At 59.3% G+C, this 268,201-nt stretch overlaps 16 protein-coding genes, 4 non-coding genes and 2 pseudogenes across 34 annotated transcripts in view; 11 read left to right on the top strand and 11 right to left on the bottom strand.

Annotated features, from left to right (window-relative positions):
* Positions 1–25,632: 25,632 nt before the first annotated feature.
* Positions 25,633–33,135, top strand: SLC2A6 (solute carrier family 2 member 6). Of its 2 annotated transcripts, XM_036260406.1 has the most exons (10): positions 25,633–25,758; positions 26,218–26,380; positions 27,412–27,618; positions 28,246–28,345; positions 28,786–28,997; positions 29,381–29,533; positions 30,093–30,201; positions 30,593–30,778; positions 30,953–31,098; positions 31,960–33,135. In XM_036260406.1, exons 1-10 carry the CDS (start codon positions 25,661–25,663, stop codon positions 32,113–32,115), a joined length of 1,530 nt encoding a protein of 509 aa, XP_036116299.1. In that variant the 5' UTR covers positions 25,633–25,660; the 3' UTR covers positions 32,116–33,135. The 2 variants fall into 2 exon arrangements, with proteins under 2 accessions (XP_036116299.1, XP_036116298.1); XM_036260405.1 differs by lacking the exon at positions 31,960–33,135 and having other exon boundaries at positions 30,953–31,479.
* Positions 33,136–34,262: 1,127 nt separating this feature from the next.
* CACFD1 (calcium channel flower domain containing 1) lies at positions 34,263–43,876 on the bottom strand. The gene is made up of 5 exons (XM_036260421.1): positions 43,742–43,876; positions 40,025–40,097; positions 38,406–38,531; positions 35,504–35,611; positions 34,263–35,072 (listed from the first exon to the last, which is right to left on the bottom strand). The coding sequence occupies exons 1-5, from the start codon at positions 43,860–43,862 to the stop codon at positions 34,982–34,984; spliced, it is 519 nt and encodes a 172-aa protein (XP_036116314.1). The 5' UTR covers positions 43,863–43,876; the 3' UTR covers positions 34,263–34,981.
* An 857-nt stretch (positions 43,877–44,733) lies between these two features.
* On the bottom strand, positions 44,734–73,714 carry ADAMTS13 (ADAM metallopeptidase with thrombospondin type 1 motif 13). Its single transcript, XM_036261677.1, has 29 exons — positions 73,622–73,714; positions 73,264–73,330; positions 71,864–72,003; positions 70,092–70,175; positions 69,774–69,898; positions 69,508–69,654; positions 67,339–67,479; positions 66,871–67,033; positions 65,918–66,022; positions 65,045–65,196; positions 64,882–64,945; positions 62,785–62,911; positions 61,029–61,177; positions 60,575–60,695; positions 59,840–59,920; positions 58,393–58,574; positions 56,870–57,005; positions 56,661–56,790; positions 55,874–56,056; positions 54,807–54,990; positions 54,144–54,264; positions 52,862–52,991; positions 51,540–51,722; positions 48,829–49,033; positions 47,768–48,086; positions 47,102–47,248; positions 46,805–46,981; positions 45,563–45,738; positions 44,734–44,919 (listed from the first exon to the last, which is right to left on the bottom strand). The coding sequence occupies exons 1-29, from the start codon at positions 73,712–73,714 to the stop codon at positions 44,734–44,736; spliced, it is 4,218 nt and encodes a 1,405-aa protein (XP_036117570.1).
* Positions 73,715–76,028: 2,314 nt separating this feature from the next.
* Positions 76,029–85,379, top strand: REXO4 (REX4 homolog, 3'-5' exonuclease). 2 transcript variants are annotated; one of them, XM_036262079.1, is made up of 9 exons: positions 76,210–76,238; positions 76,497–76,567; positions 77,822–78,144; positions 79,552–79,689; positions 79,844–80,037; positions 80,854–80,942; positions 83,252–83,326; positions 83,682–83,756; positions 84,343–85,379. In XM_036262079.1, the coding sequence occupies exons 3-9, from the start codon at positions 77,873–77,875 to the stop codon at positions 84,577–84,579; spliced, it is 1,080 nt and encodes a 359-aa protein (XP_036117972.1). In that variant the 5' UTR covers positions 76,210–76,238; positions 76,497–76,567; positions 77,822–77,872; the 3' UTR covers positions 84,580–85,379. The 2 variants fall into 2 exon arrangements, with proteins under 2 accessions (XP_036117971.1, XP_036117972.1); XM_036262078.1 differs by lacking the exon at positions 76,497–76,567 and having other exon boundaries at positions 76,029–76,238.
* A 61-nt stretch (positions 85,380–85,440) lies between these two features.
* STKLD1 (serine/threonine kinase like domain containing 1) lies at positions 85,441–108,226 on the bottom strand. Its single transcript, XM_036261678.1, has 19 exons — positions 108,212–108,226; positions 105,364–105,450; positions 102,665–102,709; positions 101,649–101,723; positions 99,620–99,721; positions 97,495–97,565; positions 96,671–96,786; positions 95,262–95,380; positions 94,026–94,189; positions 93,056–93,186; positions 91,966–92,049; positions 89,505–89,621; positions 89,141–89,285; positions 88,316–88,440; positions 87,644–87,772; positions 87,442–87,570; positions 86,013–86,150; positions 85,743–85,822; positions 85,441–85,530 (listed from the first exon to the last, which is right to left on the bottom strand). Exons 1-19 carry the CDS (start codon positions 108,224–108,226, stop codon positions 85,441–85,443), a joined length of 1,962 nt encoding a protein of 653 aa, XP_036117571.1.
* A 548-nt stretch (positions 108,227–108,774) lies between these two features.
* On the top strand, positions 108,775–122,295 carry SURF4 (surfeit 4). Its single transcript, XM_036261162.1, has 6 exons — positions 108,775–108,969; positions 116,736–116,922; positions 117,719–117,795; positions 118,642–118,685; positions 119,189–119,375; positions 120,045–122,295. The coding sequence occupies exons 1-6, from the start codon at positions 108,922–108,924 to the stop codon at positions 120,309–120,311; spliced, it is 810 nt and encodes a 269-aa protein (XP_036117055.1). The 5' UTR covers positions 108,775–108,921; the 3' UTR covers positions 120,312–122,295.
* SURF2 (surfeit 2) lies at positions 122,158–128,575 on the bottom strand. 3 transcript variants are annotated; one of them, XM_036261165.1, is made up of 6 exons: positions 128,498–128,575; positions 127,046–127,200; positions 126,025–126,128; positions 123,551–123,742; positions 123,206–123,366; positions 122,158–122,597 (listed from the first exon to the last, which is right to left on the bottom strand). In XM_036261165.1, exons 1-6 carry the CDS (start codon positions 128,573–128,575, stop codon positions 122,520–122,522), a joined length of 768 nt encoding a protein of 255 aa, XP_036117058.1. In that variant the 3' UTR covers positions 122,158–122,519. The 3 variants fall into 3 exon arrangements, with proteins under 3 accessions (XP_036117058.1, XP_036117057.1, XP_036117059.1); XM_036261164.1 differs by having other exon boundaries at positions 122,158–122,600; XM_036261166.1 differs by having other exon boundaries at positions 122,158–122,809.
* Positions 128,576–128,856: 281 nt separating this feature from the next.
* On the top strand, positions 128,857–133,507 carry LOC118629598 (surfeit locus protein 1). Of its 2 annotated transcripts, XM_036261068.1 has the most exons (8): positions 128,857–128,902; positions 129,947–130,080; positions 130,162–130,244; positions 131,320–131,511; positions 132,623–132,695; positions 132,777–132,939; positions 133,157–133,238; positions 133,332–133,502. In XM_036261068.1, the coding sequence occupies exons 3-8, from the start codon at positions 130,216–130,218 to the stop codon at positions 133,351–133,353; spliced, it is 561 nt and encodes a 186-aa protein (XP_036116961.1). In that variant the 5' UTR covers positions 128,857–128,902; positions 129,947–130,080; positions 130,162–130,215; the 3' UTR covers positions 133,354–133,502. The 2 variants fall into 2 exon arrangements, with proteins under 2 accessions (XP_036116961.1, XP_036116960.1); XM_036261067.1 differs by lacking the exons at positions 128,857–128,902; positions 129,947–130,080 and adding an exon at positions 130,421–130,482 and having other exon boundaries at positions 130,166–130,244; positions 133,315–133,507.
* A 226-nt stretch (positions 133,508–133,733) lies between these two features.
* On the bottom strand, positions 133,734–137,188 carry RPL7A (ribosomal protein L7a). Its single transcript, XM_036261735.1, has 8 exons — positions 137,154–137,188; positions 136,488–136,608; positions 135,496–135,645; positions 135,058–135,198; positions 134,794–134,873; positions 134,352–134,482; positions 133,992–134,061; positions 133,734–133,890 (listed from the first exon to the last, which is right to left on the bottom strand). Exons 1-8 carry the CDS (start codon positions 137,154–137,156, stop codon positions 133,786–133,788), a joined length of 801 nt encoding a protein of 266 aa, XP_036117628.1. The 5' UTR covers positions 137,157–137,188; the 3' UTR covers positions 133,734–133,785.
* LOC118630335 lies at positions 134,147–134,213 on the bottom strand. The gene has a single exon (XR_004959578.1). It is a non-coding gene; the product is annotated as a small nucleolar RNA SNORD36 (small nucleolar RNA).
* Positions 134,552–134,625, bottom strand: LOC118630334. The gene has a single exon (XR_004959577.1). It is a non-coding gene; the product is annotated as a small nucleolar RNA SNORD36 (small nucleolar RNA).
* Positions 135,697–135,768, bottom strand: LOC118630345. Its single transcript, XR_004959587.1, has one exon. It is a non-coding gene; the product is annotated as a small nucleolar RNA SNORD24 (small nucleolar RNA).
* Positions 136,745–136,819, bottom strand: LOC118630344. The gene has a single exon (XR_004959586.1). It is a non-coding gene; the product is annotated as a small nucleolar RNA SNORD24 (small nucleolar RNA).
* A 128-nt stretch (positions 137,189–137,316) lies between the features above and the next one.
* On the top strand, positions 137,317–143,621 carry MED22 (mediator complex subunit 22). The gene is made up of 5 exons (XM_036261877.1): positions 137,317–137,477; positions 137,947–138,121; positions 140,237–140,317; positions 141,067–141,275; positions 143,387–143,621. The coding sequence occupies exons 2-5, from the start codon at positions 137,999–138,001 to the stop codon at positions 143,574–143,576; spliced, it is 603 nt and encodes a 200-aa protein (XP_036117770.1). The 5' UTR covers positions 137,317–137,477; positions 137,947–137,998; the 3' UTR covers positions 143,577–143,621.
* A 4,405-nt stretch (positions 143,622–148,026) lies between these two features.
* Positions 148,027–153,336, top strand: SURF6 (surfeit 6). 2 transcript variants are annotated; one of them, XM_036261392.1, is made up of 5 exons: positions 148,027–148,187; positions 149,498–149,695; positions 150,265–150,353; positions 151,346–151,549; positions 151,654–153,336. In XM_036261392.1, exons 1-5 carry the CDS (start codon positions 148,094–148,096, stop codon positions 152,131–152,133), a joined length of 1,065 nt encoding a protein of 354 aa, XP_036117285.1. In that variant the 5' UTR covers positions 148,027–148,093; the 3' UTR covers positions 152,134–153,336. The 2 variants fall into 2 exon arrangements, with proteins under 2 accessions (XP_036117285.1, XP_036117286.1); XM_036261393.1 differs by having other exon boundaries at positions 149,498–149,682; positions 150,243–150,353.
* Positions 153,337–158,872: 5,536 nt separating this feature from the next.
* Positions 158,873–160,963, bottom strand: LOC118629982 (annotated as a pseudogene).
* A 677-nt stretch (positions 160,964–161,640) lies between these two features.
* Positions 161,641–175,723, top strand: ABO (ABO, alpha 1-3-N-acetylgalactosaminyltransferase and alpha 1-3-galactosyltransferase). Of its 6 annotated transcripts, none has more exons than XM_036261061.1 (7): positions 161,641–162,099; positions 170,739–170,808; positions 171,464–171,520; positions 172,105–172,152; positions 172,411–172,446; positions 172,917–173,051; positions 174,618–175,718. In XM_036261061.1, exons 1-7 carry the CDS (start codon positions 162,087–162,089, stop codon positions 175,306–175,308), a joined length of 1,050 nt encoding a protein of 349 aa, XP_036116954.1. In that variant the 5' UTR covers positions 161,641–162,086; the 3' UTR covers positions 175,309–175,718. The 6 variants fall into 6 exon arrangements, with proteins under 6 accessions (XP_036116954.1, XP_036116955.1, XP_036116957.1 ...); XM_036261059.1 differs by lacking the exon at positions 161,641–162,099 and adding an exon at positions 162,568–162,729 and having other exon boundaries at positions 172,882–173,051; positions 174,618–175,723; XM_036261063.1 differs by lacking the exon at positions 161,641–162,099 and adding an exon at positions 162,601–162,729 and having other exon boundaries at positions 174,618–175,716.
* LOC118629597 (small nuclear ribonucleoprotein G-like) lies at positions 166,986–167,270 on the top strand. The gene has a single exon (XM_036261065.1). The coding sequence runs from the start codon at positions 167,032–167,034 to the stop codon at positions 167,254–167,256; it is 225 nt and encodes a 74-aa protein (XP_036116958.1). The 5' UTR covers positions 166,986–167,031; the 3' UTR covers positions 167,257–167,270.
* LOC118629922 lies at positions 168,151–168,871 on the top strand (annotated as a pseudogene).
* Positions 175,724–187,703: 11,980 nt separating the features above from the next.
* On the bottom strand, positions 187,704–205,311 carry LOC118629684 (histo-blood group ABO system transferase-like). 2 transcript variants are annotated; one of them, XM_036261236.1, is made up of 7 exons: positions 205,058–205,311; positions 192,618–192,687; positions 191,906–191,962; positions 191,274–191,321; positions 190,977–191,012; positions 190,373–190,507; positions 187,704–188,806 (listed from the first exon to the last, which is right to left on the bottom strand). In XM_036261236.1, the coding sequence occupies exons 1-7, from the start codon at positions 205,083–205,085 to the stop codon at positions 188,116–188,118; spliced, it is 1,065 nt and encodes a 354-aa protein (XP_036117129.1). In that variant the 5' UTR covers positions 205,086–205,311; the 3' UTR covers positions 187,704–188,115. The 2 variants fall into 2 exon arrangements, with proteins under 2 accessions (XP_036117129.1, XP_036117131.1); XM_036261238.1 differs by lacking the exons at positions 192,618–192,687; positions 205,058–205,311 and having other exon boundaries at positions 191,858–191,954.
* A 16,524-nt stretch (positions 205,312–221,835) lies between these two features.
* Positions 221,836–227,463, top strand: GBGT1 (globoside alpha-1,3-N-acetylgalactosaminyltransferase 1 (FORS blood group)). 2 transcript variants are annotated; one of them, XM_036261172.1, is made up of 7 exons: positions 221,836–221,960; positions 222,989–223,160; positions 223,697–223,762; positions 224,568–224,618; positions 224,697–224,732; positions 225,258–225,392; positions 226,672–227,463. In XM_036261172.1, exons 2-7 carry the CDS (start codon positions 223,090–223,092, stop codon positions 227,354–227,356), a joined length of 1,044 nt encoding a protein of 347 aa, XP_036117065.1. In that variant the 5' UTR covers positions 221,836–221,960; positions 222,989–223,089; the 3' UTR covers positions 227,357–227,463. The 2 variants fall into 2 exon arrangements, with proteins under 2 accessions (XP_036117065.1, XP_036117066.1); XM_036261173.1 differs by lacking the exons at positions 221,836–221,960; positions 222,989–223,160 and adding an exon at positions 223,451–223,572.
* A 3,103-nt stretch (positions 227,464–230,566) lies between these two features.
* RALGDS (ral guanine nucleotide dissociation stimulator) overlaps positions 230,567–268,201 on the top strand; it is a 40,213-nt gene continuing 2,578 nt past the window's right edge. The window contains exons 1-17 of one of the 2 annotated variants that reach the window (XM_036260950.1): positions 230,567–230,625; positions 258,524–258,634; positions 259,570–259,763; positions 260,535–260,594; positions 261,405–261,598; positions 261,822–262,390; positions 263,100–263,315; positions 263,626–263,729; positions 264,066–264,150; positions 264,650–264,718; positions 265,144–265,230; positions 265,688–265,720; positions 266,029–266,150; positions 266,283–266,378; positions 266,623–266,824; positions 266,980–267,222; positions 268,084–268,198. In XM_036260950.1, the coding sequence (XP_036116843.1) occupies positions 230,608–230,625; positions 258,524–258,634; positions 259,570–259,763; positions 260,535–260,594; positions 261,405–261,598; positions 261,822–262,390; positions 263,100–263,315; positions 263,626–263,729; positions 264,066–264,150; positions 264,650–264,718; positions 265,144–265,230; positions 265,688–265,720; positions 266,029–266,150; positions 266,283–266,378; positions 266,623–266,824; positions 266,980–267,222; positions 268,084–268,198 (2,518 nt within the window). In that variant the 5' untranslated portion in view covers positions 230,567–230,607. Of the gene's footprint in view, positions 230,626–249,759; positions 249,943–258,523; positions 258,635–259,569; positions 259,764–260,534; positions 260,595–261,404; positions 261,599–261,821; positions 262,391–263,099; positions 263,316–263,625; positions 263,730–264,065; positions 264,151–264,649; positions 264,719–265,143; positions 265,231–265,687; positions 265,721–266,028; positions 266,151–266,282; positions 266,379–266,622; positions 266,825–266,979; positions 267,223–268,083; positions 268,199–268,201 lie in introns of those variants that run through there. The other variant, XM_036260949.1, reaches the window with a different exon arrangement.

Here is a 268,201-nt window from a genome sequence, read left to right on the forward strand (position 1 = left end):
CTGTGCATCCAGTCTGGACCAGGGGAGTGGGGGCACACAGGCCCTGCACCGCGTCCCCAGGCCTGGGCCCGGCTTCCGGACGCTGCAGAGCAAGGAGCAGAGGCCCCGATGCCCTGGACTGTCCCCATGCCCAGCACACACACCCTCCCGCACACAGGCTGGGTTCCCGGCGGGGGGAGGGCGCCGCACACCTCCGGCAGCCCAAACGGAGAAGTATTATAAACATCTACAACAACTAGACAAAACAGTCTATTGTAGCGGCCCCTCCGCCTCCCCCCACCCCGCCGGGGTGAGGTTGGCATGGCAGGGGGAGCCCTGGGCCCCCGCCAGGACGTCCTCCGTTTGCGCAGCGGAGGGGTTTTCGTCTGAGGGCAGTCTGCATGCTGCGGCCTTTGTCTGTCTGCTACTGAAATTTCCTGTCTCTGTTATTCTCTTCTCCAGTAAGACCATCTGAAACCCAAAACTTTTATTGCCCCTTTTAAAAAGGCTTTACGGCTCCCCATCCACCTCATAGGCCGCGCGGGGCGGAGCCGCCGTGGCAGTCAGGGGCGTGCTCAGCCGCAGGGCCTTGGCGGAGGAGCCCCAGGAAAGCGGGGCCAGGTATGTGGGCAAGACGGTTCTGCAGAGTCGGCAGGAAGCCGGGATGTAAGCCTGGCGAGCTGGTTAGCTGATTAGCTGGTTAGCAGTGCTCCCGAGCAGTGTGGCCAGCGGCGACAGGTCAGCTGCCACGTGGGGACCCAGTGCCGTCCTGGCCGGCCCCTCCCTGGGTGCCCCGGGGCCTGCGTCTTCACCCCAGTTCCCCAGCCTTGGGGAACAGCAGCCTCGCCCTGCTGGCCACTCAGAGCGTTAGGGGAAATCACATCAGAGACCAGCCGGACAGAGACGCTCTCGGGACAGTGAGAAAGGCAGACAGGAGCTCTCGGGACAGTGAGAAGGCAGACAGGAGCTCTCGGGACAGTGAGAAGGCAGACAGGAGCTCTCGGGACAGTGAGAAGGCAGACAGGAGCAGGCCGGGGCGGGGGTGGGGCTCAGGTGTCCAGGTGCAGAAACGAGCGGCAGCCAGGCAGGCTCGGGTCCGTGTTTCCTTCATGGCTAGAGGCAAGCTGCCTGAGTCCTCCCAGCCTCAGTTTCCCCAACTGTAACAGTGCTCCCCTCCCTTGCTTGTTGCCAAGATTAAATGAGAACATTGAAAACAAGGCACTCAGGACAGTGGTTTATAAAAGAATCAACATCATTTTTATTTTCATCATCAGTGGTCACGAGCGAACCAGAGACTAGCGGGGTCCTTGCCACCAGGGGATGGTCACCCCAGCTTCGGCACCAAATACCATTCCATTTGCCAAGGGGATGAAATGCTTAAGCCAAGTGTCTGTGATGGGCTAGGGACTTAAGCAAAGAAGGCTTCCCGGAAGAGGCAGGCTTGAGGCTGAGACTAGAAAAGCAAACGCAGAGCGGACAGTGTGAACAGACACCTGGCTCTCGGGCCTTGTCCCGATGGCTCCACGGTCCCACGGTTCTGGGTCTGCCCTGACCCGAGCTCCCGCCACCTCCAGCAGCCCGTGGAGAGTTGGGTGCCCACAGCTGTCCCTCCTCGCTTCCGTCTTGGGCCTGGGTTCCGGGACAAGACAGGGACGGGTTTGGGCAGGCGTGTTCAAGGTTAAAGGTGGGAACAGACACTGGCTGCTCTGGGCTCCTCCTGCCCTGGCTGAGGGTCAGCTGAGCAAGCCCACGAACAGGACTTCAGCAGCAAGTGTGAGCTGGCTTCCTTGCCCCGGACTTGCGCGGTGAAGGCCTGATGGACGTTCCTTCCCCTCCGCAGCTTCCTGGGGGCTCCTGCTGTCATGTCCCCATCACTCGGCTGGGCTTTCAGTCTGTCCCTGGTGCCTGCCCTGGCCCAGCAGGAAGCAAGGGGCCCCAGCTCCCTCAGGGCCCAGCTTACACATCACCTACCCCTTGAGTGGTCCCCGGGTGCCAAGTATCATTCTGAACCCTGAGGATTCCCAGGGAGCAGCCAGCCCTTCCACCCCTGCACAGTGGTGCAGCCAAGCAGAAATGAGGGGGCGGGAGGGCATCCGCTGACCTGAAGACCAGAAGGCAGTGGTTCGGGGAAGGGGGAACTACCGGTTGCCAACATGGACAGTGGGTGATCTGGGGCCCCAGGAGCCAGAAGGATGTCGCTGTTGTGGGAGGATGTTAAGCAAGGAGGTCTCAAGGTCAGATCCCACTGCTATGACAAGGTGGGCAAAATTCCAGAAAGAGACCAGAGGCTGCTCCTGCAGGAGGGACAGTGAGCCAGGAGGAAGCAGAGGGAGGGAGCATGTGAGGAGAGGGGACACTGAGGGAGAGCAGGCAGCAGCACAGACAAAGCTGGCTGGCAGACCCTCGCCAGCTGCCCTGGCTGCCCTTGCATGGTGCAAAGTGTGGTGGCCAGGTGATCTCAGCCTTGGTCCCCAGCCTGCCAGGGATGAGTGTCTAGGTAAGTTGTCACCAGTGGTCACAGCCCAAAGCTTTGGAGCAACTGACTAGTTTTGCAAAGTAGCATAGAGTCAAGTTCACCCCAGTTTCCTGGGTCCTTTGCACCGCTGCATCCTTTGCAGAGTGGGAGAAACAGAGACAGTTTCACCCAGAGGCTAGTGAGCACCACACATGCCAACTTCTTGCCCAGTGGGACCAGGAGACATCTGACACCCTCTGCAGTCAGAAAGCTCAGTGCTGGCCAGAGCATCCTAATCTATGCCATGTTCCCCACACTCACAGAATGAATGGATGGCTTGGTAAAGGCAGGCTCATGGGTCCTTAAAGAGTCCACTGGCTAGTCAGTGACATCAGAAGCCTCAGAAGATCTTGCTGATCTGCCCACCAGGAATAGGATGGAGGGGCTGGCTCTGGAGTGTCCACTCCCCAGGGCCATGCAACCTTGGATGACCTTCAGCTCCCAACACTCCTGGACGTGGGGGCCTCTGCTTATCCCACTGGGGCTGTCCAATGAGACAATGGAGGTGACAGTGTAACCAGAACCAAGGTTCAACTATGAAAGCCAAACACATGAAATGAATGCTGGTGGAAAAGGAAAGTGGTTTATTCAAGTGCCAGACACCTGAGAAGATGGAGGACTCTTGTTTCAAAGCCCATTTTAGCACCTCAGTGCAGGCAGAGGTTTTTATAGGGAGGGAGGGGGAAAGCAGAACAAAGAAATCAAGGGGGAAGATTGAAAAGTTCTCTGTGTGCAGGCCAGCTCAGTCCATTCCAAAAAGGACCTTGAAGCGGGTCAAGTGACGGTCTACCGTGCGTCATCCTGGTCTTAGTCATCCAGGTTTTACGGTTGAAAGTCAGCAAATCTCCTGGAACTGGGATGACTCAGAGTCAGAGTTAGTTCCTAGGATTCTTATACAAACAAGCTGTTTATCTACAAGCTACATATTCGTCAGAGTCGGTGTTTACAGAAATAATGTCGAAAGAATGGAGGGGTTAATTCCCCACTGTTACAACAGCACCTCACCCATGGCCCCCAGTGCTGCTCCAGGAAGGCCAGCAAAGCTGCATGAGACCCTCCATCCCACAAGCAAACCAGAGCCATATTGTCAAGTTGCTGTCTCCTCGATGGCGAGAAGCAGCATGAATTCTGCATCACCCACCCATGTGCACTGTGGCGAAGCAGGTGATGACAGCTCCATCCAGCCCTCAGGGAGCCCCTTTAGCCAGGAGGCAGCCAGCATACAGCTGTGACCACCCCAAGTTCAGGGCCAGGCTGGGCAGGCCCGGCTCTCTGGCCTGAAGGCCACAGGGAAGGAAGAGGTGAGGTGCCCAGGAACTGCTCATCCAGCCCCGTCATTCCCTTCTCTCCCTTCCGAGAACTTAGGCCTTTCGTGCCTTCATTGGGTTTGTTTTCCTAACAGCTCGGCTAACAGCAGGCTGCAGGCTGAGGGCCCCAGCCGGAGCCAGGCTATCGGGTAGCTGTGGCCACATCTGGAAGATGTTTGGCAGAGCCCTCCCCCGGCCCCCGCCAGCCACAGGCCTCAAAGCAGCAGCTGATAAGCGCCTGCAGCCGGCTGGGGCTCCAGGAAGCTGTGGGCCTCAGCCCAACAGCCCTGGTTTCCAGGGTAGGAAATGAGGGCAGAGGCCTCCAGCCAGCTCAGGAAGCAGCAGCATCACAGACCCAAGATGCAGGGGGAAAGGTGTCCTCAGAGGCCAGCGGGGGCTGGTTCATCCCTCCTGCAAATGCCTGTTCTTCTGTGCTGGGCCCCGCGATGCCCACGTCCTACAAACCGTTGTGACCGCCCCATGACGGACTTCGCAGCCTGGAAGGGGCTCTCGCACCTGTGACTACGTCCTCACCCCCACTCACCGTGGTCATCCTGGCTGCCCCCATCGCACAGGCTGGGAAACGGAGGATCAGCGAAGCGTCGGTGAGCCGGAGATCTTACACGGAGGGAGCTGAGACTTGGCCCCATTCGGTTGTGGCTCCTTGTCCTGTGTGCTGCCCACCGCCTCTCATGGCCCCTCGTGTCCTGCTCTGATGGCACATGGAGAACTTGGCTGTGGACCTTCCAAACCCCCGCTGCCGTATCTGCTGTGAGCACTCGGGACGTGACCCCCTCGCTGAACAGGTGCGTGGCTGACCAAGCAGGTAGCCCCCAGCAGATAAAGCAGAGCATGAATCAGATACGGGGCACGGAGGCTCTGTGCCTCCAAGACGCTTCCATGCCCTGATCAGTCAGTGTGCACTGACCCGTGGGCCTGGCATCGTCTCCGGGGGCAGGCCCTGGGCTCGCCCTCTTGATTTCCATAATGATGTCTTCTTTCTCAACTGCAGATAGGGGTTTGCGCTGTGGATGGCACTGGTTTCTAACTGCCGCCGAGGTCAGTCCAGGAGGTTCCAGTCTCACAATGAGGTAGGGTTCGCTCTCTGCCCCAGGACGTGGGCAGTTCGCTCGGCCCTGGGGTCCGCAGGGCACATTCCCTGCTCACATCCTGCTCGAGTCCACCTCATCGAGCTCGTCGGCTGTGCTGCTTGAAGCTGTGACAGCCTCCTAGTGACTGCTGTCATTCTGAGCGAGGGGTGAGGACATCTCCCACTCGGGAACGAGCAGCCTCTCAAATCTCACACCGTATCCCCAAATTAACACGACCCCAGAGAGCAGAGCACAAGAGAACATCTTTGTGACTCTGGATTAGGCCGAGATTTGTGAACGACAACATCAGAAGTGTGATCCGTCAAAGGAAAATAATTAATAAACCAGACCATCAAAATGTTCAACTTTTGCTCTTCAAAATACATCCCTAAGAAAATACAGAAATGCTGGTGGGGGTTGGAGCAGGAGGAGCATGTCTAGGGGAAAAAAAGGAGAAACATCTGTAACAAAAATAAATTAATAAAACCTGCAAAAAAAGAAAATACAGAATGACAAGAAACACACTAGGAGGACATATTTGCAAAACATATATGATAAAGGAGTTGCATCAGAACATATACATACACGTTCAAAACTCAATGAGAAGAGAAACGCCTCAAGAAAAAAATGGGCCAACGATGTCAACGCTTCCCCTAGGATTTATGTGCAGCCAATAAGCCCGTGAGGAGATGCCCAGTGTCATTGGTCTCTAGGGAAATGCAAATCAAAACACAACGGGCTACCACCTCACCCTCTAGGACACCTGGGATTAAGTTTTTGAATAGAATCGTCCAATTTCTAGAAGAGATATTTGGGGAGACAGAAACAGGTTGGTGGCTGTTAGGGCCGGGGTGGGGGATGCAGGGATTGGCGACAGATAGTCACAGAGAACTTTTGGGGTGATGCAAAGCATCCTAACACTGGATTGGAGTGAGGGTTGCATTACAATGTAAGTTACAAAAACTCATTGAACTTAACATAGGTGAATTTATTAAAGCTTCCACTCGAAGGGTAGCATTGTTATTTCTCCATGTAATTCTGCCAAGATTTTTTAGTATTCTTTTTATTGATTTTTTTTTTTTTTAGAGAGAGGAAGGGAGAGATAGAAACATCGATGTGAGAGAGAAACATCAATCGGCTGCCTCCCACACACCCCCTACTGGGGATCGAGCCTGCAACCCAGGCAGGTGTCCTAACCGGGAATCGAACCGGGACCTCTCAGTCCAGGGGACAGCGCTCCATCCACTGAGCCACACCGGCCAGGCAAATTCTGCCAAGTTCTGCTTTCTAGATCTTGAGGTTCTGTTATTCGGCACAGTCAAGGTAAGAACAGTTATAGCTTTCCAATAAATCAAACATTTTTATCTTTACACAGTGAACAATTTCCAGTAGTTCTTTTTGACTTAAAGTATATTTTTCTAATGTGAATATAATTTTCAGAACTTTCTCTGGCTTAGTAATTGCATTAACATTTCCCTTCTAGCTTTTTGTATTTTTATGTGTTACATTTCTTTTTTTTTTTTTATCCTCACCCAAGAACATTTTTGCATTTATCTTCAGATAAAGCAGGAGGGAGAGAGGGAGGAAAAGAGAGAGAAACATTGATGTGACAGAGACACCTCGAGTGGTTACCACCCACACGACCCCAACCGAAGCCAGGGACAAACTGCAACCGAGGTATGTGCCCTCAGCGGGAACCAAACCCGGGACTCTCGGGTCCACAGGCTAACGCTCTAACTGCTGAGCAAAACTGGCCAGGGCTAGATACATTTCTTAGAAAGAGCTTATAGTTGGATTTTGTCCTTTTTATCTGGCCTGACATTAATATCTTTTAACTGTAACATGGTGTTAATTTCTATAAACTATAATGGCCAATATATTTGCACTAATTTCTCTTTTTTTTTTCTTTATTGATTTTTAGAGAGAGAGGAAGGAAGAAGGAGAAAGCAATAGAAACATCGATGAGAGAGAACATCGATTGGCTGCCTCCTGCACGCCCCCCACTGGGGATTTGGCCCACAAGCTGGGCATGTGCCCTGATCGGGAATCAAACCGGTGACCTCTTGGTGCGTGGGTCATCGCTCAACCAGTGAGCCACACCAGCCGGGCTGGACTAACATTTACCATCTTATTTTGTCTTTTCTGTTTCTCTTTTTCTCCCTTCCCGCCTTCTTTTGGATTACTGAGTTTTTAAATTCTACTTTCCTCTTTATTGGTCATTTTGATGACATCATTTCTCTATGGTTGAGTTCTCATAGTTGCTACTGAAAAGTAGGCTCTCAGCAAAACAATCTTTAAAGGTAAGCTAGATTTTCCTCTCTGGCTCTTTTCCTTTTCTTTTCTTTTTTTAAAATATGTTTTTATTGGTTTTTTTTAGAGAGAGAGATAGAAACATCAGTGTGAAAGAGAAACATCAATCGGCTGCCTCCTGCAGGCCCCCTACTGGGGCTCGAGCCTGAAACCCGGGCATGTGCCCTGACCAGGAATCGAACTGGGTCCTCTCAGTCCATGGGACAACGCTCAGTCCTCTGAGCCACATTGGCCGGGCTCTCTGGCTCTTTTGCAATTCTTTCGGCATTTTTACCCTGTGGTAACTAGGTGGGGATTCTTTGTCTTCTCTTTTCTTGTTTATCTTGCTTAAGAGTCATTAGGCTTCTTATATTGGTGGATGGCTTTCTTTCATTCGATCTGGAACAGTTTCAGCCTTAAGCCCCTTAATCCTGCCCCTGACTCTATTCTCTCTCTCGTCATTTTCTAGAAGTCCAATTAGCAACGTGTTTACATTCTCGCTCTGTTCTGCGTGTTTCTTCCCATTTCCCAGCCCTTTGCCTCTCACTAGCGCAAGTTTCTGCATTTCTTTTGCCTTGGCCTTCGGTTTACCGATTCCCCCTTCAGCTGTGTCTAAGATGTTGTTATATTATCCTTTGGTTTTTAATCTCAAGTATTATGAGGTTTCGTTTTGTTTTTTTATCTCTAGGAATATTCTTGTTCTTTATTAATATATGAAAGTCCCTTTTGTTTCCTCTATAAAACAGATTTGTTTTATTTTCTGGGTCTGATATTTCTAATATCTGAATATTTTGCTGATCTGATCCTACTGCCTATTGACCTGTTGCCTTCACTCATGGTGCCTTGTTCTGTTTAGTGAATTTTTGCTCTAAATTGCACATTTGCTGTGGGACTTTGCAGAAATTTTCTGAGGACAGAGATCAGACAGGTTCCTTTGTATTATTATTATTATTATTATTATTATTAATTTAATCCTCCCAAGGACAATGCTTAGAGAGAGGGAAGAAGGGAGGGAGAAAGAGAGATAGACAGACAGAGGCAGAGACAGAAACATTGACATGAGAGAGAAATATCGATCAGTTGCCTTCCGTACGTGCCCCAACCGAGGATTGAACCTGAAACCTGGGCATGTGCCCTGACCGGGGATCAAACTGGCGCCCTTTTGGTGCACAGGACAGTGCTCTACCCTGCTGGGCAAGACAGGTTCCTTTAGAAAGTGTTTGTGTTTGCTTCTGCCGCACAGCTGGGCACCCCTGGTCCGAGAACCCCTTAGAGTGAAATCCCTGTCCGAGGTTGGGGGTCACTGAGAGGACGAATTGAGGCGTCACACACAGGAGGGCCAGCCTATGACGAACGCTCAGAAAACTGCTCCTCCTCACCTCAGCACCAAGGCCTGGGACACGCAGTGTTGCTGCCAGGCCCAGCGGGCAGACAGATGTCCTGGTTGACCTTGCTGGTGAGGTGAGGCCCTTGGAAAGCCCCGATTCACGGAGGTGGCCTTCTGGACCCCTAACGTGCTCAGGCTCTGAGCTTTGTCTTCCTCTGGCCCCAAAGGGGCCAAAAAGAAACAAAAACAAAAAAATGGTGTTCCAGTTTACCTATGAGAATAGAAGAGTTTTAATTCTCCAAAATCAGAAAGAGAAGACAGATTGTCCTTTGGTCCTCGTGACCAGTCCATCCCATACTGTTGGTGACAGCCAGCTTCGTCAGCCAATCAGTGGCAGTCACAGTCTAGGAATTCACTCTGCCAGCAGGGATCACCCAGTCCCTAACTGCACCTTCTGCTAGTCCCTCCCAGGCCGACGCCCTTGCTAAACTCTGAGCCAGGCTGCAGTCGGCTCAGCTCAGGGCGGGGCGAGAGGGTCTGTCCGTCATACCTGTGGCCTCCGGGCTCAACAGACCATAATTTCAGCTTTTTGCGTCAGAGGATGGCACAGCAGCCCCTCCCCTCAAAGCCGAGCTGTGATGTGCCACGTTCCCCTCTGGGTCCCCTCTTTTCCCCATCCTGGCCTGAGGGTTCCGCACCCCAGCCGGCTCAAACCGCATTCAGGATGGACATCTTTTATTCTCTCCAGAATTGCAGCCGCTTTTAGTTGGAGGGGGATACACGTGCTCCGCTGGCCGTGTTAGATGAGAACAGCAATCTTGTACCCTGGCTTTACAGACGAGGAAACTGAGGCACGATGCTAAGTAACTCACTCCAGGTCACACAGCCAGTACCTCACAGACTCAAACGCCAAGACCTGGACAGCCTGGCCCCGGGGGCCACTGACCTGCTGCCACTCCTAACGACTGAGTCGGTAGCCAGTAGGTTCATCCCCTCATTAATCCGATATCTGTCGCTTCTTCTGAACGGGGTGCTGTCCGAGGCACGGAGATGCGGCAGACATGGCCCGCTGCCCTGAGAGCTTGCACGCCAGGGGGCGCCGCGGGGGCGTGGAGCGTGCCGGCAGAGCCCCCCGAGCGCCAGGGGGAACCCGCAGAGGCTCTTCTCTCCGGAGGGACCTGGGCCCACCCGGCCTTGAGCTGGGTCCCCTCCTCCAAGTGCCCGTGCCTCCAGGAGGCGGCGGCGGGGGTGAGCCCACTCCACCAGGGGAGCCAAGAACTCTCGTGACTGCCCAAGGTCCGCGGCCGAGCTGACACGTGGACACAAGCTCTTCCCTCCTCGTGCTGAAGGCAAACCTCTAACGAGGACCCAGCGAGGAGCTCTGGACCTGGGGCCTGGGGATTCAGGCAGGGCCGCGGTGACAGTGGCTGGCTGGCTTCTCTCCGCCAGTGGCCCTAGTGGTCGCGGTGACAGAGCCGTGAGCTGTCCCACTAGCAGCCAGCACCGTCCCTACCCTTTCCGGGCTGAGCCAAAGCATCCCATGGACTGGGCACTGGACAAGCCTCACGCCCCGGTGCACCTGGGAGGCCTCGCGGAGTCACCACTTTGCCTACAACCCGGTAAGCCAAGCAGGTCTTGGTCTCCATTCTGTTACCCCAAGGGTCATGGGTCCCCCAAAGGGGGTCAGCAGAGCTGCTGGGGAGAGGGGAGAGCTTCCGATGTCGTCCAGGGAACAGCTGGGCACAGCTGCGTGCTGAGGACACTGCCCTAGCCCTGCCTGGGACACAGGGTCAGACGCCATGCCCCTCACAGGCCCCGCTCCAGGAGGCCAGGCGGGGGGACGGCATGTCCCGGGGTGGGGCTGGCCCCAATCCCAGCCTCGCAAGGCAGTCCCCCTCCGGCCTGGGAGGGCTTCTTCCCTGGAGGCCTCCCTCTGGAGCCTTCGTGGGCAGAGGCAGGGGCTGCAGCTGGAGAGGGCTTTGCGGTTTCTGGAAACCCCACTGTGGCCCTTAATGACCTGCTCAGAAGCCACCACCGAGGTCTGAGGACTTGGTGAAACCTGTCCCCAGAACCCTGCACACGGCCACTGTGGTCTGAGACGTCCACAGCTGAGAACCGCTGGTCTCTCAGCCTGCGCCAGCGGGATGCTGGGGCCAAGTCCCCATTCAGCTCAGAACTTCTGGGGGCTTCGCGCCACCTGCCAGGTCAAGCTCGGCGCCCCCAGCAGGCTGGCCTCACCTGCTCTCCCCGTGGGTCTCCGGTTAGGTCGCAGACCCCACCCCCAGCGCATACATTACGCCTGTGCGTGTGTGTGTGTGTGTGTTTGGGGGTGGGTGTGTGTGGATGTGGAAGGATGTCCTCGCGTTGTCCCCTGCACCCGGACACCTTCGTGTGCGCCTCTGTCCCCTTCCTGTTAAAATCATGCTCATCCTCCGAGACCTGGCTGAAACCCTACCTGTGCCGTGGCCTCCCCATAGCCCTCCCAAGCCCCGCCTCCGCCCTCCGCGCCTGGCTCGGGGCTGAGGGGTGCCCTGCATCCACACACGCGTCCCCCCTCCTGTCCGAGCCCCCGCCAGGACCCGTGTGCCTGACTCGGTCTCCCCGCCAGTCCCCACCCCTGTGGTCAGCTGCCACCCCATCCGCGTGGTGAGCTTTCTGATGCTGTCAGTGGTTTTTAGTTTACTTTTTACCATCCGGGCAACACACAGGCAGCGAGTCCAGGTTTGTGCAAAACAACCATCCAGCTTTTTCAAAAACGACCCCAGTCATTTATGTGTGTTGTCGAAAAATGCAGACGTGCCGACCAAGGAGACGCTGGTTGAAACCCCCGGAAGCATGGCCCTGTTCTGTGCGGACAGACACGGGGGCATCACTCGTTCTCAGACAGCCCCCAGGGGGCAGTGCTGCTACCACCCTGCGCTCCGGCAGAGGGCCTTGGGCCGTGCAGCCAAGGTCAAGGTCAGCGACAGGGCGGGACTGGCCCTAGGCAGTGGCTTCGGAGCCCATGTTCTCCCTGGCAGGCACACAATGTTCGTCACTCAGCCGACTGGGACTCTTTCACAACCTCCGGTCCCACCTGCAATCCCTCTCAAACACCTTTCTAGGTCAAGGGTGCTGTGTCCTTCCTCAAGTCTGTCACCTCCCAGACCACAGGGTCAGTCCCGGCCGAGACAGGGTGGACGGGAGCTCCGGAGGGGCCCCGTTCGGGGTGGCTGCGCGCCCAGCCGATGGCCCGGCCCAGGAACCCGTCCCCAGGGCCAGGCCAGCTGCTCCACCCGGCCGGCTGGCGGAGCGGATCTCAGCTCCCGACGGAGGGGAGGCCAAGTCGGCTGCAGCTCGCTTCCCAGAGGCCAGGGGCCTGTTCCAGGTCTGCGCGTCTGCAGCCCAGGCCGCCAGCAGGGGGGAGCGTCGGGAGGCCCCGGACAGTGGGGCGCTGCCCTCGACCTTCGCAGATGCTGGGCCGGTGTGTCTGCCCTGCTCCCCGAGGGCGGGGTGAGGAAGCGGAGCCTGAGGCACTCTGGATGGGGCAGATGAGGCCCTGGCCCTGGAACCCCGGGCCCCTGAGAGTCTCAGGTACCAGACAGCCTCCCTCGCTTCGCAGGGTGCTGGGGGGCGACAGCGGCTCTCCAGGCCTTCGAGGGCCCCCAGCCATCGTCTGGGAGATACCCAGACAGAGGTGTGGGGCTGGTACCCGGACCTGGGGTTGCTGCTTGTGAGCCCCTCATATAAGAGCGTCTGAGAATATTTTCAAAGCCAGAGAGTCTGAACTGAAGCCCACTCGCCCAGCCTTCAGGGACCAGACCCCAAACTCGGGGTCTGTGATGCAGATGCATTCAGTCTAGACTTCGACAGAGGAGGGACGATAGCCATGGCTGGATGGGACAGCCTGGGGACCGGCCCAAGGGGCACTCAACTTCTGTGCTGACAAGAGTCCAGTGGAAAGGGAAGGTGATGAGGAAGGAGAGGGTGCTCCCCGCACTGGATGGCTCAGGGTGCAGCAGGAGGGGCCTCCGTGAGCCCCGACCTCACCCACAGATGGAGGCCGGAGCCCAGGAGCCCCAAGCACTGGATACACAGGCACACGCATGCACACACAGGTACACCCAGGCACACACATGTGTGCACGCACACATGCGCACACACATACACAGGCACACGCACGCACATGAGCCCCTGCACTTTGTAGCTTCTCACTTGGCAAAGCCTGACCCATGGGCGATCCATGGTGGCGTAAGGTTCTTGCCCCAACAGTCCAAACACTGGGGGACTCAGGGGCTCAGAGCACAGGGGAAGCCAGGCCGTGTCCTCAAACCGAGGCATTAGACCTGAGGAGCGCCACGTCAACAGGGAGTGAGGGGCCATGCGACAAGGGTCAGAGAGTTCTCCTGGACTCGCCACAGAACCTCAGCTCCTGGGAGCCTCACAACTGAGGCCCAAGAAGCAAACCACTGGGCCCATCCCCTCCCGGGCTGGCTGGGCCACCAGATGTCCGTCCAGCAGGGGGCGCAGTGGGTTGTGGCTGGGCTCACGCAGCAAGCACAGGCTTTCTGCCTAGGTCACATGTTCACAGGCCACCACTCACAGGGCCCCGAAGTCGGTGGCCAGGAGCCCTGCTGAGCTGGCAGGAGAAAGGCAGCCCAGGTGTGCGGCCCCCGCTTGGTGGGCGCAGGGGAGGCCCCAGGAGGCCAGAGCCTGATGGCCTCAGGCTGGTTAAGGGCTCTGTGTCACAGCCGGAAGGCAGGCCCCAGCCCTCCAGCCCCGCCCACAGCCAGGCCTGCACCCAGGGAAAAGGACGCTGTGAATGCCCCAGGCAGAGGGTGGCCCTGACCCTGTACCAGCGGCCCTGCCCCCGGCCGCTCCCTAGATGCCCAAACCCTCCACTGCATCCAAACCCCCAGCCAGGCCCCTGGAGGACAGCGGGCACCTGGCATCCAAGCCCCCAGCCAGCCCCCTGAGGGACAGCGGGCACCTGGCATCCAAGCCCCCAGCCAGCCCCCTGGGGGACAGCGGGCACCTGGCATCCAAGCCCCCAGCCAGCCCCCTAAAGAACAGCGGGCACCTGGCATCCAAGCCCCCAGCCAACCCCCTGAGGGACAGCGGGGACCTGGCATCCAAATCCCCAGCCAGGCCCCTGGAGGACAGCGGGCACCTGGCATCCAAGCCCCCAGCCAGCCCCCTGGAGGACAGCGGGCACCTGGCATCCAAGCCCCCAGCCAGCCCCCTGGAGGACAGCGGGCACCTGGCATCCAAGCCCCCAGCCAGCCCCCTGAGGGACAGCGGGGACCTGGCATCCAAGCCCCCAGCCAGCCCCCTGGAGGACAGCGGGCACCTGGCATCCAAGCCCCCAGCCAACCCCCTGGAGGACAGCGGGCACCTGGCATCCAAGCCCCCAGCCAGCCCTCTGGGGGACAGCGGGGACCTGGCATCCAAGCCGCCAGCCAGCCCCCTGGAGGACAGCGGGGACCTGGCATCCAAGCCCCCAGCCAGCCCTCTGGGGGACAGCGGGGACCTGGCATCCAAGCCGCCAGCCAGCCCCCTGGGGGACAGCGGGCACCTGGCATCCAAGCCCCCAGCCAGCCCCCTGGAGGACAGCGGGGACCTGGCATCCAAGCCCCCAGCCAGCCCCATGGAGGACAGCGGGCACCTGGCATCCAAGCCCCCAGCCAGCCCCCTAAAGAACAGCGGGCACCTGGCATCCAAGCCCCTCGTCTGCAAGGAGGAGCAGGCTCCTCAGAAGAGCCCCTCCCGTGAGCAGCTACTTTGTCCTGTGAGACCTCCTTCCGGTCGTCCACAAAGGACAGACCTCCTTCTGGTCGTCCACAAAGGACCGCCCGAGGGACCTGCTGCGTCCACTGGCCTCCAGTCACGGAGCGGCTGTGACCGCGCACTCTGCCTTCTGACATGACGCCTGCGGAGGAGGCTGGGGGCGCCCCGTCTGCTTCTTCCCCTGAAATTGCAGCCACGATTCAGAACACAGGAGGCCAACAGGACCAGCCAAAAGCCAGGTCCAGGCTGTGTAGACAGAAGGACACGAGACAGACCCCCTGGACACACTAATGTTGTGAGTGTTACCCCACACCCAGGCCATCCTGAATGTCCAAGGCTGGGCGGCCCCTCGTCCTGCAGTCTGACTGCTCCCCATCGACACCCTGCTCAGTCTCTGGCTCCAGCCACACCTGCTGAGCCAGCCCCTCCCCCGCCCAACACCACGCCCCCCACGTCCAGGCCCAGGTGCTCTCAGCTCAGACGCACCAGAGGCAGGCTTGGTCCCACCCCAAGCTGACCGGGAGCCCTCTCCGTGGGCAGTGGTGGCCTGTGCGCACGTCCGTCCGTCCCACCCTGGCCTGCCCAGCGGCTCTGTGGCGTTTGTCTCCTCCAGCAGACCCAGAGCTCTCTCGGGGCAGACGCGACCACTGGACACCTAGCACACTTGAGAAGCGTTTGATGGTTCGACCAGCCAGGGAATGCTGTGACGGAGCCCGCCGGGGACCCCGCCTGACTGCAAGCAGGAAGCAGGCCACTGGTTAAAGCATGTGTGTGCACATCCATACATGTGTGTGCACCTGTGTGCACCTGTGTGCGTGGGTGCACACGCATGCTCGCCTACCGGACATGCATGCCTGCGCATATACGTGCACACACGTGTCTGAGCACATGCTTAGGCTTGGTCTCCGGGAGCAACAGCGGGAGGGAGAACAGTGCTGGGCACGAGCCCTGTGCAGGGCGGGCTCCTTCCCCAGGTGGAGGTGGGAGTGACGAAGTGCATGACTGAGGTCCCAAGATGGTGGGGGGCTCCAAACTCCTCCCCTGGGGACTCCCATCCCCACGTTCCCTCTGGAAACTGCCCTGAGGTGCACTCAGGCTGGCAGAGGGTTGGGCTCTGAAACACATGCATACACACACACGCACACATGCACGCACACACAGGCGTGTGCACACACATGCAGACACATGCGAACGCGCACACACCCTGCCCACGGGCCCAGCCCCAGGCTCCTCCTGGGCAGCATGCCCCTGGGATCTGTGGCCTGCACGGGGGCTGCCGGGCTGCTCGCCTTCCCACTGCCCTCCGCCTGTGGCCCGTGGCTCTCTGCAGGGCACAGAGGGTGGCCTGGCCCCCAGCAGGCGGAATGCAGCTGCCCAGTGTGAACATCCATGTTTGGCCCTGGGACTGTCCATCTGCAGACTCGGGTGACTCCAAGGTCCTCTCCAGGACGGCGTGGTTCACAGACGGCCCAGGTGCCAGCCCCGGGCACCGCGGCACAGGCATCAAAAGGAGATGTCAGACCTGGTTTGTTCTCCAGCGACTCTGAGCATACCCCGTTGTGAAGGGAGACCCCCTGCACCCCAGTCCTGCCCGTGATTAACGGGATGAACCCTTCTCAGCTGGTAAGAGGGTGGCCCACAGACGTGAGCAGAGCCGGGGCACAGTCCCAGCTCAGCCACTTCCCAGGAGTCGGGGGGTCAGCAAGTTGCAGAAGGGCCCTGGGCCTCAGTTCCCTCCTCTGTGACGTGGGGGGAATGGTCCCCGCTGCGTCACAAGGACCGAGGGAGTGGGTCCGGGTGTCTGTACACAGACTGGTGCTCAGCAGCCGGGACAACAGGGAGCGGCCCTCGCTGGCCCCCGCCCTCCTCCATCTCTCCAGGAACCCCCGAGATCCCCGGGGGGCCAGCCGCCGCTGGGCTCCTGGGGTGCCCTCGGGTCTCCCAGGGGAACCTTTTCGACATATTCTTAACCATCAGCAAAAGGAAATGGAAATTCGGTAATTGCCTTTGGTGGGGAGTCCGTGGGCAAGCCCAGGAGCCAAAACTAACGGGGGAGGTTTCCCGGGCCACCGTCGAGCGTGGGGCCGGCGCGGGCTGCGTGGTCCCGCCTGACCCTGCCGCTGGCTGGCCGGGAGGAGGGAGGCGAGGAGCCGGCTGGGGCAGAGCGAGGCGCGCTCACACACCGCAGGCCAGGACGGTCCGGGCACCCGAAAGACGCGCTGTCCTACTGGAGCGAGGGAGCAGCTGCTGTGCTGCTTAGCAGCCCGCGGATATTGGCCGAGTCCCAGGGGAGGGTGTTGGCTGAGGCCGCGCAAGGCCGACATGCTGGGCTGGCCAGTGCGAGGCCTCTGCGGGCCAGGTGGTGCTCAGCCCCCGCCCTGCCCACCCCCAGGCCTGGCCTGGCCCAGCAGCAGAGGGGGCGCCCCAGGGTGGTTAGAGCCCCGGGCCACCACGCTTCTGGGCTGGCCGGGTGGAGGCCGGGGTCTCACCCTTCGCAGCACAAAGGCCAGCGGGGGAGGAACTAATGTCACCCTATCAGATCGAACCCAAGTCCACATCCCAGGCTGCCACCTCCTCCTTCTGGGCCTTGGATCCTGGGCCACCAAACGAGGGCAGAGAGCAGAGAGTCAGGGTCACAGGTGCCCATCCAGGACATCGGGCGTCCAGCTCGGGACTCCGCCTGCAGGCGCCCACGAAGAACCCCTGCTCAGCTCCTCCCATTAAACAGATGGCCCAGCCGGTGTGGCTCGGTGGTTGAGGGTTGACCCTGCACCAAGAGGTCGCCGGTTCGATTCCTGGTCAGGGCACACGCCCAGGCTGTGGGCCTGATCCCCTGTGGGGGGTGTGCAGGAGGTGCCCCATTGATGTTCTCTCTCATCGCTGATTTTACTCCCTCTCCCTTTCTCTCTCTCTAAAATCAATACAGAAAAAAATTTTTTTTAATTTTTAACGGAGGACCCCAGTTTAAGTGGCTGCCCTTCGGCACCCCAGGAGCAGAGCAGGTAGGGGCCACAGCCATTCCCGGAAGAGGGGCTGACGACCAAAGTGGGGGGGTCGGCCTCACCCGGTCTTTCCTGCTCCCTCTTCGTGCCCACGCGGCACACGCCTCATACACGTGGGTAGGCTGGAAGCCCTCGGACGTCCCCAGGAGTGTCCCTGCAGGATGTCTGGCCAGGTCTCTGGTGTGAGGGAGAAGGGAGGGTCCCTCCAGGGCCCAGCTCTCAGAACAGGCTGCCCCGTGTGGTGACGCCGCCGCCGTCCCCTCTGGGCACCTGTCGTCGGGGTGTGCGCCTCCTCCCGCCTCCAACAGCCCTGTGCCGGCTGCGTGTCCTCGCCTGACAGACGTCTGAGGGGGCAGGGCAGTGACTGGTTCACTGGGGTCTGACGGGTGCCCTGCTCCCCGGGAGCCAAAGCCACTGACCTCTCCTCGGGGAGCCAGGCCAGACCGCCCCTCCTCACGGGCCCCTCTTCTCCTCAGCCCACAGGGCCTTGGCTGTCTGGAGAGGCCCCGTGCCCGGGAGGGAGCAGCTCAGGGGCTGCCCCCATGTGCCAGCCCCGCAGTCTCCGGCCCCTGATCCCCGTGAAGAGAGGGTGTCGCCCTGTGTCGGTCGGGAGCTCGGGAGGCTGCATCGCACAGAAACCCAGTTCACCCAGCAAGGTGCCAGGCCCCCTGGCACCACCCAGGCGGTGGCTCCTGCCTCGTCGCTGCTGCCATCCTCAGCCTGGGTCCCTGCCCCCTGGCTGCTGAGGCGCACCCCCAGCAACACCCCGCAATCCAGGCGGGAAGACCCGAATCTGTCCGTTCACGGAGCATGGCCCTCCCTGGGCATCACCGTCCACACCGCCTGGCCGGACCCACTCGCTTGGCCACAGGGACAAGGGTGTTCGGGACTGTGTTTTCAGGTAGGCACAGTGCCACCCCAAACAAAACTGGGCCGATTCAGAAAGGAAGCAAGAAGGAATGGAGATAGTGCCACCCACACCCGGGGGCTGACGAGCACCCACTCGCTTCAACTGGGAGAGGGCCCCCCCAAGGGAGAAGCCTGGCCCCTGTGTGGGCCCTGTGACCTGCCAACACCCACCAGCCCATAACCAGGCCGGCTGGCAGGGGGGGTGCCAGCTCCACTCCCCTAAGGAGGCCACATGGATTAAACACATTAGCACAGACGTGCAACACCTACATATATACACATACACGTATATGCAGGTGTGCACGTGTACAGAGATGTGTGCACATATACACACGTACACTTATGTACATGCACGTGCAGTACAGAGAGGCACAAACATAAACACTATACATGTACACAGACATACCTGCACATGCCATCTTCATACCCACACGTGTGTGATCATAACATGTGCACACACACACCCAGGCGCGCACACAGGCCCACACTAGCAAGCTGCCTGCTCCCAGCATCTCCTCGCCAGCCCCGCGCCAGGCGCCTCTCTGGCTCGCCCAGCCCAGTCCCCAGGCTCCCCGTGTCACCTTTCGACATCCAACCACCCGGAAGCACATATTTTCCTAACTTCGGGCATCTGGCTGCCCCGGGAGAGGCGGAACCACGATGTTTATAAGCCGGTCACTGAGTTACTCAGAACGGTGTTTTCCTCAGAGCAGTTCCTCCCCAGACCGCCCTGCGGCCGCCGGGGCCGGGCACTGCCGCCGGGCCGCGCTGGACCGCTCGGAGGCCACAGGGCACCTTCCTGAGGACCCGGCAGAAGTGCAGGCAGAGCCGGGCCATCGCCCACCCGTGTTCCTCCTTAGCCCTGGGCCAGCGGCCGGCGCTGGGGCCTCCGGCAAAGACCAGAGGGACTTGCCGCTGCCCTGCGCCCCGAGCATGCTGGCTCCTCAGCTCACGGGGCTGGAGGCACCTCCGGGGGCAGTAGGGGAGCCTGGAACCTGCGGCCTGGGAATAGGGAGCCAAGGATTTTGCTGTGGTGGGCTCTGAGGGTGTGAGGAGGGCCGTGGGCCCCACCCTGGGGACATCCCACCATCTGTGTCCTGGGTCACAAGGGCCACCCCTGACCTCCGAAGCTGGGTCTCAGGCTCCACCTGACAAGATGCATAGGACAGAGCAGAAGTGTGTGCAGAGAGCTGGGGGGCCACAAAGCCGGGGTACCAGTGCCTGCCCACAGCCTCTTCCCACCCACAGGAAGGGGAGTGATGAGGGGCGGAGAGGAGCGTCCCTGCTCCCTGGGCAGCGGCCAGAGGCCCGGGGGCCACTCATGGCTGCCTGCCTCCGCCCGGGCCCTGAGCTCGGGGCTGGGCCTGCGGGACGGGAAGGTGCTCGTGGGGGCGGGGGTGTCTAAGTGACCCAGAGGAATCCGGCCTCCCCTTCCTGCAGTAGGCTGAGGAGCAGGGCTCCTGGGGGCCATCCCCACCTCCTGTGGTGCTGGCGACAGGTCAGAAGAACTGCCGTCCAGCCCCCAGGCCTTGCTGTCAGTGCCCCTATCTGAAATGCCCATGGCCACTTCCTCAGGAGGTCCCCAAACTCCAGGATTCACGGCAACCCCTCCCCCTCCAAGTTGCTGAGGCTACTGCAGCCCCGCCCACTCCCCACCAGCCTTTCTCAGGGCAGACGGTACAGACCCTAGACTGAGACCATCCAGGACAGGGACGTGGGTGTGCACTTTGATTCCAGGGTGCCAGGGAAGCAGAGAGGAGTCCCACCCCAGAGGCCTTGGTTTATAGAGGGACAACGGCAGGAGGAGGAGAGCTCCCGGGGGGCTCCCTGTCCCCCTTCCCCACCACAGTCTGGCGTGCTGGAGGACAGTGTCTTGATAAGTATTTGTTCAGTGAGAGACAGTGGGGTCTGGAGCCTTCGGTCTCAACCTGAAGGTCTCCATGTCCCTCCCACCCCCCAAAACTGTGTGTCTTCTTTGTCAAGGTCCCGGGAAGCGGGGTGGAGAGGCCACTGCGGGCAGGAAGGGACCAGTGACCTGCTCGGTGGCCACCCCCTCCGCCTCCCTCCTGAGGGTCTTCGAGTCAGGAGCTGACAGACAGGAATGAAGGGAAAGAAAATAAACAGCAAATGGTCAAAGTTCTCTCTAGGTAATGGGATTTGTGCTTATCCACAATCTCAAAATCTGCCACTTTAAAAAATAAAACACCTTGCCCGCCGGTGTGGCTCAGTGGATGCAGCATCGTCCTCGGTCCCAGCTCGATTCCTGGTCAGGGTTCGAGATTCCTGGTCAGGGCACGTGCCTGGGTTTCTGGCACGGTCCCCAGTGGAGGGCGTGCAGGAGGCAGCCGGTTGATGTTGATGCTTCTCTCTATCGATGTTTCTATCTCTCTCCCTATTCCTCTCTCTAAAAAAAATCAATAAAAACGTATTTAAAAAGAAAACACCTTCCCTCCTCCGCCTGATGATGGGAATCGCACAGCGGGTGGTGCAATTCTGACGTAAGCCACCAGGTGGCGGCCAAGACCAGGGCATCCTCGCTGGAGTTGGGGTACTTCTTCCAAGCGTTTTCTAGGTCCCAGGAGGAGGGACAGAGGAGGGCACACAGGGAGTGTCTGCTGTGTGGGTGTCAAGGTAAGAAACATTCAAATCTGTAAAGAACTTTTGTGAGTTTATTTGAGCCAAACTGTTGGCAATTGCCAGGAAGCAACATCTCTTGATTGAGACAGTGGTCCGGAGGGTCAGCACCTTGTTTCATACGTTACAACAAAAGAGGAGACGCACGTGGGCTCCGTGGCATCCACAGGTGATGGAGGCGGGAGGCAGGAGAAGGCAAGGCGGGAAGCTCTGGGATTGGGTGGAAAGTGCAGTGATAGACACACACATCCGTTACACAGGTGGGCACAGGACAGTCACCAGTCAGCAGTCAACCCAGTGGCTCTGAGGGGATCTGGGGTCTCCGCCCTGAGGGGTCTGTCTATTGTCTTTTGCATCATGAGAGACCGGAGTGCCTCCCCACTGGCCAGTCCTCCGAGCAGCGCCCAGGGGTAGGTATTGCCATCCTCATTTGATGACTAGGGACCCCACGGCCCAGAATGGAGAAGGGCCTTGTCCACCATCACTCACTTCCCAGCCCTTGAACTCATTTCATAAACGCCCGGGAGTCACCTGGCTTTCCTTGCAACGCCCAGGGTGAGTGGATTGCAGCCTGGTGTGTCCACGCCTCTCAGCCCACCCCCTGCGACCCCACAGGTGTGGGGCTCCCAAAGCTGCACTCCACAACACAGCAGAGGCCAGGACCCATCGGGCTCCCTGCCTCCAGTGGGGGGCCTTGGGGGCCTCCTGAGGTCCTGCGGGGGCTACCGTGAGCGGCTGCCCACTAGGTTTGACCCAGGGTGTGGCTGGGAGGCCAGCCCCTACTTTCCACCCCTCACCTTCCATATCCCTGGCTCTGTCCCCACTGTGCCACTGTGCGCCAGGCCCAGACCAGACGCCCCCGCGCCCTTCCCAAGAACTCACGTTAGCTGGACCCTTGGAGGCGCCTGTCCCACACCAGCCAGGCTGAGAGCAGAAGGAACAGCAGAACCAGGGCTGCAGCCAGGCCCACGGACGGCACCAGGTCCGAGTCCTGAGGGCCAGGGATGGCATCACCTGGAGCATGATGGGGGGCGGCGGGGGCTCCGAACAGCTGGACGCCAGAGACCTTCTCCCCCAGGGACCCTGGCCGGCCCATCTGTGGGAAGGAGGAGGTGAGGGACAGGACTTCCCTTGGGAAGGGCCCCACCGCCCACCCTCTGTCTGTCCCTCCCATCCCTCTGCCTTGGAGAGAACCCTCCAGACTTAGCAGGAGCAAGGGCGTGTGCAGGACCTCCCTGAGCCTCGCTGTTCTCCTCTAAAACGGGATGGTGAGGCCAGAGAGGACGGGTGGCCCGGGCCCCTGGCCTTCCCACCCGCTGCCTGACCTCCTCCCCAGAGCCGGGGCGTCTGGGCTTGGAATGCAGCTCTGCCTGTTCCCGGTGCACAGGAGCCACAAGCTCGCAGACCATTCTGGAGAGACCTTTGTCACACTGCAGGAGGAGCTCCGTCAAGGCAGCCCGCGGGGTGGGCGCCAGGTCGCACGAATCACAGGTGAGGAGAGTGGGGCAGAGAACCGCGTGTCGCTGGAGCCGCGATCCGAGAAGCCCAGGAGTCGGGGCTCAGAGCCCACCCTCAGGCTCCTGGGTGCCAGGAGGGCAGGCATGGCCATCATCCCGGAGTCGGCGGCCCCTGCCCAGCCCCGCCCCAAGCCAGGCAGTTCTACGGGATGTTCACCTTCCAGCCATGGGCCCCCCACCCTGGGAGAGCCCTGTCCCAGAGCAGCCACTGTCCCTGAATGGATCCGCTAAGGGCCCTTCCTCTAAAGAAGGGAGGGGCTGGAGCTGGGGGCAAGGAAGGGGGGCCCAGCCCCTTCCTGGGTGTGTCCAGGACAGAGAAGTGAATCCACTCTCCCAAGCCTGGGGACCCCAGGTGTCCCCACTCCCAGACCAGCACTTTCTGCCTCCTCCAAGAGACTTCCCACATGGGAGGCTAAAGAAATAGGCAGAGCCCGGCCGGTGTGGCTTTGTGGTTGAGCATCGACCCTGCACCAAGAGGTCGCCAGTTCAATTCCCGGTCAGGGCACATGCCCAGGTTGTGGGCCAAATCCCCAGTGGGGGGCATGCAGGAGGCGGCTAACTGATGTTCTCTCTCATCGATGTCTCTATCTCTCTCTCCCTTTCTCTCTCTCTGAAATCAATAAAGAAAAAATATATTTTTCTAAATAAAAAAGAAATAGGCAGGGCTCTGAATTCAGATTGGCAAGGAGCTTCTAGCCCCCCCTATGTGCCCTTCTGTGCCAAGTACAGGTGGGGCGAGGGAAGGAGCGTTATACACACCCTGTTCCCCCAGAAGCCAGGTCCTAGTGTTATCGGTGGAAGTGGGGTGTCCCTTTCCCCACTCAGTGCTGAGGGTCGGGTCTTTATATCTTGAGAGAAAGACCTTTCTGAGCCTTGCAGAGGGGGATGAGTGATTTTCATTTGTGTGGAATCACATCCCTGGGTTTCCAGAGTCCCTTCATCCAGTCCTGGAAGAGGTGCAGCTGGGGATCCGGTAGAGCTAGAAGCAAAGCCAGTGTCCAGAGTTTCCGTTCCATGTTGGAACTGGGTCCAGTACAGCACCAGGCTGGCTGCAGTCCATTAGACCATCGTGGGCGTCCACATGGCTGTGAGCCGCCTGGGTGAACGCAGGCGCCTGAGAGACCCACAAGCCAGGAGCCAACAGGCAAGAGCACCAACTCCTTTGTTTAAGGGATTAAATATCTCAAACCTTCCTGCCCTGGCAGTGGCCGTGCCTACTCTGGCCAACGCAGTGACCTGTTCCCAGGTGTGACTGACAGGCAGGCACCTTCTCTAATTCACTGCAACTTTGCTGGGCGCGTGTCTATTCTCCCCCTGTCCAGTCAGTCCCTTCCCCCAGCCATCTGCCTGGGGGCGGTGGTGGGGAACAGACCAGTGTCTCCCTGGGGAGTGTTAAACTGCAGCTTCCTGGCAAAGCCACCCAAATCATGTGCCTGTAATATTGGCCTTCCCTTTGCTCCTTTCCTGTTGTTAACTGGGTGGGTTACAACAAGTAGTCCTGCAGAGCAGACAGATGTGGGTGGTCAGGAAAGAAGGCACCGCCCACCAATGGGAGGGTTCAAAGAGGCCTGGGGACCATGGAAATGATCTTTGCTGAAGGTCAGAGATGTTCTTTGCATTGCTCATTTTAAGAGCAAAAATGTCTGCAAACAGCCTTAATGCCACGACAAAAAAAAAAAAAAAAAATGTATGAGCAAATCCAGGTTCATCTACTGAAGAACCTTCAGGAGCCATGAACATGAGCTGTCTACATGGAGAGTCAACCAGGTTTATTCTTTCAGCCCCAAACTGGAGACAGCCCCACTGCCCATCAAAGGGTGGGTGGGCTCTGTGGTGCACCCCTCCACAGCAACAAAAAGGGAACGAGCCCCTGAAAAATGACATGGATGAAGCCAGACAAAGAGCACTTCCTATGTGAGTCCCTGTCCCTGAAACTCGTGGGCAAAAGGCACTAAATGCCAGCAGGCTGTCAGGATTTAGATGCCTCTGTTTTCTCTCACTATGGTTGTACTTCTTTGATAATAAAAGGGACTTATGCAAACCTTTAAAAAACATTTTACTAACCCGGCTGGTGTGGTGTGGCTCAGTGGCTGAGCGTTGACCAGTGTAGTTATGGGCCCGATCCCCAGTGGGGGGCATGCAGGAGGCAGCCAATCGATGTTCTCTCTCATCGATGTTTCTACCGCTCCCTCTCCCTTCCTCTCTCTAAAATCAATAAAGAAAAAAAAATTTTTTTTAACCTATTTTGATAGTGAAAATCTGGAAGCAACCCAAATGTTCAACAATGGACAAATTTTATTTTATTTTATTTTATTTTATTTTATTTTATTTTATTTTATTTTATTTTATTTTATTTTATTTTGTTTCTGTAAGAGGGCGAGGGGACAATGGACAAGTTTTAAAAGACATGTTGTGGCCCATCCATGCAGGATAAGGTGGGACCCAGCTCTCCCTCTGAAAAGCCCAAAGAAAGCCCTGAAACTAGTCGTGGTGGTGCTTTTGGAGGGTGGTTTTCAAGGAAAATTTCCACTTCTGCTTTACTTAAGTTTACATTTCGGGTTACTGCCTGGATGCTTAGAAACAAGCCCAAGTTATTTCTGCAACCAGTGGAGACCAGAAACGGGAAAAGACCAGTCTGGCCCACTGGAGCCGGCACCCCCTCCCTCCTCTGCCTTCACCCCACAGACCCCTGCTGTCCTGGGGGCTCGTCGGCCTGATTTCACCGCGTCACGGAGGAAAGGGAGCCGCGTGGCGCGGTGACTCGGCGTGGGGCAGGGAGGGGCCGGGCGCAAGGCGGCGCTGGGGCCTCCCTCGGGAAGGGGCCGCCGGCTCGCTGTGTGCCCCTGGCCAGTTGCTTCGCCTCGCTGGGCTTCAGTTTCCGGGTGCAGGAAAGAGCCGAGCCCCAGGGTGGGGCGCAGTCTGCGCCCCCGGGCTGGACCCGGGCTGGACCCGGAGGAGTGGGCAGGGACGCTGCCTCCAGGCCCCGCACGAAGGTCCAGCCGCTTCCCTCGGGTGCGGGCTCCCATCCTCGGGGCCTCCGGGGGCGCAAGAGGCGAGGCCCGGCCGCCCCGCCCCGGCACCCGCAGCCCGCAGCCCGCAGCCCGCAGCCCGCAGCCCGCAGCCCGCAGCCCTGGTCCAGCGCCGCACCCGCGCCCGAGCATCCGCGCCGCTCGCAGACGCCCATTGGCCGGCGCCGACTCCGCGGGGCCGCCTCGCAGCCAATCGCGGCCGGGGGCGGAGCTGGGGCTGGGCCGGATGCTCAGACCGCTGCGGCCAGACGCTGTCCGGGCCCCTCCGCGACACAGGTGACAGCAGAGGCCGGCCATGCAGGAGCCCCTGCTGGGAGCCGAGGGCCCGGACTATGACACCTTCCCCGAGAGTCCGGCCCCGTCGCCGTCGCCGGGCGAGAGGACGCGGGTCGGGTGAGAGTTGCTGGGCGTGGGGGCTGCAGGTGGGGGCCGGTTTCTGCCTTGGGCCTCCTCTGATGATCTGGGAGTGGCCACCACGGGCCCATCGGGCCCCCTCCTGCCCCAGAGAGGCTAGTTCTATTTAAGGAGCTGGTTGTGTGTCCCCCTTCCCCGTCCCCAACTGGCATAGACAGGGAGACTGAGGACCAGAGAGGGCTAAGGGCCTGAGGTCACACAGCAAGCCTGGGGTGGCAAAGCGGGGAGCAGAAACCCTGCGTGTCTCAGCCACAGCCGTGGGCTGTGGGATTGTCCCCAGGGAGCGGTCATTCAGACCCCGATCTGAATAGCCCTGGCCCAGCCCTCCCCAAGGCTGGTCTGAGCGGACAGCCATTGGACTCAGGACAGGCAGCAGATTGGGGTAGAGGGGAGTAACTCAAAGACCTGGTCTCTCTGCCCCCACCCCCATGCCACCAGAGCAAGACAGCACAAGAGGGTGTTCCTGGCTACCTTTGCTGCCGTGCTGGGCAATTTCAGCTTCGGCTATGCCCTGGTCTACACGTCCCCGGTCATCCCGGCCCTGGAGTACTCCTTGGACCCAAACCTGAGTCTGACCAAAACTCAGGCATCCTGGTTTGGGGTAAGGGCCATTCTTTAAGCTAATAGGGGCAGGGCAGGGGGTGCAGGGACCCACTGAGCTCTGTCCCCAGCTAGGGACCCCCCTAACACCAGCCTTAGAGCCCCTCCAGGGCCCTGGTCTGCACTTCCCCACACGCTCAAGGCTGGCGGTGGAGGAGGGGAGTGAGCCCAATGGAGTCTCTGAAATGAAAGGAGGAAGTGAAGCTGGTGGAGAAGGCGTGGGAAGGAGCAGCTGGGGAGGCGTCCCTTAAGGTCTCCACCAGGTGGGGCTGAGGGTTCCCCAGACCCGCCAGACCCCGAGCTGGGCTGTCCCCGCAGAGCAGACACCTCCCCGGGCAGTGGGGGTCCAGGACAGCAGGTGCCCGTGGACAGAGGCCCCGGCTGGTACAGGACAGAGAGAAAGGAAGAGCAGAGCCCATGAAACCCCAAGATTCTAGGACGACAATCTCAGTAGCCTCAAATGTACAGTGGCAACATATTAGCTAAGAGAATGTGCCCGCTGAGCGCTGAGCGCGTACTGTGTGCCAGGTGCATGCTGGGCACTTTACATGAGAGCTGGTTGACTTCAGGACCACACCCTGAGGTGGCTGCCACCACTCCCCATAATACAACTGATGAAACTGAGGCTCGGCAGACTAAGCGATGTGCCCAATTCACTGACTGGAGCCTACTCACTATACTGTACGGGGAATCCAAGAACCCCCAACTCTTACAATCCCCGGGGGCTTCAAATCCTAGAACGCTCCTATCTTCTATATTACAATGGTAGGCATTGAAATGTCAGCTGGGCAGAACCGCTGTGGCACGTGGCCCCACCTCCTCCCCAGGGCAGGACTTCCTGTTGTGGCATCCCTAGCAAATGGTTGTCCACATGCTGCTTGTATCCCTCTGGAGATGAGGGGCTCACTACCATTTGGGGTCTGAGTCCTAGGTTCCCAGAGCCAGGCTGGAAAGGCAGCTGTCTCTAGGCTCTGGTGGGGAGGCGGGGTGCTGGGTGCCCAGACATGTCTGCTCTGCCCCCATTCTCCACAGTCGGTGTTCACCTTGGGTGCTGCAGCTGGGGGCCTCAGTGCCATGGTCCTCAACGACCTCCTGGGCCGGAAGCTGAGCCTCATGTTCTCGGCTGTGCCCTCGGTGGCCGGCTACGCGCTCATGGCGAGCGCCCGTGGGCTGTGGATGCTGCTGCTGGGGCGGCTGCTGACGGGCTTCGCCGGCGGGCTCACGGCGGCCTGCATCCCGGTAAGGCTCCCGCCCAGGGCCCCGCGCCTCAGTGTGCTGAGCGCCGTCAGACAGGGCTCCCGGCCCCCAAGTCCACCAGTCACTGGAGAGGTTTGCTGGGGAACCTCAGCTCACCCCACCAGTGCAGCTCATTTCAGCGACACGTGTCCCCCTGTCCCCAGCTGCTCCCCACTCGGATTCCCCAAACTTCCAAACTTATTTTCTGACAGTCATACATGTTACTCAATTGGAGAAAGTCCACATTGAGCAACCCGGAGGAAAGGGAAGTCCCTGCCCTGTCCCCTCCCTGGCACCTAAGTCTTACCCATCACTCCCCACATACTGACCAGGGGCTGGGGCCAGCCCAGCAGGGGGCGAGTTCCCCCGGGGGCTTGGGGGGCAGAGTCTGGGTGCCTTTGGGCCGCCCAATTCCTAGGCTCACACTTCCCATTTCAGATCTGGTGCTTCTGCCCACTTGAGTCAGGGAAACAGACCCAAGGGAGGTCATGAGATGAGTCCTGATGGGGACCAGAAACCCACCCAACACCCCCACTTCCCTCTTCCCAAGGACCACGGGGGCCGCCTCTGCCATCATGGCCAGGCCCTGTGTCCTCAACAGACGCCGGGGTGGGGGGATGTGTCTCACAGGTGTACGTGTCTGAGATTGCTACCCCAGACATTCGAGGGGCTCTGGGGGCCACGCCCCAGCTCATGGCCGTGTTCGGATCCCTCTCTCTCTACGCCCTTGGTAAGACCAGCACTGAGCACCTCCTGGGTGCAGGCTGGGGTGTCAGGGTGCCCTGAGCAGACATGGTAGAAAGGGAAGGAATGTGCCCCCGGTGAGCTCCAGGCTGGGAGGCAGGACACCCGGCTCCCAGCCCCACTCTGCACAGTGCGCCTCCAGGCGACTGCCTGCCTCGGCTGGTCACGAGGCCCCGCCTACCTGGGCAGTGAGGGCTGCTCCGGGCCAGCAGCCTTTCAAGTGTCTATTGACAACGGAATGTCTCCATCGAGCAGGCTTCGGTGGGAAGTCCACTTAGAAAAGGGGTCCGAGCGCAGCGTCTCGGGGTGACCAGGGTGGGAAGTGGACCTGGGACTCGCCCTAGAGGGCAGATGAGGTTGTTCAGAGGCCCAGCGGGAGGGGCTCTGGGTCCAGCCCCAACCCCAGCTCCTCCCCGCTCCCCTCAGGCCTCCTGCTGCCGTGGCGCTGGCTGGCTGTGGCCGGGGAGGGGCCCGTGGTCATCATGACCCTGCTGCTCAGCTTCATGCCCAACTCGCCACGCTTCCTGCTGTCCCGGGGCAGGGACGAGGAGGCCCTGCGGGCACTGGCCTGGCTGCGCGGGGCCAATGCCGACATCCGCCTGGAGTTTCAGCAGATCCAGGACAACGTCCAGAGACAGGTGCGGAGGGGGCGCGCGCAGCCCGCAGCCGCTGCCCAGGGCGTCACCAGGCCTTCCTGATGTCAGGGCACCCTGACACCCGTGCTGGCCTTCCCCGGAAAGCTGAGGTCTCGGTATTCCCACCTCCAGATGCGCGGCACCTGACCCAGAGCACACGCTCCGTGGGGCATGCCCAGGGACCCAGGCACTGACAGACAAGAGTCCGCCTTGGCCCACACTAAGCCGGAGCCTGGGGTTTGGGCAGGGGCCATCTGGCCTGTCCCCTGCCCTGCGTTGTCTCCTGGAGCGAGGAGGGAGTCTCTGCCCAGCTCCATGCAGTTCAGGGCAGGTGGTACCTGCTGGAGGGGCTGGCCCAGCCCCCTCAGCCGCTGCCTTGTCTCTAGAGCAGCCGCATGTCGTGGGCCGAGGCCCGGGACCCCCACATGTACCGCCCCGTCGCCATCGCCGTGGCCATGCGCTTCCTGCAGCAGCTGACGGGCATCACGCCCATCCTCGTGTACCTGCAGCCCATATTCAACAGCACGGCTGTCCTGCTGGTGAGCCCGCCGCCTGCCGCCCCCCTCGGCCGCGCCCCACCCAGCCGGCTCTGTGCTGGGGGAGACCCCCAGGGCTGGGGGCTGTTTCCCTGCCGCGCTCCTGTTCGCCCGGGGACGTGTGCAAGGAAAGCTCGCGTGTTTTAAAGGGCAGTGGGCAGGACTGCAGAGAAAACCAGTCCTACAGAAATGCAGACCTTGGGGCCGTGGACAGAGCCTCTGCCTCCTGCTGAGGGTGGTCACGTGCCCTCCAGGCCTCCTCTGCAGAGTGGAGGCTTCAGGCTTGAGGCTTCATTGCCCGTCTTGGCTCAGAGGGAGGTGACATCTGAAGGTCAGTGACAGCAACGTCCAGTGTTGTCACGCGCGGATCCTCAGCTCAGGGGTGGGCATGGCAGCTACGCCCCTGCCCAAGAGGCCCTGCAGGCCGGGGCGGGCGACCAGAGAAGGTGCCTGGCACATAGTAGGTCAGCAGCGCAATGCTTGGGGCCTGAGCACCTTGCAGAGCCTTGGGGGGATGGCAGCGGGCCGGGGCGCTGAGCCCCAGTGGCTTCATTCCCTGCAGCCCCCCCAGGATGACGCAGCCATTGTGGGGGCCGTGAGGCTCCTGTCGGTGATGATCGCGGCCCTCGCCATGGACCTGGCCGGCCGCAAGGCTCTGCTCTTCGTCTCGGGTGAGTTCCACCCCCTCCTTCAGCAGCTGCCGTGGGTTGTGCCATTCGAGGTGGGTGCCGTGTGGCGGGGGCTCCAGGAGGCTTGAGTCAGACCTGCCCTGGTGGCCTCTGCCTCCCCTGCACCCGGAGCAGGGCCTGGCACACGCCAGCTGCTCCAGAAAGGTCTGCGGGGGCTCCTGTGCGGGAACGCCACTGTCACGGCATGGCGGGCGTGACGGAAGCCAAGCACAGCTGGAGGGGGCGCCTGCCCCTTAATGGAAGCGACCAGTCACAGGCAGTGTGATGGGGTCTGGATGAGAACTGGGCCACACGGGTGGCTCTGTGGAGGGGGCTTCCAAGGAGCAGCTGACTGAAAGCGTCCCGGCCCTGCGGGCCACCTGTCTGTCCACAGCTGCCATCATGTTCGCTGCCAACCTGACACTGGGGCTGTATGTCCACTTCGGGCCCAAGCCTCTGACCCCCAACAGCACCATGGGTCTCGAGAGTGTGCCCCTGGGGGGCACAGAGCAGCCCCTGGCCACACCCACCAGCTACCTCACCCTGGTGCCCCTGCTGGCCACCATGCTCTTCATCATGGGTGGGTGTGGCAGACTCCGCAGGGTGGGGAGGAGGCTCCTGGCAGGAGGGAGGGGCTCCCCTGCGGCTGTGTCGGGGGTGGGGCACTGCTATGCTGGGTGGTCAGGGATGGCTGAGGAGGGGTCCCCGCAGCTCAGGGAGGCAGTGGGGCCTGAGCTGCCCTCTCTCTGAGCAGGCTATGCCATGGGCTGGGGGCCCATCACCTGGCTCCTCATGTCTGAGATCCTGCCCCTGCAGGCCCGCGGCGTGGCCTCGGGTCTCTGCGTGCTGGTCAGCTGGCTCACCGCCTTCGCCCTCACCAAGTCCTTCCTGTTGGTGGTGGTGAGTGCTGGGGACCCCAGGCCTCCGGCCTCTGCCAGGGCTGTGCTGAGGGCTTCTCCATCACGTCACCTAGAGATTAGCGCATGCCCCCCTCACACTCAGGCCAACGCGACAAAGGCTCCTTCCTTCACTGCAACTGACAAGCAGCTGGGAACCGTTCTGAGAAGTCAGCTGACCTCCCGGCCAGGAAGCCCCACCCATTCCCACTGTCTCCCTCCAGGGCAGCAGGCCTGCCTGGGCAGTTGGGTTTTAGCAGTGTGCCCCCTGGCCAGCCCGCACATGGTGCCCCACACCACATAGCTCCCACCTGCCTTAGCCCCTCTGGGTTCCAAGCCCAGCAGGCCCTGAAGCCAGTGCAGTCAGAGCCCCAGCTCCCAGCTCCCAGCTCCCAGCTCCCAGCTCCCAGCTCCCAGCTCCCAGCTCCCGGGCAGGATGTGCTGGGCAGCTCTGGCGGTGCCTCCCGGGGCCAGGCGAGCTGGGGCCCGGAGTGGGTCAGGTGGCTGGAAGGCAGGTGTGCACAGCCCCAGCAGGGCCGATGGGCATGGGGCGGGCAGGCATGGCAGTGGCCAGAAGGGCAGGCACAAGCTCCCAGGCTATGAGGACAGGCTTCCTGCAGGCAGGGACACGGGACAGCTGAAACGGAAGATAGGCACGTGGGGGGGCCCGAGCGGTGGCTGAGGCAGACGGCCCAGGCCAGGGCCGGCTCCGAGTGGAGCCCTCCGGGCAGGAAGGAGACCCCAGGGCCCGCACCAGAGGAGGGCTGGGCACAGACTTCTAGGCGCCCCAAGGCTGGCTAACGCCAGCAGGGCCCAGGAAGCTCATTGGCCCCCATGTGATCCAGCACCTCCTCTCCACCCCCAGAACGCCTTCGGCCTCCAGGTGCCCTTCTTCTTCTTCGCCGCCATCTGCTTGGTGAACCTGGTGTTCACCGGCTGCTGCGTGCCTGAGACCAAAGGCCGGTCACTGGAGCAGATTGAGTCCTTCTTCCGGACCGGCAGGAGGTCCTTCCTGCGCTAGGCCAGGGACCCTGCCGGGGAGGGGCCAAGCCACTGGCGGACAGGCCTCCATGTTGGCCACCAACCTGCACCCCGAGTCCAGCAGGCAGCAGCAACCTGCCATCAGCCAGACAGCGGGGCCAGAAGCACGCCAGGCCTCCCAGAGCACGCCCCCTGGCCCTGGCAGCAGCGTCCAGCTCGGCCCGGCGCAGCAGCCTGCGGTGCCGCTCACATCAGCCAAGACCCGCAGAGGCAGCCAAGCGCCCAGGGGAGCACGTGCCCGGGCTCTGGGGACAAGGCCGTGCCAGGCAACCCCAGGCCTTGCTGCTTACTCATGCATGGAGGACGCCCGCCACGGGGCTGCGATGACAGGCAGGGCTGGAGCAGCTGAGTGGCTCCGGTCAGCGGGCCGCCATCAGCATCTTGGCTACAGGGAGGAAGGCAGAGATCCGCACCTGAGGACTTGCGGACACCATGGCAACACCCCGGACTCCCACAGGCCAGGGCACAGGACCCGGCACAAACACTAACTCGTGCACCAGCTCGACATCTGGACATGGGGCCCTCGAGTGCGCCCATCTGCACACCGTGTGCCCCCTATTTATAGAAATAAAGAAATTGGGCAGTGACCCTGCAGGGGAAGGAGTTCCGGTGGGGGAGCCCCCAACAGCCAGGCTAGACCCACATTTTCAGCAAGGTTTGCCCGGGCCTGCTGTCCCAGTGGCCCCCGTATGGCCCCGCACTGTCCACAGTGAGGCAGAGGCGGATGGCCTGTGAGGGCGGCCGGCCTTGGAGTCCCTGCCTGCTGGGCCTTCCTGGCTGTGGGACCCCAGGCAGGCAGCACAGCCGTGCCCGAGGAAACCACAGCCCTTCCCAGGGCCAGCGGCCCCTGCTCACCGGGTGGGGGTAGGGCATCCCTGCCACTCAAGGCAGAGTGTGGGCGAGCATACAAACTACCACCAGGCTTTATTGCTCAAGTCACGGTAAACAGGGTGAACGAGGACCAGAAGAGTAGACACGGGGAGGCGGGAGTGGGCCCTGTGGCCCGGCCCCTCAGCCACCTGGACAGATGTTCCTTTAAGGCAGGACTCCCCCTGGGAGATGGGGTCACCCGCTCCAGGGCTGCTCTTTAGACTCGCTGGGAACCTTGGGCAAGTGACCTGCGCGCTCTGGCCCATGACGGGTTGGAAGGCCCTGCATCCTCTGTGTCCGACTCTACAGCCCACACAACACCCGCCCAGTGTCCTCCCAGGGTACAAGCACAACCACCCCTGCCACACAGCCAGCCCTCCTGCAGCACGAAAGCCCACCTGTGAGTTCCCGGTAACAGGGCAGGGGGCTGGCAGAACGGACGCCCAGACCCCCTTCCTGGGTAAGAACGAGCCAAGAGGGGCAGCGGAGCCCCTGCTCCTCCGGGAGGTAGACGGGTCTTAGTCACGGCACACGTGGGAGACACACACACACACACACACACACACACACACACACAAACCCCGGCCTGGAACCCGCAGCCCTTCACACCCAGCACTGGCCCGAGGAGGGTGGTCCCAGAGGGCTCCTGAAGGCACGTGTCCCAACACACGGCCGCACGGCAGGGTGCTGGGGCTCAGCCTGGTCAGGCTCCCCGGAGGGCTGCTGGGGGGACGCTGCTGACCGGGACCCACTGATGTGTCCCTGGGCAGTGCCTGCCACACCCACCTCCAGCGGGGCTGAAAGTCCCTCTGGGAAGCCAAGACCCAGGCGTAGTCCTGGGGCGACTTTCCGCACAGCAGCCGGGACCCTGAGCTCCGGAAGCTCAGAGCAGGCCCGGCCTGGGGCCTGGAGGGGGGCGAGCGGGAGCTGGTGCCCAGGGGAGCCCTGTCCACACCAGCCATTTCTGCCGGTGCTGCAGGCTCAGCCAGGCCCCATCAGACACGCCGGACGGCTGAGGGCCAGCGTGGCCTCTGGGCTGAGGCCATGGACAGAAGGAAGGAGCCTTGGGGAGACCCAGTGGGCCTCTCCCGGGCACCAGCTCTCCACACTCCCTGCCCCCACCCAGGCCTTGCTCCTGGCGGGCGGGCACCCGGGGCAGTGGGGCCAGCAGTCTGCCCAGCTCTCAAAGGCTGGGGGCAGGCCAGCAGGCATACCCACAGGGGGTCAAGTTCAGCCCCTCCTAACAGGGCTCGGGGTGCTGCTACAGGGCAGGACCACCCACTTCCTTAGCACCAGGGGAGGGAGGGATGGGAAGAGCCGGGCCCACGGGAAGTGTCCTGAAATGGTCTGTCCGGGGCCAGGGCACTGCGCATCGGGGCAGCACTGGGGGCTCCTGCGGAGTATGGGGGCCAAGGGGCCTTGGGCAGCACAGACAGCCCTCAGGACACCGCTCAGCCTGCCGGCAGGTGGACAGAGGTGGGCTCGGGTGGCTCAGCCTCGCGGCCTGCAGGGCTCAGAGGCGGCTCCCTCCGGACGATGTCCAGGCCTCCCACTGCAGACAGGGCGGCGTGGCCAGGGCAGCTCCTCCAGGCTTGCAGCGGGCCCCCAGTGGTCCCGCCAGCTGCAGAGGGCCGGAACCACCAAGGCTGCGCGGGGTGGGGCTGTGCTGTGAAACTCTGTCCGCAGGGCTGCGCCTCGGGTCCTGTGGCCCGGGTCACGGCCCACCTCCATGCTGCCGGTCACGCCCTCAGAGCCCTCGCCCCAGCACCTCTGCACCAGCTCAGGGCCAAGAGACACGATCCTAGGAGGGGCGGCAGGAGGACTCCAGCTGTGGGGACTGGAGCAGAGCTGGTGGGAGCCAGGCCCAGACTCCTCTCCCACGCTGGCCCTCAGGGTCCGTGCTTCAGGCCCGTCCGTCCTGAACCTGCTCACGCAGAACCAGAGGGGCGAGAGGGCGGGCAGTCACGCGGGCCACATCACAGCTCCCCTTCCAGGGTCTCTGAGAGCTTCTCCTCGTCCGCCTGCTGCTTCTGCTGCTGGATCCTGGCGTAGGAGATTGCATCACCCCTGGGGAGAGAGCAAACCATGTCACCGCAGGGACAGACCGCAGGCACGTGGCCCTCCCAGCCACTACCTGACCCTGGCCGGTGACCCTGCCATGACCTGCAAGCAGAGCCTACGGGACCTTCAGGTCCCCAGGAGCCTGTGCTGCGATGACCAAGGTGTGTCTTGTCACCTCTAACTGGCGCAGGCTGCCCGGCTGCAATGCCGGGGCCTGGATGAGGAGAGGGTCTCGCAAGCCTGCCTGCCATCCCTGCTAACGGCTGTGACAAGGACAGACCGAGCCACCTGTTCCCATGACTTCTGCTCTCATCCCCTAGAGCCGAGCACCCTGGGGATACTAACAGCCCCTGTGCCTCAGTTTCCACAACTGGGTACTGAGATTCAGGAGGCGGGAAGTAAAGGACCCTCCCACGGGCTGAGACTGGCAGACGCACTTTTTGCCCAGGGCGGAGAGTCCGTACAGCACCCCGGTGGCGAAGGCGATGGCGTTGCCCAGCAGCGTGGTCAGGGTCAGGCTGATGATGATAGGAACGACGGCCATCCTGGGGCAGAAGCAGAGGTCAAGGGGCATGCTCACCCTGCGGCCGCCATACCATTCCCAGGCTTCCCAGGTTCACCCAGCCCCCTTCCCATGCCACCAGGTACAGGAAGGTCCCCAGAAAACAGCTGGGACAGAGATTTACAGCCGGGCTTCCTAAGTCCTCAGATACCCATGAACCTGTCTGCCAGATTCTGTGCATTTTCTGGGCAGGGGGCTCAAAGTTTTCATCAGATTTTTTTAAAGATCTGTAATCCAAAAAGGGCTGAACAACACTGAGACGGTCCAACCTCCTTACTGTTCGTAATGCAGACCAGAAAGTCTGGCGGTGTTCAGTCCCTTCCCAGCTTTGTGACTGGGCAGGTGACTCGGCCTGTCTGAGCTCAGCCTCTGTACCGCGAGGTGGGGCTCGAACCTCGGGTTTCAAGAGGGTAAGGCGTGCGTCGTAGCTAAACAGTGCCTGGAGCGGCACAGGCACTGACTACAGGCCGGCTCGTAGCGCAGCCACACCAGCCGCACGTCAGCCGAGAGATCCCGCAGATCAAAGTGCCTCGGCCGCGTTCCCGCAGGCCAGGCTCTCTTCTCCGCCTGGTCTCAACTACAGCTTGGCGCCACCTGGCGGCAGGTGTCCACTCGGGCCGAAGTATCCATGGGCTGACCCTTGATGGCAGACCAGTGGCAGCGACTGGGAGGCACTAGGCCAGGAAAACACCGAAAACATTAAGTACTTGAGGACCAGCAGTCTACCCTGCCACGTCCGGGACGAGGCTGCCCTTGTTCCCACGCGCGCCCACAGGCCTCCCCCTCCCACACGCCCGTACAGAGAAGATGAGACAGTAGCCTGCAGCCACCAGGCTGCACAGCGGGAGGAGAATGGGGCCTGACCGACTGGATTCTACCAGGATTCCCGCCTGGCTGGACATGTGATCGGGAGATCTTACTATACAGCTGACCCTTGAACAGCACAGGTTTGAACTGCGCAGGTACACATATACGTGGATTTTATTTCAATAAATACGTACAGAGTGGTAAACGTATTGACGTTTTATTTTCTTCCTTCTGATTTTAATGCGTTTCTTTTCTCTAGTTTACTTTATTGTAAGAATACAGTATATAATACCTATAACATACAAAATATGAGTTAATTAACACTTTATGTTATCAGTAAGGCTTCCTTCTGGTCAATAGCAGGCTATTAATAGTTCATTTTGGAAGGAGTCAAAAGTTATACGTGAGTTTTTGACTGCATGGGGGTCAGCACCCCTAACTCCTGTGTTCAAGGGCCAACTGTACTTATAAAATTTCTAAGTGATAAAAGAATAATAGAAATTACAAAAAAAAAAAAAAAGACCACGGGGGGGGGAAATCTGTTAAAATAAAACTGAAGGCCAACAACAGACTTGAAAAATGTTTGCAGAAAATCCAACAAAGGATTAATTAAGAAGTCTTTAATACAGACACACAGAACTAAGTGAAATACTAAGATTCCAGTAAGTAAAGAGTAAACTGCACCATTTTCAAACAAAGAACATGCTATCACTTGAAAACACGGGGAAACGTTTCTCCCCTTAGATAACAGACAGAAATGCGGAAATGGTGCAAGGCGCTGGGGGTGGACAGGAGGAATCAGATAAATTTCCTCTTTGCAAAGTAATCTGGTCACCCGCTGAAATCTTGATCGCACCCTGTGACCAGTAACTGTGCACCGACACCGGCCTAAGGAAATCATCACAAACAGAGTTTTCGTGGCGAAGTCTGGCACAGCTGGAGAGCCTAGCACAGCTGGGTTTAGACCACGGCCTACAAACGCAGAATGCATCTCCAGTCGAAGAAAGGTTCCTATCAGTAAACACGATCTTATGAAGTCTTGGTGGTAATACTGAGAGTGTTCATGATCATGATATTTAATTTAAAAAGGCAGAATATAAATTTACTCATAACTTCGATAACTTTGTAAGAAACAAGCTGAAGAAAATGCCGGAAGACACGGAAAGACACACATCAAAATGTTACAAGGAGGGGGACTTTGGGCAAGTAAGCTAGGGAAAAGAAACGTATTAAAATCAGAAGGAAGAAAATAAACAATTCTCTATTTTCCAAATTCTTTTTCATGGATATATATATTACTGCTGACGTTAAAAAAAACAGAGATCAGGGCCAAGGACAAGGGATGCACAGCGGTCTGCGGTCCCGTGGGGTAGATTCAGGGCAAAGGGCTCTAGAGCCCAACATGCATCTGAGCTCCGTCCAGAGTGCTGGGCCTCCGGAGGGGACAGCCTTGGAAATAAGAGCCTCCCATTCGCCTCTAGAGAGAATCTAGGTAATGACAACTTTTGCAGCTGCTGCTGAGCGCATCCAGGCACCAGCACTGTTCTAGAAGCGTCTGCATTAACACACCCTGAAGCTCTGCTGCTGTGTCGTGACTCGGACACGGGGGGAGCCCATCGGGGGCGGCACTGTGCTGCAGCGTGCTTCCCCCTTCGAGTCAGGACCTCCGGCTGGGCCACACTCTAGAAGCTGTGCAGACACTCGCCTCACGAGTGTCCCAGAATGTTTAACGGTCCCGACTGATGGGCCAGAATCCAGGTGAGCCCGCTTTTCTCCGCTACACACGATGCTGTGAGGCACGCGGCTCATGTCTGAACCATGAACGGCCGAGCGGCGGGTCCCACCTTGGAGTAGCCACCATGGTGCACGCAAGTATCCCCCTCGACCCCTGGCCAGCGCCACCACCGCCCTTCAGGTCAGAGCAGGCAGCGTTTGGACACCACGCCGGGGCCCTGGCCGCAGCCCCTCACCCGCAGTAGAAGACAGCCTTCTGCCAGGAGCGCAGCCGGTCCACCTTCGCTGCCACCGTGTTGGCGAACTCGATGAACGGGCAGCAGAAGGGCGCTTCGCAGAGCAGCAGGACAAAGGCGTTGGTGCTGGAAGGCAAGCGAGAGGGCAGCGCGGGCTGATGCCTGGGCCCTGCCACACCCCACCGCTCCCCGCTGCCCCCGTGCCTCCCCAGCCGAACTGAACGCTATGGAGGGGAGAACCGGGTCTCGCCCTCCTCCCTCCCGTGTCTGCAGGAGGACAGACCCCCCTGCTGCACTGCCGTAAGCCCCAGCCAGCTCCTCCTCTCGGGGCAGCTGTGCTCTGGGCGGCGCAGCTGGGAGAACCGGGTCTCGCCCTCCTCCCTCCCGTGTCTGCAGGAGGACAGACCCCCCTGCTGCACTGCCGTAAGCCCCAGCCAGCTCCTCCTCTCGGGGCAGCTGTGCTCTGGGCGGCGCAGCTGGGAGAGCTGTGCCCAGGCGCATGGCCCGGGGGCAGGACAGCAGGTCAGTCTGGCCACAAACGGGCAGAGGGCCGACACAGCCCCACCTCGGGAAGCCCGCGCTTGGCGGAGGGAGCTCAGCAAGCCCTCTGTGCAGCCCGTGTCGGGCTGGGGCAGCTGCGCCTTGGAACAGGGTGTCTGCTTCAGTCTTCGGGTTCTCTGTGGCTGTACCACAGAGCCTGGGCCCTTCCATCCACCTCCAGGCCTAGGGGAAAGTTCCCTGATTATCCTCATTTGACAGAAACACAGGCTCAGGGCACCCCAAAAGCCCACCCATGCCCCCCAGAGCAGGAACTCTCTGCACAACTAATGCTGCCCTCACCCCCAACCTCCCCCATAGGCCAGGCCTCCCAACCTGACCCTCACTCGTGCTTGGCCAACCCCTTCTCTTCCACGGGCCCAGTGCCTCTCCCGTCAGTCCTCCGTCCTTACGGCCTCTGGCAGCACAGGTCTCCACACCCACCAAGCAAGCCCCAGGCCCAGCACTGGCCCGATTCCCCGAGGGCAGGGCCATACCTTGTCCCTCTGTGCTCCTCCCAGACCAAGCGGCACACGGGCAGGGACCACACTAGGTGCGGGCACCTCTCCTGTGCCCGGGGTGTCGGGCGCTGGAGCTGTGCCGACCAGTTCTCACCCCTCCCTGCCCTCTGAATGGGATAGAGCTGTCCTGGCAGGACGTAGGCAAGGAACTCATCTTGGGCGTTCTAATGCCCAAGCCCACACCAACTCTGATCTGCTCCACCTGGGCCAGAGCGGCTCGCCCACCTCCCGGCGGGATCTCCCGAGCCCAGCACCTGGCTGCAACTGTCGGAAACCATCCTTCCAATGCAGGGGTCGGCGGGCCCTGACGGCCCGGGGTGCCCAGAGGCCCACCATGGCAGTAGACCTGGTGCCCGCAGAGTCTGCCTCTACAGACGCTCCGCAGAGGTTTGTGGCCTGGGCCCTACAGCAGATGAAGGCCTGGGTGGGCGTTCCCCGGCCCTGGCCCTAATGAGGATCAGGAACACTGAACATGGTGGGCATGAAGGAAGTGAAGATTTGCACGGTGGCCAGAAGTCCACGTGCCCCCGAGCCCCCAGCAGGACACACGTGGTCACTCACATCATCCACACGCCAGCCGCGATGTTCACAGGGTGGATGGTTATGCAGCTGAAGAGGCCGGAGATGGCGCAAGCTGGGAAGCAAAAGACACGGGCAGGAGTTAGCAGAGAGGAAGGGCCAGAGTCTGCTGGGAGGGCCACCTGGGGAGACGGCCTGTGACATCATGAGAACACCTCCGACACCCCGTGCTTGGGTCCTCTCACAGCACCCAGAAGTCTCCTCCCTGCCATCTGAGACAAGCGAGGCCAACATGCCGGCTCCACGTCACGGGGGTGCAGGCTCAGCCGTGGAGCCGCCTGCCAGGCCCCACAGCGAGGCCTCAGCGTGGCGAGGCTGCGGGCATCTCGCCCTCTTCGTGCCCCGGAACCCCGACTGCACCACTACCACCTCACGAGGCGGTGCCGGTCAAAGAGAAGTCTCTCCAGGCGGGTGTCCCTGGTCACAGGGCTGGCCGCACGAGACTGACTCGGGAATGCGGCTTGGGTTTTGGTTGTGACGAAATCAGGGCAGGCAGACCTGGGTCACAACTCCAGCTGTGACTTACCAGCCGAGTGACCTTGGCTGGGTGTATTCTCCTCACCTTTTCGGCCTGCACACAGGCAAGTCCCCCAGGCCAGCCCACCCACCCGAGACAGCAAGGGGCCACAACAGGGAGGGGTATATCCTCTTCTACCTCTGAAAGTGGCTTCCCTGATGCCCCAAAGGTGGAGCTTCGCCCGCCCCTCCCAACTGAGTGAGGGCCCGCCACACCCGCCTCCCTCCTCTCCCCACAGCGTGCAGCCCGGCTTCACCCAGAACGCTGGAGCCTGCCAGGCAGGCCTGGGGACCCAGCCGGCACAGCCCGCAAGGCCGCGGAGGCGCCAGCAGCCGCCAGCTCATTAAAGCTGCATAGGTCCTGTGCACCTGAGCCCTGCGCGCCTGGGATTCTGCTGCTTCCTGGGTAACCCGATGCAGGCCGCAGGCGGTGCGGGAAGAACCCGGGAAGTGACCCCGAACTGCAGAGGCTGCCCTCCCGTGCCCCCGAAGACCTCCTACACGGCAGACTGCTTTCTGCCCACTGGAAAGGCAGCGCTGGGCCTGGGCCTGTCACATACACCTTCAGGCAGCCAGCCTTTGCCTCCAGTGCCGCCCGACCCCCAGCCGACCGTGCGACCCACAGCCGACCTACGGGAGGACCAGGTTTCAACCCAGCCAGGAGTCCCTCAACGCTCAAGGCTGGAGGATGTGCCCTCAGAGCCTGCAACACTCAAGCTACGTGCATTGCCTCCAGGGAATGGTTGAGACCCAGAGTAATGGGTAGGGTTGCAGAGGAGGGTGACCCTATCCCCAAGGTCCAGCCAGAAGCACAACCCCTATGTCACCTCTAAAACTCCCGTATGCTTTGCATTTTACTTAGTGATAGACTACAGGTGACCCTTGAACAACGCAGGAGTTAGATGAGCCGACTCCCACACGATCGAAAATCCACATATAACTTTTGACTCCCCAAAGACTCTACTGTCGTCCCTCAGTGGGACTGGTTAAATGATACCAAAATCCACAGATGCTCAAGTCCCTTACATAAAATAGCATGGTTGACCATGGCCACTTTGGCTCAGCAGTTAGAGCACTGGCCCTTGGACCAAAGAGTCTCAGGTTCCATTCCTGGTGAAAGGCATATAACTCGGTTGCAGGTTTAATCCCTGACCCCCCCCCCCCCACGTCGGAGTCAACCAATCAATGTGTCTCTTTCACATCGATGTTTCCCTCTCTCTACCTCCCTCTCTCCCACTCTATCTAAAAATCAATGGAAAAATATCCCTGGGTGAGGATTAAAAAATAAAAATTAATTAATTAGCCCTGGCCGGTTTGGCTCAGCGGTTAGAGCGTCAACCTGCGGTCCCAAGAAACCCGGGTTTGGTTCCCGCTAAGGGCGCGCACCTCAGTTGCAGTTTGTCCCCGGCCCTGGTTGGTCGCGCGGGTGGCAGCCACTTGATGTGTCCCTTTCACGTCGATGTTTCTCTCTCTCTCTCTCTCTCTCTCCCCCTCCCACTCTACCTGAACAAAAAATGGAGAAATGTCCTCGGGTGAGGAGAAAAAATAATTAATTAATTACTTAATTAATTAAATTTAATAGTGTGCTCCACCCTCCACCATGGATCGAAAATACTGTTTTCAACCTGTGGTTGGCTGAATCCACAGATGCAGAACCCAGGGATATAGAGGGCCAACGGTACATTTACTGAAAAAAATCCATGTCTAAGTGGACTCATGCAGTTCAGACCCGTGCTGTTTAAAAGTCGACTGCATTTGGTGCTCATGTGATAATCACCTCCCCCCAAGCCTGCAGGTGAGATACATTTCAGGGTGATGCCACAGGTTTCTGCTGCAGCTCCATTTGTTGCCCCCACACCATGGACTCCTGGGGTGGCCCAGGTACCCCCTGTGAGGAGCACAGAACCGGACGGGATGCCCGCGTTACCCAGGGAGGCAGCAGGATGAGGGCCGACAGGCCAGTCTGGACCTTGCTTTCTCCCTTGCTGGCCACTGTCGCTCCTCACAGCACCCGGCTCTCATCTGCCAGGGGAACAGCTCATCAAACTTGAGCGGATCCTACCCAAGGCCTGACCTCAAGCCCACCAGTCTCCTCAAAGTCGAAAGCATGCTGGACAGCAGGGACAGGGGCTCGGGGGCCTCTTGTGATCTGGGGGGCCTGTCCCACCGCGGCCTCTGGTCAAGGGCCTGGCCCCAGGCAGCGCAGTCCTAACCCTGCACTCTCGAACCCCCTGCGCCCACCCAGCTGGGAGGGCTGTGGGACAGGAAGGTGATGCTGAAGACATGTCCCTTCTGGCAGATCCGACCAGGGCTGGCCCGGCCGGACCCCAGCCCTGCGGGCCAGGCAGGCCCTGTTCAGATCCTGGGGGGCTTCCTGAAAGCTCCCGTTCTAAGACCTCCCACCCCCGTCCTACGCGGTGTTGAGGCAGCAGGAAGGAGAGAGCAGACCACCCAATGGACTTCTGTTTGCCTTTGGAAGGCCGGCCACACGATGGTGACCTCGGACCCCGGCCTAAGGTCCGTTTCCGGCCTAAGGTGACCACTTCTGCAGCAGACTGCCTTCCTATTAGGCCTTCTGGGGGCTTGCGCTCAATCGGCCTGACTTCCCCGAACCTGAGGCCGGGGTGTGTCCGGGGGACAGGGGGGAGGTGAAGGGTGCGGAGCCCGAACTGACAGCAGAGGGACGCACTGCCTCCAGGTGCAGCCCCAGGGGGGAGGCCGCCTCCCTCGGGAACGCCCGTCCTCTCGCACCCTGGCCCTCAGGGAACACCCCGCCACGGACAAACAACCTTCGGCCAAAGGCCAGGCGGAGCCCGCGCTCTGCAAGCAGCCTCGGGGCACCGTCGCACGGCCCGGTGGCGCCGCACTGTCCCGCGCCCGGAGCGGCGCAGAGGGGCCCGGGCCGCGTCGAGTCCGGCGCTGCCCGCGGGAGCTCAGTTCCCTCCGGAACGTCCCCGCAGCAGCCAGCCCAGCCCGGAGCCCCGGAGCCCCGGAGCCCCGGAGCCCCGGAGCCCCGGCCGCCGGCCGGTAACCATAGCAACCGCACGGGCGCCGCTCCCGCCGCCCCGCCCTTGCCCCCGCCCCGCGCGTCCCCGGTAGACCCCCGGCCTGAGGGCCCTTTCCGCGGAGATGCGCATGCGCAGTGGGCTGCGGGGCCGCCCCTCGCCCGGACTGGGTACTCACAGATGGCCCCCAGTACCCCCGACAGGCGACACAGCCAGCGGTACCACCATGTCATGCCCTCCTCCTGCGCGGGCGGCGCGGAGCTGACGGACCCCGCTGCCGCCCCGCCCGAGCTGCTCATGGTGCCGCTATCCGGCGCAGCCCACCGCCCTCACAAAGGGCTCCCGAGCCGGCCGCGTCGGCCAGCGCGCTGCCTTGTGGGAAGGTGGCTCCTCATTAGCATAGGGGGGAGGGAGCCTAGCGAGGTGCTCGTGCTCATTAGCATAGGGGCGGGGCCCGCAGGGCCGCGGCGAGTAGCGGCCGTTGAGCTCGTGCTTATTAGCATAGGGGCGGAGTTCCGGGGCAGCGGGGAGGTGAGCCGGTGGGGTCGTGATTGGGGCGGGGCTCGCAGGGCCGCGGCGGGCAGCGCCGGAGGGGCTCGTGCTTATTAGCACAGGGGGCTGGCTTTGGTGGCACAGGACTCCCAAGGGGACAAGTCCGCCCAATGGGACTAGCACAGGGGCAGGACTTCGCAGAGAATTAACAGGTTTGCGGGTAAAAGCGCTCGCCCAGTCGAGACTCCACACTCCGTCTCCTCTCTGCCCCGCCGTCGCAAGAAGACCCTTAGAAGTGGCGAGAGGTTTGGCCAGGTCAGGGGCGGGTCTGGGGCTTCCCCCCCGTGCTGTGACGTGGGTTTTCAAGCCAGATTTGGACAGGTTACGTGAAGAAAACGCAAGTCACCCGCACTTTCCGTTTATTGATACCCGAAGGGCCGGGGCTGCCTTTCCAGAGAGTCCCCCTTCCAACCCTGAACGTTCTGCACTTGGAGGAGGCGCTAAAGGTGATACTGAAGATGGGAGGGAATTCAAATTGGAAAGCGCTCCGGAGCTGGCCAGGCACCTAACAGGTGCTCATAAATGTCAGCTTCCCTCCGTTCCCTTGCAGAACTAGAGGGAGGCACCAGCACCCCACCGCGCCCACGGGTCAAGTGAGGGGTGTGCTTGGAGGGGAAGCTAGGGCAGGCCACTGCGGGGCTCCTGAGCCCCCGAGTGGAGTGTCCAGTACTGGCCCCGCAGGCGGGCATGTGTTTCCAGGAAGCCCTGGCTAAACTCCATCTCAGCCTGGCTGCCCTCGGACTCCCAGTAGAGCGATTGCTGCCCGCGGAATGTCATCGTTTTCAGACTGTGGATGTCCCGGATCTGGGAGAAAAGGGGCAGCCCCGAAGGACAAGCCACAAAGGAGAATTAGCTAGCATTCGTGGAGCCCTTAATAAACAAGGCATCATGCACTCAGGGTCAACTTTTAACCTTCACACAACAGCCCTATCAAGAAGACACTATTATCCTACCAGGAAACTGAGGCTCAGGAAACGTGTACCTCTGCCCCAAAGACAAACAGCTAGGGACACAAGCTGGGACTTGAGCCCAAGTCTGTTCTATTCCAGAAGTCAGGCTGCCTCACCCAGAGGAGCCGATACCTTGCAGAGGACAATTGTCCCAGAACACTCGCAACCTCGTGGGGGCGGGGTGGGCTCCCTCTTCTGGCAAAGTGGTATCAGGCTCTGAAGTTGTGCTTCAGTCCTGGACTAACTGGCTGTCTACCTCAGAAACGGTCTCTTCTCGCTCCCTTTGGTAGGGAGCACAGGAAATATTTGTTGGTGAATAAGTACAGGAAGCTCTTTCCCCCCATTCTTTCACTAATTTTGAAGTTTGGGATCTGAAGTAAACTCAGGGGGTCCTCCAGCCCAGCACCCCAGTCCTTGTCCCCAGGGACAGCTGTCCAGAATGACTGCAAAAGACAGCAGAAGTCAGCCCATTCCTGTCACCATCATGGCAGCCTCACCAAGATGTAGCTGGCGTCAGTTCCAGTACCCATGTTGGTGGTCAGGGCGTGGATGGCAATTCGGGCCCACGGGGCCACGTCGATGAAGATGCGGCAGCCCCCCACGTTTCTCCCATCTGAACTCATCACCGGACTCACAATTTCACCCCGGGGTCCAAAGAGCTGCATGTCACATTCTGCAGGGTAAAGCAGGTGGATGGACTGGATATGGGCCATCTCAAGGACACTGGAGTCCCCAAAAGACCACTACTGCCAGAGGCCAGGGCAGTTCACAGTGGAGAGAAGTGAGGGGGGCAGTATGGCTCTGTGGTCAAGATCAGGACTCCCACGCAGAAGCCCCCACTGAACCCCACCTCCACACTCCCGCTGTGTGGCCCTAGGCAAAGGCTTTCTGTGCTTCAATCCCTCCTCTTTAAAGTAAAGGTGACAATAGCAAACACTGGGCACGGTAGTTTTTAGGACTCAGCAAAGTCACACATGCAGAAGTGCCTAACACTGAGCCTGGCGCAAGGACAAGCTCCAGCCCACGGCAGCCCCTCCTGCCTGCACCTCCTGGGCCTCCCTGGGCAGGCAGCTGCGTGGGGAGGCTGGGAGTGAGTGACGAGAAGGGGGGCAGGCAGGCAGCCCCTGAGCCACTTGGCGCCTGGCTACACACAGAGGGGCAGGAGAGGCATCCTCAAGTCTCTCTGAAGGAAGAAGAGTCCCACTTCTCACCCGGGGGGAGGCACCCAGAAACCTCTGGGACAGGCTGGGGAAGCCTGGGCTGTGGGGAGAGGCAAGCCCTGAGGCGATCTGGAGAGCTATCTGAGGGCACTGATGGGGCCGTGGGCAGAGCAGGTGTCCCTGGGATGCCACCCTCTGCATGAGGGGTACATGTGCACTCGTGTGTGCAAGCGTGCACACACCCCACTCTGCAGGGCATGAGACAAGGAGACTGTGCACAGGAACAGGGCTGGGGGGCAGTGGCTCACACAAGGGTTCTAAAGGGTCTTGCAGGACCTGAGTGCCAGGGCACAGGGCTGTGGTGGCCTGAGAGATGGGGTGAGGATGTGGCCAGAGCCCCATTTGCCCATCTTGCTGAAGGGTCCCAGAGAGGAAGGGGCTCAGCACACATCCTGAGACCTCACACTGACCACTCATGCAGACTGACACTGGCCACCTGTCTGCCTTGCCCACCGCCCCGTTGGCAGCAGCACCGTCCAGCCAGCCGCGGGGGCAGGGGCGGCTCCCAGCCTCGCCCACCTCTGTGGAAGGTCCCTGGGGCAGGTCGGCTGGAGTACCGCAGCACCACTCCGCCTTGTGGCCGCACGCGGCGCTGCCGCACCACCAGGGTGTTGGCTCTGGAACTGAAAGTCATGCCGGACAGCTTCCTGCACGTCTTCCTCCACATGAGCCTGCCCCAAAGCAGCAACATCTCCCCTAGGAAGTGGCAGCGCAGTGAGGGGCCAGCACCCTCAGTCCACGTCGGCAGCAGTGTCCCTGGGGGGTTCGGTCCCGACCCTCCCCCTCACTGGCAGGTGCTCACAGGACCCTACATACCGGCGCTGCAGTTGAGGGAGCTCTCGAGGACTTGGAGGGTCACCACCTCACCCAGGGGCCGCCCGATGGCCACTGCACAGTCAGCCTGCCCGGGGCCTCGCAAGTCAAGGGCTCCTGTTGGCTCAAGGTGCTGCCAGCCACAAGGACCTGGTCGGGGGCAGGAGCGCAGGTAAGCAGAGCTTCCGGGTGGGGCATTCCCAGCAGGCAGGGCTGGGCTTTCCATGCTGCGGACAGAGGCTGGGGGATGGGAAGGGGGGGCGGGGCTGCCAGAAGCCTTCTTAGGTCAGGGGAGGGCTGTACAGGTCGGATGTCACCATCCAGGGCACAGAGCCATTTCTGGAAGCTCTGCGAGAAGGAGGCTGTGTATTAAGTGGCGCCTGGCCTTGGGTCACAGACCTGGGTCTGGCTCGGACACCTTCAGGGCACCTTCCCTTGCCGATGATAAAAGTGAGCTTGCCTTTGGCCAGCGAGCAAGGACCACCGTGAGCCAGCTCCCCTGCCCATCCCGTCAGCCCAGCTGCACACATCCCAGGGACTCAAGTGCTGTGGCCACAGGACAGTGCTCTGGACATTCCCACGAGGGACTCGTCCCAGGCCTCCCGGGTACAGATGCCTCTGCCACCCCTCCTGCAGCAGGTCAGCTGCCCAGATAAGGGAGGAACATACTGGTCTCCACAGGGCTTTCCTGGGCCACCAGGAGCGGCCCCTGAGTCCGGGGAGCTGGGGAGAGGAGGCGGGCCCAGGGCCGGGGCCACTCTGGGGAAGCAGTGGCAGGGCCAGCTGTGGTCTGTCCTGGAGCAGTGGCTTCCTCACGGGGCACCAGGCTGGGTGTCCCCTGCCCTGCACAGGGCCCGGCCCAGCAGCCCCGCACCGTCACGGGCTTGGGCAGGTGCTGGCAGAAGTCAGCTGGCACGGGCCCCTGGGCCTGGGGTCCCAGGCAGGTGTCATGCCGGCGCTGGACGCCATCCCCACAGGAGACGGAGCACTGCCAGGAAAGAGGGAGAGGAGCTGGGCTGACCCTTCCTGAGGTGACAAGGACCGGTGACCAGGACCGGTGACCAGGGATGATCTGATACACTCTCTGCACAACACTGGAGGCAGGTACCTGTCTCCGTTTTACATGGAGGAGACAGATTCGGAGAGGTCATCTCGCTTGGGTCTCACAGGGAAGAGGAGCAGGGACTCAAGCCGAGATTTCTGTCTGTCACCCTGGAGGCCTCTTGGCCTCTCCAAACCCTAGAGTGGGAACCAGGCTCACGGCCGCCCCCTGTCTGCCAGTCCCTGCAGCCCGAGCGCCCTGCCCTCCCGCCCTCCCGCCCTCCCGCCCTCCCGCCGTCCACTCCCCGGGCCCAGGCGCTCCTGGCAGTCTGGCCATTTGCTTCGCCTCTTCCCTCACCGTGAGCGAGCCTGAGGACCCAACCCTACTGACCATGGCCTTCCCGGCGCCTCGTGGGGAGCTGGGCCGCGGGCACTTGCTTATCTGTGTGGAACTGAGTTGTCTGCCCTGCACCTTCCCAAGTCTCCAGACCTGGGAGCCTCTCGAGGCCCGGCTGCCCTCCATGTCTCTAGGCCTTGCTGTCCCCCATCCCTGGGTACCCCGACTGCCCTTTCCCAACAGACCTGGCTCTCCACTCCTCTCGGGGAGTCACAGTGCTCGGCGCCCCCCAGGGTGGCTGTGTGCCAGGACCCTCCGCGGACGCAGGCCCAGCCCCAGCTGCAGCGCTCACCTGCGTCCAGGCGCTGACGTGCCACCGGTGGGCACAGTCAGCAGCAACGCAGGGGATGCTGGTCCGCGGCCACACCAGGGCTGCACAGGCTGCTCCGTCCACCTCCACGTCCTGGCCTTGGTCCAGCTGCACGCAGGCTACGGAGCGCGTGGCGGTGCCGAGGCCACAGCTGGCTGAGCACGGGCCAAGGGACGTGACTTTCCACCTGCAGGAAGAGCAGACCCCAGAGAAAGCTGGGCCCCCCCAGGATGGCACTGCCCCCCTGGGCCCCTGGGCAGCCAGGGCCGGTTCCAGGGCCTCTGAGATCCGAAGTGCGGCCCTGAAGCCTCCTGGCCAGGCCCAGGCTCCCTGACATGGGAGAGATTCTGCAGGAAAGACGCCTCTTTCCCCTTAACCAGGTGCCCTCTTCCGTCCCCATCATCACAGGGCCCCCCTTGATCCCCACAGAGCTGCTTGCTGGTCCAAGTGCTGGGATGGGGAACAATGCCCCGGCGAAAGGGAAGACACCTCGAGGGGTCAGCCCTGCCCACGTTCTTCTGTAATCCGTCAACAAGCGAGAAGGCTGACCTTTGTCGGAGCCCGGACTAAACTCGGGCAGCCTGGGGTCCTAACCGCGACACTCTGCCGCGCGCCGCCCTGTGATGCCGCCTCCCCAACACGTGGGGGCGCTGTTCTAGATGCTGGGGAGACACTGCCGCCCGCCGCCCTGTGATGCCGCCTCCCCAACACGTGGGGGCGCTGTTCTAGATGCTGGGGAGACACTGCTGCCCGCCGCCCTGTGATGCCGCCTCCCCAACACGTGTGGGCGCTGTTGTAGATGCTGGGGAGACACCCCGCCACCCTCTGCCCTGTGATGCCGCCTCCCCAACATGTGGGGGCGCTGCGGAGACAGCAGTGACCGGACCCAGGGCCTCTTGGAGCCTGTGTGCTGCTCCCCCGGGCACCACTGGCATTTGGGGCTGCTGGCTCGGTCTTGGGAGCATCTGTGCGGCGCGGGGCGTTTAGCAGCACCCAGCCCACACCCACACCCACACCCACTAGATGCTAGTAGCACCCCCTGCCCCGACATCGCCACCTGTCCCGAGAGGCAGAAGCGCCCTGGTTGGAAAACCTGCCATAGAAGGGAGAGACAATAAACAGAGAAAGAAGTGTCAGGTGGCGGAGATGATTAAGCGGGGCCGAGGGTCACGGATGAGGTACGTGTGCCATTCTGCACCCGTGGTCAGGGAGGGCCCCCGCCTCCTGATGGGTGTGCGGAGCCGAGCCTGGGTGAAGGAACAGCCTTGAGTCAGACATCCCTGGCATGTTCCAGGACATCAAGGAGGTCAGAGTGGCTACAGCGACATCTGAGGGCAGCCCGACCTCACGTGTGTATGAAATTCCCAAATCTAAGGGGTGACTTGGAAAATAAATGGGGAGCGAGGCTGATGGACGTGGGCACAAGTGATGCAGGGATGGCAGATGGGTCACAGAGCTGCCAATCTAGGACAACTTGACATGGGATGGGAATGGGGGCACCAACAGAGCGTGGCAGAGCGCCCCCACATGGATCCCTGAAGACACCAGACCTGAGGCATGATAAGGGAGCCACCGGGGGAGACCCAGCGAGCACTGCCAATGAGTGGTTTGGAAAATAGAGCCTGCTCCCCACTTTGCAACATACCCCAATACACCACAGATGAGGTCAAGGGTTTACATGTAAATGAATCTCATCCGTAAGGTGTATTTTTCTTTAAAAACAAGAGACAGGCCCTGGCCAATTTGGCTCAGCGGTTAGAGCATCGGCCCTTGGACCAAAGAGTCACGGGTTCAATTCCAGTCAAGGGCACATACCTCGGTTGCGGTTCACCCCCGGCCCTGGTTGGGGTGATGCAGGAGGTAACCAGTCGATGTGTCTCTCTCACATCGATGTCTCTCTCTCTCTCTCCCTCCCACTCTATCTGAAGATAAATAGAAAAATATCCTCTGGTGAGGATGAAAAAAAGAAACAAGAGACAGATGGGAGGGAAACATGGCAATATGGTAACATCTATTACATCAGGTGAGGGGCACAGTATCGGTTACCTTCTTTTCTAGATGTTTCTGTATGATATGGAAAAGCATTCCATTACTAAAAATGCAAAAATACCATGAAGAGCCCTGGCCAGTTTGGCTCAGGGTTAGAGCGTTGGCCTGCAGACCGAAGGGTCTCAGGTTCGATTTCCAGTCAAGGGCACGTACCTGGGTTGCAGGTTCGATCCCTGGCCCTGGTTGGGGTTGTGGGGGAGGCAACCGATCAATGTCTCTTTCTCACATCAATGTTTCTCTCTCTCCCTTCCTCCCTCCCTCCCTCCCTTTCACTCTACCTAAAAATCAATGGAAAAAATACCCTCTGGTGAGGGTTAGAAAACTTACGCTGAAGAAACCACAGAAGAGCAGTGAGTGAGGCGGGGAATGTTCGCTCTTCCCCATTGGGCTCCAGCCTGGTCTCCAAGCCCCACTGGCCGGATAACTCTTCTGCCCTGTGTGGGCTCTGGCGGTGCTGGGCCCCCCCGCTGGGACCACCCTCACGCTCGCTCAGTGCCACCTCCTCCACTCGAAGTGCCACCCCCAGCACTACCCACCCCCCACCCCCGTTAGAACCAACGGCGCTGTGCCACCGAGGCACCCTTCAGTCCCCCAGCACCTGGCCTGGCGTCTGCACACGCCAGCAGCTCAGGCCTCCTGCTGACCTGGGTGGGCAGGGCTCCGGGCTGCAAGCCTCCTGCGGCTCTGGGTGAGGCAGCCCCTGGCACTGGGCATCTGGCAGGATCTCCTCATCCTTGTCCTGGCCGTGGTCCCGAGCACAGTACAGGATCCTCTGCACGACCCCTCCCCCACAGCTCACGCTGCAGGCGGCCAGCCTGAACCGCCACCTGGGGCAAACCAGAGTCAGGGGAGGACCCAGAGAAGCCAGGAGTTCCCCTCCTTTCCCCACACCAGGCAGGGCCTGGAGAGGCCTCCCTCTGGGGGTCCCCCGTACATCTCCCCGGAGAGGCTTGGCACAGTGGACAGAGAACATTCAGAAGAACCACTTTACAGGAAGGGAAGAGGAGAGCAAAAACAGGTGTGTCCAAAAGGCAGTGGGGGAGGGCGAAGGCACCCCGGGGTCCTGCTGAGATGTCTGTTTCCCATGGGAGTCCCAGCCCACCCCCACCCCCACCCCCGGACCTGCTTCCCGCTGCCTTGGCCACCTTGCACCAACCACCACGCATCATGCTCGGTATCTCCCATCGGCCCTAGCGTTCCTCGCCCCCAGGCCCCAGCGTCTGCACCAGGAAGGCAGGGGTACTGGTCTGCCCTGTTCACTGCTGTGATCCCTACTCCGGAACAGTGCCTGGCACAGCAGGTGCTCAGTAAAGAGCAGGCAATGCCCGGCCCGTGCGGCTCAGTGGATTGAGCATCGCCTCGTGGTCTGAGAGGTCCCGGTTCAATTCCCGGTCAGGGCACATGCCGGGGTTTCAGGCTCGATCCCCAGTGGGAGGCGTGCAGGAGGCAGCCGATCAATGTCTCTCTCTCATATCAATGTTTCTCTCTCTCTCTCTCCCCCTTCCTCTCTCTCTAAAAAATCAATAATTTAAAAAACCATACCAAAAAGCTTAAAAAAAGCAAGCAGGCGATGATGGCATGAACCATCCGCCATGGGCACCCACAGCAACCTGGGCCCCGTGCATAGCTGACACGCAGGCCTGTGGAACCGCCTGCCTCCTTGGGAAGGGGCCCACCTGGCGGGGCAGGGCTCCGGGCTGCAGTCCTCGAGGGGGCCGGGCCGGGGCACTGGCCAGCACCTGGACTGAGGCAGGGGGATGGAGCGTCCACGGTCCAACCTCACACAGCGCACGGCCAGGGGCACCTGCCCCCCTCCGCAGGTCACTGGGCACGGGGCCAAGGCGCGGGTCTCCCACCTGCGGGGAGGAGGGGTCAGTGCTCGCTAGAGGCCACGCCCCAGGGTAAGACTGCTCACTTCACAGGGGACCCAGGCCGCTGTCCCCTGCACAGTCTCCTTCCCGCTCACCAAGCTGGGCACAGGGCAGCCTGGCAGACCTCCTGCCGGCTCCGCGGCTTGCTTGACGGGTCACACAGCTCTTCCTGGACAGGTGTCCTGAGGGCAGAGTCCACGCACACAAAACGCAGCTCCACCTGGCCTGCAGGGAGGAAGCAGGGATGCGGTGCCCAAGGGGAGGGCTCAGCCAGGACCACAGGTGCCCAGCTCTCTGGAGAGCTCGTGGCTCTGCCACTTACCAGCTGTGTGACCTTAGACAAATGACCTAACCTCGCTGAGCCTCGGGGTTTCATGTACTGAGCCTAACTTGCAGGGACATGTACAGAGATTTGAAAGAGGAGATGTGAAGTGCCTGGCACACGGTAAGTGCTCAACAGGGGGCGCTGCTACTGGTCACCGAGAGGCGCTGTGAGGACTGCTGTATGAACCCTCTTCCTGTGTCCGTCACGAACAGGTTACGACTATCCTCAAAGATCATCTCTGGCCCGGCCGGTGTGGCTCAGTGGATGGAGCGTCGCCCCAGGGACTGAGAGGTCCCAGTTCAATTCCCCATCAGGGCACGTGCCCGGGTTTCGGGCTCGATCCCCAGTGGGGGGCGTGCAGGAGGCAGTCAATCGATGTTTCTCACATCGATGTTTCTATCTCTCTCTCCCTTCCTCTAAAAAAAAATCTGTAAAGACATGTTTTAAAAGAATATGATAATCTCTGGTCTCGATTGTAAACGTGCTGAAGTCTTACTGAGCAAGTGGGGGTTTTAAGGGACCATGTTAATCTTTTTTTATTTGAGAGAGAGGAAGGGAGAGGGAGAGAGAGAGTGAAACATCGATGTGAGAGGGAAACATCGATTGGCTGCCTCCTGCACGCCCCCCACTGGGGATCGAGCCCACAACCTGGGCATGTGCCCCGACCGGGAATGGAACCAGCGACCTCCTGATGCACGGGACAACTCTCAACCACTGAGCCACACAGACCGGGCAAGAACACTGTGTATCTTAAGATTAATTTGTTTCTCTGGTGTGGCCACCAGGAACTCAGAGGTAAATTCGGGGTTCATCTCTCACGGCTTTTCTGGACCTGAGAAATCTGCTCTTGGGTGCTGGGTGTCAGGGTCCTCTCCCACCTTCTGCCAAGCACTGAACACAGCACATGGCTGCCTGCACTTCGCCCCAGGCCCCTGCCTCCAGCCATGTTCGTGTGTGGCTGGACACTGCTGTAATGCCACACTGAATGCTTGTCATTAGCAGCTGTGGGCAGGTAAGAGTTAGCGAGCGGGGGTGGTCTTGCGGGGCCTCACCTCTACCGCAGGAGACAGAGCACGGCCCCGCCAGAGGGGTCCACACAGGTGCAGCGCGAGCCCCCAGCCTGGTACTGCCCGACGGGGATGCCGCCTCCTCCCCCAGAGGCTGGGGGTCCAGCTGCAGGGGACAAGCAACCAGCTGGTGGGTCTGGGCACCCCAATTCCAGACCCCTGCACCCCACCCATCCCAATCTCTTCAGGAGAAAGAAGTGGTCACCAGCACCCCAGGGGCGGCCCCACCCTGCTGATCCTCTCCGGAGAGACTTGCCCCCCAGCCCCAGCGGACACTGTGGCCACACACCCCACCCTGGCCTTCGCACCAGCGGTCACTGCGGGGCGGGGCTGAGGGCTGGGGCTCAGGGGCTGGCCCGCTGGCCCGCAGTCCCAGCTGCGCGAGGGACAGGACTAGCAGCCTTGTCTGAAAGCAAGGGCACCCAGCCTCAAGCCCATGCGGCAGCCGGGCGGGCAGCACAGCTTGCCAGGGGGCGGTGGGCTTCCCCGTGGGCCGAGCTCTAAGTTTATCCTCAGACCAGGGTCCGGCAGACGGCTCTGCAGGACGGTCCTCTCACTCTGCCCGGAGGCCAGCGCTCAGCGGGCTCCCCATTCTCTCAGCCAGACAAGGACCCAACAGCCCGCCACCCCCGTGCCCAGGACACGCACATGGCCCCAGCCCGGAGGACATGCCACCTCCACACAGGGCTCGCGGGCAGCTGGCTTCTTGTGTGCGGAGCAGGGTCCAGCAGCCACTGGCGCCTCCGGGCCCTCTGTCCCCTGCACGCGCGTGACGTTCTGTTCGGCCGGGTCCGCTCCACAGGCCGACGGGCACGCGCCTGGCATTCCCAACCTGACGGCACAGGACAGCCATCAGCCCTGCCTCCCCATCGGGCTGTCGGTGCAGCCTGCCCTGGGCAGGGAGAATGCTCCCCAGTATCCCGGAGCCTGAAGAGGGGCCTCTCCTTGGGTGTGGACCGACTGCTGCGGGGACCGCACTCGGCCCCAGGGTGCGGTGACACGGTCACGCCACCCCGCCTTCCAGTCGAAGGTGGGCCCCCCACTACCCAGCAGGCGCCCAGAGGCGGGTGTCGGGTGCAATCTGATGACACATGTCAGGGGCAGAAAACCGCTTCATGTGCCAGCCCCCAGAGGCAGTGACTGCCCAGAACTCTGTGTTGAGAAGGATTCTGAGGCAGGGTCAGCGCTCAGTGGGAAGAGAGGTGATCACTGTGTCTGCTGTGGACGCCAGAGGGGAGTAGGAGCCCAGAGCCGCATGGGCCACCGCTGACCTAGGCCAGCCCCCTCCCCGCTGCACAGGCAACCACGCTGGGGCCCAGGGAGGGAGGGAGGGGACCTGCCCTCGCCCCCCAGCCAGTTAGCAGCAAGTCAGAAGGATAAGCCGTTGTCAGCTTGGACACCCAGGGGGCCAGAGGCACCATGAAGTGATCGCAGTGATGACAAAGTGACATTTTTTGCTTATGTCCGTGGCTTCACTTGGTCCTCACGGCCTCTCCCTGAGCAGGGACTGGAAGTTCCGGGAGGGAAACAGGGTCCAGGGTCTCCTGGACAGCAGGTCATTCTGAAGTTGGCACCCCTAACTCTGGGCCACCAGTGCCCGTGACCCAGGATGGTGGTGCCTGGCTAGAGGCCGTGGGCAAGGGGGTCATGCAGAAGGGCAGGGCTCAGGGCAGGGACAAGCCCTGGCAGGGAGAATCTGCCCCCTCCGTGCTCACCTGGGGGGGCAGGGTTGGGAATTGCATGTTTCCACCTCCGCTGGCTTCTGGGCCAGCGCCCTGCATCGGGCGGGGGGCAGCACCCTCAGGCGGTGGTCCTGGGCTTCCACGCAGCGCACCCCCCGCTCCCGCAGGCCTCCCCCGCAGGAGGCACTACACGGGCCGAAGTCTCCAGCTGCCCAGCTGAGGAAGAGAGGGACAGAGTATTGGGTCCCCCGCCAGGTCCCCAGACTGGCTCCAGGGGATGGTGGGAGGCTGGCAGATCTGTCCAGCTGGCTCGCTTCGCTGGTCTGGGCTGGGCCAGTGTCTCTTCAGGTACCTCGACACTGCACAGGGACAGCCCGCCCGCCCTCCAGCTCTCCAGGTGGCCCCAAGAGTCTGAATCTGAGGACCCCTGTATAAAAGTGCAGGCGGGTGGCCGCCCAGCCCTGCACCCAGCAGGAACAGCCTTGTCCCCAGCATTATGTTCCTACCAAGCACACCTGCCTGAGGTCGGCAACAGCCAGGTACTTTCCATTAGATGCTTTCCTCCCCAAGCCTCCCCCACCACCCTCCCGGTGACACCGAGCTCAGAGAGGCCATGTCTGCCCGCAGACAGGGCACATCAGGTGTGGGTCGGTGCCGCCTGTGTCTGCCTGAGCCTGTGTCCCCAGCTGCCCCCATTTGGGGTAATGGACAACGCCCGCCTCGCAAGGCAGTCCCCAGGCAAGAACTTGCCCAAAAGCGGCCCAGGCTGCAGGGCCCCACAGCCACGGTGACCCGCCCCGGAGCCAGAGACAGCACTCACTACGGGCGGCAGGGCCCGGGGGTGCAGGGCTCTGGCCAGGCCTCCGGCTGCTGGCTCCCTCCGCACTGGGCGGCCTCCACCCACTCGTTCCTAGCCTGGTCCAGACAGCTGTAGGTCACCCACCGCAGCCCTGGGGAGGAAGACAGAGGCTAGGCCACTGCCTGCAGGGGGCAGACCAGGCTCCCGGCAAGCCCTGGCCCGGGCCTCACCTGGCCCACAGCTCACCGAGCAGGCCCCCCGCACGGCAGCCCACGCCCGGGCCTGCCGCAGCTTCGGCCGGAAGTAGGTGAAGGTGATGTCTGGGCGGGCGGCATCGCCGTACTCCTCCCCGTAGCGCCTGTACACCTGCACGGGGCCGGCGGGCGGAGCCTTACGGGTGGGCTCCCTGAGGGTCGCTCTCACCGCCACTGCCCCCAAGCCCCCACTTTTCACTCCTCCACCCCTATATTCTTTCACTCAGCAAACAATCGCTGATGGTGACCGCACACCAGGCTCTGGGGACAGCACATCGAACAGGACACTGCCCCAGCCTCCAGGAGCTCCCAGTGGGGTGGGTGGTGACAGCTAACCCTAAGGTGCCTGGTAGGCGCAGGAGAGCAGTCTGGAAGGGTGTGACGGGCTCTAGGTTGCCCTGGGGTGGGGCAGCAGGGGGGAGCTCCTGGGGGCAGGGGGCAGAGGTGGGTGACAGGGCCTTCAGACAGGGCAGCCGGGCGAGGGCCCGGTATCAGTGTGCCTCATGCTTCTGGTTCTGAAGCAGGAGATGAGGCCCAGGGGTCGCAGGAAGGGGTGGGAACTCCTTAAACACGCTCTGACCCCGTAACAGAGGGGAGACTGAGGCACGGTGACGCACACAGCCAGCGGTGCGTCAGGGTGAGTCTGGGCAGCCCGGCCCTCTTGCCCGGGGACAGCAAAGCCTGGGAGGGGAACTCAGGTCCCAGCTCTGGCCCTCACCGTGCCTGGCCCTTTGTCCCTGACCTTCTGGGTGCCTCGCTTTCCCAGCATGCACTTTGGAGCAGTGGCCACCTTTCATGGCGCACACATGGGCACCAGGCTGCCATATGCTTGATGTACATTATTTAAAAATCTTCACAACTTTAGGATATAGGCATGCGCAGTCCCATTTTGCAGATGGGGAAACTAAGGCTCAAAAAGGTTAAGTCCATGGCCCAAGTTCCTGCAGAGCCAGGATTCGAACTCTAGTCCATCTGAGCCTACAGTCCGGGCCCTTGACCCAGGTCACCCTGCTTCCAGCTCCTCGCTGCCACGGTCCCTGTAGGGAGGCCCCACCCCACGGGCCTCTAATCCAGGCCCTGGCCCAGCCAGCCTCCCTCCCCGTCGCTCCCAACACTCCCCTTCAGCCAGGCCTGACCCCAGCTCCAACTGCACTGAGCCCCTCAGGAGACCCCGGGAGGCCCAGGAGATGTGCAAACTCCTCAGTGGCCAGGAAGGCCCCTCGAGGTCTGCCCCGCCCTCTGGCCTTCTTGCCTGGGGGCGTCCCCTTCCTTCATCCCCCACTAATTACCTCTCCTGTGTGCAAATGTTCCCTCAAGACACTTCCCGCCCGGCTGGCCTCAGCATTGGCTCATCTCAGACCCTCGCTGCTCCTCCTGGGGAGCCCTCTGGGCCCTGCACAGGTTCCGCACCTCACCCCCTCAGGCCCGCAGGCTCCCCCACATGACCACTGAGTGAGGACGCGCGTGGACAGGGAACCCCAGGAGGAGGCCCGGGTCACCTGGATCTCCGTGTCGCCCTGGGTGGGTCCCCGGATGAAGAGCTCCTCCAGGCGGGGCAGCCGGTCCTCCGTGAGGGTCACCTTGTACTCGATCCGGCTGTCCTCCAGGAGGGACGGGTGGGTGGTGCTGGGAGAGAGGCTGGCGTTTCCAGCCACCACGTAGTGCCCTCGGATCCTCACTGCTGTGGGGGGAGCGAGCCCATCAGCACGCCGGAGCCCCGCACCCACAGGGCATGGGAGCCCCTTGCACAGAAGAGGCCCTGGTTTGAAAAAGGGGCTAACAGGGTGCAAGCTCCACGGCCACATCTGTGACCGTCCCCCCGCAGCCCCGGGAGCAGGTCCTCCCGGTGTCTTGAGTGGACGCTCTCTGCAGGGCCGGCACCCCACGATGCTCATGGGGGTCAGACCACAGCCGGCTCCTCACAGCAACTCCGGGCCTCCTTCCAGAGCCTGGTGAGCCGAGGCTGCTTCCCTGCCCGGTGCACTCACACTCGCTCAAGGACACCAGGTAGCCCCCACTCTGGGTGCAAAGGTCGGCTGTGGGTGTCCCCTGGACACAACGCCCCACGGTGGCACTAAGCGGTAAAGAAGTCGGCCTTGCCCTGGCTGGTTTGGCTCAGCGGTTAGAGCGTTGGCCCACAGACCAGTGAGTCGCAGGTTCAATTCTGGTCAAGGGCATGCACTTCGGTTGCAGTTCATCCCAGACTCATGTACCAAGAGGTCGCCGGTTCAATTCCCGGTCAGGGCGCATGCCCAGGTTGTGGGCCCGATCCCCAGTGAGGAACATGCAGGAGGCGGCCAATCGATGTTCTCTCTCATCGATGTCTCTCTCTCTCCCTCTTCCTTCCTCTCTCTTTAAAAATCAATAAAGAAAAAAAAATTTTTTTTTAAGTTGGCCTTGCCCAAAGACAGGTCTGGCCTTTGTCCTCAGGTTCCGGGAGGGAACCCATACCAGCCGGTAGGAGTGTCTTTGTGTAAGGGGGGGCTGGCCACACCAGAAAGACCAAACACGTGGTCGAGGGGCCTTCGGGTCCCAGGGCAGCAGTCACCCTGGAGACTCGGGTCATCCGTGTGAGCACTCAGCAGATCAGCTGACCCATCAGTGAGCCGGTCATGCCTGCGTGACAAGGCCCCAGCGGAAAGGGACAGAGCTGTGCGAGCTCCCTGGCTGGCGACACTCCGGCACAGCATCACGCTTCCACACGGATGCAGAAGCCTCCCAGATGCTGCCCCGGGCGTCTCTTCCTGGGCTGGTTCACTGTCTCCTTCCTGTTTCCAGCCGTGACCATGAGTCTAACACTCCGAGTCTGGGAGCCCTCCCAGCAAGCTGTTCAATCTGATGGTGGTTTAGGGCACCCCCAAACTTAAAGCTGGCTCCGCGGTGGGGACCGTGCCCTCCACCTTCGAGGTTTGGCTAAGTCTAGTGGGCGTCCTCTGGCCGACTCACCCAGGTGTGTGAAGAGAGGCCTGTGGTTGGCAACGTACACGCTGGTCAGGTTGGGAGTGAGTGTCAGGAACGTGACATACTCTAGGAGGAAGCAAAGGAGCGTGGGTGGGCTCAGTCACCTACATCACAGTCCGGGGAGCGGATTTCAGTGGTACCAAAAATAGGGCTTCAGCACCGAAGGCTCGCACTATGACAGGGCTGCCTCAGGCAGCAGTGAGTCCCCCGTCATAGGGGGCAACCAAGGCCAGGCTGGAGGGTCATCTGTGGGGGTGCTGTCCTGGCAAGGGGGAGGGACCAGACCCAAGGTTCTTGGTACAGCCTGAAGCCTACCAGAGGGAGGCGGGACTCAAGTCCTCCACTGACCCTCTAGGCGACCTTGCAAATGACCTAACCTCTCATAAATAGATCAAGGTCAAGGACTTCCCAGGCACCACATCCCTCCTGACAGGGTTCCTTGAGCGCACGGTGATGGCCCTGCGCCCACCTTTGGTCTGCGTCACAGCTGCAGGGAGCAGCAGTTCCTGCCACGCCGCCACCCGGCGGTGGCCTGGACACCAGAACCTGAGCCTTGTGGGGAGGCTGGCAAAGTGGAGGGTGGAGGCCGAGGCCCACTGGGAGGCTCCAGGGCTGAGCGAATGTGTGGATCCCCGCCCCACCCCTCCCCACCTCAGCCTGGGCAGCTGGGGCCAAGGCTCCGGGCTGCGGCTTCATGGGGGCTGGGGGGCCGGCCCCTACCTCTGGCTCTTCCGGCCACGAAAGAGCCGTTGTGCGGGCTGCATGTGCTGTTGTCCCCGCCACACACCTGGCACACATCTGGCACCTGCTGGGAGTCCATCCTGCCGTCACAGCCAAACGTCTGTGCCGAGGGGTGTGGCAGGTGAGACAGGCCGGGTGGCGCTGAGGGGCAGCCCCACGGACGCACAGCCCTGAGGCTCCGACCAACGGGCCCACCTTCAGAGCATCAGCCTCCATTCGGGAACCAAGCGTAAACGACGCCCAGGCCCCAGCGCAGCTCTTAACCCCCAGCGACTCAAGGTCCGCCCCGGGTCCCAGTCACCCCTGCAGACTCGAGGCTTCATGGGCAGCGCCCAGCCCCCACCCCGCAGGAGGCCCTGGCTGTCCGGGCTTTGCTGGGACAGGCCTGGGGCCACAGGGGATGGAAAGGCACCCGCTGCCCACACATGCCTACCCTGCAGCCGCCCAACACGCACAGGCTCAGGGTCCCGTCGGTCCGAGGGCCGCTGGGCACACACCGGGTCCCGTCCTGGAAACTGCCCCCACGCCTCACGATAAAGCTTTCGCCAAGGGCGCGGCACAGGTGTCCGCACAGAGCGTCCCCTGGAAGGCAGAGTATCAGGGAGCGATGCAGGGTGGTGGGGCAGGGAGGGCCCTGCACAGCGCGGCCCGCGGCTTCACCCCTGCAAGCGGCTGGACTCCATTCCCCCTGAGGCGGTCAGCGGTCAGCGCAGCCTCGGTGTAAGACGGGCTACTAAGCCGTGAGCCAAGGAGCACACTCTGCGTCCCCTGCAGCATCTCAGAGTCCCTCCTGCGGCCTGAGCGGGGCGACATGCTCTCATCTCCATGTACAGGTGGGCACCAAGACGCAGAGGTGCCGCTATGGGCCGAGCCAGGCCAGGCTCCAGGTCCATGCCGCAGGGCCTGAGCCTGCTGTCACCAGCATGGGCGTGTGGTGGCCGGCCCCTCTGCAGCCCGGGCCCCACCGTGACTGTGCTGCCCGCCTGGCTCCCTCTGCAGCCCACGCCCCACCGTGACCGTGCTGCCCGCCCGGCTCCCTCTGCAGCCCACGCCCCACCGTGACCGTGCTGCCCGCCCGGCTCCCTCTGCAGCCCACGCCCCACCGTGACCGTGCTGCCCGCCCGGCTCCCTCTGCAGCCCACGCCCCACCGTGACCGTGCTGCCCGCCCGGCTCCCTCTGCAGCCCACGCCCCACCGTGACCGTGCTGCCCGCCCGGCTCCCTCTGCAGCCCGGGCCCCACCGTGACTGTGCTGCCCGCCCGGCTCCCTCTGCAGCCCGGGCCCCACCGTGACAGTGCTGCCCGCCCGGCTCCCTCTGCAGCCCGGGCCCCACCGTGACCGTGCTGCCCGCCCGGCTCCCTCTGCAGCCCGGGCCCCACCGTGACCGTGCTGCCCGCCCGGCTCCCTCTGCAGCCCACGCCCCACCGTGACTGCTGCCCGCCCGGCTCCCTCTGCAGCCCACGCCCCACCGTGACTGTGCTGCCCGCCCGGCTCCCTCTGACCACGCCCCACCGTGACGTACTGCCGCCCGCTCCCTCTGCAGCCCACGCCCCACCGTGACCTGCTGCCCGCCCGGCTCCCTCTGCAGCCCACGCCCACCGTGACCGTGCTGCCCGCCCGGTCCTCTGCGCCGGGCCCCACCGTGACTGTGCTGCCCGCCCGGCTCCCTCTGCAGCCCACGCCCCACCGTGACCGTGCTGCCCGCCCGGCTCCCTCTGCAGCCCACGCCCCACCGTGACTGTACTGCCCGCCCGGCTCCCTCTGCAGCCCACGCCCCACCGTGACCCTGCTGCCCGCCCGGCTCCCTCTGCAGCCCACGCCCCACCGTGACCGTGCTGCCCGCCCGGCTCCCTCTGCAGCCCGGGCCCCACCGTGACTGTGCTGCCCGCCCGGCTCCCTCTGCAGCCCACGCCCCACCGTGACTGTACTGCCCGCCCGGCTCCCTCTGCAGCCCACGCCCCACCGTGACTGCTGCCCGCCCGGCTCCCTCTGCAGCCCACGCCCCACCGTGACTGTACTGCCCGCCCGGCTCCCTCTGCAGCCCACGCCCCACCGTGACCGTGCTGCCCGCCCGGCTCCCTCTGCAGCCCACGCCCCACCATGACTGTACTGCCCGCCTGGCTCCCTCTGCAGCCCACGCCCCACCGTGACTGCTGCCCGCCCGGCTCCCTCTGCAGCCCGGGCCCCACCGTGACTGTGCTGCTCGGCAGGGCCCCAGCGGTAGAAGGAGGCGTGGCCTGGGGAGAGGTGCAGAGGCTTCCCGTTGGTCTCGGCACACTGCTCGGACATGAACTCCAGCTGGGTCCTCTCGCAGGCCTGGCCAGAGAAGGCAGAGGACAGGCACAGAGGGGCCTGGGGTGGGGTTCGGGCAGGGCCCTCCCTGGGTGTGGGGCTTGGGCGTGGCCCCGGGGTGGGGGCCGAGGGCAGAGGACCCTTGCCACTGGGAGATGGCAGGCAGCCCGCAGTGTGAGGCCATGAGGAGGGTTTGAGCCGGGCTCCTGGCTGCCCCTCAGTTCCCTGCTCTGTAAAGCAGGGGTGACAAGTGTCTTTTTCCGCTGATGGGGGAATTCCAGGAGAATCTGTGAGGACACAGGGCAGGGACCACCAGCAGCCGCACAGGGGAAAGAGGGCTCTCGCGGGGCCCGAAGCTCGGAGGACACGGTCTTTACTGTCCACCACGCAAGTGCCTCCAGGTAATCAGCACGGTCCTGGCAAAGGGCTTCGCCGCAGCAGCCTCAGTGCCCAGAGCAGGATCGGTGGACCGGCTGAGAGGCTGCCCTCGCTGGGCCCCTGCCCTACCCCCTGCCCAGGTGAAGCTGGTCTCCAGTGTCTGCCTGGGGAAGGTGGAAAGGGACGGTCTCACCACGTACAGGTCTGAATGTCAAAGGAACCAGCCCGCCACTTCACAAGCACTGTGATGGCCCTGATCAAAAACACGGACAACAGGCCCTGGCTGGTGTGTTCAGTGGTTAGAGCGTCAGCCTGTGCACCGAAGGCTCATGGGTTTGACTCCCAGTCAAGGGCATGAACCTGGATTGCAGGTTCGATTTCCGGCCCTGGTCAGGGCGCGTGCGGGAGGCAACCATCGATGTTTCTCTGTCTCTCCCTCCCTCCCTCCTTCTCTTTCACTCTCTAAAAATCGATGGAAAAAATGTCGGTCAAGTGAGGATTAACAAACAAACAAACAAAATGACCAATGAGCCCTGGCCGGGCGTTTCAGCTGGTTGGACTGTCCGTACACCAGCAGGTGGCGGGTTCAAGAACCACACTCCCTCCCACACTCACCAGCTCCTTCACACCTGCTCTGACCTTCTCCCTCTCTCTTCCTTCCTCTCTCTCTGAGGTCAATGGAAACATATCCTCACGTGAGGATTTTAAAAACAACGGCCAGAGAACACGTGGAGAAACAGGAACCCGCGCGCTGCTGGTGGGGATGCAGCATGGTCAGCTGCTGTGGGAGGGGTTTGGAGGCTCCTCAAAGAGGGAACAGAAGTACTGGGGGACCCAGCAATCCCACTTTCAGGTGCAGACCCAAGGGAACTGGAGATGGGATCAAACAGGTCCAGGACACAGGGGTTCGTAGCAATACTATTCACAACAGCCGAAGAGGAAACTACCCCAATGTCCACGCAGGACCAATGGAAAAACAAAATGTGGTCCACCCACACGATGGAAAACTACTCAGCCAGGAACAGGAACCAAGCACTGACACCCCGGAAACATGATGCCGAGTGATGCGAAGGCCACGTGCTGTTTCTCCCACTCACAGGAAGTGTCCAGGACAGGCAAACCCATGGGGACAGAGAGACTAGTAGTTCCAGAGACTCAGGGAGGAGGGGGTGGGGAGTGACTGCTAGTGGTCTGGGTCTCACTGGGGGCGACAGAAATGCCTGAGAACTACAGAGCAGGCGGCTGCACACGCCTGCGGATGTGCTAAGTGCCACGGAGTTGCACTCTAAATGGCTGGTTTTATGCCACGAACTTATAACTGAAAGAATCATCGGGCTTCACAGTGCCGGACTGTCCTGCTGAGAAGGGAGGGAGGGAGGGAGGGAGGGCGCTCTCACTGCAGAGACTAGGGTGGCGGCATCTGGGCAGGGAGGGGACACTTCAGGGTCCCTGTCTCGGGCACAGAGCGGTCCGTTGTACACACTGTGACCCCAGGCTAGGTATTAGTAGCACCCCTTCAGCCTGGAAGTGAACCTCGACAGCAGCCCTGGTCCTTCGGCGTCTCCCGGGCTCGGGCTGCCACCGGACCGGCCGCCCTGCCGGGGAAGCAGGCCTACCTGGGTGTTGCACATCTCGGCCTGGAGGTCAGCACCTACGCACGCGCGCCCCCCAAAGGCAGGTCTGAAAATGCCAGGAGACATAAGGGGTGGGAGGTGACCCAAAAACCCCAACCAGGGAATGTGGAGCCATCACCCTCTCCCCATCACCCCCACCCACTACCTGGGGTTGTTGCACTGCCGCCTCCTGATGACCACGCCTCCTCCGCAGGAACGGGAGCAAGGACTGGGGGGACCCCAAGTTGACCAGTGCCCATGCACTGCCCCCATGGGGGTCAGCTCTGCCAGGGAGCGGCAGTGACCCTTGGAGCACCACTGCAATAGAATGACAGCCAATCTCCAGTACCCACAGGCACCCCGCATCCACAGGCACCCCACATCCACAGGCACCCCACAAGGAACCCTACACCCACAGGCACCCCGCAAGGAACCCTACACCCACAGGCACCCCACAAGCCATCTCATAATGCACCACATCCCCCACCCCCACAGGCACCCCATACCCAGGGTACCCCACACCCATGGGCACCCCACACCAGAGGTCATAGCCACAGTGCACATGAGGCATCTAGCTGCCCACCACTCTGACCAGGTGACCAAGGACAACCCAGGGCCCTCTGCTGGGGCTTTACTGTGTCCCGTCTCCTGCCCCAGGATCAGGCTGCAAGTGCCCTGGACAAGCATGCGAGAGCACACACATGCACACAGGCTCGCACACACGCTTACATGCTCACATGCATGCTCACACACTCACATGCTCACACGCATGCTCACACACTCACATGCTCACACACTCACACTCACATGCTCACACACTCCCACTCACACACATGCTCACACTCACATGCTCACACACTCACACTCACATGCTCACACACTCCCACTCACACACATGCTCACACTCACATGCTCACACACTCGCACGCTCACACACACATGCTCACACACTCGCACGCTCACACACTCACACGCTCACACACTCACATGCTCACACGCATGCTCCCACGCTCACAGCTCCTTCGCCCCCTGCTCTGACCTTCTCTAGGCCACACTCGGTCCCGTCCAGGGGAGGAACGAGGAGGCGGCTGCAGCTGCTGTGGTCCAGGGGGTCTGTGTGGCAGGAGAGAGCCTGGCACCTGTCCTGAGAGGGGAGGCAGGGGCCACGGGGGCCACCTCAGGGCGGAGTCCGGCTTCACTCTCCCCCCCAGGCTGCAGGAGCAGAGAGTACCCCCTGCACTGCTGTGGGCACTGGGAGCGGGGAGGACAAGCATGGCTGGCTTGTCCATCAGGAACAGGGACAGTGGCCCACAGTCCTTTTAGGAGCCCATGAAAGTGTTTTCATTTCTTTTAAAATCAGAAGAGATTAGATCGAAGAAAATGTTCTAGTTTACAGTATTAATGTATCTGCATTTACACGAACACGTTAAAGTTTATGTTTTATAAAAACACTAAGATATCATTCTTAACACTGTGTAAGAGGAGGGGCCCCACCGAGGCAAAAGTCCCGGCGCAGGCCTGGGAGGAAGTCTGTCCCTGGGGTGCCTGCCCCCTGCCGGTCTGCCCCCTGCCACACCCTGCCCCCTGATGCCCTGCCCCCTGATGCCCTGCCCCCTGCCGGTCTGCCCCCGCCACGCCCTGCCCCCTGCTGGCCTGACCCTGCCACGCCCTGCCCCCTGCTGGCCTGCCCCTGCCAGCCTGCTCCTGCCGCAGGGCTCCGCTTGGTCACCTCCTCCGGAAAGGCCTCCAGCTCCCACTGGGCTAGAAGCCCTTGGTACCTGCCTGTTTAGGATAACGGCCACGGGCTCAGGGGCTGTGCCAGGGCCGCTCCACAGAATTGGCGGGGCCCAGTGAGAACGAAAACGTGGAGCCCTCGTCCAACAAGAACTGGGAGAGAGAACTGACAATCTGGGCAGGGGCGCAGTGCGGCCGCGGAGCTGGGCGGAGCGGCGGCTGCAGTGGGCAGAGTAGCTCCAGGAGGGGCGGACTCACGAGGCTCTCCCTGGCGAAGGTGCAGGCCAGCGCTGCGGGGCCGAAGGCCATGCGGCACTGCTCGTCGGCGCCGTAGTAGAGACCGGGGTGTGCCAGGAGAGGGCGCCCCGCGGGCGCGGGCTGCGGCCCCGGCGGGTCCCGCACGCAGCGCGCCCGTCCTGCGCTGTGGCAAGGCCCAGCTCAGGCCCCAGGTGGGCACCGGGCGGAGCGGGATGGAGGGGTGGGCTCGGGCGAGGGGGATGAGTTATTTGCCCACGCCCCCAACCAGGAGCGGGGCAGAGGCCCTGAGCCAGAGAAGAGGGAGGGGCTGGAGGGATGGGGGGGCAGGTGGAGGTCAGACGGGGGATGGGACTGGGAGGTGGGTGTGCGTGGGGAGGGGAGTGACGGGGGAGAACTGACGGTGGGCACCGGAATGGGGTGGAGGAGGGCGGGGTGCGGGGAGGTGGCGAGGAGGGAGGGATGTGCTACCTGAGCAGGTGCAGCAGCTGCCGGCGGCTGCAGGCGGACCACGCGAGGCCCCCTCGGGTGGGCACGGCACCGTCAGAGCCCATCACATGGCCGCTGGGCCCGCAGCCACTGCCCGGCGCTCCGTCGTGCTCCAGCCCGAAGCTGCGGGAGGCAGCCTGGGTGGGCGGGGTCCCCTCCTACCCAGCCCCGTGGGGCCCCGGCGCCAGGCAAGTTTTCCCAACAGGTCAACCCCTGGCCCTGCCACCAGCTAACCCCCAGGTAGGGCAAGTCCCGCAGCCACCCGGCCTGTTTCCCACCCCAGCTGGGCTGGCGAGGTGGCTCCTGCTGGTTTGGGTTGATGAATGTCAGGAGGCTTTAGAACTGTGCAGAGCAGACGAATTCCCGGTGTTACAGGTCCGGGGAGGACCGGCTCCAGGGCTCTGAGGGCACCCTGCCCACGATCACTTTCTCCAGCTGGGGACTGGCTGTCACGTGCGTGGACTAACTGTGCAGTGTGGTTAAATAACACGTGCAGGAGTCCAGCCAGTGCTCAGAGGCTGAGCGTCCACCCACGCTCCAAAAGGTCGCCAGTTCGATCCGGTCAGGGCACCTGCCCAGGTTGTGGGCCCGATCCCCAGTGAGCAGCATGCAGGAGGCGGCCAATCGATGTTTCTCTCTCTCTCTCTCTCTCTCTCCCTCTCCCATCTTCTCTCTCTAAAAAAATCAATAAAAAAAGTCTCACTTTAAAAAAATAAAAGTAACAACATGTACAGGAAATGTGAGGACCTCTGACCACCCTTCCCACTCCCGTGGGAGGCAGGGGTTTCCAAGACCCTTGCCCTCCCACCAAGACAGATGGAGGAATTAGGACTGGGCTGGGGGTGCGGGGTGAGAGGTCAGGGGGAGCCGTTGTGGTGGTGTGGGGGAACAGCCCCAGCCCTACGGGAGCCTGGCCGCCCAGGAGACGGGCAGAGGAAACCCCAGCAGCACTCAGAGGGGCTGAAGCAGGGCCAGGTGGGCAAGGAAGAGAGAGAACAGACTCATTTCTAACTTTAGGGGTCTGTATGCTGCTTGAATTTCACAGGAAGTGAGTGCGACTTTTGTAGTTAAAGGACTGAATGTCAAAAGAAAGAACCCACCCCCTTAGGTGAATGAAAACAGGTGGAACAAGACGCATAATGTTCATAGCTGGAAAAATCTGGGAACCACCTAAGTATCCAAACAGGAATTACTTAAACTTAAATTATGGTGCAAAAACATATATTTAAAAAAGACCTGGGAGAAACATATTGTTGAATAAAAAAGCAAGTAATAGCCCTGGCCGGGTGGCCCCATTGGTTGGAGCATCATCCTGTACACCAAAAGGCTGTGGGTTCGATTCCTGGTCAGGACACACACCTAGGTTGCGGATTCCATCCCCAGTTGGGTCGCATACAGGAGGCAACTGATCGACGTTTCTCTTTTATATCAGTGTTTCTCTCTCTCTCCCCTTCCTCTCTGTCTAAACAATTAATAAAAACACGTTCTTGCGTGAGGATTTAAAAAAGAAGAAGCAGGTGGCAAACCGATGTATAGTATAACCCTAATTTTGCAAATAAAAAACTGTGTAAAGACTGAAATTAGTTATAAAATGTGAACAGCTGGGCCCTGGCCAGTTGCTCAGCGGTTAGAGCGTCAGCCGGCAGACCAAAGAGTTGCAGGTTCGACTCCGGCCAGGGGCACGTCGTCCCTCGGTTGCGGTTCGTCCCCAGCCCTGGTCAGGGTTGTGTGGGAGGCAACCAGTCGATATTTCTCTCCCTCTCCCTCTCCCTCCCTCCCGCTCTATCTGAAGATAAATGGAAAAATATCCTGGGCGAGGATAAAAATAAAATGTGAACAGATGTGATCTCTAAACAGTGGGATTTGGGATAATTTTTACAGCTGAGTTTTTCCTTACCTGAATTTCCTACAAACCTTAGTTTCTAATTGCTACGTTTACTTTACTTGTTTTTTAAAAACTTCCCTTTAATTATTCGGTAATCACGAAGCATCAGATTTCCCAGCCCTTGCCCCCCCCCCCCCACGCTCCCTGGGGTCAAGGGCACAGCTCCTTCCAGCGGTCCAGGGCCCGCTGCCAGCCTCGACCTCCCCTCCTGGGGCCCAGGTCAGCTCCTTGGCTTGAGCTGGGGGACAGCTGGTGGGGCCGCATACCTGTGCCCAATCTCGTGGGCGATGGTGACCCCCAGGTCGAAGCCGGTATCTTCAGTGATGAGGCAGCTCCAGGAGGAGGAGCAGGCGCCCCCCAGCTGGGTGACCCCCCGAACCTGCCGGTTACCGTCGGGCAACTCTAGGTCAAACCTCAGGAACAGAAAAGAGACACCTGGGTGGCACGGAGGTGCCTGCCGGCCGCGGCCACCATGCAGAGCAGGAAGGCCACGGAGCTGCTCCCTGCGGGCCGGCCTGCCGTGGGCGGCTACCTGGTGATGTACAGGACCAGGTCGGCGTGCCCGGGGTCCGAGTCGTCCTGCGGGTTGACCGTCCTGCTCCACTCGCAGACCCTCCGCAGTGATGAGGTGATGTTGGCTGTGATATTGGGGGCATCCTGGGGATGAGGGGCAGAGCCGCGATTACGGGGCCCCCGCCGCACAGGGTGGTCGCCCTGTCCTCAGGTCCCCACGGGCGGCACAGGGGGTCCCGCCAGGCTGGCTGGAAGCCCTGCCCTCGCCCCAGGCTCCGCTCCGGGAAGAGGTGAACAAGGACCAGGCTTTCCAGACTCGGCTCAGCTGGGCACCTACCTGCGGCTGCGCCAGGATGACCATCTTCACCAGGTGCACTCGGAACTGAGCCCCCAGGGACGGGTCCCTCAGCAGTTCCGACGCCTGTGGCAGGGCAGGGGGAGGGTGGTGCATGGGTGGGGGCAGCGGCTGACCTCCGGGGGTCCCCAGGGAGAGGGCCTGGAGCGGATGCCCTCAGCATGGCGGGGTGGGCACCCAACATGCCGGTCCGTGGGCTGGGAGACAGCCAGAGAGAGGCAGGCGTCCCCTGGCCCTCCCCTTGCTCGTGGCTCAGGCAGCGGAACAACACGAAGGAGAAACGAAACACCGGGATGCCGATGACTGCCGCTGGTCTAGAACATTCCACTCAAACGCTGCTTCTCTCTCGCCGATTCACCCTGTCCTTCCTCATCTCTGCTCGTCTTCCTGAGACCCCTTTCTCTCCACCTCTGCTTGCCTGACCTGCCCACGTCCAGGAGGTGGCATGATGCCCTAGATCCCTTTCCTGGCGCCCCTATGGGCCGGGCCCCCAGGCCCCAGCTTTCTCCACAGCTGTCAGGACGCCGGCCGTGGCCGACCCGTACCGTCGGGACGCCGGCCGTGGCCGACCCGTACCGTCGGGACCCTGGCCGTGGCCGACCCGTACCGTCGGGACGCTGGCCGTGGCCGACCCGTACCGTCGGGACCCTGGCCGTGGCCGACCCGTACCGTCAGGACGCTGGCCGACCCGTACCGTCGGGACCCTGGCCGTGGCCGACCCGTACCGTCGGGACGCCGGCCGTGGCCGACCCGTACGTGGCTGTCTGTACCAGCTTTGCACTGGGTGAGGCATCCCCGCAAGGCCTAGGCTGACCGTCTGACCCAGGCTCCGCCGCTTCCCACCTGCATGCTCAGGACCCTGTCACCAACCTCGGAGCCTCCGCGGGTGCTGGCACACTTAGGTACGCTGCAGCCGGCACACGGCGGAGGTCCCACAATAACAGTGGCCTTTACCGGGCCCCACCATGTGGGCAGAAGCCAGTCTGGAGTCGACCACCCAGTGGTCCTAGGTCCTACAACATGCGAATGACCCGAGGGAGCTTGGGCTTGACCAAATTTCAGCCCTTAGAAGTGGGAGCCGCCCAAGGCTTGAAACAATAGCTTTCAAGTGACTTAAGGACTTGTCACCTCCGGGGCATCTCGGTGGGAACCTCAGCAGATCCATTCTGAGTGCGACCAAGGCTGCAGGGGGGCCGATCAAATGGGCCCTGAGCCCAGGGGCAGGGAGCTCTGAGCGCTGCCGCCCTCCAGGGCCACCTTACAGGGGCCCACTTACAGCCAGCCCCTCCTCACACCCCTCCCCGTCTCTGTCTCTGCGGGGGGGGGGGGGGGGGTGTCAATCGGCAGCTGAGGCCGAGTCCCTAAGGGCCTGAAGCCCACGGCCCAGAGTGGCTGGGAGCAGGACTGTGCAGGCTTCTGCCTCCACTCGCGCTGTGGGCGGTGACACGCGCTGTGGGCGGTGACGCAGCCGGGCTCCCAGACCGCACCTCCCCCGCACCAGGGGAGAGGGAGGAGGAGGGGAAGAGCGGACACCCCTCTCCCCACCCCAGGGCCCTGAGCCCCAAGCGTGAACCCAGCCTGATTTACACTCAGTTCCACTCGCGAGTTCACGCTACCAGGTAGGCCAGCCCTCGGACCGCCAGCCACAAGCGCTGCCTGTGGGGCCGCGCGTCCCGAGGCCCCGGGGACCGGCCGGCGGCCGTCCCGGAGGCGTCCAGGGCCCACTGCGGTCAGCCGTCCCCGGGAGCGCTCACCATGTTGAGGTTGGTGAGCACGTACCGCTCCGTGTCCTCCTGGTGAGCCTGGTAGACGTCGGGGCCCACGGCCACCAGCAGCTCCAGGTGCAGGACGCTCCCCTCCGCAGTGTGTCTCCGGAGGCGAGGGGAGGGGCGGCCTTGCAAGGGAGGAGCAGGCAGGGCTGAGAGGGAAGGTTCCAGAGAGCAGGTGAACTGTGACTTCAGTCCTGACAGCCTCGCAGTCCCCACGGCCCGGCCTCTCTGTCACCCTGGGCCTGGAGACACGGTGGTGGAGCCCTGTCTGCCACTCACCACTCAGGGAGGCGGTAGGCCTGATCCCCAGGTGTCTCGTGGGGAGGGGGACACGAGAAGACCTGACTCCAGGGCACAGTGACAGCTGGGTGCGTGGCCCACCCTGTGCCCTCCCCTCACAGCCCACCCCCCACTCCTGATGCCCCCCCCCCCCGTCCCCACGCACAGATTCAGGGTATGTGTCCCCCGGGCCCCTCAGAAGTCAGCGCGCTCAGAGGGTGGAGAGGTCCCAAGCTCTCGCACGTCACTTTCTGTTGTGACTGTCAGAACCGAGGGCGCCTGGCCGCTCACAGGACAAGTAGCCGGGTCTTAGGAAGGGGCAGCTTTCTCAAGACACCTCAAGGGCCTTGAGGCCTTTAGTGACTGACATTCGGGGCAGGAGTGGCAGCATGGGCCCGGGCAGGAGCTACCGTGTGGCTTTTATGTCCTTCTAGTCACCCTGAGCCCCAAACTGGGCAAACACTGCAGAACAGGGTCACCCCAAGATGGCAAGTAAACCCCAAGACAGCCCAGCCCCCTGGTCCTCCAGAAACAGTTTCCCCGCGATGCCCCTCCCCCAGCCTTGGTCAGTATGTATCTGACCACAGAGAGGTCAGCTACAAAGGGACACCCCTAATTCTCTGCCCCTGACCAGTAGCCCACCCTGCCTCTGGTCCCCACCCATCCGTCACCAGTGGCCCTACTCAGACCAGGGCCGGCGCCCTGGAGAAGTCCACAGGCATGGCCTCGATGGCCGGGAAAGGCTTGGCTGGGCCCGGACCCAGTGCCTGTCTCACTGCTCCCGGAGGGTAAATATTTACATCCAGACACCACAGGGCTCCTGAAAACCAGTCAGCTGGGGGGGCCCAGCAGCAGAAGGGACCAGCAATTAGGGACGGCTCCCTTGAGATACTGAGCGAGCCCCGGGGTCAGAACCCGGCAGTGCAGAACACCCAGCCCAGCTCGCGTCAGCTTCGCAGGAAGTACCGGAGTTCATGAGCGGGCAATGGCAGTGGCTACGACCCCCTCCCGGCAGCGCCACCACCAATCCCAGGCCCCGGCTCGACGGCGAGCTGCCCCGCAGGCTCCGAGGAGCTCCCCTCGCCAGGAAACCGGAGGACGAGTACCTTTGAAGGCGGCATCAGGGCCAAAGTGAGAAGTCACCTCCTTGGGCTCCAAAGCCTGAAGGAGAGAAAGGAGAGTGAGGACAGAGGAAGACGCACCAGGGAGGTGGGAGGTGGGAAGGGGCAAAGGCCAGACTGGAGGAGACAGTGGGGAGAGGGCCCGTGGGACCCAGGTGAAGGGACAGAACTGAGAGCCAGCACCTCTCCAGCGAGCACACGTCACCCTCTGAAACCCAGGCACAGCTTCCTCCGCCAGGAAGCTGAACACCCCCACCCTGCCCACGGCTCCGGCCTCTCTCCCCAGGGGCCGGCTTCAGCACCCAGAAAGCTCTGGCCCCAGGGCTCCTGCACATTCACCCACCTTCTGGACGTTGGGGCGTCCCCAGCAGCCCAGGAGGAATGCAGAAATGAGGATGCCCCACACGAATGTCCCCCAGGGGTGAAGCTCCCTCATCTTCAGCAAAGCCCGCTGGCCTGGGAGAGGTCTGGCAATCTGGTCGCTGTGGAATGTGACAGACCCTGCTGGGCGGGACCATCGGGCTGTGTTTACTCTTGGGAGCTTCCCCCCAGAGCAGAGGCCGTGGGGTGGGCAGCCGGACACAGGCTCCTCCCTGCAACCTGGGCCTTGGTCCAGAGCACCCACCTGGCCCTGCACCCTGGGATGGGGCAGGGCGAAGGCGCCCAGGCTCCGGGGTCTGCAGCTGGGACCCAGGGAGCTGCTGTGACCGTGGGCTGGCTCTCACCAGCATTCAGGCTCCCACCAGCCGCTATCCTCTGCTGACACCCCCACTTTCCGTGACCTGTCTGCTATCCGCTCCCCCCCAGTGCAGACTGCAGGTCCCCACTATACCTGCTCCTCACAAACACCCCCTGCCTCCTTCCCTCCGCTCAGCTGTCCCCTGTTCTGGGCCTGCCCACCACGGACGGCCTCAGAGCTGGGCTGGGTGGCACAGACCCCCCCAGTCCACTGCACTGCCTGGAAGGCTCTTGGTCACACTCTGCAAAGCACTATTTCACACTCCCTCACACCTCCAGGACACAGCCCCCACCTCAGCCGGTGGCAAACAGGGAGTCTCAGGTGGTTTCCGCCCGCCGCAGCCCCTTCTCCTGGATCTGGGTTATCAGTGACGACGCCCCATCCATCCACTGTGGGCCAAACCCCTTTCCTTGCGCAGGCGTCAGGATCGCGTGGCGCCCTGAGGCTCCCCTGCCCAAGCTGCTCTCCCCCTTTTCCCTGTCACAGGCATTCCACCCCAGTTCGCGTCGTGCACCCCTACCTCTACCTGGGACTGCGTGCTGCAGACACAGACTGACTCGCTGTGCTAAGCCCAGCCGCATCCGCGTGGCCTGGGTGGCTGTAACTGGCTCCTAACTGGTCTGTTTTCTCTCTCCCTCACTCCCCGTCCCCTTTCTTACACAGCGGCAGTGACCGTCCAACAACACAAGTCAGACTGCGTCACTCCCCGACTTTAAAACAACGTCCCCTGGCCCTCGGGACAAAGTGTCCAGACTCCTTCCTGCACCCTCCAAGGCTCTGTAACCCCCTCCGCCTGCATCGCTAACCCCCCCCTCACAGCCTTCTTTCCTTCCCTCAAATATGGCAAGTGCGCTGCCGGTCTCTCTGAGCCCCGGCCTCGCATTCGAGTTTCTGCTCAAACGTCACCTCCCCAAAGAGGCTCCCTCAGGACCCCATCTAAGTGGCCCTCCAGATAGGCTTGCCGTACTTAGAAAAGTTAAGTTTGAATTTCAAATATGCAACATCATTATTATTATTTTAACATAAGTATGCCTCAGTGTGGCTCAGTGGTTGAGCGTCGACCCATGCACCCAGAGGTCGCCAGTTCGATTCCTGGTCAGGGCACAGGCCCAGGTTGTGGGTGTGATCCCCAGTGGGGGGCGTGCAGGAGGCGGCCAGTTGATGTTTCTCTCTCTCTCTCTCCCACTCCCTTCCTCTCTCTAAAATCAATAAAGGGGGGGGGGAAGTATGCCCCAAATACTGCAACCATTGCATGGGATGTATTTATACTACAAATTAACCTTTATCAGAAACCTCTGGGGTCCTGCATTTTGTGTGGTAATCTGTGCAGTCAGGGCCAGGCAGGAGCGCTGCTGTGACATCAAGTACTCGGAAACATCTGACGACTCTGCGGCCTTTGTGTCATTATCGGTCCGGCCGAAATGCCCTTGCAGCCCGGTGGCGCCGGTAGACCAGGCCGTGTGACCTGGGGTCCTCCTTCCCGCTCCTGGGACTCAGTTTCCCCACTGCACAAGGAGGACGCCAGGTGAGGCCGAGCTGGGGAGCGGCCCGGGCCCGCTCGCACCCGGCTCCCCAGGCCTGGCCGCCCAGCGCCCCCTTGCGGCCGCCTGCGCCCCGGCGCTCTGCCGGCCCAGCCGCGGTGCTACACCGACAGCGGCCCCCCAGTTCCCTTCCGGCGCCGGCGCGTCTCACCCCCATCCCGGGGCTCGTGAGATCGCGGGCTCACCCTCACCCAGGCCTAGGTCGTGGAACATGAGCGCCGCTCGCTGGGGTGGCGTCCCTTCGCCCGCGCGGACGGACCAGCCCGCCGCGCGCCCTGCGGAGCGGAACTAGAAGCGAGGGCCTGGTTTCCAGCCGGTCGGGGGAGAGGGAGCACTTCCGGGGGCCGGGACGCACGTGTGGAGACGAGCGTGGGGTCGCTGCCGCGCTCGCTGGCGGCGTCGGAGGGCGGTGTCGGGCCGGCCGGTGAGCGGGGCGGCCGCGCCCCGCCCGGGCCCTGCGCGGCGCCGCGATGGTGAAGGCCGAGGGGCTGACCCCCGAGCGCGGCGCCGGGGCTGAGCCGGGGCTCGTCGGGACGCCGACGCGGAAGAAAAGGAAGAAGAGATTCCGGAAAAACAAAGCGCGAGAAGTGCGCGGGAGACCGGGGAGCGAGCCCGAGGCCGGGCTGCGCCCTCCGAAGGCGCCGGAGGACTTCTCCCAGAACTGGAGGGCGCTGCAGCAGGTCCGGGGCGAGCGGGAGGACTCGCGGGGCGCAGGCGAGCCTGGCAGCACAGCTCTGCACGCGCCGGGCCCGGGAAGGGGCCTGCTGGGGGGGGGGGGGGGCCGAGCTCGCGGGCAGGCGGAGAGGGTCCCCGCTGGCCACAGCTGCCCCCAGTTACTGAGCCCTTAGAGTGCCGACCCCGCCAGGCGAACAGGTGTGCGATTTAACAGTCACGCCAACACCGGAGGGGGGAACCCCTTCATCGTCTCCGTTTTACAGGCGAGGAAACGGACCCAGAAAGGTTCGAGTATCCAGGATCGCAGCCCAGTCAGCAGAACCCGGAGTCCGAGGTTAAATCCCTGCTTGGAACTTGGGTTACACCTGCCGCCTTTTTCAGCATCTGTGGGCAGCGGGTACCCTAGGGGTTACCCTCTGCCAGGTGCTGGTCGTGCACGTCACTCGTAAATTCTCTCCACGTCCCCTGGGGTTAGCTGCTGTTTTCTAGATAAGGAAATTGAGGCAGAGAACGTGGGGGGACTTGGCCCAAGGTCACACAGCAGGCCGGGGTGCTGTCATACATTTGGGCGCAAGCACGTGCTCTTGGCTACCACTGACCTTCAAAGTGTCTCCTACAGTTTTATGGAGAGAGAGCGAGAGGGAACAGAGAAGAGCTTCTTGAGCCTCATTTTTTTTTTTTATCCTCACCTGAGGACATTTTTTGATATTTTGTTCAGTTAGAGTGGGAGGGGGAGAGAGAGAGAAACATCGACGTGAAAGGGACACATCGAGTGGCTGCCACCCGCACAACCCAACCAGGGCCGGGGACGAACTGCAACCGAAGTACGCGCCCTTAGTGGGAACCGAACCCGGGTCTCTCAGGACCGCAGGCCGACGCTCTAACCGCTGAGCCAAACGGGCCAGGGCTTCTTGAGCCTCTTAACATGCCCAATTGATAACTTGGGGAGAGGGGGGTCGTGATTGTCCTGTCTTGACAAACAGGACCGATGAAATTCCCACAGGGGTTCTGTCTGATTTCTGAAGATTTCTGCTTCTTAATCTCAAGAAAGGGAAGCAAAATTGAGCAGAAATGATGCTTATCATGGGAAGGACCCTGAATTTCTCTAATGTGTTCAGGAAAGATCCTCCTGAAACCTTCACAGCCGTAGCCCACCAAGAAGTCCCGGGAGTGGTTTCCTCGCACCGAGGCTGACCTGTGAGGGATGAGCTCTAAATTAATGATAAATGTGAAAACAGGTTGTTAGCATTCCTTCAGGCTCAAAGTGAAGTAGTCTCTGTTCAGTCATTCATGAGGTACTTGAGATGTAGGATGTGAGCTTGAAATCCTGTGTGAATAAAGGAAACATTCGAATTACAGGTTGTAATGCGATAAGCAGAATCATTTAACAAGCGACTTCTAGGTGAGCATGAAAAGGGGCTTTTCCCAAACTATTTGAAAGTGAATTTCAGTGACATCGATAGGAGGTATATGAAGATGTCATTGGCGTGTGTGTGTTTGTACATACATGCACACATAAGCATTTTCAGTCTCTTGTGCATGATATCCAAATTAAAATTGTTGTGTATTTTATTTTGGGACCCATTAGGTGCTGAAACAGAAATCACAGGCCCCAGAAAAGCTTCCTGTTCTCTCTCAGATGGATTCCAGAAAACAACCCCACAATATTCGACAGAACAGAAAAGCAGAGAGAGATGAGATGGGGGCAGAAAAAACAGACCAAGTGGGTGGTGTTCCTCCAGGATCTCTGTCCAACGGGAAGATGCCAGCACTGCCCACAAAGGCCACCGGAGCAGAGCACAATAAGAAAGGAGCCAAGAAAAGGACAGATGGTGACATTTCTCAAAAACGAGGGGACATCAAACATAAGAAGCGGAAAGCAGAGGCCGTGACCCCAGCCCCGCCCACCGAGTAAGTACTGGCGGTCTCTGCCCGAGGGTCAGCCGTAGTGACTGGCACAGCCTCCACTGCCACCCAGCTGCAGCCAGCATGGGTCATCTTCATCGCTGAAGACGGTCACAGCACGAAGGCCTGTCTCCTTCAGGAGGCCGAGGCCAGGGCCCTCCTGCAGCTCCTGCAGCTCCTCCATCCCCTCGCCCTGCTTTTCTCTGTTCCTTAGCTGTTTCCCCTAGAATGTAGGCAGAGTGAGGGCAGGACACACAGCTGCTGCGTCTCCAGGCTCAGAGCGGAGCCGAGCACTTAGTGAGGAGTTATGGAATGAATGAATGTCGGAGCCAGGAAGACCTGAGTTGGGAGCCAATCTCTGCATCTTGCAATTGGGTGGTCTAGGGCAAGTTCTGACATCCCTGAGCCTCCCTGTGGTCATCGATTGGGGGGGGGGGGTCTGTGACATGGGACGTACTGGCTGAGTGCCCGGTGGTTACTCAGCAGACCCTGTGATGGCCACTTAGACGGGGAGAACCAGGAGTCAGTGGCTCAGCTGGAGCAGACTGCGTGGCGCCGGGGTGTTGAAGGCAGTTGCTAAGGGGTATAGGGAAGAACAGTCTGAGCACCTGCCTTGTGTCCTTGTGCCAGGCACGCTGACCGGAAATAGAGCCGTCGCCACAGGCCCTCCCTGCTGAGACAGTCAAACGGGAGACAGACGATAAACAAAATTATCTCAGTGACTCTGTAAGTGGGGTCCAGAAGGAGCAGGTCCACTCAGTGGGGTCAGAAGGAGATCTCTAAGGACATGACACTGAATCGAGCTTGAAAGGTGTGGTTCACCAGACAAAGGCTTACATCCTTGCCTGGGCTTCCAGTCACGAGGACGCTCACTGTGTCTCTGTCCTGGACGTCTGATACGTGAACATGCTGCCTTGTGATTAGGGAGAAAACATTAGCCCTGGCCAGTGTGGCTCAGCAGTTAGAGTGTCTGCCTGAGGACCGAAGGGTCTTGGGTTCGATTCTCTGCTCAAGGGCACATACCTGGGTTGCAGGTTTGATCCCCAGCCCCGGTTGGGGTCGTGTGGGAGGCAACCAATCGATGGGTCTCTCTCACATCAATGTTTCTCTCCCTCTGCCCCTCTCTCCCACTCTATCTAAAAATCAGTGGAAAAAGTCCTCAGATGAGGATCAACGAAACAAAAAAAGGAAGCGTTGGCTTGGTCGTTGTGTTTCGGTGGAGGGTTGCACGTTTCTTTTCTGTGCTGTTTATTGGCCCTAAATTTCGGATAATGAGCGTTTTTTCTGATTAAACAGAAAAGTGATGAAGGAAAAGTGTCCAGTGATCCAAACAGCAGGAGCGGCTGGGCATTCGGGCCAGTGGTTAGGGCGTCTCCACTAAACAACAGCCAGCCTGTCCCCTCTGCCTTTCAGACAAGACATCTGGTTCGATGATGTTGACCCTGCGGATATCGAAGCGGCCATAGGCCCAGAGGCAGCCAAGGTGGCGAGGAAGCAGCTGGGGGAGGGGGAGAGCCACGCGGCGCTGGCGGAGGAGCCGGCCTTCGGCGGGTATGCGTGCTGGGCCTGAGCGGGAGAGCGGGAGGGCGGGCGGGCCCGGGAGCACGGCCGTGCTCCAGCTGGGCGCGGTGGCGACGGCACGGAGCTTCGGTGCCAGGTCCTGGGCCCTGCAGCGCTGGTTGAGCTGAGCCTTTGGTCCCCTCAGCCTGACGAAAGCCTTAGCCCTGGACTGTGAGATGGTGGGCGTGGGCCCCGCGGGGGAGGACAGCCTCGCCGCCCGCGTGTCCGTCGTGAACCAGTTCGGGAAGTGTGTCTATGACAAGTACATCAAGCCAGCCCAGCCCGTGACTGACTACAGGACGGCGGTCAGTGGGATCCGGCCAGAGCACCTCCAGCAGGGTGGGTCATTCCCAGCTACGGACCTTGGAAAGGACGGCGGTGACTGGGCTCCACACCCTCCAGAGCCAGAGTCCTGCTGGTCTCGGCTCCCCGGGGAGTGGCTTTCCAGGGGCTCTCACCCCGAGAGTCCTCGCCGCTGCCTCCGAGCCACCCAGTCTGGAGGCCAGTGAGGGGGGTGGGAGGTGAGACAGGTCTTCGTGGATCTTTGTGATGACTTCGGGAAGCCATGGGAAGGTGGAGCGCAGTGAGGGGCTGGTCTGGCTCAGATTCTAGCAGGTTCTGTGTGGCTGTGGTTGCTCTGAGGGAATGGCCGCGGGATCCCTTTCTCTGCACCCGGAGAGGTGGTCCTTACCCCCAGCCTGCTGGGGTGGGCACTATCTGGTCCCGCTTGGTTGGGGCGGGCAGCCCTCCCTTTGTGGGGGTGGCCCCGGGGATCTGCTGAGGGCAGGGGGTCTGCCGGGGGGGCAGGGGGTCTGCCAAGGGGGCAGGGGGTCTGCCGAGGGGGCAGATGAGCTGCCCCAGAGCCTGAGGCCAGAGCTGGTTTCCCAGCGTCTGCAGCCAAGGACCAGGCTGCTTTGTCTCCAGGTGGAGACAGGTGGGTTCCTGGGCGGGCGGAGGGCACCTCCCAGCGCTGCACTGGGAAGTGTATGGGCTCCGGCCTGTCTTCCCCCAGCTGGGGCACGGAGCCCTTGTCCCTGGGGTGGGTGGGATGACCCCAGTCCTGGACTAGAACCCAGCCTGCCAGTCCCTGGGGTCTGACCAGAGAATGGCCGGGGTTCATTGTCACTCAAAACCGTGTCTTTGGTTTGATTTCAGGAGAAAAATTTGAAGTTGTTCAGAGGGAGGTGGCAGAGATGCTGAAGGGCCGGATCCTCGTGGGACACGCGCTGCATAACGACCTGAAGGTGCCGCTCTGCCGTGCCCTCTGCCTGTACACCCCCCGTGCCCTCCTGGGCGGGCTAGTCTTTGAGTCTGTGCCCTGTGTTCTGGGAGCATCGCTGGGCATTTGCATCACAGAGATCTTTGGTGCTCATCCGTTTGGCAGGTGGTCGTCTGGGGCTCTGCCTGCACGGTGTGCGCGTGGCAGGGCTGGCTGGAGCCCCCACTGCTGCAGCGTCTCCCTGCAGACACAGCCGGGCCGCTGCCTCGCAGCCTCAGCCTCGAGCCGAATGGGCTCCGGGGGTCAGAGCTGCTGGGAGCAGCGGGGGCCGCTCCCTCAGCACGCGCAGCTGCCAAGGTACACGCCTAACCCGGGGCGGGTGAGCTGGGGGCCCGCTGCGGTGCCAGAGGTGTGGCCTCCGGCCTCTGCTCCTTGAGGGGCTGTCCTCCTGAGAACCGTGGGGCAGGCAGGCAGGAGGCTGCCCTGCTTGACTGGGCACTCAAACTGTGTTCCGTGGAACCCTGGAGTCCTCGGCTGTTCAGGGACCGCTCCATGATGTCCTTCACTTTTCATTTACTTATTTTTAAATATGTTTTGTTGAGTTGAGAGAGAGAGGAAGGGAGAGATGGAAACCTTGATCAGCTGCCTCCTACATGCCCCCCCTGGGGATCGAACCCGAAACCCAGGCATGCACCCTGACCAGGAATCAAACCAGCGATCTTTATGTGTGTGGGATGACGTGCAACCACTGGCTGGCTTTACTGCCTTTAAAACTAAACCCTGGCCCCGCCGGTGTGGCTCAGTGGTGAAGTGTCGACCCATGGTGGGAGGTCGCCGGTTCGATTCCCGGTCAGGGCACATGCCCAGGTTGCAGGCTCAATACCAACTGGGGGTGTGCAGGAGGCATCCCCTCGCTGTGCCTCTCTCATCGATGTTTCTCTCTCTCCCTCTCCCTCTTTCTCTAAAAATCAGTAAAAACGTATTTAAAAAATAAGTAAGTGAACCTTGAACTACTGGGAGCTCACCAGCCCTCTGCCCCCTGAAATGCCTCGGGGCGGCTCACGCTTCCTCCTGAGGGCTCCTGAGGCCGCCGACGGCCTGCTGCACCTTCACCCACTGCGGCAGCAGCTCGGGCGGGAGCCGGCTGCCTGCTGCACCTTCACCCACTGCGGCAGCAGCTCGGGCGGGAGCCGGCGGCCTGCTGCACCTTCACCCACTGCGGCAGCAGCTCAGGCGGGAGCCGGCGGCCTGCTGCACCTTCGCCCACTGCGGCAGCAGCTCAGGGGCGGGAGCCGGCGGCCTGCTGCACCTTCGCCCACTACGGCAGCAGCTCGGGCGGGAGCCGGCGGCCTGCTGCACCTTCGCCCACTACGGCAGCAGCTCGGGCGGGAGCCGGCGGCCTGCTGCACCTTCGCCCACTACGGCAGCAGCTCGGGCGGGAGCCGGCGGCCTGCTGCACCTTCGCCCACTACGGCAGCAGCTCGGGCGGGAGCCAGCGGCCTGCTGCACCTTCGCCCACTGCGGCAGCAGCTCAGGGGCGGGAGCCGGCTGCCTGCTGCACCTTCGCCCACTGCGGCAGCAGCTCGGGCGGGAGCCGGCTGCCTGCTGCACCTTCACCCACTGCGGCAGCAGCTCAGGGGCGGGAGCCGGCGGCCTGCTGCACCTTCGCCCACTGCGGCAGCAGCTCGGGCGGGAGCCGGCTGCCTGCTGCACCTTCGCCCACTACGGCAGCAGCTCAGGGGCGGGAGTCAGCTGCCTGCTGCACCTTCGCCCACTGCGGCAGCAGCTCAGGGGCGGGAGTCGGCTGCCTGCTGCACCTTCGCCCACTGCGGCAGCAGCTCAGGGGCGGGAGCCGGCTGCCTGCTGCACCTTCGCCCACTGCGGCAGCAGCTCAGGGGCGGGAGCCGGCTGCCTGCTGCACCTTCGCCCACTGCGGCAGCAGCTCGGGCGGGAGCCGGCTGCCTGCTGCACCTTCGCCCACTGCGGCAGCAGCTCAGGGGCGGGAGTCAGCTGCCTGCTGCACCTTCGCCCACTGCGGCAGCAGCTCGGGCGGGAGCCGGCTGCCTGCTGCACCTTCACCCACTACGGCAGCAGCTCGGGCGGGAGCCGGCTGGCTGCTAGCGCCACGCTTCTCCGGCTTCCCGGTCTCGGCGTCACTTCTGTGAACGTGGCGCTTTGTCGCCGTCAGCGCGCCCGGCCGGAGAGTTCCCTCTGGAGCTCCGGTCCAGGTCGTCCCTTTTCCTTCGCGCTCTGTTCCTCGCAAGGAGTCATTTGAGCAAAAAGAAGTTACGGCTACAAACTAAAAATGACGGTGACTGTCATGGTCTTTTGTAGGTACTTTTTCTTGATCACCCAAAAAAGAAGATTCGGGACACACAGAAATACAAACCGTTCAAGAGCCAGGTGAAGGTACGCGAGTGCGGCCCCTGCGCTGCAGCTGTTCCGCTGGCGCACACTTGCCGCTCTGGTCCTTGGTAGCTGACTTACGGGCTGAAGGGTGTGTTTCCTTTAACTTCACCGAGAGGGAGCTTAGAAGTGGGGTTCTGAGTGCCACCTTTAAATGTGCGCGTGACCCAGGGCAGGGTACTCACCCTCTGAAATCGGAGGAGACCAGCAGAGGGTGCCCCTGAGATGAGCGGGAACCCTGAGGCTGGGGGGCAGAGCTGCGGGCTCCCCAGACCTGCACTGTGGGCTGGCAGGGTGTCACCTGGGCCGGGGTGCAGTGCCCTCTGCCCAGTGCGCCGCTCCCGTGCTCTCCCCACAGAGCGGGAGGCCGTCTCTGAAGCTGCTGGCAGAGAAGGTCCTGGGGCTGCGGGTGCAGCAGGCAGAGCACTGCTCGGTGAGTGTGGGGGACATCCCGGCACCAGGGCCGCCCCTGGCCTTGCAGGGACGTGCCGTGTCACCTGGTGGCAGACGACATGGCACCTGGGTGGCTCTTTTTCAGGAGGCTGCTGGCTGATAAAATCCTGCAGAGCGTGCTTCAAAAGGGTTAAATTTAAATTCTGAATGTTCCGTTGGCACGGCACTAAAAAACTACTGTAGTTGTTTGGAAAGAAAGTCCCCAGTTAGGGCTCTGGGGACCGGCTGAGGTGTGGCCCACTCTGGCCCTCGGACCCCAGCACTGCTGTTCGTGGCCGGCAGCCCCTTTGCCGTGTGCGCTGGCGTCAGGCTTGGGGTGCGCGTCCACCTCAGCCTTCCCAGTGTCGGCCATTGCCGGAGGCACCTCGCAAGGAGCACGGTGGGCCCTCCTGTGAGTAGGGCACCGAGTCGCAGGAGCTCGGGACGGTCCCGTCACCGGAGTGCTCCCTGCTCGCTCTCCTCCTCCACTCACCCGTATTTGGCGCTCGGGCTCGGGAACAGTGGGACTGGCTGACGTGTGTCGTGCATGTCACCTGCTGGGACAGTCATGCTGTTGTGTCACCTAGATTCAGGATGCCCGGGCAGCCATGAGACTGTACGTCACGGTGAAGAAGGAGTGGGAGCGCATGGCCCAGGACAGGCGCCCCGACAGCGGCATGCAGGGAGCCCACCGCCCCGTGGCAGCATCTCCGCCCACAGGCACTCGTGACCACGTCACAGGACAGACTGGGTCTCCCCTGAAGCGACAGAATTGTGGCCGCAAGGGATGGGGCGTGCTGCCGAAAACCACCTCTTCCCTCTGATTTGTCCCTCTAAGACCTGGTCCCGCCCCAGGGGAGTGGGCACACAAGCAGGGCGCTTGTCCTGGGCACAGCCGGCAGGTCGGTGGTGGGGACCCGTGTGGACATGCTTGGCCGAGCCCCAGCATCAGGACGTCGGGGGTGGGGGGGCGTTGGCTGTGCCGGCACCCTCCTGTCCCCGCCCATGTGACAGCGTGCTCGCTGGGGTCACTGCCTGCCAGGGCAGGAAGCACCCAGTGCAGTGGGGCTCCAGGTCTTCCTCCCAGCAGGCCCCTCCCCTCCGCCACCGCGGGCTGTGCAAAGACCTCTGCTTGACCCAGGGGCCTAGCCCGTGTCTGCAGCCACAGCCTCACCGAGGAGCGCTCCAAGTCGCCTTTGGACTGGGGGACTTGGATGGCGGTGTCCCTTCTCTCCCCACCCCCACCGCCTGCCAAGCTGAAGCCCGAGGTCCGAGCCCACGCTGTGGCCGTGTCGGGCTCCGCTGCCCATGCGTGCGATGAGCTGTCACTGACGCGGTGTCTCCTGTGCTGGGACTGGCGTGCTGAGCTCGGGCGCTCTGAGCTGGGAAAGGGGGTTCCCGCGGGGAGCGGCCAGGTGCCTGGAGCCCGAGCTTCCCTGCGCCTCCGCCAGTACAGAAGGGCCCAGTCCACTGAGCAGAAATGGATATAAACAAGGTTTTTACTCGCGGACGTGGTGGGGCGTCTCCCTCGTTCAGAGCCGTCTGGAAGGGCCCCCGTGCCTGCTGCTGCCGGCGAGTCCAGCACCGGATCACCCCTCCCCGTCCCTAAGCAAACGCTGTTTCAGTGGGCAGCTCCGTGAGGCTGGAGAGCAGATTCCGGGTGGGGGTCGCGGGGTGTCTGTCCCTCAGGCCAGAGGTGACTGCTCCTCGGCAGAGCAGAGCAGCTTGGCCCCCTCCAGTCTCAGGAGCAGCTTTTCTGTGAGAGAGGCCAGGTCCTGGGGGGAGACGGGTCGCAGGCCCACGGTGAGTTCTTGTGACTTCACTTCTTTGAGGATCTGACTACCCTCCCCTTTGGGATGTGGGCATGGAATCCCTCGGGAAGAGCTGTAGAAAGCACACTGATGCGGTCGCTCGTGTGGGAGCCTGGTGGGGGCTGCGGGGCTGTGAGCGCGGCCCGGCGCAGAGCTGGGTGAAGGCGGACACTCACCGGGCCGGAGGCGAAGCGCCCCTGGATCTCCTGCACCAGGGCCTGCATGCCGCCTGCCGCCAGCCCGCACAGGATGTGCTCTGCGGGCAGAGCGAGGGCTCAGGCTGGGACAAGGCTGGGCCCCACCCCTCAGGCTTAGCACCCGCCCCGGGGCTCGAGCCAGCCTGATGCACAGCGGACACTCCCGTCCATGATGGAGCCTTTCAGGGGCTCCATCCTGTCTCCCACCAGTGCGAGCGGGAGCCGGGTGCCGAGAAACGGGGTTCTCACGGTAGGAGGTGAGGTGGAGCAGCAGCAGGCACAGGTTCTCGACCACCTCCGGGTGGTCCTTGTGCAGCTCGTAGGTGTCCCTGAGGAGGCTGAGGCTGCCGCCTTCCTCCAGCATCACCACCCGCAGTGCCGCCAGCTCTGGGGGTGAGGGGAGGTGGGCGACAGTCAGGGCCCTGCAGGCCCTCACTCGGGGGGTGATGGTGGGACCACGTACTCAGTGTTGAGTGCAACATGCTTGGGGCAGCAGAGGCCACAGTCTGGGAACCTCCAAGGTCACCACTTTCCCCGCTGCAGTGAAGCATCTGCCCACCTCCCTCTCCCCCCAGGCAGCCAAAGGCTCCTGCCAAAGGCTCTCAACCTGCAGGGAGGGCACTGGGGTGTCCATGGCAGCCCCGCAATGGGGTCGGGCCTGTGCACTAGGGGCCCGTGTTGCCATGTAGGCGCAGCAGACCCTCCTGGAACCTGGGGCAAACTGACGCGTCGAGGTGACACTGGCACGGCCAGCAGGTGGCCCAGCCCCGGTTCTCACCCAGACTCTGGCTCTGGGGTCCTGCTCGCTGGATTCTGAAACCCTGCCCCTTGCAAGCTGAGCCAAGTCCCTTTTGCCCTCAGGACCTCAGCCTCCCCTCCTGCCCCCAAGGACTGGCAGCCCACCTCCCACACAGACATTGGTGGGACCCTGGGTGGGTGGGGCAGGCCTACATCCCTGGGTGCCTCCCTCAGGGAAGACCCCACCAGGCTGTCTGGAGCCTCCCTGCCAGGAGTGAAGAAGGCCCACGCCCTTCTGCAGGCAGGGCCCGTGCACAGGCCCGGGACACAGCGGTCCTTAGGGGGGCCGACCCCCTCCACACCCCAGCTGGCGGCCTCAGCCAGTCCCCCGGGCACAAGGTTTTGTAAAGGGTCACTGTTCGGGGAATCAGGCACAGGGCCTGGCATAGTACTTGAGTGACGGGTTTGTTGTGGGAACTGAGACAGACCTGTCTTCTGAGCCCTTCGAATAAGCTAGACCTGTGCTTAGGGACTGGCAGAGATGGTCACGGCATTGTTGGTGTGGAGCCAAGTGCCGAATGTGTGTGTCTCCATGGCAGCTTATGGCTGATGGGACTATAGATTTTCTTTTTATCAAGTCCTTACCTAGGATGTTTTCCCACTGATTTTTAGATAGAGTGGAAGGGAGGGAAGGAAAGAAAAAAACATCGACGTGAGAGAGACACTGATCGGGGCTGGGGACTGAACCTGCAACCCAGGTCCATGCCCTTGATCAGGAATCAAACCCAGACCCTTTGGTCCAAAAGCCGGTGCTCTAGTCACTGAGTCAAACTGGCCAGGGCTTTTTTTTTTTTTTTTTTTTTTGCTGTTTTGCTTGTTTGGGGCAGCTAGCAGACATTTTTCTCCACCTCCCAGTGGCAGCCAGGTCTGCCCCACTCACCAGACGCCTTGGCGAGGCTGGCCAGCCCCCGGAGGGCGTTGTTCAGCAGCAGCACCCTGTCCTGGCCCTGCCTGATGCTTCGCACGAACAGCGACACCACCTCTTCAAACAGGGGCTCCTTTATGCAGCCTGCGGAGGGCCAGGGCGGCCTGGTCACCTCCCGGCCCAGGGCCCCTCCCAGCCCCTGGCCCAGGACGCTCACCTAGCAAGGACAGCAACCAGAGGACCGCACAGCCGGCCTCCGCCATCTCCCCGTCCGCAGAGTAGGTGGCTAGCAACTCCGAGATGAGGGCCGGGGCTTTCTCCAAGGGCCCCTTGTTCACAGCGGGAGCTGGAACGGACGGGATGGAGGACGGGACACCTAGCTCCAGTGCAGGAGTGTATGCAGGGCCCCCCACCTCTGCCCCCGCCAAGGACAACAGCAGAAGCCGTGGGGGGACCTCAGCTGTCTTCAGAGATGGAAGTTGGCTGAGGGGGGTGGGGCACTTCCCGGCCCACTAGGGAGATGGGGGGTGGGATCTCCGAATCCCAAGGGGAGGCCAGGACCTCTGCACTGGGTGTGAATAGGGGTCTCCCCATTTCTGGGGCTTTCTATGGCTAGGAGCCCTCTTTTCCTTGGGCAAAACTACCACCCAGGTCCTGCTCAGCCAGGATGGGGCCTGGGTTCCTTTTCTGAATCAGAAACAAGGCTAGGATGCCAGAGCCAACCTCTGAGACCAGGATGGGGGCACAGGGTCCCTCTGGACAGCAGGTGCCCGGGGTGAGGGCCCTCCTGTCCTGGGGCCTGCTCCCCTCCTTGGTCCTCTCCCCTCGTTCTTTCCCTCCGCTCCTGGTTTGTCCTGAAGTGTGTAAGGGACAGGAGGAGGCCCCTCACCGTCCACCAGCAGGGCCCAGAGCAGGCCTAGGCCGGTCATGCAGATGTTCCTGTTACTGGAGAAGTTGCTCAGGTGCTCCAGGATGTGCTCAAACAGCCCCGCCTCCTGCAGCTCCTCTGTATCACTCTCTGTGGGGTGGGCCCGGAATGAGGACCATGGAGAACCCCTCCTCCAGGAAGCCCTCCCTGAGCACCCCTTCGTCCTGTGCTGTCCCAGGCACTCTGCGTTACTGGGCCCCTGCTGGGCCAGTCTCACGCCGGTGCGGGATCTGGGAACGACACAGCCCACCCCTGCACCACAAGTCCCAGCCTCTCCTACCCCGTTACTGGGCTGGGCCTGGCCAACGGGGCTTTCCTTCCAAGGGCCCTAGCCCTGCCTCCCAGGCCACAGAGCAAGCGTGACCCTTTTGCAATGGTGACCTGGCATCAGCTCGCGCGTGCTGGTGGACACCTGTTGTCCCAGTGTGCCTATGCACAGTGCCCTTGCACTCCCAGTCCATCCCCCTGCCCTGCCCTGGCCGGCCACTAGCTGAGGGGGTGGGGGGAGGAGCGGAAAGGTGTGTGACCCTGGGGACTGCCCCTCCTCCACACCGCCCCGGCAGCTGCCCCTCCCTGGCTGACGGCACAGACACCCAGGTGCTCTGTGAAATGAAGGTGAGCGGGGCAGAGGGGCAACAAGGGCTCGCGTGTGAACAGATGCATGTGGAGCCCCAGCCGGCACCCGTGCACGTTTGTGCAGGGGATGAGGCAGAGCCGGCGAGCTGGGCGCAGGCCCAGCACTGCCCAGCCCTGGCACCCGCCGCAGCTGAGGGCGGGCGGGCAGACCCACCCTGGCTGCAGACAATGGTGAGGAGACTGTAGACCAGGACCAGGAGCTCCTGGCTCCCCGGGTGGCTCCTCAGGATGCCCAGCAGGACGGAGGTGATGTGCTTGGCCCTGGGCGTCTCGGCACCCGGGTCCAGTGCCAGTGCTGCTAGGCCAATGGAAGCAGCCTGCGGTGAACCCCAAGGCTGGGGACGGGTGGCAGAGGGCATGCGGGCGTGTCCCCTCCCTCCATCTGGGTGAAGGAATCGGAGGTCAGCCTGTGCCCCTGACACAGCCGGTCCCCACGAGTGCTTGTTGCACGAGGGGGAGAACCTGCCCAGCCTGCCCCACTGGAGGGCACCAAGCACACCTGGCCAGCGCCCACCTCGGCCCAGGGTGCGCAGCAGCAGGGAGCAGGCACCCAGCTGGATGTCGAGGACTCTCTCATGTTGCTTCAAGATGGTGACCAACACCTCCACCAGCTCCGTCGGCCACGGCAGACCTGGCGGGGCAGGTGGCAAGGTGAGAGTTGGCAGAGGAGCAGGGGGCAGGGATACAGACCAGGCCTGGGCACCAGAGAGTGCTGGTGCCTACAGGGCATCACACTTGGGCCCAGGTGCACGAGGTGGTGAGGAGACGTGGCTGGTGGCTGTGCCGTTTGCCCTGTGACCACCACAGGTGTCTGTTCTCATTGCCACCACCCTGAGCAGATCCCTGGCGACCCTCGTGTCCGGAGCCGCCAGGCTCCAGAGTCCCGGGCTGCACCTGCCCTGAGGTGGACGTCTGCGGGTCCCATGACTGTCCTGTGTGGCCCATGCTGGGCATTGGAGGGCGGGGCAGAGGCAAGGGGGTGACTGAAGGTCCACCCTGGCCTCACCCCTTCCCCACTGCTGCTCCCCTCCCGCACTTCCCTCATCCGCAGAGGGTGCAGCAGCTCCTGCATCCCGGGCTGTGGGACAGTGACTGAGTGCCAGCCCCAGGAAGCCAAGCCCTGGCCAGTCTGTCTCCAGACTTGTCTGAGGCAGGTGTGGCTCTGGGTGGCAGGAAAGGCCACCGTGGGAAGGGGCCCAGCAGCCTCCCTCAGTTTCTCCCCTCCCATGGACCCTGACCTGGCCACAGCCTAGCTCCAGAAGAGGTCACGAGAAGTGGGGAGAGGGGCAATGGCCACTGTGAGGTCTCTGCTGCCTTTTACAGCCCAGGACAGGGCCTCTGTGATCTGCCCCAGCCATGGGACAGACTTTGTGGGAGGATGGGTGTGGACAGATGGATGGTGGATACATGCACGGATGGTTGATGGATGCGTGGACAGATGACACTGCTGTAACTGCCTGGCTGTTACGAGCAGGGAAGGAGCGCAGGGAAGGCGGGCACCGCAGGCGAGTCGTTTGTGCAGCTGCGCCAGGAAGCGGCAGCCAGCACTCTCCAGGGCGGCTCCCCGCACATCAGTGCGGGAAGGACGGGACAGATGCCTAGTAAGGTCTGGGCGATGTGGGAAGATGCTTACCTGTCAGCCACCTGTGGGAATAGGTCAGTGGCCAGAATGGGCACGGCCGCTTCAAGCCCGGGAGATTTGATGTTTAAACTCCTGGACGAAGGGCTCTCTCTCGCTTGCCCGCGCTCCTGGCTCTTGTTGCAGGGGCGGGCTCCCCTGCACCTGCCCACACACTGGGCGGCACAGCCATGTGCACCCTCAGTGACCGGCTGCAATTCACTGACACCACGCCGGGCCCAGCTCACCGTGGAATGGAAGCCCTGGGCACTGGCTTTGCGCAGCTCTGCTGAGCTACAGCCACCCCCTTCCAGGGCTGGTCTGAGGGAAGCGGGACTTTGCGAACTGAGGGGTGTCACTTCACACACACAAAGCTTTTCACCACATCTCATCCTCCCGGGGGGCCTCCGGAAATGCTTGTTCCAAGAACCCCAGCGGTGCCCCAAGAACGCCACTCCCACTAGCAGCGGAGAAAGGCCATCCACACAGTTCCCCAACAACAGCTAGATGGATGGACAGTTGGACAGTTGGATGGATGAATGCACAGATGGGTGAATGAACAGATGGATGGAGAGTTAACTGGATGGATGGATGGAAAGATGGTTGATGGGTGGACAGCGGATGAGTAAGGGAATGTAATCTGCAGGCTGGTGAGACAGTTTGAGTGGACAGATTTTATGAGACCATCTCCCATGCACTCGATAGGTGGTAAGTCGGTGCATCTATGAAAACATGGAGTCTTCACACCTGAACACCTAGGAATTTCCTACAGAAACGCACATGCTCACATAGGCTCCAGGGTGCTCAGAATATTTGTGACACCAGGAAATGAGCCACCACTAAGATGCCACCATTAGGGACGTGGAAGCCGGGTGTCTTCTTCAGCATCCATAAAAACCAGGTGAAGGGGGGCCGCTGGAAACACTCTGGACCCCAAGCGCCCCCCCCCCCCCGCCCCGCTGGCTAGAGTCCAGCCTGCCTAATCCCATCAGGCCACACAGGTGCAGACCCTGCCCTGGCCCGTGTGGCTCAGTTGGTTGGACCTTGTCCTGTGTACCTAAAGGTGGCAGGTTTGATTCCCGGTCAGGACACATGCCCAGGTTTCGGGTTTGATTCTTGGTCAGGGTGTGTGCAGGAGGCAATTGATCAATGTTTCTCTCTCACAATGATGTTTCTCTCTCTCTCCCCTTCCCTTCCTCTAAAATCAGTAATTTAAAAAAAATGTTTAATTAAAAAAAAAAAAAGACACGAACATTTATGGGACTAGAGACCAGCCTCAGAGGTGTAAGAGACTTTGCTGGAGAGCTTGGGGTGAGGGGCCAGGCCTGGGGATGGGGAGCAGGGGAGGGGTGGCTACCTAGCTGGTCATCAGACATTTTCAGGAGCCTGTTCATGGTCTTGAGCTGGACTTCAGGCCGGCTGGAGAAGTTGTGCATGACCCCTGTAAGACACAGGAGAGCGTGGGCGCCTGCATGCACACCCACCGCCCTCGGCCAGCTCACAACCATTCCAAGGGCCAGGGCAGCCGGCCTGTCTGCAGGCCCCGCCTCACAGGTGCACGTGATGGGGCTGGAGGCTCTCCCCACTTGCTAGGCAAGCAGCCTGTCCGGAGCCGCGTCTGAGCATGCCTCACCAGCAAGACGTGGCCAAAGCCTTAGCCCACCCCACGGGAACAGAGGGCTGAGGGTGGAGCCACCCTGGAACTTGAAATGACCTCTTGACCTGGGGGGCGTGGCTGTGGCTGTGCTGGAAGCCCCAGGGCGCCCAACCTGGGGCACAGGCACCTGGGGCGCAGTGGGTGGGGCAAGCACTGGGCCAGTGACAGGTGGCACCCAGGACTGAGTCCTGAGGGTGTCAAGTTGCAGAGGGAGCCCGTGTGCTTTCTCTCCCTGCAGGGATGTGCCTGCTGGCCCAGGGTTCTGGGCACACAGTAACCACACAGGAAGTGCTGCTGAGTGGGGAAGGCACTCGGGGCACTGGAGCCACTGTGCCGGGGTGTGGGGGCAAATGCAGGGCGTCCCAGGGGCTCTACGGTGAAGGGGCTGGTCAGCTCTAAGGAGGACTCCAGCGCAGGAAGAGGGGAACGGGCGGGGAGCTTGGGCCATGCAGATGAACTCCACTGCAGGCCATGGGGGCTGGGGGGGCACCGAGCGGGCAGCGCCCTGAGCAAAGCTTGGGCCATGCAGATGAACTCCGCTGCAGGCCATGGGGGCTCGGGGGCACCGAGCGGGCAGCGCCCTGAGCAAAGCTTGGGCCATGCAGATGAACTCCGCTGCAGGCCATGGGGGCTGGGGGGGCACCGAGCGGGCAGCGCCCTGAGCAAAGCTCCCTTGTGATGGATGGAGGGGTGACCAGAAGCCTCCTACCCACTGGCCCCAGGAGCCCACTGCGCTGGAAGCTCAGACACAGAGGCCCGTGGTGCCGATGCCTCTGGGTCCCTGCCTCACCTAGAATGCTGGGCACGTGGCCTTCCAGCAGTATGTGGGAGATGAATGCGGGCACCTCCCGCCGCTGCAGCCGCAGGGACAGGCTCTGGGACCTGAAATCGCTGCGTATGAAGGTGAGCTGGATGATGTCCCTGGAGAGAGCGACAGCCGGTGGTCCCCCTTGCGGCTCTCCTCGCACAGACCCAGGGGCACAGGGTGGCCCCACGTTGACTCCACTGGGCAGCGCCTCTCACCATGTCACGGCTGCCCAGCTGGCACCCCAGCAGCCCCACCTCTAGGAGTGACATGGGGCTCACGCCACCGCCAGGCAGAGGGAGGAGCGTGCTGCGTCCTGGCACTTGCATGCGTGGGCCCCTCCTCCATAAAATATACAAGAAGTCAGATTTGACAACTGGGTGGTATAAAGCCGAGTGTGACCCAGGCTGGGTCCAGTGTTACAGATTCGCTCTTTCCTTCTGACTTTAAAATAAACCAGAATCAAGCCCTGGCCGGTTTTGCTCAGTGGTGAGAGCGTCGGCCTGCAGACCAGAGAGTCCCAGGTTCGGTTCCTGCTAAGGGCATGTGCCTCAGATGCAGTTTGTCCCCAGCCCCAGTTGGGGTCGTGTGGGTGGCAACCACTCGATGTGTCTCTCTCACAACAATGTTTCTCTTCCTCCCTCTCTCTCTCCTGCTCTATCTGAAAATAAATGCAAAAATGTCCTCAGGTGAGGATAAAAAAAATAAAATAAACCACAATCAGTACATGTTCCTGCCTGGGGACCATGCACCCCTCGCCCGGAGAAGTTGGCCCTGTTGTCTCCCATGCAGAGGGCCCTGCACCCAAGACACTTGTTTGAACAGCACCCCTGGAGCTGGCAGAGGTGCATGGGTGGGGCAGGTGGGTGTGGCCTTGCTCCACACCAGTCGCATGGGGATACGTTGGAGGCACACGGGGAAACTAGAAACTTCGATGCAGCCGGGCCGTGCTCACCTGACTGTTATCCGCTCCTCGGGGTTGACCTGCAGCATCTGGGGCAGGAGGGAGGCGAAGGTCTTCACATTGGGGACCTGCTTCTCCTCCATGGTCCTCAGCACACCGCTCAGGCCCCCGGGGAGGCTCCTGAGGGACTTGCGCAGCAGCATGGCCTCTGTAGCCTGCGAGGGGCAGGGACACCACTCCTCGAGTTCCAGAACCGACACAAACTGGGCCTGCCTCCGAGGGAGCGCCATGGGGTGGGGGCAGGGTGTGAGCGGGTGGGAGCAGGGTGTGAGCAGGTGGGAGCAGGGTGTGAGCGGGTGTGAGTCGGTGTGAGCGGGTGTGAGCGGGTGTGAGCAGGGTGTGAGCGGGTGGGAGCGGGTGGGAGCGGGTGTGAGCGGGGTGTGAGCAGGTGTGGTGGGTGTGAGCGGGGTGTGAGCAGGGGAGAGCAGGTGGGGTGTGGGTGTGAGTGGGTGTGAGCAGGGGAGAGCAGGTGGGGTGTGGGTGTGAGTGGGTGTGAGCAGGGGAGAGCAGGTGGGGTGTGGGTGTGAGTGGGTGTGAGCAGGGGAGAGCAGGTGGGGTGTGGGTGTGAGTGGGTGTGAGCAGGGGAGAGCAGGTGGGGTGTGGGTGTGAGCAAGGTGTGAGTGGGTGTGAGCAGGGGAGAGCAGGTGGGTGTGGGTGTGAGTAGGGTGGGAAGTCTGGCAGCGCCTCTAGCGGCCCAGAGACTCCTTTGAGCGCATCGTAGAAGAAGGGGAGGTTCAGAGAGTGGTGGGAGCATCTCACTGGCAGAGGGAGTGGGGGACCCTCCTTCCTGCCCGGTCCCTGCTGCAGGGACTCCAGCTGAGCTGAGTGTGAGCCCCCGCGGGGACGCGCACCCGCCTGTCTGGATGACAGCCCGTGTGTTCAGGCCCACGTGGGGCCAGTTCCCACTGCAGGTAAGTGCGTCCTTCACTCATACGGGCCGAGAGCAGCCCAAATCCCACCCTGGGTTTTCTTGTCCACAAGGGGTAGTGAGAACACCCGGAGGGCGGCTGCGAGGGGCAGACTCGGGCGGACTTGGATGTGGCCATCATGTCATTGCTGAAGGGCCAGGAGTGCAGGGGGCGGGGCCCTCCAGCAGCTGGGGCGGGGCTATGCACAGAAGCACAGAGCAAGAGCGCCCCCTGCGGGGCTGGGGTGAGCCCGACCTGCGACCTGCGGTGGGGAGGGGGTTTGCCGTGTGGCAGGGAGGGGTGGGCGAAGGCGGCTCACGTCCAGGAAGGAGCAGCTGACCATGTCCAAAATGATGCAGCCCAGGGACCAGATGTCCGCTTTCTGGCTGAAGGAGAAGTTGAGGGCTTCTGGGGCCATCCAGGACTTCTGAAAGGGGTCTGTTGGCAAGAGTGTGGGGTGCGTGAGTCCTGTGCTCCTTGAGGAAGCAGCAGCTTAACAAATGAGCCCTTCATCACCCTGCTCTGGGGACGCAGGGACGGGCTCTGTCGGGGGAAGGGAGCGGCCCTCACCAGCAAGTTCCTGTCCCTTGATCTCCAGTGAGGCTGCCCATCTAGGCCGGTGCCCACCGGCTGGCCCACTGTGGCTGCAGTGGTTGGAAGAAGGCTAAAATCTGCACCCACTTTAAACATCTTGCCCCTTTAAATATCAGGACCTTGAGGCAAAGTTCCAGTTGTCCCCCCCCCCCTTGTTTCTAAACCTGAACCCTAGACAAGGTGCCAACCGAGCAGGGTCCCCAGTCCAGCTGTCAGGTCCTCACGGGCCTCAGGCCTCCCTCTCTGGACCTCCATTCCCTGGCCAAGCAGGACTCCAAGGACCCTGCCATCTACACCTCCAGTAGAGCCACCCACCCACCTACACATCCCTCCTTCTATTCACTTGTCCATCTACCCATCTATCCACCTGCTCCTCCACTCACTCACCCACCCATCTATTCACTTGTTTATCCACTCATCCATCCACCCACCCATTTAACTATCCATCCATCCACCCACTCATCCACCTGTCCATCCATCCATCTATTCCCCTGTCCATCCATCCATGCATGCATGCCTCCATCCATCCACCCACCCATCCATCCGTCCATCCATCCATCCATCCTCTGTGCAGCAAGGACAGCAGGGCAGTGCCACCAGCACCTGCCACCCCACGCCCCTGGAACCCTCCACTGTGCTGGCTCTCTCCATCCCTGACAGCTCTCAGAGGCTGGAAGCCTGGTTCCCTTGGCCCCATTGTCTTTTCAGAGGAAGGAGAGTTCATGTCCCCTTACTCCCCACCTCCACCATCTCCCGGGTCACTGTAGGGGTCAGTCAAGGAACCCGACCCTAGCCAGTGCCTGGCACCCAGCAGGCTTCCACCTCTACATGCCGTTTCCTTCCCCCGGAGACTCTCTTCTCCCTCTGTGCAGGGTGTCGTCTGGACCCTGCATGCCTTCCCCCATGGAAGGACCCCTGCTCAGTTACGGTGCGGCCAGGGGTCTGTTTGGACTGTACATAGCCTAGGAGGGGTCTGTGGGGACCTTCTGAGCAAGGAGAGGTTTGATGTTGCCTTGTGCCAGCATCCAGAGTGGCCACTGCCCTCTGGACTCCAGTAACAAGGAGCTTCTGGTGACTGACCCCTCCCCCTGCTCCTCAGCCACCCCTGTCCCAGGCCTGGGGGCACCCAGCCACCTTCCTCTGCTCGGACGTTCCACTTGGCCTTGTGGGTCATCAGTGCGTTGCAGCTCAGGTCCTGCAGTTTGCAGTGGTTGGAGCTGACCAGAGCGATGTTGGAGGGCTTGAGGTTCCTGAAAGCGAGGGGCACACCTTTGCACCCACCTGCGGGGCCAGCGGGCACCCTGAGTCTTACTTCCTGCCCCACCCAGTTCCAGAGCAGCAGCTCACACCCCTCTCTTCAATAAATGCCCCCTTTGCAGCCCACTTTTGAAATATTGTCTCCTATAAACAGAAAACCCAGCCGGTTCTTTTCAATTGGACAAAACGAGCGGACGGGTAAGAAACGGCCCATCCTTCTGTGGCCCCTCTGGATCTGAGCTGCGCCTTTGCTGGGGTTGGGCTTCCACTGACATCAACACGGCCCGGGCTTTCCCTCTGCCCTGGACAGCGATCCAGCCGGAAGCCGTTCCCAGGCGTCAGACCATGGATCCCGGAGCTCGGAGCTCAGGGTCACAGCCTCACCACCTGGCCGAGGCCACAGCGGTGTAATCTCCCGCCTGGGCGTGGCTGGGAGTGTGTTATCTGCCTTCTTCCTTGCACTTTAGAACCACCTGCCCGCGTCAGCCCGCACTTCAGGAAGCTGCGTGGTGAGGGCGTCACTGGAGGGTGCGTGGGGGTGACATTCTCATTCTGCCCGGGAGGCAGGTGCTCTGGACCGGCGCCTGCCTTCATCCTGGCTGCAGGGACCGCGGCCACACCCCTCTCCCTGGACTCTGTGCTCAGGCACTGATGTCCAAGGGAACCGGTACCTGTTCTGAAGCAACCTGGCCCCTAGTCACCTGTGGATGAGGTCCAACTGATGCAGGTATTCTAGAGCATCCAGCACCTGGCCCAGCATGTTCTGCAGCCACTGGGGAGAGAGCGAGAGGGCAGGGCTGTGGGGCCGCCGCTGTCAGCACAGGTCGGGGGCGCTCCGAGCAGCCAGCAGGATCACACCTCTCCCGTGTCCTGACGCGGCTGAGGCCAGCCAGAGCTCAGAGGCCCTGCAGGAGGCTGGTCTCAGGGCCTCCGACAGTAAAACCGGGTCAGCCGGGCAACGCCCCAGTGCCCCACCCCACACTCGTCTCCATGTCGAGAACTGGGGCCCTGGGGCTCCGCACCTGCACCCCACCCCTGCGGCCCATGGGCCTCGTGGGCAGGAGAGTGAAGTCTTCAGTGCCTACGTGGGGCTCATCTCTCTGTCACTAGAATGAAGAGAGCTCTGACAGAATGTTCTGGAAGCATTCTGTGTCAGAAACAAGACCCAAACCATGTTCCTAGGAGCCCTGGATGCTCCCCTGGGGTGTCAGAGGCTGAGCGGGCAGCACCCCAGGCTTCCCCCCACATGCCCCGACTGGAGTAGCTCAGCTTTACTTGCTGGTTTCTGAGGACACTTTATCTTCAAAAGGCTCTATCACCCCCAGAAAGCTTGAGACCCTCCAGAGCCTGCCTCTGAGGATGGGTGGGGGTGGGGAGGGCCCCTCAGCCAGGAGACAGTGAGGAGGCCACCAAGCAAAGGGGAGCTTAGAGCAAACACAGGCCGCAGTCATCTGGGGTGGGCCATGGACCTGAGTGTGAAAGCGATGTTGACCAGGCCAGGGGACGGCGAGGCCTCGGGGCAGGAAGGGACCCACGTGACCTGTCACAGAAGCCCGGATAAACTGCCTTCACTACGGCGAAGGACTTCTGCTCATTGGGAAGAAAGAGGGCTGGCTAGTCGCAGGTGAGGAGAGGCCACTCTGGACACAAAGGACTCCGATGGACCAATAAGAGACAAACAACCCAGGCTTAGACAGATGGACCAGTAAGAAGAGACAAACAACCCAGGCTTAGACAGATGGACCAGTAAGAAGAGACAAACCACCAGGGCTTGGACCGATGGGCCAATAAGAAGAGACAAACCACCAGGGCTTGGACCGATGGGCCAATAAGAAGAGACAAACCACCAGGGCTTGGACCGATGGGCCAATAAGAAGAGACAAACCACCAGGGCTTGGACCGATGGGCCAATAATAAGAGACAAACCACCAGGGCTTGGACCGATGGGCCAATAAGAAGAGACAAACCACCAGGGCTTGGACCGATGGGCCAATAAGAAGAGACAAACCACCAGGGCTTGGACCGATGGGCCAATAAGAAGAGACAAACCACCAGGGCTTAGATGCCCGAAAGGCCGGCACAGGCACAAGATCTGCCAGTGGCCAAGAGGTGCTCACTGAGCTGACTCATCGTCCCTGAAATCAAAACGCCACTTTTCAGTAAAAAACATGGACATGCTGAAGGGCTGGCCAGGGTGCGGCGCCGGGGGCTCCGCTGGCGGCGAGGGCGGCCCGGGTGGGCCAAGCTGGCTGGAGGCCGGCACATCTGCTCCAGCGGCATCAACTGCTCTCCGGCCGGGCGACTCCACGCCTCAGGGTTGATCCAGGAAAAATGAGCGCTCAGGGCCACCATAGGAACACCCCGCAATGTTCACGGCCACCTTCTCCACAGCCCGAACTGGAAACAGCCGCTCCCAGCGCTGCACTGGACATAGGCCACCCAAGGCCACGGCACCAGCCGCAGAAGGGGACAGTTTGCAGGGGCGCTCGCAGTGGGGGTGGGCCTCAGAGGCACCAGGATGAAGGTCGGAGACCAGACATAGACAACAGCACCCCGTGTGAGCCTGCCTGTAGGGACTTGGGGCCAGGCAGGCGGCGGACGCAGCTCCTGACCGCGGGACCTTCTGGAGTCCCGGGCTCTGTGCCCGCCTGGGAGGTTGTGAGGACAGCTGTGTGAGCACACCCGGCTGTGCGTGAAGACCTGTGGGCGGCAGTGTGCGAACACCTCCACACACGGACCCCAGTAGTCCTGCCCCCCACCTTGTGGGCGGTGACATCACATGGTCAGGTGGTCCCCAGGCCCGGTGTCCTAGACCAGCTGTCTCACCTCCGAGTCCATGACCATCCTCTTCTCCCTGTTCTTGTCGATGACCCTCTGCAAGCTCCCCCTGCTGTAGTCCATCACCAGGCAGAGGAACAGGGAGGAGATCTGTGGGGACACAAGGCCTTAGGCAGGTGCGCGGTTCTGGCCCCGAAGCCCAGCTGGGCGGGGCTGCGCTGGGCGGCCACCGCAGTGCCTGCGGGACCACTCCTGGGGGCCGGGGTTCAGGCCCCTGGTGAGCAGCTCCTGCTGGACCTCCAGCCTCACCCCCACCCCCACCCGGGCTCCATCTACAGGGGAACTTCTCTGAAGGCCGCCTCGGCCTCTTGGCCACCGCACGCGTGGAGGCCTGGGCCCGGGACCGCGCCCCTTCACAGCCCAACTTACATCCCTCCCCTCCCTCGGAGGAGGCTGCCCCAGAGGGGACCCCAGCAGCCGGTCAGCCTCAACTGGGGCTTTAGGACAGTGCCTTCCCGCCCACAGCGCCATGTTCCTGGCTTCTCTGTGTCTCCTTCAGAGCGTCAGGGATGCTCAGGAGATATGTGGGAGGTGACGACCTCTCCCCAGGGTTTCCTTGGGGCCCAGTCAAAGGGAAGGCATGGGTGTGAGGGGGACCCTCCGCTCCTGCTCAAACCCTTGCTGTCAGCCGCAGAGGGGACACTCATGTGGGGACGTGATGAGGGTGACGCTCAGCCGGAGGCCGCGTGTCCCCTCACCGCAGCGCCCACGCCCCGCTGCCCGCTGCCCCGCGAACTGCAGCTCTGGCCCGGTGCAGGCCGGAGGCCACGTGTCCCCTCACCGCAGCGCCCACGCCCTCGCTGCCCGCTGCCCCGCGAACTGCAAGCTCTGGCCCGGTGCAGGCCGGAGGCCACGTGTCCCCTCACTGCAGCGCCCACGCCCTCGCTGCCCGCTGCCCCGCGAACTGCAAGCTCTGGCCCGGTGCAGGCCGGAGGCCGCGTGTCCCCTCACCGCAGCGCCCACGCCCTCGCTGCCCGCTGCCCCGCGAACTGCAGCTCTGGCCCGGTGCAGGCCGGAGGCCACGTGTCCCCTCACTGCAGCGCCCACGCCCTCGCTGCCCGCTGCCCCGCGAACTGCAAGCTCTGGCCCGGTGCAGGCCGGAGGCCACGTGTCCCCTCACTGCAGCGCCCACGCCCTCGCTGCCCGCTGCCCCGCGAACTGCAGCTCTGGCCCGGTGCAGGCCGGAGGCCGCGCAGCCGTAGGATGAAGCACAGGCTGGAGCCACAAGACCCAGACGGGCCTCCCACTCAGCTGCGCTGGCTGTGTGGCCTTGGAGAGCTCCTCAGCCTCTCTGAGCCCCAGTAATGAGGACAGCCGTCCCACCTGCAGGCCTCCAGCACACTGCGTGGGTCCAACGAGGGGAAGGAGGGCACGGGGTCCTGATGCCTGCCTGCTCCTTCGTGAAAGTCGGAACTCCAGCCCTGGCTGGTGGGGCTCAGTGGTTAGAGCATCAGCACACAGACCGAAGGGTCGTGGGTTCCATTCCCAGTCAAGGGCAGGTGCCTGGGTTGCAGGTTTGTCCCCAGCCCTGGCAGAGTTCATGTGGGAGGCAACAAATCAATGTGTCTGTCTCATGTCGATGTTTCTCTCTCTCTCTCCCTCCCTTCCACTCTATCTAAAAAAAATCAACAGAAAATTATCCTTGGGTGAGGATTAACCAAAAAACAACAACAGAAGCCAGAACTGCACCCTCAGAGGCACAGACTCACTGAGCCTGCAGGACGAGCTCAGCAGCTGAAGGCACTGGGCGCTGCAGCCATGCCCACCTGGCTTCACGTCCCAGCTGGGCCACAGGAGGGGTAAGAGCCTGGGAGGAACCTGTTTCTCTCAGCCTCCGTGTCTTCTGTGACCTGGGGTCATAACCCCTCTCCACCCAGGCTGCTGCGGCCCACAGGAGACAAGGCCCAGAGAGCAGCCCACGTGGCTGAGAGTCACTGCCATTGACGCTGCAGCGGGGACAATGGTGCGGGGTGCTCCGTACCCAGATCGCTGTCCCTGCAGCCACCAGGTGACCCACCTGGCTATTCCACGTGATGAACATGTCCCGGTAGACGGAGATGTTGGTGTGCCGAAGCTTCAGCACAGGCATCAGCTGCAGGCACGAGAACACAGGGGAGACTGTTGGCAACACTGGTTCTCAGTTGCTGCTTCCCTGTCCCATATCCTAACAAAAATGCAAGCTTCCCGCTCCGAGCAGGCCAGGGCACAAGGGGTGTGTGCAGCTGGCTGGCGGTTAGGGGCCACAGGGTCCGGTGTGGGTCCTGGCTCCAACACGTGTGTGCAGGGTGCTGTGTGACAGAGGAGCAGCTCCTCAACCTCTCTGAGCCTCCTACCCTCGCCTGACAACGGTGGTAACGGTGGTATCTGCTCAGTGGTGTCCTGACTAGGAATCGAACCGGCGACCTCTTGGTGCATGGTTCGATGTTCAACCACTGAGCCACATTGTCCGGGCTGAAAAATAATCTTTTAAAAGATGGTTGGGAGAAAAAAGGAGAAACATCTGTAACAAAAATAAATTAATAAATATTAAAAAAAAAAAAAAAAAAAGATGGTTATTGGTAGATTACCCTAAGGACCTGGCCAGCATTTAAACTTGATCTTTCTCACTCGGCCGGTGTGGCTCAGTGGTTGAACATCGAACCATGCACCAAGAGGTCGCCAGTTCGATTCCCAGTCAGGGCACATGCCTGGGTTGTGGGCCCGATCCCCAGTGGGAGGCATGCAGGAGGCGGCCAATCGATATTCTCTCTCATCGATGTTTCTCTCTCTCTCTCCCTCTCCCTCTAAAATCAACAAAGAAAAAAAAATTAAACATCTCCTCTGAGACATATATTCTAAGTTGTCTGCACTTAGATGTAGACTTGAGTGTTTGGCCAGACTCCCTTCACGACCTGGGGGCTTCTGGCTCCACAGCACAGGGAAAGAACTGTCTGACCCTCCCTGCCTCTGCCCAGTCACCCCAGACGAGTGCACAGAACATCCTTTGTGTGCTGCATCATGTCCTCCAGGGCAGGGAACCACCCAGAGAGTTACCTCCTCCAGGGCCTCATTGGCATGATGATCGTCAATGCATTCTACCTGTAGGCGCACAAGAGCACTAGCTCAGTAAACGTGTAGTAAGCCATCACCACTATCATACCACCGCCAATATCATCACCGCCACTACCATCATCATTACCACCACCACCACCACCACCATCACTATCATCACCAACACCATCATTACCACCACCACCACCACCATCGCTATCATCATCACCATCACCACCACCACCATCACTGTCATCATCACCATCACCACCACCACCATCGTTATCATCACCACCACCACCATCACTATCACCACCCCCACCACCACCATCACTATCATCACCACCACCATCACTATCATCACCAACACCATCATTATTACCACCACCACCACCATCACTATCATCATCACCATCACCACCATCATTATTACCACCACCACCACCATCACTATCATCATCACCATCACCACCATCATTATTACCACCACCACCACCACCATCACTATCACTACCACCACTATCATCATCACCATCATCACCACCATCATCACCATCACCATCACCACCACCACCACCATCACTACTACCATCACCACCACCACTACCACCACCACTGCCATCATCATCCTCACCACCACCATCACTACCATCATCCTCACCACCACCATCATCCTCACCACCACTACCATCACCCCACCACCACCACCACCACCACCATCATCACTGTTAGCTTTAACTTCCATATTACTACCCCACCGCAGCCCTAAGTTAAAACCCCTTGGTCTGTACGAACCGGCTGCTGCGCTCTACTTGGAGGCAGCCAGGCAGGTATTTCCCTCAATAAACCTGCACTTCCTGGTGACTCAGCTCCATCCCGTTCTTATAATCACCACCACTACCCCAGTATCACCGTCATCATCACCACCATCACCATTAATTCACCAGGGTGCTAGGCGCCTCCCATTCATGTCCCACCACATGGCACCACATGGGGCCTGAAGATGTTCCTAAGGCAGGGATCCAAAAACACTTGGAGCAATGAGAATATAGTTGCTCCTGCTGCAAGGGTAAGTGTAGGATAGCAAAACATAAATTCTAAACTATCATGAGAGGATTCATTTTCAAATCATCTTGAAAGCAGAAAAGAATGTGTTGGCCCCAGAGCCAAACAGCTCTGCTCTGGCTGGCAGAGTCTCAACCTTACCACTTCATGTGTTATCTGAATTGGGAAGGTTCAGACCTGCACATGGGGCAGGAGACAAACACACGGAGGGCAGAAGGGTGGGAGAAGGGCGGTACCAAGCTTCGAGTCTGCAACACACTTGTGGCAAAGGCTGCAGGTAGATGGGACCCTCACGTCTCCTACCAGACCCTTACCCAGGATTTGCATGTCTGCTCGCGAGACAGACACACGTAGATCTCTGCAACGGGTGATCGTAGACGAAAACGCCGTTGGTGGGCTAGTCCCGAGCCCTGTACGGGCCCAGGTGCGGCAGTGCAGAGTCGGCCTGTCTCCCCTTCCTCCTGGGCAGGGGCTCATGCTTAGGTCAGTTCAGCCAACACATGCTGAGAGCCTTAAAAATGGCACATCTTTTGTCCTAGAAATCCCACCCCTCGGCCTTTATCCTAAGCAAACCATGGATCCTCAAAAAAAGGAACTCTGTGGTGGTTTATCAGAGCTGACTGTGCAGGAAGAGCTAAGTGCTTGTGGCGCAGGACGGGAGCCGCAGCGGTGGCAGGCTGTCCGCCGAGGCCAGCAGAGCTGAGCGGGAGCTGTGCCAGCAGCACGAGCGGCGAACAGCACGCCGAGGGCACAAGTACACGGTCCACTTCCACACCATCTCGTGAAAACAGATTGTACAAATGCGTAGAAAAAGGCTGGAAGGCACACAAGCCCCTCCCTGCACCCCGCCCTGTATTTTTAAAGAAAGACTGACTTTTTAAAAAGCTCCACTGCCCGCAAGTCAGGCAGCTGTCCTCCCATTGGCCGTGAGACAGCAGAAGGTGGGTGAGGACTTCACGCCCGGCACTGGGCACAGGCTGTTGGGCTGACCACAGACAGGCAGCCTGGCAGAGCGGAAGGCATCTCCACCTACAGGGGCAGCCCTGATCCCGAGGGGTCCCAACTAGGGGGTGCCAACTGTCTTCCCCTGGACTCTCGGCTCCTCAGGACCAGCGGACTTGGACACACAGAGGGCTGCCCGCTCAGGTCTGCATCCCACCGTGCCCTGCCAGCTGGTGAGGAGGTGGAGGAAGGGCCTGTGTGACCTGCCCTCTGCCTGGCTCCCCATCAGTAAAACTGGTGGCCCCCAGTGAGGTAGCTTGAATTCAAATCATCTTGGGAACTGTGATGCTGGCTGGTCTGCAGCCTCCCTCTCCTCCCTCTCCTCCCTCTCCTTGGCTGTGAGGTTCGGTCATGGCTCCCGCTTTGCTGGGTCAGAGGGAGATTCAATGAGATGACGCCTCACTGAATGAATGGTAGGTGTGGTTGTGGTTGTTGTCCAAGTGAAGATGAGCATTTCTTCTTCCCCCAGGTGGCCTCAGCCACCCCCACGGCTACCCGACTGGATCTGCCTGGTGCCCGCTGGCGGAGAGGAGTCCAGATGTTGCATCCGGAACTCAAGCTTTTCCTAACAGGGGGATGGTGATCGGATGTTTGGGGAACCGCCTCCACTGGGTGCCAGGGGCGCAGCCTCTTACCTGCTTTATTACACGCTTTACTTTGGTTGCTTTCTCCTTCACCACCAGGTTCAGCCCCAGGGCCCCAGGATTCAGCTCCTCCACAATCTACCAGCGACAAGGAAAGAAGTTTCAGGAAATGCATAGCTTTTCACTTCCCAAAGTGCACCCTGCTGCAAAGCCTCCTGCGCTCCTCCAAATTTCCCCCCAGTTCTCCCTGCAGCTCCGAAAATGGAGGAAACGGTCCCCAGGCTGAGTTGCCCTTTGAAGGTGGAACCCAAGCCGGTCTCTTATGTTTGTTTGTTTTTTTTATCCTCATGTGAGGACATTTTTTCCATTTTTTTGTTCAGATAGAGTAGGAAGGAGAGAGGAAGAGAGAGAGAGAGAGAGAAACATCGATGTGAAAGGGACACATCGAGCGGCTGCCACCCACACAACCCAACCAGGGCCAGGGACAAACTGCAACCGAGGTACGTGCCCTTAGCGGGAACTGAACCCGGGTCTCTCCAGACCGCAGGCCAACACTCTAACCGCTGAGCCAAACCGGCCAGGGCCCAAGCCGGTCTCTTTGGGGTTGATCCTGGAGCTCTTTCCACCACCCCCTGCCCCTTCTCCATGGTACAGCAAAGACCAATCAGGGGCATCCAAGAGCCAGCACAGGGTTGGTTCACTCTCTCCAGCTCTCTATGATCCCAACTTCCAGCACCCACCTTCGAAGTGGGCACCCAAACAAGAAACTGATCCAGAACTGGCGCAGTCATGATCACAGCCATGTGTGTGCCTAGCACCGTGCCAAGCACTGTGCATGTCATCACCACTATCGCTACCTCCATGTTCACCCTGGAGGAAACCAAGGCACGCGGAGCGAGGTTCTTGCCTGAGGCCACAGCACTAATAACGGAGTTGGCCTGGATTAGACTGGAACTCCCGGGTCTGACCCTAGAGCCTGTGCGCTGAGCCAAACCTGCAGAGAGACGGCTGCCATGCCATACATGGGGGTTAGGCGGTGAGGCTGGACAATGGAAGTACATTGACCAGAGACTAGAGGAGGCGGGGCACGATGCAGCGCAGAAATGTGGGGAACGGAACCCTGGGTCTAGGGACTTTCCGAGTCCAGAAACGTTTTAGGGTTCTGTAATGCAGCCCCTCTGAGTGACCTGAATCCTGCTCAGGAAATAACAGGGACAATGTCCGGAGCAGTTTGCGCTGCTGTAAGAACGCAAGTGCTTAGGCCCTCTTGGGGGTGGCAAATTAAACAGTAAAGTGCACCTGCCTCAGATCAAGACTATTTTCCCTGAAAAACTACCTTTGCTTTTTAATTCTAAAAATATTTTTTAATTTTTTAAATAAAAAATGTCTTGCCCTGGCCGGTTTGGCTCAGCGGTTAGAGCGTCGGCCTGTGGTCCGGAGAGACCCGGGTTCGGTTCCCGCTAAGGGCACGTACCTCGGTTGCAGTTTGTCCCCGGCCCTGGTTGGTCGTGCGGGTGGCAACCACTCGATGTGTCCCTTCACATTGATGTTTCTCTCTCTCTCTCTCTTCCTCTCTCTCCGTCCCGCTCTGTCTAAACAAAAAATGCAAAAAAAAAAAAAAAAATGTCTTTAAGTTTTGAGCCACTGGTGTGGCTCAGTGGTTGAATGTCGACCAGTTCGATTCCCGGTCAGGGCACATGCCCGGGTTGTGGACTCGATCCCCAGTAGGTGGCATGCAGGGGGTGGCCAATCGATGTTCTCTCTCATCGGTGTTTCTCTCTCTCTCTCCCTCTCGCTCTAAAATCAATAAAGAAAAAATATTAGCCCAGCTGGTGTGGCTCAGTGGCTGAGAGTGACCCATACACCAAGAGGTCGCTGGTTCGATTCCTGGTCAGGGCACATGCCCAGGTTGTGGCAACCCCCAGTGGAGGGCATGCAGGAGGCGGCCAATTGATGTTCTCGCTCATCAATGTTTCTTTCTCTCTCCCTCTCCCTTCCTCTCTCACTAAAAATAAAGAAAAAAATTTTTTTTAAAGATTAAAAAAAACATTTTTTTTTCTTTACTGATTTCACACTCCCCACTGGGGATCAGGCCCACATGCTGGGCATGTGCCCTGACTGGGAATCGAACTGGTGACCTCTTGGTGCAGGGTCCACAGTCAACCACTGAGCCACACCAGCTGGGCCTAACTATGCTTTTTAAATTCTCTGGCCCCCAGAAAGTCCTCTGCTTCACCCACTGACTGCCTTGCAGTCATCCCACACAAAGTGAGAAAAATCTAATTTACAAATTATTTTCAGATTAATGACGTTTTTATGAGGCTCGAATCTAACACTTCATAAAGTTGACATATTATGTATAGAAACATTGAATTAAACGTTCATTCATTTGTATTCTGCAGCTTTTCTTTTGTGAACTTTTCAGGTCCTGTACATTTTCACAGGTCCCCCTACCGGGACTATTGGCAGGGTGTTTCAGGAGTTTGGGGGCCCCTGTCCTGAACTCTGGATGTATCGGGGTGCCCTGTTTCCGAAGGCCCAAGCGCATGGACCCATGGGTGAGAAGCATGGAGCTGTCTTCCACTCCATACATTCAGACAAAGCTGGACAGTCCTTAATTTCCCCCATCATTTTAGAGAGGGGTAAACTGAGGCCCGGAGAGGCAAAGGGCACCCAGGAGGTCACCTCTGGAAGCACTCGATGAGCTAGAGGCAGACACTGGCCAGAAAACGGGTCCCCTGCCTCGCTGGGGTGGGCCCTCGCTTGCAGCCTGCACCGGGGCCACGACCGTTACACCAGCAGGGGCTGGGGGTGCAGGCAGGAGGTCCAGGTCCAGGGCTTGGCCCAGATCGTCAGGCCCTCGTCGCCCCAGCCTCCCCGCGAGGGGACAACCAGGCACCTTGTACTTTTCCATAATAACGACTCCAGTCTTCCCTCGCTCTCGGTGGGGCACTGAGGGTGCGCCCCCAGCCGGCGCCTGCGGACCCTCGACGGAGCATGCTCAGTCGGGACCGCGTCTTGGTGAGCACCCCAGCCCCCACCCTGGGAATGACCCTCGGCCCGGGGTGTGTCTGCCTGACCACGTGACCCTCCCTGCCCAAGCAGGAACCGCTGTGGCAACGTTGCGTCCGTGTGGCAAGTAGGCCCTCAGGGCCCGGCCGCCCTGAGTCTGGTGCCGCGTTGGGCCTTGAGCTCGGTGGGCGTGGCCGGGGTGAGCGGGGCCGGAAGGGACCGCCGAGGGTCGACGCGCGGCGGGCGGAGCCTCAAGCGCGGAGGCGGAGCCTGAGAGCGCGGCGGGTGGAGCCGCGCGGCGTGGGGGCGGGGCCTAGTGGCGCGGCGGGCGGAGCCGCGCGGCGTGGGGGCGGGGCCCAAGAGCGCGGCGGGCGGTGCGGCGGCGGGCGGTGCGAGGCCCCTTTAAGGCGCGGCCGGGGCGGGCCCCGCGGCGCGGCCCCTTTAAGGCTTGGCCTACGTGGCAGCCGCTGAAGCCGCCCACGAGCAGTGAGGCCGGCCGCCGGGCACTTCCTGTGGAGGCCGCAACGGGCGCGGGCGCCGACGGGCCGAACGCCGAGCGAGCGAGCGAGCGAGCGAGCCGAGCCTCCCGCCGCCGCCATGGGCCAGAACGACCTGATGGGCACGGCCGAGGACTTCGCCGACCAGGTGCGGCCTGCGGGCCTGCCGGCCTCGCCTGCCCGGCCCCCTCCCCCGGCCCCCGCCGCTCCCACTCGGCCCCCGCTCGCAGGGCCGCCCCGAGGCCTGGGCCGTGCCCGCACCCCTCCCGGTCCGGGGGTCGCGCCCCTCCCCCCGCCACGGCCCTCCCTCCTGGGCTCGTTGCCTGTGCCGGCCTGGGACACCCCAACCCGGCCCGGGCCCAGCCTCCCTTCGCCGCCCCCTCACCGCGGTGGGGTGTGTTCTCGGGCCCCGCTTGGCACCCCGCTCGGTGACCCGGCCCCCCGTCGGCCCTGGCCGTGCTGGAAGGGGAGGGGTGGGAGCGGCTGCCTCCCCGCCCCCCGAGAGGGCGACCCGAGCCTGGGGGTCGGGGTCGCCGCGGTGCCCGGCTGCCGGCGGGGCCCCTGCGCGCTGCTCCTTTCGCTGGGCTCTCAGGAGGCGGGTGGGCACTGGGATCCCGAGCTGGGTCGGGCCGACTGGAGGTCTGGGGGTCCTCCCAGAGGAAAGGGGGCGCCCTGGGATGCACCCCAACTACAGACAGCGCAGCACTTTTTCCTTTCTCTTTCCCAGCTGTGTGGACTCGTGGGGTCCCTTTGACCCCGCCAGTTCCCTCCCTGGACTCTGCCCCCGGCTGCATTGAATGAGTATCTGTCCATCTCGCACAGGCCTGGGAGGAGGGGCCGCCTGTGCTCCTGGGACCTGTCCTCCCAGAAGCGCGCAGGTGGCAGGCACTCCGGGTGACAGGGGAGCCCGGGGACCGGTGGTTGGGGGACACCGCCGCAGGTATTCAGCACCAGGACAGACTGGCCCCGCAGGGGGAGAGGACAGAGCTCCCCCCCTCCTGCTTGGTTTGCTCGGCAGGAGTGGCAGGGACTGTTGAGCTGTGTGCCCTGGGCTTGTAAAAGTGTCCCGTTATGTTTGCAGACTGGCAGCCCTGTCTCTGCAGGCAGAGCGCGCTGGCCCAGCGGCCACCCTTGCCCGGTTCGCTCGGGGTGCGTATGTATCTTGGCTTTGCCAGAGTTCAAAGGAGTGAGGTTAAGGTTTTAACTTTTATGGGAGTGCTATCGAGTCATCATACCCCGTGGCTGGGTTTCTTGGAAGGCTGGTGGGTGTGTGACGTAAAAAACAGCAATCGAGTGTTTTCTGATCAGTTATCAGTGAAGGAGATTTTCCGTCGCCCCCTGAGTGCGGCCTCGTAATTGGGTTCTCGGTGCACCACTTTCCTGTAACTAGCCCAGTGTTTTAAAACCTACCTGGAGAAATCGTTTTTTCTGAAGGTCGTGATTTGGTGTCTACAGACACAACTTAGAAATCGTATCCCTCCCCAGAACGGTCCATATCGAAAGCGGTCAAGAACCACCTGGGCCTTCTTTGTCAGTTTTCATTGACATGATTTTAGTGACCCAATTTTATTTCCCCAAGTAGCAACTCCCTAAGAAATGGCTGCTGTTAGCGGAGGGAACTGTGAGAGCTGCAAACACTGGCTCTTCAGCCTGGAACACCCTGGTTTTGCAAGTGAATTTCATAACCAAATCTAGATAAAACGTCTCTAGTCCAGCCACTGCCAACTATCAAATGGTAAACTCTTGCACTGAAAAACAAGTTCAGATCTCTTCACATAACCCTTCCTTCTCTTCCTTCCATGCATTTTTGTTTGTTTTCAATGAAAGAAGCAGAATCTGGGACCTGGAAAGACCCTGGAGGGGCACACAGGGTCAGTGGCACCGAGTTACTGTGGGAAGGAAGGCAAGGCCTGCTGCATCCCACGACCTCAGGCTCTTGCCACATAGAACCGCTGCTAAGGCCCGTGTTCCCCAGCACAGATGCAGAGGAGAGGCCTGCTGCCTAACACCCAGCATGGGCCAAGGCTGTGTCTGTCCCGTGGGCCAAGGCTGTGTCTGTCCCGTGGGCCAAGGCTGTGGCTCTGTCCCGCGGTGTGGCTCCTGCTGCGCGTTTGTCAGCGCCCAGCGCTGTGGCAGTGGCAGGGGATGTCAGCAGACGCCTCCACGTGGGTGACACAGGAGGGCAGAGGTCCTGGTGCTCTTCAGAACCAGTCAGGAGCCTCTGCTGCCGCAGGCAGCCTTGGTGCAGGAGGGCGTGGGCAGGTAGCAGGGTGCAGAGCCCAAGTCACGGCTTCCTGCGGACAGATCTGACCAAGCAGCGTGGCGCTTTCGTTTTTAACATTTAGTTAAAAACACGTAGTAGTAAAGCAAAGCTGCCAATAGAAAAGGGGTGAGTGTCCAGGCCTTTAAAGTGAAAGTGCTCTAATTTGAAGGGAACGGGGAAATACTGAAGTCACTGATAATGTGACATACCTGTTTTTCTCTAACTTTGTCTACAGAAAACAAAAGCAAAATTGAAGTGACAGGATTTGACCTGAAAGTCAGGGCTGCTGAGAGTGGACCTCAAAAGGCCTGTGCGTCCTCTGGTCCTCTGGTAGTTATGATAGTGACATCGGCCCTTTACTTGCACCAGACGGGCCAGGCCCTCCATACGGATCACTTGTGTCACCCTCCGGACTGGGTGAGGTTGGCCATAGTGTCTCCATCTTCTATGCGGAGAGGGAAGTTTGCTGTGGCCTTGCATGGCACCTAGTGGGCTAAGGTTTGAGTCCCTGCCTTGGTACCCCAAGTCTGGGCTCCTTGCTGCTTGGCCGTAGTGTGACCTTCCCTTCAGGTCTGCAGAGGTGAGGGCATGGGATGAGCGGTCTGGTTAGTTTCTGCTGGCAGGCTTCTCCCGAGCTGTCTCTGGCATCAGGCTCCTTGCCCTGGGCAGCCAGGGATAGTGTCTTCCTGCTCCCAGGGGCCAGGTGCTGGGGAAAGTGCTGAGTGCTGACCGAGGGGGCTGGGCACTCGGAAGCCATCTGAGACTAGGTCGGAAGGGCTGAGATTAGTGAGCTCAGCAGTCCAAAATCATACCCTGCTGTGCATGGGTCCCCGCTGCCGGTGTGCAGAGTGTACCATTGAGCCCACGGACACCGTGAACAGGATTAGTAGCACTTAATGGGTCTGCCTGATGGCTCATCACCAAGGTGACACGCGCTGCAGGGGGCCTTACTCTCCAGTGCAGCCTTGGTATTTCTGCCTGTCCTTTGGCAGGACAGAGCCAATTCTGGAAGCTGTCGCCTCCCGGGAGCTCCCCTTGGCCTCCGGTCGAGCGCTGGGGAGTGAGGATGGCTTTGTAGGACACTGAACTAGGCTCTGGATTAACAGCTGGGGCATGCCATGGGGTGTGGGTTCTGAGCACCACCCCCTCCTCCCCCGGCTTCCTGCCCTGCACCATCAGGGGTGGGGAGAGAGGAGACTAAGAGGAGCCACCGCACCTCTTCTGGGGAGTGGGGTAGGGACGTGGGGAGACTGGTTAGAGGCTTCCCCGGAAGGGGAGGCGCAGCCATTTTTCTTCCGTGTGGCTGCTGCCCTACAATTAGGTAGGCTTTGTCACAGTCAGTAGACTTTTGGTAGAGAAAACCAGCCCGTCTCTCCAGCTGGGGAGTTCTGGGCTCACGGTGGCCACGCATGTGTGAGTCACCGAACTCCTGCACCTGTCTGGCTCAGCCTGAGGAAAGTCACCCGGCCACAGACAGGCTGCAGTTTTCAGGGCTGTGTGGGTGTGAGGTAGCCCTTGAGAGGACAGCCCCAAACTTGGGGACAAGGAAGGCTGGCCTGCCTGTCCCCTTCCCCTAACCAGGATTGCCGACTACACTCAGTTCCTTTTAGTCCTGAACACGAGGAGAAAGTAGGCTTCTCTGTGGTGTGTGGGAGCTGCAGGTGGGCTGTGTGACGGTCACTGTAGTCCCAGAGTTACAGCTTAGTGTTGGTATGATTACATTCCTTAAATCCTCTAAAATAGCAACCCCTTGGACATAAATCTCAGCTCCCATATTTCTGATGCTGTCACTGCTGGTGAAAGCAGGGGACTGGGAGGCTCTGAGACTCCTGTGAAAGGCCCGCCCCCCCGGGTAACTGCCCGCCCTCCCCAGGCAGGCTCTCCCCTGGTGTGCCTCCAGCCGAGGTGATTCCCTCCTGAGGGCCAGCACCGGCGAGTGACAGCCCTCGGCCTCGGTGCTGCCTGGATGCTCCGGTACCCGGGCTCCTCCCTGCTCTCCTGAGCATCCCTGGCTTTGGGATGCTGTTGAGAGGGGCACGGTGCGGGTTGTGGCCAAGTCTGAACCATGGTGACCAAAACACATACAGGAAATAAGATCAGAATCGGGTCCGGTCTCATGCTATTAAACATAGTTTTTTTTCCTTTGTGTCCAGTCCAAACAAGTGCTCATTATAGAGTTGCTGGCTTACAGGGGCTCTGAGTCGCCCGACTTGTAACAGTGAAACGGTCAGCCCTCACCTAGGCCATGCTTGGCTCGAGATCAGGTTCATGAGTAGTTCAGAGCATCGAATACCTGGATTGTTGCAGTTTTTTCAAAGTGGAGATGTCTGCCTGCTCGACACGTCTGCACGTCTGCTGGGAAGGGAGAGTGAATTACCTGTCTGAGGGAATGCTCTTCGTGCTCTTTAATCCTCTTGACCCAGACACTCAAATTAAGAGTCCAGACTCATCATGGAGGCTTTTAAACCCTGCCTCTGTCTTGTGGGCTGCTGTGGCCACCAGTATTAAACAGGGTGCTTAGCTCAAAGCCCCGTGCGTCCGGGCCGATTTGCTGCTCTCTGGTGAGCACAGGATGGGCAGACTGGGCAGGGAGCGACTTTCAGCTCCAATCAGGAGGCAAGTCAGAACATCTCTGCTGTTTGTCCCTGTGTCCCTGTGCTGCCTTTTGAGGTCACCCCCCATCCTGGGAGTCCCACCATGGCTCCAGTCTCTGAATCCGCCCAGCCTCACCGTGCTTCCCCTCGGGCTTAGATATTAGGTGCGGACACCTTGTGTCGTTGCCAGGGCTTCTCATGGGGCCCTGGCCCGAGGCCTCTCATTAGCGCTGGGGAGGTGCTGTTTGTCTTCTCAGGGACTAGGCTGGTTGCACCGTTGCGGGGCATTCTGAAAGCATTTGGGCGTGAAGCAGAAACAGAAGGGGTGTGGTGTCAGTGGCCCCCGAGCCCCCTGATCTGATGCAGTGTGTGTGTTTGCACGGAGTACGTACACCCTGTGTTTGTTCTCACGTGGACTCCAAAATTCACGTAGGAGCACTTGGGACCTCTTTTTTAAATGAGGTCCTTTCTCCTTCCCTTTTATCCTGCTTATTAAAGTCGGAACAACCCTAGGCAACCATGAATCTTGCTGTCCTCACTTTTCAGAAGGCACCACAGACCCCCCCACAGGAACTTAGTTTGGCCGTGGCTGCACGATGCATTGGCTTGGGTAGCGGAGCCAGGAGGACACGGCATCAGCCTCAGCCCCGTTATGTCCCACGCCTGCTTGGCTCTCTCTGTCATTGTGACTTCTGCCACCGCTTCAGTGGGGGTGAAGGGCTGAGCAAATGTGTGTGGAATCGACAGCTTGGGGTCAAGCTCAGTAGATTGGAAGAGAATGGACACCCAGCTTGTGATGGCTCCCTCCCTCCCAGGTGAGCCAGGCTTTTCTGTGCTCACAAGCCAAAGCGGATGAACCAGCACCCAGAGCTCAGGAGCGGTGATGGACCGCTGTAGCAGTTTCTAGCGCTGTCAAGCAACTCTTCAAAATGCCCCAAATTAAGACATGCTCATATACGCATCTTCATGTATTCCCACAACAGGTTTAATCAGCTCTCAGAGGGGCTGTGACTGTAATTTGACTGCCCCTTTGAGGAGTCAGGCTCATGGGTGCCCTTTAGACTCTCACTTGCTGACATATCACTTATGTGGGTGGGTCCCCGATCTTTCTCCCAAGTTCCTGCTGTGTTATCATGTTCCCTAGGATTTCTGTCCCTTTATATCTCAGCTGCATACGGTTGGTAAGAGAAGGTGCACGTGGAACGCCTGGTGACATTTGTACTTCGGTTCCCACTGTGTTCATCTCCCAATCACCGTCATAATGGCATGGCTTGCATGGAGCAGGGCGAAGTATAAGTGTGCCTGTCTCTTTGACATTAGCCAGTGATTTTACACACCCGAATCTGAATTTCATTACTGTTGAACAGCTGTCCATCCCATTTGTTAGCGTGGTTTTGTTTCTGGTGTTTTGTTGTCTTTTTAAGGATTCTTTTTTTCTTTTCTTTATTGGTTTTAGAGAGAGAGGAGGGAGAGGGAGAGAGAGAGAGAGAGAGAGAGAGAGAGAGAAACATCGATGAGAGAGAACATCAATTGGCTGCCTCCTGCACGCCCCCCACTAGGGATCGGGCCCACAGCCTGGGCATGTGCCCTGACCGGGAATCAAACGGTGACCTCTTGGTGCTTCGGTCGACGCTCAGCCACTGAGCCACACCGGCCGGGCTGTTTCTGTTTTTTATAATCCTTACCCGAGGACTTGCTTAGTGAGAGAAACATTGATTAGTTGCCCTCCATACGCACCCCAACCGGGGATTGAACTCATAACCCAGGCACGTACCCTGGCCAGGAATGGAACCGGCAGCCTCTTGGTGCTCAGGATGATGGCCAGCCAACCGAGCCACTCTGGCCGGGCTTGGTAGCATGTGTTTTATTTTCTTTGGCCTACGGAGGCTTTTTATTTTTTATGTATTTATTTATTTATTTTATCCTCACCCGAGGACATTTTTTCCATTTTTTGTTCAGGTAAAGTGGGAGGGAGAGAGTGGAAGAGAGAGAAACATCGATATAAAAGGGACACATCGAGTGGCTGCCACCCGCACGACCAACCAGGGCCGGGGACAAACTGCAACCGAGGTACGTGCCCTTAGTGGGAACCAAACCCGGGTCTCTCTAGACCGCAGGCCGACGCTCTAACCGCTGAGCCAAACTGGCCAGGGCTACTGAGGCTTTTTAGAAACGAGCTTCCTGAGCTTCCTAGCCATGCCCCACACCACGTCCAGGTGTCTGCTCACAGTGCGCACAGCTGCCCAAGGCCCATCTCAGGCTCTCCGGAGGGGACTCTGAAGGGCTGGGAAACTGCTGTGGGGCCTTGCACAGTGCTGGCCAGAGCCTGGCCTGCCGTCTCGCTGCCCTGCAGATGCTGGGTCAGTCGGCAGGTGAGCTCACTGCTGGCCACCACGAGGCGCTCTAGGCCGAGGACGTGGCTGCAACCTAAGCGGACTGTCGTCTTAAGAGCACTCAGTTCTCTTCCGTCTAGACCAGCGGCTCTCAACCTGGGGGTCGCGACCCCTTTGGGGGTCAAACGACCCTTTCACAGGGGTCGCCTAAGACATAACAGTAGCAAAATTACAGTTATGAAGTAGCAACAAAAATAATTTTATGGTTGGGGTCACCACAACATGAACTGTTTTAATGGGTCGCGGCATTAGGAAGGTTGAAAACCACTGCTCTAGACTCGAGGGGGCTCTGAGCGTCGCTGGGAGGCTGGGAGGCCAAGGGCTCAGCCATGGCCAGCAGGAGGGTGAAATCTGTGTGGCTGTGAGCAGCACAGCTCTGGGCAAGCCGCGCTGCCCTCGGGTCTGACTGCTGATCTCTGGCTGAGGATGGAAGCTGTGTCTTGTGGCGATTCTTATGCGGCGACTGGTCACCACTATGTGTGTCTGCGGTGGTGCTGGAGGAGGCCACAGGAAAGAGACACGCTGCCACCTTACGGGGTCTAGGCTGCCCCTGGAGCTGGCACACAGCATGCTGGGAGCAGGTGCGGGGTCCCTCGCACAGGCCCAGGAAGGTGCTGGCGGGGCTGGGGGCCTGCGCAGCCCTCACTGGGTTCTGTGCCGGCAGTTCCTCCGGGTCACCAAGCAGTACCTGCCGCACGTGGCGCGCCTCTGCCTGATCAGCACCTTCCTGGAGGACGGCGTGCGCATGTGGTTCCAGTGGGGCGAGCAGCGGGACTACATCGACAGCACCTGGGGCTGCGGCTACCTGGTGGCCTCCTCCTTCGTGCTCCTCAACCTCCTCGGACAGCTGAGTAAGTGGCTCCGAGGGCGCCGGGCCCTCCCTGAGAGCAGGGGTGCAGCCCTGGGCTGACTGCTGGTGGCTTGCTAGGGGAATAGGACCAGTGCCCGTGTTTAAGTGCCCAGAGCAGGTGTGGGTGGCTGGGTGGGCCGGTGAGGGGCTGGGCAGTGAGACCCCAAGTGCCTGGAAGGATGAGTCGAGGTGAAGAAAGAAGGGAGACTAGACCAGAATGTAGCTCATGGCCTCAGGACCGTCTGCTCCTGGACCGTCTTCCAGTGGCGGCCCACCCGGCACACACGGGCAGGACAGGGGTTGCACATCAGCCTGTCCTGTGGGTGCCGCAGAGGCCTGTGATGGCAGCCGCTCACAGCACAGCCCGTTCTCTGCAGCAAGTCAGACAGCAGTCCAGCTGCCGCGTGTGGGCTTCACGCCTGTCCTCCATCTTCCCACACTTGTTTTTTTTTAATCCTCACCCAAGGATATTTTTTCCATTGATCTTCAGATAGAGTGGGAGGGAGGCGGGGGGAGACCGAGACAGAGACATTGATGTGATAGAGACACATTGACTGACTGCCTCCCACACAACCCTGACTAGGGCTGGGGATCAAACAGCAACTGAGGTACGTGCCCTTGACTGGAATCGAACCTGCAACTCTTTGGTCTGCCGGTCGCCACTGTAGTTGCTGAGTCAGACCGGCCAGGGACTTCCACACTTGATTTTTGCATGGGGTAGACAGCTGGGCTGCTGCAGCACCTGAGGGCCATGTCTCCTCACCCAGAGCCCCTGACCCTTGCCTTCTCCTTTCCAGCCGGCTGCATCCTGGTGCTGAGCAGGAACTTCGTGCAGTACGCCTGCTTTGGGCTTTTTGGGATCATAGCACTGCAGGTAAAGGGCGTGAGGGCAGGGCTCACCCAGGGGCCATAGCTCCGCGGGTAAAGGGCGTGAGGTTGGGTCTCACCCAGGGGCCATAGCTCCGCGGGTAAAGGGCTTGAGGTTGGGTCTCACCCAGGGGCCAGCGCCGCGGGTAAAGGGCGTGAGGTCGGGTCTCACCCAGGGGCCATAGCTCCGCGGGTAAAGGGCGTGAGGTTGGGTCTCACCCAGGGGCCATAGCGCCGCGGGTAAAGGGCGTGAGGTTGGGTCTCACCCAGGGGCCAGCGCCGCGGGTCAAGGGCGTGAGGTCGGGTCTCACCCAGGGGCCATAGCGCTGCGGGTAAATGCGATTGGGGCCTTGCTTTTTCTTGCTCTGGTTGGAGCGGAGCTTCTGAAAAGGCGTTTGTGGGGATTCCGCATCACTCCCCCTCTGGTCCTCTGTAGCTCTCTCTGGAACTCCTTTTCTGAGAAGTGACTTAATTTTCTTCAAAGCAAACTCCGGAGAAGTCACAAGGGTGGCTGCTGCCAGGGCCCTATTCTTGTTACCATTTTACTTCATAAAGAAGAACACCTGGCTATTCTTATGCAATCTTAACACATGACCTTTTAGTCTGGGTCAGTGGTCTCAGGTCCGCTGTGTTCCCCGGGACACCTTGGGCACAGCTCCGATTGAACAGGTGAGGGCCCACCAGCATGCTCTGAGACATGCTGAGCCAAACTCGACCTTGGAGTTGTCCTGGGTGTCCTGAAACGGCTTTGTGTATCATATTTTAAAATTTGCCTAATGCTATTAATTCTGTAGAGAAGAAGGTTGTTTGAAAATGCTGACACTCAAGGTTTTCTGTCCTCCGTTCCCCTCAGACGATCGCCTACAGCATCCTGTGGGACTTGAAGTTTTTGATGAGGTGCGTGGGTTCTGGCTGCAGTTCACTGTTCCCCCTGCACATCTGAACTCAGTGCTGTGACCGCTGGCTGGGGTTGAAATGCTGCTGCTTAGACTGCTGTGGGTGTTGGCAGCGCCTCCTCCACCCCCACCCAGAGCCCTGGACACATGGGAGAATGAAGGCACCTCTCCTGACCTGGGTTTCAGGAGGGAGAGAATGAGGGTCCAAGTGGAACCGCTTGTTCACAGGGACCCAGCTGGGCAACAGTAAAGCCAAACCCAGGACCAGGTTCCAAGCGTGTTCTGGTGACTGGTCACTGTCGAGTGGCACAGACGCATCTGTGTCTTTAGCCGTGTCAGCGTTTCCATAGGTGGAGCTTAAGTCTGGCCTGTGGGCTTGCGCCCCCTGGTCCTGGTGCAGAAGGGGGCGAAGGGGCCTGTCCCGTGCTGTCCCGAGGTCTCCGTCGGTCTGGAGCCGGAGCCGGAGCCGGAGCCGGAGCCTGAGCCTGGCGTTTCTGTCCGCAGGAACCTAGCCCTGGGAGGAGGCTTGTTGCTGCTCCTAGCGGAGTCCCGTTCTGAGGGGAAGAGCATGTTCGCGGGCGTCCCCACGATGCGCGAGAGCTCCCCCAAACAGTACATGCAGCTCGGAGGCAGGGTCCTGCTGGTCCTGATGTTCATGACCCTCCTTCACTTCGACGCCAGCTTCTTCTCCGTGAGTATGCCCACTGTTTGGCGGGTGGTCTCTGCCCCCAGCCCCCTGCTCAGTGTGCAGAGCATTGCCAGGGGCCATGGAAGGAGTCGCTCAAAGGAAGCAAACCTTTGGATCCTGTTAAAAGAAACAAAAAGCCATCGGGTTCTCGTGTGCCAAGAACCTGCCTCCTGAACAAATGGAAGTCCCGAGTCTTGGACCTCGCTGTGGGGTCCTGTGCCCGGTTCTTCACACAGACTCACTGTTGTCCTTCCTCACCTGTATCTCCTCATCTTTGTGGCCGGTGTTGGGGGTGCAGAGTTGAGGAAGGTTCTGTCTTTGTCCCCCAGGAGCTTACAGAGCAGGTCTTTGTAGCTGAGTGTGCACCCTGCCTGGCGAGGTTCCCAGGGGCTGCAGGCCGAGGCACGGGGAGGCTGGGCCTGGGCAGCACTGTTTCTGGGTGGAGGTCCACCAGGCCCAAACGAGCGGTCTGGGGAAATCCCAGCATGCCTCGCTTCAGAGCGCTGCCTGCACAGCCTGGTCTCTGCCTGCACAGCCTGGCCGGTCTCGCCCCCACGTCTAACAGCCCCCGGCTGTCCGTGGCCTCAGCACACTCCTTGGTCCCATGGTCTGGGCACGTGGTTCATCCTTCCTCACATGCGTTTTGAGTTTCTTACCTTTCCACCTGTGCAGATTCTCCAGAACATCGTGGGCACAGCTCTGATGATTCTAGTGGCTGTTGGCTTCAAAACCAAGCTGGCCGCCTTGACTCTGGTCGTCTGGCTGTTCGTCATCAACGTGTATTTCAACGCCTTCTGGACCATTCCCGTCTACAAGCCCATGCATGACTTCCTCAAGTACGACTTCTTCCAGACCATGTCGGTGATTGGAGGCTTGCTCCTGGTGGTGGCTCTGGGCCCCGGGGGTGTCTCCATGGACGAGAAGAAGAAAGAGTGGTAACAGACCCCTTCCGTGCCTGGCGAAGACCCGTGGCCGTCGAGGACTGGTTCGGGGTGGATTCGACAAAGCTGCCGGCATTACGTGTCCTCTTCCCTCCCCTGCCTTGGCAAAGGCACAGATGTGTGAGAACTTCCTCTGAGATTTGATGGCTGACCCTGCTCTGCTCCTGCCGCCCACCGTCTGCCGTGGAGCCGGATGCTTGGCTCCTCCCACGGCCCTGAGCGGCTAGGTTGGCTGCGGCCTCTGTCCTGTTTTTTCCCTTTTTTGGGTGGTGGGGGCCTTCAAGCTGTACTGTGAGCAGATACAACTGTGTCTCATTCAAAGCAGTCTCCCTCTTAATTTTTTTAAAGTTTACGTTTTTAGCTAAAACTACTAAATGATTTCGGATGGCCCAGCCAAACATCAAAGTCCCCGTCAAACTCCTGGTTCCAAGTCACAGAGCGGCTTTCCTGCTGTCTGTCTTACACTGCGACGCTGTGTAAGGACAGTGGGAAGACCGAGAGTCCCAAACCCCGAAGAACGAGGCGGCATTCGAGGGCCACTGTCCATGGTGAACGTCAGTGATTAGTCAGAAAATCGGCCCAGACCGGTGCAGCTTGTATGGGTCATCCCCTGGGAGCTTCCGTGGCTCAAGGTGGGGGTGGAGATAGTATTCCCGCGGGAAGCCACCGGGAGCCCACGGGACCCACACGCCCACCATCTGCATGTTGGCCCCAGCCGCTCCCGTGTGAGCTGGGGAGGAGCAGACCAGTTACCTCACACCCGACTTGTAGCCTCGCCTGAAACGGCAGAGCTGGCCCTGGCCGACGCCTGGGTTTCCTTTGGCTCGAGGGTCCTCCCAGGCTGTGCACCACGACTTCCGTTTCCCAGGCTGTGGCTTGCTCGGGTCGTCTAGTTGCTATGCTGAACACAGCCCAAATTACTTTTTACGATGTGTGATGCCTTACCGATTGGGTCTGACTCCTGTATTTAAAGTTTTCTAACATTGCCTTACACTGTGTATCTCTTCTTGGGGTGTGAGCGCTTGCTGCTCTCTGCATCGTAGCGAAGGCCACTGGGGAGCTGGAGCATCTCTGCCTCCTGCTCCTCCCCCCAGATCCTGAAGGGACAGACCAACCTGGCCAGGCTGACCAGACTCGGGACGAGGGCCGAGGCTTGTCAAGAGCCTGGCCTCGGCCTCCACTGGTCATCAGCTGAATGTGCGAACCTGAGGTCCGTCCCCAGGGCTGCCAGGGGCCAGTCCTGAGCCAGGCTCCATGTTTACCTTCCAGACCAGAGCCAGGGCAAGGTAGAGCCTCCCCTGCCCTGCAGCCTGGACCCACCTACCCAAGGGAGCGGTGGCGCACCATCCCACCACCCACCCGTGTCCCAGCCACACGGGCGGCTCGTGTGAGCATCACTGAGACGAAGCCATGGCTGAAGGACGGTGTTTCTACTCCCATCACTCAGACGCTCACTACATGGACAGTCTCTTCACTTTCTGACTCAGCCTCTGCCGGGTGGGCTCTTGGCCCACCCTCTCCCCTGGTAACATATCCGACAGTCCCATCAAGTGGCACCTCAGCCAGGCGGCATCACCCTGCAGCACCCTATCGCACGTATGCGTCCTCGCTGGTCTGTGCTTAGAGACCTTAGTGTGGTCATCCCTGGTCACTGCCGATGCCCGAGGAGGTGCTCCCGCCTCCCTGGCCCCGAGCAGGCTAGTTCCTGGGCCCAGGGCAGACCTATGCCCTTGCAGGAGCGGAAAATGATCTACCAATTGGTTTTGGCAAAACAATTTCTGAAAATTTTTTTGCTTTATGTGGGAAATAGGTATCAATCTCATTTTATGCTGTATTTTATATCTTAGTTGTGTTTGAAAACGTTTTGATTTTTGGAAACATCAAAATAAATAATGGCATTTGTTGTATGCAGTGTGACCCTTGGGTGCTGTCCTGGTGGGTGGGGCCTAGCCAGGGCTCTCCAGGTGCTGCAGTGAGGACCACTTGGAAGCCACGTCCAGACAGGATTCTCCCTTCGAGGTTCCTGCTGTGTCCTGGGCGCAGGGACAGGACCCAGCCCTGCCTTCAGGGGCAGCCGATGAGTGGACGGAGAAAACCCCAGGACACCCCAACAGCTCGGAGGACACGGTGGCTGGCTGGAAGAGGAACACAGGGTACACCCCAAGGACTCTCAAAACTAAGAGGTGTTTTCTCCGGCAAACTTTTATTAACCCGACTGCTTGAAAAGGCTGAAGCGCTTAGGCTTGCGGTGACGGCTTTGGAACTTCTTTGATGAGCCCAACTGCTTCTGTGGGGACAGACTTCCCATCAGTCCCAGAGAGGAAGGGGTGCCGAGGCAGGCTCCCCTGCAGCCCACGGACAGGGGGCTTGTGGCTGGAGAGCCCTAGGTCAGCTGTCAGAGCTGCCAGGCTCATCAAAGGCAGCACTTCAAACCCCAGACACAGCAAACACCTTGACCTCTTCCAGCTCCTTGACCTCTTGCCCAGTTCTGCTCATCTGTCAAAGGGAATGGAATTCCTGCCCCGTCCACAAAGGTGCAGCGTGGTGTCTGGTCAGGCCCCTCCCTCCGGGTTCCCAGGGCAGCCCTGCCGTCCCTCTGCCGGGTGGTCTTGGACCAGTTCCGTGTGGCCCCGCCCCCACGAGAGCAGCCTTGGCTCGCTCCCAGCTTACATGTGTGCTGCTAGTTTGGGATGTATCTGCGCAAAGGGTTCTTTATTTTTTTTGTGGTACATGCCCCTAGTGGGAACTGAACCTGGGACTCTCTGGTCCACAGGCCGACGCTCAACCGCTGAGCCAAACTGGCCAGGGCGGGTTCTTCATATTTCTAAAGAAACTGACAACCATCGCTAAGGAAGCTGCTGCCATGGCAACAGCCCTGGAGGTACCACTCACCTTCCTGCGTTTGAGGGTTAGCTCTGGGGCCACTTCCATGTCCTCTCTGTCCCCAGAGCCCTCGTCTCCCGGGCGCCGTGGCTTCTCCTCAGCTGTCGTACAGTCGTCAGGGTTGTCCCTGTGCTGCGTCCCTCCCAGGTCCTTTTTGGAGAAGAGGTTGGCTGGAAGGAAGAGGGATTCACTGACTTGGGTTAAGGTCTAACCTGTGCAGGGAACCGAGGGGTCAGGTGGAGGAAGGAACAGGCCAAACCCCACTTGCTGCTGCAAATGGACAGGACCGCTGAGACCCGAATCCACGGAACAGTCAACAGCGGGGGGAGGTGGAGGGAACACGTTCGCGCTCACGTGGGTACAGGTCCACCATGCTGTCCTCACTGTCACTCGGGGCTGTGCCGTCACCATCACTGGACTCGGGTTCCCAGAAGGCTGCTCTCGGGTGGGGTGGCCTGTCACCGTCCATCTGGCCTTCCCTCCTCCTCCTCTTGTGCAGGAGACAGGCGGGCACGTACTCCACACCCTGCTTCTGACACTCTTCATCTGGGGGACAGGCCAGCACACTGCCTGGTTCTCCCCATGTCCCCCGTCCTCTGCGCCCTGACCCCAGCCCACTTGGTGCACGGCTGCGGTGGCCACCAGCTCAGTTCCTACAGGACAGGAGGCCAGCGGGGTGTGGCCTGGGGATACGAGGGCTCAGGTGTACTGGGCCTTGAGCACCCTCCTCCGGCCCAGGCCCGCCAGGCTCCAGGAAGCAGCCGCTAGGAGGTGCCCAGCTGCGTGGGCTCTGCACCTGGCCTGGAAACCTGCCCACCTGTCACCAGGAGACAGGAGCCCCACCTCCTTTGCTGACCTTTGGCCAGGAGCAAAGGAGCAGGAATAAGGAAGGCTTCCATGGAAGGACCTCACTGGAGTCACACTGTCCCCGCCTGCACTGAGGACTCAGGCCCTTCTTCAGCACGAGCCTCCCAGCCCAGTGCAGCTCCCTCGGGGACAAGTGGTGACACTGTCCCCCAACTCCTGCCATCATTCATGGGGTGGATGAGCCCTGGGGCCACTGCCCACTTCTAACCACTTCCAGGACCCCATCTCCTTCATCTCTGCCACTTGCTCTGCGGCCCCACAGTGGCCTTGTCATGACCAGAACCGCACACGACGTCTCCTCAGCACCCTGGCCCTACGCCCCCGCCACCACACGGTGTCTCCTCACGCTCTCTGCCCATGGCTCAGCGTTCCAGGCCCTCTCTGACTGCCGGGACCGGTCCAGCTCCCCCTGCCCACCTGAGCAGCCGCCCATGGCAAGAGCATCAGCCCAGGCTCTGCAGGCCCCAGAAACAGGTGTGGGAAGGAGCCTCGGGTGAACGGCCTTGCTCTTCACCAGGACACAGTCAAGCCTCGGACCTCGTCCTGTCTTCCCGCCATCACACCCACCCGATGCCCCTACTTGGCCTCCTTCCCCACCTCACAGGCTGCAGTCACTGCCCGGCTCCAGCCTGGCTGTCCCCACCACGTCACCCCGTGCCTCTGTCATCTCCAGATCACTTTTCTGTCTCATTTCCTCTTGGCTAACATTTGATAAGAGCCCACCACTTCCTCCCTGGATCTGCTTTCTGCCCTAGACACCGGGGCCCTCCTCCCTCACCTTCCTGGGCTCCTCGGGACACAGGCCCTACCCTGTCCCTTCTCCGCGGACACCGCGCACCTGTCAACGAGCGCCGGCCCATGTGTTCTACAGCCACACTCCCTGACACACCTCCCATTTAAAGTGCTCGTGTTTCCCTTTCGCCGTCCCCTGAAGGCCTGTCATTCAGACTCAGCCCTGCTAACCTCATGACGCTGTCGGGCACCTGCCGGTTCTCAAGCCAGGGACTTGGAAATCGGTCGGTTTCTTCCTGTCGCTCACTCCTCGTCTAGCCATCTGCCTCAAGTTAAACCCTGCCCTCATCATTCCATCTTTCCTGCCAACACCTGGTGACCTCACTGGGCACCCCAGCCTCCATCCGCACCCACCGTCTGTCCCCTTCCCCTCGCACTCACCCTCCCCTGTCAGAACAGTGATGCTGACACACACTGGTCCCCGTCTCCGCTTTAACCCCCTCAGTGCATTCCGGCTGCACGTGCTCCTGACCACAGCCCCCAGCACCCTGTGCTCTCGCCCATCTACCTTCCGAACCCCACGCGCGGGGCACAGTGAAGGCACATCCCTCAGAACCTCCCACCGCCCAGCGTGTTTCGGCCTCGGACCTGGCCCGGATCCTGTCCTCCCCCACTCCGCACGTCCCTCAGTCTCCGCCTAGAGAGAGGCCCTCGGAGAGCCTTTCCCAGGCTCCTGAATCGGGCATCAGGAGCCCCCCACCCCGGCTGCCCGCCACCGGCCCCTCATGGCACTCATCACAACCTGCAATTGGCAGGTCCTCCAACGTCATTTCATTGTAACACTGATGAAAGGCCATTGGTGAGATGCCGCAGGAACTGGACTCTAGTGCAGATCAATTAGCTGATGGCAAAACTAGCTTTGTCATTCGAAGTTTCACTTGAAGTCGCAGAACCTATCTCTGTACTGCAGGCCGACGCTCCAACCGCTGAGCCAAACCGGCCAGGGCAGAAGTCGCAGAACCTATCAATGACGTTAAGTGAGGACGTACTGGACCGGGGAGTAAGCTTCCTGCTATGCACCTCTCTTCACTGCGTGGGGCCAGTACACCCACCAAGTACTGCCAAAGGATGACCCAGATGCCGTTTCTGCCCTCTAGGGGTGCTGATCCCGGGGCCGGGCCGGCATGCACCCAAGTAGCTGTGACTCAGGCAGCGTCCCCATCACTTACACGTATGCAGAGCTTTCTGGTAGCGCTGGCCCTGCGTATGCCTCAGCACGTGCTGTGGGGACTTGTTGATGTGCCGCAGGGTGAGTTTGCAGAACAGCTGGTGCCTAAGGGTCAGGAAGACCTGGTTTGCAGGAACCATTCACACGAAAGGCTCCAGACCTGTGCTCTGCACGTGGATGGGTGTCAGAATCACCCCAGAGGCTGATGGGGGCATCTACGATGTGGCCTGGGTGGGCATCAGAGTTTTGTTTTTGGTAAGAGTTTACTTTTATTTTTTTCTTTTACTGATTTTAGAGAGAGGTGGGGAGAGGGAGAGGGAGATAGAAACATCTATCCATGAGAGAGAACATCGACTGGCTGCCTCCTGCACGCCCCTCACTGGGGATTCGGCCCACAACCTGGGCATGTGCTCTGACTGGGAATCGAACCAGTGACCTATTGGTACATGGGTCGACGCTCAACCATTGAGCCACACTGGCCGGGTGGCATCAGGGTTCTTAAAAGCTCCTGAGCAGTTCTGCTCTGCCGAGGGTGAACCATGGATGCCCGGAACGGTGGCCTCCCCGTGTGCTGGGCATGTGGCCTACTGGCCAGACTCCCACCTGCTCTAGTGTGAGAGCGCATGTTGCGGACTCAGCGGTTCAAGTTTCCCATGAATTGGCGTTGGCCACGCCATCGCCTCTGCCTGTTGACTATTTCTGTCAACCGCACACCTTCCGCTAAATCCAAGTTCTCCTTGGAAGTAAAAAGTGAAACTCACCTCGATCAGAACCTCAGGTGACAAAGCACAACTGCTCCCCATCCTCTATGAAGCAGGCAGGCCCGGGTGACAAACCTCACGTTTGCAAAACAGCAAACAAGCTCGCACGGACAGGCCTGGCCGGGAGTGGCGGGTGACAGCTCCAGGACTCCCACCCGCATCCCAGGTCTCCTAGCTCCTGGGCAGGGAGGGGTGGCCAGGCACAGGCTGGAACTGCGCCACCCGGGGCCCTCCTGCCCCGCCCCGCCCCGGCCCACGTACGGGTTCTTGGTGCTGGGCACGATGTGCGGCTCGAACTCCGCGTAGTCGAAGGCTGGGGAGGTGCGGGCCAGCCGCCGGTACTTCTTGCCGCTGGTGTAGACCTGGAGCTCCGGCAGGCGGCAGGGCAGCTCGTGACCCGTCAGAGCGCACCTCACCTGCGGCGGGAGGGCGGGGCGGAGGGAGTCCTGGGGCGGTCGGGGGAACCCCGAGGGCGGCCGCGGGTCCCGGGGCCGTCACGGAGGTAGGCGGTCGGGGATCCCGGGGGCGGCCACGGGGGTAGGCGATCGGGGGGACCCCGGGGGCGGTCATGGGGGTAGGCGGTCGGGGGGACCCGGCGGCGGTCGGGGGTCCCGGGGGCGGTCACGGAGGTAGGCGGTCGGGGGGACCCCCAGGGACGGTCACGGAGGTAGGCGGTCGGGGGGACCCCCAGGGACGGTCACGGAGGTAGGCGGTCGGGGGGACCCCCAGGGACGGTCACGGAGGTAGACGGTCGGGGGGACCCCGGGGGCGGTCACGGGGGTAGGCGGTCGGGGGTCCCGGGGGCGGTCCCGGGGGTAGGCGGTCGGGGGTCCCGGGGGCGGTCACGGGGGAAGGCGGTCGGGGGTCCCAGGGACGGTCCCGGGGGTAGGCGGTCGGGGGACCCGGGGGCGGTCCCGGGGGTAGGCGGTCGGGGGTCCCGGCGGCGGTCACGGAGGTTGGCGGTCGGGGGTCCCGGGGGCGGTCACGGGGGTAGGCGGTCGGGGGTCCCGGGGGCGGTCACGGGGGTTGGCGGTCACGGGGGTAGGCGGTCGGGGGTCCCGGGGGCGGTCACGGGGGTAGGCGGTCGGGGGTCCCGGCGGCGGTCACGGGGGTCCCAGGGGCGGTCACGGAGGTAGGCGGTCGGGGGTCCCGGGGGCGGTCACGGGGGAAGGCGGTCGGGGGTCCCAGGGACGGTCACGGAGGTAGGCGGTCGGGGGACCCGGGGGCGGTCCCGGGGGTAGGCGGTCGGGGGTCCCGGCGGCGGTCACGGGGGTTGGCGGTCGGGGGTCCCGGGGGCGGTCACGGGGGTAGGCGGTCGGGGGTCCCGGGGGCGGTCACGGGGGTTGGCGGTCACGGGGGTTGGCGGTCGGGGGTCCCGGGGGCGGTCACGGGGGTAGGCGGTCGGGGGTCCCGGCGGCGGTCACGGGGGTCCCAGGGGCGGTCACGGAGGTAGGCGGTCGGGGGTCCCGGGGGCGGTCACGGAGGTAGGCGGTCGGGGGTCCCGGGGGCGGTCACGGGGGTAGGCGGTCGGGGGTCCCGGGGGCGGTCACGGGGGTAGGCAGTCGGGGGTCCCGGGGGCGGTCACGGGGGTTGGCGGTCGGGGGGACCCGGCGGCGGTCGGGGGACCCGGGGGCGGTCACGGGGGTAGGCGGTCGGGGGTCCCGGCGGCGGTCACGGGGTTCCGGGGGGGTCACGGGCGCCGGCCCCGCGCACCTTGCGGGCGCCGGGCTGCAGCCGCAGGCTGGGATGCTCGGCCAGGAAGGCGCGCACGTCGGCCGGCGGCTCGCTCATGGCTGCGGACCTGGAAGCCCCGCGCCGCTCGAACCACGTGGAGCCGAGGGCGGGGCTGGAGGCGGGCTTGGCGGTGCCCCGGAAGCAAACGCCCTCGGCTCCGGGATCCCCCGCGGGGCGATGGCGGCGGCGGCGCGGGTGCTGGGGCAGGTGCTGCGCGCGGCGGGCGCGGGGCCGGTGAGCGGGGCGGGGCGGGGCGCGGGGCGGCCGAGCGGGCGGGGGAGGGGCCGGCGCCCCGGACTGGGCGAGCTCAGCAGCCCCTCGCGTCTCCGCAGGCCTCAGCCCGCGCGGTCCGGAGGAGCGTCCTCGCGGGGCCCCCGCGCGCAGGTGAGCACTCGTGCAGGCGCGACCCAGGCACCTGGGAGAGCCGCCCTGCCCCCCACGGTGCAGCGGCCTGTGGGCGCGGGGACACGCGCCTCTTGACGGGGCCTAGATTGCGAGCGGGGTACGCCCGTGTCACACCCGTGGCGGGGACTTAAAGTAACTAACCCACGTCTCATTGGCCTAATGAGGGGCCCGCCGAAGACTGAAATCGGGTGCCTGGGGCCCTGCAGGAAAGCATGTCTAATCAGCAGCTTGCATGCTGCCTCTGGACGGTAGCAAGGGGGCATTCGGCGTGTGCAGACTGCTGTGCACCCACGAAGGGTACTTGCTAAGCCTGCCTGCCTGCCCACGCCTGCTTTTTCATCATGCAGGAGGCCCATGATGCTTTCATGTGATGGACTCGCCTCTGAGAGCTTACGTGTACTTTCTGTGCACCTTGTTCCATCTCTGAGTTTAGGAGCAATGAAAAAGCAAAGTTCTGTGCACCTTGTTCCATCTCTGAGTTTAGGAGCAATGAAAAAGCAAAGTTGGCGCCTTTCCCTCTCCTGAGCCCCAAGGGCCCTTTTGCTTCTGTAACTTGTTTCCTGAGCCTACACAGCCCAGCTGGCTCACTCCTACTGTCTCTGTAACTTTCTAAATAAAATTTCTCTTATAATTTGAAAAAAAGAAAGCAAAGCTGTTAAGAGAGCTCTGGAAAGCACTGAGTTTATGTCGCATTTCTGCCTCTTCAAACCACATTAGCCACTACCAGGTGCAATAGAATACATCATAGTATACTCCTGCGTGAAAGCATGAGCTGGTGCCATGACTTACCCAGGGCCGTGGTTGGTGGTAGAGCCAAGACTAAGCCCTGGGTCTCATGCAGTCAGTCAACATCCACTGAGTGCCTTGTGCGGGGCACGAGCCTGGGAGCTGGGCTAGACTAACAGGTGCTGCCAGCTGGCTCCTGACTGCAGGTGGTGGGCCGTTGCCTCCTGGACCGCACACTCTAGGACAGTATGGTGGGGTCCTCAGGGGCTTCCGACACTGTGTGGAAAAACTTCCTAGGGCCGGCCTGGAGGCCAAGCAGGTGTGGCAGTTCTGCAGCGGAAGCACCTGCCACTAAAGGGGAAGACGACTCCTTTCTCCAGTGGTTCCTGCTTCTCATTCCTGTGACTGCCTTTGGCCTGGGGACATGGCAGGTAAAGACTGGTCTCTAGCTCTGTGGCTCTGAGCCCTTGACCCTGCTGCCGTCTGCTTGGGCTTATGCTCTGTTTCTGTAGGTCCAGCGCCGGAAGTGGAAGCTGAAGCTGATTGAAGAGCTGGAGTCGAGAGTTATGGCCGAGCCTGTCCCTCTGCCTGCAGAGTGAGTGGGGCTGCCGGCCTGGGGCTGGTCTCACTGGAGGTCAGCAGCAGAGCCTGGCTTCTGCTTGTGGTCCTGGCCCTCAGATGGGAGCCTCAAGGCCAGCGGGCCTGCTGGGCTTGCTGACACGATCACCCTTGGGAGGCTGCCTGAGGTCCTGGGTTTCACCCTCTTTTCAGGTCCAGTGTACCCAAGGGATCCCCCACAGTGCTGATGGCCCCCGAAGCAGTAATTCTAGCTGGTGGGTGAGAGCGGCATGTCCTAAGTGGTATTTTGAAAATGTGCCCTAGATGTTGCTACTGCCCTCTCCCCTCATTTCAAAGCACTGTCCTAGAGAAACAGCTGTATTCAACAAAGCTTTCTTTTCAGGGGTGCAAACCTGTACTTGCAGATGGGGTTTTAATTGTGTTTCATTTTTAAATATATTTTTATTGATTTTTAGAGAAGAAGAGACAGGGAGAGATAGAAACATCGATCAGCTGCCTCCTGCATGACCCCGCACTGGGGATCGAGCCCATAACCCAGGCATGTGCCCTGACTGGGAATCGAACCAGCGACCTCTTGGTGTGGTCTATGAGCCACACCAGCTGGGCTAAATATATTTTTTTGTTAATTTTTTTTTAGAGAGGAAGGGATAGAAATGTGAGAAACATTGATCAGTTGCCTCCTGCACGTTCCCTACTGGGGATCAAGCCCTCAACCTGGGTGTGTGCCCTGACCAGCAATGGAACCGGGGCCTCTCCCTCCGTGGACATCACTTAATCCACTGAGCCACACCGGCCGGGCTACAGATGGGGTTTTAGCCACAAAGATCAGGTTCATGCAGGAATCCGTTTTTAGCTTCTCCTGAAAACATGGACTAGACTGTTTGGCAGCACAGATCTGTTCCCACTTGACATTGAAAGGATCAGCTTTCCCTTTTGTGGGCACTCCCTGCACCCCAGCTGTGCCTACGCATCACCTACACTACCTCTCAGGCCACGGTGGGCGTTGTGGTTTGCAGCCCCAAGAGGGTTTGCCTCCCCCTGCCCCCCAAGCTTGCTTGGCCTCAGCTCCACTTGGCCCCTCTCCCATGTAGCCCAATGGAGCTGAAAAATCTGGAGTACAGGCCGGTGAAGGTCAGGGGGCACTTCGACCACTCCAAGGAGCTGTACATGATGCCACGGACCATGGTGGACCCAGCCCGGGAGGCCCAGGCGGCCGGCCGGCTCTCTTCCTCCGTGCAGAGCGGGGCCTACGTCATCACCCCTTTCCACTGCACCGACCTGGGGTGAGTAGGCGTGCAGGGAGCTGACCGGCCTGGCAGGTGGAATCCAAGATACCTACAAAAGTTCAACTCCTTGAAGAGTCTGAAATTTGTAACTCTGACATTAAGGCAATTCATGTAACTTATTACCGCACAACTTCTCTGAAAAGGAAGGAGATGGACTCGCCAGTGTCCAACTCGTTAAGGGATACTGTAGCATAAAGGGACAGCGAGAGGAACCGTCTAAATGATGCTGTAGCATAAAGGGACAGCAAGAGGAACCGTCTAAGTGATGCTGTAGCATAAAGGGACAGCAAGAGGAACCCTCTAAGAGATGCTGTAGCATAAAGGGACAGCAAGAGGAACCCTCTAAGAGATGCTGTAGCATAAAGGGACAGTAAGAGGAACCGTCTCGAGCAGTGGTTCTCAACCTGCAGGTCGACCCCTTCACAGGCGTCGCCTGAGACCATCGGAAAACACATTTCCAGTGGCGATTCATAACAGTAGCAACATTAGTTATGAAGTAGCAACAAGAGTAATTTTATGGTTGGGGGTCAGGGCATTAGGAGGTCGAGAACCACTGGTCTAGAGGGAGTCAGTTCACGGAAGTCTTCCTAAGATACTATTTGGGCCAAACTTGGAGCAAAGGGATGGGAAGAGAGCATTCCAGGGAGAAAGTGCAGGGGCAGCTACCCACACGTCAGTACAAATGAAACCCTGGGTGCTTATCAACCACAGCTTCCTGGTCTTGGGTCTGGGATGGCCCCACTGGCCTCCATGAGGCTGCCCTTCATGGCTCCCCTGGTTAGGAGGGAAGACTGAAGGCTGGTGCACAAGGCAGCTGTTCCAATAGTAGTTCAAGCGAGAAGGGGGTGCAGGAACCCCAGGCCCTGTTGGTTTTAGCCACTGGTTGGATAACCTTGGTCTCCCTTTCAGGACTTGGTGGCTCCTACCATTCAAGGTAGGCTCAAGAGGAAGACCTTCCCAATGGCACAGCCTCCTGGGGCTGGAGGCACCCCCCAGCTATTCTCCACTTGAACTCTTCCCAGGCCCTGGAGTTGTTCGAGCAAACATCAGTGATGAACTTGGTTCAAAACCCTTTTCCCGCCCGAAACGCATGCTTTCATTATTCTAGAATCAGCATCCTGGTAAACAGAGGGTTTGTCCCGAGGAAGAAACTGAATCCTGACACGCGGCAGAAAGGCCAGGTAAGGGGTAAGCCTAGCTCAGGTGAGCTGCCCACTCTCCACGCTGTGCCCTGAGGAGCAACCTCTTTGCTTTCTATTCAGGTGGAGGGAGAAGTGGACCTGGTTGGAATGGTGAGGCTGACAGAAACCAGGAAGCCTTTTGTCCCTGAGAACAACCCCGAAAGGAACCACTGGCATTACCGGGATCTGGAGGCCATGGCCAAGCTCACGGGCACAGACCCCATTTTCATCGATGCAGACTTCAGTGCGTGTGACCAGCCAGATCAAGTAGCTTTAGTGAATTCCCCTCTGCTTCTGTGTGTTGCGGGGAGGGTGCTGGCCAGTTATGGGTAGAAGGTCCTGTTGGAAAGACTTGAAGAAACTGGCCATGCAAGAAGGGCCAGCTAGGAATGCGCCACGGAAACAGCTGGCCAAGTGGCCGGAGGGAAAGAAGTGCTGAGAAGCCTGACATGTCTCTGCAGAGAGCACAGTCCCTGGAGGACCCATTGGAGGGCAAACCAGAGTCACCCTGAGGAACGAGCACATGCAGTACATCATCACCTGGTGAGTCCCCAGCCCCAGCCCCTCTCTTGCCCCCTCGCCTTAGAACCAGTCACCGGACACTTTCTTTCAACCCAAGGTATGGACTCTGCGCAGCCACGTCATACCTGTGGTTTAAGAAATTCCTGCGTCGGGCTCCTGGCACGTGACAAGATTAGCTGATGCGACTGTCCTGGGAAGTCACCGAGCAAACATTTGGATTGGTTTAATGCTGGGCCATGTACTTCCGGTATCAATAAATCAATGCTGCACACATTGTGCCTCTTTTTCCCTAAAGGAGCTAGGCACCTGGCAGATGGAAAACCCAGGCCTGGTCGAGTGTTCGAGCGTGCGTGCTGGAGCAGCGGTTTCAAAACCACCCAACAGAGAGCAGCTTACACAGCAGCTCTGCCCGGTGGGTGACAAGGACCCTGCTTTGAAAACGCACTTGCCCCCATCCCAAACTCCTCACTGCCAGTAAGGCAGATCACTCTCAACCCCAAATGCCCAAGACACTGGTTGAAGGAGGATTTTTATTACTTTTATGTACAGAAAACCCGACAGTGCACATTTAGCCCAGCTTAGTGGCCAGTTCTTTGGCCTTGGCCTTTTCCAGCTTGGCAATGCGAGCCACCGACTTGGGACCCAGGACGTTGCCTCCCCAGTGGCGGCGGATCTGCAAGGACAAGAGCAGAAGTTAGCGGGGCCTGGCATCCCCAAAGCATGCCCGCCCGTGCTGCCTGTTCCCTGCTGACAGCAGGATACACCGCTGCTCACCTCGTCGTATCTGTCGTTGTAATTGGTCCGGATAGCTTCCACCAGCTTAGCCAGAGCTCCTTTGTCTTCCCTAACAAGATGGGGAAAGGTGGGTCAAACTCCCGGGTCCCCTTCCAGAGAGCAGGAATGACCTTTTGGGCTCCAAACACAAGCCTTTTGCCTCAGATACAACGTGACCACATCGTTTATTCAGGTGAAGAAATTCGTAACCATCACTGGCAAAGGTTCCGTTAAATATATTTCTTTAAACCACAACATTTGATTGTTAAGGTAAAATCCGAAGAGATTAAGTGAGCTGGGGGGTGGGGGTAGGCTGTCCCCTACTGAATCTTGGGGTTTGGGGCCACAATGCATACTTACGAGTTAACCTGTGTGAAGGCCACCGTGGTGCAGGTCTTCCTGTGGACTAGACGCCCCAGCCTGGCCTTCCCCTTGATGATGCAGTAGGGAACCCCCATCTTGCGGCACAGGGCAGGCAGGAAGACAACCAGCTGGAAGACAGTGTTAGCTCTAAGAGTGTGTTCTGAGCAGAGCAATGATTAAAAGTTAGGTGGGCAGCAATTGCTCAGGGTTAAAAAGCTCATGATATTTGAACTTCAAGGTTTAATTCAGTGAAAAATTCGCATCATTGCAAAAGCCACAACACAAGCTGGATCCCTTGTTGGTACTGTCCTCAAACAAAAAGCTGTCTGCCCACTTTGGCCCCTTAATGTTTCAGACACAGAATTAAGCTTTATCTTTGGCACCAACATGAAGACCCAGTCAGTCTAACAGCCAGAGCTTGCCAACAAGGCCGACGTACCTCGATGGGGTCCACGTCATGTGCAATCACCACCAGCTGGGCCTTCTTGTTCTCCACCAGGGTGGTGACAGTGTTAACCCCTAGAACACAACCAATCTGCATGAGCACGGGGTGTGTGCTGGGCACAAAAGCAACTCTGCAGTGGGCCCAGCTACACCTTGGGGTTAAAGAGCTCTATTTTCCTCTTCAGTGACCCCAGATGAAGACACTCACACCTGCCTGCCCACAGCCTGCCCCAGCCTCTTCCAGGAGGAACCCACTCACCCGCTCGAAGGACAGGCGGCCTCTTGGTGGGCACATCCCCTTTGCCGGCAGCCTTCTTCTCAGCCCGGGCCAACAGCCTCTGCTTCTTCTCCTGCTTCGTCTCTGGCCTGTACTTGTGGGCCAGCTTCAGCAGTTGAGTGGCTGGGAAAACAACCATCAGTTTAGGCTTGTAGTTTAAGTTCTAACCTTCGTCACTTCACGTAACAGGTGTCAGGTCACTGTCCTGAATGTGAGCTGCACTTGAATAAAGCTCAGGCACTGCACATCTCTCCAGCCACGTCACCTTCAGGTTCTGGAAACTAGACAAGGAATCCTAAACGTCAACAAAACCGTCTTCTGTGAAATACCCTCAGATGTAGTGCTGTCAAGGTCAAGATGGTAACCACGCCCTTGGCCAGGAAACCCCTCCCAACGCTGGCTTTATGCCTCAGAGCCTACCTGTCTGGCGGTCCAAGGCCTGGGTGAACTGGTTAATGGCAGGAGGCACTTTCAGGCGCTTATAGAGAATAGCCCTTTGCCGCTGCAGCCGAATGTAGCGGGGCCATTTGACAAAGCGGGTGAGGTCCCTTTTGGGCTGGATGTCCTGTCCTGTGAGGTAAAGGGCAACACTGAGTGAGGTGCCACTTCAAAGAGTGCAGATGCACCAGCGATCTTGGTGGTGCAAAGCGTCATCACTTCTTGCAGAGAGCAAATGTTCTTACATTACCTGCACACAAATGCCTAGGACCACAGGAGACAGCGACTCCCCTCCCTACTGGGCAACCAGACCGGGTATCCCTGCAGCCACACCGAGGGCAGTGCCTCTGGTACCGCCATCACCCCATCCCAAGGGGAGAGGTTATGGTGGGAGCCCCTGCCCGTAGCTACAAACTGCCTCTCCCGGCAGCCCCCACTCCCGACCCATTAATAAAGACAGAACCGGGGTGTTTCATTTTGAAGGGTGTCTGCTGCTTTCTGTTCTGAAAAAGCTGTTCAATACCAGCCTTTGCAGGTGACAGGTCACGATCTCCGACACTCAAACTGACCGTCGTTGGCGGTGGTTGCCAAGAAGGCAGAAAGGACGCTCAGGCAGAATCTACAGCCATTCTGCTTCTCTGGTGTTCCACTGCCCATCGCGCAGGGGCTGAGGGCCACTTACAAACGTCGCCAGGGGTCAGGGGCAACCATCACAGCCCCACCACAACCAACGGGGTGTTTCACGAACCAGAATCAAGTTGCTGCCTCAGTAATGAAGACACTGACAGACACCACCTCAGAACGACCTTAAATTAACCCTGGACACCTCTGGGCACTCTCCAAGTCTGTGCAGCTTTTTAAAATAGAAATAAATTCTACCTTTAAAAACGTACCAGCCCCCTCCCCCCAAAAACCTGTTCGGTACAAGCCGTTTCCCCTGGCAACCGAGCCCTCTCCGCTCCCGTCCTACTCACCAATGCCGAAGTTCTTGGGCCTCTTCTCGAACAGGGGGTTGACCACCTTCTTGGCCTCCTGCTTCTTCACGACCGCGGGGGCCGGCGCCACCTTCTTCCCCTTGGCCTTCTTTCCCTTCGGCTGCGCAGGAAGAAAACCCCGGTGAACCACCGGCGCCCGCACCAGTCCCTTGCAGGCGAGGGGCTGGGGCTGGCGGGAGCCGCCCGGGGGGAAGGCTTCGCCCCCGTCCAGCCCACGAGCGCGGCCGCCGCGCGCGTGCATCAGCGATCTTGGTGGTCAGGGATGTCCTCACCATTGCTCAGATAGCAAATATTCGCTCACATCACCTGCACGAGCGTGGCCGGCCCCCAGCGCGGCGCCCCCAAACGGGCACGGGCCCCCCTTAGGAGCCGGACTCCCAGAGCAGCGAGGGCGGACTTGGAACCCCTGGCCGAAGGCCCCAGGCCGCGTCAGCGCCAAGCCCGCATTGCGGCGCTGCGCTTGACGGCTCCTGCCCCGGCCCGGCCGCCGGGAGTCTGCCCCCGCCAACGCCCCTGTGCCAGGCCCCGCGGGGCTCTCCTCGCGCCGGGCGATGGAGGGATGCCCGCGCGGCCGTGCCCCGAGGAGGATGGCAGCGGATAGAGCCTAGGCCCGGCGCCGGCACCCCGACCCACCGCCACACTCACCATCTTGGGCGGCGGGAGGATAGAGAGAAAGGGAAGGGAATTGTGGGAAATATGTATGCGACTTCGCAGATCGCGAGAACTGGAGCCTGCGCGGGATTTCGAATTTAAAGCGACAGCCCTCCCGTCGTCAGCCCCTCGGTCGGGAGCGGGACCGAGAGCGGGAGGCGGGTCTGTGGGATCGCAAGGGGCGTGGAGACGGCGGCGGGACGCTCCAGGCGCTGAGTGGCGCGGTGGGGCCGGGAAGCGGGGCTTCTTGAGGGGCGTTCGCTCGTCCGCCACCCCATCCCGGCCAAGGGCCCGCCGGGCGCGAGGACTGCGGACCAGGTGCAGGCATTGGGGTGGCGGGCGGGGCCGCCGTGCGATGCACCCGGAATGGCTCCGAGACCGCGAGTTCGTTGTTGGGCGTGCGCCCGGCGCCGGGCCGAGCGCTGGGGCGCAGGGGGAGCGCTGGGGCGAGACTGTCGGCGCTCCGTGGCCCGGCCTGGACGGGGTGATGGGGTAGAGTCGGAAGCGCCCTTTGGGTAAAGAGATGGGGCCGGAAAGGAGACCGGGGAGCGGCGGGCAGGGGGCAGGTGGGGAGCTCCTGCAGGCCTGGCCTCGGAGAAGTCTGGGCAGGACGCGGGCAGGGTTTTGCGGGCTCGCCAGGGTCCCCGCATGAGCTCGCCGGGGAGCAGGCGTGAGACTCCGCAGTGCACCTCTTAGGAAGGGCATCCCCGCCGATCTGCACGTTCTCCGGGCCACGGAGGGTCGGCGGCTGGGGTTGGCTCCGCTCACGGCAGACTCCGGGTGGCAGGTGCTGACGACTGGCCGCAGGCCCCTGCTCCCTGCACAGAGGGCGCCCCGCCATGGCCCAGCAGAGAGCCCTGCCGCAGAGCAAGGAGACGCTGCTGCAGTCTTACAACAAGCGCCTCAAAGACGACATCAAGTCCATCATGGACAACTTCACCGAGATCATCAAGACCGCCAAGGTGGGTGGGGCCGACCTGTCTCCCCCGAATGGAGAGTGGACAGGGTGAGCCCAGGGATTGGCCTGCTCTGCTCCAGAGTGTCACCAGAGTGCTCTGGGCCAGGTGGTCGGGGTACAGCAGCAGTGGACACAGGCAGGGCCCTCGTCCCAATGGGGAGAACATTGGTGGGGCAGCAGTAAGGAGATGCAGATGACCAGGTAACTACAGGTCCTGGTGAGGCAGCTGAAGGGGACTCTGGTCACATCGCACCAGGTTCAACATCCACACCACTTGCTAGCGTGGGTTTGGACAGGGATTTGGTTTCTCGAGTCCTAGGGCCCTTGTGAGGATTGGATGGTTTTATCTCTGCAAAGTGGTTACCTCCGGGCCTGACAGGGACCCAGGCATCACAGCTTTCGGGAGTGAGTGCCATCAGGAAGGGAAGCTGGGAAGGCCCCTCCAGGTGGGGCAAGCGGTCAGCATTGGGCTCAGGGGTGCTGGCTCTTTTCGTGACCCTTGCAGACTTGGAAGACTTGAGTACTAGTGACGGTGATGCAAGCTAGCATTTGCTTAGTGTTCACCCGTGTCAGGCTGTGTTCGGAGAGCTTTTGGGTCCTGTCCCGTTTAATCTTCACAAGACTCTTTGATGCAGGTGTCATTGTCTTCTTCATTTTCAGAGGAGGAAACTGAGACTCAGAAGATTTAGTAACTTACCCAAGATCATTCGGCTAATACCTGGCAGAGCCAGCATTGAACCCCGGAGGTCTGGCTCTTAGCCACTTAGGGTGCCCTGACACCTGCCAGTACACTGGCAAGGCCCGGTGGGGAAGCCCTGTCCAGGTGGATGGATTGGGTCAGGTAATAGCCTGGACCTTCGCAGGGTGGTGTGGCTCAGTGGATGGAGCGTCATCTCACGGACTGAGAGGTCCGGGTTGGATTCCCTCCCGGTCACGGCACATGCCCGGGTTGCAGGCTTGGTCCCCAGGAGGGGGCGTGCAGGAGGCAGCCAATAGATGTGTCTCACATCAACATTTCTATCTCTCTCTCCCTCTCTCTCTAAATTAAAAAAATAAAAAGCACAATAGCCTGGCCCTTGGACAAGACAGGCAGGGCGGAGCAAGGCTTCTGGCTCCCACGGTTACCGTCTGAGATACATAGAGCAGGCTTATTGCCTGTCCTGGCCTCAGGTTTGCCCACCGGTAAACTAGAGGGGGCTGTCCACGCTTCTGTGAGAATTCTGTAAGGTAATGGTGGTCAAGGGCTAAGGGTGGTACCCAGCACCCAAGAAGTGCTCAGTAAATGGTCACTTAAAAAAAAAACATTGTTGCCCTGGCCGGTTTGGGTCAGTGGTTAGAGCATCGGCCCTCAGACTGAAGGGTCACAGATTTGATTCCCAGTCAAGGGCATATACCTAGATTGCAGGTTTGATCCCTGGCCCTGGTCGGGTTGTGCAGGAGGCCACCAGTCGATGTATCTCTCTCACATGGATGTCTCTCTCCCTCCCTCCCTCTTTCCTTCCCTCCATCCCTTCCATTCTATCAAAAAATCAATGGAAAAACATCCTCGGGTGAGGATTAAAACAAAAAAATAATTGTCTTTTTATTCATCTATTCAGTTTATTGAGTGCCTGAGCTAGTGACACCGTCGGTACTGAACAGGGCTCACACCCCAGAAAGACTTGACAAGACCTCCCTGCGCCTGGCACGCTGTCAGCCAGCTGTGTGGGCCCCCACCCGTCCACGTGAGGTGCCGTTCTCTCCTTTCCCTCCTTGAATGAGGGGAGCTGACGTCGCCTGCGGTCTGGGCAGCAGTGCCTGCTGTAGGAAGTGACAGGCAGGCCCAGCTGGGGTGGCCCAGTGGTTGAGTGTCGACCCTGCACCAAGAGGTCGCCGGTTCGATTCCCGGTCAGGGCACCTGCCCAGGTTGTGGGCCCGATCCCCAGAGGGGGGCATGCAGGAAGCGGCCAGTTAATGTTCTCTCTCATCAATGTCTCTCTCTCTCTCTCCCTTCCTCTCTCTCTAAAATCAATAAAGAAAAAAGAAGGTGACAGGCGGGAGGCGGGAGTGTGGGTATGTGTAGTTGGCAGACACCTATAGGCCGGCGCCTGCTGACTTGAGACTCTTATCTGTCCTCCAGATTGAGGATGAGACACAGGTGTCCAGGGCCACTCAGGGCGAGCAGGACAATTACGAGATGCATGTGCGAGCCGCCAACATCGTAAGTCACCAGGTGGAAGGCCTGGCCCGGGCTCCAGCACCTTGGGGTCCCCGCTGTGGTCTCCTGGGTGGGGGGGCAAACCACTTCTTAGTTGACCACCCCCCTCAAGAGGAGGGCTGTCCATGGCAGCGTGAGGGGCAGGCAGAGCGCGGCCATGGCTGTCCTGTCGAGTGCCCTGCAGTGCCTGGAAAGAGAGCGACCCTTCCTTGTTGACCAGAAAGTTCTCCGAGATTCATTATGAGTACAAAGGTGAATTTCGGAGTGAGGCAGGATTTGTGTTTTGGTCCCTTCTGCTGTCACAGCACAAGCGCATCGATGGTGTCCATAGGTGTGTGTCCATGGGTGAGAACACACGGGTCCCCGAGGAGTCCGCCCAGCTGGCAGGCGAGCTGCCCCGAGGAAGGGCAGGGCAGGCGGTTGAACGGACTGTAGCTGTGTCTGTGGGCTTAGGGCTGCTGGGGAGCAGGTGTGTGCTCGCATAGCTTGTGTGACCGGCGAACAGGGGCAAGCGAGGGGGCCCTGGGGGCTGGCGGCACCTGCCATCTCCCCGGCTGCGTTTCATGCAGTCGAGGGCCCTGCCCTCCCGTAACTTACCCCTTTGCTCCCTCACTTCTCACAGTGACCCTTGAGGGTCAGTGCCGCAGCCCCACATGTAGATGAGGACACAGGCCATCCCTTGGCCAGCATCAGGCCCAAGGAGATGGTGCAGTCACCCCGTCACCTGCCTGCTCCGGTTCCCTTCACCACAGGTGCGAGCCGGAGAGTCCTTGATGAAGCTGGTGTCCGACCTCAAGCAGTTCCTCATCCTGAATGACTTCCCGTCCGTGAACGAGGCCATTGACCAGCGCAACCAGCAGCTGCGAGCCCTGCAGGAGGAGTGTGACCGAAAGCTCATCACCCTGCGCGACGAGGTCTCCATCGACCTGTACGAGCTGGAGGAGGAGTATTACTCGTCCAGGTACAAATAGGGCTGGACCCGGACCTGCAGGCGTGGGCCCGGCAGCCCCGAAGGTCCTGCTTTCCAGACCCGGCCTGGTCTCGGCAGCAGAGCCCCGTGCGCGGTTTCAGAGCAGATCTCCTGGTCAGAGCGTTTGATCGACAGACACGACGGCGTTCACGGGGTCCTGGGCCCTGGGATGAAAATCACGGGACTTCAAGGGTTGGGAGGGCCAGAGCCAGCGTTCCTGGCCAGGATGCCGGCTGCCTCTTTCTGAACTTGTCTGCTCGTTTTAGCTTTTCAGTCGGTCTTTAATCGTTCCAGCCAAGCTAGCTCCTCTTGGCTGCCCGGGCTATGTCCAGACAGCGGTGATTCCATGTGGGCATCACCACACTCCCAGGGTGGGGCCTGGGGGCCCTGGAAGGAGGAGGGAAAGTCCCAAGTAGAGGATGACCTTGAGACCCCCTAGTTCCCGTTCGGCTCAGCCTTGTGCGGGGAGCCAGAGCCCTCGTGCCAGGCCCATGCTGGGCCCCAGGGTTACAGCAGTGGGCACAGCCCATTACCTGAGGCCTCGGAGGTAGAGGGGCCCTGAGAAATCTCAGTCCAAGTATAATTGACATGAGGGAAACTGAGGCTAGAGACTGGGAGGCCTTACACCTCCGTCCCCATTTGCTTGGAAAGTCAAGATTCGGTCCAGCAGACAGTCTGTGCCCCGTTCTCGCCCGGACAGCGTCTTCCCGTGGTAGGTTTGAACGCTCCTTTCTGCCGCATGGAAGCCATGCTGGGAGCTGCAGGTGCCCAGAGCCAGCATGCTCTGTGGTCGGGGCTTGGTTTCCTTCCTTGAATTCCATGCCACCCTCGTCCCTGCCCATCTCGGCCTCTGTGGGCAGGGACGTTACGTTAGTGCCCAGCTGGAGTGGTTCTAGACTTTCCCAGAGCGCTCTGGGGCCCTCTGTCCCTGAGACCTGTCAGCTCAGCAGATACGTGGCAGTTGCCTCCTGACACACCAGGTCTTCAGAGAAGGGTCCTGCGTGGGTCCCTGGGGGGTTTCAGACCCTGCTGGGGACATGGCTCATGGCCCCCAATGTCATCCCCAAGGGCCAGCCTCTGGCTAAACAGCTGCAGGACAGATTCGGCCCTGCAGCTTGAGGTTGAGGGCAAAGGGGAGGGACCCTGCCCTGTCAGTCTCTGGTTCACCCACATGGTTCTGGGCCGGCCTGGTCGCCCCTCTAGCATCCCTGGGGCCTCAGGAGACCGAGTCCCTCCCTCATCTGTGACACCTGTACATGGCCAGGGCTCAGCTGAATCAGGGCCTACGGACTATGTACCCTCCCTGCTTGTCACCCGGCACGTGCCCCCCTGAACCCCCAGTGCTCAGCCCCCCTCTACCCTCTGCAGCCCCAATGCCTCGCTCACCCGCCTCCACGCTTGCTCACCCACTTTCCACTCGTGATTTGCTCTGTCTGCCTCTCGCCCTCTGCTGTCCTTGGGGCATGCTCTGTGACCAGGATGGTTTCTGAGACTGAACACTGCGGAGGGAGGGAGGGAGGGAGGGAGCCACAGGCAGGGTAGAACAGGATGCGGGAGACGGTCCATCGCCCCTCCACGACCTTTAACCTGGGTCCTCCAGCAGCCATGTTAGGAAGAAGGTGTGGTTTCGGGGGCCGGTTCAAGGGCCTGTTTGCAATTGCAGGGCTGGTACCGTGGTACAGGACAGAACACCAGGGCCTCTGGTCCTGTCACCCCACTCGGTCTCTGTCCTCGGGGTCCTTGCAGAGTGTAGGAACCATGGAGGGACCACAGTGAGCTTTGGACGCTGGCTGCCACTGCGGGCCCCTCCCAGAGAGAGGAGGACAGCCATGTGACAGGGCGGACACCTGGTAGATCAGTGGAGGGACCTGCTGAGGTCGCACAGACCTGTATCAGCCGGTCCTGGACAGCTCCTCCCTCAGGACCCTGAACTCTGACACGGGGGCTCCCTTGTGCCTCCTGCTTGACGGGAGCGCCTACCCAGAGGGGAGAGGCAGGTCTGGGGTGCTGTTTTCTTAACTCTGCTTCTGTCTCGCTTTCCCTCCCCTGGCTCTCATCTCTGCCTGCTCCTGTCCCTCCCTGGGTTTCTGGTGGCGGAAAAGCTCCAGTCTTTGCGAAGCTAATGATCTGCCTCTGTGTGAAGCTTACTGGAGGCTGGACCTCGACACAGACACTGCTGATGGCCTCCCGGCCCCTCTGCTGGCGTCCCCGGAGCCCAGTGCTGGCTCCCTGCAGGCCGCTGCCCCTGCCCACTCCCACGCTAGCGGCCCCGGCCCCACAGAGCATGCCTGAGCCTCTGGCTCCCTCCGCAGGCCCCTAGGGTCTTAGGAACGAGACCTGGTGCTTCCCTCCTGCTGCCTCAGCTCCATCCTCTTGGCCGGAGCTCCCGCGTGGGCAGCCACTGCGGCCTCCTTGGGAAGCTCATCAGCCCAGGGGCAGCCCACCCAGGAGTGTGGAGAGCAAGTAGTTCCCCCAGCCGTTTCTGGGGTGGCCCACTCTTCCTCAAGGCCCCTCTGCTCACTGCTTCCCTGTAGCTGGGGGTTTCCGGAGCAGTCTGGCCTGCAGGGGACCTGACCTGGGCCTGCTGTGTAAAGTGGGCAGGCAGTACTGGCCAAGCCCAGACCAGGCCTCTGTGTGGAGACCCCATGCTGCCTCGCCCTGAGGGTCCCTGCAGGGCTGGGGGTGGGGCCGTGGTTCACATGCAAGCCTGACAGGTGGAGGTTCTTCCTAGTTCTGCCGGGTGCACCGTCTGGTTGTTTTATGGGGCTGCTGAATAAAAACAGCTGCCCTTTGGCTGTGGTTGGTTCTCCTTTCTTGTTCATGCTGGCCATTCTGGACTCTCCATGATCCCCTGTTGGAACTAGCAGCTCCTGGCCTCTGCCTGAGCAACCTTGAGCTCTAGGTCAGCCTTCTCCCCTTGGGGCCCTGGGCAAGCAGGGCTCGGCCAGTGTGGGGTCATGGCTGCATATTCCTATTGCCTAGAACTGCCTGGGATCTGGATCCTTAACTGGTGAATGGATGAAAAGCACACTGCACGGCCCAGGCACCTGTACCTCTGGTCTCTTCTAGTCCTCACTGCAGCCAAGCCTGTTGTCACCGGGACTTCAGGGAGGGGTGGTCACAGGCTCGGAAGGGGTTGATGGGGTCATGGAGCCTGGAAGCAAAGTGGCAGAAATCACCCAGTGCCAGGGGACCTGAAAACATGGGGAGGGTCACAGCAGAGCAACTGAGACTTCAAGCCTGCACCTGGTCACTGGTGTGCTTGCTCTCACTAGGGAGACCACTGTACTGGTGTGTGGAAGAAGTAACAAACAGCCCAGAGTCCAGCCTCGGGGACAGGGAGGGACACAAGCCAACCCACCTCAGGTCCCAGAGACCCCAACAGCCAAGCAGAGGCACCAGACCTGCCTGGGTTTCTGGGGTGGGCCAGAGAAGTTGCTTCCCCTTTGGGTGAGTTTCCCCATTAATAGGATGGGTGATCTCTCTGGCAGCATTTTAATTGTGGAAACAACTTGCACTGAACCACTAAGGGAGAAAAGATTACGATCGACAGAAGTACATTTTGGGGAGAGGCGGGAAGAAGTGGGCCAGACTTAGCAGGGGGGTTTGGATCATCTTCACTTTCTAAAATGAGTAACAGAAGGTCCTGTGCCACCCCTTTTGCCCTCCTGGGCTGGTGCCATCATTCCCAGTGCAAAACAGAGTTGTCCCTCCTAAAGCAGAGCACTCTGCCCTGTCCTGTCCTGTCCTCTGCAGACCACGCCCCTGGCAGCAGGAAGGGGCTGTTTGCCTCCCGTCCCGAGCCTGAATCAGGCAGGTTATGGTTCCCCTGGCCCGGCTACACATCTTAAGGTCCCCAGTGTCCTCCATGTGGCTAACCTCTGGTCCTTCAGTCCTCACTTTTTTTTTTTTTTCATCCTCACTCGAGGGCATTTTTTCCCGATTTTTGTTCAAATAGAGTGGGAGGGAGAGAGAAACATCGACATGAAAGGGACACACCGAGTGGCTGCCACCCGCACAACCAACCAGGGCCGGGGACAAACTGCAACTGAGGTACGTGCCCTTAGTGGGAACCGAACCCGGGTCTCTCTATACCGCAGGCCGACACTCTGACCACTGAGCCAAACCGGCCAGGGCTTTACCACCTTTTCATTCCCAGCTTTTTATTCTGAGAATGTTCAACCCTGCCCCCTCCCCGCCCTGGAAACGTGAAAAGGTAGAACGAAGGACCCCCGTGCAGACCGGCTTCCGTGTTGTTTGCACCTTCGCTAGCTCATTCTCTGCATAAAAGCCATCTGAGCGTCAACTACAGACCTCATGACACTCACCCCTAAATACTTGTCAGCCTGCCCCTCCAAGCCACGTTCTCGCTGGCCCAACTGACCAATTATTCCATACCACCTAGCATCATTACATGTTCTGATTTCCCCAAATGTCTTTATAACTATTTTTATTTTGCATTGCATTTATTTTTTCTGTAGCCTTTTAAAATCTAGAACAAGCCCTGGCCAGTTTGGCTCAGCAGTTAGAACATCAGCCCATGGACCAGAGACCTGGGTTCAGTTCCCACTAAGGACACGTACCTCAGTTGCAGTTTGTACCTGGCCTCAGTTGGGGTTGTGTGGGTGGCAGCCAGTCGATGTGTCTCTCTCACGTCGATGTTTCTCTCTCTCTTCCTCCCTCTCCTCCTGCTCTATCTGATGATAAATGCAAAAAATGTCCTCGGATGAGGATAAAAATAAATATAAAATCTAGAACAGAATCAGAGTGGTGGTTGGAGTTGAATTCCCGATATACTTTGAAGGGCGAGCCAAGGGGATTTGCCCAAGGATTGGATGTGGGAGAGGAGTCGGAGGCTTCGAGGTCTGCCCCATGTGCCCAGAAGCACTGAGGTGAGGGAGGAAGGCAGTGGGGGGGAAATGGGACTGGAGGGGGTCAGATCCCCGTTTTGTACACAGCAGGTGGAGATGTGTCCTCCGAACCCAAATGTGGGTCTGGAGTTCAGGGGAGTTAGTACAGAGGGGATCACTGATGGGGAGAGTTGACAGAAAAGAATTGATTTAGAGCAGTGGTTCTCACCCTTCCTAATGCCGCAACCCTTAAACACAGGTCCTCATGTTGTGTGTGGGCGTATTTGCGTGTGGATGGACTGCCTGGAGAGGGTGGAGGAGCCGTTCCGAAGACCATCGGAAATATGTTTTCTGACGTGAAAGGGTCATTCGACCCCCAAAGGGGTCGTGACCCACGGGTTGAGAACTGCTGATTTAGAGACCAAGGGAAGAGAACCCAGGTAGGGAGGAGGAAGAACTGCTGTTTGGGGTCCCCCAAGCCATATGAAGACAGGGTTTGGGTGAGGAGGATCAGTTGGTCAAACCCTCCAGACACCTCGCCCAGAAAAAGTAACTTAAAATCAGAAGACCCGGCTGCCAGGGTGGCTCAGTGGATGAAGCGTTTTCCCATGAACTGAGAGGTCCCAGTTCGATTCTCAGTCAGGGCATGTGCCTGGGTTGCGGGCTCCACTCCCAGTAGGGGGCGTGCAGGAGGCAGCCCATGGAAGTTTCTCACATCAATGTTTCTCCTAAACTCTCTAAAAAATAAAAATATTTTTAAATCAGAAAGGCCCTGCCCTGGCCAGTGTGGCTCACTGATTAGAGGGACAGCCCACAGACCAAAGGATTGTGGGTTCCATTCCCGGTCAAGGGCACGTACCTCGGTTGCAGCTCCTATCCCTGGCCCTGGTTGGGGCGCATGCAGGAGGCAACCAATCAATGTGTCTCTCACTTCGATGTTCCTCCCTCCCTCCCTCCTTCCTTTCCACTCTCTTTAAAATAAATCAATGGAAAAATATCCTTGGGTGACGATTAACAACAACAAAATTTAGGAAGGCCCGTAATCAAGATCTACCCTCGGAACTCAACTATTTTCTCTCCCTGGCCTGTGGCAGCTCAGCTGGCATCTACCACCCCAGTCCACTGAAGGCCGCCCTGGCGATGGAGCCACGGGGCCGAGGGCCCCAGACGCGCTGTGGGCTGCAAGCGGGCCCCGTCCTTCCCGCGGCAAGGCACCCCGCGGCGGGGAACAGGGGTGGCGGTCCCGGCGTCCGGCGGGCGCACACTCCCCTCCCTGCCGGGGGGGTTCTCACCACGCAGGAGCCTGTTTCCCGCTCGCCTGCGACCCGGGGACCCAGCGCAGCAGTCGCCGCCCGGCCGGGACGCCCCCGCCCTGCGCGCTCCCCATCGCCGCCGCCGCGGGCCTGCGTCTTCTCTCCAGTCGCCCCGAAGTGCAAGCCTGAGGCGGGCACAGTCGTGGGCCCCCGGGGCTCGGGACCCGCCCGGCAGCTGCAGTCCTTTCGGAACAACGCGGTCCCGCCAGCGCCCAGGGGGGCCGAGCGCCCGGAGTTCCGAGCTGATGCGGTCTGTCCCCGTCGCGCTACGCACTGAGCGCCTACGGTGCACCGCGCAGCGTGCGGGGCGCAGAGCCGGGGCGGGGCCACCAGCACCTGCTCGCCCCCTCGTCCCGCCGGGTCCGGGCCCTCGAGGCCACGCCCACGGGCCCCGCTCCGCCCGCGGCCCACAATGCTTTGCGCCCCGCCCCGCCCCGCCGGCCTTTCCGGGGGCGCCAGGCGTGGAGAATCGAGCACCGCGCGATGGCGGCTCGGCGCTCGACTGGCGGCGCCTGCGCACGTGGTGTTTCCGGCGAGCGCCGCGCTGTTGAGGCTCGCGCGGCGGGGGACCTGTGCGCACCTGGGACGCTGCGCCCGGCCCTCCGCTCCGGAGCAGGCCCCCGAGTGAGCCCCCCGAGCCCCAGCCATGGCTTCTCTGCTCGCCAAGGACGCCTATCTGCAGAGCCTGGCCAGGAAAATCTGCTCCCGGCCCAGCCCCGAGCCGCACAAGCGCAAGTCGGGTAAAGCGCAGCCTGGGACTGGGAGGGCTTCGGAAGGGGGGCCCCACTCCCCGCCGCGGCGAAGCCGGCGTCTGCCCCACACCGCACCCCGAGGAGCCTTGGGGCGGACTAGACACGTGTATGCGTGAAACGAGCGTGTAAAATGCTGAAAGGAAATACAAGTGGTGTTTCTAGCCACCGGTGTTTCTCCTTGGTGGTCCGGGGCATCCGCCTGGGGGTCCGAGGTTCAGCGCACCTGCACACCGGGCGGGCAGCGCGGCCCGGGTTTGGAGGAGGTGACTGTGGGATGGGGAATGTGGGGGGAGAAGGAAAGAAAACAGCTCCTTTCGTGGGGGGTTACATGGCAGAAACTGGCCTGCTGGGAGCTGAGACTTGTGTGCACTGCCTGGGCGAGACAGCTTTGGGTCTGGCATGGAGGGGGCAGAGGAGAAAGAGAAACAACTTCTCTTTTTATACAAGGAGAAGTTATTCATTGTAGCAAATGAGGAAAAGTGAGTTTTCTTGATGAGTTATCACTGAAGCCTATTTCTTTTTTTTTTTTATCATACTTATTAAAACAACTTGGTTATTATACTACATACTCGTTTTTCCATTGAAAATGGAGATATTTTCTCCAACTCTTTTTATTTACTTATTTTAATTTTATTTTTTACCCTCACCAGAGGACATTTTTTGCAGTTATCTTCAGATAGAGTGGAAGGAAGAGAGAGAACATCAATGTGAGAGAGACACATCAACTGGTTGCCACCCACACAACCCCAACCGGGGCTGGGGACAAACCGCTACCTTGGTACATGCCCCTAGCGGGAACTGAACCCAGGACTCTCCAGTCCACAGGCAGACACTCTAACTACTGAGCCAAACCAGCCAGGGCCATTTTCTCCAACTCTTGAAATGGAAGCCCGCGTCATTGTTTTTGATGGCTACATGGTGGTAGGCTGTGTAATTGCTCTAATTTGTCCCCGGAGGTGGATGTTTAGGCTTTCCTAGTTTTTCACTCAAATGCGTGAAACAAGCATGTAAAGTGACGTTGTGATCAATACTCTTGAGGGCAAATCTTTGTGCATACCCAGGATGAATTCTCACCGTGGAGTGCTGGGTCAAGTGTGGGGAAGTTGGTCAGGGTTTTGATATGTGTGGCCAGTCTGCTTTTTCTAGGAAGCATATCATTCTGAGCTCTGTGGATAACCGGATCCTTCATCCTGATTCACTTTTGGCCTCCTGGGATCAAAGCCTTTGCAAGACTTCTGCCTGTTGAATGGGTCACAGAGATCAGGACAGCATCGTTGACTCATTTTTTATTTCATTAGGCAAAACTCAAGGCTCAGAAGCTGCTGGACCCCCAAAAAAGAAGAGAAAGAGAGCACAGAAGAAATCCCGGGAGCGGGGGCAGAAGGCTGTGGAGCCCCAGGCCCAGGCCTTGGGGGGAAAGCCTCGTGCAGCTTCCCAGGCCCGGAAGCCAGCAGCAGCCAAGGAGGAGAAGACCTCTGGCCCTGTGGTTTCTGCAGGTGAGGAGCTCCAGGACGCTGGGCAGGGCCAGCTGGGATCCATGCAGCCACGGTTCCTCTAGTCATGAGAAAAGGCATTGTCGGGCACACTGGAATAACGGGAGACTTCCCAAAGAGTGAGCTTCCAGAGGGCATCACAGGGGCTCTGTGGGTGGGCGGGATCCCGGGGGGTGCACAGTGGTTCCAGGCCGAATGGTGCCCAGGATCTGGTGTGCGGCGAGGCTGTGAGTGCCTAGAACAGCTTGGCTTCTAAAGTGTCATTGCCCTCGAGTTTCTGAAGGGGCATTGAGAAAGCTGGCATGTTCCGGGAACCACAGCCTGCAGAAGTTGAAGAAATGGGAGATGCGTTTGGCTTGACCTGTAGGAAGCATTTTGCTATAACACGGGATGCCCTGTCCCTGAGGATGTTCTGGGGGCCAATCCAGGTTGAAGAGGCAGAGTGGAATTCATTGGAACTGCCATGCAGATCCATCAGTGGCCACCAGGGGAGGCAGTGCATAAAGACTCAGGTTTTGAAGCTTGGCCCTGGGGAGGGGACTCCTTTCAGTCCACGGATTCCTTCTCTGCAGATGGCCTGGCTGCAGAGTCTGACTCTGTCTTCGCTCTGGAGGTTCTGCGGCAGCGGCTGCACGAGAAGATACGGACGGCCCAAGGCCAGGTAGGTGTGGGGAGAGCTCGGGTACCTGGAGCAGTGGGTTTGCTACCGTGGTTTTCCCTCTCTGCCCGGGGAGGAGGTGCGCTCTGCGGGGTCAGCTCGCAGCCCTGCCGGCCACAGTGGGCACGACCAGCACTTACGTGAAATGTGGGCTGACAGGAAGGGCCTCGGCGGCTCTGTTCTGCACGAGATCAGGTGTTTTCATGGTTTCGGGGAGCCTCGGGCCACCTGCCTTCAGCTGGCCCAGGAGAGGCTCGGCCTGTTCCCTCTGGGAAGCCACCTGTGCTGAACACCACACTGGCGGCACTCCTGCGCATCTAAGTGTCCTGACAGCCCTGTGAGGTAGGCGAGGGTCTGGGGTGAGTGGCCTGCCTGGTGACAGCCACAGCAAATGCTGAGGTATGAGCCAGCCTCCGCCTCTCCTGCTGGGTGGCGTAGTTTGCCCTTTGCTGTGTGGGGACAGCCCCTCAGCTTCTTTCCACACTGCCCCAGGGCAAGCCCGGGGGCTGATTCCTGGAGGGGATGCGGGCTCCGTGCCCTGCCTTCCCGCAGTGCACATCTGGGCAATCTGCTCTGGGGCCCTCGTGCTGGCCGTGGGGTGGGAAAGGCTGTTGGTGAAGCAGAGCTTGGCTTGTCACCACAGGATAGTGCCATGGTCTGCAAAGTGCCGCGTTCTGGATGGTGGCCTGGCCAAGCCACCTGCCACTGAGCCTGTAAAGTGGTGAACAGCGTCTCCTGTGTTGCTGGGTCACAGGGGAGATTTGGTGAAACTGTGGAGTGCCTGGGAACTGGAAGCCATGGTTCTTGGGGGTCCTCTTGTCCCTTCTGGGGTCTGTTGCATTTTGGGTGACAGGTCATCTCAGAGGAACACTGAACTCCGTGGTCCCTTGTCCTGCACAGGGGCTTCCTCCCCTGCCCTCCTGCCCTGTCTCCACGTGCGGGGCTGGGGCAGAAGCTGGGAGAACCTCACGGGTGACCAAGGCTTTCCTCCTCAGGGCGGCACCAACGAGCTGTCCCCGGCCGCTTTGGAGAAAAGACAGCGGCGGAAACAGGAGCGAGACCGGAAGAAGAGGAAACGGAAGGAGCTGCGAGCAAAGGAGAAGGCGGCAAAGGCTGGGGGGGCCGCGGAGGCTGCAGAGCCGCCCCCTGAGGGGCCCGGCAAGGAGGCGCAGAGACAGCCAGGGCTGCTGTTCAACAAGGTGAGGGCCGGGGTGGCGGCTGCCCCTGCGAAGTGGGGGTCATGGCGGTGTGGGTCCGGGTGCTGCAGGCGGGAGCTAACGGGCACCGCCTGTCTCCCCGAGAGGTGGAGGTGAGCGAGGAGCAGCCGGCCAGCAAGGCCCAGCGCCGGAAGGAGAAGCGGCAGAAGCTGAAGGGGAACCTGACGCCGCTGACCGGGAAGAACTACCGGCAGCTGCTGGAGCGGCTGCAGGCGCGGCAGAGCCGGCTGGAGGAGCTGCGGGAGCAGGACGCGGGGAAGGCGCGGGAGCTGGAGAGCAAGATGCAGTGGACCACCGTGCTGTACAAGGCGGAGGGCGTGAAGGTCCGCGACGACGAGCACCTGCTGCAGGCGGCCCTGAGGCGCAAGGAGAAGCGGCGGGCCCAGCGGCAGCGCAGGTGGGAGAAGCGCACGGCCCACGTGGTGGAGAAGATGCAGCGGCGGCAGGACCAGCGGCGGCAGAACCTGCGCAAGAAGAAGGCGGCCAAGGCCGAGCGGCGCATGGAGAAGGCCCGCAGGAAGGGCCGGGTCCTGCCCGGGGACCTGGAGCGGGCTGGCCTGGCCTGAGGGGCTGCAGGCAGACCGCTCCCCACCTGGGCACCTTCCCACCTGCCGCTGCTAGTGTGACGCTGGGCAAGTACCTGTCTGCAGACTCGCTCAGGGGCTTGGGTCTGTGTGCAAGAGGGGACACCACTGAGAACCAGGGGGAGGGGCGAACCAGATCCAGGCTCCGGCCTTCTCTTTCGAGGCTGGAAAGCCCCCGCCGGAGTTTGCAGGTGAGGGTCGGGGAGCAGTGCGGGGCATGGGGACTTGGGGCAGTCACTGCTCCTCCTCCCTCTCCTGTGTTCACAGCAGCAGGAGGGAACGGCCTTGGTAACAACCTGTGTCCAACACTCACTTGGAAGGGACAAAAACCCAACTGCTCTTGTCCGAGCCAAAGGCGGAGCTGACCACTCGGTCGCTGGGAGACAGGAGACCCCAGGCCTCACTGAGTGGAATTATTCTAAGTTTATTTGTACAGTTCAAGCTAAACATGCACGTAAAGAACCCTTAAGGCAACCCCTGAAAGACAGGAACTGTCGTAAACTGAGGAAGAAAAAGGCGGGGTGGGGCGATGTCCGTCCGGAAGTGGGGAGAAGAGCCGAGAGCGAGAGGTGAGAACAGGATGGTGGAATGAGCCCAAGCCCGCGGTGGCCGAATGGGTGCGAGGTTAGGGTCATGTGGACGTCTCTGTAAAGCTGCTAATAAGACTTCTGATGGAACCAGTTGCGAACAGATTGTAGCTGCAGAGAAGCTGGCGTGGCTGTGGCTCGGCGGGCCGGCAGGTAGGATGCCCCGCTGTTCTCGGAACAGCCCTGCCGAGCACCAGTAACAGCTTCCAGTCTGTTCACAAACCGCAGGGAGAATGTATTTCACTTACAGATGGGGGGGGGGGGGAGGTTAACATCTCTGAGAAACTGGTCATCAGGCAGACGAAAGCCAGGTGGGTACGGGAGGTCTGGTAGTGGAGCTCACAAGCGCCAGCAATGACGCGACAGTGTGTGTGGAAGCCGAACCCACCCTGCCAGCTCAGAAAGTGATGGGGCCCCACCACCTGCCAGTCACAGTTCAGTTGACATCACACAAAGTATGTGACCCAGCCACAGCACAGGTTAGTTTTACAATGTTGGGCTCACTCCCCAGCAGGGGGCGTGCAGGAGGCGGCCAGTGAGTGTTGATGTGTGTCTCGTAGGTTTCTCTCCTGCTCCCTCCCTCTCTCTCTAAAACACTTCTTTAAAAAAGGTACGAGTTCAGCCTGGCTGGTGGGGCTCACTGGTTGAGCATCAACCCCTGCACCAAGAGGTCACTGGTTCAATTCCGGGTCAGGGCACATGCCCAGGTTGTGGGCCCAATCCCCAGTGGGGGGCATGTAGGAGGCAGCCAATCGATGTTCTCTCATCAATGTTTCTGTCTCTCCCTCTTTAAAATCAGTAAAGGGAAAAAAATCTTTCTTAAATGTAAGAGTTCGTTGTTAAAATTTCACGTTTGGAAATTTAAGTTACCAGAGTCAATAGTTCCTAGTAGATGTTGAATGTTTAGGACTGAAAGGTGATGGCAGTACTGGGTGTGTTTGGGGGCACAGGTGTGTGTGTGTGTGTGTTCAATCATGTTGTGCAGCATGATTTCCTGCCATCTTGTCAACCTGCGGCCCACTTCCAGGATTCTGTTGTCCCATCCTGTTTGCACCCAGTCATTTCTCCAGACTATTTTCCATCTGCCACAGGAGAGTTGGGAGAGTATAGCCCCTGTGAATACGGCAGGGAGCATCTCATTGGGCACCCGCCTGAAGGCTCCAAGGCCAGGAAGCTCACCCCTCCAGCTCAAGGGCTTCTGTGTCCGCAGCTTCATCTGGCTGATGTGCAGGGAGAGCTGAGGATGCGTTTTGGTGGCAGGTGGCCTCACCCCATTTCTAAACGCAGCAGCAGACAATAGGAGACAGAGAAGAAAAGGTGAGAAAGGAGGAGAAATCTTCACCTGGTGGCATGTGGTTGGCATCACACAAAGTGCCACCCTAACTCCAGTTTGACACTGAAAATGCTGCACCGTCATCTTCCCAGCCTCCTAGGCTTGGCCAGTCACTCCCTGGCCTCGGGCTGGGAGCAGAGATGCCCAGAAGCAAGGGTGGCGCGCCTGCGTGTGTTTTTTTTTTTGGTGTCAGGTGGCCACAGCAGCATCTCTTTCCAGATGCGTAGAATGTGAACAACAGGGAAGAGAAGTGGAGAGAGTTATAGGATGAGTCTGGGAGGCCCACTGCACACCTTCTGGGTGCTACACACTTCAGGGCGTAGCATCGGAGACATTTCCAGGACCAAATGGCAAGAGTCTCCAAATTGGAAGGCCACCCCCAACCCTGGTGTCTAACATTGGATGACTATAGCCCTAATCAGACGTATACCTGCCATCTCTCAGCCTGCTGGGGGTCAGCACAACGTAATGAGCTACAAGCAGACGCTGCTTAGAGTGAGGGGGAGCATCACAAGGGAGCAAATGCTCCAGATCTCTGGATACAGCCCAATTTGTTCGCAAAGTGGTTCCCCAGGTTACACGGTGTTTTGGGTAATTATTTCCTTGAGATGGCGTCTCTGCTGACCTTACAGCCCAGCCCTGTCTCGCTTTTTTCAGCAGAGAACCACCTGGGCCTTCTTGCCCTTTCACTTTGGGCGTGGTGTTCCTGCCCTGTGACATGCAGAGCTTATCTATTCCCATGTAAATGCCTGTGCACTCAGTTCAGACAGGGTGGTCCTGCCCTCCAGGCAAACCTTATCTACCCACACTTTGACCCTTGGCTGGGCATGGCTCAAAGTTACATTTTGTTCATCCACCAAACCCCCAACCCTACACATGCCCAGGAACTGAGGTTCACTAGGAACTGGGGTCCCAGCAGTCCTGAAAGGTCAGGGTGGTGTGGCGCTGGTAGCCAGGCCGTCTCTGTTCAGGGGTCTAGAACGTGGACTAACGTGCAGAATTCGGTGAGGAGCTTCAAGCAACTGGTAGCTCAAGTGAAACCTCTGTTCACCAGACCTAGAGTGCTGGGGGGAGGGGGGCGGCAGAGCCCCCCTGGTCTAGAGCCGAGAAAGGAGGGGTTGCCGAGGGGACTGGCTTCTTGGAAGTTACCCCCTCAGGTAAGGGCCTTCAAGGGGGCTGATTTCTTCAAATGAGCCTCTGTGAGGTTGGATGTCAGGGTCCCAGAGTCACCCCAGGGCAGCCAATATCCCCTTTCGGTGTTGAGCCGACGCTCTGCCATTGTGCTTTGGCTTTTCCGTGAGAGCTGCAAGGTTCCAACTCGCCTGTTGATGTGGTTGGTTGATGAACTAGTTAGAACTTTGGTCTTCAGCATCTTGGTCTTGCAGCTGGAACGATATGAGATTTTCCTGGGCTGGCGTGTTCATAACCCCATAATGGATGATTGGTAAGTTGTTGTGCTGACTTGTTTATAGCTCCATGGTGGATGATTGGGAAAGCCACTGTGTGCTCTCTAGCTGAACCCGTTTTGTAAAGAAGAAATTGTTGGGAGCCGGCTACATGTCTGACAGTCCACGGAGCCTGGAGAACTTGAGTCAAACTCCACCTCCCCCACACTCTCAAGGAATTGGGCTTGCGTGTGTTTGTGCAGCCCGAGGCTAAGTGTGACCCAACGTACCTTGAAATGCCTGGTGTTCCTGTTACCCGTAAGGCAAACTAATTCTGTACAGCATGGCTGTGGCCCTGGGCATTATGTCCAGAAGGTCCTATTTGCTGTGAGGTGTGGAAGGCATGGAATGAAGCACATCGGGGCTGGTTCCGAAGACTCTCACCGGGTGTTCGGAATCAGACGCCGGCCGGACTTCAGTTCTCTAGTGGTCTCTCTGTGACTCTGTGGCACCACGACATTTGGAGGCCCCAGGGCTGGTCTCCGAGAACTTGGGATCAGCTGCCGGCTGGCTTGGCTCTCTGGCTTTAATTTGGCTCTGGTGGTCTCGGTTCTCTCGCGCCACAACATTCCTACAGAGTAACAGGAAGTCTCTGATCCTCAGTTCATGGCTTGAGCTAAAAGTTGGGGTGTTGAGCCTAGGACCTTGTATCAACTCTGCAGCCCTGTTAAAGAAGCCACCCCGCCCTGCGGTCCTCAAGTTTCTCACGCCTTTCCCATTGTTTTATGGTGGTGTCCAGCTAGTCCCTCAAAGTCTTGCCTTCAAATGACATTTGTCACCCGGCCAGTGTGGCTCAGTGGTTGAGCACGGACCCCTGCACCAAGAGGTCACTGGTTCGCTTCCCAGTCAGGGCACATGCCCAGGTTGTGGGCCCGATCCCCGGTAGGGGGCATGCAGGAGGCAGCCTACTGATGTTGATGCTTCTCTCTCTCGTCAATGGTTCTATTTCTCCCTCTCCCTTCCTCTCTCTCTTAAAAAAAAAAAAAAGTTAACATTTTTTTTTAAAAACAAACAAACTGGCAATGTCCTCCATTCGCCTTTAAAAAATAGCAAAAGCCAAGCAGGAAAATAAGAAACAGAAAACAGCCCGGCTGGTGTGGCTCAGTGGTTGAGCATCGACCCAGGCACCAAGAGGTCACGGGTTCGATTCTCAGCGCACATGCCCAGGTTGTGGGCCCGATCCCCAGTGGGGGGCATGCAGGAGGCAGCCAGTTGATGTTCTCTCTCATCAATGTTTCTATCCCTCTCCCCCTCTCCCTTCCTCTCTCCTAAAATCAATAAAGAAAAAAAAATTTAAAAATAAAGAGAAACAGAAGACAAGTTTGCTGAACCAACCATCTCAGACGTAAGTAGGAAGCGTGCTGTTGCACACCTATGCTAGGTGGACAGGGTGCAGGGGAGCGCCGTGAAGTGAGGATGGGGGTGGAGAAGTCCCCGAGCAAAACCTTGTCCTAGCAAAGATGACAGGTGGTCTGGCAGCCAGAGCGGAAGCTGGGCTCTGGAGCAGAGGCGGCACTGGGCGGGGACTCACGGGCCAGCTGTGCAGCAAGGCACCTGCCCGAGTGGGCTGCTGGCGTGAGCTCCGGGAACCTGTCCGCAGCGTCCTCTCTGTGACTCGGCTGTGCAGGTGAAAGGCGGGGTGCGTACAGCCCTGCGTCACAAGGAAAACCGTTGCCCCGAACATGGCCTTTTCCCTCCCACAGTCCATGGCGAACATCCATGTCAGGAAATACTTATTCATAACTGAGTTTCAGAACAGGAATTAGTGCAGGATCTATGCCATGCTTTAAAAGTTTTTAATTTATTGGTTTTAGAGAGGGAGGGGGAGAGAGAAGCATCGACTTGTTGCTCCACTTATTTATTAATTTATTGGTTGATTTTAGTATGTGCTCTGACCAGGGATCAAACCCAGAACTTTGGCATATGGGGACGAGGCTCTAACCAACTGAGCTACCGGGCCAGGACCTATGTAGTGACTATACAAGATAAAAAGATGTGAGACAGGTGGCAGATGAAGAACCTGGGCCCAAAAGCTTTTGCCACGGAACATATGGCACTTTTCAAATATTCTCCATGCATTTAAAACAAATACAGTATTAATAAGCAGCAGCCCAGCTGGGGTGGCTCTGGATGGAGCATCGTCCCATGGACTCAGAGGTCCCGATTCCTGGTCAGAGCACATGCCCAGGTTGTGGGCTCAATCCCCAGTGGGGGGATGTGCAGGAGGCAGCCAAGCTATGTTTCTCTCTCACATCGATATTCCTATCTCTCTCTCCCCTTCTGCTTTCTCTGAAAAATCAAAAAAAACACTTGAGTTAAAAAAATAAATAGCCCCTGGCCGGTTTGGCTCAGCAGTTAGAGCGTCGGCCAGCGGACTGGAGAATCCTGGGTTCAGTTCCCGCTAAGGGCACGTACCTGAGTTGCAGTTTGTCCCCGGCCCTGGTTGGGGTTGTGTGGGAGGCAGCCAATTGATGTCTCTCTCTCACATCGATGTTTCTCTCTCTCTTCCTCCCTCTCTCCCTCCCACTCTATCTGAAGATAAATGCAATAATAAATAAATAAGAAAAAGCAGCCCTGGCCAGTTTGGCTCAGCGGTTAGAGCATCGGTCTGCGGTCCCGAGAGACCCAGGTTCGGTTCCCGCTAAGGGCATGTACCTCGGTTGCAGTTTGTCCCCGGCTCTGCTTGGGTTGTGCAGGTGGCAGCCACTCGATGTGTCCCTTTCACATCGATGTTTCTCTCTCTCTCTCTCTCCTCCCACTCTATCTGAATAAAAAATGGAAAAATGTCCTCGGATGAGGATTTTAAAAAAAAAGAACAAAGAAAAAGTAATCACCTCTATCAAACAAAACCCAAAGCAGAAAAACATGAGCTTATGGAGGAGAGACTGAGTATGTGGAAGAATTGAGAATGTGAGTTACACGAGCTCAGAGAAGGAAGAAGAAATCACAGAAAGCAAGTAAAATTAGAAACAGCAGATGACAGAATGAACACTCCTAAAAACACATCAAGAGACAGAAAAAATACATCACATGAGGAAATGGAACGGAATAAGGCATTTAAAAAGTTTAATGAGCCCTGGCTGGTTTGGCTCAGCGGTTAGAGCGTCAGCCTGTGGTCCAGAGAGACCCGGGTTCGGTTCCCGCTAAGGGCACGTACCTCGGTTGCAGTTTGTCCCCGGCCCTGGTTGGGTCGCCCGGGTGGCAGCCACTCGATGTGTACCTCTCATGTCGATCTCTCTCTCTCTCTCTCTCTCTCTCTCTCTCTCTCTCTCTTCCTTCCGCTCTATCTGAACAAAAAATGAAAAATGTCCTCGGGTGAGGATAAAAAAGAAAGAAAGAAAGAAAGAAACGGGAATTTATTTGCCAGGGAGGATGATCCCATCATACTTCTGCTGGAACCAATGCGTGGCCTCCTCTTTGCTGATTCTGTGTTTGGCTCCAATGCAGCCTGTCCTGCATTTCTTTCTTTTCTTTTTTTTCATCCTCACCCAAGGACATTTTTTTCATATTTTTGTTCAGATGGAGGGAGAGAGAGAAACATCGACGTGAAAGGGACACATCGAGTGTCTGCCACCTTCATGACCCAACCAGGGCCAAGGACAAACTGCATCCGAGGTACGTGCCCTTAGCGGGAACTGAACCCGGGTCTCTCGGGACCACAGGCCGACACTCTAACCGCTGAGCAAACCGGCCAGGGCCGTTGTGCATTTGTCTGTGATGCTGAGACCTGGCCTACCCCGCACCACACAGAAGTCCAGCCTGTAGATACCAATGTTTGGGTCATATTGGATCCCCAGATCGATGTGCTTGCTCCTGGATCCCAAATCTGAAGTTTCCAGCATCTGAGAAGTTATTTTCTCATAATTCATGCCCTCGCGCCTTTGGACCTTTCTCCAAGGTTTCTTCTGCCGTGGCCCATGGACGGGGCAGTGGACAGCAATCTGTTCGTGTCTCCTGATGCCAGAGGCTCTGACAGTGTCTCTGGCTTTGGAGAACACAGGAGTCTGGCCTGCGAGCTGCCCCAGGACCTTGGCTGCCCGGCCGTCTGTCTCCACTCTCCCAACACAGATGTTGAGGCGGAGCTTGCGGATGTGCGGTTCCCGCGTGGGGTTCTCCTTTCCACCTCCATCCCGCGAAAGCCCTTGAGAATTTTATGTGTCACTGTTTGTCTGGGAGGCCTCAAGGAAAACAGCTCGGGGTCTTGTTTCTTCCTCCACAGATGGAACGGGTCAACCGAAACTTACGACAGGTACCAAGGACGACACTGAGTATGAACCCCAAGGGGCTCAACGTGTAGGGTGACGGGGAGCAAGTGCCCCATTATAAGGCTGCCATGATGGAGAACAGGAAGAGAGAGCCCAGGAACCTTTTTTTTTTTTTTTATCCTCACCCAAGGACATTTTTCCATTTTTTGTTCATGTAGAGTAGGAGGGAGAAAGAGGGAGAGAGAGAGAGAAACATCAACATGAAAGGGACACATCGAGTGGCTGCCACCCGCACGACCAACCAGGGCCAGGGACAAACTGCAACCGAGGTACGTGCCCTTAGCGGGAACCGAACCCGGGTCTCTCTGGACCACAGGCCGACGCTCTAACCGCTGAGCCAAACCGGTCAGGGCCCAGGAACCTTCTTGAAGGAAGGACTTCAGAACCAGCCTCAGCAGCCACAGTGCCCCTGGAAAAGGGTGGCGGGGAACAGGACCCCATTAATATAGAACTAAGTCATAAGCAAGGGCTAAGACCATGACTTCAGAATGCAAATGAAATTAGATGATTCTCCCAAAGGTTCAGAAGGGAAAGGGGGGAGAAAAAGGGATTTCTTCATCTTTATAGATATGAATAAATGACATTTATTTTTTAAAATCCTCACCCGAGGATTTTTTTCCATTTTTGTTCAGATAGAGTGGGAGGGAGAGAGAGAGAAGCATCGACGTGAGAGGGGCACATCGACTGGCTGCCTCCCTCACAGTCCCAACCAGGGCCGGGGACGAACCGCAACCAAGGCACGTGCCCTTGACTGGAATCGAACCCGAGACTCATTGGTCTGTGGGCCGACACTCTAACCGCTGAGCCAAATCAGCCAGGGCAATAAATGATATCATTTAAAGATAAAAATTCAAGTAGGAGATGTAAATATATTTCAAGTAAATATTTAGAAGCATAACAACATTAGTTAAACTGGGTGAGGAGGAACAGGAAGAGGATACAGTGGGGGAATACAGTTCATCTCATCGTGACTCACGACGGCATTCCTTAAGTAAAGAGAGGACGTATTACATGAAATTATGACTATATAATTTGACTGGATTAAATGATCGACAAAACACTTCCATAGACCAAAGGAAACAAGCCACATGGTGAACGGTCCTTCACAGCTATAAAAGCAAAAGAAATACCGATAACTTCACTGAACTGAGTAAGCATATCATCGTAGCTGTAACTGAACATTTCTTCAGTTTACTTGTTAAAGCGCCTGAGCTGGAGGCGCAGGTGAGGGGATTGGGAGGCGGTGTGAGGAAGAGCATGAGCTGGAGAGGTGAGCAAGGGTGGAACCCCCAGTGTGGGCCTGGCAGCAGGGAAGCCACCGGCTGGGCATCTCTGTGCCCTGGGGTATCGTTAAAATACCACCCCGTGGTGGTTGAAACATCTGGGCGCAGGCATCTAGGAAGGTTTCTTTCGTGGGGCCGAGCTGGCTGGCTGCTCCTGCCAGATCTGATCAAATGGGAAACCTGCCCTGGCGGGTTTGGCTCAGCGGTTAGAGCGTCGGCCTGTGGTCCAGAGAGACCCAGGTTCGGTTCCTGCTAAGGGCACGTACCTCGGTTGCAGTTTGTCCCCGGCCCTGGTTGGGTCTTGTTGTAACCCAGGAGAATCAACCTCACTTGGACACAAAGTAATATTGAATATTAGGAGCTTTATTACCTGGGCAGGGACTGCAGCCCCGAGCTCAGGGGGAGGGCTGCTTATATAGGACAGGGGTCACTCAAGAGTTTAGCAGAGCAAGCAAGCTGCGTGCACAGAAGCGGTTATCAGCAGTTAGCAGCTGCACAAGTTGTTTACTTTATATTTCTTCACATTTACTAGACCCCAGCCTTGAATGTCTCATTGTCCCGTCTGGCATCTCCTGATTAGTTAAGCTCATGGTCAATACTTGTGGTCATGGCTGATGCATACCTTTCTCTTCAAGATTTTTCTTGCAAAAACAACTCGGGTTCAAGGAACCCAGAAGTTCCTTCTTCTAGGGGGTGGAGAATTGCTGGGTTGTAACAGGTCGTGCAGGCGGCAACCACTCGATGGGTCCCTTTCAGGTCGGTGTTTCTCTCTCTCTCCCTCCCACTCTGTCTGAACAGAAGATGGAAGAATGTCCTCGGGTGAGGATAATGAAAAGAAAGGAACCTGCTGAAGCTACTCCTGCCCAGGAAGGACAGGTGGGGGCTGTGCCCTGGGCAGGGATCGAACTTTGTTCCTCTGAACCTGAGGGCTGCGCTGTGCTTAGCTTCTGCCAGGCGGGCCTCCACCTCCCATCCCTGGCCTCTGCCTCCAAGCACTTGGCCTGTGGGTCCTCAGAAGAGCCATGGACCCCACAGGTGAGCAGGGAGGGACAAGGGCTCCAGAGCCGGCGTGGTGAGGACAGCGGGCAGGGTGGGAGCAGAGGGTCTGGGAAGCTGCGTGTGTGTGTGTGTGTGCGTGTGTGTGTGTGTGTGTGTGCGCGCGCGTGCACTTAGGCAGGGATGATGATGGCGCCTAGGGAAGTAAGAGACAGATTGTGGCCAGGCCCAAGTCTGCAGGTGGAAGTTCCTCCCATCCCCCTCTCCTGGGCTCTTTTCTCTACCTGTTGGGGCCCAGAGGACAAAGCCAGAGATCAGCAAGGGGGTTCCCCCCTTTTGCGAAGTCTGTTTGTGAGAAAGCAGGTCCAGGCCTCTGAGGAGCTCAGAGACACTGCCTGCGCTGGTAGGGGGAACGCAGGGCACCTGCTGCGGGGGGGGGGGGGGGGGGGGGGGCGTGGGAGAGGGAGGGGAAAGGAAGGGACAGATCATCACCTGGCCCCTTCCTGCCCTGACTCCTCCCCTGCTCAGGAAGGTGGGGTCTGCTCCACATTCTTGGGGAGGGTGGGCGGCCCTCCCCACAGCAGGTGATCTCTACCTCTTCAGCTGAGAAATGGAGGCTGCTGTCTGTCCCTGTACAGCCTGGGGACACTCCAGGTCTGTCTTGCCAGAGTAAGTGGCGGCAGGTGGGGAAATGGCTCTGGGGTCCTCGGGACCCCTTCAGGGAAGACCCAGTGCCGTCCGCTTGAGAAGCAGGCTCAGGGAAAGGCCCCATGGTTGGCCCGCCTGCGCCCACCCCTGCTCCAGTGACCAGGGCGGTAAGGCTCCGAGCCTTGTCTGCGTGTCTGTTCTGCCGCAGGCCCAGGCCCTGCTCACTCGCTCTCTCATCTGGGACCCTTTGCAAGGCCCTGGCACACAGTGCAGCCCCCGTGAACCTTCCAGAACGGCAGTCCTAAGCACATGCCCAGCGTCATGGGTGTGAAGACGAACCCAGCGGGGCCACACTGCAGTCCCTGGAGTCTCCCCTACCTCTACCAGTGCAGGAAGGCAGGGGTTCCCAGGGGTTCCCGGGGTTCTGGGCTTTCCTGTCCCTGCGCAGCCCAGGGGCCAGGAGGAAGTGGCCTGGGGAGACGCTGGGAGGGCCCAGGGAGGAAATGACAGGCACGATCCCTCTGTCTGTTCCCTCCGGGCTCAGGACGGGGACTGGCTGTGGGGCCCTGCCTGAGCCTTCAAGGAGGGGGCATGAGGGTCCGTCTGCCAGCCGGGCCAGGCCGGGGAAGCCAGTGCCCGAGGAGTGCGTGTGTCCCTAGAAGAGAAACCCCCGTGCTGGACGCTCCTTTTTATGGAGCTGGGTCATCACACACATGGGACTGGGCCTGAGGCAGGGCCCCCTGACCGAATCCTGTCCCCAGTCTGGCTGAGAGGGCTGTGCCAGGTGTTTGCTGTTCAACTTTGTGCGTATTTTCCGAAGAGTTCTGAGAGTCTGCCCTTCCAAAGCAGAGAGCCCACGCGTGGATGGTGGCTGGTGGCTGGTGGGAAGGGCTACCAGCGTCAGCGCCAGCCCAATCTCATAGCCCAGAAGGCACGAAAACTGAGCAGAGTCCGGGCGCTCCTGCGCAGGTGGTTCCCTGCTGCCGTCATTCTCCATGGCTCCTGCCCATCTGCCCCTCCCTGCTTGCCCGTCTCCTCCCCTGTCTGACTTTTGCCCACGGGCCCAGCCCTCGGCGCTCCCTCCCTCCCTGGGCTCGTGTCCAGGTCCAGAGCATGCCTGTCCTACCCACTTTGCGTGCTGGGGCACAGGAGAGTTCCTTGTACATCCTAACCGAAACGTGAGCTGATGGGACCCTTGGGACCCTCGGGCTCACCGGGGCCAGCCTGCTCTGTTTCAGAAGCAGAAGATGAGTAAGGGGCTCAGAAAGTCAAATGGAAAATGCCAGAACCCAGCCCAGCCCCCAGCCCTGAATTAGGGCCAGCTGTGCTGCACAAGGCGTGGGCTGAGCTTCCGTCCACAGCGATCTGCTGGTGTGTGCCAGGTCCTGTCTAGAGAGGGGGACAGGAGTGTCAGAACACACACCACCAGTAGCCCTGGCAGGCTAGACCCCACGCAGGGAACGTCCATTCTTTTATTACCATAAAGTACACATAATAGAAAATTGCCCATCGCGACCATGTTAAGTGCACAGCTCAGTGGCATTGGTACATTCCCCTTGCTGTGCAAACGTCACCACCATCACCTCCAGGACCTGTTTGTTTTCCCACACTGGAACTCTGCACCCATTGAAGGCTCACTCCCCCCTGCTCCCCCAGCCCCTGCACCCGCCACTGTCCAGTCATGAGCTGCATCACGACAAACCGTGTTTCGGACGATGGCGGGCCTCATAGACAACATGAGATTATAATGGCCAACCAATTCCTATCTCCTAGTGACATCATAGCCAGTGTGTGTGTGTGTGTGTGGTGATGCTGGTGTAGACAACCTGCAGCCCTGCCTGTCCTGTAAAGTGTAGCACACACAGTACGTAGAGCACATCAGCCTTGGTGATGTCAACAGCCGTGGTCCTGGTTTATGCACTGCTGTGCTACACTGCGTCTCTGGTTTGCATCGTTTTCTCTCGTCCATGGCTTCACCTCGGGTGGTTTTGTACAGGAACACGCCACACAGGCTTGTAGCCCGGGAGCAACAGGTCGGCACGCAGCCGGGCGGTGCGCTAGGTTTGCGCCACGAGACCGCCTAACAGCCATTTCCTAGCGCGACCCCTGTCATGTGGTGCCCACATGTGGAGGGATTCGGTTCCTCTAGGTCTATGGTCACTGCCTGCTGGGTATATCTTTTACTGTCCTTGCACACGGGACCTATTTGTATCTTTGTTTCTAAAATATGTCCCGTTGACCGCTTAGAGTGGAAGCTTTTCTTTAGACAATTTCTGCCTTTGATGGCGTGTTCGATGTTATCTGTGGTTGGATTTCCATCTGCCATTTAGCTATTGGTTTTCTGTGTGTTTTGCAAATTTTTACTCTTTTACAATCTTTTTTTTTTTTTTTCCTTTGGTATGTGCCCCTAGCGGGAACCGAACCCAGGACTCTCTGGTCCGCAGGCCAATGCTCCAACCACTGAGCCAAACCAGCCAGGGCATTTTACGATCTTCTTTCATATTAAATAGATATTTTCCAACCGCTGAGCCAAACCAGCCAGGGCATTTTACGATCTTTCATATTAAATAGATATTTTCTAGAGTATCATTTTAATACCTTTGATCTTTAAAAAAATTTTTTTTTCTTCATTGATTTTTTAGAGACAGAGGAAGGGAGAGGAAGAGAGAGATAGAAATATCAATGAGAGAGAACATCCATTGGCCGCCTCCTGCATGCCCCCCACTGGGGATTGGACCCACAACCCGGGCATGTGCCCTGACCAGGAATCAAACTAGCGACCTCTCGGTGCAGGGTTGATGCTCAACCACTGAGCCACACCAGCCGGGCAATACCTTTGCTATTTTTAAGGATGTCTTTTTTTTTTATCCTCACCTGAGGACATTTTGCATTTATTTTCACATAGACTAGGAGGGAGAGAGGGAGGAAGAAAGAGAGAGAAACATCGATGTGAGAGAGACACATTGAGTGGTCGCCACCCACACGACCCCAATTGGGGCCGGGGACAAACTACAACTGAGGTACATGCCCTTAGCAGGAACCAAACCTGGGACTCCCTGGTCTGTGGGCCGATGCTCCAACCGCTGAGCCAAACCAGCCAGGGCAAGGATATCTTTTTATGTTATTTTTCATAGTGGTTACTCTGGAGGCTGTGCATTTTAATTTATGCAATTTACTTCATTCACTACTAGTTTAATTTCAGTAGAATACAGAAACTTCAATATGGCTCCTTTCTTTCCTTCTGATTTGTGGTTTGTAGTATTATTTTCATATATGTTAATTCAATATGTGTTATGAACTCAGAAATACTGTCTTACAATGATCACTTTAAACAATCTTATTTCTGCCCTGGCCGGTTTGGCTCAGCGGTTAGAGCATCGGCCTGCGGTCCGGAGAGACCCGGGTTCGGTTCCCGCTAAGGGCACGTACTTCGGTTGCAGTTAGTCCCCGGCCCTGGTTGGTCGTGCGGGTGGCAGCCACTCGATGTGTCCCTTTCACGTCGATGTTTCTCTCTCTCTCTCTCCCTTCCACTCTATCTGTACAAAAAAAAAAAGTAAAAAAATAAAAAAAATAAAAAAAAAAAAAACAATCTTATTTCTTTTACTTCAAGTAGACAAAAAGGGAGAAAATCTTTGTGAAGTCTTTTATTTTTAAACTGTATATTAGCCATTTGCCTTACTCTCCGTTTCTCTGTGTGTTTGAGTTGTTGTCTGATGATACTTATTTGCTCAGTATTCCTTCATTTCATGCTCTTCACTTTGCTCTATTATTGTCATGCACATTACATCTTGTTATGCTATAAACCCAACTAAGTCAGCCTCTAAAGGCTAGGGGATACAAAGTCACCACATAAATCAGCTGCATTTCTGTATACTTGCTACAGTCAATCAGACAAAGAAATTTTTAAAAAGCCATTTACAACTGTATCAGGCAACATGAAACACTTAGGGATGAATGTATCAAATTAAGAGCAATATCTATACAATGAAAACCACAACACATTGCCAGAGAAATGTAAGAAGACCTAACAAGTGGAGAGATAGACTATGTTCATGGATCAGATGGCTTACTGTTGTTAAACTATTGCTTCTCTCCAAATTGATCTATGGAATTACATAATCCCAACCAAAAGTCCAGAAGGTATTTCTATAAAAATTGACAAGTGGATTCTACAATATACACGGAAATGCAAAGGTCTCAGAATACCCAAAACAATTTTGAAAAAGAAAAACACGGTCAGACGCAAAACACCGGGCATACCGCAGGAGCGCAGGAGAGGCCACGAACTACGTTCGCAGCTGTTTTCGAGTTCTCTTAGACACAATGAGCAAAGCTCACCCTCCCGAGTTAAAAAAATTTATGGACAAGAAGTTGTCATTGAAATTAAATGGTGGCAGACATGTCCAAGGAATATTGCGGGGATTTGATCCCTTTATGAATCTTGTGATAGATGAATGTGTGGAGATGGCAACTAGTGGGCAACAGAACAACATTGGAATGGTGGTGATACGAGGAAATAGCATCATCGTGTTAGAAGCCTGGGAATGAGTATAAAGAATGGCTGTGTTCACCGGAGAAATCAACTGCTTTCACTTGTCCCCTCTCCACAGCACCTGCTTTACTACAATATAAAAATAGAATTGTGTCCATTTTCACATTGAATTTTTGTTAAATAAACTTTTGTATTGGTAAAAAAAAAAAAAAGAAAGAAAGACACATGTTTAGGGCTTACACTCCCTTATCTCAAGACCTCGTCTAGAGCTACAGTAACCAGTGCAGGTTGGTATTAGAATAGACCTGCAGATCACTGGTCCAGAAATAGATCAACACACAAATAATTTTCAATAAGGTGCTGAAGAATAAAATGAGGAAAGGAAAACATTTTTAATTCAAGTGACAGAAACTACTGGGTATCCATATAGAAAAAGAAAAAGAGCTCAGCCGGTGTGGCTCAGTGGTTGAGCATTGACCCATGCACCCAGAGGTCACTGGTTTGATTCCCAGTCGGGGCACATGCCCAGGTTGTGGGCCCGACCCTCAGTGGGGGGAATACAGGAGGCAGCCAACTGATGTTCTCTCTGATCGATGTTTTTATATTTCTCTTCCTCTCCCTTCCTCTCTCTCTATAATCAACAAAGAAAAAATTAAAAAGAGAAAAAGAAAAAATAACCTCAATTCTTCACACCATATACAAAAATTATAACAGTTCTGAAAAAATTTTTCATGACATCAGGGTTTGCAAAAATGTCATAGATGACGCAGGGGGGAAGCTCAAATCATAGAAAAGATAAATTAGACAACTGTATCACAGTTAAAACTGACTTCAGGCCAGGCAGCTCTGTTGGGTCAGTAGCGTGCAGGGCTTCCCCTCGGTGTGTCCCCAGCTGGTCCGGGGATCCTGGCACCACCTCCATGGCGGCTCCACCCTGTGGACTGGACATCATGAAGCACCTGCCATACTTCTGCTGCGGCCAAGTGGTGTGGGGCTTTGGCCATGGCTCCAAGCAGCTGGGCACTCCCACAGTTAACTTTCCTGAACAAGTAGTAGATAATCTTTCAGCTGATGTATCCACTGTCTTGTATTGTATTGTATTGTTCTCACCCGAGGACATCTTTCCATTTTTTGTTCAGACAGAGTAGAAAGGAGAGAGAGGTAGAGAGAGAGAAACATCGACGTGAAAGGGACACATCGAGTGGCTGCCTCCCACAGGGCCCAACCGGGCCGGGGACAAACTGCAACCGAGGTACATGCCCTTAGCGGGAACTGAACCCGGGTCTCTCTGGACCACAGGCCGATGCTCTAACCACTGAGCAAAACTGGCCAGGGCTCCACTGGCATTTATTATGGACGAGCCAGTATTGGAAGTGGAGTTGTCCATGAGATGGTGGTGAGCATAGGGTGGAACCCACACTACAACGATACAAAAGTCCACGGACACTTACATCATGCCTTCAGAGAGGACGTTTGTGGGAAATCCTCCATGTGACCACCGTTGGTACCTCCGACCGGAAGAGAACTTGGATTCTAAAGTCACTAATTTCAGCTGTTCAAGGTGACATTGGGGAAGCTAAGAAATGACTAGATTTACCAAAACATTTGAAACTCAAAGAAGACAATTTCTTCCAGCTTCCTAAAAGCAAAATAATGAATGGCCACTGGTGAACAACCATCTTACCGATTCATTCACTGTTTTCCAGTATTTTACTGCTCATAACTACGCAGTCTCATCTTGGTTATATTTTAAAAACCAAAAATGTTCCCATAGCTGTGAATTAGTTTACACAGCACGATGTAATTATCATTATGCCTCATGTTCAATTAAACCCATCATGTATGGCACTAAAAAGATTCATTTTAAAAATCAAGATTCTTTTTATGTAATATGTGGACTAAAATTTACCACTAGAAATAAATAAATTAAATTAAATTTACCACTAGAAAGGTCTTAAGTGTTTCATAAGGGAAATGAAATGTATACAGCTATGTATATACATTTCCGTAGTATACTGTATCCATTTACAATGTATGAGTCACTAGTTTGAAATGAAAATGAATACTCATGGTAAAATACTAGCGTGTCTGTGCTTGTATAGTGTGTGCTGCTGAACAGAGAGGGCTTAGAAAAGTACATGTAGTTCCCTGGCCGGTTTGGCTCAGCGGTTAGAGCGTCGGCCTGTGGTCCAGAGAGACCCGGGTTTGGTTCCCGCTAAGGGCACGTACCTCGGTTGTAGTTTGTCCTCGGCCCCGGTTGGGGTCATGCAGGTGGCAGCCACTCAGTGTGTCTCTCTCATATCGATGTTTCTCTCTCTCTCTCCCTCCCTCTCTCTCTTCTGCTCTATCTGAGGATAAGTGCAAAAATGTCCTCAGGTGAAGATTTAAAAAAAAAAAAATGTAAATGTAGTAAACAGAGGTTTGATAGTTTATTCTAAACCTCAGGGGGAAAATTCATACTTTGCATTTCTGATATTTTGCGCATTAATATATTACCACAAACATGAAGACTTGTGAAATTTTAATTAGTCATTTCTTTTATGAAGTCAAATTGTTGTAGTATGTTCATTTTTTTCTCGCAGCTGCCTCAGCTCTGATTAACCTGGACTCCTGCAGCCTATCAGTTTGTCTGTCTTTTTTTCTTTATTGATTTTAGAGAAGAAGGGAGAGATAGAAACATCAATGAGAGAGGACATCGATTGGCCACCTGCTGTGTGCCCCACACTGGGAATCTGGCCCCCAACCTGGGCATGTGCCCTGACCAGGAATCTAACCGGCGACCCCTTGGTGCAGGGTCGACGCTCATCCACGGAGCCACACCGGCGGGGCACCAGTTTCTTAACACAAAATACTTGTTTTTCTCCCTAGGGAAAATGTTTAAGAGCCAATTAAACTATGAAATAGCAAGTTATTTCTATTGAAGGTGATTATATGTTCCTGAGCAAACACACTGTTGTGTCTAGACAACGGAATTTAATGATAAGAGTGCTTGTAGCGTGGGGGAAGGTATAAAGAATTTAGTTTTAGTTAAATAATCTTCTTACTATGCATTTTTCTTCCAAACAACTAAGAAGTGACGCTCAACCACGGAGCTACACCGGCCGGGCTAAATCTATATTTTAAAGACTTTTAGAAGGAAACATGGAATAGTCTTTCAAAATGGAAGCAAGTGATTCCCCGCCCCTGGTGGGGTCAGCACTGGACGTACAGAGTGCTGTCAGGGGGTCCTGTCAGTCTCCAAGGAAAGGGGGTGCTCAGTGGAAAGAGGCCATGGGGGGGCCGGGTACCTGGGAGTCAGGGGCCCCCTGGGGGGGGTGCTGGGAGGGAGACCCAGCTGCCCCTCGCAGGGAGAGAGGAGAAATGTCTGCATTTGGGCAGGGTCTAACAGGGGCCCCGGTGATGCTCCAAACCCACCTGCAAGGGTGGGGGGCTTGGGGGGACCCAGGCCCGTGCACCGTGACGCCCGCATCACCAGGAGACAGACACGGGCCTGGAGGGGAGGAGAGTGGGTGATCGGGTCTCCACCGCTGTTTTCCAGAAAAGTCCAAGTGCCGCTCCCTTCGTCCTCTGGCCTTTCTCCTGACCGTGCTCGTCCTGGTCTTCCTCAGGTAAGAAGCCTGCGGGACCCTCTGGGTCTGCCGGGCTTGGGAGAAGCAGCAGCAGGAGCAAAGCAGGTTCTGTTGCCCCGGAGCTGTCCCCGGTCCCCGGATCACAACAGCAATGACGGGACAGATGACAGGCGCCTCAGGCCCCACCGATGGTCCCAAGCTTCACACTCCCTCTTACTGAGGCCTCACCTTGTGAGGAGCCGTCTCCCCCCACGCCACCAGTGGGGAGGCGCGGCAGGCCGGGAAGTCCCCGCGGCCGGGAGTGGGGACGGGCAGCGGAGGGGCTGTGCTGTCAGCTGCTTCCAGGGGGAGCAGGTGCTGCCACAGGGAGGAGGTCACCTGGCCGCTCTACTGGGGGCGGGGACCCTGCCAGGAACCTGTCCCTGGGCAGCCTCGGACCGGCTGGCCGTGCACAGGGACCCCTCCAGCGGCGGCAGGGGCTCACAGGGGAGCGGTGGCCCCGGTAATTGGCCCTCCTTGGGCCCAGTCCCCTGAGCTTTGGGGAGAATTCCCCTGGCCCTGCCCGAGGTCCAGCAGCTGCTCTGGGAGCGCTGGGCCCATGACCTGGGTGCACCGCCTGCTGTCCCTGGAGAAGGTCCCAGGCCGTCCCAGGACCGTGCTCCTCACAAGGGCCCTGGGGCGGGCTCTTCCGCAGCGCTGGGGTCCTGAGCCCAAGAATTCCGGTGCTGGGGACCAGACCAGGAGGAGCAGGGTGAGTGCGTGAAGGGCGGGGTCCACGCCCCTGACAGCCTGGGTCCAGGTTTGTGCTCTATGGGTCTTTGCACCCACTGAGCCCCCTGCCGGACCTATTCTCTCCTCCTGCTCTCGGCATCGGGCCAGCCCCGCCTTGTATCAGCTAGTTGGGTGGTTCCCAGATCAGTGTCCTCAAGAGACACAAAGCTGCATCCCTTTGAGGACCGGGCTGTAGAAATCTACAGCATCAGCATTTGATTGGTTAGAATCTGGAAACCGAGGCCAGCCATGTGCAGGGCTAGGGATCGGGCCACCTCACGCGAGGAGGGTCAGCGCGCCGACACCTTTAAACCACCACCTGCTCGGTCTCGGCTCCGCAGCGGCTGGTGAACGCGGGCCCTACGGCTCAGCAGAGGGCACCCCTCCTCCGACTGCGGTGTCTCATGTCCCCGAATTAGACATGCAGGGACACAGGCCAGCACCAGCCCACTGCCCAGGGAGGGCATGTTTAAGACGAAGTCCGTGTCCTCACTCCAGGCCACCCCATCCCCTGAGCGTGGCCCTGAGTTGTCCTGCTAAAAGCCCTCTGTTCTCACTCCGCAGCGAAGTTGCTACAAAGCCAGCCGGCCAGCAAGTTGTGAAATTACCGAGGTACAGTGACTTCCTCTGGGTCCTCCCGGCGGGACGCCTGCCCTCCAGCCGAAGGGTGTGTGGGAGACAGAGGCGGGGGTTCTGGGGACAGGCCATCTGTCCTCCTGTGCTCCCCCGGAGACGACGGCCCTGCTCCAGCCCCGGGCACTCCTCCAGGCGGAAGGCAGAGGCCTCAGTCACTCTCCGCCGCCACCCCTGCCCCTGCGAGGGACCTGCAGAGAGCTTCCGGAAACTCAGGCCACGCTTGCTGTTTTGCAGGATGGTTTATCCCCAGCCCCGGGCGCTGACACCCTCGTGAGTACATTGATTGGGATTCACCGTCACTCGCGACACTGCAGGGAAGTCCCACTGGAATCTCCCCTGGAACCGGCTCTGCCCATCCTCCCTCTGGGCCGCCTGGATCCGGGCCTGGCGCCCCCAGAGCTTCTCTGCCTTTCCTCCCTGTGGCCCCCTCTCCTCTTTCCTGCCCCTCATTCGCCCAAGAAAGCGCAGAGGGTGAGGGGCCTCCTCGCAGGGGCTCCCGCTTGGCTGGGTCCCGGCTGCCCCTGGGGTCCCCAGGGTGCAGTATCTGGTCCGTGGAGGGGATCTGCACAGTTTGTACCTGGTAGGTTTCCTGCGGATGCCAAGTCCTCTGGAAGGAGGTCAGCCCCGGGCGCAGAGGCGATGGGCAGAGTGGGGGTGCCCCGTGGGCGGTGAGCAAGGGGACGCGCGTCTTTACCCTCCTGCCAGCTCACACGTTGCCATGGTGCCCTCTCGCGGTGCAGAAGGAGAGATGTCCTTGTCCTGACCCCCTGGCTAGCCCCCATCATCTGGGAGGGCACCTTCAACATTGACATCCTGAATGAGCAGTTCCGGCTCCAGAACGTCACCGTCGGGCTCACCATCTTTGCCATCAAAAAGTAAGGAGGTGGCACAACAGAGGGCAGAGACCAGAGGTGGAAGGGACAGGTCCATCAGGGTCTGTCTTTGTGTCCAGGGCAGAGTGGGGGGGTCCTGCCCTGTCCCCCAGAGCGGCAGATGTGAAAGCCCAGAGCCCGCATTCACAGGGCAGGGGCCGGCATGACTTTCGGGATGAGCTCTGGAGTCGGGCTGGATCTCAGCATGCGGGTGGGGGTACCTGCGTGTGCCCTGCTCAGCCACTGTGCTCACCTTCCCTGTGAGGACTTCACTAACCGGCCACGTGCCGGGCAGGCACAGGGGAGGCACCTCAGTGCTGCCCGAGAAAGTCAGGGTCGCTGGGGGCTCAGCACACTGTGGCTGTCCTCACGGTGGGGCAGGTGACCCTGGGAGACCTCAGGAGAGAACCAGCCATCAGAGGCATTTGAAGAAGACACCCCCGGGTGGGGGAGACCTATGAACTGGGCCTGACCCTGCACCCTGGACTGCAGTTGGGGCCAAAGCAAGCTCTCTCATTTTCCTGGGGTCCACCTCTTCCCTCCCTCCCCATGTGCTGGACCCGGTCCATAGTGCAGGAGGTGGGTGAGTTCATGGGGGACCCCTCTTGGGACTACCAGCAGTTTGCTGGGGACCCTGTCAGCAAGACACCCTGCAGTGTTTGAGGGAGGACCCTTAGGGGTAGAAAAGGCAGTGTGGAGCCCCCACTTAAAATGAGGGTACTGGTGGCTTGGCCCTCCTGGGTTCAAGCTGGGCCAGGAGGTGCTCAGCTGAGGCCAGGTAAGGGTGGGGGGTGGGCAGATCTCCTCCCAGGACCACAGCACAGGGTGCGACCCCGCTCCAGCTCTGCTGCCATCTCTCTAGGCCTTCTGGGAGTTGACACAACGGAATGCACTACAAGCACACGCCGGTAGGAGTGAGGGGGAGCACAGCAAGGGAGCAAATGCTTCAGACCTCTGGATGCAGCCCAATTTATTTGCAGAGTGGTTCCCCAAGTTACATGTGGATCTACGTAAATTATTTCCTTGAGATGGCCTAGCCTTGTCTCTCAGGTTTTATGGTGGAAAGAGACTTCAAAGCTAAAAAATAACGAACCCAGAAGGTCCTGAGTCCTACAACTCATTGGCCACGCAAGGCAGTGTTCCCACCTTTGTCACGCAAACCTTATCTTATACACATGCAAATGAGGCATTAATTTGCACCCAAGGCGGTTTTCCTACCTTCCAGTCAAACCTGTCTGTCCACCCACTCACTTTGATCCTAGGCTGGCCAGGTTGTGAGAATGCACATCACAAGCTTAGAAATCGTCCGTCCACCAACCCCTCATCTCTACACTCTGCTGGCCCAGGGGCTGCTCCTGCTCCGACCACCTGAGCCTCGGGCCCTCCTTCATAGGATGGGGTGCTGACGGCCCCCATCTTTGGGAGCAGAGGATTAGGGAGGCCCCGCTGGCACTGGCTCAGGCCAGGCCAGGAAAGTGGCTGCTCCTTGAAGAAGGTGCTCAGGCTCCAGGGCCCCAGGGTTGGTGGCTCCACAGTGACGCCCTGCCCGTCCCTCTCCTGTCGCTGTAGGTATGTGGTCTTCCTGAAGCTGTTTCTGGAGACGGCGGAGGAGCACTTCATGGTGGGGCACCGGGTGATCTACTACATCTTCACCGATCGGCCGCAGGACGTGCCGCGCGTGCCCCTGCGCAAGGGCCGCCGCCTGGTGGTCCTCCAGGTCCCCGCTGCCGCGCGCTGGCAGGACGTGTCCATGCGCCGCATGGAGATGATCAGTGACTTCTGTGCGAGGCGCTTCCTGCGTGAGGTGGCCTTCCTGGTGTGCACGGACGTGGACATGCGCTTCCGTGACCACGTGGGCGTGGAGATCCTGTCCCCGCTCTTCGCCACCCTCCACCCCAGCTTTTATGGGGCCACTCGCCAGACCTTCACCTACGAGCGCCGGCCGCAGTCACAGGCGTACATCCCCATGGACCAGGGTGACTTTTACTACCTGGGGGGCCTCTTTGGGGGGTCGGTGTCCGAGGTTCACCGGCTCACCACGGCCTGTCACCAGGCCATGACGACTGACCGCGCCAACGGCATCGAGGCCGTTTGGCATGACGAGAGCCACCTGAACAGGTACCTGCTGGACCACAAGCCCACCAAGGTGCTGTCCCCGGAGTACCTGTGGGACGAGCAGTTGCTGGGCTGGCCAGCGGTCATGAAGAAGCTGAGATACGTGGCTGTGCCCAAGAACCATCAGGAAATCCGCAACCGCTGAGGGGTGGAGGAGGGCTGAGGGGGGCTGTGGGGGACCCAGCCTACCTAGGGTGTTACCCAAAAGGGTTAGTGATGTTTTCAAAGGAAAGGTAAAAGCTTGAAAAAGCAGAAACTGTGAAAATGTGTTGCTTGCATGACCTTTGCTCAGCCTTCTGTTGCCGAGTAACAGCCTTTTGGATCATCTGGAACCAACGACTCACCCAGCAGATGCAGGACGAGATTCCAGACCAGTCAACTGCAAAGGGGACAATGGGCCAGGCAGGTGACGTCGGCAGGAACTGCCGGAAGCTAGAAGCCTAGTCTATAACCTACACCCCAACTGTTATTCAAGGCTGACCCCTTTTCCGCTCAGCCCGCCTGCCCCCAGGCGCATGCAATAAAATCGTTTTGGACTTGGGTTGTGAATGTGATTTCCCGCCGGCTCAGACCTTTATTTGGTGCTGAAACCTGGGAGGTCTGTGAGGATCTTGAATCAGGGGCAACCACGGGCCCCCAGAGTCCTCTGGGCCTCCTGTTCAACCGGGATCGATCACATCCTCAGCCGGATATCTTCAGATAGAGTGCGAGGGAGAGGGGGAGAAGAGAGAGAGAGAAACATCCATGTGAGAGAGACACATCGACTGGCTGCCACCCACCTGACCCCAACAAGGGCCGGGGACAAACTACAACTAAGTTACGTGCCCTTAGCAGGAACCGAACCCGGAACTCTCCGGTCCACAGGCTGATGCTCTAACTGCTGAGCCAAACCAACCAGGGCTGCTCTTATCTTTTTTTCACTGATAGGGGCGGTGAGCCCCAAGGGACTCTCGCTTCTGGCACCAAGAGCTGGGCTGCACCAGCTGGGCACCACCTGCTCTGGGGACAGTGCCAGGTGGGGAGTGTACACCTGTCGATCCAAAATGCAGGTGTCTTAAGGCAAGTTCAGGGAGGCCAGAAACCTCCTGTGGAGCAGAAGGGCAAAAACTCCCTTGATGTTGATTCTCAGCAAAAAAACATACCGAGCGGGCACCACGTATACTATCTCTCACCATAACCTTACGAGGGGCGTCTGTAATCTAACTGCTCATGATGTGCCTGACCCTGCAATGGGGTTTGTATGTGCAAGCTCAGAGGGACTCATGCAATACCAGAGACATCATACCAGGGAAATTAGTCACTATCCAGGGTGCAGTTCTGCCGGAGGCACTAGCTCTCTCCTCCCTCTATGATGGTTTAATTATCCCAGCTTCATTAGGGTCGATCAAACACCTCCCTAGGCCCAAATATGACGGGACTACTTTGCTTACCAGCGGGAATGATGTTTTAGGTGCACTTAACATTTCTGCCCCAGGGAGGGATTGCTATTCAATGCCTCAACTCAGCAAAACAGGGTGGCTAATAGGCAGAAGGATATGTCACCCCAGCCAATACCTTACTCCATTCCCTCATCCTTAATTCAACCTCATCCAGCCCTGAACCCGGAAGCCAGCATAGGGCAAAAAGGGGTGTCGGACTCCTCACAGCCGGAGTCATAGCTGCAATGACCACTGGGGGCCTCATGGGAGCAATTAGTTATGATGCCATAACAGCTTTTATAACCCAGTAATTTTCCATCCCCTAGAAGAAGGAACTTCTCCTGGGTTCCTTGAACCCGAGTTGTTTTTGCAAAAATTCTTGAAGAGGAAGGTATGCATCAGCCATGACCACAAGGGTATTGACCATGAGCTTAATTAATCAGGAGATGCCAGACGGGACAATGAGACATGCAAGGCTGGGGTCTAATAAATATTAAGAACTATAAAATAAACAACGTTTGCAGCTGCTAACTGCTGATATTCGCTTCTGTACACGTAGCTTGTTTGCTCTGCTAAACTCTTGAGTAAACCCTGTCCTATATAAGCAACCCTCCCCCTGAGTTCGGGGCTGCAGTCCCTGTGCAGGTAATAAAGCTCCTAATATTCGAAATTACTTTGTGTCCGAGTGAGGTTGGTTCTCCTGGGTTACAACAACAGCAAAAACATAACCACCACCGTGGCCAATCAAGGTAGAGATACAGGTGAAATTTTCAAACTTCTGTCAAAATCCCTCAACTCTCTTGCCTGCATAGTAATAGATAATCGCATATGCACTAGACTATTTACTGGTCAAAGAAGGAGGTCTATCCATGATAGCAAATACATGTTGTTGCTTCTGTGTTAACTCAACCGGCCAGGTCGAGGAGAGGACACAATGAATTCTAGACAATGCCCAGTGGCTAAAGGAATTCAGCCAGGATCTCCTAGCCCAGCCTATCTGGACCAGTGTAGAAGCAGCCTTGCCTAAACTCTGCTGGCTTCTCCCCTTCATAGGGCCCCCAGCTTTAGTTTTATTATTGCTTTCGGACCCTGCCTCTTGCGCCTGATTACTAGGGTTGTACAAAATCGACTATAAATTCTAGTCAACCAGACAGTTGGACAATTTGTTGTAGCACAGGTAAAAGGACCCTTTAGCCCCATTCCCCAAAACGTTATCTAACAAATTCTTTTTAGGAGTCCATGAAGACCCCACACCTGCAGGAAGTAGACAAAGAGAAACTTCGCCCCTTTTCCCTTTTTATCATCATTGTGAAATGGAATGAAAGGGTTAGTAATGTTTTAAAAGGTAAAGGTAAACGTTTGCAAAAGGCGGAAACTGAAAAATTGTGATGCTTGCATGACCTTTGCTCAGCTTCTGTTGAATACAAATAAGGATTATCTGGATTATTTGCAAGACAATGACTCACCCAGCAGAAGCCAGATGAGCTACCAGACCAGTCTTACTGCAAAGTGGACAACGGGCCAGCGGGAACTGCAGGAAGCTAGAAGTAGAGTATATAACCTACACCCCAACTGTTATTCGAGGCTGATCCCTTTTCCGCTCAGCCCGCCTGCTTCCAGACACGCGCAATAAAATCGTTTTGCTCTGCGTTGGCCTTGCGTTGCGGATGTGATCTCCCGCCGGCTCAGACCTTTTACTGCCCCAGTGGATTGGAACCTTTATGACCATCAGCTGCCCGCCAGGCTCCTCAGGCCCCTCAGCTCGGATGAGTCAGGTGGGCCCAGCCCTCTTGACAAACAAGGGGTCCCAGATGAAGTCACTTCCAGGGCAGCTGGGCACCCGACCTCCGCTTTAGCCCCGATCACCTCTCTTCCAGGGTCCTGTCCTGCTCCTGGTGGCAGGAGGTGGAGGGGAGGTCGTATCAGGCAGGACCCTCATGGTGGGCGCCTGGCAGCCCGTCGGGCCCAAGGCACTGCCCACTGCCCTTAGAGAGCAGGACAGCCCCTTCCCGTCACCTCAGGCTACTCTCAGTTCACTCTGGACTGAAAGCAAGTATTTCTGGATGACAATAAGATGTTGCTAATTGTTAAGAAAACCCATGTCTTTTGCTCCAAAAGGACATCTGTGCCCCTTGGAGAGGCCCGTGCTTGGTGTGAAGTGCTGCATTTCTTCTCCCCGCTGTCCCCATTCCCACGCGAACACAGGGAAGCCACACGGCAGCAGCGTTCTTTTCTTCTGTGGTTGGTCGACTTGCAGAATTTCTTGGGGCTGTGCAGCTGTGAAAGGCTGTGGTTCTACGCAGCCTCACTTCCCCGTGGAAACCCCGCCCACCACCACGAAGCCCCGCCCCCAGCCCTGGCACCCACCCTCGTCCTTCCTACCAGTATGAGTGGGACACCGCTCCGTTCTCTGTGTGGAGTCCTCCAGTGTCTGTCCTGCACAGGCCGCCTTATTCACGTCGCCTGGGGTGACCCACTTTTTGTCCCAAGGAAGTTGCTCTGCCCGTCTTGGGTCTCCCCCTGGACCCGTGCCTTCCTCATACCCCTGCTCTCTCCTTATCTGCCCTCCTCTGGCAGGGGTGTCTACGTGTGACAGTTAGACCTCAAGGGTCCTCTTAGGTGAGACACGTAGACTGACCTTCTGCATCGGGGATCCCAGTTGTTAGACCACAAGCATGTGATTTCAACAGGCAGACACATACATGTAAATGAGCCTGCCTGTGGCCGGACAGAGGAGACAGAACAGAGCTGAGTCCGAGAGATACCCACAAACCTTTCACGATGGTCACCTCTGGGACGGGACTTGTAAGGCTCTTATCTTCTTGAGGTAATGTCTACATTGTTTTTTAATCCTCACCCGAGGATATTTTTCTATTTATCTTCAGATAGAGTGGGAGGGAGGGAGAGAGAGAGAGAGAGAGAGAGAGAGACATTGACTGGCTGCACCCCACATGACCACAACCAGTGCCAGGGACAAACTCGTGACTCTTTGGTCTGGGGGCTGACACTCTACTGCTGAGCCAAACTGGCCAGGGTGATGTCTACATTTTAAACAATGCATGTATGACTTATTATTCTAAAAATGTTAAAGTCATATGCTCAGTGTTCTCCATTTATTACTCATCTATGGAGTAAAGTACATTATTTAGTTTTTATTTTTAAAGGCTTTATTACAAGGACAACAGATGTTTGTTATAGTACAATAATTAATTCTAAAGGAATTCAGTGTAAGAACGAGGCAGAACGAGGCGGTGCAGGGTCCCTAGAAGTGCAGGTTTATTGGGAATTAGCCTGCAGGACTACCTCTAAGGAAGGAGTAGCAACTGGCTTGTACAGACTAAGGATTTTTAAATTTAGGACTGGGGGGGTGTCGTTCAGCCGAGGAGATGTGGTCGGCTTTGATTGGTCGGGCCTGAGGTCTCCCGAAACTTGTTTTTCTTGTCAAGCAACCGTTGTTTGCAATTTTGAATGGGTTAGGGTGGTTCCGGCATTCGTTCCGCCTGGCTGGAGTGATGGGTTTTGGTTTTCTGGGATGAGAGGTTTAGGGCAGTAATATGGAGGTTAAGAGCTAACATCTCCCGACTCTTAGTTCATATAAATTGGAAAAAAGTTTGTGTTGATTGGAACTCTGGGTTGACCCCTAGGGAGGGCCTCTGTAGCTCCTTCCTGCTGTTCTCCCTCTGGGTTGCCCCTCCTGGGGGGTCACCTGGGGTAGTGGGGTGGAAGTTTGGAGTAGAAGTCGGTGGTGGACGACCCTGGCGAGCTCGGTCACCCGTGCACGTAGAAGTTTCAGAAAACTTGGGAGAAGCGGCAAGAGGAGAGAAATTACTATCAGTGGAGTTATAAGTGGGTGTAGGATGTTAAAGAGGGGGTTTGGCCACCATTGGCTTAGTGGTGATGCTTCCTCGGGCCTGCGATTGCGGAGCCTCTCCTGGAGTTTTCGGAGAGAGTTAGTATTTTTCCCTACCATACCTGATTCCTTGATACAGTAGCAGCATTTTTCTTGGAGGAAAAGGCAGGTACCTCCTTTCTCAGCGGTGAGGAGGTCCAGGGCCCGTCGGTTTTGGAGGGCGACCTCTGCTAGGGAGGTGAGTTGTTGTAGGGAGGCTAGAGAGGCTGCTGAGTTCTCGAAACCTCGTTCTAAATCGGCCTGGATTTGTTCGGTCATTTTAAGGCTGCGTCCGAATCCGATCCCCCCAATTCCTAGGGCTGCTACTGAGGTGGAAAAGGTGCGGCCTGCAAGAAATGGGAGGAAAGTAGCCCGCTTCTGGTGGGAGTTTGAAGGGTTCCGGCTCCCTCACCCTCAGTGTAACGTAGAAGCTGTGGGGCGAGGATTGCGGGACACATGGGCCCGGAGAGGTGGTGTCGATGCGGTTGGTTGGAGTGTGGTTCCACCAAAGAAAGTTCCCCTGGGACTTGTAAAGTCAGAGGTAATTTGATGAGTTTGATTGCATGTCGGGTGGGAGATGGCTCTACAGTAGCATAGATGATAGGTGTTAGCGGGAATGGTAGAGAGCATAGTATATGGGTTGGGTACTACCAGGGTGATGGGGAGGACGGCTGAGTTAATAGAGCACAGGTCCTGTACGAGTCGGTAGGTGCCATTTGGCTTGACGACAGGGAGGGTTGGAGTGTTGTAGGGAGAGTTCGTGGGGATTAGGAGTCCTGAGGCTAAACATTTGGAGATGAGGGGTTTTAGGTCCTGTCGATGTTTTCGAGAAATGGGGTACTGGGGTACATTAGGAAAGAGAGAGATGTTTTTAAGGGATATTTTGATGGGGATCTGGTGAGTAGCTATGGAGGGCTGGCTAGGGTCCCAGACCTGAGGATTAACAGAGGGGGAAATGGGAAAGGAAGGGGGGGAATCGGAGGAATCAGGGATGCGGTTGTCGTCCAGCAAGCAGAATATTCTGATATTTTGAGAAACGGTTGTAGGTCTCCTTGGAGGGAAGAGTTGGAGGGTAGTATGGAATCTGCTTAAGATACCCCATCCTAGGAGGGGGGTGGGGCACTGGGGCATGACTAGGAATTGATGTGTAAATGAAGTTCCTTCTAAGATACAAGTTACAGGAGGGGTGATAAGGGGGCAGGAGCGCCGACCTGAGACCCCCACTATGAAGGTTTGAGAAGAGCTGAGAGGGCCATTAAATCCCGAGAGGGTGGAGAAGGTGGCCCCAGTGTCTATGAGGAAGGAGGTTTCCCTACCTGCTACGCGCAGGTTTACCCTGGGCTCACTGCTGGTGATGTGTACTGGGGCCGGTGTCCCAGGGCCTCCTCCGTCCTCTGCCACCAGTCCCAGAAAGTCTGTTACTGCCCTAGGAGGGGCATTGTTGGGGATCGTCGACCCAAATGCCCTTTGCTGTTTGGGGCAATCAATTCCCGAGTGGCCCTCGCAGTGACAGTGGGGCAAGGCCCCGGCGTGGGGCGAGGGTTTGGGCACTGTCTCGTCCAGTGGCCCATTTGTTTGCATTGGAAGCAGGAGCCAGGAGGATTTGACTGAGGAGGTTGTCCCCTAGAGCCTCGGTCCCTCGGACCAGTGTCCCCTTGAAGGGCCTTCGCTAGCACAAGGTAGTTCTCCTGTTGTCTTTCTGTTGCTCTGCCCTCTCCGTTCCCCCCGGTTGTTACAGACCTTAGAGGCAGTATGAAGGAGCTCTCTCTGAGGCGTCTCGGGCCGTCCTCAAGTTTTTTGAGTTTGCGCCTAATGTCAGGGGCAGATTGGGAGATGAAATGGGGGTGGTGGAGGGTGGTCCCCTCTGGGGTGGTGGGGTCCATACGAGTGTATCTATGAAAGGCCCGGGAGAGTCGTTCTAGGAATTCTCCCAGATTTTCTTGGGGCCTTTGAATGATTTCTTTGATTTTGTCATAATTGATGACCTTATTGGCTAGTTTTTCTAAGGCCTGAAGAAGGTAGTCTATAAGACGGTCGCATTCTCTACAATTAGCACAACCAATTTGATAGTTCCAATTTGGGTCATTGGGAGGAACTGCTCCCGTAGAGGGAGATTATTGAACCGGGCATGTGCCTCATCAGCTACTTGCTGGGCCGTCGCCCCCACCCAATCCTTATCGTGTGCAGAGAGGGAGGAAGAAAGGATGATAGAAAGATCGTGCCAGGTAAGATCATAGGATTGAGTGAGGTATCAAACTCCTTGATGTAGGTGTCGGGATCAGAGGAGAAGGAGCCAAGGTGGCATTCAATTTGGATAAGTCAGAGAGGGAGAAGGGGATGTCTACACGGACTATTCCCTCAGCTCCCGTAACCTCACGGAGTGGATATAGGCCGGGATGGGGAGGTTTATGTGGACAGAGAAAGGGGAGGGACGTGGGGGAAGGCTCGTCTGGTGGGAGAGAAGAGGTATTCGGATAAGGCGGAGCGGTTGGTGCTGCGGGAGAAGGGGTGTGTCTGGGGGAGGAGGGGGAGGAGGAGGAGGACTGGGGGCCGAATGGTCTTGAGGGTCAAAAGAATCTGTAGAAAAGAGGGGGATTGGGGATCAGGCTAGAAGGACTTGGTGGGTGGAGGGGGTAGAGCAAAGGGAAGGGTGAGAGCGGAGAGAGAAGAGAGCCTGCACGTAAGGAATTTCTGAGGCCTTGCCTGTCCGGTGGCAGGAACTATCTAAGTCTCTTAGAATATTGAAGTCAAAAGTGCCATTTTCTGGCCTTGAGAGTTATTGTTGAGTTTATACTGGGGCCAGGTCGTATTGCAGAGGAATATGAGTTTGCGGGTCCTCAGATCAGAGAGGCCGAGGTTTTTTAGGTTTTTCAGTTTAGGCAGCCAAGGGGGCTTGAACGAGGCTGTTTTGATTGAGACGACCCCAGACAAATTAAGGAGTCATCACCCCAACTTGAGTGCCTGAGAGTAGCGAGAGGTCCGACTAGGTACTGAAAGGTAGCCAGGCGCCGCCGGTGGGAGGTGGGAAGAAACCGAAGAGCCAAACAGCCGAATAAGCAGAACTCAGGCTTTATTGGGTACACTCCGGGCGGGTTCACAGACTCCGGGAGTCGAGTCCGAGAAGCTGCGCCCGATGCTGGGGTTTGTGATTTTTATATCCGCGCCTATGGCAGCGAGAACTTGTTGTTAGGGTTAGGTCTTGAGGGGCTACGCATGGGGGCCCCTGGAATGTGAGTCTATTGTCCCGGGCAAACAGTTCCTGGACTAGGACAGGAGAATGGGACAGGAGTTGATCTATGAGTTCGGGGCAAACAGTTCCTGAAACAGGGTGGGAGTCTAGGTTGGGTACGCGAGGTAACGGCTGAGCAGTTTGCCTGGCGCCAGCTCCCAGGCTCTCGGACAGGTACCTAGATTTGGAGACGAGAGCGAGACAGGCAGGTCACTTGATGAATTTCGAGACGAAAATGAGAGGGCCGGGCCACCCGGTAGCAAATTGTAGGTGGAAGAATAAGGGAGCACAGGGAAGGAGAGAGAGTGTGAGAAAGGGACAGTGAGGGTGCCTACAATTTGGAAGGCCAACCAGAGAGGGGAGGGAGAAATTCCTTCCCTTCTGGTTCGGCAGGTAGGAGGGGGCCCGGGACGGGTTGGAGCCGGCCAGTCAACCCAAACCACAGTCCACCCAGAATGTGGAAGTGAGCTCAGGGGAGCTTCCGCAGCCCACTGCTTCCCAGGTAGTAAGGGTGGTCTGTGCTCGTCCAGGCTACCAGGCTCCCGTTCCCGGGTTCAGCACCATCATGTGAGAACGAGGCGGAACGAGGCGGTACGGGGTCTCCAGCAGTGCAGGTTTATTGGGAAGCAGCCTGACCGACTACCTCTAAGGAAGGAGTAGCAACCGGCTTGTACAGACTAGGGATTTTTACTCAGTACTTTTTTTCATGTAATTTGTGTGTGTGTGTGTGTGTGTGTGTGTGTGTGTATGTGTGTGGTACGTGCTCCTAGCTGGACCCGGGACTCTCTGGTCCACAGGCCGACGCTCAATCGCTGAGCCAAACTGGCCAGGGCTTCAGACTAGGGATTTTTAAACTTAGGGCTGGGGGGGGGGGTGGTCATTCAGCCAAGGAGACATGGTAGTCTTTGGTTGGGCCTGGGGTCTCCTGAGTTCTTGATTGGTTGGGGGCTGGGGTCTCCTGAAACTTGTTTTTCTTGTCGAGCGACTGTTTGCAGTTTTTAGTGGGTTAGGGTGGTTCCGGCCTTCCGTTCCTCCTGACTGGGGTGATGGGTTTTGGTTTCCTGGGATGAGAGGCTTAGGACAGTAATATGGAAGTTGAGAGGTAACACCCAGAATCAAGTAAAGAACAAAGTCCTTCCAGGGAGAAGAGCCCTGAAGGGTTGCTCACTGGTCTAACCCTTTCCCTGTCACACAAACAGGCACGTAGCTGTGTTCCACACCCATGCATGCACAGTGTGCCTGGGCCTGTTTGTGTGTGTGTGTGCACTTGTGGGTGTTGGGCGGGGAGGGTTCCTGGGCGCGTGCTCTTCTGGAACTTCATTTCCTGGGGGTGGACACTGCCAGTCAGTCCTCTTCCTCCTTGGTATTTTCTGTGTCCCCTTTAGCCTTAGTTGGGAAAGCAGGGCTTGGAAACCAGGGCTGACCTCTGAGGGGGGAGGAGGTGGAGCTGGGAGTGGAGGTGGTGAAGGCAGCCAGAAGTGACTCACCAGCTATGAGGTCCCATATGTCTGGCCTCTGCCCTGTCCCATACCCCCACCCATTCCCAGCCTAGACCTGCCCCACCCCTGTCCCCACCCTACTGCATAACTCCACTGAGCTGAGCAGCCCCCTCTGAGGTGGCACCTCTTACCCTCAGCCGGGAGCCCAGGTCTAGGGCAGCTCAGCCAGTCACAGGGGCACCGTGAACGTGCTCTATCCACGTGGGGTTCTCAGTTGCGACAGCAGGGCCCACTGGGGCTGGTGCAAACAGAAGGGACCTTTGAAGGGGCCTCATGGAAGGAGCCAGAAAGTCAGAGCATCAGGCTTGGGCCTTGCATCAGGACCACACCTCAGGGTCCTCTGCAGCAATCCCTGCCCAGCCCTGTGCCAGCCCCAGCCCACATGCCCAGCACATGCAGCTTCTGCTCGGTGGGGAAGAGGGAGAGAGCCCTGATGCCCTCAAGGTCAGCTCAGGTGGAGCACATTGCTCTGAGGTGGCCAGGTGAGCCCACGTGTTGCCATGGTGAGCAACACGTCTCATTGGCCCAGAAATGCCCCCCACCCCAGCAGAGGACATAGGTCCTCGAGGTGGGGACTCACCAGGCTCCCCCTCAAGGAAGAGAGAGAAGCCCCTGACTGTAGGGGATGCACGAAGAGGGGAGAGGAGGACATTTCTGTGGCTTTCTCTTCCAGCGGATTTCAAGATAAGCCACAGACTCGAAAGTGTTTTCTTTTTTTTTTTCTTTTTCCTCACCCGAGGGCATTTTTCCATTCCTTGTTCAGATAGAGTGGGAGGGAGAGGGAGAGGAAGAGAGAGAGACAGAGAAACATCGACGTGAAAGGGACACATCGAATGGCTGCCACCCGCATGACCAACCAGGGCCAGGGACAAACTGCAACCGAGGTACGTGCCCTTAGCGGGAACCGAACCCCGGTCTCTCTGGACCGCAGGTCGACGCTCTAACCGCTGAGCCAAACCGGCCAGGGCTCAAAAGTGTTTTCAAAACACATATCTGACAAAGAATGGGTACCCAGATATATATAACCCTTTAATCCTCAACAATAAGAAAACAATCAACAGCCCTGGCCGGTTTGGCTCAGCGGTTAGACCGTCGGCCTGCGGTCCTGAGAGACCCGGGTTCGGTTCCCGCTAAGGGCACGTACCTCGGTTGCAGTTTGTCCCCGGCCCTGGTTGGTCGTGCGGGTGGCAGCCACTCGATGTGTCCCTTTCACATCGATGTTTTTCTCTCTCTCTCTCCCTCCCACTCTATCTGTACAAAAATTGGAAAAATGTAAAAAAGAAAAGAAAAGAAAACAATCAACACAACAGATGGGCATAAGCTCTGGCCAGACACCTCACCGCAGAAGGTGCACATGGCCAGTCAGCATAAGGGAAGACGCTCCACGTTACGTGCCACCAGGGCTTTGCAAAACACTGACCCCACCGAACGTGACAAGGACATGCAGCAGCAGGAACTGCATTCACTGCTGGTGGGCACGCACAGGGCACCTCCCTCAGGGAGCCAGTGTGGTCGTTTCTTACGAGATCAAACATACTTTCCCAGGAGCTAAAATACATGTCCCCACAACCTGCACCAGGCGTTCGTAGCAACTTGATTTGAAGTAGCACACAACTATGAAGGACCCAAGTGTCCTTCAAGAGGTCAGTGCCCACCTAGATGCTCACAGATCCCTCGGGTCATAGTAACGAATGGTTTCATTTACACAGCACTCTCCAAATGACAGGGTACAGGACAGGCGGTGGGTGAGGGGACAGGTGACTATCAGGAGAAGCATAAGGGAGAATGAGCTGGCTATTGAGGTCGGTTTGGCCAGGAAAGGACTGTGCCGAGGGTCACGTGGGCACAGCCGGAGGAAGTGGAAAGGACAGGAAGTTAGACTGGAGGGAGGCCCCCTTAGAGACCCTCTGCAGGTGGAAACAAGGTCCGGGCTCGGAGGAAACGCAAGGTGGCCACTGCAGCTAGACACTCCTAGCACGCAATTTCTCGTCTAAACACGCAGCTTGACCTAAATGTTTATTCTTGTCCCTCAAGAGCCCCCGAACTATAAGTTTGGGGCCCCGCACAGCCCAGGTCCAACTTGAGTGGCAGTGAGGACAGGGACGAGGTGGAGGCTGGCTCCCGTGACCAATGTCAGGGTCTGATTGACTGTGGAGGAGACCAGAGACAGGAAGGCCCAGGATTAATGCAGGAGGGAGACTGTTTCTACAATCAGGCCAACATGACGCTGGCCAGGTCCTGGCCAGTCACAGTGAACAGTGATGAAAATGGCGGGGAGAATGGACAGCGGCAGGATCTCAGGACAGGCAGGCGCTTTGAGACGGTAGCAGAGTCACAGAGGATGTCAAGGCTCTGGGCTTGGCGTTTCCCTCTCCTGAGGTGATGGGAAGGGGGCTGTCCTGCTCTCTAAGGGCAGTGGGCAGTGCCTTGGGCCCGACAGGCTGCCGGGCGCCCACCGAGAGGGTCCTGATACGACCTCCCCTCCACGTCCTGCCACTAGGGGCTAAAGCCGGAGTCAGGTGTGCCCTCGGCCCCCATCACTATGGTGCCCAGCTGCCCTGGAATTGACTTCATCTGGAATCCCTTGTTTGTCAAGAGGGCTGGGCCCACCTGCCTCATCCGAGCTGAGGGGCCTGAGGAGCCCGGCGGGCAGCTGATGGCCGGGCCACTCCAGGCACGTGTGCCCAGGGAATGGACCTGTCTCCTGCATGCCTGCGTGTGGGGCGGGACACGGGTGGAGGTGCCCAAAGGCCTATATGTGTGGGGTGGGGACAGTGCCGGGCCTCAACAAGTTCCCTCCGCAGGACAGAAAACAAAGTGCAGCTATGCTCCAGGGGCCATAAAGGTTCTAATCCATCAAGGCAGCATCCTAGGTAGGCTGGGTCCCCCACAGCCCCCCTCAGCCCTCCTCCACCCCTCAGCGGTTGCGGATTTCCTGATGGTTCTTGGGCACAGCCACGTATCTCAGCTTCTTCATGACCGCTGGCCAGCCCAGCAACTGCTCGTCCCACAGGTACTCCGGGGACAGCACCTTGGTGGGCTTGTGGTCCAGCAGGTACCTGTTCAGGTGGCTCTCGTCATGCCAAACGGCCTCGATGCCGTTGGCGCGGTCAGTCGTCATGGCCTGGTGACAGGCCGTGGTGAGCCGGTGAACCTCGGACACCGACCCCCCAAAGAGGCCCCCCAGGTAGTAAAAGTCACCCTGGTCCTTGGGGATGTACGCCTGTGACTGCGGCCGGCGCTCGTAGGTGAAGGTCTGGCGAGTGGCCCCATAAAAGCCGGGGTGGAGGGTGGCGAAGAGCGGGGACAGGATCTCCACGCCCATGTGGTCACGGAAGCGCATGTCCACGTCCGTGCACACCAGGAAGGCCACCTCACGCAGGAAGCGCCTCGCACAGAAGTCACTGATCATCTCCATGCGGCGCATGGACACGTCCTGCCAGCGCGCGGCAGCGGGGACCTGGAGGACCACCAGGCGGCGGCCCTTGCGCAGGGGCACGCGCGGCACGTCCCCCGGCCGATCGGTGAAGACGTAGTAGATCACCCGGTGCCCCACCATGAAGTGCTCCTCCGCCGTCTCCAGAAACAGCTTCAGGAAGACCACGTACCTACAGCAACAGGAGAGGGACGGGCAGGGCGTCACTGTGGAGCCACCAACCCTGGGGCCCTGGAGCCTGAGCACCTTCTTCAAGGAGCAGCCACTTTCCTGGCCTGGCCTGAGCCAGTGCCAGCGGGGCCTCCCTAATCCTCTGCTCCCAAAGATGGGGGCCGTCAGCACCCCATCCTATGAAGGAGGGCCCGAGGCTCAGGTGGTCGGAGCAGGAGCAGCCCCTGGGCCAGCAGAGTGTAGAGATGAGGGGTTGGTGGACGGACGATTTCTAAGCTTGTGATGTGCATTCTCACAACCTGGCCAGCCTAGGATCAAAGTGAGTGGGTGGACAGACAGGTTTGACTGGAAGGTAGGAAAACCGCCTTGGGTGCAAATTAATGCCTCATTTGCATGTGTATAAGATAAGGTTTGCGTGACAAAGGTGGGAACACTGCCTTGCGTGGCCAATGAGTTGTAGGACTCAGGACCTTCTGGGTTCGTTATTTTTTAGCTTTGAAGTCTCTTTCCACCATAAAACCTGAGAGACAAGGCTAGGCCATCTCAAGGAAATAATTTATGTAGATCCACATGTAACTTGGGGAACCACTCTGCAAATAAATTGGGCTGCATCCAGAGGTCTGAAGCATTTGCTCCCTTGCTGTGCTCCCCCTCACTCCCACCAGCGTGCGCTTGTAGTGCATTCCGTTGTGTCAACTCCCAGAAGGCCTAGAGAGACGGCAGCAGAGCTGGAGCGGGGTCGCACCCTGTGCTGTGGTCCTGGGAGGAGATCTGCCCACCCCCCACCCTTACCTGGCCTCAGCTGAGCACCTCCTGGCCCAGCTTGAACCCAGGAGGGCCAAGCCACCAGTACCCTCATTTTAAGTGGGGGCTCCACACTGCCTTTTCTACCCCTAAGGGTCCTCCCTCAAGCACTGCAGGGTGTCTTGCTGACAGGGTCCCCAGCAAACTGCTGGTAGTCCCAAGAGGGGTCCCCCATGAACTCACCCACCTCCTGCACTATGGACCGGGTCCAGCACATGGGGAGGGAGGGAAGAGGTGGACCCCAGGAAAATGAGAGAGCTTGCTTTGGCCCCAACTGCAGTCCAGGGTGCAGGGTCAGGCCCAATTCATAGGCCTCCCCCACCCGGGGGTGTCTTCTTCAAATGCCTCTGATGGCTGGTTCTCTCCTGAGGTCTCCCAGGGTCACCTGCCCCACCGTGAGGACAGCCACAGTGTGCTGAGCCCCCAGCGACCCTGACTTTCTCGGGCAGCACTGAGGTGCCTCCCCTGTGCCTGCCTGGCACGTGGCCGGTTAGTGAAGTCCTCACAGGGAAGGTGAGCACAGTGGCTGAGCAGGGCACACGCAGGTACCCCCACCCGCATGCTGAGATCCAGCCCGACTCCAGAGCTCATCCCGAAAGTCATGCCGGCCCCTGCCCTGTGAATGCGGGCTCTGGGCTTTCACATCTGCCGCTCTGGGGGACAGGGCAGGACCCCCCCACTCTGCCCTGGACACAAAGACAGACCCTGATGAACCTGTCCCTCCCACCTCTGGTCTCTGCCCTCTGTTGTGCCACCTCCTTACTTTTTGATGGCAAAGATGGTGAGCCCGACGGTGACGTTCTGGAGCCGGAACTGCTCATTCAGGATGTCAATGTTGAAGGTGCCCTCCCAGATGATGGGGGCTAGCCAGGGGGTCAGGACAAGGACATCTTTCCTTCTGCACCGCGAGAGGGCACCATGGCAACGTGTGAGCTGGCAGGAGGGTAAAGACGCGCGTCCCCTCGCTCACCGCCCACGGGGCACCCCCACTCTGCCCATCGCCTCTGCGCCCGGGGCTGACCTCCTTCCAGAGGACTTGGCATCCGCAGGAAACCTACCAGGTACAAACTGTGCAGATCCCCTCCACGGACCAGATACTGCACCCTGGGACCCCAGGGGCAGCCGGGATCCAGCCAAGCGGGAGCCCCTGCGAGGAGGCCCCTCACCCTCTGCGCTTTCTTGGGCGAATGAGGGGCAGGAAAGAGGAGAGGGGGCCACAGGGAGGAAAGGCAGAGAAGCTCTGGGGGCGCCAGGCCCGGATCCAGGCGGCCCAGAGGGAGGATGGGCAGAGCCGGTTCCAGGGGAGATTCCAGTGGGACTTCCCTGCAGTGTCGCGCGTGACCGTGAATCCCAATCAATGTACTCACGAGGGTGTCAGCACCCGGGGCTGGGGATAAACCATCCTGCAAAACAGCAAGCGTGGCCTGAGTTTCCGGAAGCTCTCTGCAAGTCCCTCGCAGGGGCAGGGGTGGCGGTGGCGGAGAGTGACTGAGGCCTCTGCCTTCCGCCTGGAGGAGTGCCCGGGGCTGGAGCAGGGCCGTCGTCTCCGGGGGAGCACAGGAGGACGGATGGCCTGTCCCCAGAACCCCCGCCTCTGTCTCCCACACACCCTTGGGCTGGAGGGCAGGCGTCCCGCCGGGAGGACCCAGAGGAAGTCACTGTACCTCGGTAATTTCACAACTTGCTGGCCGGCTGGCTTTGTAGCAGCTTCGCTGTGGAGTGAGAACAGAGGGCTTTTAGCAGGACAACTCAGGGCCACGCTCAGGGGATGGGGTGGCCCGGAGTGAGGACACGGACTTCGTCTTAAACATGCCCTCCCTGGGCAGTGGGCTGGTGCTGGCCTGTGTCCCTGCATGTCTGATTCGGGGACATGAGACACCACAGTCGGAGGAGGGGTGCCCTCTGCTGAGCCGTAGGGCCCGCGTTCACCAGCCGCTGCGGAGCCGAGACCGAGCAGGTGGTGGTTTAAAGGTGTCGGCGCGCTGACCCTCCTCGCGTGAGGTGGCCCGATTTCTATCCCTGCACATGACTGGCCTCGGTTTCCAGATTCCAACCAATCAAATGCTGATGCTGTAGATTTCTACAGCCCGGTCCTCAAAGGGATGCAGCTTTGTCTCTCTTGAGGACACTGATCTGGGAGCCACCCAACTAGCTGATACAAGGCGGGGCTGGCCCGATGCCGAGAGCAGGAGGAGAGAATAGGTCCGGCAGGGGGCTCAGCGGGTGCGAAGACCCACAGAGCACAAACCTGGACCCGGGCTGTCAGGGGCGTGGACCCCGTCCTTCACGCACTCACCCTGCTCCTCCTGGTCTGGTCCCCAGCACCGGAATTCTTGGGCTCAGGACCCCAGCGCTGCGGAAGAGCCCGCCCCAGGGCCCTTGTGAGGAGCACGGTCCTGGGACGGCCTGGGACCTTCCCCAGGGACAGCAGGCGGTGCACCCAGGTCATGGGCCCAGAGCTCCCAGAGCAGCTGCTGGACCTCGGGCAGGGCCAGGGGAATTCTCCCCAAAGCTCAGAGGACTGGGCCCAAGGAGGGCCGATTACCGGGGCCACCGCTCCCCTGTGAGCCCCTGCCGCCGCTGGAGGGGTCCCTGTGCACGGCCAGCCGGTCCGAGGCTGCCCAGGGACAGGTTCCTGGCAGGGTCCCCGCCCCCAGTAGAGCGGCCAGGTGACCTCCTCCCTGTGGCAGCACCTGCTCCCCCTGGAAGCAGCTGACAGCACAGCCCCTCCGCTGCCCGTGCCCACTCCCGGCCGCGGGGACTTCCCGGCCTGCCGCGCCTCCCCACTGGTGGCGTGGGGGGAGACGGCTCCTCACAAGGTGAGGCCTCAGTAAGAGGGAGTGTGAAGCTTGGGACCATCGGTGGGGCCTGAGGCGGCCGTCATCTGTCCCGTCATTGCTGTTGTGATCCGGGGACCGGGGACAGCTCCGGGGCAACAGAACCTGCTTTGCTCCTGCTGCTGCTTCTCCCAAGCCCGGCAGACCCAGAGGGTCCCGCAGGCTTCTTACCTGAGGAAGACCAGGACGAGCACGGTCAGGAGAAAGGCCAGAGGGCGAAGGGAGCGGCACTTGGACTTTTCTGGAAAACAGCGATGGAGACCCGATCACCCACTCTCCTCCCCTCCAGGCCCGCGTCTGTCTCCAGGTGATACGGGCGTCACAGCGCACAGGCCTGGGTCCCCCCGAGCCCCCCACCCTTGCAGGTGGGTTTGGAGCATCACTGGGGCCCCTGTTAGACCCTGCCCAAATGCAGACATTTCTCCTCTCTCCCTGCGAGGGGCAGCTGGGTCTCCCTCCCAGCACACCCCCCAGGGGGCCCCTGACTCCCAGGTACCCGGCCCCCCCATGGCCTCTTTCCACTGAGCACCCCCTTTCCTTGGAGACTGACAGGACCCCCTGACAGCACTCTGTACGTCCAGTGCTAACCCCACCAGGGGCGGGGAATCACTTGCTTCCATTTTGAAAGACTATTCCATGTTTCCTTCTAAAAATCTTTAAAATATAGATTTAGCCCGGCCGGTGTGCTTTGTTGTTGGGCATCGACCCTGCACCACGAGGTCACCAATTTGATTCCCGGTGAGGGCACATGCCCAGGTTGTGGGCCCGATCCCCAGTGGGGGCCATGTAGGAGGCAGGCAGTCCATGTTCTCTCTCATCGATGTTTCTATCTCTCTACCCGCCTCCCGTCCTCTCTCTCTAAGAAATCTATAAAGCCCTGGCTGGTTTGACTCAGCAGTTAGAGCGTCGGCCTATGGTCCAGAGAGACCCGGGTTCGGTTCCCGCTAAGGGCACGTACCTTGGTTGCAGTTTGTCCCCAGCCCTGGTTGGGTATGGGGGTGGCAGCCACTCGATGTGTCCCTTTCACGTCGATGTTTCTCTCTTTCTCTCTCTTCCCTCCCACTCTATCTGAACAAAAAATGGGGGGAAATAAAGCCAGGTGCTCGTAGCATCAGCTCTGCAGCCTTAAAAAAATAGAATCTTGCCCTGGCCAGTTTGGCTCAGCGGTTAGAGCGTCGGCCTGCAGTCCTGAGAGACCCGGGTTCGGTTCCCGCTAAGGGCATGTACCTCGGTTGCAGTTTGTCCCCGGCCCTGGTCGGTTGTGCGGGTGGCAGCCACTCGATGTGTTCCTTTCACGTCGATGTTTCTCTCTCTCTCTTTGTTCCTCTCTCCCTCCCACTCTACCTGAACAAGAAGATGGAAAAATGTCCTTAGGTGAGGATTAAAAAAAAAAAAAAAAAGTAAAAAAATAGAATCTTAAAATAAAAAAAAAAGAAATCAATATAGAAAAATAAATAAATAAAATTAAAATGTATTTGAAGTATAATGTATTTGAAGTATAATTTTTTTTAAATCCTGATCTGAGGATATTTTTTCTATTTATCTTCAGACAGAGTGGGAGGGGGAGAGAGAGAGAAAGAGAGAAACATTGATGTGAGAAGGACACATCGACTGGTTGTCTCCTGCACAACCCAGACCAGGGCCGGGTATGAACTGCAACCAAGGTACATGCCCTTGACCAGAATCAAACCTGTGACTCTGGACCACAGGCTGACGCCCTAACGACTGAACCAAACCGCCCAGGGCTTGAGGTATAATTTATATGCAATAAATTGTATCTGTTTTAGGTACACATTTGGATGGATATTTAACAAACCACCACCCCAGCCCAGTGAGATACACAAGTTGCCTTTTGTCCCTTTGCATCAAATACCACACAGCCCTGCCCCAGGCCCCTCCAGTCTGCTTCCCGTCTCTGTCTCCAGACATTTCCCTCTCGAGCCTTTCGTGTAAATGCGATTATATCATACACACTCTCTTTTTTTTAAATAATAATTTTTATTTATTTTTTATCCTCACCTGAGGATATTTTTCTATTTATCTTCAGGTAGAGAGACAGGGAGAGAGAGAAAAACATCAACGTGAGAGGGACACATTGACTGGTTGCCTCCTGCACAACACTGACCAGGGCTGGGGACGAACCACAACCGAGGTACATGCCCTTGGCTGGAATTGAACCCGGGACTCCTTGGTCCACGGGCTGATGCTCTACTGCTGAGCCAAACCGGCCAGGGCTCATACACACTCTTGTCTGGCGTTGTTCACGCAGCATCACCTCTTTCAGACCCTTCATGCTGGTGCATGTATTTTGTAAAACTAATTTGATGGGGATGAATTCCTTTAGCTTTTTCTTTTCTTTTTTTTCCCTCTAGGTCTATCCATGTTGTTGCAGATGGTAAGATTTCTTTTCTTTTCTTTTCTTTCTTTCTTTTTAAAAATTAATTTATTTTTGTTACAGGTGTTTCTCCTTTTCTCCCCATTGATACCCTCCTCCTCCTCCTGATCCTGCCCCCACTCCCCCAGCATTGTTGTCTATGTCAGTCGGTTATGCTTATTTGCATATAAGTTCTGTGCTTTATCTCTTCCCTCCTTTCCTCCCCCCTCCTCTGAGATTTGTCAGTCTGAACCCTACTTCTGCGTCTCTGGGTCTATTTGTTCATTGGCTTATTTTGTTAATTATATTCCACAAATAAGTGAGATCATGTGATACTGGTCTTTCTCTGACTGGCTTAATTCGCTTAGCATAATATTCTTCTTTCCTTATTTTTAAATATGTTTTTATTGATTTTTAGAAAGAGGAAGGTGGAGGGAGAGAGAGAGAGGATAAAACATTGATGTGAGAGTGAAACATTGCTCGGCAGCCTCATGCACACCCCCTGCCAGGGATTGAGCTCAAAACCCTGGCATGTGTCCTGACCAGGAGTTGAACCAGTAACCTTTTGGTGCACAGGATGGCAGTCAACCAACTGAGCCACACCAACTTTCAGCTTTTTTTTTTTTTTTAATGTGGGAAGCTCTTTAATCTGTCTGTTGATTCTAAATGATGGCCTTGCTGATTAGAGTAATCTTGGTTGCAGGTCTTCACTTTTTATCACTTTGAACACTACTTGCCAGTCCCTCTGTCCTGCAAGGTTTCTGTTGAAATATCAGCTGACATTCTTATGGGAGCTCCCTTGTATGTAACTAACTGCTTTTCATTTGCTGCTTTTAAGAATATTCTGCTTGCCTTTAACCTTTCACTTTCTTTTTTGTTTATTACAGATATTTCTCCTTTTTCCGCCATTGACACCCTCCTCCCAATCCCGCCCCTCCCCCAGCATTGTTGTCTATGTCCGTGGTTGCATATACAGGCATATAAGTTCTGTGGTTTATCTCTTCCCTCCCTCACATCACCCTCTTCTGAGGTTTGTCAACCGGCACCCAAATTCTATGTCTCTGGGTCTATTTTGTTCATCAGCTTGTTTTTTTCATTACATTCCACAAATAAAAACCTTTTGCTTTTTAATTATGACATGTCTTGGTATGGGCCTCTTTGGGTTCATCTTGTTTGGGACTCTCTGTGCTTCATGGACTGGTATGTCTATTTTATTTTATTTTATTTTATTTTATTTATTTTATTTTATTTTATTTTATTTTATTTTATATTTATATTTATATTTATATTTATTTTTTGTGGTACAGGCTTCTAGCAGGAACTGAACCTGGGACTCTCTGGTCCGCAGAAGAAGCTTTTTACACTAATCTCATTTTTAAAAACTCTTTTTTTTCTTTTTGCTGTCCTGATTGGGTGTTTTCTTCTACCTTGTCTTCCAAATTGCTGATTTGATCCTCTGCTTCATCTGCTGTTGATTCCATCTAATGTCTCCCCGGTCACCTGAGCTAGGTGCTCCAGGGGTGGTCCTTGTGCGGGCTTTGTGTGCATGACTGACCTTGGGCGTGTTGTTCGTGGAGCTAATTGGGTGGTGTTCTGTTGTGGTCTCAAGCCAGCCACTTGCTGTGTTGGCTCTGGGGCCTCTTGGAGCAGGCTCAGGTCAGCTGCTGCCTATGTCTGGCCTGGGGCCACTTGTAAGAGCTACAAAGTGATCTGTGGTGTAGCTGCCTGTGCTGGGCTTGAGGAGTCTGGGGGTGGGAGTGGGGTTGCCTAGCAAGAGGTGCAGGGCATGCTGAGGCCAGCTGCTGCTGGTTTGAGGTTTATGAACCTTCGAGAGACTTTTAGAAAAGGCCACAGGGCAGGCCCAGGCCTGTTTGCCAACAATGTAGACAACTTAGATGAAACGCAAAGATTATTGGAAGACACAAATTAGAAGACTCTTAGTAGCAAAAGCACAAACAATGAAAGATAAAAATGTTAAATTGTAGTCAATCAAAATTAAGACTTTTAGATTGGGGTGACTGGATGAAAAAAGGCCAAAGAACATATGTGCATAGCCAATGGACACAGACAACAGTGTGGTGACCGCCAGAGGCGGTGGGGTGGAGGAGGGGCAGGGGTTAGGTAGAGGTGGGTAAGGGAGGAACAAATGGGGACATCTGTAATAGTATCAACAATTTTAAAAGTTAAAACTTTGTACTTCAAATACACCATTGAGAAAGTGAAAAGACAAGCCATAGACAGGGAGAAAATATTTGCAAATGGCTAATAAGTACATAGAAAGATTCTCGACATCATTAGTCATTACAGAAAAGTGAATCAAAACCACAAGGAAGTAACTCTTTATATCCACATGTGGGGTTCAGGGGCTGGAGGATGGACGTTTTGTAACTTTGTGTTAAGCACTCTCACCTGACCCGGGGGGAAACCTGGCCCGCCCAGGTGTATTGGGTGCTTCAATTGCATGTGAATAAGGGTTTGTAATCTTTTGCTTCAAGGAAATAATTTTAACCTGGGGGTACCAATCTGCAAATAAAAGGGACTGCGTCCAGAGATCTGGAGCATTTGCTCTCTTTCAGAGTTCCCTCTCACTCCCACCAGCATGTGGTTGTAGGTTCATTGCATTGCACCGATCCCGGCAGGCCAGGAGATGGCAAGTGATGACCCCGAAGTGATCCGGGTATGCAGCAGCGAGATTCCATGCGACCAGCAATGTAATGGTAGGCAGAAGGGAATGAGCTATCCGGATCCTAAGTAAACTTCATTCACTTGAGAAAGAGTATTCTTGAGCCGGCGGTGCCTGGCTTGGGGCAGCTGCCAGCAAATCTAGTGTCTGAGGGGTTTCCAGTAAGCAGCGTGGGGTTGGGGCTTTCTAACGATCAGTGACTTTATGCGTGAGCCTTACAACAGCTGCTGAAAACGGCTCAGTGCTCTGCACGGAGCGGAAACTCTTGCAGCTTCTGAGGGATGTACAGGAGTTGTGCCCGTGGTTCCCTAAGGAGGGCACATTGGATTCTGACATGTGGTTCAAAGTAGGGGAAACTTTTAGGGTGTGCAAAGATTTAGGGTGTAAAATGTCCACCTGGACCCTTCTTTTATGGTGACTGGTATTTACAGCATCGCAGCAGCTGACTCAGGAGAGCAGTCCCAGCAGTGCAGGGCTCCAACCGCCCCTTGGGAGGAAATTCTGTCCCCACATGGTCGCCAAAGGAGGAAAGTTCTCCTCCCCCTCCTCCACCTTTTGTGGGTGTGGCTTCTTAGCCTCACCACACCCAGCTATGGAGGCTGTTACAGAGCCAGGAAAGCGGGGGACCTTGGGGCTTTCCCAGCTATAATCCAGCCAGCTCAACAACCTGTGCACGAATGTTTGCCCTATCAGGTTTTTAAGAATTCAGGCAAAGCATAAATGAGAATGGTCTGCAAAGTTCCTTTATGATAGGAGTGTTGGAGGGAATAGCTGGTAGTTATCTGATGACTCCCTGGGACTGGACGGCGCTAGTAAAAACAGTGTTGACCCCAGCCCAGTGGCCCAATTCACCATGTGGAAGTTCACACGGAGGGTTGGAGACTTCCAAGCCTCCACAGCAGGAAATGCCAGCCTGGAACTTACCACCACCGCAGAATTAACCCTTAAGGACTCTGATGATGTTTGTTTAGTTCCTACAGGAGTGTATAGCCCCTTGCCAGAGGGGAAAGTAGGGTTAGTGGAAAAGTAGGGTTAGTGATGGGAAGATCTAGTTTAACAATGAAAGGATTACAGGTGATGCCAAGGGTAATTGACTCAGATTTTGAAGGAGAAATTACAGTAATGCTTAAGGCTGTGGGCTTTCTTTCTTTCTTTTTTTTAAATTCTCATCCGAGGGCATTTTTCCTTTTTTTTTTTCAGATAGAGGGGGAGGGAGAGAGAGAGAAACATGATGTGAAAGGGACACATCGAGTGGCTGCCTCCCACACGACCCCAACCAGGGCTGGGGACAAACTGCAACCGAGGTACATGCCCTTAGCGGGAACCGAACCCGGGTCTCTCTGGACCGCAGGCCGACGCTCTAACCGCTGAGCCAAACCGGCCAGGGCCATATCTAGATTTTGTAGCTCGGTTGCTACAGGCAGTTAACAGAATAATGTATGTTTCAGGGGCCGTCCCTGCCGCTGGCTGCTCTGTGCGTCCTGCATGGCACCGTGCTTTGGGACTGGGGTCGGTGTGAAGAGCCCCTTGTCCTGGGAAATGGGGGTGGTGGGCGGGCGGACACACAGGCACCCACCCGGAGGCCACAGAGTTCCCCGGGGAGGGCGGGGAGGTCGGTCAGGCCACGGAAGGGGCGTGCTCCTTCGGTGCCAGCCCGGGCAGCTCATCCGTTCCCTGCCCCAGGCTTGGCAGCAGCTAGTTTCCAACAGGCTTCTCTGAACTCTGGGGAGTTGAATATAGGGATCCCAGGCGTGGGCACAAAGTGCTCTTGGAGAGTTGAAAAACACTGCCTCGGGTAAACTTGCACGTTAGGACATTGCTCCCTTTCCTACGTCCTTTTGTAAACCTGGGGTCAGAGGATATTCTCCCATCTCTCTGCCCACGATGGGACCCTAATACTGTCGGGGGGAGGGCTTCCTTGGACACCTTTCACCGTGTTCTATTAGGCCTATTGGCTGAAATAGCAAAGGTGGTAGTAGCAGCCTTAAGGGAAACAGGGCCCTCAGGGGAGGATCGCCCTAGGAGGGGTCTGGATGGCAGGCCTAGGTCCTGATTAGGGATAGAAAAGACAATGGCAAAGTCAGGTGTAGAGGAACAAAGTAAAATCTTTAACTTGGAAAAATGATAGGGCCAGGACTCCTTCCAACTGAGCCCTCGGTAGCAAACAATAACAGGACAATAGGGGACACAATAGTTAGTTGCCTGGTAGACAATGGTGCAGCAGACTCAGTCCTGGCTGGGCCAATGGGCCCCTAACCTACCTCTGGACTTCAAAGAGGACGATGGACCATGAGAGAAATACCGTGACTCATTCATTTCTGGCCATGCTGGAGTGCCCAGATCACCTACTCAGACACGATCTTCTCCAATGACTGTTCAATTGCTGGCCACTACCACTCCAGCCCCACATCAAGTTCCACAAGATGTTGGCCATCAATCCTGCCAGTCTGCTTCTTGCATGATGACTCAGAGAAACCTCTACAGGACTACCTGGAGGTAGTCGACAGTGCACACGGCCCACCCAGACCTCAAGGATGTCCCGCTGCCATCATCAGATGAGGTATTGTTCATGGACAGGAGCAGCTATGTCCAGGAAGCAATCAGGTATGCTGGGGCAGCAGCAATAACTCTGGACTGTGTCATTTGGTCTCAGCCGTTAAGTAGGGAAACTTCAGCCCAATGGCCTGAACTCATAGCCCTAATCCAGGCTCTGCAATGGGGTAAGGAAAATCTGCTACAGACCAGAAAGCGAGGGAGGCAGTCCTAAAACCAGTGGGGCCTCTCCAGATACACGAGGTCAGAAAATGACCTGGCTGAACAGAGGCAAGCCACCCAAGAATCAGTGGTTGATGGACACTGCCTGATGGGAGGCTGTTAGTCACAGAGACTTTAGGTCGGACTTTAGTCAACCAGCTGCACCTACCCACGTAGGCTACTCCAAGCTTACTAAACTTCGGAGAGACAGGTTGTGTCCATTAAAGTCAGAGGGAAAGGGGGAAGGCAGAGAGAAGCAGGAATGTGTGGGTCTGAGCAGGGAGGAAGAGAAGGAAATCTGGGCCGTGTGCAGACAGCAGGTGGACGGAGCAAGCTCTCAGGTTCATGTCAGGGAGAGGACTAGGAAAGTCGCAGAGGGTCTATGCAAGTTAAGAAAGATTTAGACAGGACCTTAAAGGAAACCTTAACCAAATTTACTTTAGAAACTGGTGAAAACTGGCCCACTCTGCTCCCCCTCGCCCTCTTACAGTTCTTGCAGGCCCTGCAGTTCACCCAGAAAGCTCTCCATAAACTCATCTGCGATATCCTGCCTGTGCCCACCTCAGACCCCGTGCACCCTTTCCAGCCCAGGGACTCAATATGGTTCTCTGAGGACTCTGGCGAATGGTGTCCTCTATGCAGAAGACTGAAAAAGACACTCCTGACCACCGCAGCAGTGGCGACCCCACAATTTCAACAAAACAAAAAGAGGGGAGATGTGGGGTTGGGGGGTTGGAAGATGGACCTTTTGCAACCTTGTGTTAAGCACTCTCATCTGACCCGGGGTGAGAAACCTGGCCCGCCCAGGTGTATTGGGTGCTTCATTTGCATGTGAATAAGGGTTTGTGATTTTTGGCTTCAAGGAAATAATTTTAACCTGGGGGTACCAATCTGCAAATAAAAGGGACTGCGTCCAGAGATCTGGAACATTTGCTCTCTTGCAAAGCTCCCTCTCACTCCCACCAGCATGTGGTTGTAGGTTCATTGCATTGCACCGATCCCAGCAGGCCAAGAGTCGGCACCACAAGCATAGCTCTGACAAGTGTGGATGAGGTTGGGAGATTGGAACCTCACACACTGTTGTCAGGGATGTAAAGTGGTGTAGTCACTTTAGAAAACTGTTGGCAGGTCCTCAAAATGTTAAACATAAAGTTGTCATATGACCCAGAGATTCTACTGCTCGGTATCTAACCTAAGAGAAATAAACACATCTGTCCAAAGACTCATACAAATTTCACAGTAGCGTTGTTCAAAAAGACTAAAGAGTAGAAACAACTAAAATGCCCATTGATGGGTGAGTGGATAAACAAACATGGGTGTATCCATACTATGAAATTATTCAGCAATAAAAATGAATAAATATTGATACTACAACAAAGAATGGACCTTGCAAACATTATTCTAAGAGGAGGAAGTCAGATGCAGATGATCACATATTACTTGTCATTAATATATAAAATTATGTGAAAAGCCCAGGAAAGGTAGTTACAGAGACAGAAAGTGGCGACCTGAGATGGTGGACAGGGGGACAGAGATGGGAACAGGAGTGGCTGAAAATGGGCACTAGATAATTTGGGGGGCTGATGGGAAAGTTCTAAAAAATATATATTTTATCCTCACCAGAGGACATTTTTGCATTTATCTTCAGATGGAGCAGGAAGGAGAAAGGAAGAGAGAGAAACATCGATGTGAGAGAGACACATTGACTGGTTGCCACCCACATGACCCCAACAGGGGCTGGGGACAAACTGTAACCGAAGTATGTGCCCTTAGCGGGAACCGAACCCAGGACTCTCTGGTCTGTGGGCCAGCGCTCTAACTGCTTAGCCAAACTGGCCAGGGCTAAATATATATTTATTTATTTATTTATTTATTTATTTATTTATTTATTTATTTTTAGAGAGAAATATTGACGTGAGAAAGAAATATTGATTGGCTGACCCCTGCACAATCCCCACTGTGGATCGACCCTAAAACCCAGACATGTGCCCTGATGGGGAATCGAACCAGGACCTCTCAGTCCATGGACGACGCTCAATCCACTAAGCCACACCATTAGGGCAAAGTTCTAAGATTTATTACACATATCTGTAAATTGACTAAAAATAATTGACTAGTATAAGTAAAATAAGTGAAGGTTATGGTATATAAATATATATTTTTCCTTTATTGATTTCAGAGAGAGGAAGGGAGAGGAAGAGAGATAGATACACTGATGACAGAGAACATCGGTTGGTTGCCTCCTGCATGCCCCCCACTGGGGATTTGGCCTACAACCTGGGCATGTGCCCGACCAGGAATCGAACTGGTGACCTGTTGGTGCCTGGGTCAATGCTCAACCACTGAGCCACACCAGCCAGGCAATACATAAATAATATTAAAGCTATTAAAAAAAAGTGCCTGCCCTGGCCAGTTGGCTCTGGCCGGTTGCTCAGTGGTTAGAGCGTCGGCCCATGGACCAATGACTTGTGGGTTCGATTCTGGTCAAGGGCACATACCTTGGTTGCGTTTCATCCCTGGCCCTGGTGGGGGTCGTGTGGGAGGCAACCAATTGATGGGTCCCTCTCACGTCGATGTTTCTCTCTCTTTCCCTCTCCCTCTGCCCCACTCTATCTGAAGATAAATGGAAAAGTATCCTCGGGTGAGGATTAAAAGAAAAAGTCCATCTGTAACAGATCATTGGCCTAAGCTAAAGGAAGAGAGAAACCAGGCATGTCCGGTGCAGGGCTCGGTAAAGACGGACTTGAAGTTCTGCCTGTAATTCTGCATGAGGCTTTTGCCCCACTCTTGCCATGGGTGAGACCTGCCCAGCCAAAGGACAGCAGAGCCTGGGGTGCTGCCACTTCGCAGAAGTCTCTCTCTGTCCTCTTCCTCTCTCCGTCAGAGTGTCCCCCTTCCTCAGCCCCTGTCATCCCTCTGTCCCCCAACACGGTCCACTGACTTCCGGAGGGCCTTCCCCTGGGCTGGGTCCGTCCCTTGGCGCACTGGTGCCCTGGACTTTCACACACGGGCTATACCCCCTTCATGTCCCTAAGGCTACCCCTTCACCTGGCTCATTCTGGCAGGTGTCCTTCCCAGCTCCTGCTCCTTACCACGGGCCTTAAAATATCGGTTGAATGCACACACTGATGAATGGATGCGGGGAACCTGAGAATGGGGACTAGTTTCCCAGGTTTCTCAAAAGACCGGAACGCCTTCAAGTTTGCATCCAGTCTCCTCATGGGCCGGACCTCACTGGGACCAATGGCAGAGTCCCTGGTCCTCTGAGGTTCCCGGAGCAGCTAAAACTCTGGTCTGTGCAGCCTGAGGCCGACCAAGACATCATGACACCCTGGGCTCCACGGAGGCTTGGGGAGATGTGTTCCCAACCTTGAGTGACCCACTGATCCACAGGACGACTGTTTCCATGGGTCAGAGCTATCCAGCCGCGCACCTTATGTGGCAGCGCCAACTGCACAAAAGTTGTTTATGTGATTTGAGAACAACCAAAAGATGAACAAGAGACCGAGGAAGGGGGATGGGGAGGACCCTGACAGGTGCAGGGGCAGGTCTTCGGTCAGACTGACCTGCATTCTAGGTTCCATTCTGCCCCTCCCCACCCAACCTAAAGCTTTAGGACAGTTCTTAAATCTTGATAAACCAGTCTTCCAGGGGACTGTGTCAGCCAGGCCTTCCTCCTTTTTTTTTTTTTTTTTTTTTTAATCCTCACCTGAGGACATTTTTCTATTTTTTGTTCAGATAGAATAGGAGGGAGAGAGAGAGACATCGACGTGAAAGGGACACATCGAGTGGCTGCCACCCGCACGACCAACCAGGGCCGGGGACAAACTGCAACTGAGGTACACGCCCTTAGCGGGAACCGAACCCAGGTCTCTGCGGACCGCAGGCCGACGCTCTAACCGCTGAGCCAAACCGGCCAGGGCGAGCCAGGCTTTCCTGAAGGGCCAGTGACGTCCAGCCAGTCCTGGCTTACAGTCGACACTGGCACATAGCACCTATCATCGAGGGCAGGGGCATGACTCGGCACGGTCCATACGCTCTCTGAGCATTTCCCACTCCCTCCTCTGGCCTGCAGGGCAGCCCGCCCGCCTGGCCCTTCCCCCACTTCTCCCCCAAACCCAGGTGAGGTCTCTGCTTTATTTTATGCTCTCCTGAACCCAACCCGAAAGTTGCATCCCCAAATGTGTCTACACAAACTGCTCCAGATGAAGGGACTGTTTGTCCCCTGTGGCCACTTCAGTCCTGGTTCTCCGCCTCCTTCCCCAGCCCTGCAGCTGCCGGTGCCCACGCCACGCGTGTTCTGCTTTGCAGACACAGTTCCCAGGCGCACTCAGCCCACCGCGCTCCCCGAGGCACCTCCGCTTGTCCAGCCTGGAACTCTCCCAGGTGACAGCAGGTGCGCAGGTGCCCGGTGACCAAGGCAAAGGGGAGGGACTGGGCTGGCGCTATGAGAGCCTGCCAGGCGGTCAGCCTCCGGAACCCCAGTTCAGGGAAGGCCAGTGTGCGTCGGGGAGGGCGTGGGAGAGTCCTGGAGACAGAGATGGTCCGCAGGGCCACCGGACCTAACCGGCACCGGGGGTGCAGAGGCGAGCCCCCACCTGCCATGCCTGCTGGGTCCCGGGCACCGAGGGTCTCAGGGGTCTCCAGACCTCCGATTCGCACAGCTCCATGGGTGGGGAGAGGAAGGGGGCACTCCAGACCCGCTGCCCTGGGCGCCCATGTCGCTCAGCAATCGGGGGTGCTGGGTCCCCCCCCCCCCGCCCCCGCCACAACTCTTCCCGCCTTGGGGCCGCCACTCACCAGCCTGCACCCGCAGCAGCTCAGCCATCGCTCCGTGTCCCGCAGCGGCCGCCTGAGTCCCCTCCGCGGTGCCTGTGCGCTGGCCCAACGAGACCTTCCTCAAGAGGCCCCCGGGGTGAGGAGATCTGAGGCCCCCAAGAGGGCCACCCGTGGCCCAGTCCCCTTGAGGCTGGGATTCCCCGACGCCAGACCGGGGGAGGTGACGGGGGACTCAGGCCAATGCTGGGCCTGGGGCAGGAAAGTCGGGACCTCTAGGCCCTGTCCGGTTTGGCTCAGCAGTTAGAGCCCCGGGCCGCGGACCAGAGAGACCCGGGTGCGGTTCGCTAAGGCACTGTACCTCGTTTGCAGTTTGTCCCGGTGGGGATTGGGGTTGTGCGGGTGGCAGCCAGTGTCTCTCTCACATGGATGTTTCTCTTTCTCTCTCCTACCCTCTCCCTCCCGCTCTATCTGCAGATGAATGCAAACATGTCCTGGGGTGAGGATACAAAAAAGGAAAATCGGGATCCCCAGGAACTCGGGCCAGGTGGAGGGGCGGGGCCTCCTCAATAGGCTGGGTGAGATCCCTGGCCTCTCCCCGCCGTCCTCCAGGCCCTTCCCCCAACACCCGGTGCCCAGATGTCCGGCCTCACCCACCACCCGGAAGCAGTCACAGGCCCCCAAGTTTCCGAAGACCCGACCCAGACGCGCAGACCACCCGCTGTGCGCCCCTGGAGCCTCGGACCCACTGGGCTGCAGTTCCTTTGCAGAGCCGCGCCCCGAGCTGGCTCCACTGCCCCACTGAGCTTCCCTTCCCGAAGGGCTCGGACCCTGCCGAGGTGGAGTCCCCGTTCCGTCGCCGGCCTGGGACCCCTTCGCTGTCCTGGGACCCTGTTGAGCGCCTGCTCCCAGCCCTCAGGGCTGCGCCCGGCTTGCGCGGCGTCTGTCCGTCCGAGGAGTCCGGGAGGCGGCGGGCGCCCAGGCAGAGGACGCGCTGTTCCCGCCGGCCCCTGGGGGGAGGTCGGGAGGAAGGGGCTCGGGGAGGGTGGGCAGGATAACCACTCCTCTCCAGCTAGTAGGCACCAGGCGCCTTTCCAGGGCTTCTTTGTACTCCTGGGCATTTCTAGGAAGTGCTACAGTGACCCCCACCCCTTTTCCAGGTGAGGAAACTGAGGCAGGGCAGGGGGAGCCGTCTTGGCGGTGAAGTCAGGTGTCTTGTTCAAGCCTTGAATTCATAGCCCTAGTCCTCTGGCTCTATTCACTTTCCTCATCAGAAAGTCCCCCCCTGCTCTCAGGGAGCACAGGTGTCCACCAGGAGCCTGGTCTCCTGAGCCCGATGCCCCTCCATCTGTCCCGGCCCCTCCCGTCTCTCCTGCTCCTGGGTCAGGGTTCTGGCTGAGAACCAGGTCCCCCCAACCAGAGTGTCTTTCCCCCCTCCCCAACTCGGTCCTCTTATCCTGAGGAAGAGAGAACTGGCCCACCTGAGGAGCAGTTTGATCTTGTTAGGGGTCTCCCAACTCTTCCGGGAGCATGTTACCCCGGCTGGCCTCCCGAGAAACCAGCTGGACACGCCGAGGGGAGGGTGTTCCTCGCGCCCCGCGGTTCTTGCCCCAGGGCCTCCGCTCTACTGAATGAACCACAAGAACCTTTTCTAGCTCCGTGGGACGCCAGGCATTGTCTTAGGTGCTTTTCCCGTTGGCCATCCTTCACCTTCACCTGAACCCTGCCTTTAAAAGGGAACCCAAGCACAGAGTGAGCAGCAGAGCCAGGATTTAGACCCAGGAGATCCAGGCTAGAGGTGCCCTCTTCCCCACATGACCCAGCAGCTGCTGGAGCTCCTGACCCAATTCTCGTCCGATCTCATGGCTCGTGAAAAAGCTGCGTTAAGTCTTCGGCTGCTCTCCCTCAGCCCCAGTTCCGCGTCCCGTGCGGGGCGGGCCTCGGGGGCAGCTTCTGTTCGGGTGCACGGAGAACTGGGAAGGGTCTGAGCAGAGACAAAGGACTCTACTCCCTGCAAGGCGCAAGGCACACGCTGCTTGTTCCCGTGGGGCCCCTGTGCCCTGGAACTCCAGGGACCTCGCTCGGGCCCTTGGGCTGACCAGTCTGAGGGTCGTGGGGTTGAGATCCTATGTGCCAGCGTGTCAGGCCGTTGTGTGTGTTGTTCTGCCGACAGCATCACAATGTGCCTGCCAGGGGTCATTTCCAATAAATGCCGTGGGAAGAATGAGTGGGTGAGTGCCAACCCAACAGAATCCCCTTCACCTGTCTCTCCCATCCACATGCCAGAGGCCTGGGCATGTTCCCAGGAGACTGGATGCCCCTGCCTGGTGACAGAGTGGCCACCAATCCAACCTCCTTCTTCTCCTCCCCCATCCTCTTCCCCAAAGTTGGGCAGTCAGTGTGTGTGTGTGTGTGTGTGTGTGTGTGCGTGCCTGTGTCCGCTTGGATGCCCAAGGGTCCCATATGGGAGAGGGAAGGGGTCCTCCAGTATTTGAGGGGCTCTCATTTCCAGAGCAAACTCCATGGGAGGATTAAGCCTGGCTTAAAAGACCAGAACCCTCCCTGCTCTCCTGGACTTGGTTTCCCAGTTGTACCACGAAGTGTTGGACAACGAGCTGCAGCCCTGGTTCTACCCCTGGGTGCGTGTGGTGGGGACACATTCAGAGGTGCATGGGCCTCCCTCCTGCACCCCTGAAGGGGCAGCGGGGCCTTGTGTCCACAGCCAGGCACACACATGGGACACGTGCAGCTGGACAACTCGTGCACGTGACCCCACCTGCCTCTCCTACCGCCCCGACGTGCAACACCAGTGGCTCCCCATGCAGCTGGTCCGGGTGGTCTCCCTGTGCCCCCAGCTGCTCTGTGACTCCCACATTCCCCTGAGCCTTGGGACCACCCGCACCCCAGCCAGGCTGGCCACAAGCTAAGCATGGAGACCTGGAGACAAGAGAGTCACGGAATATACCCTACCTTGCTGTCCTGGCCCCAGACTGTCTCAGAGTCCAGCTCAGTTAATGGCTGGGTCAGGGGGACCTGGAGGCCTCAGTGACCCCTGAGTCTGGGCAGGGAGAAGGTCAGGGTGCCCCTCCCCCCTTTTCAGTGACATAGAAGCAAGGTGATTTTTTCAATGTGATAGTGGATGTTTATGAGAGACACATCTCTGCCATACTCCGTGGAGAAAGCGTTCCCCTAAGATCAGGAGCCAGACCGGGAGGCCGCCTCCTACCACTTCATTCCAACACTGCAAAGGACGTTTGGTAAGAACAAGTGGGCAAGACATAAATCCATAAAATAGAATTGAGAATCAAGAGATAAATCCATACAACTGATTTTGAACTGGGAGATCAAGATCCTTTAAGAAGGCAAAAACAGTCTTCGAACAAATGTGCTGGGAAACTGGATGTCCGCATGCGAAAGAGTGACATTGGAGCCTCAGCTGACACCACATACAGAAATGAACTCCCCGCGGACCAGGGACCTACAGGTAAGAGCTAAAACAAAGCAATCTAGAAGAAAACAGGGCTGAACCGCAGGCCCTTGGACTCAGCAGTCGTATAGTTAATCTGACACCTATCATTCAAGGGACAAGAGGAAAAACGGATAAGTTGGACCTCATCGAAATTAAAACTTTTGTGCATGAAAGGACTATCTCAAAAGAATATAAAGTAGGCCCCCAAATAGGTAGAAAAATTGAAAATCATAAAAGCTGAGAAGGATCTTTTATCCATAATATGTAAAGAACAACACAAGAAACAAATACAAACCACCCAATTAAAAGTAATAGACAAGCCCTGGCCGGTTTGGCTCAGCGGTTAGAGCGTCGGCCTGCGGTCCTGAGAGACCCGGGTTCGGTTCCTGCTAAGGACACGTACCTCGGTTGCAGTTTGTCCCCGGCCCTGGTCGGTTGTGGGGGTGGCAGACACTCAGTGTGTTCCTTTCACGTCGATGTTTCTCTCTCTCTCTCTCTCTTCCTCTCTCTCCCTCCCACTCTACCTGAATAAAAAAATGGAAAAACATCCTCAGGTGAGGATAAAAAAAAAAAAAAGTAATAGACAAGCTCGGCCTCTGTGGTTCAATGGATGGAGCATCGTTCCATGGACTGACAGGCACGTGCTGTGGTTGCGGCTTGATCCCTGGTAAGGGGAGTGCAGGAGGCTGCCAATCGACACACCCACTACGGTGACTATAACTAACTGAACAAGCAGAAAATGACAGATGTTGGAGGGGATTTGGAGAAATCAGAACCCTACATTGTTAGGGGGAATGTAAGTCGGTGCAGCCACTGTGGCGGAGGGTGTGGCAAGCCCTCAGAAAGTTAGGCAGAGTGTCATCATTTGACCTGATGGTGCCTCTCCTCATTCTACAACCCAAAGAACTGAGTACGAACATCAAAACCAATGTATCTGTTTCACCCCCAGAATATTGAAACATAAGTATTCACTGGGCCACTATTCTCAGGCGTCTAAGGATGGAAACCACCCAAATGCCATCAACAGTTGCATGGATAAACAAATGTGGCATAGTCACACAATGGAATATATTCAGTCATCAGAGGAATGAGGTATTGATGCATACTACACTGTGGAAGAGCCTGGAAGACATTCTACTAAATCAGGGGTGGGGAGATCAATACCCGCTAACATCACACGCCTCACCAAATTAGCCTGAGCAAGCACAGCAGGCTAATTTCGAAGTTGATCATTTTGTATGGCCCTCGAATGATGTTAGAACTATCCAAATGGTCCTCGGCAGAAGAAAGGTTCCCCACCTGTTCGGAATGGAAGAAAAGACACCAGAGGCCGCTTATTGTAGGATTCCAGTGTATAAAACTTCACAATAGGTAAATGAATAGAGGCCAGGGCTGCATTAGTGGCTGCCGGAAGTAAGGGGGGGTGGGGAACAGGGACTGGCTGCCTACACGCAGGGGTTTCTGTTTGGGGAGATGGAAATGTCTGCATCTAGCTACTGGTGATGCACAGCATAGTAGACGTAGTGCGTGCCACTGAACTGTTCAACGGAAGATGTCTAAAAGATGATTTTTATTTTATATGAAATCTACACCATAAACTACAGGTAGCCCTCAAGCATGGAAAAGGAAAACAGGAAGAGGCCGCTGCACCGGTGAGCGCGGGAAGAAGGCTCCTGCTCGGTGGAACCTCGGAACCTGGCGAGCAGGCACTGGGCGGGGCTCACGCAGCGCGGGACCTGGTGTAACCGACCAGGCTCTGGTTCTGGAGCTGCTGCTGACATGGTCGGTGCCAGAGCTGGCTCCCGGCCAGGAGGTGGCGCTAGAGCTGGATCTGGAGCTGGTCCTGGCTCCGCTTCTCACTGCCTCTGGCTCTGGAATGGTGTGGGAGCGGGTTCTAGTTCTAGAGCTGGCGACAGAGCTGATGACCAGTTGGTGGCAGAGTGGCCTCCGCCTCTGGAGCTGTTGGTAGCAGTGGGGCTTGAGCTACATGTAGCTTTGATGTGGGCGCTGGAGCTCTTGGCGCCGCTGGGCTCAGCTCCTGGCTTGCAGCGGGCGCTGGGGCTGGTTCGGGAGCTGCCGCTGATGGCAACAGGTCCCAGAGCCCGGGCTGGGGCTGGAGTGCACACAGCAGCTTTCACGGGCCTTGGCCAGAAAACCGCCTCTGTCTCGGGTTTGTGTCCCAGCGGTACTAGAGGTTTTTCCAGCTCTGGTTTCGGTGCTAGAGCCGGTGCTAGAGATGTTTCGACCTCTGGAGGTGCTGCTGGAGCCCGGGCCCCAGCTGGCTCTTCCTCTGAACTTGGAGTTGCCTCAGACTCTGCCATTGCTTTTGGAGCTGGTTCTAGTCCTAGAAGTTTCCTCCCCCTAGGGATAAGCATACTGCCAGGAGGACCCAATCGGGCTCATACCAAAGCAGCCACTCAGAAGAGGTCTGCACCCAGAGGGTCTGAGTGAGGGGACAGGCAGCGCCCCGCCGGCCCGCTCACGTCCAGGATCACGGGGACGCACTGTTGCCCACTGCTTGGTGCTGAGCCGCAGCAGGGACTTGCCGTTGCAGACTGCTGAGGGCAGGGTGTCAGCGGGTGTGTGGTGGAGGAGGTGCTGCTGGAACCCAAGCTGATGCCAGATTTGGGGACCACGGGATGGTCGATTTCCAGAACTATTGGACGACATGATCAGCAGAAGCTCCAGACCCTACCGGGCATCCCAGGCCAGGGCCCAGCTCCTGGGCTTCTAGAACTGGCGCCCTTTGTGGGTGAAGCCTGGAGGACACTGGCATTAGGAAGAGAGGGGCTGGGGAAGGGCTGTCAAGGAGGTGGTGGCAGTCACTCTCTTTTCCTGGCCATCAGGGGTTCTGCGTGAGAGTTCATGTTGATCCCCCTCCACACTGGAGCGGAGGAGCCAGCCAGTGCCCGCTGAGCACGGGGGCAGTGTCCTCTCTGCTGAGCTTCAGGCTCTTCCCCAGCTGGTGGGCACAGGGCGGGCAGTGGGAGCTGTCCCTGCTTCTGCACTCTGTCTTTGGGGCCTGCGGGCTGGATGGAAAAGCTGGCTTTGCAGTGCTTAAATCTGGGGGTGAGTGGGTGCAGATGGTAGTGAGGGGCGTGCAGGGTGAGAGCAGGGCTCCGTACCCCTAGGCACTTGGGCAAAGTCAGCCAGTCCTTTGGATCTCGTCAGAAGGCACCTGAGGTGGCAAATGGTCCACAGGAGGCCAGCCCAGCTGGCATCGTGCCCAGCAGGCATCGTGCCCAGCAGCCAGAGAAGTTCAGGGTCAACTGGAGTCTGGGGATGGCCTGGGCTGGCAGACTGGGCAGAAGGGGCCTGCCTGCTTTCGTCACTCCGGTCTGTCAGTACTTCGTTACCTGACCCGACAGACCCTGGGAAGGGCATGTGACTGGTCAGTGCTGAAGGCCAAGGAGAAGGTGCCCTTGGCAATCCCGAGTCCCTTCCGCTTCATGTGGGGCAGCCATGAGCTGGCTGCACGCCTGGCCTTCACCCGCTTGCTGAAGGTCGGCTTCTTCAGGACAAAGTCAGAGTCCCTAGAGTAGGACACATAGCATAGGCCACATTGGCGTTTTCAGGGCTCCTCACCTCTCGGGGGGAGGGACCTGGGAGGGTCAAATGGTGTCTGGGGTTCACCACAGCATTCCAGGTGCTTGCACACAGCAGGGAGCAGCACGGGTGCTGAATGCGTGAGTGAGTGAGTGAGTGAGTGAGTGAGTGAGTGAATGAGTGAGTGAGTGAGTGAGTGAATGAGTGAGTGAGTGAGTGAATGAGTGAGTGAATGAGTGAATGAGTGAGTGAGTGAGTGAATGAGTGAGGAGTGAGTGATGAGTGAGTGAATGAGTGAGTGAGTGAGTGGTAGTGAGTGAGTGAGTGAGTGAGTGAGTGAGTGAGTGTAGAGTGAGTGAAGGAGTGAGTTGAATGAGTGATGAGTGAGTGAGTGAGTGAGTGAAGATGAGTGAAGTGAGTGAGTGAATGAGTGATGAGTGAATGATGAGTGAGTGAGTGAGTGAGTGAGTGATGCAGTGAGTGAGTGATGTGAGGGATATGAGTGATTGAGTGAGTGAGTGTGATTGTTGAATGAGGTGAGTGAGTGAGTGAGTGACGTGAGTGAATGATGAGTGAGTGAGTGATTGAATGAGTGAGTGAGTGAGGATGAGTGAGTGAGAGTGAGTGAGTGAATGAGTGAGTGAATGATGATGAGTGAGTGAATGAGTGAATGTGATGAGTGAATGACAAGTCGAGTTGAATGAGTGATGAAGGAGTGAGTGAGTGAAAGGAGTGAGTGGAATTGAGTGAGTGAATGAGTGAGTGAGTGAATGAGTGAGTGAGTGAATGAGTGAGTGAGTGAGTGAGTGAGTGAGTGAGTGAGTGAGTGAGTGAATGAGTGAGTGAGTGAGTGAACGAGAGAGTGAGCCCAGAACTTCTTCATGCCTCAGGTCTCCTCCTGTAAAATAACCCCTACCTCAGGGGGCTGTTGAAAGGACTACACTGACTCAGTAAAACTGAAGCTCCTACCACATACCAGGCGCTAATCTGGAGCCTAGGAATTTGGCAGTGAGCACGCACAGTCCCTGCCCGTGTGAGCTGGCCAGGCAGGGGTCAAGTGAGGAAGGCGGTGGCAGGCACGGGTCCCCGCTCCGTGGGCAGCTGCTGCCCTGACCAACCCATGGGGCCTGCAGTGAAGGGGCGTCAGATCCTCGGCCTGAAGGCCCCACCACCACTCTCCCTAAGGAGTTGTTCCCTCATGGTCCCCTGTTTTGTCATCCATAAAATGGGCATGTGGGGAGATCTATTCCAGGTTCCTCCAGGAATTGGCTCGACCCTCTGAGACACACAAGTTGGAACCCCTGTTATCTGTCTTCCCACTGTCCCCAGAGGCCAGGGTTTGAATTCAGGGGAGCTAGAGTATTCTTCCAGGGGACAGCTGGGTCTCCCTCCTGGTCAGTGTCCGATCTGGGCTGTGACCCCCAGTGGTCACAAAATCCAGGGTATTGGAGACACACAGGGGAAGCCACCGCTCTAGGTGCGGCAGAAAGTCAGCCAGGAGTCTGAGGGACTGTTCGCTGAGGGCCAGCCCCGCCCACTGTGGGGACCAGGGAGTGACCTTTCCGGACCAGGACTAAGTGCTTCCTCCCTTCAGTCCTCCCGTTTGCCACCACCTGTGCCAGTGTGTGGATGCTCAGCCCGCACGCACCCACTCCCTGCTGCAGGAACTGGGATGTGCCCAACCTTCGCTCATGTGAAGAAGGGCGGGGGGTCACCGTGCACAGGCCAAGTGCAGAAGTGTGTCTGCGGGTGCCATCCCTGCCTGGGGGTGCTGAGTCTGAGGATGAGCACATCTGTAATTTCATAGATATGGCCACACTGCCGCCCTAAAGCAACTTGTGTCCCCATCAGCCGCAATAAAAGTCAGTTTCCGTGAGATAGTCTATTGGCACGTGCATTGAGTTTGTACATTTATTTTGGGGAAAGTGACGTCTTCTCAACAGACAGCTGTCCCATCCAGGAGACTCTTTTTCCTCTCACTTCTTTTTCTTGCCATATTGCAATGGCCAGGACCTCCCTGGTGACAGTAAGTCCTAAAGTGAGGGCGGGTCATCCTGTGTTTCAGGGACTTCAATGGGCATGTTTCTCTTCTGTTACCAGGGACGCTGTTTGACGAGGTGTTTGGTGTTGACCACGATCTCTTCTAGTGTTAATTGCAAAGACAGTTTTTTTTTTTTTAAAAAAATCCTGATTGGTGATTTCTATCCAATGGTCCCCCCCATCAGTTAAGATGTTTCTATGGGCTTCTTTCTCCTTCCATCTGTTAATGTAATAGATTTTATTGATGGAGTCCCTAAATTCCAGAAAAGCACAAAAATGCCCACCGGAGGAAGAGCTACGAACTTGGGGTCGCGGTCTTAGGCGCTCGGGCATGAGCGGTGTGGACACTGGAAAGGAGGCAGCAAATCCCTTAGAGAACGTGAGTTGACAAGTGGAGAATCAGACTCCACCCCAAAGCCCCTGCAGATCACAAGAGAAATCGGTGAGCACAAGATGCGCAAGGTAGCACGGAGAAGCCAGGAGCGTGGCTCAGACCAGCCGCTGACAGGGGCCAGGTCAGGCAGGGCCAGGGGAAAGCTGAGGAGGAGCATGGGGGGTCAGCCAGCAGAGGACGGACCGCAGACCTCAGGGCGACCAGCTCTGAGAGGGGAAGGGCTGAGGGTCACCAGGAAGCCTCTGCGCTTCTGACCTCTGACCTCCGGCCTCTGGGCAATGCTCTGGGTACTAAGATGGGCTTGCATATCTGTTAGTTATTCTTTTTTTTTTTTTTAGTTAATTTATTTGTGTTACAGATGTTTCTCCTTTTTCACCCATAAATCTTTTTTTTTTAATAAACTTTTTTCTTTACTGATTTTAGAGAGAGAGAAAGGGAGAGGGAGAGAGAGATAGAAACATTGATGAGAGAGAACATTGATTGGCCACCACCTCCTGCATGCCCCCACTGGGGATTTGGCCCACAACCTGGGCATGTGCCCTGACCAAGAATCAAACCGGCGACCTCTTGGTGCAGGGGTCGATGCTCAACCACTGAGCCACACCAGCCAGGCTGTTAGTTATTCTTTAAAAGCATTTTACATGCCCTGGCTGGTGTGGCTCAATAGTTAGAGCATTAGCCAGAGGACCAATGAGTCCCAGGTTCGATTCCGGTCAAGGGCACGTACCTCGGTTGCAGTTTGTATTCGGCCCTGGTCAGGGTCGTGTGGGAGGCAGCTAGTCGATGTGGCTCTCACGTCGATGTTTCTCTCTCCCTCCCACTCTATCTGAAGATAAATGGAAAAATATCCTCGGGTGAGGATTAAAATGAATAAATAATTAATTACCTTTAAAAACATTTTCTGTTATGAAAACACAGTTTCTATGTGGAATGTGTTTAATTAGGATCTAAGAATAAACCACCTCACTCTCGGGCCTGAAGGAAACGCCCACCTGGTGTCAGGGTGGGTGTCCCCTGGGGGAAGAGATACGCGGTGTGACGGCAGGTAACAGCCTGGTCAGCAAGGCTGCCACTCTTCACAGGAGAAATCCATTTATTTTACTTTTTGTGAATCCTCACACAAGGATATTTTTCCATAGATTTTTTTTGAGAGAGTGGGAGGGAGGGAGGGAGGGATGGGGAGAGAGAGAAACATCAATGTCAGACAGACACATCAATTGGTTGCCTCCCACATGACCGTGACTGGGGCTGGGAATCGAACCTGCAGCCCAGGTACTGGCCCTTGACCGGGAACTAAACCAGTGACCCTTCGGTCCTTGGGCCAAGGCTCTAACTGCTGAACCAAACTGGCCAGGGCTGAATTGTACACTGTTAAATTCCTTTTTAAAAATTTATTTTATTTTAATTGATTTTAGAGGGAGCGAGTGAGAGAGAGAGAGAGAGAGAGAGAGAGAGAGAGAGAAATATCAATGTGAGAGAAACACGGATCAGTTGCCTCTCAAATGTGCCCTGACTGAGATCAAACCCGAAACCTAGGTATGTGCTCCGACCGGGAGTTGAACTCGCCACCTTTTGGGATTATGGGATAACAATGCTCCAACTGACTGAGCTACACTGGCCAGGGCAAACTGGACACTTTTAAAAAGTGAATTTAATGCTATATGAATTATATCTAAAATTTTTTACATTTAAATCACCTCCTCAAAGAAACCCCACCAGACCACACCAGGACAAGATGTCATCCCCCCCACACACCTTGCTCTTCTCTCGGTCACCTCCTTGCCCTACTCAGGACACATTGCTCCCTGGGGTGATTTCGCTCATTTACTACAACCCTATGGATTGTCAACTGTCCTGTGTGGTAGGCTAACGATGGCTGCCCCCAAAGATGTCCACCTCCTGATCCCCAGAGCTCGTGAATGTGTTATCTTACCTGGTAAAGGGACTGAGCCTATGCAATTAGGCTCCAGACCTTTAAGTGGGGAAATTAGTGACCTCTGTGGGCATCTGGAACCTTCGTGAGCTCACACTCCCCAATGTAGACAGGGGCTACAGGGGAGAGGCCACAGAGCCTCCTGTAGAACTTAGGGTGCCAGCAACTCACAAATTGCCTGTTGCCTTTGGTTCTCCATCAGTGACCCGCTAATGCAGACCCTGGGAAAATGCTCTCCACTCCCCAGAGGTCCTGTAGATCAGAGAGAGGCTCGGGGGTTGGAGGATGAGGAGCTGGGTTAAGGAAGGATGTGTCTGAGCACTGTACACCGAGGCCAGGGTGCTGGGAAAATACCAGTCTGTGTTGGACTCTTCATTTTGAATTAAGTGGGGGTCATTGTGTGGGCTGAGGCAAGGATGCTTCATGAGTGAAGACAACACCAGTGGTGAGACAGGGAGAGACGGGAAAGGAAGCATCCGAGGTCCCTCATGCTGTGTGCGGTGCCTGTGGGTCCCACTGGAAACCTGGGGAACCAGTCTTGCTTTGAGGTGTCCTTGCCTGGGTCTGCAGTTCCAGGGGTGGCCACCAGGGGCAGCCTCGCAGGTGGATGCAATGAACTGGGGCAGGGAGGAGTCCTGCCGAGGTCATGCTGGCGGTTCCCCTGCCTCGGAACCAACGTGCATCTCCTATTACTAGCGTTCGTCTGCAAGTCTGAGCTGGCCAGAAGCAGGAGGACCCTTCCTCTGACTCATTCCGCAGCTAAGCACTAAGCCCTCCCCCCGCGCAGAAGCCCTGATGGGTCCAAGGGTGGAGTTGGGAACGACCCAGCGGCCCCTGCCCACCAGGAGCTCAGTCTGGAGGGAGACAGACAGAAGCACAAAGTCAGAGACCAGGGAAGGAAAAGAGCACCGCCAGACTGAAAACGGCTGCTGGGAGGAGTGGCGTCCCACTGGGCTGGAGGGTCCGAAAGTCCTTACTACATGACGTTTGCTATGGCCAGAATGACAAGGGAGTCAGCCCTGATCACATGCAGAGACAGCAGGCAGAAGTGAGTCTGGCCAGGGTCCTCAGTCTATGGTCAGAGAGGGTCAGGCTAGGGGGTCCCGGCCTCACTCCCACGCCCCACTCCCCAGGAGCCCTAGTTCCAAGCCCTGTTTTCTGGGCGTGCCCTGCCCCCTGGTGGGTCCTGGCGGTAGTGCAGGGTGAGAAGGGCTGAGGGTGCGTGGGGCGCTGGGGGTTCTTTCTTTCTTCTTCTTTTTTTTTTTTGGTACATGCTCCTAGCGGGAACCGAACCCGGGACTCTCTGGTCTGCAGGCCGATGCTCCAACCACTGAGCCAAACCGGCCAGGGCTCTTCTTTTTTAAAAATATTTTTAAAATTTGTTTTTAGAGAGAGAGGAAGGGAAACGGAGAGAGAGAGATAGAAACAGCCATCTGCTGCCTCTTGCACAGCACCTTTTGGGGACTGAAACCCAGGCATGTGTCTTTGACCAGGAATCTAACTGGCAACCTCCTGATGCGCAGGATGACGCCAAACCAATTGAGCCACACCGACCAGGGCTGATGCATGTTGTCTGCCTGCCTAGCAGGGAAATCTGATCAACTTACAGAAGACGCAGGCGAGCAGCTGTGGAAATGAGAGGCCCACTGGATAGGACCCTCTCTGGCTCCATCCGGTGTCTTAGACTGATTGGGAGAGTCTGATACTCAGACAGGAGAGACCTGTCCATGGGGGGGGGGGAGCTGGCATTAAAGACACCCTCCTGGAGGAGGGGTGTTTGAACCCAACTCCAAGGGGGGCAGGGCTGGATGGAATTGAAGGAAGGACAGTCCCACGTGAGCACAGACTCAGGACCTGCTCTCCACCAGCCCTGCAGCACCCCCCCAGGCTATGTTTGCGTCCTGTCCTTCCTCCAGGAAATCAAAGTAATTAGGGAGAGCAGCTCCTCCAGGTGACAGCTGATCTTGAGCCCAAGCAGCAATTTGGGGGGGTTCCGAGCCCTGCAGTTGGCTCAGCAGAATGAGAGGCAAGGTGGGGCAGGAGCTAGATGAGGGCTGGGCAGAGTGTCGCTGGGGGCCAGCTCCAGGGAGCCTGCAGCCATGGCTCCTGGTCAGCCCTATTGCGTGGCGACTCCTGGGGCACCTGGACTCCAGCTGCTGGGCAGACACTGGGAGACCTGAGCGTGGCTCCTGACAGCTCACAGGAGCTGTACCTACAGCCTGTCCTGTACCTACAGCCTGTCCTGCCAGCTGGAGACCCCATCCCAGCAAGGTCAAGAACAGGCCATCATCAAGCTCGGGGTCAAGTGAGTGCCCAGGTGGGCAGGGGAAGGCTCCTTTGGGTCTCAGGCTGAGCAAGGGCTCAGGAAGTGCTGGGGTCTCCGCTCCTCTGCTGATCAGCCCTGTGATTGGGGCCATTTACCTCAACTCTCTGGGCCTCAATTTTCTCCTCTGTAAAATGGGGTAATGCTAAATGATGGCTCCCATGGCAGGGACAAATGGGGTACTTGTGATTGACCAAGCACTCGGCACAGTGCCTAGAGCAGAGTGCAGCAGGGGAGTGACCCTGGTGAGGGCCCCCAATATAACCCAGCTCTTCTATCCAGCCACCAGGCCCCTGGCACAGAGCCCAGGAGCAGTGATAGGTCACATGCCTGAGACCAGATTACATGCTGTCCCTTCCGCAGCAGCAGAGATGCAGCCGAGTCACTTGGGGTGCACTGAGCTAGCTCCCATTTTACAGAAGGGAGCCTGGGCCTCAGGGGAGAGGCTGCCCCCATGTACCCCTGGCAGTGTGGCCCCAGGACAAGGGTCAGTTTTCTGCCTCTGGAGTCCCCACAGCCAAGTCTGCACTAGTGCTCCGGGCTGGGGGTGCCTCCCCGGAGCCTCACTTTCTGAACACGCAGGGCAGGACGGCCTGCTCCAGGGGGGCACTTCCTCTGCAGAGAGCCCCTGTCTCCTCTTTGCTGCCCTCAGGTGACGTCAACCTGCCGTCCTGGTGAGCGGACCTCCCCTGTGTGCCCCTCAGTTTCCGTGGTGACCAGTGTGTTTTGTTCTGTGTTCGTCTCCCAGGTCTCACACTCCTTCTGCAGAAGCCCATCCTTGGCCATCTGGAAGCGAGCACAGACCATGTTTGCAGAACTCCCAGCCGGCGCCCACAGCACCACCTCTCCTTCCCGCAGGACCAGGACCGAGGGGCCTGCCTCAGGGAGGGACAGTGACTTCACAGCCACCGCCCCCTCGCGAGTCAGGGGCCCTTCCCACTTCTGGCTCCGAGGCCAAGGGTGCTCACTGAGGGTCCTGTCCTGTAAGGCGACCTTTGGCACACCGGGGCTTCTCCATGGCCCGGGTCGGTTTGTTTAATGGACTCTGGACTCTCAAAGGGATCTGATCCTTTTGAACTGTGCATAGCCCCAGATAGAACCCCTTTTTTTTTTTTTTAAATCCTCACCCGAGGACACTTTTCCATATTTTATTCAGATAGAGTGGGAGGGGGAGAGAGAGAAATATCGACATGAAAGGGACACATCGAGTGGCTGCCACCTGCACGACCCAACCAGGGCCGGGGACAAACTGCAACCGAGGTACGTGCCCTTAGCGGGAACCGAACCCAGGTCTCTCTGGACCGCAGGCCAACGCTCTAACCACTGAGCCAAACTGGCCAGGGCGATAGAATCCATTCTGATAAAAGGTCTTTGCTCCTGAGTGTAGGAACGCCGTGGGACGTCTGTGAATGTGTTTTGACAACTCCGTGGAAGTCGGTGTACACGATGAGACCAGCCCACGCAGCGCTGCTCTCCGACCAGGCCCGGGAGGGGGGGGGGGGACTTCGGAAGGAAGAGGTGGGAGGAGTGTCTGTCCCTTGCAGGCCAGCCTGGCGCTCAGACCTGAGACGCGTTGTCAGTCGCCACTGCCCGCATGAGAACAAAGCGTGTCACTTGTCAGTGTGCAGTGTGACCTCTTTCAAGACCAGTGCTAGCCATGGAATCCAGCCTAATCTTGGAGCCTTGGAGCCGAGCCTTGGAGCGGAGCCTCATCCGGAAGAGCCGGGCGTGTCCTTGGAGAGCCCAGCGTGGCCAGAGCGAGTGAGGCCAGCCTGCACCTACGTCCGAGAGCTGAGAGGAGGACAGAGTGGGGCTGGTGCAGAAGCGGGCTGTGCCCAGTTGGCAGAGTGCTCAGTCTGCCCATCCTGCTCACCTCTTTATTGCTGAGGAGGCACCAGTGTCCAAAAGGTACACCAAGGAACTTTGCAAACTTAGACGGAGCGAGAAAAACAAACCAGTTGGTCCCAGACCAGATGGCAGCCTGACCTGTCAGCCAGCTCTCACCAGCTCCCCAGGTCTCTGCCAGGAACCTGCAGGCACTGGGGAAACAGGCCTTACAGGAGCCAGTGGTCCTCAAGGGAAAACCCTAAGGACCCAGGCAGTAAGCCCCCGAGGGACCTGGGAGGCTGTGCCCAGGCTCCAGGCAGATCTGAGTTTGCGACTTCAAGCAGCATCCCTGTTACCTGCAGCCTCAACTGCTTTGTCTTCCATGCCGTTTCTCCGTATCTGGTGTCCCCCCACGCCACCCCTTACTGCTACATTTGCTACCATTAGGGCCCCTTCTCTTTCGTTCCTCGTATGCCCCATCTCTCTCCGCACCTAGGCAGAGGCCTCTGCCTCAAGGGCCTCCAACCGTGCTTGGGCGACCCTTGGTGAGCGTTAAGAGGCTCCTGGAGTTTGGGTGTGAGGAAAGTACGGCCAACCCTATTCACAGGGCAGGAAACAGAGGCCCCAGGAGATGCGGAAGCGCTCCCGGTCGCCCAGGCCGGTGCCAGGCTCAGAGTACCGGAGCAAAGGAGGAGTGACCCTAAACTGAGAGTCGGTGTGACGTCCAGCGGCTTTTTCCTAACTGTGATTGCTTCCTGCTCCTCTAAAAACATTGACGTTTTTCCCCCAAAATCGTTTCTCTGACTTCTCAGGCCTGGCGCTGAGTGCCCAGAGCTGGGCCTGTTTTGTCCCAGGGCGCAGACCAAATAGACAACTAGGGATAGGCGCAGGCCAGGGCACTCGGCACGTGCTGGGGCTCCGGGGCGGGGTCTGCGGCCGTGGGAGGGGCTGCGACCGTGGGAGGAGCTGCAGCCGGTGGGAGGAGCTGCGGCCGGTGGGAGGGGCTGCGGCCGTGGGAGGGGCTGCGGCCGTGGGAGGAGCAGCGGCCGGTGGGAGGGGCTGCAGCCGGTGGGAGGAGCTGCGGCCGGTGGGAGGAGCAGCGGCCGTGGGAGGAGCAGCGGCCGTGGGAGGAGCTGCGGCCGTGGGAGGAGCAGCGGCCGTGGGAGGGGCAGCGGCCAGCGGCCGGTGGGAGGAGCAGCGGCCGTGGGAGGAGCTGCGGCCGTGGGAGGGGCAGCGGCCGTGGGAGGAGCAGCGGCCGTGGCAGAGGCGAGTGGCTCCTTTGCCTTCTCGCGGACCTCCCCGGACCCGCCTCCGGCAGTTGGCCTTTGGTTGGACCCGATTCGCCAAGGGGCAAAGCCGGGGCCCTGGCGATCAAGTCCCGGTCTCAGGGTCGAGGTGAGCGCCTGCGTCCGTCCCCGCGCGGGTCTGACTGCCGGGGGTGCGTCTGCACTCGGAAGGAACAGTTGCGCTCCCTCCGCCCCACCCTGTTCCCGCGCTGCGCCGGGCTGAGGAGGGGCGCCCCGAGCCCCGAGCCCGCACTGACGGGCGGAAATCGAGGTGCGCTCTCCGGCCGCAGGCTCCTGGGTGCGACCCGGGGCTGGGGGGGACCGGGCTCGGGGCTGGCTCTGCGTCGGCGAGCTGCTGCGGCATCTTGGACCCCGCGGGAGGCAAGGTCTAGCGGAACTGAAGTCGAGGCGGGAACTTGGAGGACGCTGTGCGCCCTGGCCCGGGTGGGGAAACCGAGACCCTCAGAGGGAGGCAGAGGGAGCTGGCATGCCAGCGGCCCCCGAAAGTCCCGCTCCGGACCTCTCTCTGACCTCGGGCGGACCCCGCCTGCTGCCTGCGGTCCCGTGCTCGCTGTGAGCCGGAACAAGCCAAGCGCTTCCCGCGGGTCATCCTCAGGGGCGGTGCGTGTTGTCCTTTCTCCGCCAACCCAGGCCCCTTTATCCCGGCAGATCCTGGGGCTGTGGTGGGAGCGGGACAGTGACTTGGTGTACATTACGGAGCCAGTGAGAGCTGGAGCACGTTCCCGCGGTCCCCTGGAGGCCAGGCCTCACCTCCCACCGCACCCCCACCACCCCCGGGGAATCATGGCCGGTCCGGGCTGTGCAGGCTCCGGTGCCTTCCCAGTTGCTCTGGGGAACCCTTCTCCAGGTCCTGCCCATACGGCCCGCCCTCGAGCTGTCTAGGGGTCCTCTCTTCACCGTCGTGGGAGGAATTTTGAGCGAGACCCGAGAGCCCAGGCTGGGGGGCGATCGGCCAGGCCCGAGTGCCAGTTCCAGTGCACAGCTGCAGGCTTCCTCTGAGCGCTGAGCGCAGCAGCTGGGCCTGGGGTCCACATTCCCCTGGTGGGGCTGCCCAGGGAAGGGCGGGGCAACAAGGTTGAGGCCACTGTCCTCCAGATAAGGAACGTTTCTTTGCAGGTGTTCCCCACACGGACACAGGCTCCAAGATTGGAGGGCTGATTTGCCAAGGAACACCCACCCTCCGAAGGTGCTGAGGCTCAGGTGCTGCGCCCCCAGCCATGCGCTGCCACAGACTGGTTCTGGGTCTGGGATTCTGCCTGGTGCTGGGCACGGCCCTCTGCGTTCTGTGGTGAGCATGCCCCGTGGAGTCCTCCAGCCCCACCTCAAACTCCTCTTTTGGCATCTCAGTCCCCAAAGTTGACCCCTTCAGGGGATGCCCACCTCTCCTGGCACACCTGTCCCCCAACCCCAGTAGGACCAAACTGCTTCTGAATGTTGCCTAGTACTGGCCTCCTGGCCTTTGCACTTGTTCTTGCCTCTGCCTCGACCATCCCTCTAGCTGTGTTGATGAGAAACTTGTTTATGCTCCCAGTTCACCCTGTGTGCTCCTTCTCTGAAGTTCCCTGGGCTGCCCCTCACCACACTACCACCCCTTCTTGTGTGCAGGGTCTGGAGTCAAGAGTACTCCTGCCCCAGGAATGAATGACTTCACAGGTGACTAATGACTGCATGCTGGGAGACCAAGAGGCTTTGTCCCCGAGGTCAGCCATACCCAAGGGGTGATCGGGGACTGCAGATGCACCGCTGGGGCCTTCACTCCCACTGATGTGCACCAGTGGGTTTTCAGCCTCTGGGGCAGTTGTTCAGCGGTGTTTTTCCTCCTAGGGTGTATGTCGAGAACTGGCTGCCATTCTCCTATGTTCCCTATTATCTTCCCTGCCCAGAGATCTTGTAAGTATGGGGCTGGGAGAATCGGAGGCCCTGTGGGCTGCATGGAGTGGGGGAGATGGGAGGGTTTTTGTTTGTTCATTTTATTTATTGGTTTTAGAGAGAGAGGAAGGGAGAGGGAGAGAGAGAGACATCAATGTGTGAGCGCAACATTGATCGGCTGCCTCCTGCACAGTCCCTACCAGGGACCGAGCCCGCAACCTGGGCATGTGCCCTGACCACCGGGAATCAAACCAGAACCTCTCAGTCCCATGGGACGACGCTTAGTCCACTGAGCCACACCGATGGGCAGCTTTTTCCATCTTAAAAGTTCTTTCTGTTTAATACGTTTACTTCCTGGATCAGAGACGTACGTGGAGAGGTTCCTGATCCAGCTTGTCAGGTTGCTTTCCAGAAGGGCCAGGGCACACCACACACATACCCACACTGGCCCCGGACCCCTCCTGGGAACGAGAAAATCTAAGACCAGAGTCCTGGTTTCTTTCTCTGTTTCCTGCGAGGCCCTCCTTCCCCCGGCCTTCCCACCGCCTGCATTTCCTCTTCCTGGCCACCTTCTCCCTTTGGCCTGTTTGCGTTCTCTCATCAGCCTTGGCTGAGCTTATTTGCTACTGTTTTTTTTTTTTTTTTCTCTTTCTAGTTGTCTATCTTTGGGTTCTACTGAGTTATATTTTCTGGGACCAACCACCCCGCCACTCAGTATCCCTGCAGAATGGAGCAGAGCATGGGGAAGGCTCACAGAGTCTGTGTGAGCCGGGGGGTGCTGGGTTCACCGCCTGGCACTGATGGCTCTTTATCACCCATCCACCAGCAACATGAAGCTGCAGTACAGGGGGCAGAAGCCGTTCCAGCCCGTGGCCCCGTAAGTCCACTGCCATTTCCCCCTCGTGGCCCTGGGGTGGGGGCCACCTCCCTCACCACTGGCCGTTCTCGGTTGCAGGTCACAGTACCCTCAGCCCAAGCTGCTGGAGCAAAGGTAGGTGCTGATTAGGGCCTGGGTACAGCATGAAAAGTGGGGGGACAGAGCTCTGAGCAGTAAGTTGGGGCGGTGGAGGTACCAGGTGGCCTTGGCGTTCAGGTGGACTGGGGCCTGGGCGCCCGTCTCACTCTGTCACAGGTGTGTGACCCTTGGGTAGGTCACCCCACTGCTCTGCGCTTTTTCTGCACAGGTGGATGATAATGACACCCACCTCACAGGAGGCTGGAGACGGGGCTGATGGACTGCAGGGCTCGGTGCCTGCTGCATGGCAGGTGTTCGGTCCATCATCAGTGACAATACTCACAACCCGTTTGTTAGGCACTTAGCCAGTGCCTGGCGTGCATTAACTCCTGGTCCCCCACCCCGGGAAGTAGCTGTTACAATCCCCATTTCCCACCTGAGGATGCTGAGGCCCAGAGACAGGGGTGGAGCTGGTGGAGTCAGTGTGGGAGGCAGGGCTAAGGTGGGCCTGAGGTGTTCACAGGGGAGGGTGTCAGCTCCCTGAGCCTCCCCTGCTGCCAGGCCCACAGAGCTGCTGACGCTCACGCCCTGGCTCGCACCCATCGTCTCTGAGGGCACCTTCAACCTGGACCTTCTGCAGCGCATCTACCAGCCGCTAAACCTGACCACGGGGCTCGCGGTGTTCGCTGTGGGGAGGTGAGTAGTTTATAGTCTGGGGTGAGGCCAGTCCTGGACGCAGCACCTGCCTAGGCACCAGGAAGGCCCTGAACCAGGTGCTGTGCAGGCGGAAGGTGGGGGGAGAGTGTGCTGGTGAAGGAGGGCTTCCTGGAGGAAGGGGCCTGGCCCTGGCATGGAAGGGGAGAGGGAGGCAGCCCAGGTGAGGCAGCAGCAGAAGCCTTTGTCAGGAGACCCCTGTGCCCTCCCCCTCTCTCTGCTCTCCTTGAACAGTCCAGGCAGGTACGAAGGAGGGGACCCCACAGACCACCTCACATAGTGGTCAGGCCACCAGCAGGTCCAGAGACCCAGGCTGAGCTGGCCCCACCCTCAGGACCCTCTCCCCACACCGTGTGCTGCCTGCTCTCTGGGTTCCTCCTGTTCCCCTCTCCTCCCGACCCCACCTGGCCTTTCCTATGGGGGCCACCACCGGGCAGCTTCCCTCTGGGTCCTTGCTAGGCCGCTTGAGAGAGGGACCATGATGGGACCCTCAGGCCTAAAGTACTGTCTAGATGGTAGATGGCCTACCTGCGGCCAGGTGACCCCTGGTGCAATCAGCTGTGGCCTGGAGGATGGGGCCACGTAGTTCCCCTGCACTGGGCCCCCAGCACCCAACACCACTCACTTCCCTTGATGCAGCCACTGACTGCTTCTCGGCTCCTTTCCTCTCCCTGAGCCACAGTGTCTCTGCCTGTAACGTGGGATTGCGGTGGAGTCCCTTAGAACCCGGCCTGGCACTTAGTAAGTGCTCAGTAAAACGTAGGTTGGTTTGTGAGTATAACAATCATCAGAATCATTCTTATGACAGCCCTGGCCAGTTTGGCTCAGCGGTTAGAGCGTTGGCCTGCGGTCCAGAGAGACCCAGGTTCGGTTCCCGCTAAGGGCATGTACCTCGGTTGCAGTTTGTCCCCGGCCCTGGTTGGGTCGTGCGGGTGGCAGCCACTCGATGTGTCCCTTCACATCGATGTTTCTCTCTCTCTCTCTTCCTCTCTCCCTCCCACTCTATCTGAACAAAAAATGGAAAAAAAATGTCCTCAGGTTGAGGATAAAAAAAAAATCATTCTTAGGACAGCCTTAGGTGCTGTGATTGTGGGCATTTGACAGACAAAGACCCCTAGAGTCAGATCTGAGTGACTTCTTAAGGTGGGGAGCTGAGAGGTGGACCCCGCCTGGCTGACTCCAGGCCCCGTGTGGTGCCAGCATGTGGGGGGACCCAGGCAGTGGCGCTGCTGGGGCCTGGTTGACAGGTTTTTACCGCCAGGTACACCCACTTCGTCCAGCACTTCCTGGAGTCGGCCGAGCAGTTCTTCATGCGCGGCTATCGAGTGTGCTACTACGTCTTCACCGACGACCCCGAGGCCATTCCCCCGGTGCCGCTGGGCCCCGGCCGCCTCCTCAGCGTCATCCCCGTCCAGAAGCACTCCCGCTGGGAGGAGATGTCCACGCGCCGGATGGAGACCATCAGCCAGCACATCGCCCGGAGGGCGCACCAGGAGGTGGACTACCTCTTCTGCGTCCATGTGGACATGGTGTTCCGGAACCCCTGGGGCCCTGAGACCCTGGGCGACCTGGTGGCCGCCATCCACCCGGGCTACTACGCTGTGCCCCGCCAGCAGTTCCCCTATGAGCGCAGGCATGTCTCCACTGCCTTTGTGGCAGACACCGAGGGGGACTTCTATTATGGTGGGGCAGTCTTTGGGGGACGAGTGGACAGGGTGTACGAGTTTACCAGGGGCTGCCACATGGCCATCTTGGCGGACAAAGCCAACGGCATAATGGCGGCCTGGCGGGAGGAGAGCCACCTGAACCGCCGCTTCATCTCACACAAACCCTCCAAAGTGCTGTCCCCTGAGTACCTCTGGGATGACAGGAAGCCCCGGCCACCCAGCCTGAAGCTGATCCGCTTTTCTACCTTGGACAAGAACACCAACTGGCTACGGAGCTGACGGTAGAATTGGGGCTGCCATGGATGGGAACCCAAGCCCTGCAGCCAGCTCGCCCCAGAGGGCACCCAGCTCGCCCCGGCTTGCCAGTGCCTTTCTTCTAAGCCTTAGCCGAGACCTGCCTGTTCTGCCTACCTCGCTGCCAGGAGAGGGCCTTTACAAACTGTAAAGGGCGGTACCCCCATGAGAACGCAAAGCTCGAATGTCACTCGAGAGGGCAGGGCCCAGAGGCTCCCCAGCAGCCGGGCCTGCCTGCCCACCCCCGCCCCCTTTTGTTGCTCGTTGCCCTTCGAGTTGCACTTGTCACTGCTGTTGTGAAAGGTGTGCAGGTCCCCTTTCTCTGGCTGCAGGGCTCCCAGCACTGATGTCCCCTCGCCACGCGGAGCCAGTTCACGCAGAGTGAGCCTGTGCAATGGACCAAGTCTGGGCTTTTTGGTTTCCAGTCCAGCTGCACCCCATGGCGACCACCCTCCCCTACTCGCTGCCTCCTTTGGAAGAAGGTTGCGGCAGTTTTAATAAAGGTGGCATGCCCTGGCCAGTTTGGCTCAGCGGTTGGAGCGTCGGCCTGTGGACCAGAGAGTCCCAGGTTCGGTTCCCACTAGGGGCACATACCAAAAAAATAAAAATAAAAAAAAATAAAGATGGCAAAAATAAAGATGGCATGGGCTAGGCCCTAAGTAGGGTTTTCCCACCCGTATGTCTGCGTGTCTGCTGCTGGCCACATGTGAGACAGGCAGCCCGTGGGTTGGGGGTAGGGAGGGTACTTCTCCAGAAACCCTGGGCTAAAGCTGGCTGCTACGACAGGCCGGGTTTCATCCGGCCCTCCCGGGAGGCTGGGGTGTGCAGTGTGCTGCCAGCGCCACATTCCCAGCGAGTCGAGGGGAGCAGCAGAGCCCATCCGCTGGACGCCCTGTGGGCTCAGTCCCTGAGCCCTCCTGCATCCAGGTCAGCCTCAGCCCTGAGGCCACTGGCAGGCATGCTGAGGCCCAGAAGGAGACCTGTGAGGCCAGCGTGGCCCCCCAAGGACTTGAGAGCCCCATGGTGGTTCTATCTCCCTAGGGTAGGGGTGGGCTCAGAGCTTGGTGGCCCAGTGGCAGCAGCATCTTTGCCTTGGAGAGGAGAGATGGAGGGCAGGAAGGGGTGCACTCTAGCCATATCAGGATGAGACCCCTCTACCTGGCCACCCCTGGCAAAGCTGGGTGCCAGCCTGGATCCCGCTCTTCCTGCAACGTGTGGTTTGGCTGGTGATCACAGGGGTGGGGCAGGCCGAGTGACCAGTGTGAGGAGATAGCCGGGGCTGGAGAGGCGCTGGAGTGCTTTCTGGGCAAAGGGACAGAGTGGCCTTGTGGCCCGTGTGTCCCCAGTGCGGCGCACCTTCCCAGGGCAGTCTGGACCTGCCTCAGGGGAGGCAAGAGTCTGAAGCAGGGCTGTGCTGAAGAGCAGGCCCGGCCCCACTGTGGGTCTGAACCCAGGTCAATCACCCCAAAGGCTTGCGCTGGAGCCTAGGGGGTGGTCTCTGAGCCCAGCGGCGTATTTGTAACTTTGTCCATTTACCTCTGCAATTTAAAAAACTTCAGAACCCCCAAAACTGATCTATTCTGGCAATACTGGTGCCCAGCCCTGGCCGCTGTGGTCAGTTGGTTGGGCATCCTCCTGTGCACCACTCTCCGTCAGGGCACATGCCTGGGGTTGCAGGCTCCATCCCCAGTAGGGGGCGTGCAGGAGGCAGCTGGTCAATGTTTCCCTCACATCGCTGTTTCTCTCCCTCTCCCTCTCTCTCTAAAACGCAATAATAAAAACAAGATTGGTGCCCATAGGTCAGATCTGATCCTGTCAGGCGGGCTGCGGGGACTGTCTCCAGGCACGCCCACCTCTGCTAGGTCAGGCTGGTTCTCACCCCCCACCCCCTTAATTCTTCCCATCCATGGAGCATCCCTGGCCTAGGCCCTCAGCTCCTTTTAGGGAAGTAGCCTGGACCCTGGTGAGGTTCCAGCAGTTGGGTCCTGTCACTGGTGTCTAAGGACTATGCCCTGGATGGGGACCAGGGTCAGCCATAGTCCCCAGGGGCAGGGGCCAAGGCTGAGAAGGCTCTGGGTCTGAGAGACATTAGGCCCAAAGCTGGGCCGGGAGTGAGGTGGGGGCTCTTCTCCCCTACAAGGCTGACTCAGGCCACCCCTGGCCAGGGAGCCCCAACATAAGACAAGGCTTTCTGATGGTCAGCGCAGGGCTGGATAGCAAAGAGCAAGGATTCTGGGCTCCCAGTTCACGGTGGGAGTTGGTCACTCCGAGCTGAGTACAGGGCCACTGCTCATCTACAAAGTGGTGAAAGCACTGAGCGTCCAGGGGGCTCCCGAATAGCAGTGACTACCCCCAACACTCACCCACATGGGGGTGGAGCTCCCTCCTCTTTGGACTGCTCTGGCCCCCTTCGTCCAGCCGGGCTGCAGCAGGGATAAGATGGACCCTGTGTCTGGGGTCCTAACAGGAAGAAAGGGGCGGGGGTGTGGACCGGGCGGCCTCACCTTGCTGCCTACGCTCGGCGTCCATTACCATTTCCAGGTTCCCCTGACCCAACCATCCACCGAGCTGCCTCTGCAGGTGGCAAACGGGGACCAGGACGAAAGGATGGGGGTGCATGTGCGATGACTCCCATGTCTCCAGGTCGCCACGCTCTCACGGCCCAGCACCCGGCGGACCTCGCCTGGTTGGGTTGGGGCGCCCCGAGGTCCTAAGGAGGCGTAGGAAGCACGCTGCAGGCGGCGAGGGCGGCAGCCACCGAACCCACCGAGCGGGGTCCTCCGTGTGCTGCGCGCGCGCGGCAAGGCGGGGCTCGCGAGTGCGCGCTGTCCGCGGGCCCGCCGCGCGCCCGGCGTGGATTCCGGGCCCAGCTGCGCGGGCGGGGTGCACACACCCGAGGCAGGCTGGTGCGCGCCCCCGAGCTCGCCCGGCGGGGCCCGCCCCTCACACCTGCGGCGGGCCGGGGCGGGGCCGCGGCTGACCCCGCCCACCCGGCCGCTGCCCGGGAGCCCGGGCGGAACCGTGCGGCGGGGCCCGAGCGGCCGGCGGCGCGGCGCAGACAATGGGAGCGGCGCTGGCGGCGGGGGCTGCGGAGCCCCGGGCCCGGCGGGGACAGGAGGCCGCGCCATGAGCCTCGCAGCCGGGCGCCTCCCTGTGCGGCGCGCGGGCCGAGGCGAGCGGCCTCTGCGAGTCCCGGGCCCCACCCTGGGGCCGGCGATGCGCTGCCAGGGCCGAGAATGATGGTAGATTGCCAGGTGAGTGCCACGCCGGGCCTGGTCGCCCTCCCCGGCGTCGCGGGTGGAGGGAGGACCGCATGTCCCCGCCACACCCCATCCGGCGGGGAGGCAGCGCGGCACTGCGTTCACGCTCAGCGCGCGCTTACGCAGTTCCGCGTTCAACCCCTCCTGGTACAATTTGGAAACTGAGGCCAGGAGAAAAGCAGGGACTGGCCCGGGGCCCACGAGGTGGGCAGAATCCCGAGGAGCCGGGAAGGTTCCAGGGTACGAGGCCAGCCTCAATTCTTCCATGGGGTTTATCTTGGGCATGAGAGCTCCTAAGATCCTGGGGGAACCCCTGTTCACCCCTCCCTTGTGGGGCCCTTTCCTCTGGGCATCCCCACGTGGGCACAGGCACGTACACACACATTGACTTCACAGGTGGGGCCCATGGAGTGTGTTCAGAGGAGTACACACTGTGCAGGTGATGGGAAATCAGAAAGAGGCTGGAGGTAGCCCAGCCATCAGGAGCATCTAGTCTCCTAGCAACATGTCCGGTGGGTCCATAACCTAGGGAGGGGAGAAATGCCAGACTGATGGCCAGGGGGTCCCAAAGGTGCCCAGGGGTCTGCCTGGGCCGGGGCCATACCCAGGGCGGCGTGGAGAGGACTTGGAGACCTGCATCCTTCACTCTGGGTTTCTGGAACTAGGAGGAGACACCCACTGCCCCTATCATGGAGGGGGCTACAGGAGAGAAGGCCTCAGCCTATTCCTCTATAAATTGGGGTGCACGGGGATGGTGTCACACCGAGGCTCCCATGGGCTCCTACAAGAGTCTGTTGTTCCTGGCTCTCCATCCATGACCCACTGTGCTCTGAGTCCTTGGAAAATGCTTTATACTCCCCTGAAGTCCTGAACAGCCTGGGGGTTTGGAGGTCCTGGGACCTGGGTAGTGCAGAACATGACAAAGCACCGGACTACTCATTGGGGACCAAGGACAAGGCCATCCTTGTTGGAGCCTTGGGGTCTTCATTTGGAAGTAGGTATGGAGTTATTGCCCTGGCTGGGGTGAGGAGGCCTCATGAATGAACTAGTACAATGGGGAGAAAGAGGGGAGTGAGAGGGGCTCTGGGGTCCCAGAAATTGCCCCCAGAGCTTGCAGGTCCTGTTCCTTTGCCCTCTGGTGCCAGGGAGAGCAGCTGCCTTGACTACATCCAAACAAAGGTGTATGTTTGTTTTCTGGTTTTCTTGCCTGGGGCTGCAGTGCTGTGGCTGACCACCAGTGGGCGGGCTGTGCCCAATGGAGCTGCTAGAGCAGGGAAGGGACACCCAGGGGTCATTCTGGGCATCCCGCTGCCTTGGACCCAACATGCACCTTTTATTATTAGTCTCCATGTCCACAGTGTGAGCAGCTCAGAGGTGGGAGGGGCTCCAAGACCCTCTCATTGGTCATCCAGTGTCTGTGCCCGAGCGTTCACCCTGAGCAAGCCCCACATGGTCCCCGCCTGGAGGGGCAGATGGACAGATGCACAAATGCAATCAGTGCTGTGGGGAAAGGAAGCAGGTGCGGAGGGGGCGGGACCCTAGGTGGGGTCTAAAGGTCTCCTGGGTGACATTTATGCTGTGACCAGAAGGACAAGAGGAGCCAGCCCTGCACAGGTTGGGAACAGTGGGTTGGGGATAGGCGGAGCTGAAGGTGTGGCGGCTGGAGAAGGTGTCCTGTGCTCAGGGTCGGTCTGAGGAGTTGCAACGCTGAGGAGGAGGATGGGGGCTGGTATCTGTTGAACACTCACCTGTCCTCTGTCCTCACTGCCCCAGGTCACCACCTGCATGCGCAGCGGGTCCTGGGGCTGTGCCTGGAGCTGCCTGGCGTGGCAGCACTTGTGTGGGTAGCAGAGGCGGGGCCAGTGGGGGGCTGTATTTGTTTCCTGGGGCCGCTTTAACAAAATGCCACGAACCGGGTGGTTGGAACGACAGACGTTTCTTCTCTCAGTTCTGGAGAGCAGAAATCCAAAGTCCAAAATCCAGGTGTCGGCAGCACCACGCCCCCCCCTGACGGCTGAAGAGGCAACTTCCTGCCCCTTCCAGCTTCTGGGTGGTGGCTGCCGGCTTCTTCGTGTTCCTTGTCCTTTCGATTCCGCACTCCAAACTCATGGCCCCCTGTGTCTGTGTCCAGTGTTCCCTCTTCGTCTAAGGACATCAGTCATTTGATTTTGATGAGGACCTTCATCCAGTGTGACCTCATCTTAATGTGACTGTATCCGCCAAGACCCTATTTCCAAATAAGGTCTTGCTCGCACGTGCCTGGGTTAGTTAGGACTTCAACATATCTTTGGGGGTAAGGGGTGAGGCGCAGTCCAACCCACAACAGGGACACGAGTGAGTCTTTCCCTGAAGGCCAGGTCCCCAGGTGCCCGCAGGTACAAGAGAAGCACATGGGTCTGAGGCCGGTCTCTGGGACTTGCCCGCAGCTGGGGGTTGCGGGTGTCAGTGGAGCCTGGGATGCGCTCAGGGACAACAACGGTCTCCCCTGGCTCGAGGGGTCCTGGTGCAGTGCCAGCAGGTGGCACTGTGACCCTGGGGCTGCCCCAACTCAGCTTTGAGCGACAGCACCATAGACAAAGGTCTCCCCTTCCAGTTTCCAGGAGACGAGGCTCAACTGTAAACAGACCAGGTGCACAGTCATTTCAGGGGTGACATACTGCGGAGGTGGGGCCATGGGGTCACCACCATGGCAACTTGGATGGGCAGCCAGGGGGCCGGCGGGGCAGAGGTGTGTTGTCAGGGGCCCTCCACCTGCTAGCTGAGCTGGCCCTGCTCAGTGGTTCCAGGGGTACTGCCACTGTGGTTACCCCTGTGCTCTCCCCACAGCTCTGTTACCACAGGGCAGGGTGTGCCCCAGTCTGGGGCACTCGGAAGGCAGCCGTGGCCATGAGTGGGCTGTCGGGCAGGTTGAGGCTGGAGGGGTCCCTTCCCCAGAGACCCTGTCCCAAGGGGGGCGATGCTGCTTAAACTCCCCGTTTGCCTGGTGGGGTCCGCCCTATCCTCCTCTAAAGCAGGGAAGGCCCTGGGCTCCCCACTGGAGAGTGGGCTCCCACAGATGTCCATGAGGGAGCCAAGTCCTCCTGGAGTGGAGACCATTTCTTACGGTGACCCCTGGGCGCTTCTGACGCCACAATTTCAATGCCACTAGCTCTTGACGGCAGGTCATTGATTTGAGCAACAGCTGTTTATCGGGGGCCTCTGTGCTGAGCACCTGGCCTGCTCAGAGCACCTGGGCTCCCGTGTGAGGAGACCGTAGACCAGGGGTGTCGGGACAGGGCGGGGAACAGACGAGCCCGTGGAGAAGGCAGTGGGCCGCCCTCTGGCACACCAGCTCTGCAGAGGAACCTCCCAGGCCACCCCCACTCCTCCCGTGCTGGGCCTGGTAATGCCCACCGGCCCAGAGGGCCTCCCGTGCACCTGGCCCTGGGCTGCCGTTTTCACTGGCTGTGTGATATGGGTGCCACAGCCTCCTCACGGCGGGGAAACTGGGCACGGAAGCCTAGGTAGTGGCAGGGCTGGCCAGGGCAAGTCCCTGCTGCAGACAAGCCTGGAAGGGGTCGGCAGGGTGCTGGGACCACATTTCTTCCAATTACAGTGAGCTGCCAGCAGCCGGGGTGGGGCCGGCCCCAAGGTGGTGGTTACAGTGGGCGTGGAGAGGCGAACAGGGCTAATGAGCCCCTTCGTCCTCATCCCTCTAATGGAGGCCTTGGCTCTGGACTCTGCATTTTCTCAGGTTCTGGGGTTTTGAACCTCAAGGAGTCGGTCTTCTCTTAGGGTCCCAGCTGGGCGGGTCTCAGTGGGATGGGGGGGTGCGCTTATGAACTTCGGAGCCTCCTCCCAGGGCAGCCAAGCCAGGGAGAGGGCATTCCCCCTAAAAATGACAAGCCCCAGATGGGGGAGTTCCCATGGCAACTCAGAGCAGTTGCTTGGCAACTACAGGACCCCAAAATACTTGCCTGCAAGAGGGCTCAGAGCTTGGGGCTTTCCCAGGGCCTGTGTGTAAACCTCAGCTACTCCTCATGGCCAATCCACCCCCTTCAGCAACACCCCCATCCTTCCTGAGGAAAACCCCAGCCCCCCCTCCCCATTGGCTCACCCTCCAGCCAGCCACCTGGCAACACAGGCGATTTCCTGGATACAGTGACAGGTGACAGTGAATAGGTAGAATGTCAGAAAATACAGGGTCGGAAGGCACAGTGAAGGAGGCCAGGTGCCAGCCAGCGTGGGGAGGGTTAGGGTGCCCTGTGCTTTGCATCCCTTGTCCCCTGCAGCCTTGAGCGACCTGGTCCTCGGGGCAGGATGGCAGGGCAGGAAGTGGCCGGGGTGAGTCCCTGTGGCTCCTGGCCCAGGGGGAGGCAGGCAGCCTCCCCGGTAAGGCTTTGGAGATGGACCCCTGAATCTGTACCCCGCCCAGCTCAGCACTGTGCCTGGGTGTCCTGGGATGGGTACTGAACGCCTCTGAGGAAAGTACCCAGCGAGGGGCCATGGGGAGACGGCAGGAAATCGGCCTGTGGGCTGTCTTGGGGTCTGCTTTAGTTTGTGGGTGCTAACCCTGTGCTCAGCAGTAAGAGGACACAAATGGGGGCTGTGTCCAGCTGGAGGGAGGGAGGTGCACAGCCCCTGCCCACAGGAGGGAACCTCGCTAGTGGAGTGGAGGGGGAGGGGTTAGGCTTTGGAGTAGGTGAAGGGGGGTCCAGTGGCCTGCACGCGCTCTCTCTGGGCATAGCAGTGAGGGGTGGAAATGTTGATGACCCCCCCAGGGGCTTCAGGGTACACACTCAGGGAGCCAGTATTGTAATCTGACCTTGACTGTTCTCTCAGTGTGACCTTGGGCCACACATAACCTCGCCCCTCTGAGCCTCCCAGCCACATCTGTCACACCGGGAGGGGTGTGCCCGCCTTCAGAGTTGCGGGGAGGCTGGCATGGCACCCTGTCCCTGTGCTGGACTGTGTGGGGTGTGTGGGCAGTGGCGGGCATTCTGGTTGATGCCGGGCAGACTGCACAGCCGGACTGTCTCACAGACCCCCCTTGGAGCCAGAGGTGGGAGGAGGGGCGGGCGAGGGCTGCAGACAATGGCCCGAGGGAGGGGGGCAGGGCTGGGAGGAGCAGGGGGGCTGGGTTCCGGGGAACGCAGGTGGCGTCCCTGCCCACGTTCATGCTGGTGGTCCCACCGAGCGCGTGGAGAAGGTGAGCCCATCCGCAGGGGCCTGGAGGGGAAGGAGGCCACCCCTCACCCCACCGCCGCAGTGAGCCAGGGCAGAGGGGCAGGAGTGGTCAGCTGTCAGAGGGGGCTAAGACACTAGAATACGGGAGTGTGGTCCCACCCACCTCCTGGTGCAAAGTTCAGGAGAAGGAGTCTGCTTGGCCCTCCCCAGCTTAAGAGCAGGCCGAATACACGTGGGGCTAGAGGGCAACCCTCCTGGGGTGGGCGGGGTCCAGAACTGATTCTCTTGGGAAAGGCATGAGGGCCCTTCTCTGGTCACCACCCAACACTCCAGGTGTGTCCACCTGCCTGTGTGGAGCTGGTCAGTTGAAGGAAGTGCCCTGGCCGGTGAGTGGCCCAGAGTCCAGCCCCCCCCCCCCCATCCTGCCCCTCAGGCCTTTGTTCCAGGAGGCGGTTCCCTGTGATCGCCCAGCGCAGACCTGGGAGGAGGAGGGGATGTGAGCCTCTGGGCTGTCACCATCCAAACCTACTCCATCCAGGGGGAGTTTTAATCCGCCCACCCTCCTCTGGTGGGCTGCGGGCCAAGGGAGCGGGCAGCCAGCCCTGGGCCCTGACCGTCTCCACCGCCGTCCGTCCGGAGGCGCCCTGCCCCGGGGCCTGTGGGAAGTTGAGGCTGTCTAGAAGTGGGGGGGGAGGGGGGCTGGGAGTGAATGGGAGCCCTGGATGGAACCAGACAGGTAGGTTCCTTAGTTCTGAGCCTTGGTCGCTTCACCTGTGGGCTCATGGATGTCAAGGTGTGTGAAGTGTTCCTGAAGCACCTGGTGCGTGTCACGAGAGACCCTCTGCCGGTGACAGAATGTCTTTCCGCTCAGTGGAAGGCACATGGTGGAGGGGCCCACCCGCTGTGAAGACGGGCAGCCAAGGCTGGCGGTGGACCCTGAGTTGAATCCACATTTTTCCAGATGGGGAAGCAGGGTCCAGAGAAGTTGAGCAAATTGCCCAGGGCAGACAGTGAGCCCCCCCTGGGTGGCCTTACTCCCTGAGACCAGAGTTTCACATCCGAGCCCCTCTAAGGTGTGCCAACCAGGAAGTTGCCGGGGTGTCCTTTGACCCTCTGGTTGCTCAGGGTTGAAATTCAAGGGTGAGGCAGTGGACCTGGCCTGAGGCCCTGGGTGAGGGCAGGTGACACTCTGGGCATTGTGGGCAGTGTCCAGCTTGGGGGCTGAGCTGGCGTCCCTGTCCACCTCCCTCATAGCAGATGGTTGCGATTCTTCATGATTTCAAGGGGAGTTTCCTTCCCAGATTCTCAGGACTGGAAAATCCCACCACAAAGCACAGGCTGCCTTCCCCTCTCTCCAGCCCTGGCATGGTGCGGGCACATCTGCAAGGGGGCCAAAGGGGGACCACGGTGGTCCGCCGGGGCTCCTGGGGTGCAGTCCTGCACCTGCATGTGGGAGTGGGTGGGTGCTTGGGAGCATCACACTGCCTTAGGTGCTTACGTGCACCTCTGAGTGGTCTGTGACCATGTGTGTCATTGTGTGCCACCTGTGTGCATGGCAGTGTCCAAGGTTTGGCAGAGGGACAGTGGGTGGCAGGAGGGTGGGACAAAGGCAGTGTCTCTGAAACTAGTCACTTAGCCCCAGGGCCCTGGGAACCCAAGGCATTGCCCACCCCTCGCCTGGGGAACGTCCTTGCTGGACAAAGCCTGTGGGAAAGAGGGCAGCAGGCACCAGCCCCGTCACCTCCCTGCAGCCAGCTGGAGCCCCGGGCCCTTTCCAGAGGCCAGGGCAGCTCAGGAGGTCCCCCTCTGAAAGGACAGTCTTGCTTCCCAGCCCCTGAGCCCCCACAGGCGGGTGGTGGCACCGGGCACGCAGTGTCCCTGGCACGGCAGGCAGACTCCTCACTACAAGGGCCCATTTGTCCCAACTTCCCCAGCCCTGAAACCCCAAGTGACCAGGCTCTGCTGGGCACAGGGGCTCAGCTCCCTCTCCCCAGCCTCAGCAGGCCCTCGTTCTGCTTTTCCGAGGGGCTTCTTAGCCCGGCAAACACTAAGGCGTCCTCCATTTACCCCAGCAGCAGAGACATTCCCCACTCAAGGCATGAAACACACATTGAGGAAGGAGAAACCCAACAGGTTGAACCAAAGCTGAACTGCCTGCCTGCTTCCCCTCCCCCCCACCGACACCCCAAGGCTCACTGGCCTCCTGCTCTGACTCCCCCGCTTGGGCTTGCCTCCCATGTCCACTCCCAACCTCCTCTCTGGGAAGCACTTTCGTGGCAGGTTGGCAAAGGGCCAGGCTCTTCCTCCTTGCCACCCGCAGGTCCTTCTCCAGCCTTGTCACCTCCTCCCGGAAGCTTTCCTGGTGACCTTCCCACAAGGAAGGCTTTGGCCCCGAACTCTGAGTATTTGCAAGTCCAGGAACTTTGAAGCTGGGGGAACCATCTGGACCGTCGAGTCCACTTGCTCATCCAGGTGTTGGTTGGATCCCCGTGTGCCAGGGACCGTGCTGGATGCACCCGGGAAGAGAGGCCCTGCTCTCCAGGAACTCACACCCCTTCCCGGTTCAAACAGCGGGAAGAACGTCAAAGGCGCCCGTTGCAGTCCTGCGTGCATGTGGGTGTGGAACAGCCGCCCCCCTGCCCATCGGCAGTCGGACTAGCTGCAGGCCAGTCAGGCCTCGTTCGGGCTCCTGGGCACGAGGGGGCGCAGAGCCCTGTGGGGTGGTTGGGGCGGGCACGAAACTGTCCCCCAGTTGGTGAATTCTTTTATTCACGTCTTTCCTGCATGGTACTTTCTCAGCTCACACACTCTGTTAAAGCCGCAGCGCCCCAAGCCCCTGCACGAGCCTCGTCCTAAGTGCCTGCAGCCAGTACCGCACCGGACCCGGCTGGGCTCTGGGGGCAGAGGTGGTCTCAGGACGAGGCTCAGCGAGGGCGGCCACTTGCCCACTTCCCCCGGCCAGTGAGGAGCAGGCTGGGGGTTTGAACACAGCCCCCGCTCGTAGCTGCCGCTCTGGTTCTCAGTTGGACGTTGGACTCCTTGCGAGCTAGGTGTGGGGGCGGGCCCGAGGGGACAGGAGCTGTCCTCGGCTGCCGTGCAGGGGGGCTGCCGGGGCCCTTGGCGGCACTGGCTTCTGCCAGGCACAGTGCCAGCGGGAGCGGCTGGGGCGGGGCCTGGATTCTCGGATCCTCGGCTTCTTGGCAACCTGTGTGACTCTGGGTTGGTAAAAGGCCAGCCAACGCAGGGGAGCCATGTGGCGTGAACAGCAGCAGGGACAGCCCACCCGGGGTTACTCTTCTGCCTGGGGTGTGGCCAAACCTCAGTTGCTAAATCAGCACACCCCTCCTCACCTGTTCCCCAGCAGGTGCTCCCTGTGGCTCTGCCATGCCGGGGGTTCCCCAGGTCTCCCCCTGACGGCTCTCCTCCCACAAGTCACTCTGAGGCTCCGGCCCCGCAGTTCTGGAAAGCAGGGGTCTCTGCCCACAAAGGGCACCATGAGGACAGACTCATTCTGGGCTCTTGTAAAAGGCTGGGAGGCTCAGCCAGACTGCTGTGTGGCTTTGGGTGAGTTTGGTACCATCTCTGAGCTTTTGTCCCTGAGCTCACCTGCAAACCTGGCTCGTATACCATAACGATGAAGTGATACCCGCACTGGCACATCAGTGGGTGTGGAAATACTGAGGGGTTGCTGACTCCGGCTTCGGCACTGGGGTGGTGAAGAGGACAGATGGACATGGAAGTCGGGATCTCGAGCTGGGCCTCATGCAGGGGACGGAGCCTCTGCCTCGCTGACAGGGACCCGGCGGTCCCAAGCCTGCCTGTGCTGCTGGGGACAAACCCACTCGTGACCGTGAAGCTGCTGCAGAGTGGAGGAAAGCCAGCCGCCCTGGGGGCTCACAGGCCTGCTGTGCACTGCCCCACCGCGGCCTTGGGCGTTATCTGCCCTCTCTGGGCCGCAACTGTCTCAGTTTTACAGCAGAGGTCATGACTCAGCTTCATCAGATGCCCGATGGGAAAGTGCTTTGTCCCCATCTCGAGCGCCAAAGGCAGGGCCAGGCTGGACCCTGGGGTGTGGGGGCCACAGGAGCGGCTCCTGCCTCCAGGGCTTCTAAAGGTGGCAGGAAGGAGGAGCACTCTGGGCTGCAGGGTGGCGGATGTTTGCAGTGCCCTGGTCCCCAGCAGTCTCTCAGTCAGAGCCAAAGAGGGAGGAGAGGCCAGGGGTAGACGCGCATCCGGACCCAAGCCCTCTTCCCAGCTTGGGCTGCGTCACTGGCTTTCACAGCTGTGGCGTCACCCTGCCTAGCAGAGCCGGGCTGGCAGGGGCTGTGTGTTAAGCGACTTGATCCTGGGCCTCAGGTTCCCAGAATCGAGAGAGAGGCACTAGCCCCCAGCCCCCAGCCAGACCCCGGGGCAGCTCAGCCTGCTGCAGGAAGGAGGAGCAAAGCCCGGCAAGGCCTCTCCTATCTGCTTCCTGAGCAGGATGTCATGCATGTAAACAGACCGGAGAGGAGTCACCACTCCGCTGAGTCACAGCTCCTAGCGACAGCCACGTCGTGTTTATCAACAACAGGCCTCACCCCACCAGGCCTGCCCCCAGGAGCTGGAAGGGGAGGCCCCTGCAGGTGTGGGCTGCCGCAGAGGGTTGAGTCCGGGCACGTGTGTCCATGAGCTGGGTTTTATGTCTGGGCTGCTGTGTGGCTGGCCAGGTGCAGTGTCCCGCGGCCACCTGGCATGGAGGGCAGAGCACTGTGGGGCCAGCGGCAGGCCACATGACCTCGGTGTCCAGGGACCCGTGAGGTGTCGGCAGTCAGAACCGCACCAGGCGCCAGGCCAGTGGAGTCTGATGAGACCTCCGTTCAGCAGCCTCAGTACTCGGGTGTTGGCTGAGAAAGAATGCAGAGCCGAGATTCAAATGAGAAGAGAAAGCTTATTGAGAAAGTCACAGGGACAGAAGGAGTGAGCAGTGGAAAGGGGCTCAGGGAGCAAGTTACAGAGGACAAGAAGGGCCCTTGGCGCTTAGGAGAGGGCAGGGGTACGGCCCCGGAGCGGGAGAGGAGGACCACGAGCAGGTGCAGCTCCGAGTGGGGGAGCCAGCTGGGTCCGCCATCCTACGCGCTTTTAAGGGCAGGGATTTTAGGGGCAGTCCCAGGGGTGATCGCAGAATATTCATCAGCTTTCCAGGCCTGAAGGTCTCCCCGAGGCAGCCAGGGACCCTTGTCTGGTTTTGCTGCTTTTCTGGGCCTGGAGCGAAAACAGCCTAGATGCTGTCTGTAGGGGTTAATGCCTCGAGGGAGTGGTGGCCCGCGTGAGCTGCAGGAGGCTGCCCCTCCTCCAGGGGGTCTACCACGGGACCAGGGACATGCCAGGGGAGGGTCTGACCAGTGATAGGAAAGGTCAGGGGTCTAAACTGCATGACCAGTGATATGCGAGGGGACGAAAGGTCACCCTGGGGCCAGGGCCTTGTTTTCTCAGTTTTGCCCCTTACTAGGCACCTGGGGCCTTCCACGCCCTGGTGACCTTCTGTACCTGGTCCGTGGTCCTTGCTCTAACTGCCTCCGCAAAGGGCGTGCCAGGGGCAGGGCTGGAGTGAGGGCTGGGAGGGCCGTGGCTGCACCCGGCCCCCTGCTCAGTCTGTGCAAAGGAAGTCCCCTGTAAGCCCTGCGCTGGGCACAGTGGCCGGGGTGCAGGCGGCATGTCCCTGACTGTCTCCAACCCCCGAGCCCTGGCTCTGGGTGGCCAGTCTGGTCTTCAGTCCAGGTGGTGGCAGAACTCGGTGCACGTGTGGTGACACCAGGCCTGCAGGGAACAAAGGCACCTCTGCTCTCCCTTGGGGGTGCACCTGCCCCGCCCCTCCGGAGGCCCCGCCTGTTTTGCCTGAGGCTGGTCATCCTGCCACCTGGCTGTGACTCAGACCCACTGCCCTGGGGCTGTTCCCGGCCTGGCTCTGAAGGAAGAGCCCCAATCTGGGCGGAGGCCAGGCAGACCTGCGCTGGAGGCCCGGCAGGGGAGGTGCGGGGACGGGCTGGGAGGCGGCGGTCCGGGGAGAAGAGCCCCGGAGCTGAGTCGAAGGCACCGACACACAGACACACCTGACAGGGCAGCCTGGTTCACGGTGGGTCCCCGCTCACTCCAAGGGCCTCGCGAAGCTCTCCCCCACCCTCAAGCACCTTCACACACAGGGACGCGCTCTCCCGTCCACTCTCCCGTCGTCCCGCCCACAGCACTGGGCCCAGGGTCTCACCTGGAGATGAGGAGGCCACACTCAGGGAAGGCCCCTCCACTTCACCGAATGCCCCCAAGGCTCTGGAGTGCTCCCTGGTACGCGGCCGGGGTCCAGACTGCAGTAAGGGATGCCCAGTCTCACGCCCGGCAGCTGGCAGTATGGGGGTAAGAGGCCAAGTTCGGGCCCGGCCAGGCACCCAGAGCTGCCTCCCCCCTCGGAGCTCTCCTGAGCCCTGCCCCGCCTGGTCCTGTGCAGGCCTAGCCTCAGGGAGGGGTGGGCTGGAGCATGGCTGAGTTGCCCTGCAGCACCCCAGCTTGGCTTACAGCTTTTTGACAACAACCAGTTCTGAGTTACCCACTGGGATCCAGTGGCAGGGCCACCTGAGCAGACAGACGGGGACAGCAGGCTACAGTTCTGGCGCGGGGCGTACTCGCAACATCCACTGAGTGCTCACTGTGTGCCCGGCACTGGGGCAGGCACGTGGCCATGGGAGGTGACCAGAGTGTAGGTCCTCTGAGCCGACCACAGGCCAGGCCCGTGCTGAGTTCCTGTCAGAGCCTCCAGCACCCATGTGCCCATTTTACAGATGAGGCAACTGAGGCCCAGAGATTCAGAGGCTGGCCACCTCTACTGTTTCTCAAGGGTCAGGGTTAGGTGTCACCATGCAAGCAGGCTGCGGGGTGTGTGTGTGTGTGTGTGTGCAGGGGAGGACCTGTAGGGGTGCCTGGGCAGAGGTGAGCACAGCGGGGTGGTCAGGGCTGGGAGCAGGGAGGACTTTGGATTCTCCTGTGGGTGGGACAGAGATGTGCAAGGGATTTGGGGGCAGGGGGACATGTCCTCTGGCTTTGGGCACGAGGGTTGGCACAGGGAGGCAGGAAGGTGGCTGCTGCAGGGTCCACCTGGAACCCCCCAGCTCGTATCTCCCAGCGAACCCGCACCCCAGAGCTTCCTGACTGGTGGGTCTGGAACCCTCCTGAGAAAGCAGCTCCTGCCGGAGCCTAGTGCTGGGAGTTCGAGGTGGGGACCTCCAGGTAAGGCTGGGGGGAGGAGCGTGAGTTTGCAGAACCTCTCCGCTCCCCCACCCCTTCTCCCTCCACAATGATCAGGAAGCCGAGGCTCAGAGAGAAGCGGAACCTGTGAGTCCCACAGGGAACCAGCCCTGCTCACAGGCTCTGCCTGCCTGCCCAGCCGTGTCCCCGGCACCCCACAAAGCCACCGGAAGAGGATGTGAAACATTTCGAGAACCAGGGCCGGTGCTGGTGGGGCTCAGCGTCAGGGCGGCATGCGGGGCCCCAGCCACCCCACCAGAGCCCACCATGTGCCTGCAGGCTGTCTCCGGAGCCTCTGCCCGTCCCCCTGTCCTGCTGACCTTCGTGGCCCTTCATACCCAGCCAGCTGCCCACCAGGGTCCCCGGAGGGTAAGGAAACAGCCCAGGCTCTCCGTCTGTGCATCGCCCTGGCATCTCTGGGTTTGGGGACCCGGGCTGAACGCTGGTGGCAGGAGCGAACGTGGGCTGTGCAGAGCTGTGCACAGACACAGGACCTGGATTCTCCGTGGGAGGTCGTGGGCCATCCCTGCTCCCCCGGCCTCGGTTTTTCCATTTGGCAAATGGGTGTCGGACTTGCCCCGGGGCATCTGCTGTGCAGCAGAATGAGGAAAGAAGGAGACAAGATCACGAGCTTTTCTTAAATGGATCCGTTTAACAGCTGCCTTTTCCCGACAGCATGCCCTCCCAGTTACTCTTGGTGTCCTTCCTGAAATAACTGGCAATTGTGGCGACAGTATTCTCTTTTGTACTACCCTGCTTGGCAAACTGAACAGTTGGCAACCCCAGTTGCAGTTTGAGGCGAAATCCCGTGTCTGGGTGCCAGGCTGGAGCTCTGAGGGGTGGTGGAGGCATCTGGCACGAGGCCAGGACTTGGAGTGGGCGGGATCTTCTCCGCGCCTCCCCCTCCCCCCAGGGCCTGCAGGTTCAGTCACCAGGGGTCCCACTGGCTGAGCCCTGCTTTGATCTCGGGGACTTGGACCTGCCACCTTTCTGACTTTGGGTGTGATTTCTCCACAGATAGAGGGAGTGGGGACAGGGCCCCGGGGTGTTGGAGGAGACAGCTGGGCTCACCCCAGCTCAGCACCGAGCCCCAGCCACACTTCCTTGGCTGGCCCGTGGCCGGGTACAAGCGGGAATTCCTGGCCCTGCCCGTCACGGGAGCAGGTATGACAGCCATGTGGGTGACACCAGGTCTAGGCACTCAGGTGCGCGGCTCCACTGGGGCAGGCGAGCCGACGGGCAGACTGGCAGAGGGCTTCCCGAGGGACCCAGCTCCCCCCGCTCCATGGCCCGGGCAGCCGGGCCCGCTGTGTCCAGGAGCAGGAAGGGCTGGGTGTTCCTTGCCTGTGTTTCTGTGGTGACTGCCAGGAGGTGGGCCATCACCCGCCGTCCTCGTCCTCCTACCCCGAGCCCCACGCCCTGGCCAGCACCTCTGTTAGCCCCAGCCACCGAGGTGAGTTTCCAGGGCAGCCGGTGCCCGTGTGAGAGACTGGGTGGTTCCCCTTCCCCTCGCCTCGCCTCCCGTGGAAACTGGTTGAAGGAGTTTGGCTGGAAACTGCTACAGGGGAGTCTCCACCTGCCACCTGGGTGTGAGAGAAGGGGGGGCACTGTGGTGGTGCCCGGGTGTGCCCACCCTGCAGGCCTGTCTACCTGTTCCTGGGCTGGCGGGTGGCCCTGGGTTGTGTTAGTGGCTCCTGTTCATATGGATGGTGCTTCTCAGATGACAAAGGACGTTTGTGCCTTGTTTCAGCATCTGCTCTCCTGGGGCCCTGAGACCAGGTGGTGGCACCGGCAGAAATGACGGTGCCACCTCACTGATGGGCATGCTGAGGCTCGGAGTGACACGGAGGCTGGGGGCGTGCAGAGCAGGGGCTGGAACAGAAGCCTGGGCTCCAAATCTTAAGAGAGAGAGTTTCCCAAACACCAGGAAAGAACAGTGCATCGAGACCGGGTCGTTCCAGGCCCGCGTGCTGCGACCGTTTCCAGCCGGCCGCTGGCTGACCACCCGGTAGACGAGGGAGGTCGGGGCCCTCTGGGGTCCCTCAGGTGTGATGGGCACTTTCCAGGCAGAATATGATGTTTCCCACCCAGCACCGCTGTGGGACATTGCTGCTTCGCAGTCAGTGTCCCCGCTTGGGGACAGGTTTGGGGCTAAAACCCGGACGTGCCAGGCCATTGGTTCTGTCCTCAGCCATGTGGCCATGTGTTCCCCGTGCTCAGTGGCATGGGCTCCACGAGGGCAGGACCTTCCGTCTCTGTTTCTGACGGTTTCTCTGTCTCACTGGCCCGTCTGTCTCCGTTTCTGACGGTTTCTCTGTCTCACTGGCCCGTCCGTCTCCGTTTCTGACGGTTTCTCTGTCTCACTGGCCGTTCTCCGTGTTTCGGGCTCGGCGGCAGAGTCTCAGTCCCCGTTCCTGTCCGTGTCCCCTCTGCTTCTCCTGCCCTCCTGCCTTCCACTCAGGCTGTCACCTGTTGGACTGGGCGCCTCAGAGGTGTCAAGTGTCAGTGGCCCCTGGAATGTGGGGCGCCAAGCACTCCGGCGGGGGGCCGTTGTCAGGGCAGCCCAGCTCCTACTCGGGAGACGGCGTTTATCCCTGTGACCGTGGACTGTGCCTTGTCTGTGCGTGTCTCCATCGACCTGGGGGGTTAGAGTCAGGGGCTGTGAGCGCCCCTGTCCAGGGAGGGCAGCCGGGCCCACAGCAAGCTCATGGCAGCCCAGTGTGGGGCGGTTTCCACGGCTCCAGGCGTTGATGTATCTTGTTCTGATTGTCCTGGGACAGTAACACCCAGTGAGGTCAGAGATTTGGAGTGGTGATGATGTTATATCCTCCACCCAGAACGGTCTCCTTGAGTTTGGAGGTTGCGTTTCCCGCCTCCTGGCCACCTCTCGGCTCTGCCTCCTGCCTGTGGGGATCCCCTCCTTCCTTAGGGGAAGAGAAGGCCTCTGGAGGTTCCCAGAAACCTAGCGGCAGAGGAGGTGGGGCTAGGCCAGGCCCGCCCACTGCTCCAGAAGCTCCCAGGCTGGGCCCAGGTGTGTCACCTGCTGCCAATGCATGTGCTCATCCGCCCTCAGAGGGCCACCCCAGGACCCAGGCAGGCCAGGAATGGTGACGTCTCTGTGGGGAAATGACTGAGGAGCCTGGCCGGGCCACACCCACTTTGTGTCCTCCCTGGGCTATAAATATAGACCACAAAAGGCAGACAGACAGGGTGACCTTTACCTTCCCAGAGGGAGATAAAAGCTTTTCCACCAAGGCCTGACCTGGGTATCTGGCCTCTGGTTCTCACTGGGCCACCAGCTTCCGCCATGGCCTTGGCCGAGCTTAGGCTGGAGGAGGTGATGGCAGGGCCTTGAGAGCAGTTCCTGTTCTGAGCCACTATGCACCTGGCAGACCTCCCAAGAGCCACCCTCTGGGGCCTTGCGAGTCACCTATCAGATGCCGTCGGTGGGGGGAGTACGGTGGGCAGTGACGATGGCCGGAAGCCCTGTGGCGCCACCCTTCTGTGTGAGCCTGGCCGGGTGCGGGCAGAGGCCCAGAGATGCGGGCAGAGGCCCAGAGATGCAGACAGGGCCTCACCTCGCAGCTGGTCTTCTCCTGAGGATGTGTGGGGGCAGGTGGGGGAGCTTTTAGGAGTCAAGACCTCGCTGGCTGACTTGTGTCAGGGGGACCATGGTGGGAAGTGGGAAGGAAAAGGGACCCCAGGTTTGGCTTGAGCACACCTTTCCCTTCCATGGGAGGTAGCTGCCCCGGGAGGCTGTAGCCAGAGAGGACGGAAGGGCCAGTGGGGCCTGTGCATGCAGACACGCCCTGGCTGGAGGGGACAGCTCTGGTCAGCTCCCGCCTAGCCTCCTGTTGCTCGTGGGGACACAGACCTCTTGCTGGCCAGGTCGTCCAGATTACAGGAGAAGCCAGAAATGTGGATTTTTATGTGAAATCACCTGACCTTTCAGTGTTGGCTCAAAAATCGAAAAACACTTTGCAAGCCAAACAAAACACGTGTGTGGGCTGATTTGGCCGGGTTCTCGTCCCGGCTGTCGGTTCGCAGCCTGTCTTTGAAGCATCCTGTGCGAGGAGCTTCCCACCTGTGGGGCGGTCTGTGCAGCATCGCGGTGTCCTCGGGGGCTTCTCGTAACCCGCAGGGGAGGCTGGGAACCTGGGACAGCCGGGGTCAGGGTGCACTGTGAGGGGGTGAGGCAGGAAGGAGTGCCGCCGGTATGTGACCCCAGGCGTCCCCCCTGCCTTGCGCTCTGTTCCTCCCAGCACCCTCTCGAGCCAGGTGCTTTTCCTGAGCTGTCCTGTCAGCTAGACCCCTTGGTACAGCAGAATGCTGTTCCTTGGAGGGCAGGTGACCTGCTGGGGGGACGGGTTTCAAACCCAGCCTTTCTATGCCTGAGCCTGTCTCGGCCACCCTGCCACCTGGGGGACTAGGGGCGTGCACATATGTGCACATGCACACGCAGCTGAGCTGTGAGCAGGCCCCCAGAGGGCAGCCCCAACGCCAGGGCATGTGTAGTGATGGAGATGCCCACGCCTCACCTCCCCGCCTACCTGACAGCCTGAACCTTCCAAGCCAGAGGCGGTGACGTTGGGTGCACTCACGAGTTACTTGGCCTCCGGGGGCCCTTTCCCAGCTGTAAAATGGGCCTGAGCTGGCTTCCCAGGCCCCTCTCTGGAGAAAATAAAGTGAGCCACTGGCAGGTGCTGGATTCTAGTGGCAAGTTCTGAGAGCTTGGCCCCAGGAGAAGGACTGGGAGGAGACGCTTCTAGCCAGAGGGCAGTGCCTGGTGTCCAGGTCACCCCTCTGATGCTTCGAGGGTATCCTTCTAAACGTGCCCCACTCACCTCACCCAGGGGCAGGTCACGGAACCTTCCCACCATGCCTCCTGGGGACCTCCACCTCAAACCCCATCGAACCATGTTGCTTAAAAACAGACAGAGGTGCCCTGGCCAGTTTGGCTCAGCGGTTGAGAGTTGGCCTGCGGACCAGAGAGTCCCGGGTTCGGTTCCTGCTAGGGGCACATACTACAAACAAAACAAAACAAAACAAAACAAAACAAAAACAAAAAAAACCCAGACAGATGTGTGTGGCCATAAACATGTTTTGGAAATGTTAGAAAGGTCAGAGAAGTGAAAGAGAAACGAGCGGTCCTCGGAATAACCTCCCCGACTGCAGAGCAGTCCCAGGACGTGTGTGATGTCAGTGAGCGTATTTGTGTCCTGGCTTCCCACGGCACCGTTCTGAGAAGCGCTTACAGCATCACAGGTTGTCGCGGGCCCAGCCGGTCAGCGCAGGTCACCTGAGTCGATCGTGTTGGACAGAGGTGTAACCGAGGTTTCTGTAAACGTGCTCGTGCTCACGTAGACATCCGTGTCCACACCTCAGACTGCCACCTGGGGGGTGAATTCCTGAGTGGGATTGCCAAGCCAAAGGGTGCTCAGGTGGGAGCTTACTGGGGCCCAGTGGTATGGGACTGGCTCTAGGGAGGTTGGGGGCATTGGCAGGGTTGCTAAGGGTTGAGGGTTGAGGCCCAGCATTGGGTTAGGTGTGTGTGTGTGGCGGGGGAGGAGGGCGTCCATTCATTCATCCATCTACACTCTCTTGACCCTGATGGTAACCGCCAGGATCCCTCTTCCCATCCCACTGGTTTCTAGAAAGAGTAGAGGCTCCCTAGCCCTGCTTCCTCCCCAGCCCTCAGCAGCTTCACTTCCTCCCTCACTGTGCTGACCAGGTGGCCTCCGCTGACCAGGCCAGGGGCAGCTGCTCCAGCTGGTATTTGTCCTTCTTGGTCTCTTACTCCTCTTTTTTTCCTTCAATGCGTTCTTAATTGCTTTCAGAGAGGGGAAGGAAGAGGGAGAGAGAGCTAGAAAAGTCCGTGAGAGAGAAACATCAGTCGGCTGCCTTCTGCATGCCCCTTCCCACGGGGATCAAGCCTGCAACCCCACAGGTGCCCTGACCGGGAGTTGAATCAGTGACCTCCTGGTGCACTGGATGATGCTCAACCAACTGGGCCACATGGGCTGGGGATCTGTCACTCTTGAGTGTCTGTATCCCTCAGCCCCAGTGATGCCTGGTCTTCGGTCCCCCCTTACCTTCCTGACTGCTCCCCCTCAGGTGGCTGTAAGGCAGAAAGGACACTCAGGCCTTCCAGATGCACCAAAAACAACTCAGGAGCTCAGGAGCACACAGCAAGGGGCCAGCTGAGCGCCCTACATCAGCAACCCAATGGGATCCTCTCCGATGCAGGAACGGGCTCAGAGAGGTTAAGCAACTTGTCCAAGGCCACCGAGCTAGGGAGAGGCTTCACTGGAATTCGTGGGGGGTGGATCTGACTCCAGGGCCGCTGGACCACAGGTCAGCACGGGCACAACACACTGCACGAGCGCACGAACCCGCACGGTGCCTAACCGCGGTGCCCACAGCCCCGCCACGCACGGCGCCCGCTCGCCGAAGGGCACGCGCAGCTGGGGGGGCGGCGCCCGTGCGCACGTACGGCCCTCCGCATCTCCGGCCCCGCCCCTCCACGCCGCAGGCCCCGCCCCCGGATCCGGCCCCGCCCCCGGCCTGACCTCAGCGGGGCCGCGCAGCGGGCGCAGAGCGCAGGCAGCGCCGAGCCGCGCGGGCCTCCGCCCCCCGCGCCGCCCCGGGTCCCGCGGCCCGGCCGGCCGCCCGCGCCGCTGCGAGCCGTCCATGGTGCAGCGCATGTGGGCCGGGGCGGCCGGGCCTGCGGGCGCCGCCGAGCCGCTGTTCCCGGGCTCCCGGCGGAGCCGCAGCGTGTGGGACGCCGTGCGCCTGGAGGTGGGCGGCCCCGACAGCTGCCCGGTGGTGCTGCACAGCTTCACGCAGCTCGACCCCGACCTGCCGCGGCTGGAGGTGGGTGAGCCAGGCCGGCCGACTCGTGGCCCCGCGAGGGGGGGGGGGCGAGCGTCCAGATGGCGCGGAAGGAGGGTCCTTTTGCAGAAGTCCCCTCCTTGCTCCAACCTCAGGGCAGCAAGGTGGGCATGGGGGCCGCCAGCGCAGCCGGTCCCGCAGTGGGTCTGCCGGCCCCGCTCTGTCCACCCCAGTGCCTGCCCTCGCTGAGCCCAGGTGCGCCGGCCGCGGGCCCCTGCAGCCCAGGGAGATCGGTTTCCGCGGGCTGTCACTGTTTGCGGGCGTCCCCACGGCAGGGGCTGGGCCCGGTGCACAGGCAGTCCGCTTCCAAATACAGGTGACGGACGTGGTTAGAGCGCCCAACTCCTGGAATCGGCAGAGGTGGCTGGGACTACAGTGGCCTTCCAGACAGCCCCCTTTGGGGTGGGAGGTAGAGCTGAGGTTCAGGCCGCTCAGCATAGAGGGGTGGAGGGGAAGCAGGCTCCAATCTGTGGAGCCAGGTGTTCAGGCAGGAGATTGGGACAAGGCCCTCATGCCTGGAGGAGTGACTGACTCATTGCTGCTTAATTAGAAAAGGCCCCACCGGCCCTGGCCGGGTAGTTCAGTTGATTAGAGCGTCATATGGATACTCCAAGGTTGCGGGTTGATCTCCTGTCTGGGCACATACAAGAATCAACCAATGAATGCATAAATAAGTGGGCAACAAATCGATGTTTCCCTCCTTCCCTTCCTCATTCTCTCTAAAAATCAATAAATAAACATTTTTTAAAAAAGAAAAAAATTGCCCCAACACCTTAGATTTGGGAGAATTCAGAGAACGGGGTATGTGCCTGTCACCAGTGGGCGTTGGGGTAGCCAGTTGAGGGCTGGGACTCTTGTTTCTAGTGCGCTCTGTGAAGTTCGTTTCAGTGGGTCATGGGGTCACGTGGGTTGGGGGAGCAATATCTGCCTGACTGCACCTGACCCCTGCAGCAGAGATGGCAGATCCAGGGATGAGCCCCTCACCCTGCTCTGCCTGGGCACGGGGCCTGGACAGAGGCCAGCCCTGAGTTGAGGGGCTGAGCATGTCAAGGCCAAGCCAGAACCTTGACTGAGGTTCCTGAGCCCTGGTTAGGGCCCCCTTGGTGTCCTGCGCCTCCCCTTCATCACTTTCGCCACCCCCGTGCGTTCTCATTGCTGGGTCTTGTGCGTCTGTGTGTGTACCCCGGACCTAGACAGGGCCTAGAAGCACATTTGCCCAAGGATAAAGTGTGACTCCATGCCCAGCGTAGAGGGAGCTCTGGGTGTGTGGGGAGAATAGGGGGACGGACCTTGGGCCAGGAGACCCTTTCCCCCTGGGCTTGGTGTGTTTTCAGGACCCCAGGAGGCCTGACACCAGCCCAGCACTCATCTGACTTTCATCACCTGGCAGCCAGTCGGGCTTTGTGTGCCGGGAGGGTCTGGCCTGCATGCTCACAGGGGCTGGGCAGGTTCCTGGCCAGGGTGGGGCCAGCTGCTTGGCCGCTTCTCTGTCTCCCTCTCGTCCATATGCATCCCCGAGGACCTGAGGGAGAGGCAGATCTGAGCCCTACCCTTGCCCAGGGTCAGCCTTCCTCTGCCCCCCTCCCCCTCCTGCTGCTGCTGTTTGGGCCTCAGCACTTGATCCAGGCCACAACCACTGTTTAGAATCAAAGGGGAAGCTTCTGGCTGGGGCAGGAAAACCAGGGTCCTGGCAGAAGAGGAGGCCACTGCCGGAAACCAAACACAATGACCATTTACCATGGGCCGGTGGAGGGGGCAGGGGAGTCCCTGTCCCTCCTGCCAATGCACACCCCCCCTATCCTGGAGCTGATTTCCTGGTCGCTGTAGTGTGCCAGAGCTGGGGCTGCCCTGCTTGTGGTCCCTGTCCTCTCTGGAAACCACCAGGCAGTTTCTGCCTTCCCTCCCCCGCCCCCCGTTTCCCCACCAAGCCTCCGCCCAGTCCTTCCCTCTCTGGGCTGCCAGATGTCCTTGCACATCTGGGCATCCGCTCACTCGTCATCTTGATTCTAAGCCAAGCCACCACTGACCCAGCTCGGCCTGTGTGGTTCTGTGCTTCTGGAGGTCACCTGGCCCAAGCCCCGTCTCTGGGCAGGCCACGGCCTCAGCCAGGCAGTTCTCAGGTGTGTAGCACCTACTGGGTGCAGACACCACCACCTTGTTCCAGCCGGCTCTGACCAACCCTCCAGAGCAGGCGCCAGCCCCACCCTACAGGGGACTGGAGCTCCGAGAAGTCCCTGGTTTAGACGGATGCACAGCCGAGGACACAGCCAGAGAACATGGGCTGTGTTCTCTTGGGTACCCACTGTGTGCAGGAGACCAGAGGGGTCAGAGAAGAATTGCTGTTGAGGAAACTTTAAGTCCCCGAGGAGGACATTGGAGATGTGGGGGGAACGGAACCAGCTCAGACAGCCCAGCAGCCCCTGGTCGAGTGAGGGGTAGGGACATTTATAGACGAAAAGGCCAAGTGCTTTGGGCCAGAGCACACTGCGGGGAGCTTCCAGGAAGAGGCAAGCCCACAGCTGGACCCCCGAAGGCTTAAAATAATAGCTCATATGCGCCAGAACGTGTGGGAGGCCTGTGTAGAATAATTACGTGCATTGCAGCCTTCTGAGTTCAGGACTGTCAGTGTCCATTTCACAGATGAAACAGTGCACAGCGTCTGCGAGGAAGCAGGGGGCAGGGGCAGGATCCTGCCCCAGGCAGTGTGCCTGCAAGGCCTGAGTGCAGGCTCACAGTGAGGGGGCTTCTCCGTTACTGGGGTAGAGATACACGGCAGGGTCTCCTTCCAGCCCCCCTGCCTCCTTCAGGGTCGTCTGGTCTCCTGACCACACTGCATGCAGGTCTTCAGTTTAACCCCCAGGGCCTTTGGCCCTGGAGGCCCCAGAGGCATGTCTTCAGATGTGGCTGGCTGGCTGCCATCTGCAGGGCCCCCACAAACCCTCCCGTTCCCCTCTTGGGGCTGCAGGAGAAGGTGGGGACCTGGCTGGCTGGCTCTGGCTGGGAGACGCTGGAGCTCCCTGGGCTGTTTCCCTGGAGGCTCGGGGAAGGCCCTGGAGCAGGAGCAGGTGGCGGGGAGGTCAGCTCTGGGAGACACTAGCCCTCTCGGGCGCAGGGCCGGAGTCCCATCCTTCGCCTGAAGTTGGACGGATCCAGGCCCTGTAATTGGAATCGACTTAGCGCTGGCCCTCAGTAGCCCCCGAGGGAGCCAGTGGGGTGGTTTCCGGGGCTGCTGGCTGGCGGCCCAGATGGCTCCCATGGCCTGGCACCGTGCTGTGGCCACGCCGTCCCAGGCTTGGGCCTCCAGCTCGCTGGCCCAGAAATGCCGTGTTCCCAGACACACAGCTCTAGTGAAGCGACTTCCCGATCCAGTTCTGATGACCTGTGAGTTGACACCTGCAGCCTAGAGCAGGAGGCCAGCCCGTGGCCGGGGAGCAAGTGGCCCGCAGCCAGAGGTCGTGGGTGAGCAGGGCGGGAGCACCCAGCACAGGTGGGGAACCTGGGCATTTCCCCCTCCTCTCCCGGGAAGTATTGGCGCTTGAGCAGCCTGCCCAGCAGAACCGCCTGGGGACACGGTGTTGTGAATGGGGGGGCGGAGGTGACCGCGCTGGGACGCCGGCTCGGCCCCTGCAGCCCTGGACCTGCTCCTCCCCGAGCCTCGGTTTCCTCTTCTGTAGAATGGAACTGGTGCCAGTTCCCCCACTTAGGGTTCCGGCGAGGACCGAGCGAGACGGTGCCTGGCACAGCGTCGCAGCCGACAGGTGCCGGCTGCCCCGGCTGTTTCCTGACCAGGTGTCCGGGAGTGCCCGTGCTTCCCAGGGCTGGCTCTTGTAGCTGACCTTGGGGCGTGGGCGCCCTGGATGTCCCCTCCTGTGGAGAGGTGTGGGTACAAGGGAGCTGGGCCTGGCCACCCCGACTGGCTCTGTGACCTGAGCAAGTCCTCCCCATCACCGGTATCTCTTCTGCATCCGCGTGACCAGGGACTGGACGCTGCTCTGTGGCTGTGACCATGGCAGCCACCAGTAGAGCGAGGCCTGGGTGTGTCTCCATAGGACGTAGGAGTCACGGGCCAGGGTTCAAGGCCCTGCCCAAACTGCCACTTCTCGGCTCCTGACCTGAGCAGGTTCTCCACCCAGCTCCTTCCTCATCCATCAGGTGAGGTGTCGGGAGGATTAAATGTGGGGAGTGTACCGAGGGCCTGGCACCCAGGCCGTCACGTTGCTGGACACTGGTCCGTGGTATTGCTGTTGGCACTGGACCTTCACCAGGCCACCTTCCTCCTCAGCCGTCACCAGCTGTCCCCTCGCAGGCCTGGCCCCTGGTGGCCCTCTGGCCTGACAGTCAGGAGTGGTCCTGGATGGACAGGAGGGAGGAGGGTAGTAGGCAGGGCCAGCCTGGAGGTCGGGTCTCCCCTCTCCACTTGAGCACATTTAAATAGTAAAGCTCAGGCTGGTGGGCAGGGCAGGGGGGGCGGCTTGTTCTTGGGGATATGGGTCAACCTCTTTGGGGGCTCGGCACAGCCTCCAAACAGTTTCTGGAATCACTGAGCTTCCTGGTTGCCCTGGAAACCAGATGCCTTGAGGGGTCTCCGGCCAAGGCTGCCTCTGTGGGTGTAGGGCCTGGGGACCAGGATTGTGGCCCACCCTTATCCAGGGCTGACCTTGAGTGCCCTCCAGGGCCATCTGTGCCCCTGGGCTCAGTGCAGGACACCAGCTCCCGCAGGCCAGCAGGTCACGCGGGTTCGGCGTTTTCATCCTTCCTGCCCTGGGCTATGGTCTCAGAGATGAACCAGGGCTTGGGCTTGAAAAATGTTGGTTGTCCCCTCAACCTGGACACTGTCTACTTGGTCATCCCCTAGGCCTCAGTCTCCCGTTCTGTATAATGGGTGCCTGGGATTCCTAAGGGTTGAGCAACCCTCTTGATCTGTTACACGTGAGCTCCTGCATTTGACAGAAGGTGATGATCTCAGAAAGCAGCAGGGCTGGCTTCCATCTGTAGACTTTTAGGGTGACAGGGTCCCCGTCCAGGTTCCCAGAGCCTCTGGCAGGTCTCCTGGAGGTTTGTCATCCTCAGCTCGGGGGGCTGTGGGCGTGTCGGGTCCCACTTCCTGGACGCTTTCGTGTGCCAGGCGCCGGTCTGGGCTGCGTGCATTCTCATGACCGCCACCGTCCCCCTGTGAGAGAGGCGCTTCCCATGTCACAGATGAGCGCACCGAGGCGAAGGCTGGGGGCTCGGCAGGGCTGGGAGTCGAGCCCTCCGTGAGAAACCATCCTGGGGGGTCTGGTGGGCCTCGTGTGCCTAGGGCTGCAGGGGCTGGTGGGTGGCCAGTCAGGACCTCTGTGACCGGGTGGACCCACGCAGCAGCTGAGTGGTGGTCTAATGCACACGGCGCCCTGTGGTTGCCGCCACCTGCCCTGCCCGAGGGACCCGAGTCTCCCATAGCTGCTGGGGAGACCGCGTGCAAGCTGGAGGCTCCTTCGGCCGCAGCTCTAGGCCAGGTCTCCTTAGGGGGAGCCAGCCTGCAGCCAGGGCATCTGGGGCCCCCGTTGTTGCTTCCATGGGAAATGTACATCTGAGTGGGGGCAGAGGGCTGATGAGAATGGGGGGTGCAGTCACGACCGCCTGCTGGGGGAGATGGCAGGGCTGGGGAATGGCCCAAATAAGGGGTGGGACCCCTGGTGAGCCCCTCATTTTACCTTGAGGGCATTTGGGCTTGGCCTGCAGTCATTTGGGGACACAGCATCCTGCTGGCCCACCACCCCAAGAGGGCGCATCCGGTGACACATTAACAGGTGCCACCCAGGCCATTTCTCCTCCTCGTCCCTGGGGCTCTGGGCTGTACTCTGAGGTACAGCAGGGTGTGGGGTACCCCGGGTGCCCATTCTGCTGGCCTCTGCTCACCAAGGCCTGGGGGCACCCCGCCACCTTCACGCCACTGGCCCCAGGTGGTGGAAGGCAGGCAGCATCCGTGAGACACAGGGCCCTGGGGACATCAGCGGTGCCTGCAGTGGCTGGGACAGGAGGCTCGGTCCCCTGAGGACTTAGCCTCCATGTGACATTCCTGACTCCTAACAGCTCAGTGCTGCCCTGTGGACGTACGTCTGCCCTCGAGTCGGTTTGTTCAGCTGGCTCCCTCCTCCCCCAGGGGCTCCCAGGCTGCCAGAGTGTCCTCGGGGGCCTTCCGCCCCTGTGGCTGCTGCTGGGTCCGGGCAGCCGCTCCGCTAGCAGGGTGGCCCAGGGTCGTTGTGAGTACCCGGGCCCTGCCCTTCCTGCCCCGGAGGGTCCTGGGCCGGATGCCAGAGCTATTGGCTGCTGTCCTTCTCTGTCCCTGGCAAGGGGGTGAGAACAGGGGACAGATGCCCGACTCTGCCACTCCCTGCCCGGGCCGGGGAGCTCGCTGTAGAGCCTGCCCCGCTGTGGCCCCTGGTGGCCGGTTTACGTGGTGCTCAGAAATGCTGCGACGGTCTGGGTCTGCTTCCTGGGGTCCAGGGAGGACAGGTCAGCTGTGCTCCATCCGTGCGGCAGGGCAGTGGCTCCCCCAGCCCAGCCCGTGTGGCTCAGCATCCCGCCCTGCCCCCCAACCCCAACCGGCTGGCAGAGGGGGCCCCTCCAGGGTGGGGGAAGGGCTCAGGGATCACATGACACCCAGGCAGGGCCAGCCAGCTGCTCACAGCCAGCGAGGCCCATGGCTCACTGCAGAGCCGCTATTTAGACTTGAGGCCCTGGCCCCACCCGTGGGTTAGCCCGGCCAGGGGGCCTCTGTCCAGCAGGCCTGGATGGAGGCCTGTGGGAGCCAGGTGCTCTGTGGGCTCCCGGGGGTTTGAGTCCAGCGCCCTCTGGACGGCAGGTCCTGCGCCGAGCCCCCGATCTGCTGCCAAGAACTCAGGCGCTCGGGTGCTGTTTGGCTCCCAGCTGGGCCACATGTGGCTGAGATCCCCAGGACAGTGACAGGGCTTTGTGGGGGGCAGTCTCTGGGGCCTGTGAGGAGATGTGGGGGTGGCCAGGGCCCTGGTTGGGGTGGCGGGCGGCAGGACTAACAGGCCACTGAAGCCCCTTGTCCGCCCCCCCCCCCCCCAGGGCTCTTCCAGGCAGGGAGGGGGCATGAGGCCGGACGACAGTCGCATCTGTTTCTGTTTTTCGGCTTCAAGAGGAGGAATTTCCCTTCCTCTGTGGCAGGGCTGGACCTCCCCAGGCGTGGGCTGTGTAGGGTGTGTGGGTGTGGGAGATGCTGCTGGGTGGGGGGCCTCTTCTCTGGGCTCCCCGCTAACTTCCAAGAAAAGGCTGGTCTCTCCGGGGAGGAGGAGGCAGCGGAGGGTCAGGAGCGGAGGGTCGGGAGCCTGATGCGGCGGCAGTGGCTCTCCCGCTGGAGCGCTGCCCAGACGGGGAGGACGGCCTTGAGCCAGAGGAAGTGGACTTCCGGAGGATGGCTCCTGGGCAGCAGGAGGTGCACGGCCCAGGCCTCCGGTCCCTGACCCCAGGGTGCTGACATCTCAGGTCCCTGCCCAGGGGCCCTGCTTCGGCTGTAGGACACGGCTGTCAGTGGGCCCCGCTGAGTCAGCACTTTTCACTAGGCTCCCCACACCCACCTCGGTTGGGGCAGTGGCCTGTTCGTGGTCCCAGCTGCGGTCATTGACCGTGTGATTGATGGCCACGTGCCCGCTAGCACTTCCCAGCCCCCCCCCCCCCCCCCCGCAGGCTCACCCTCCCCTGGACAGGCCGGCTGAGGAGTGCTGTGAAGCCAGGGAGGCCGTGAGAAGTGGCCTGTCCGGGCCTTGATGACACAGCCCCAGGCCAGCCTGCCCGTGCGACGGGGCCGCTGCCCCCTAAAGCCAGGGCCTGTCCTCTCTACCCGGGGTCCAGGTTGCAGCCAGATGGCCCTCTTCCTGGCCCAGCCAAAGTCCCGTGGCTTTGGGGTCCTGTGGAGCCCAGCCACCAGCCTGCACGTCAGCACTGCCTCCTTCTCACCCTGCCCCCGCGCACGTGATGACACCAGGGACTGGGAACTCCTCTGTTGCCCAAGAAGGCACGAGGCCATGAATGAACAGAAAGGAGGGGAAGTGGCCTTGAGGGCGCCCCAGGCCCGGGATGCTGACTCCAGGGCCCCTGCTGGGTCAGCAGGAGGTCAGGACAGAGGAGGGAGGGGGAGGGCGTCCGCGCTGCCCCGGGTACCCCACAGTCAGGGCTGTGGGGTCCCAATCTGCCATTTCCCTGCAGCAGCATGACTCTGGGCAGGTTGCTCTTCTCTCAGCCCCCATGTGCTCGTCTGTGAAGTGGCCAAGTAACAGTACTTGTCTTGGGGGCACCCTGGGCAGGGGCAGGTTGTTGGGGGATTGGGAGACGGGCTTGGTTCACACCCAGCTCACGGCTGGCAGGATGGAAGGGATGGCCCCGGCGGGCGGCACCCACCTGCCCTGATAGTAACCCCATCTTCTGTTTCATTCTGGACCGGAGGCCCGTGTGGCCGCTGATCTAGACCCAGTCTGGGGAGCAGAGGCCGCAGGGGCGCCCCTGCAGCGTGGGCCGGCAGGCTCTGACCCCCGCCCGCCGCCGGGCGCTGTCTTTGCAGAGCTCCACGCAGGAGATCGGCGAGGAGCTGGTCAACGGGGTCGTCTACTCCATCTCCCTGCGCAAGGTGCAGGTGCGCCACGGCACCAACAAGGGCCAGCGCTGGCTCGGGGTGAGTGTGGGCAGAGGGGCCGCCGCCCTGAGAAGGCCGGGCTTCCAGATGGCACTCCAGACTGCACCTGGCTTCCGCCCAGGGCTGCCCTACCTGTGGGCCCCCCCGCAGTCCCGCTCCCAAGGGGATCGGCCCCATCCCCCGCCGCCGCCGGCCAGCCCGGGGCTTGGCCAAGCACAGAGTCACTGTGTGCACGTCTGTGTGAACATCAGACATGACATCCTACACTGTTTCCACTTCATGCTAGTTTGGGAGTGTTTGTGTGTCTGGCCCCAGTGTTTCCTGTTTTGGCTGCTGACCCCCGCTGTCCCTCGGCACTGTCTGCCTGACTGTCCCACACCTCCTCCGAGCCTCGAGCCTCTTAGTAGGAAGGGCTGTGCTCACTCCCAGAGGCAGGCTCAGGCTGCTGTGTGTTCCCTGCGGCTCGCTCTCCCAGAGCCCGCCCCGGGGCCCCTCCAGGCCAGAGCCGCCGTTCCAGAGGGGCCAGCTGGCTCAGTGGTTTGGGCCCGGCCTCTTTCTGTGACGGTTCCCTACACTCCCTGAGCGTCCTGCGCGCCCTCCCGCGCGGCTCACGCCCGCCCCCACGAGCCTGTGCTCTGTCCCCAGAATGGCCTGTTGTGCCAGGCACCTGGGCACAGCTCTCTTCCTGGGGAGGCGCTGTTACTCCTCAGCTCACAGGCTGCAGGCGGCGGCCCTTCTCAGCACCCCCCACCCAACTTCTACTTTTTATTTATTTCGTTTTTTATTTATTTATTTTTTTGTGACTCGAATTCTGCTGTTAACCCCGAGAACCTTTTTCTGCTGGGGACATTCAGGTCCCATCTCCTGCTCCATGTCCCTGAGCCCTTGGGGGATCGTCTGAGCTCCAGCCCTCCGCTCCTTGGACAGTTCCTGCTGCAGCCACTGACCATCAGCCCTCCCTTCTCCCACCCCAGTGTGAAAACGAGTCGGCCCTGAACCTGTACGAAACCTGCAAGGTGCGGACGGTGAAGGCAGGCACGCTGGAGAAGCTGGTGGAGCACCTGGTGCCAGCCTTCCAGGGCAGCGACCTCTCCTACGTCACCATCTTCCTGTGCACCTACCGGACCTTCACCACCACCCAGCAGGTCCTGGACCTGCTGTTCAAGAGGTGAGCCCCCCGCGGACGGCGGCTCCCCCCACTGCCGAGTGTCCGGGGAATGCCGCGTCACCTCTCTGGGCCTCAGTCTGCCCACGTGAAAACCGTGCCAAGAGCGCAGCCCCCCGGGTCCTCAGGACAGGGGGGGCTGCCCGGGCTGTGCTGGTTTTTCTCTTTTGTTTCCTCCTTTATTGACTAGAGAGGAAGGGAGAGGGAGAGAGAGATGGAAACATCGCTGAGAGAGAACATCGATGGGCTGCCTCCTGCACGCCCCCCACTGGGGATCCAGCCCACCACCTGGGCACGTGCCCTGACCGGGAATTGAACCGGCGACCTCTTGGTACAGGGTCGATGCTCAACCACGGCGCCACCCCGGCCGGGCACTGGGCTGGTTTTTCTCTCTCCCGCCCCGAATAGCTCTCTGCCTCAAGCCTCGCCGTCCTGTGCCCTGGGGTGAAACGTCTTCCCATTTGAATAGAGGTCCCAGATTCTATCTGGGGGTCCCCTCCATGAGGAGCCAGTGCAGGGGCCCCTGGGGGCGGGCTGAGGGGCCCCAGACCCTCTCAGATGTCTGTAAGGTGCCGGCTGGGGCTCATTCATTCCACAAACGTATGTGAAACCATCCTGTGTGCGGGCACTTTCCTGGGCACAGAACACAACTCAGTGCAAAAGGCAGACAAGTTCCTGCCCTGCAGGTCCCCATCCCAGTGGGGGGCGGGTAGCTAGTACCGCCAGACATAACAGCAGGTACAGTCGATGTGACGCCCTCATGGCCTCCTCTAGATACGGATGCACCCTCCCCTATTCCCACGAGGACGGCGGACCCCAGGACCCCCTGAGAAAGTGAGTGGACTCTCGTCTGCTGGGCGGGCCTCCTGTCTCCGTGGTGGGGACACTTGGGGGCCGAGGCTGCGGGGCTGGTCAGACCCTGGCTCCCACACATCTTGTGATTCCCGCTGTTCTGAGGTCTGGGGGCTTCTCCTGTAGAGGAAAAGAGTCAGAGCTGTGGTGGGGGCCCGGGTCTCTAGGGAAGAGGGAGGCTGGGGACTCAGAACCAGCCCCAGAGAGAACCCGTCCCCACCACAGCCCCCCCACAGCTCTGCTTACCCCTGTCCCTATCCAGGTAGCCAGGACAGGAGGTGGGGGAGCACCCTGGTCACACACCGGCCCCACCTCGGTCCTCCAGCCCAGCTGCACTCAGGCTGGGGCAGGCTGTGCCCAGTTCCCCAGAATAGTGTCAGAGGGACGAGGCCCACCCGTGTCACAGAGAACAGGGCAGCACGTGGGCACGCGCTGAGGCTGAGGTGCCGCGAAGGCTGGCAGGACACACTTGGCCGGTCCCCCTCCCAGTCATGTTTAGGCAGCACCTACTGAGTGCCAGTCTGTGCCATGAACAGAGCAGGCCAGCCCCTCCCTGGCCTCGTGGGGCATACGGTCCAGTGGGAGGGGCCGGGGACAGACAGGGGTGTGTCAGGCTTCCCTGCGGCAGGAGAGGTGGTCACACCGTTGATGGAGGGCACCCTCCCCGGAGACTGCCAGCCCCTGCCTGGGCACCAGGCCCTGAGTCCAGCCCCCACAAAGGTGCCACAGGAGGGCCACATGGGAGAAGAGGCCAGGTCTCTGATTCTGTAGTCCCCCCTCCACCCACCCCAGTGCCATCTCCTCCATCCTGGGCACCTGGCTGGACCAGTATTCGGAGGACTTCTGCCAGCCCCCGGACTTCCCCTGCCTCAAGCAGCTGGTGGCCTACGTGCAGCTCAACATGCCTGGCTCCGACCTGGAGCGCCGTGCCCACCTCCTCCTGGCTCAGCTGGAGCACACAGAGCTTCCTGAGGCAGAGCTGGAAGGTGAGGAGAACGTGGGGTGGGCACGTGGGGCGGGGTCGGTGCTAGACACAGAGAGGAGCCTCCAGAGGCTGGTGTGGGCCAGGGGCAGAGATTGGCCTCAGACCACCTATCTGGTGGACTGCAGAGGGGGAAGACGTCCTGGGCTGATGCTTCTCTAGAAGGCAGTGGCGTGATTTTTGTCTTGGAAAAGCAGGTGTGTTGCTGAACTTTCCTCCTCTTATAGCTCCATCACCAGCTCCAGTATCAGCTCTAAAACCAGCTCCAGAGCTAGAGTTGGCTCTGACACCGGCTCCAGCACCCCTTCCTGTGCCGGCTCCAGAGCTAAAGCCGGCTCCATCACCGGCTCCAGAGTCAGCTCCAGAGCTAGAGCTGGCTCCAACACCGGCTCAAGCGCCCAGTCCCCTGCCAGCGCCAGCGCCAGCTCTAGCACCTGGTCTCGTGCCAGCTCCAGTGCCCAGTTTTGTGCCGGCTCTAGAGGAAGAGCTAGCTCCAACACCAGCTCTAGCACCCAGTCTCGTGCTGGCTTCAGAGCAAGAGCTGGTGCTGGCTCAGGAACTTGAGCCAGAGCTTGAACCAGCTCCAGAGCGAGAGCCAGCAGCAGCACTGACTCCCACACCGACTCCAGAGCTGGAGGCAGCTCTTTTGCAAACTCTGGAGCTCGAGCCAGCCCCAGCACCAGAGCCCTCCTGGCCTTCGCCTGTGACTGCAGAGAACGGGCTGAGCGAGGGGAGGCCTCACCTCCTGGCGTTTCCACCCGACCTCGTGGCAGAGCAGTTCACCCTGATGGACGCGGTGAGCAACTCTTCCCAGCGGGCAGGCAGGGAGGGCGCCCCTTCCTCCGGCATCTGCTGCCCACGTGTGCTGCTGATGTCTTGGCCCAAATCTCAGGCCCAGCATTGCAAACCGTGTAACATTCTCAAACTTCCTAACCCCAAGGCCTTGATTTCCCTGCTGACTGTGGATCTGGGGCCCCCCCACCCCCACCCCTCTGCATAGTGACTGAGGAAATTAGGTGAAACAGCAGAATGCTGGGGGACCCGGCTGTGTGGGGGAAGGGAAGCTCACCCTGTCTGCCCAGGAGGCCCCTCTAGCCTCAGCACTTAATAGGCACCGGCTGTGCACCTGACTACACTGCTGACACCAGGCCATGCCTCTAGTTGCCGCCCCGTGGGTGAGCATCTGGACAGGAACGGACAGGGGCGCTGGGGCTCCAGGTGCCACCTGGTATGTGCAGGTGGGAGCCACCTTCTGGTGCTCGGAGTTAGTGAGGACGGGCTAATGAAGATGCCTATCTTCCTGCCAACCTTCCATCCCGGGTCTCTCGTGTGCTGGTGCCCACGGGGCTGGGGACAGAACCCAGAGGCCCCCACAAGGCTCAGTCCACATCCTTGGTCTCCAGGGCTCCAGCACTGACCAGGGACCCTCCCTGGGACTGGGGGTGGGGGCTGCGCCTGCTGAGCCGGGGTGTGGCAGCGCCGAGTGACACTGCCCTGCTCCCCAGGAGCTGTTCAAGAAGGTGGTGCCCTACCACTGCCTGGGCTCCATCTGGTCCCAGCGGGACAAGAAGGGCAAGGAGCACCTGGCTCCCACGGTCCGTGCTACCGTCACCCAGTTCAACAGTGTGGCCAACTGCGTTATCACCACCTGCCTCGGGGACCGGAGTGTGACGGCCCGGGCCAGGGCCAGGGTGGTGGAGCACTGGATCGAGGTGGCCAGGGTATGCCTTGGAGGGACCCGGGGATCCCTCTGCCCTCTCTCGGGGCTGTGGTCTGGGGTAGGAGACCCTGCAGAGACCCCAGGCCCTTCTGCTTCTGGGGCTCGATGACCTTGACTCTCCCCCCCCCCGCCTGGGCACTCACAGCCTCCTCAGGTTTCTCCCTGGTTGAGCTCAGGTCCTCCTGCCCTCGAAGTGTTCCTCAGGGCCCAGGTCCGCTCGGGGCTCCCAGGCATCTGTCTCACCCGGGGGAGGGGGTCCCGCAGGGAGCTGTGGGAACGCATGCCCACGGGGCCTTCTCTTCCCGCCCCAGGAGTGCCGGGTCCTGAAGAACTTCTCCTCGCTCTACGCCATCCTCTCCGCCCTGCGCAGCAACTCCATCCACCGCCTGAAGAAGACGTGGGAGGAGGTTTCCAGGTGGGCGGGAGCTCCAGGGTGCGCCAGGGCCTCCCCCAGGGCTGGGCCCCTCCCCCCCGCGAGCCTGCAGCCTGCGGGGCCACGGTGGGTGCGATCTCTACCTGTCCATTGGCCTCGGGACTCGGTTTCCCTGTCTGTCAGGTACTGGATTGAGCCACATGAAGTCAAAACTGGTCAGGACAGGGCCACTCAGAAATGGGGGGGGGGGGTGCAGGTGACCAACGTGAAAGCCCCTCCCCAGCCCCTGGAGCCGCTAGGACCCCGTGCACCCCCACACAGCAGGCTGGGTCTGGGTCTGGCGGTGAAGGGGCCTTGCTCACCCCCCGCCACCCCCAGGGACAGCGTGCGGGCCTTTCAGAAGCTGTCGGAGATCTTCTCGGACGAGAACAACTACTCCCTGAGCAGAGAGCTGCTCATCAAGGTGAGGGCGGGGGTGCTGCGCGGCAGAGCCTTTGAAACTTCCAGGCCTGTCGTCTGGGCCTCGGGGGAAGAGGGGCCTACTGGTCCGTGGGCAGGTGGGGGCAATTTGGGGACAGGAGGCCCAGGGAGGGGGTGGCCTGGGGCGGTAGGCCCTCCTGGAAGGGTGGGTGAGCTGGCAGGGGTGGGTAGGCCCTCCTAGAAGGGTGGGTGAGCTGGGGGTCAGGGCTCCTGCTTCCCTGTCGTCTCCTCCCACCGTCCCTCCAGCAGCCTCCAGGCTGGTGGGGGTGGGGTCGGGGGTGGACGTCCCTTCCCAGCCCAGCCTGCTCCCTGGGCAGGCCCTGCCACCCTCTGTCTGGACTGAACTCACTCCCGGGGGGAGGGCGCCTGCCTGCCCAGGGACCAGGCCCCAAAGGGGCTGCCCGGGTGCGGGTCCAAATGCCTAGACAGAGTTGGCTGCATGTGGGGGGGGGCCTCACTGACCCCATGCTCAACTCCGGCAGGAGGGCACCTCCAAGTTTGCCACCCTGGAGATGAACCCCAAGAGAGCCCAGAAGCGGCCAAAGGAGATGGTGAGGGTGCCCGACGCTCGGGAGAGGCAGGGGCTGGCCCCCCGAGTTCCCCTCCTGCTGCCCTCGTGCCTGACGTGCCCGTTAGACCTGACCTCTGAGCCCTGGCAGGGCCGGGCCCTGTCCAGCTGGTCTCTCGGGGGGACTAGTTAGAGCCACCAGAGCAAGGGCCTGGAAGAACAGAGATCGGGGCATTTGGGGGCAGGGAGGGCCAGAGACCATATCACCATGAGGATTTGCCAAATACCAGGCCTGGAAGGTTACAAGAGGGAGTTTGGGGTTCATGGACACTAGGAGGGGAGTCGGTGCCTGAGGGTCCCCAGGCTGCTTCATGTGGGAGGCTTAGGGTCAGGCTCAGGGCTGAGGTTGAGGGGTTCCCCGGGGGAGCGGCATAGGCCGCACGCCTCACCTCCCACCCGATGTCACAGGGCGTCATCCAGGGCACCATCCCCTACCTGGGCACGTTCCTCACGGACCTGGTGATGCTGGACACTGCGATGAAGGACTACCTGTATGTGAGTGAGCTGGGCGGGGCGGGCGGGGCGGGGCGGGCCTTGAAACCCCAGAGGAGAGGGCCCCTGCCGAGCCCTGAGCTCCCAGCGGCCTCTGCGTCTGGGCACCTGCCCGTCTTACAGTGGGTGAGCAGCTCACCATCTGGCTGGTGGGGCTCGGAGCAGCCGGAGAGTTTGGCCAGGCTGGACGTGGCCCCTCCCTCGAGCAGTGCCCTGGTGAGAGGCCAGACCTCCCTGGTCAGGCACACGGTGGCTGAGCAGGGCCTTCTTGCCTAAGGCCTCAGACTCTTCCCCCAGGGCCCAGCGCCCAGCTCCCAGCTCCCAGGATCCACCCCAGGTCCAAGTTGTGTGCGTGCCCTGCCCCCTGGTGTTTGCTGTCAGTAGTGCAGCCTGGGAGGGGTGCCGGGTAGTCATGGGCAAGGGGACACTTTCTGATGGGCGTTGGCTGTCTGCCTTCCAGGGGAGACTGATCAACTTCGAGAAGAGGAGGAAGGTGAGTAGCTGCAGCCCTCAGTGTTGGGGGGTAGAAGTCAGAGACAGCCCTGGGTGGAATACTCTCGGCCCTGCCCGCTTCCTGTTCCATTGATGGGGAGAGTGGACACAGAATCGGGGGAACGTCTGCCAGTGGAGGGCAGGGCAGGAGGTCAGAGTCAAGGACAGTTCCCTGGGGAGGGGCTGTCTGAATCCAGCTCTGAGAATCGGTCAGGCCTGGGTGGGAGCGGAGGAGGGACCCAAGACCGGGCCCCCGTCCGCCCCGCACCCCACTCCGGCCATCACCGACCTGCCTCCCCTCCGGCCCAGGAATTCGAAGTCATCGCGCAGATCAAGCTGCTCCAGTCGGCTTGTAACAACTACAGCATCGAGCCCGAGGGGCAGTTTGGGGCCTGGTTCCGGGCCATGGAGCGGCTCAGCGAGACCGAGAGGTGAGGCCGGGGCAGGAATCGGGCCAGCTCCGGAGCCCGTATCCGGCGCTCTGGTCAGCTCTGACCTGCCTGGCGAGATGGGAGGGAGACCCGAGTGGGCTGGTCGCTCACAGCTGCCGCTCCGTCCTGCAGCTACAACCTGTCGTGCGAGCTGGAGCCACCCTCCGAGTCGGCTAGCAACACTCTGAAGGCCAAGAAGAACACAGCCATCGTCAAACGCTGGAGCGAGTGAGTGTCCACAGGCAGGCGCTCCCGTGGGGGTACAGGGGGGCCAACAGCTGGCCCTGAGATCCCAGCTGCCCCACTGACCAGCCCTGTGACTGGGGGAGTCGCCTCACGTCTCTGGGCCTGTTTCCTTCTCTGATGTCACCTGGCTGGAGTGGATGGGGTGCTGGTGATGGAGCACTCGGGGGGCACGTGGTGGGATGTGTCCCAGGGGAGGCCTCCCCCAAGTAACCCAGCCTTCCTCCAGCCGCCAGGCCCCCAGCACAGAGCTGAGCACCAGCGGCAGCTCGCACTCCAAGTCCTGTGACCAGCTCAGGTGTAGCCCCTACCTCAGTAGCGGGGACATCGCCGACGCACTCAGCGTCCACTCGGCCGGCTCCTCCAGCTCCGACGCGGAGGAGCTCAACACGAGCTTTGTCCCGGAGTCCCCCGACGGCCAGGAAAAGAAGGTGCCCGGCCTCCTCCCCAGCCCTGTGCAGCCCTGCCTTCTAGGCTCCAGTGTGCCCCCAGCTCCTAAACGAAGCCCCTACCATCCCCAGGGCGGGACCCCAGCCGAGGCGCCTTGCCGCGCTCGGGGCGTCCGCTGACCGTGCCCTCCCCACAGTTCTGGGAGTCGACCTCCCAGTCGTCCCCCGAGACCTCCGGCATCAGCTCGGCCTCCAGCAGCGCCTCCTCCTCCTCGGCCTCCACCACGCCCGTGGCCGGCACCCGCACCCACAAACGCTCCGTCTCGGGGGTCAGCAGCTACAGCGCCTCCCTGCCGCTCTACAACCAGCAGGTGGGCGACTGCTGCATCATCCGCGTCAGCCTGGACGTGGACAACGGCAACATGTACAAGAGCATCCTGGTGAGCGGGCTGGCGGCGTCCCCTCGGCCCCTCTGCCCGCTCCGCCGGCAGCACGTGGGTCAGGAAGGGCGGACAGAAGCCAGGGCTCGTGGCGATCGGATGAGGGCCGTGGACCTAGGTTCCATCGCGGCAGGGAACGTGTCTGGGGAGCCCTGGGCAGTGTCCCCAGGGGGTGTGCCCTGGGGTTGGATGGGGAGAAGCAGGCCGGAGGGGAAGGAGCAAGGGTCAGGGGTAAGAGTTGGGTCAGCGAAGCGTCCAGGGCCTGGATCTGGTCAGAGGGAGACAGGAGTCACTGGAGGTCGGAGCAGAGGCGGGCAGCAGTGACCTGCGACGTGTCTCCCGGGGGACGGCCGGTGCTGGGCTGTGGAGGCGGCCAGCGGTGTCAGCCCCTGCGAGCCAGTGGGGTTGATTGGTGGGGTTCCCCACCATACCCACAAGCGGGTCAGGTGCCCGGACACAGTCCCCTGTGTGACCCTGTGCCGACCACGCCTGCAGCCTCACCCACGCGGCCCAGGCTGTCGGCGGCCCTGGGTGTACCGTGGCTCTCGCCTCCAGGGCTGTTTATCCCCGGACTCGCTGACTGTTGCTGGAGGGGCATCTGGTTTCCCCAGATAGTGTGGGAGGAGGTGGCTGGTTTGAGGGAGATGGGGAGTGGGAACAATTGGGAAAGACCCCTCATCATTGTGAGGAGGCCTCCCCGGGGGACAGAAGCGGGAGAGACCCCCACAGACCCAGCAGCAGGCCAGAGGCTGTGAAGCCCTGTGCGCCGTGCCGAGGTGGCTCCCGGGGTCCGTGGCCACTGCACCCCGGGGACCACTCCAGCTCCCTTGTCCTGATGGTCCGTCTCCCGGCCTGAACCAGGTGACCAGCCAGGACAAGGCTCCCGCTGTCATCCGCAAGGCCATGGACAAGCACCACCTGGACGGGGCGGAGCCAGAGCACTACGAGCTGGTCCAGGTCATTTCAGACGAGCGAAGTA

Source organism: Molossus molossus, unplaced genomic scaffold (assembly GCF_014108415.1).
Source record: "Molossus molossus isolate mMolMol1 unplaced genomic scaffold, mMolMol1.p scaffold_m16_p_14, whole genome shotgun sequence".
NCBI classification, from domain to species: Eukaryota; Metazoa; Chordata; class Mammalia; order Chiroptera; family Molossidae; genus Molossus; species Molossus molossus.

What these genes read in the sequence shown, in the direction of transcription:
- SLC2A6 (XM_036260405.1), top strand. Translation starts at nt 25,661, where the DNA reads ATGCAGGAGCCCCTGCTGGGAGCCGAGGGCCCGGACTATGACACCTTC. An exon ending in CTCAGGCATCCTGGTTTGGG is followed by an intron (nt 26,381 to 27,411) that starts GTAAGGGCCATT and finishes CATTCTCCACAG; the next exon opens with TCGGTGTTCACCTTGGGTGC. An exon ending in TCACGGCGGCCTGCATCCCG is followed by an intron (nt 27,619 to 28,245) that starts GTAAGGCTCCCG and finishes TGTGTCTCACAG; the next exon opens with GTGTACGTGTCTGAGATTGC.
- CACFD1 (XM_036260421.1), bottom strand. Translation starts at nt 43,862, where the DNA reads ATGAGCAGCTCGGGCGGGGCGGCAGCGGGGTCCGTCAGCTCCGCGCCG. An exon ending in GCGGCTGGCGTGTGGATGAT is followed by an intron (nt 38,532 to 40,024) that starts GTGAGTGACCAC and finishes CTTGCCTTCCAG; the next exon opens with CACCAACGCCTTTGTCCTGC. An exon ending in AAGGCTGTCTTCTACTGCGG is followed by an intron (nt 35,612 to 38,405) that starts GTGAGGGGCTGC and finishes CTTCTGCCCCAG; the next exon opens with GATGGCCGTCGTTCCTATCA.
- ADAMTS13 (XM_036261677.1), bottom strand. Translation starts at nt 73,714, where the DNA reads ATGAGGGAGCTTCACCCCTGGGGGACATTCGTGTGGGGCATCCTCATT. An exon ending in CGGCAGTGCAACAACCCCAG is followed by an intron (nt 64,946 to 65,044) that starts GTAGTGGGTGGG and finishes TGGCATTTTCAG; the next exon opens with ACCTGCCTTTGGGGGGCGCG. An exon ending in CTGACGCCAGCTACATCTTG is followed by an intron (nt 44,920 to 45,562) that starts GTGAGGCTGCCA and finishes CTTTTCTCCCAG; the next exon opens with ATCCGGGACATCCACAGTCT.
- REXO4 (XM_036262078.1), top strand. Translation starts at nt 76,029, where the DNA reads ATGGTGAAGGCCGAGGGGCTGACCCCCGAGCGCGGCGCCGGGGCTGAG. An exon ending in GAGGAGCCGGCCTTCGGCGG is followed by an intron (nt 79,690 to 79,843) that starts GTATGCGTGCTG and finishes TGGTCCCCTCAG; the next exon opens with CCTGACGAAAGCCTTAGCCC. An exon ending in CGCTGCATAACGACCTGAAG is followed by an intron (nt 80,943 to 83,251) that starts GTGCCGCTCTGC and finishes GGTCTTTTGTAG; the next exon opens with GTACTTTTTCTTGATCACCC.
- STKLD1 (XM_036261678.1), bottom strand. An exon ending in CCAATGAGGCCCTGGAGGAG is followed by an intron (nt 101,724 to 102,664) that starts GTAACTCTCTGG and finishes TCGTGCCTGCAG; the next exon opens with CTGATGCCTGTGCTGAAGCT. An exon ending in GAGGAGCGGATAACAGTCAG is followed by an intron (nt 93,187 to 94,025) that starts GTGAGCACGGCC and finishes CGCTCTCTCCAG; the next exon opens with GGACATCATCCAGCTCACCT.
- SURF4 (XM_036261162.1), top strand. Translation starts at nt 108,922, where the DNA reads ATGGGCCAGAACGACCTGATGGGCACGGCCGAGGACTTCGCCGACCAG. An exon ending in TTGGGATCATAGCACTGCAG is followed by an intron (nt 117,796 to 118,641) that starts GTAAAGGGCGTG and finishes CGTTCCCCTCAG; the next exon opens with ACGATCGCCTACAGCATCCT. An exon ending in TCGACGCCAGCTTCTTCTCC is followed by an intron (nt 119,376 to 120,044) that starts GTGAGTATGCCC and finishes CCACCTGTGCAG; the next exon opens with ATTCTCCAGAACATCGTGGG.
- SURF2 (XM_036261164.1), bottom strand. Translation starts at nt 128,575, where the DNA reads ATGAGCGAGCCGCCGGCCGACGTGCGCGCCTTCCTGGCCGAGCATCCC. An exon ending in CCAGAAAGCTCTGCATACGT is followed by an intron (nt 123,743 to 126,024) that starts GTAAGTGATGGG and finishes CCTGTCCCCCAG; the next exon opens with ATGAAGAGTGTCAGAAGCAG. An exon ending in CATGGTGGACCTGTACCCAC is followed by an intron (nt 123,367 to 123,550) that starts GTGAGCGCGAAC and finishes TCTTCCTTCCAG; the next exon opens with CCAACCTCTTCTCCAAAAAG.
- LOC118629598 (XM_036261067.1), top strand. Translation starts at nt 131,324, where the DNA reads ATGGAGCTGAAAAATCTGGAGTACAGGCCGGTGAAGGTCAGGGGGCAC. An exon ending in TTCCACTGCACCGACCTGGG is followed by an intron (nt 131,512 to 132,622) that starts GTGAGTAGGCGT and finishes TCATTATTCTAG; the next exon opens with AATCAGCATCCTGGTAAACA. An exon ending in TTTCATCGATGCAGACTTCA is followed by an intron (nt 132,940 to 133,156) that starts GTGCGTGTGACC and finishes ATGTCTCTGCAG; the next exon opens with AGAGCACAGTCCCTGGAGGA.
- RPL7A (XM_036261735.1), bottom strand. An exon ending in ATGACGTGGACCCCATCGAG is followed by an intron (nt 134,483 to 134,793) that starts GTACGTCGGCCT and finishes ACTGTCTTCCAG; the next exon opens with CTGGTTGTCTTCCTGCCTGC. An exon ending in GCCTTCACACAGGTTAACTC is followed by an intron (nt 134,062 to 134,351) that starts GTAAGTATGCAT and finishes CCATCTTGTTAG; the next exon opens with GGAAGACAAAGGAGCTCTGG.
- MED22 (XM_036261877.1), top strand. Translation starts at nt 137,999, where the DNA reads ATGGCCCAGCAGAGAGCCCTGCCGCAGAGCAAGGAGACGCTGCTGCAG. An exon ending in AGATCATCAAGACCGCCAAG is followed by an intron (nt 138,122 to 140,236) that starts GTGGGTGGGGCC and finishes TCTGTCCTCCAG; the next exon opens with ATTGAGGATGAGACACAGGT. An exon ending in ATGTGCGAGCCGCCAACATC is followed by an intron (nt 140,318 to 141,066) that starts GTAAGTCACCAG and finishes CCTTCACCACAG; the next exon opens with GTGCGAGCCGGAGAGTCCTT.
- SURF6 (XM_036261393.1), top strand. Translation starts at nt 148,094, where the DNA reads ATGGCTTCTCTGCTCGCCAAGGACGCCTATCTGCAGAGCCTGGCCAGG. An exon ending in GCCGCACAAGCGCAAGTCGG is followed by an intron (nt 148,188 to 149,497) that starts GTAAAGCGCAGC and finishes TTATTTCATTAG; the next exon opens with GCAAAACTCAAGGCTCAGAA. An exon ending in CAGGGCTGCTGTTCAACAAG is followed by an intron (nt 151,550 to 151,653) that starts GTGAGGGCCGGG and finishes TCTCCCCGAGAG; the next exon opens with GTGGAGGTGAGCGAGGAGCA.
- ABO (XM_036261059.1), top strand. Translation starts at nt 162,671, where the DNA reads ATGGAGGCTGCTGTCTGTCCCTGTACAGCCTGGGGACACTCCAGGTCT. An exon ending in CCCCGGGCGCTGACACCCTC is followed by an intron (nt 172,447 to 172,881) that starts GTGAGTACATTG and finishes CCCTCCTGCCAG; the next exon opens with CTCACACGTTGCCATGGTGC. An exon ending in ACCATCTTTGCCATCAAAAA is followed by an intron (nt 173,052 to 174,617) that starts GTAAGGAGGTGG and finishes CTGTCGCTGTAG; the next exon opens with GTATGTGGTCTTCCTGAAGC.
- LOC118629597 (XM_036261065.1), top strand. Translation starts at nt 167,032, where the DNA reads ATGAGCAAAGCTCACCCTCCCGAGTTAAAAAAATTTATGGACAAGAAG.
- LOC118629684 (XM_036261236.1), bottom strand. Translation starts at nt 205,085, where the DNA reads ATGGCTGAGCTGCTGCGGGTGCAGGCTG. An exon ending in GCTGCTGCGGGTGCAGGCTG is followed by an intron (nt 192,688 to 205,057) that starts GTGAGTGGCGGC and finishes GCTGTTTTCCAG; the next exon opens with AAAAGTCCAAGTGCCGCTCC. An exon ending in CTCGTCCTGGTCTTCCTCAG is followed by an intron (nt 191,963 to 192,617) that starts GTAAGAAGCCTG and finishes GCTCTTCCGCAG; the next exon opens with CGCTGGGGTCCTGAGCCCAA.
- GBGT1 (XM_036261172.1), top strand. Translation starts at nt 223,090, where the DNA reads ATGCGCTGCCACAGACTGGTTCTGGGTCTGGGATTCTGCCTGGTGCTG. An exon ending in ACGGCCCTCTGCGTTCTGTG is followed by an intron (nt 223,161 to 223,696) that starts GTGAGCATGCCC and finishes TTTTCCTCCTAG; the next exon opens with GGTGTATGTCGAGAACTGGC. An exon ending in CCCAAGCTGCTGGAGCAAAG is followed by an intron (nt 224,733 to 225,257) that starts GTAGGTGCTGAT and finishes CCCTGCTGCCAG; the next exon opens with GCCCACAGAGCTGCTGACGC.